General features: G+C 38.7%; 23 protein-coding genes and 4 non-coding genes across 39 annotated transcripts; 11 read left to right on the forward strand and 16 right to left on the reverse strand.

The window, feature by feature from the left end:
* Positions 1–253: 253 nt before the first annotated feature.
* LOC105385935 (general odorant-binding protein 83a) lies at positions 254–5,009 on the reverse strand. The gene is made up of 6 exons (XM_011556398.3): positions 4,877–5,009; positions 2,933–3,008; positions 1,266–1,354; positions 692–794; positions 522–592; positions 254–350 (listed from the first exon to the last, which is right to left on the reverse strand). Exons 1-6 carry the CDS (start codon positions 4,943–4,945, stop codon positions 333–335), a joined length of 426 nt encoding a protein of 141 aa, XP_011554700.2. The 5' UTR covers positions 4,946–5,009; the 3' UTR covers positions 254–332.
* A 7,291-nt stretch (positions 5,010–12,300) lies between these two features.
* On the reverse strand, positions 12,301–15,110 carry LOC105385934 (GILT-like protein 1). The gene is made up of 4 exons (XM_038112484.2): positions 14,792–15,110; positions 14,467–14,652; positions 14,119–14,292; positions 12,301–13,984 (listed from the first exon to the last, which is right to left on the reverse strand). The coding sequence occupies exons 1-4, from the start codon at positions 14,903–14,905 to the stop codon at positions 13,754–13,756; spliced, it is 705 nt and encodes a 234-aa protein (XP_037968412.1). The 5' UTR covers positions 14,906–15,110; the 3' UTR covers positions 12,301–13,753.
* Positions 15,111–15,938: 828 nt separating this feature from the next.
* On the reverse strand, positions 15,939–25,383 carry LOC119690298. 4 transcript variants are annotated; one of them, XM_048632716.1, is made up of 12 exons: positions 25,198–25,383; positions 24,931–25,107; positions 24,195–24,309; positions 23,685–23,786; positions 23,491–23,577; positions 21,174–21,254; positions 20,845–20,946; positions 19,878–20,572; positions 19,540–19,678; positions 18,805–19,104; positions 17,715–17,808; positions 15,941–17,230 (listed from the first exon to the last, which is right to left on the reverse strand). In XM_048632716.1, the coding sequence occupies exons 2-12, from the start codon at positions 25,096–25,098 to the stop codon at positions 16,183–16,185; spliced, it is 2,931 nt and encodes a 976-aa protein (XP_048488673.1). In that variant the 5' UTR covers positions 25,099–25,107; positions 25,198–25,383; the 3' UTR covers positions 15,941–16,182. The 4 variants fall into 4 exon arrangements, with proteins under 4 accessions (XP_048488686.1, XP_048488673.1, XP_048488696.1 ...); XM_048632723.1 differs by lacking the exon at positions 23,491–23,577 and having other exon boundaries at positions 15,942–17,230; XM_048632729.1 differs by lacking the exons at positions 23,491–23,577; positions 23,685–23,786; positions 24,195–24,309; positions 24,931–25,107; positions 25,198–25,383 and adding exons at positions 22,088–22,174; positions 22,282–22,383; positions 22,792–22,983 and having other exon boundaries at positions 15,939–17,230.
* Positions 25,384–26,513: 1,130 nt separating this feature from the next.
* Positions 26,514–32,147, forward strand: LOC105385933 (phospholipid scramblase 1). Of its 2 annotated transcripts, XM_011556395.3 has the most exons (6): positions 26,514–26,701; positions 27,311–27,697; positions 28,795–29,060; positions 29,521–29,745; positions 30,824–30,985; positions 31,579–32,147. In XM_011556395.3, the coding sequence occupies exons 2-6, from the start codon at positions 27,322–27,324 to the stop codon at positions 31,636–31,638; spliced, it is 1,089 nt and encodes a 362-aa protein (XP_011554697.2). In that variant the 5' UTR covers positions 26,514–26,701; positions 27,311–27,321; the 3' UTR covers positions 31,639–32,147. The 2 variants fall into 2 exon arrangements, with proteins under 2 accessions (XP_011554697.2, XP_011554698.1); XM_011556396.3 differs by lacking the exons at positions 26,514–26,701; positions 27,311–27,697 and adding an exon at positions 27,977–28,544.
* Positions 32,148–33,854: 1,707 nt separating this feature from the next.
* LOC105385932 (splicing factor 45) lies at positions 33,855–40,667 on the reverse strand. The gene is made up of 7 exons (XM_011556394.3): positions 40,295–40,667; positions 36,284–36,467; positions 36,018–36,142; positions 35,121–35,321; positions 34,694–34,844; positions 34,420–34,514; positions 33,855–34,146 (listed from the first exon to the last, which is right to left on the reverse strand). Exons 1-7 carry the CDS (start codon positions 40,448–40,450, stop codon positions 33,874–33,876), a joined length of 1,185 nt encoding a protein of 394 aa, XP_011554696.3. The 5' UTR covers positions 40,451–40,667; the 3' UTR covers positions 33,855–33,873.
* A 1,784-nt stretch (positions 40,668–42,451) lies between these two features.
* On the forward strand, positions 42,452–50,892 carry LOC105385931 (serine/threonine-protein kinase greatwall). Its single transcript, XM_048633399.1, has 13 exons — positions 42,452–42,736; positions 43,026–43,274; positions 44,735–44,983; positions 45,276–45,504; positions 45,676–45,852; positions 46,071–46,186; positions 46,628–46,821; positions 47,084–47,293; positions 47,491–47,710; positions 48,090–48,241; positions 49,011–49,135; positions 49,790–50,002; positions 50,531–50,892. Exons 1-13 carry the CDS (start codon positions 42,578–42,580, stop codon positions 50,575–50,577), a joined length of 2,340 nt encoding a protein of 779 aa, XP_048489356.1. The 5' UTR covers positions 42,452–42,577; the 3' UTR covers positions 50,578–50,892.
* Positions 50,893–51,784: 892 nt separating this feature from the next.
* Positions 51,785–60,405, reverse strand: LOC105385930 (proclotting enzyme). Its single transcript, XM_048633400.1, has 12 exons — positions 60,178–60,405; positions 56,696–56,769; positions 56,188–56,370; positions 55,713–55,831; positions 55,155–55,306; positions 54,798–54,895; positions 54,537–54,620; positions 54,053–54,219; positions 53,613–53,748; positions 53,278–53,416; positions 52,961–53,106; positions 51,785–52,588 (listed from the first exon to the last, which is right to left on the reverse strand). Exons 1-12 carry the CDS (start codon positions 60,305–60,307, stop codon positions 52,433–52,435), a joined length of 1,584 nt encoding a protein of 527 aa, XP_048489357.1. The 5' UTR covers positions 60,308–60,405; the 3' UTR covers positions 51,785–52,432.
* A 3,833-nt stretch (positions 60,406–64,238) lies between these two features.
* Positions 64,239–74,462, forward strand: LOC105391244 (protein takeout). The gene is made up of 6 exons (XM_011562704.3): positions 64,239–64,564; positions 67,445–67,614; positions 71,544–71,614; positions 72,665–72,804; positions 73,257–73,406; positions 74,249–74,462. The coding sequence occupies exons 1-6, from the start codon at positions 64,483–64,485 to the stop codon at positions 74,404–74,406; spliced, it is 771 nt and encodes a 256-aa protein (XP_011561006.1). The 5' UTR covers positions 64,239–64,482; the 3' UTR covers positions 74,407–74,462.
* Positions 74,463–74,955: 493 nt separating this feature from the next.
* LOC105391245 (phosphatidylinositol glycan anchor biosynthesis class U protein) lies at positions 74,956–77,314 on the forward strand. Its single transcript, XM_011562705.3, has 3 exons — positions 74,956–75,855; positions 76,017–76,288; positions 76,584–77,314. The coding sequence occupies exons 1-3, from the start codon at positions 75,080–75,082 to the stop codon at positions 76,835–76,837; spliced, it is 1,302 nt and encodes a 433-aa protein (XP_011561007.2). The 5' UTR covers positions 74,956–75,079; the 3' UTR covers positions 76,838–77,314.
* LOC105385944 lies at positions 76,881–94,836 on the forward strand. The gene is made up of 12 exons (XM_048633216.1): positions 76,881–76,914; positions 77,897–78,086; positions 78,290–78,577; positions 90,508–90,791; positions 91,072–91,257; positions 91,440–91,730; positions 91,987–92,116; positions 92,506–92,645; positions 92,955–93,244; positions 93,353–93,565; positions 94,199–94,388; positions 94,637–94,836. Exons 1-12 carry the CDS (start codon positions 76,881–76,883, stop codon positions 94,789–94,791), a joined length of 2,391 nt encoding a protein of 796 aa, XP_048489173.1. The 3' UTR covers positions 94,792–94,836.
* Trnat-agu lies at positions 94,442–94,515 on the reverse strand. Its single transcript has one exon. It is a non-coding gene; the product is annotated as a tRNA-Thr (tRNA).
* A 17-nt stretch (positions 94,837–94,853) lies between the features above and the next one.
* Trnar-ccu lies at positions 94,854–94,926 on the reverse strand. The gene has a single exon. It is a non-coding gene; the product is annotated as a tRNA-Arg (tRNA).
* Positions 94,927–95,924: 998 nt separating this feature from the next.
* Positions 95,925–95,996, forward strand: Trnaw-cca. Its single transcript has one exon. It is a non-coding gene; the product is annotated as a tRNA-Trp (tRNA).
* A 13,883-nt stretch (positions 95,997–109,879) lies between these two features.
* On the reverse strand, positions 109,880–150,309 carry LOC105390694 (RING-box protein 2). The gene is made up of 2 exons (XM_011562034.3): positions 150,083–150,309; positions 109,880–110,134 (listed from the first exon to the last, which is right to left on the reverse strand). The coding sequence occupies exons 1-2, from the start codon at positions 150,234–150,236 to the stop codon at positions 109,950–109,952; spliced, it is 339 nt and encodes a 112-aa protein (XP_011560336.1). The 5' UTR covers positions 150,237–150,309; the 3' UTR covers positions 109,880–109,949.
* Positions 124,136–135,397, forward strand: LOC105390692 (facilitated trehalose transporter Tret1). 2 transcript variants are annotated; one of them, XM_011562031.3, is made up of 4 exons: positions 124,136–124,631; positions 131,968–132,441; positions 133,387–133,500; positions 133,716–135,397. In XM_011562031.3, the coding sequence occupies exons 1-4, from the start codon at positions 124,557–124,559 to the stop codon at positions 134,970–134,972; spliced, it is 1,920 nt and encodes a 639-aa protein (XP_011560333.2). In that variant the 5' UTR covers positions 124,136–124,556; the 3' UTR covers positions 134,973–135,397. The 2 variants fall into 2 exon arrangements, with proteins under 2 accessions (XP_011560333.2, XP_037969102.1); XM_038113174.2 differs by lacking the exon at positions 124,136–124,631 and adding an exon at positions 131,157–131,860.
* Positions 127,527–129,845, forward strand: LOC119693651 (protein ALP1-like). Its single transcript, XM_038117610.2, has 2 exons — positions 127,527–127,967; positions 128,904–129,845. The coding sequence occupies exons 1-2, from the start codon at positions 127,666–127,668 to the stop codon at positions 129,781–129,783; spliced, it is 1,182 nt and encodes a 393-aa protein (XP_037973538.1). The 5' UTR covers positions 127,527–127,665; the 3' UTR covers positions 129,784–129,845.
* Positions 127,962–130,289, reverse strand: LOC125491464. The gene is made up of 2 exons (XM_048633516.1): positions 129,847–130,289; positions 127,962–128,834 (listed from the first exon to the last, which is right to left on the reverse strand). The coding sequence occupies exons 1-2, from the start codon at positions 130,022–130,024 to the stop codon at positions 128,011–128,013; spliced, it is 1,002 nt and encodes a 333-aa protein (XP_048489473.1). The 5' UTR covers positions 130,025–130,289; the 3' UTR covers positions 127,962–128,010.
* LOC105391246 (facilitated trehalose transporter Tret1-2 homolog) lies at positions 145,833–149,703 on the forward strand. The gene is made up of 3 exons (XM_011562706.3): positions 145,833–146,097; positions 147,054–147,173; positions 147,531–149,703. The coding sequence occupies exons 1-3, from the start codon at positions 146,011–146,013 to the stop codon at positions 148,803–148,805; spliced, it is 1,482 nt and encodes a 493-aa protein (XP_011561008.3). The 5' UTR covers positions 145,833–146,010; the 3' UTR covers positions 148,806–149,703.
* Positions 150,310–150,705: 396 nt separating the features above from the next.
* Positions 150,706–154,968, reverse strand: LOC105391264. Of its 2 annotated transcripts, none has more exons than XM_048633512.1 (9): positions 154,824–154,968; positions 153,823–154,052; positions 153,499–153,749; positions 153,205–153,409; positions 152,798–153,055; positions 152,144–152,710; positions 151,595–151,814; positions 151,072–151,250; positions 150,706–150,882 (listed from the first exon to the last, which is right to left on the reverse strand). In XM_048633512.1, the coding sequence occupies exons 1-6, from the start codon at positions 154,955–154,957 to the stop codon at positions 152,505–152,507; spliced, it is 1,284 nt and encodes a 427-aa protein (XP_048489469.1). In that variant the 5' UTR covers positions 154,958–154,968; the 3' UTR covers positions 150,706–150,882; positions 151,072–151,250; positions 151,595–151,814; positions 152,144–152,504. The 2 variants fall into 2 exon arrangements, with proteins under 2 accessions (XP_048489469.1, XP_048489470.1); XM_048633513.1 differs by having other exon boundaries at positions 154,820–154,968.
* A 248-nt stretch (positions 154,969–155,216) lies between these two features.
* Positions 155,217–155,959, reverse strand: LOC125491390. The gene is made up of 2 exons (XM_048633217.1): positions 155,606–155,959; positions 155,217–155,403 (listed from the first exon to the last, which is right to left on the reverse strand). The coding sequence occupies exons 1-2, from the start codon at positions 155,851–155,853 to the stop codon at positions 155,217–155,219; spliced, it is 435 nt and encodes a 144-aa protein (XP_048489174.1). The 5' UTR covers positions 155,854–155,959.
* A 1,844-nt stretch (positions 155,960–157,803) lies between these two features.
* On the reverse strand, positions 157,804–166,466 carry LOC105391248. Of its 5 annotated transcripts, none has more exons than XM_038112860.2 (13): positions 166,332–166,466; positions 163,536–163,784; positions 162,813–162,990; positions 162,239–162,405; positions 161,695–161,987; positions 161,202–161,461; positions 160,786–160,981; positions 160,328–160,594; positions 159,796–159,990; positions 159,371–159,526; positions 158,849–159,077; positions 158,335–158,531; positions 157,804–158,000 (listed from the first exon to the last, which is right to left on the reverse strand). In XM_038112860.2, coding segments are annotated over exons 1-13 (2,526 nt in total). In that variant the 5' UTR covers positions 166,334–166,466; the 3' UTR covers positions 157,804–157,863. The 5 variants fall into 5 exon arrangements, with proteins under 5 accessions (XP_037968788.2, XP_037968789.2, XP_037968790.2 ...); XM_038112861.2 differs by having other exon boundaries at positions 166,228–166,436; XM_038112862.2 differs by having other exon boundaries at positions 163,536–163,806; positions 166,228–166,436.
* A 372-nt stretch (positions 166,467–166,838) lies between these two features.
* Trnas-gcu lies at positions 166,839–166,920 on the reverse strand. The gene has a single exon. It is a non-coding gene; the product is annotated as a tRNA-Ser (tRNA).
* Positions 166,921–184,733: 17,813 nt separating this feature from the next.
* LOC105391249 (GILT-like protein 2) lies at positions 184,734–187,199 on the forward strand. Of its 3 annotated transcripts, none has more exons than XM_048633328.1 (6): positions 184,734–184,884; positions 185,090–185,142; positions 185,219–185,359; positions 185,741–185,851; positions 185,974–186,048; positions 186,804–187,199. In XM_048633328.1, the coding sequence occupies exons 1-6, from the start codon at positions 184,812–184,814 to the stop codon at positions 187,095–187,097; spliced, it is 747 nt and encodes a 248-aa protein (XP_048489285.1). In that variant the 5' UTR covers positions 184,734–184,811; the 3' UTR covers positions 187,098–187,199. The 3 variants fall into 3 exon arrangements, with proteins under 3 accessions (XP_048489285.1, XP_048489284.1, XP_048489283.1); XM_048633327.1 differs by lacking the exon at positions 185,974–186,048 and adding an exon at positions 186,093–186,167; XM_048633326.1 differs by lacking the exon at positions 185,974–186,048 and having other exon boundaries at positions 185,741–185,926.
* Positions 187,200–187,744: 545 nt separating this feature from the next.
* Positions 187,745–197,347, forward strand: LOC105391250 (gamma-interferon-inducible lysosomal thiol reductase-like). The gene is made up of 5 exons (XM_011562712.3): positions 187,745–188,063; positions 188,256–188,311; positions 188,414–188,593; positions 194,776–195,051; positions 195,458–197,347. Exons 1-5 carry the CDS (start codon positions 187,982–187,984, stop codon positions 195,686–195,688), a joined length of 825 nt encoding a protein of 274 aa, XP_011561014.3. The 5' UTR covers positions 187,745–187,981; the 3' UTR covers positions 195,689–197,347.
* Positions 197,348–213,037: 15,690 nt separating this feature from the next.
* LOC119694029 lies at positions 213,038–218,731 on the reverse strand. Its single transcript, XM_038119422.2, has one exon. The coding sequence runs from the start codon at positions 218,729–218,731 to the stop codon at positions 213,038–213,040; it is 5,694 nt and encodes a 1,897-aa protein (XP_037975350.2).
* A 23,387-nt stretch (positions 218,732–242,118) lies between these two features.
* Positions 242,119–243,832, reverse strand: LOC105391251 (ras-related protein Rap-2c). Its single transcript, XM_011562713.3, has one exon. The coding sequence runs from the start codon at positions 243,420–243,422 to the stop codon at positions 242,877–242,879; it is 546 nt and encodes a 181-aa protein (XP_011561015.2). The 5' UTR covers positions 243,423–243,832; the 3' UTR covers positions 242,119–242,876.
* A 1,582-nt stretch (positions 243,833–245,414) lies between these two features.
* LOC105391252 lies at positions 245,415–247,535 on the reverse strand. Its single transcript, XM_011562714.3, has 3 exons — positions 247,215–247,535; positions 245,911–246,883; positions 245,415–245,695 (listed from the first exon to the last, which is right to left on the reverse strand). Exons 1-3 carry the CDS (start codon positions 247,331–247,333, stop codon positions 245,471–245,473), a joined length of 1,317 nt encoding a protein of 438 aa, XP_011561016.3. The 5' UTR covers positions 247,334–247,535; the 3' UTR covers positions 245,415–245,470.
* Positions 247,536–255,859: the final 8,324 nt, after the last annotated feature.

Consider the following 255,859-nt stretch of genomic DNA (forward strand, 5'->3'; position numbering starts at 1 on the left):
AGATTTGAACTCATTTATTTTCCGTGAACAAATTAGTCGTGGGGAAGGAAATTAATCCTTAGCATTTACTTTTTATGATTTGAGTGAACTTGAGTAAGAATTCATGAAAAATAGACGTGTTCTTTACTTTCGCCCTGCGGCTGAGGACAAATGGCGTCTTTACTTACTTCAATTTCTGGTGGACTACTTAGTAGGTACTTACTACTACGTGCTTATTTAACACAATACCTTTTTTATGAAATAAAATGCTATATTAATTTGCAGATTTAATTGAAGTCTTCTCCTTATTCATATTTTAATTAACCGTCCCGTCAGTGTTAGGTATGTATGGTCTAGAATAAGAAATACAGCTGAAAAATAAAATTAAGTAATCGTTATCGTTAGAATTAATGTATGTTTACTAACACAGGGTATTCAGTATTATTGTTTTACCTACTTTAAATATACTGGAAAGTATTTGTAAAAGTGTATTTCGATAACGACACAATAAGAAGTTTAAAATGTGTGCACTAGAAACTTACGTCTGGATCCTTTTCATAAGAACACTTATGAACATCGAACGCCCTTTGGCATTTATCCTTATCTGGTGTATCTGAAAGTAAATGCAGATAATAAGTTAGTTTTATAAAATAGTGGATTTTCGAAAATTCACTAAATGAGCTGCATATAACCGCATAGCTGGATTATTTACCTAGATGTTTGCAGGCCATTATCATTTTTGAAACTCTTTCTGTATAGTCCTCGGGTATCAAGCTGATCATCATTTCGTAGTCTACTACGCCGTTCTCATCAGCCTGCAATAATAAAAAATTACAAATGGAATAAAAAAACATGTATGGAATTGTAAATAACCGATAATGGTACCTAGAATGAAGTGAGTTTAGCTTTATTATCATTCATAACTCTGATTAATCATGAGCGGCATTAGCCTTCTTTACAGTGAGAGCGTAAGTACCTTCAGTCAAACTATAAAGTCCTGACAATAAAGAGTGCGATTTTGCAAAGGATTTTTATGATTGTCAGTTATTTACATACATTTGCATAAATTATAAAGATAAAATTCCGATTGATAATAGCTTTTTAACAGATTTGTCCTTAAATAAGTAATAGAGTGATTAAATACGGTCTTTAACAATTAGTTAGGATCGAATTCCGTTTTCAGGATTGAATAGTTTTACTGTATTTAGAATTATTTTTTCAATAGCCTACGGATGTAAGTTTAATAAAATTCATCAGTAAACTACAACTTGGGGTAATGTACTCACAACACTGGCCTCCTCTAGCAGACAGAACATGTAGCACTTGAGCTTCTGGTCGTCCTTGAACACGCCGTTCTCACAATTTGTTATGTCATCTGCAGACAAACCGAATATTTTTATTAAAATATTATGTAAACTTTAAACTTTACCATGCTTTTGATACTTTATACATACCATTGAAAGTATGGTATCGGACACCTGATACGAGTACATAGATATCTACACAGATACATAGATAGATACATATATAAATATTAACACCCATGACTAAGGTGACCATACGTCCCGCTTCGGGCGGGACAGTCCCGCTTTCTAGCTGTCCATCCCGCTGTCCCCCGCGAGGGCAAAAATGTCCCGCTTTCAGAATACGATAAAAAAACAGACCAAACGATAATTTAAATTAGGTACCTACATTTCGAGTCTTGCGTTCCCAACATTAAAAAAATCATAACTTCTCTTCAGAGGCATTATCCCAAAAAGTAAAAATACTAATATGATCAGCTAGGACCTAGGTAATGCTTATTTTGAAAGCCTAGAAACAACAATATAATGCCATCAATTTAGAAATGACTTAGAAAAACCGGCCAAGTGCGAGTTGGACTCGCGCACTGAGGGATCCATACAAAGATAAGCTCTCTCAAAAAACAAACTTAACATTTTAGAGGAATTGTAATTTGCCATAGTTTTCCATTTAATTCCATTATAATATGTGCTACGTCTGTGATTTTTTTCATATTTTTTGGTCTAACCATTCAGCCCACAGGGGGGGGACATAGGGAGTAATATGAGTCGTGAGTTTCACTGAAACTCCGCGAATTCTTCTTCATTCAGTGAAGATCATTGACTCGCTCTTGCTATATCGTGTATTATCGCGAGAGTACGGTGGCCTGCGCCTAAAAGTATACAGGTGGAGTTTTTAAAATAGCGATCCCTGATGATGAAGGGACCAGCTACATCTGTTATAAATCCGGGGACGTGTTGTGTGTGATGTGTATAGCAGTAGTGTTTATGTGGATGTGCTTGAGCAGCATGTGAGCTTGAGATCGCTATTTTAAAAACTCCGCCTGTATACTTTTAGACGCAGGCTACCGTACATGTTTTGCTAAAAAAAATTTAACTGAACTTTCTAAACTTTTATAATCTGAATTAACTTTAGAGAATGTGAAAATAAGATGCACTATTGATAAGAACTTTAAATTAAACTACTAAAATTATATAAAAAAGTCAAAGTAGGTATGATGTTTAAGAATTTTGTCGCGTCTGGTATATTAAAAAAAAAAAATAGTAAGTAGGTTAGGATACCTTTACAAGTTATGTTGTTTATATGTAATTCCGTTCCGATTGTTAAAATTATGGTTATACTTACTATAAGGAATTCCATTCCTACTTAGTATTACTTACTGTCATTTCTTTTAAAGACTTTTTATTTTTGAATTTAAAAAATGTAAAGAATACCAATAAAAAATTGCGACATAATTTCGGAGGTGTCCCGCTCTGACAAGAAAAAAAAATGGTCACTTTACCCATGACCCGAGTACAAATATCTGTCTTTAAACAAACATCTGCCCCGGCCGGGTATCAAACCCGGGACCTTCGGCATAGCAATATGGGTCACTACACCATTCGGTCGTCATTTTAGGATGTAATTTCCGCTTCATACACGTTGTACTAACCCTCCGCCACGCCGGTCTTCCCCACACACTCGTTGTGAACATGCTGAATTATTTCTTTGATTTCTTCACTGAATTCCTGTAAACACAATCTTTGGTTTACTCAATTTCCTACCGTCTCTGATCTTCGCGCGGATCAAAAGGACAATTTGCGAACGTTCAAGATGTTTCTTTTGGATAATGATTTTATTTTTCTAAGTTACATGAATTTCGATATAAAAGTTAATATTTAAAAAAGTTATTATTCAAATACATTCTGTAACTGAAATCATGAACACATACATGTTAATAGCTACAGTATATTCCATAAGCCTACTACAAAGGGCTCTTTGCCATTGCCTAAAACTAAAGCAGCCAAAACAAGTTCCCTTTTATATTCCGCTAACGTAATTCGCATAGAATCATTGGTGTGTGAGAGTGTTTGTGTGTGTACCTATGTGCGTGTGTGTGTGTGTGTGTGTCTGCGGGCATATAATCTTCATGCACGCGCGCCGCGGATCTTTCAGGGGCGAATAAGAAAATATCAAATAAGAGCTTTGATTTCATACTCTAACCCGAACCCTTTGGAATATTTTTGTCATCCGCGAGATTATTTTACACTCGACGGAGCAGTGGCTGCTGAAATGCGCTCTTACAGTATCTATCAGTTTATATCGCTCTCATTATCGCCAGTTTACGAAGTTATATTATTATTATGATAGAACTAGTTTAAAATGTTAGCCATTGCTAACGACGCAATTTATGTTATTTGTAATTTAATGACTGTGTTTTTTTTCTCCATACCTAAATTATGTAAGTATATTTTTATTTATTTAGATTTAAATAAAGTATATAAACAAAATTAGTTTCTTTTGTATTAGGAAAAAAACAAATAAAATTGGTCCGTTGTCTCTTGAGACATCTCTCTTCTCCATGCCATCATTCTGAACACCTAAAATTATTGGGGCGCATCTGTATAAATTTATACGACATACAATATTTAAACGATATCGACATACAATGTTACACCTTTGTGCTGCCAAATGTTACAAAAACAAACAATTAATTTATCGCGTCCCAAATCGACTCGTTTTTGGAAAGGTTAGATTCATGAAACATTTACGCGATTATTCATATTCTTCTCTTCATCTTGATGCCATCTCTTTGTGAACACCCGTAGAGAAATAAGTCCCTCTAACATTAAAAATAAGATAGCGCTTTCAAAAGAAAATTATTAAGTCGTGATTCCAGAGGGAGCGACCCAGTACGCATCAACTTGTATCATAATGTTAAATATTTAAATCGGTGTTGCTTGTTTCCACAACGTTTCTATTTCCAAAGCGAGAATTTGTCAGGGAAATTTTGGTTCTCGCCTGTCGGTTGACTGACTAAACTTTCCAAAACTTTTGTCGTAGCCATTCCAATTTTCATACTTCATAAGTTTTAAAAATATAGGTCGGTATAATAGAGGTCCATGTACTTAGGTCCATCATCAAATCGTGAGAATTAAGCTCTACACTTAAGCTATTTTGCGTAGGTCACTGTACGCACCACAGCGACAGATATCCGACACCCTAGTGACTGTAGAGACTATACAGGGTGTGCTGTATAGTGCATCGCCATTCCGACATTGAGGGATAGTGGCGGCGCCGTGGCGAGCCTGCGCCGCCGCCCGCCTCGACACCCATCCATCACACCTAGACTCCCGACGACTCTTCGTAAACTACTTCCCGTGAAAAATGCGACAAAACTATTGCCGGTTGGAGTGAAGCGGGTGCGTTATGCGTATGATGTGTGATCATGTTGTCGACTGTATCAACATTAGATAGTACTTAGGTAAACATTATAGGCTTATTTACTTTCACACAAAAAAATATACGTATAAACTTGATAATATATAAAGTCATATTTGTAGTTAGTACATGTATATTACATGAACTGCATGAATAGGTATTAATATTATCTTACCGGCTTAGATTTTCCTCCAAAGACAGCAGCTATCAACATAGAGAAGAGTAGCAGCCTCCTGGTAGACATGGCGCTCGACTCCCGCGCCAGTGTGCGCCGCGCCGCCGCTCGCTCTCTTATAAGTTATAACCACACACCTAGTTACAAAGGACTAATGCTCCCGACACCTTCCAACGCCTAATACACACCTCTCAAACCACCAACCGCCACTTACGGTCACTTATCTAGCCAGTAATTAAAATACGCCATCCTTGAAACAATGCGATCTTGTGACGCTGCAAGGTAAGCTGTAATCACGAGGCGGAAAAGTTTTGAGCATGAATGAATAAGCAGGTAGCGGCTGTGGCCAAACTAGTAGTTAGCACTTGTTCTAGATGCTACTGCTGCAGTGTAACTTTGCTTTAAAAACTTTCCACTATGTATATTTTATTTATTTAGGTTTTTATTTAACAGAAAGTTAGACATGTAGGTTGGCACTTTATTGCGGAGGTTTTATCGAATTTTCATGTTATATGTTAAATAGTAGTATAAACAGTTAGAAGGTTATTTTTATTAAACGCCTTCTTGAGAGCATCACACAATAATTATTCATTGTTTTGGTGTCGTAATGACATGGTGATTAGGGGTTTTTAAGCGCCCTTCGCCACTGTGGGGCACACAATAAAATTAATGTTATAATTTAGCCGAGTTTCGTAGCGCGACGAGGCGGGCGGGGCGCGTGCGGTATCAGCCTGATTATTATTAATGGTCTCAAGACAGCGGTAGCGTTTGAAACCACCTTCACTTCTATCGAGCCGAATACCTGGACGAAATTATTAGATATTTGAAATATAAAATAATATGGAGGTAGCATAATTTAGAAATTCAACCGTTTGGTTGAAGCGTAAGTATAAAGTACCTAAGTATTTAAACGATTAGGTCCTAACCTATTCTCCTTTCTCATATTAGTATGTTTACCCCGGTTTATGCGTTGTTTTCTACACGAGGAATTATGAATCCACTTTAGGATTCAATTTGGCTAACGTATTAAGTTTATCTGCTATGCATAGATACCTATGCCGTGTTCAATCGACATGAAAAATCCATTAGAGTTGTTTGCGTCGGCAACTCGGTACTGGGCGGACGCAGGCGGCGCCAGTGACCGAGAGTAAACGGATTTGTTGCGTTCCTCTCAGCCGCATCGCTGCACCGCACAAGCGGGCGCAGCCAACCTCGGCCTTGCAAATCATAACATCCCCGATCCACGAACACCTACTGATATAGTATAGGTACTGGATATTCTACCTAGGTAGAGTGATCGTTTTCAAACTCCAAACGTGGTCTACGAGTTCCACGACCCGTACTAGTGTAATTAAAAGATGTTATGTCATTAGCAAAAGAATAAGTACATGTGTAGGAAGAGGAGACAAGTGGTGCAGTGTGAAGTAGGCAGAGAGTGGAGGGACTAGGGAGTGACGTCATTACCGCAATCAAAGCCGCGAAGCCGCAGCCGGGCCGGCTTGCTAACGACGAGGGCTCTCGATAAAAATTAAAAACACGTGCAAGCCAAGCCCAGCCTGAGGAAACTTTTAATGAGACTACACGGCCTCTCCAGCCCGCGATGTGTACGCCGACGAATGATCGTCTCTTCGTTTTATCTAACCAAATTGTAATTAAATATCCCTCTGAATTTGCACGGAATAGGCTTTAGGACTTTAACTCTCGAATAAAAAAACAGATACCTACCTAGTACCCAGATATAATACTCTAGTCTGTGCCTAGTACATAAGTACTTACATAGGTAGGTACTTATTTAACTCATTTATTTTAACTCCGATTTAACTTAGTAATATTGGTATAGTCAAAACTACTAGGCAGATCGGTGTAAATATTTCTCTCCCGCAGGAACCGATGCGTCAAGGAACTGGCAAAAAAAAATTGCAGCGTGCATTTTTCATATTATGCATAATATTTTCTCGGTCAGCATAAAAAATCCATTAGATTTGTGCATTGGCATCGACGCCGACGCGGCGGGGGCGCGCTGGCGGCAGTTGACCGAAGGTAAGCCGCTTTGCAGCTCCCATCAGCTTCACCCGCTTGTTAACTGCGAGCTGACGTCCTGATTGCAGTATCGTGTAACGCATTAGATTGTAATCTACTTACTTAATTTAATTCCGTGAATCCTGCTTCTGCCTTCAATCGATGCCTGATTTACTAAACTGAGTTAGGTAAGGAATAGAGCAATGCAATCACAAAAGTATGATTCAAAGCAACACTAATTGATGAAGTACTTAAGTAGATCTACAGTTAGAACCCTTTTTACCATTGTTACCTACGGTACGCACACAAAAACAGACAATAAATTTTCGGATATTTGCAAAACAATAGTTGGAAATGGTACGAGAAAAAGCGGGATGCAAACGCCATTCATATTAATTAGCAAAGAGAGACGGGGCTTTTACGAAATTAGAGTGTGATTTCACTGAAGATTTATTGTGGTGTTTGAAATAGCTTTCAACGGGAAGATAGCCGGTCGCAGGGAAATTGGCGTTGTCTGCCGGAACCTTTTAATTGAATTGACTGAAGTTCCTTGTTTGTGTTGCACAAGACTCACGGCATAGGACGCCGAGTAAATAACTTATTTATTCACTCAATATGAAGAGTATAGGCACGACCTGTAACAATGTTGTTGGTTAAATATCTACCTATGTATGATAAAATTGAGCGACAGCGATACAATGGGTAAGGTATAGAATTTAATCAAAATTAAAATTTATCCACCTTATTCATAAAAAAGTTACTTGACGCTTTAGCTATTGAACTGTTTTGTCACACTCTGACAGAGAACAATTTGTTCTTTGACAGAGAGGGTTCAATAGCTAAAGTGTCCAGTAACTTTTTTATGAATAAGGGGGTTTATGTATATAGATATAACATGCTGCACACGTAAGTTTCAGCTTAGAATACCCTTTTTGCAACAACCTGTATATTGAGTAATAGTGACCCACGTGTACCGACCATTCGATATAAACTTACCTAACCCTAACTACGAATATAATTGTATATAGTTACCACGTGGTTACAGTGCCAAAAACTTATCTGTTTCGGTGAGAGCTCATGTAAATGTCTAATATTTCTTAATTCTTTAAGATGTTAAGTTTTCCCGTAATGGTAATTTACCCTTGCGGTTTTAATAAACCCATCTAATCTATATCAATATATAATTTATTAGTAAATAATGAGATAGTGAACTGTCACCTGAACAGATAAGTTTGTCGCACTCTATAGTGCCACAAACTTATCTGTTCCGGTGAGAGCGAACTAAATTGGTCCATATAATCTATGTCAATATGAAATTCATTAGTACAGTAAGTAATGAGGTATGGACCAATTTAGTTCGCTCTCACCGGAACAGATAAGTTTGTGGCACTATACCTTATTTTACCATACCTCTATGGCAGACAGGTAAACCACCATAAACCACTGACATATCTCTACTCTATGGCAATGATATCGATTTTAAAGGCACAAATTCGACTCTATGAGTGTTTTTTTAAATCTCATTTTCCAATGTTACGCAACATTTTTTGTTTGGCATCGCTAAAATAACATTTTTAGCCTTCAGACTCGACATCAATGTTATTTGCTGGTAATTGGAACAAAAATATCATAAATAATTATAACTCCATTTATTGACCATACATAATAGATATATTTGGACGTAGTTACGCAGAAAGGACTCAACCCACACAAACCTAGTTCTGAGATATAGACGTTTAAAGTTCTAATCGGTATTCTTCAGCAATGAAAAGCATATTATATGTGGAAATTATCTTAAATTATGCATATTTATTGTTATTTTACTATTGCAAATCATGGTGTAGCTATAACGAATATTTATTGAGTTATTAATGAAAATATGCACTTGGATCCTTTCTCCTAAATGGCTTTTTCTATGCAAGCAGGGAAATTCAACGTTTCGCAGAAAGGATCCAACCAAATATTTATTTTTATAAAATATTTTTTTAAATAACAATATGGTTTTTAAAGTAAAATATTTATATTGTAGACACAAGACATTACTTTTTTACACAAAATAAAAATTATATATCAAAAGTAAACCTATTATTAAATAATTTATATTGAAATGTAATCGGAAACAACATTTCACATCTGTATAAAAATCTAACCGGAACTGTATTCCCAAGCGCAAAACTCTGGATCAACTTAACCGATTTTGATATTTTTTTTACAAAATAGAAGCCTACGTTTTTAGTGAGTATCTACGACCCGTTTGTATCCCATAATTTTCAGGATAAGGCATTTTGACGGAAAGCAAACCTCATAGAAAAAAATTGGGCATGAATAAAATTCTAACCGGAAATGTGTTCCCAAGCACAAAACTCTGGATCAACTTAACCGATTTTGATAATTTTTTTGCCAAATAGAAGCCTACGTTTTTAGTGAGTATCTACGACCCGTTTGTATTCCATAATTTTCAGGATAAGGCATTTTGACGGAAAGCAAACCTCATAGAAAAAAGTTGGGCATGAATAAAATTCTTACCGGAAATGTGTTCCCAAGAGCAAAACTCTGGATCAACTTAACCGATTTTGATATATTTTTTTACGAAATGGAAGCCCACTTTTTTAGTAAGTGTCTACGACCCGTATTTATCCCATAATTTTCAGGATAAAGCAATATGAACATAAGCAAACCTCAAAGGATAAAGTTGGACATAAATAAAATCCTCTTTTACTCTAATTTCACTTCATCATCCTCGGTATATTGCAACTATCCTCCTTTTTATGCCTCCGTAGGATATCCGTCGTTCCCTGTGCTTACCATACGATCGCTGAAAAGTGGGATTTCAGCGATCGTATGGTCCGTATCACTTCGACTTTACTTTGCGGTTGGATATTAAAATTTATGCCGAGATGCAGAATAATTATAAATCTCATAATCATTAACCATCATCACGACCCGTCACATCTCCACTGCCGGGGCATGGGTCTCCTTCCAATGAAGGCAGGGGTTAGGCCTAGTCCACTACTCTGTCCCAGTGTGGGTTAGTGGACCCCAACACAAGCAAGCTTGTGCTGACAGAGTTGACGGGTAATTGGGCAACCCGACTGTCAGATGTTTTCAAGGCGCCCGAAGGTTTAGGCTTAACGACTGCTATCGATTTTATTATAATCATAATGATTACGATTATGCTTCTTGACATACATCAAGATCTGGATATACAAGATGCTCCTGGTTTATTGAATCTGCATCCAACTCCTCAGATGCAGACTGGTTTAGATCTTTAAAAACTTCGGCAATGTGGTCATACCATCTTACAAGTCGGTCTTCCATAGTAACAGGGAGATATCCTGGGGTTTGTTGCAAAGTTTATTTGATTCTTTCTATAGATCCTTCATGGCAGCCGCTGTTTGTTTTCTCCAAGATATAGAATCAGACTAACAGCGTTGGTCCTTTTTTAAATAACGTTTGATATTTTGTTCACAAAGAAAATACTCGTACGCAACTCGTGCTTCTTTAGAATGGTAGTCTAGTTCGATGTTAAGTCTTCCTTGGAGAGTTGATTATATGCCATGTTCCTTTAGACATTCATTCTTTCTTTAAGTGTTCCTTGTGCCTTATTATTTCTTCGCAACTTTTTTAAAACATGTCTTTAATGCCAGTGCAGTTATCTTTGATTGAGGCACGTCGCCCACACTTAGTAGGTTGATGGTATTTGTTTTGAATCTGGATATTAAGTTATCTTCTGACTTCTGGGTCCTGCAGCTTATTTACAGCGACATCTTTGGCAGATCTTGTGGCCTGCTTCTGAGCTCCCGCTATCTTCAAGCAGATTTTTCCAACGACTAAGTGGTGATCACTCTTGACTTTAGCAATCTTTCTTAAGTATTTCTAACATCTAGAAGTGAATGTCTTCATTTTCGAATAATCAAAATGTGGTCGATTTGGTTCCCGGTCCGACAGTCGTGTGAGAACCAAGTCACCTTGTGACATTCCTTTGGGGTTACCACCACCGAAAATTTGCCATTAACAATCCTTAGACATCGTCGCTCGCTTATCAAATCGGGCGTAACTTGTATGAATCTGATAGATGTTTGAGGGTCGAGCGACGCTGCTTATGGATTGTTAATTGCTAATGTGACTTGCCCACACTAACATACGGTGCCGATACATGGACGATGACCAACGAAACTGTGCACCGAATCAGAGTTCCACAAACAAGCCATGTTAAGTATTTCGCTTAGACGTATTCCCAACGTGGTGATCCGTCAAAAGAGGAAAGTGTTCAACGTCGGTATGCGGGTCGCCGAACTGAAATGGGAGTGGCAGGACACTTGGCTCGTGGGGGGATGGAAGGTGGAAAAATGCGGTGACAGAATAGTGGCCAAGAGACGGAACAGTTTGAATCCTTTCTGCCAAATAAAATTTGAACTGTTTTATTTAAAAACTTATATTGTATGAAACAACTCAGATAGTTTGAGTCCTTTTTGCTAAATACAAATTGACTTCTTTCAATCAATAAGTATTTCGCTAAAACGACTCAAGACGGTTTGAGTCCTTTCTGCTAAATACAAATTGTCTTTTTTCAATGAATAAGTATTTCTTTAAAACGACTCAGACAGGTTGAGTCCTTTCTGCTAAATACAAATTGTCTTTTTTTAATGAATACGTATTTCTCTAAAACGACTCAGAGCGCTTGAGTCTTTTATGAAAAACTAAATTTTTCATGGTTTCATAGGAAATGCGTTTCTGTAAAAGGACTCAAACAGTTTGAGTCCTTTATGTGAAACTAAAAAATGTGTGTTTCATACAATGTGGGTTGGTCCCCCACATCAAAAAAGTATGTTGTAGTTGGTTTTTTACTGTGTTTGTTTTCTTGACAGGTAGACCCTACATTAAATAGCATGTTCTAGTATATAACTCAATTTTGACGAAGTTGTGGATTGAGGCCTTTCTGCGTAACTACGTCCATTTATAGAACGGGAGCACATGCCGAGCATGGCACCTTTTGCCAAAAGTTTGTTTTTTAAACTTATATAATTATGTTTAGTATTCGCGTTTTTTGTATCTATTATAACTGCTTTGGCAATAAATTATTTTCAAAACATTAATCGTATCAGACAGAACGTCTCATAGTCATTTCATTAGTTACAGGTATGTACAATCGGCAGCATCATATTGTTTATGAAACAAAAATATGTTTTCAATACTAACAACATATATTTTTAAGGAAATATATTTGTAGTCAGAATACAATACAGTTGGAATGAGTTATTTACAGAGTGTCCCGACCACTAGCCTCATTCTCATTGGGATATTTTAGTAGATAAATATGTTAATGCAAGTAAGTACTTATCATTATTTTAATAGTTAATAAAGATCAGTTAATTTTGATCAAAGTATATTTAATAATATCGAAGTAAATAAATTATTGTGTAAGTTTATTACTGATATAATTTTCATACAAAATATTACAAAAGCGCTTAGGTACTTACGTATTACTTACTTGTAAAAAGAACCTAAGTATCCGACTTTTTATAATAAAGATGTTAAAAAATATAAGTAACAAAAAGTTGTCGATTCTAGAGACACAACATTTTTTATATCAAACTAAAAAAATTGCCAGTGGAAAATTAGATTGACGTAAAACGTCCGAGTCGATTTTTTAACAAAGAATTTAATGTTTTGACGACACTTTCCTTCAGAATCGACAGCATTGTTATAACTAATAACAAATTGTATTATTACGAAAAGTTAATAACTGTATGATTTTTTTTCATTGAAAATGCAATATGTATGTACTTATGCCCACTCCACTAAGACATCATGGAGCACTGCCTCTGGCCTAACATGTACTTTTTTCGTTAGTTCTACATAGTTACTTATTAAAATCACAAAAGTATGAATTTAGGCGAAGATACGGAGAATCATGTTTTAGTGCAGACGGAAAGTAAAGATAGCTTACATTAATAGGAGTAAATATTTTAATTTTAGAAACGATACATATTTAATCGAGCCGGTCTAAAAATAACATTTAAAGATGTATGTAACAAATACAACTAGCACAACCAAAATAGGAATATTTTTTTAATCATTCCATTATTATAAGGTAGGTGCACACTAGACGATACGCGACAGCGACAGCTTTTCGACAAGTGGGCGCCTACCCTAAGTGTGAGATATACGACAATCCAAATGTCGTAGAACACGGCGTTCAGAATAACGGCTTGTGGAACCCCTTACACAATATTAACAACACCTGTAAAGGTAGCTTAGGAACATAAAAGGAAGATGAATGATGTAGATTGGTTATGGTTAAAGCCTGCCTTAACTTGCCTGCCAAAGTAAACTCAGTGTCACGGTGTCGCCAGGAGATAGAGTAGGTAGGTAGATTACCTAGCAGCATGTAACTTTCATGATTTTAAACGATTTTTTACATACATACTTATTTAAAAATAACTGTAACAGAATACGTTCACTAAATTTCACTCAACAATATTTCTCGCAAACTTTAATTTATGGAAGTACTTACTTAATTCTATAGTCCTACATGTATTTTATTTAATGGAAAACAATTTGGAATAAATTACATTATAGCCTCAAAACCCGAGACATGCTTATGCTTAAATTTCAATAGTACCTAATACAAAAACTTTATTTTGTGACCCATGGTTTCATTATTATTATGAGTTATTAATATTGCATTAATTTGTGACCTCACAACTTTTCAGACATTATTAACATAAAGAGCAATCCAAGGAGCAGTAATACTTTTAGTTTCAAACAGTACAATTATTTGCCTTATCCATCCACTAACCAGATTTTGTGACTTTACAATGTATGATGTATGTTGTATTTAATAACAATACTTTGTCACAAGCATGGGGGTGGCAGTGGTATGTTTATCAGCTTACATACTTCTAGGAGGAAGTTTTTGAGTAAAGCTGGTTGATTGTCTTTGGAATTATTTACTATAATAGTTGGAATGAAACCGGGCTCTATGATGTGTGTGTCGTCTCCATGTTTCTTCAGCAGAGCAGATCCGTGCTCACTGGCAGCACAACTGCTGATCCTGGAAATGTCCACTTTGAACTCTTTTCCACACTGAAACAAGCATAAATATTATGGAAATTTATATTATTTTATTAAAAATTAATGTAAGCATACAAAAGTTAAGAAACGTTTAAACTCATATTCACTGGGAACTTTTAAATGCTAGGTTATCTACAATGACATACCCGGTCTAGAGCTGCATCAGCATCCATGTTGTCGGCAATCATGCAGCCAGTAAACTGCACGGAGCGTGTCATGTTCCCGAGGTACTCAATGGAACAAGAGTGGATCTTGTTAGCGTAGCACTCCTCCTCACCATGTTGACACTTAAAGAAGTACTGGCCATTTTCTGATGTGGTCTGCAAAATTAACTGTAGTTATTTTACAGCAACTAAAATAGGTAAAAACTTAAACTCAACAATGCTACCATGTATAGACATTATGTGAGTGTTTTGAAGTTGTAAACTTTAATAATACAAAGCTATTATTATGACTAAAATATTTGAGCACCAACTTTGATAAATAATACTCACTGTAGCTTTTCCATATGGTACAAGAGAGACATCAATGAAATCTGTCAATTTCTCAGTGACAGGCACCAGGTGCTTGATGAAGAAGAACTTGGAGTCGGGACACAGAGCCTCATAGTAAACTCTTATCTTGACTTTTTCCTTTTTGTGTATATTATAGTTGTCATCTTCCAATTTTTCAATTCCTACCTAAGGATGAAATTAAATTATGAGTAACCTAATTCCATAAAGTAAAAAAATATTTAATGCGCTTAAACATATTAATGAGTATAAGGAACACAAGACAAGATTGACCTAATACATCAGTGATAAATGAAAGGATACTTACATCAGTGATAAATGGTGTAGGTTTATTTGGTACTAATCTAAGTATCTGCCAAATAATTAAAGTCAGCAATACTATCACAAGTAATCGATACCGGTTACAGGAATAAAATGCCATGGTTCAGTTTATAGCACAGCACAAAGATCAATACTTGAAACATATGCTTGCATTTATTTCGTTACATAAATACTACGACTTTTTGTATTATTCACATATCGTCCATGAGGCCAATGAACGAGCGAAACGATTACGAAATTATTGAAGTTAATTTTGTAAAAATAACTTAAATAATTCAATGTTTTGATTTTTTCTGGATGAACAGCACAGATTAGACAGCCTATGTACTATAGTACAGATAGGTATCTGCCATAGAACAGTCCGGTCGTTAGTGAGCTTGTACACCCCACCCTGGATGACAGATGTCAGTTTTAAGCCCTCACATTGAAATGATTGCATTATATACTCTTTGTTTTATTTTTTTTTACGGTGGCCGCTAGATGGCTCTGTTTCAGTTTTTATTATACCCAGTAATAAAACAAAGCTGTAAATCTCCTGTAAATGAAACGAAAGTAGGTACAACTTATACAACAATTTATTATAAATAATATAACAAATGTTACTATCACTACATGAATAAGTGTTACAAAAGGAACAAAAATATATAACTTTTCTTTGTACAAGAGGGTACATAATTAACTTATCAATATTCTATACAATAATAAAATAAGCGTTGTGGTATTATTTTGTACAATAAGGTTAAAACAGTTAATAAAACAATGATTACATAGGTATATTAAAGATCCATAGTGCAATTTACCTAAATTAAATTTATTAATAGAGCAAGTACAAAAATACAGCTTTAAATTTAACTAAATATCGGTCACTTATGAATTAACAACTTAAGTAAACTAAAACAGTTTTAAAATAACTAAATTAATAGCACTTAAAATTAATTTACCACTCACAATGCACAAACAAAAATATACATCACCTAATTATAAAAAATACATTCTTCAGCGATTGCCAATATTTACCAAAATTTAATAAATACTTATGATTTGTGCTTGTACAAAAATAAAGCTTTAAAACTGAATAAGTGCCTTTTTGCAATGAATTAACAACTTAAATATATTATATGTTATTCAAAATAGTAAGTAAACAAAAATACAGTTAAGACATTAACAAAGTCACTTAAAATTAATTTACAACTTCAAATTCATTAACATAATAACAGCTAATTAATCATTAACTTATTATAAAAAAAATACAATTCATGTTAAATAAGTGAATTAAAAATAATAACAATGTAAAATCTTATAAAATATATCAACTAACTAATACTGCTAGGCGATCTGAAACAAAAAATACGATTTAACAATGATTATAAAGTCAACCTACTTTTTAACTCTTAACGTAGTATATTTTTTAAATGCAATTTCTTGCATAGGGGTCATAGATGATGATGACATTTTGCCTAAAAATGACCCTTTCATAATTTTATTGATACAATTGCACCAATTGTGAATTTGAACTCGGCACACCAGACTGACAAACATATCTAGTAGTTCTCGACAATGCTGACTACATCCCAACCAGCTTACATCTGCTGATTTTAGAAATTCTACTTTAATATATTTTACTACACTCTTTTGGTGACTATGATATTCTAAATATTGATTAATGCAAGTTACTAATTTCCGGAACAAAATGATAAATTTAGTATTTGGATACTTTAAGTTTCTTCCCTTTAAAAGCCTACGCTCTCTTTGTGTAACCCAGTCATGTACATCAGTAATTTCGGTAGTCAACATTGTTTTTCGACAATCAGTGCAAGGTATCTTTTTAATAAGTTGGCGTGATACAAATCCGGCAGTGAAGGCAGAAGAGCGGACGTTCTGCGTCTCCTCGCGCGCCTGCTGCAGCAGCGACGGCGACGGAGATGCTCGCGGCTCACGGGAAGGGCCTGCAACAGGCAAACTAGCTGGAGCACCATGGACTTCGAACATTAATCCCTTATTAAAGATAGCCTCCCCCATATCCTCCTCGCAATTAGAGTTCGGAGAATGTGGGCCGAGGACATCAGTCACTAACAGAGACTTAAAGGAGCAGATGAACGAATAAGGGTCAGGATTAACATTCCTATAATTAAGTGCGCGTATTCGGCCAAAAAAATTCTCTAACGGGTCCTGATTTAAATTACGAGTGTAAAAAAAGCTTACACCCATATCTTTAAGCTCAACCCACAAATTTATAAAACTTTCTAATGTTGTTATCCAGTTTTTTACACTGGGTACCCTTTTTCGATCACCAACATTAGTATCTACATAGTATAGATCCTGCAAAACTCTAATACTCTCCTTCCAAAAGTCCAGATGTTTGCACTCTCCATTTATTTCTTTAACCGGTCCTCGCATCTTGCCGGGAGCCGAGCCACCACGGGACCTGTAATTTATCAAATTTTACTTACATATTTATTCTCGAAAATATTTGAAGTGTAGGTATTGTTCAGATATTGTTCAAATATCAAAACTATATCCATGTTCCATCCTGATTCATGAAATTTTGACGCTCTACCTTACCTATGAATTTTTTCCACGTGGGCAAAGAGGAAAACACCATGAGGAAACTTGTAATTGGTATGATCATATATTTTTTATTCGCGCAAAATAATATTTGAAGTTAAAGCAATACAAAAGCAATGTTATGATATATTTTCGATATCTATAATAGTTTTAGCGATATAGGTTTTTAAATGTTTCCTGTTTCACAATGTCTGATAATGGCTACCTGTCGGTTAAAATACAAGCTGTCACACTCTATCATTATTTTTTAGACAGTGACAGCATTAAAAGACAGGCCATTATCCAGACATTGTGAAACAGGCCCTTATTACTATAGCATTTTTAATATTTATATAGGTATTTACCCGTTCACGCTGTCAAATACTCGATCAAAAAATAGGACTGCTTCCGCAGTATTCTTCATGGTTAAACTAACCAACGAACCATCTGCATGCGTGCCTGAGGGAAAAAATATAATTTAATTAGTATGCTATTAATCGTAACATATTAATAGCGCTCCTAAAGTAGCTCAGAGTGCTATGGAGACAGCTATGCTTAAGGTTTCTCTGATGGATCGTATCAGAAATGAGGTTATCCGTTAGAGGACTAAGGTTACCGATATAGCTGTCAAATATGCAATCTGAAGTCTGCTGGTCATATCTGCCGAAAAACCGATAACCGTTAGGGTATACGTGTTCTCGAGTGGAGACCAGGAACAGGCAAATGCAGCGTGGGACGCCCTCCTACCAGCTGGACCGACGACCTTAGGCGGGTAGCCGGTAGTGGCTGGATGCGGAAGGCCGGGGACAGAGTGTTTTGGCGCTCCTTGGGAGAGGTCTATGTCCAGCAGTGGATTAGCTGACGATGATGATGACATTATGCCCTCTAAAGCATCCATCACAGCACTACCGAGGTGCATATAATGATACCTGATCTTCATACAGTGAAATTAGGGCCTCCCCGAAAATAACCCAATTTTCGTGGTCCATACGCTTGGCGGGCGCGTTGGAGAAATTACTTAACATTAATTATAAAATGATTTTTTAAACAAATATGTACCCCTGCCGGTCGAACTCAGAACCCTTGGCACAGCGGTCAAAAGTTAGAAACCAATGCGCATCAGGTCGTCATCTCCGGCACGGGTCTCATTCCAATGAAGGAAGGGTTTAGGCCTAATGCACCACGCTGGCCTAGTGCGGGTTGGTGATTGTGCTGAGAGAGTTACCGGGTAAGTGGGCAACCAGATGTTTTCAAGCTGCCCAAAGGCCTTCTCTGACTAGGTTTAATGATCTGCCTATTATCTTACACTAATAATAACCATTTAGCACTAGAATAATATTTGAAAAATAGCCTATAGTAGAGAACAACACTTTTTATTGCAGATATTTGAACATTTTCATCGACGTGATGAAAATAACAAGTCTTTAGTAGTTTAATAAACGAAAATATACAAACCATAATTGGATGTAAACAAGAGCATTGCAGCGGTTCGCTCGCTCAGGACTTGTGTACAGTTTTTAACTTTCATTTTCCTTATTTTATCTGGGATGACATGTTCATCTGTTAATTTATGAAGCATTCTAATTTCTCCTACGTGGCAGTCATTTTTATACACTTCGACAATGTCACTCCATCTAGCTATATTTCCTTTAAACATCATATCTTTGTTTAAAAAGTTATTCCGTATCCCTTTAATGAGGTGCGGAGGGTCGAAAATTATGTTCAGCGCATGACCATCAATCTCCACTTTGTTATCTGAAAAAGACATAGGATTTTTTATAGTTAAAGTGTAGGAACATCTCACACACAGCCATTCATCTAAACTAGGGAGAGACTGTAATATAGGTATCGAACAGCTGATATATCTAAACAGATACATGGGTACATATTAACTCCCAAGACCAGAGTATCTAACATTAAAACAAATTACCGGCCCGGTCTGTAATCGAACTTAGGACCTTCGGGATAGCAATCAGGGTCACTAACTACTACAGCAAAGTTTCAAAATCCCACTTTAAAACAGAGTTGTCGCTCACTCTCAATATTAACAATTATGGAATAAGAGAGGTTATCGCGAGTTAGTACCCTACATCTATATTCTTGCTAGATATTGTACACCCTTCATGTGGCATCGAGGCCGTAAGACACCTGTGTATATATTTTGGACAGTTAGGAATTCCAGGTACTTACTTGGGGGATCATTACGGAGCAATTGACATCTGCGAGTATCTGCTCGCATACTGTTCATGCAGGATTGAAACGTCGACCCTTGGTCGCATACTAGCGCTTTTGGAAGAAGTCCCGTTTGAGAGACAGCAGTTACTACTTCCTGCAATATTGGAAACATATTTATTTATAAATGGCAGTAATGTTTTTAAATATTACAACTTAAAGTTGTAACTTCATATCCCTGATTGTTACAATACATAATTTTAACAGGGCGGAAAGATTGAACGGGTTGGAGAGAAACTACCTTAAATGTTAATTTAACCTTGATGTCATTTAATTAAAAATAAATAAGCAAGTACCTTTAAAATGTTTTTCAACTTAATAGTTGGAGTTGTTCCTTCACATAAATAATAAGCTATGGGCTGTCTCCATGAAGTGCATATACCTCGAACCATAAAAACAAGGGCATGATCGCATAGTTTCCTTTCCACTTCGGCACCAAAATTCACAAAACCGTCAATGCGATCTTCAGATTCTAAGAATGTCAAATGAGGTGTCAACGCCACTTCATCAAACACAATGGAACAGCACTTTTTTTTGTCATCCCAATTCCGAACTGACTCCTTTAGTTGTGTAAATATGTTTTCATTTATTCCCGGTGCAAGAGAAATATGATGAGTAAATTTTCTTAGAGTGCGCCTGCTAGGCAAGATAAATATCTTGTGCAGCAATTTATATCCTTTCGGACTTTGCTTTTGGAGTGATAGAGCCAAGAGTTTCTGTTCAGTTGTGAACCTCCGTCTTTTTATGTGTTTATTGGCGAGCGTGACCTGCATTTTAAGGAATGTCTTGGCTTGAGGAGTCAGTTTCTCTACAAGCTCAGAAAAAGATTTGTTCTGATTTAGTTTTTCAGCTTTTTCTATTCGCTCCTGGTATGACTGAACTATACGGCGACGGGATTTCAGTATAGTCGAGCATTTTTGGTACATTTTCTTGCATCTGGGGGTTAATTGTTGTACACTTTTTATAAGTCTTTTCCTTGCCGTCTTGGTTTCTGAAAAGTAGAAAATAAAATATTTTAGTATTTTACTTAAAATAATAAATACCTTTAGATAGTATTATTCGAACTAAGAACTAATAATAGGCGGATTTATAGCTAAAAAAAAACGATACCCTACCTGGACCTTAAATCGAAAGAGTATTTTTGATTAAATTGGGGAGTGTTTTTTTCTAATAAATAAATATAATACACTAACTTCTCCGCCAGCTTCGCTTCTGGGATAAAAAGTGCATAAAAACTTAAATCACTCTACGTCGTAGGCTTACCTAATGTCACATTGGACCTTCTTGAACAGCTAGGAGATATGACTTCCGGAATACGAACAGTACATTCTGCGGTCGTAATATCATCAGGAATGGTCCCTGAAACTGAAAACAGTGATTTTCAGAAGTAATAGAGTTAAATCTCTCTTTTTGGGAAGAAATAAATTGGTCAATTCGACAGAAGTAGAATGTAGAATTCCAAATTTTAATGTAGGATTTTCGAAACAAAGCTCTTGGGCAAAACCTAGAATAGTTGCAGTTGAGTTGAATCAATAGTTTAATTATCAAATATGAAATTGGCAATACCTAAAAAAATGTAGTGAACTACTTACTGTCTGTTGCTGCGGATATGTTAAAATTATCTAACTCTCTCTGCGAGTTAGAACCACACGAGCCATTAGTGTCGTTACCATCTAAAATTAGAAATAGTTTTTTTTAATTAAGATTATAATAATAGGTTTTTTCTAAAATGTAATCAAAATAATAGGTTTGTTCTATCTAACATAAGTCTTTTGCTAAAAACTATTGCTACAACTAATATTTTTTTTTAAATCTCGGATACTGATTTGACGGTTCATCAATGATTCAAATTCTGAACGGTTCATCAACAGCCGATTGTCCTGCCGATATGTCACCGAACGAACGATATTTCACCTGAACTTAGTATCCGAGATTAAAAAACAGGTTTCTAAAAGTTTCTAAGGTACTTTAGTTTTCTTTCAGTGCATATACTTTATATTATACTTGCTACTATTATAGTGTGACCATTACCGCTGTGCACTGCGGGGGACGTGCGGGGCGGGGCCGCCACGAGTGTGCCAGACGAAGTAGCCGATTTCTCCTACCGTCTCGCCGCGCGCATGCCTTAGGGCGGTAATGGTCATACTAACTATAATACTACACTACTGTATGCACTGCTTACTACAATAACTATCATACAATAATACATTCGATTGCACGGATTGCACCATACTTTGATTGTGTCTTTTAATCAAAATATTATTAAACAAGTAATCTACAGCTAAAATAAATGGTTAAATAAGAAATTAATCATTTTTGCTAGTAAGTATTCCATTGTTTGTTATGTTTCATTTTAAAACGTAATTTTTAAATAAATTCTAATAAAAAGACACACAAAGATTGTTTACCTTTAGTGCCAAGTAAGGACAAATGGATTATACTAGAAATATATACATACACACAATAAAATAACAACTACTAGGTAATTATAATTAAAGTGAAGTACCAGTATTAAACTTCTTTTTTTTATTGGGTGGCAGTGCATATGAATGCTCAAGGTTCACTGTATTTAACACTTTTATAATGTCTTCCACTGTAATATAAACAATTACTTAACAAAAATTCAAATTAAGATAGGGTATGTCTTAGATAATAATTAGGTATAATGTAAGTAATAAATAGTATGTTACGAGTACATACGTTCTGATCCTGACAGATGCCTTTTGGTAGTTTCCAGAGGTGCATTGAGAGGTATTTTCTTTGCATAATCGTGATCCCATTTAGCATGCATGGAGTGGAAATCTATAAAATAAAATGTAAAACAATGATAATTATAATAATCATTCAATAGGAAACAAGATTCAACATAGTTTATAAAATCTGCAACTGCATTGGTGGTATGCTCTATTAAGAAATACTGGTAAATGTAGCATGTAAATAAATAAATAAATAATAAATAAATAAATGTGACACCCTCAAGCCTGAAATTTTTACAAGTAGGGTATGATAATGAAGGAAGAATCATAGGAAGTGATGAATGAGGAGCTCCTTGAAAGTGAGTGGCATATGGGCAACTATTACATTAACCAAAACTTGAGTTTTTTTTTAATGTTGGCAGACTGATGCTGTGAGTCATTTTATTATTTTAACTAAACAATTTCACTCTAATTGACTCTATATTAGTAAGTAGGTTACTGTACTACTACTTACTTTCATATTTTGGCTTGCCAGATGAAATTTCCTCAGCTGTAAATAAAGATGGTACAGCCATGTAGTGCCTCCTTCCTCTTGTGAAACTTTTGGGTTCAAAATGCTTCAAACACACCTGAAATTTTCAATCATGTTAGACATAAGTATTACACATAAAAATTGATTGTATCCAAGGGTGATGTACCAACTGAATGTTAAATAAATGTATCCATGCCATCTAGAACACCCTGGGCAGTCAGTGACAACATATTATCTGACTGGCTAATCCTTTCACCCCGGGGACATGTGACACTAACACCGTCTCGCCGCGCGCATGCCTTAGGGCGGTAATGGTCATACTAACTATAATACTACACTACTGTATGCACTGCTTACTACAATAACTATCATACAATAATACATTCGATTGCACGGATTGCACCATACTTTGATTGTGTCTTTTAATCAAAATATTATTAAACAAGTAATCTACAGCTAAAATAAATGGTTAAATAAGAAATTAATCATTTTTGCTAGTAAGTATTCCATTGTTTGTTATGTTTCATTTTAAAACGTAATTTTTAAATAAATTCTAATAAAAAGACACACAAAGATTGTTTACCTTTAGTGCCAAGTAAGGACAAATGGATTATACTAGAAATATATACATACACACAATAAAATAACAACTACTAGGTAATTATAATTAAAGTGAAGTACCAGTATTAAACTTCTTTTTTTTATTGGGTGGCAGTGCATATGAATGCTCAAGGTTCACTGTATTTAACACTTTTATAATGTCTTCCACTGTAATATAAACAATTACTTAACAAAAATTCAAATTAAGATAGGGTATGTCTTAGATAATAATTAGGTATAATGTAAGTAATAAATAGTATGTTACGAGTACATACGTTCTGATCCTGACAGATGCCTTTTGGTAGTTTCCAGAGGTGCATTGAGAGGTATTTTCTTTGCATAATCGTGATCCCATTTAGCATGCATGGAGTGGAAATCTATAAAATAAAATGTAAAACAATGATAATTATAATAATCATTCAATAGGAAACAAGATTCAACATAGTTTATAAAATCTGCAACTGCATTGGTGGTATGCTCTATTAAGAAATACTGGTAAATGTAGCATGTAAATAAATAAATAAATAATAAATAAATAAATGTGACACCCTCAAGCCTGAAATTTTTACAAGTAGGGTATGATAATGAAGGAAGAATCATAGGAAGTGATGAATGAGGAGCTCCTTGAAAGTGAGTGGCATATGGGCAACTATTACATTAACCAAAACTTGAGTTTTTTTTTAATGTTGGCAGACTGATGCTGTGAGTCATTTTATTATTTTAACTAAACAATTTCACTCTAATTGACTCTATATTAGTAAGTAGGTTACTGTACTACTACTTACTTTCATATTTTGGCTTGCCAGATGAAATTTCCTCAGCTGTAAATAAAGATGGTACAGCCATGTAGTGCCTCCTTCCTCTTGTGAAACTTTTGGGTTCAAAATGCTTCAAACACACCTGAAATTTTCAATCATGTTAGACATAAGTATTACACATAAAAATTGATTGTATCCAAGGGTGATGTACCAACTGAATGTTAAATAAATGTATCCATGCCATCTAGAACACCCTGGGCAGTCAGTGACAACATATTATCTGACTGGCTAATCCTTTCACCCCGGGGACATGTGACACTAACACCAAAACCAGTATGAAATGTATCTTACTGATATACCTAAAAGATAAGGAGTGATGGTAGCTCAATCCGGTAAGCGCCCACTTCTCACACCAGAGATGTGGGTTCAAATCCAATAGGTATAGGTAGGTAAGTACCAATGAGTTCTTTGAATTTCAATACAATGTATAATCTTATGGCGAAGGGAAACACTGTGAGGAATCCTGTACAATATGTCTAGATTGTGTACCCTAAGTACATTGTAGTCATTCAAAGACGGCTATATAGTACAAATATTCAGCGAAAAGCGGGTGGCTCGCTTTCGAGTCACCTCTGACTACACCTTTGGGGACTACAGTCATCAGCATATTGTGTAAGTATGAATATACATTATATATTGTATAAGATAAGTAGATAATAAGCCTCATGTGTTATATTAGGTACTGATAAGAATGCAAACTTACAACTTTTTCCCTGAGACGATATCTAGGTAGGCCCATCAACCCGGAACAATATGGTTTGAGAGTGTCCAACCAAACATCTGAAACTCGAGGGTCATGCGGCCACCGGGAGGTTTTAGATCCCACATCAGATTTGCAGCCATCTACGACGCACTTGCGAATCCGAATCATGTCAGACAGCTGAAAGACAATCAAAGATAAGAATCAAGAATACATACAAAGGTTACTTAAACTTATGAAAAGGGTATTGTCTACTTGGTGATAACTTACGGAAAAGTGGAAATTATTGGAGGTGTAAGACTGGTCACAAGGCTGATGATGGCTGAGGGAAGACGCAGGTCACAAACGGAGGGAAAACCTTAACACGCTGACTTTGGACGAAGTTCTGTAATCAGTCACAAAAAACAACAAGCAAAACAAATAGATTAGTAGCAAAAGAACAGTGTCCTTTCAATGATAAAAGCTTTAAAATTTGCATCAATAAGTGAATATTGTAAGCAAATTGTAATTTTTTCGTAAAGTCTCCGCTATAGAAATAGTGAGACAAAACAAAATGGCGGGAAAGCCAGGAAAATTCAAGCGTCAGTCAGATAGAAAAATAACGGCGAAAATTTGATTTTGTACACAGAACAAATTAAAGAAAGTATGTTCTCGATGCAGTCGTATAAATAACTTACAAGATTGAATAAATTATTTTCACTTACAAAAATAACTTAACAATTATATTGTAATATTATAACTTACCTAACTTATTATTTAATAATGTATTTTTTTAATACATTATATTTTATGGGATCGATTCTGTTCTTTCAACTGATATCAAAATACACCGTTTTAAGTTTAAATAGGATGAAAAGTTAGGACATTTTCAACAGTTGAAAATCAAAAGGTCTTTTAGCTTGAAAAATTGATAAGACAGAAAAAATATTTTATATTAAAAAAAATATATATTTGTTTTTGGTTCTATCATTTCCACTCGAATTACAAGTAGCCAATGGGAGCGGAGCCGTTTTCGTCTAGCCAATCAGCATGCTAAGGTTTTTTTTTTTTTTAAATTGACTAAGATAAAGGATTTATACAGCCAGAGTCCCCCCCGTGATGAACAGGGAACGAAAAATATAAATAGAAAAAGATGACATTGACAATCAAGTGACATGAGATATAGACTAAAGACCACAGAACCAAATGTAAGCTTATTATTATTATGAGCCATAGATTTTTTATCTGAAATAAATAATCAGTGACATCATACAGCAAGGTACGCAGTGCGCCCCGTCGTCGTCGTCGCCGTCGCGTCGCGGGCTCTGTTTGTGCTCTTCCTCGGCTCCGCAGCAGCAGCTCGTATAAACCTTCTATAAGTGACATGCTTGTAACATGTCGTAAATGAAATGAAAATAACCATTTATTTAATTAAGATTTTTGTAGTTTTGGAATAACGGAAATGAGGAATAGTTAATAAACGAATTTTCAGACAAATAAGGTTTATAAAAATGACGAGAGTTATTATTCTAATGTCATGACAAATAAAATGTTGAATAATAATATGTCAGTCAGCTGTCATGATCGAAAATCGAAAGACACAAGCAAAAGTTTATTTATTTTATTCTGTGGTGGCCACTTGCGAATGCGAAGTGAAAAAAATGTATTGTATTTATTTTTAATATTTTTTTAGATTTTCATTTATACCTGCATAATTATTATTGTTAAGAAATCTAAGGAAAAGCTGAGCGGTTATTACTCTATCACTCTTCAAACGAAGGAAGCATTTCCGAGTGTAAGTACACCTTCATAATTAATGTTGATTTTTTGATAGTTTAACAGTGTTATAATTAGAGTCACATTTACGGACTACTTGCAAATCAAAGGATAAGTTCTTATTTATAAGTCCTTTGATTGTCAATCACCAAGCACAAGCATAATACTCCAGGTTGCCGCCCGCGACGCCGGTCTACTTGCCGGCTAGGCTTCTCGGAATGTAACGATAACGTCGATAACTTTACCTTTTCCTAGTCATAATAATACACCAATCTTGCATGATCCTTGCCCATAGTGCTCATTACTCACAATGAGGGCCTGCTACGTTACCATGTTCAATCACAGCAGACCAATTTATCATTTTGAGCCATTTATACTTTTGTTTAACTGACTTTATAAACAGAAATATGAATAAACATATAAATCAATAATTACTGATAAGGTTTGCATCACCTACTTACATTATAATTGCACAATGTAAAGTGGTCTCTTTATGAGTCATACATGTGTATTCCGGATACAAGTGCATGTAGAATAAAAGTAATTTGCACTGTAATATCAACATACCTAGAGGTAGGTATATGTACTACACTACTATCCATGTTTTATAATCCTCTTGAATTTTCAGAAACCCTGGAAATGTCACACAAGCAAACTCCGTACTCTCCCAACTTTCCACCTAGTCAAGGATATGCACCTCCACCTGATGATCCAAAGTCATCACCCTACCCACCAGCTCAAACTGGGTATCCCGGACCACCACCCACTCAGAACCCAGTCCCAATGCCGATGCCCCAGTCCGTGCAAATGCAACCTGGCTTTCAACCAGGCTTCCAGCCGGGATTCCAACCAGGCTTTGCACCAGGATATCCTCAGCCAGGGCCCGGGTATCCACAGCCTCAAGGAGCTGGTTATCCACAACCAGGCCCGGGGTACCCGCAGCCGCAAGGCTACCCTCAGCCTCAGGGGTACCCTGCCCCGGTGGTCCAGCAGCCTGGAGCTCAGGGCCCACCAGGTTAGAGATGCTATAATTTATTTATAGGTAGCTCTTGTTTCTTCTCAAAACTTATCTTTTGAAATTCTTATTTTGCATGATAAACTTTTTATTTGATCTGAGATAATAAAATGTAAGCCTACATTATTTAGTAACATTAATCTTGAAATTTCGCAATGTTACCTAAATAATCAGAAGAATTTGGTATTATTATTGTATGTATTATGATGTTCTTAAAATATGAATTTATATAACAGTAAATATTTGTACTTAGCTAAGAACATCATTGAACAAACTAAGTTAATGACTTGTTAGTGATAATGTTGTTTATATAGCCTGCCATTACTGGAGAGTGCTGATAATGGTAATTTATTATTACATTTGACTTAGATTGTTTTATTTTACTATAATTGTCCTAAGAAGGAACACCTATCTTTAGTTTGAGTGAATAAATAAATAATGTTACTAAAGGAATTTCAAATTTCAACTCTGAGTGATTGTTCAAGACCTGATTTTGTTATTTTGGAAGAAGATGTGCCAAAGAATGTTGTAGAAACAACAAACTGGCAAAATATAAATGAATTCTTGTCAAAAAAAGTTTCCTTTGTTAGGCAGATAAGGAACAGATCAGTGTATTTAAGAACTTTAAGTGTAGCAAGTATCAGAAGAAGTGTGAAAAGGATTTGCTCTAGTTTACTCACCTCCAACCATGAAGGGTATGAGGAGTTCCTTACAGAAGAGGAAATGAGGTGCATCTTAAAAAAGGACACATGTGTACCAGTAGATGGAATATAGCACATCATGCTGCTCTGATTGATATCCTCTGTTTTTAAATATTTATTGTGTTGTGTGATCCAGATTTTACTTGGTTAGTAGGTTTTTGTGTTTCTGTTATTTAGCCGAAAATACATTTTCTTCTTACACCTAAATTTCATCCAATCGTGTCAGTCAATCCGTTGGATTATGAAAGTTATGGAACAGTGACTCTAGCTTCATTAAACCCTGTAAAGAATTTATCAATATCTCACAATTAAAAAATAGTCTTTTCCTGGAACTGCTCTAGTTAAATAAATTTAAACCTTCTTATAAATAATAATTGACACTGTGATTTATTCCAGGTGGTTGGATGCCGGTCCCGCAGGCGCCGACCAACTGCCCGCCTGGCCTCGAGTACCTCACGATGGTGGACAAGCTACTTGTGCATCAGAAGGTAGAGCTCCTGGAAGCCTTCGTTGGATTCGAAACAAACAACAAGTACACAATCAAGAACAGCCTCGGCCAGAAAGTGTTTTATGCCGTCGAAGACAACGACTGCTGCACGAGAATGTGCTGCGGACCGAATCGACCGTTCGACATGAAAATCATGGATAACTTCCAAAACGAGGTATGTGTGAAGTCAATTCGTACAGTTAGCAACTAGTTTAAATGTAATCTCATCTAGATAAGGTTCTTCGTTTCGTAATTCAATACCTATTGTTATTCCGTCTTGCGGTTGTCTTCGAGGGGTACCTACTTAGGTGTAGCCACAAACAAGTTTCTAGGTAGTTTTTAATTAAGTAGAACCTAATGAGCTACATTTCGTGTCTTATAATTTTGTAATTTGCTAACGACTCATGCTTAAAAACCATTAAAACTTGTAGAAAAAAGGTACCTAAAACATTTGTACCGATTGAAACATTTGTGAATTTACCTAATTCACGCTGTATTTCCTAAAAATATTTCATTAAAAGGACACCTGAACTTCAATATCTGCAAACGGAATGGAATTTGCTGAACTGCTACTAACAATAGTAAAGTTACACAGCATGACTAAGTATTTATTTTTATATTTCACAATCGCACAGATAATCCACCTGTACCGGCCGCTGGCGTGCGACTCGTGCTTCTGCCCGTGCTGGCTGCAGAGCCTCGAGGTGTCCTCGCCGCCGGGCACGGTCATCGGCTCCATCCAGCAGCAGTGGTCTATCTGCAAGCCGGAGTTCGTGATCAAGGACGCCGCCGGCGACGTGGTGCTGAGGATCAAGGGGCCGGTGTGCACGTTCTCCATTTGTGGGGACATCGAGTTTAAGGTAATTTTGCGTGATTGGTTTTTTTTATTTAAAGGTAAAAAGTCACGTGACCAATAAAGTTTCTATGAATATATTTATTTTAGCGAATTTTGACATCTTGATTTAATTTTTGGGCTTAGCTTGGATTAACATGCTGCACCCGTAGGTTTCGGCTTAGTATACCCTTTTTGCAACACTCTGTATGTCTTAAGGGTACCTAGTAGGTTATCGTGCGGTGTGGGTGGTCCGAGTGTTGGTGACTTATTTAATTGAGTTACAGTTTGTATCATTCATTAGATTATGATGCAAATGCAAGTACGTTTATGAGATAAAATACTTACAGAAAATGTCGTAGCGAAAACAAATTTAAAGATCTATTTAAAAAAGAAACGTAGTGCAGCTTGGCACTCGATCGCTGATCGAGCGTCATACGAAGTTTTTCAGTACTTACCCATTTTAGTTAAGAAAATCTTTAAACCAAAAGTAAATTCATAGTTGATTGACCTAATTTCTGATGTCTTTCATACCCTCTTTGACACACACTGTTGAATACAGAGGTGGTCGACACTAACCCAGGTGTAGCTGATAACGTTATCTCAGTTTAATGAACGTGTTCATATTCATTACTAGTAAAATTTTATACAGACAAGTATTGTTTCACTATCAGAGTAATAAAATATTAAATTTGTTATTAATTATTTCGATAGTTAGCTAAAATTCAGTCGGACGGGGCTTTGTGATGTTAGTATTCACAAAATATTTATCTCGTCGATGAAACGTATGCGTCATCCGCTTGAAACTCTCCGTTTACCTAATTACGAATATTTAATGGAAGAAGTCGCGTTTACGCTGGAAGTCCACCATCCAAGTGTCCTTTGTATACTTTACCAATTGCTTCGTTCCTTCCTTTACCGGTTCCTTTCACATATAAAAATCTGTTCTTCTCTACAAGCCGGGATGTGTGAACAGACCCTAACCCCCTTATTATAGAAGAAAGAATTTAAAAAAAATGAAATCTCTAGACTATAAACGGTACTAAAACAGAACTATCTTGAGTTTACTTTTAAAAACTACAGCCACCACTTCCTTCCACCGCCAGGTGTACTCCAGAGACGGTGAGACGAAAGTGGGCAAGATCTCGAAGCAGTGGTCGGGGCTGGCGCGCGAGATGTTCACCGACTCCGACTACTTCGGCATCTCGTTCCCGCTCGACCTGGACGTCAAGATCAAGGCTGTGCTCATCGGCGCCTGCTTCCTCATTGTGAGTATTCTCTTGTTTGCCTAGCCAGTCAACTGTCCATTTAGGTGACCCCAAACGCTAAACGTATTTAAAATTGTATTTAAATCAAATTTTAAATACATTTTGTACTTACTGACAGACGTTTGACAGGCTACTAAAAACGTTAAGCGTTTGGTGAAATTCCACCTTATAACATGGATATTTAAGTTATGGATATTATGGTATCTACTGGACGTTTGTCTCAATACGTCACAAGTTACCCCCGCGCTCGCTCGAGAGGTCACGAGGTTTTGAAGTACGCGTCTTGCGCCCTAATCTAAGTATGTTGGCGCTTCCACGACGCATGGGGGCGTAGCGGCGGCGGCGGCACGCACTGGTATTTGTTTGGTTTTACTTGAATCAAATGCGGCGTCGCTTTGTATGTAGCTATTTCCCTCCTACCCGCAGGTGTTTCATAGGTGCATGGTGATTATATGGCCATTTCGACTTAGTTAAGTGAAATTACAGTAAGCGACAGTCTTTTGTGCGTGTCGACGGACGAATGCGTTGCCCATTCTAAATTAGTATTACTAACATGAAGCCTTCAGAATATAACATAATTGTTTTTGTTTCAGGACTTCATGTTCTTTGAAAAAGCGGGAAATAAAGAATCAGACCGGCCTGGTATGTTATAAACACAAACTGATTTAAGAATCTTTTACTTTTTTACGCTTTAAACTTGTTCTCATTTGACGCAAGGTAATAATAATGATAATTAATATCTATGTTTTAGACTGTAAGGTATACCTTATCTATGTATGTCTATGTCATAAAAAATGTTAATTAACATATATTACATTCATATAAATATATATTTACATAATATCAGTTATGCATAAAAAAAATGCAAATCTATTTTAATAATCTTAACGAATACTTACGTTACTTTATCGAATCTCAGTAAATTCTAAAATGAATAATTACGTAATTGGTAACTAAGCCACAGTCCAAAAAAATTAAGTTGGCTTGACTAATTAATTTTTCTATCTCTAATAAACTGTGGCCAAAAATCCTGTTGAAGATGAAAATAGAAATCTATGTATTAAAATCATCCCGTTTAAATAAAATGTATAAGTTTAGCTCTAATATAAGATTTCATAAAGTTTGGGTATTCTTACAGTAAATTCAGAGCATCTATTATTTATCAATGTAAGTAAATAAGATGAAAAAAACACAACACGTAATGCTATGAAACCTTACACTTGAAGTAACCTACATGTCTTCAAATATTAATAGTTCTATGAAAATGATTTGTAATATATGTATTTAAATAAGGTTTTTCCGACAATAATCTCTTACTCTCACGGCAAATGTGTTAATTTGTCTGTAATGTTTGTCAAAGCCGCCATTTCGCTTCCAAACATGCCTTCCGCCAAAGCTCTGGGCTAAAACTATATATTTTATGCTTTCCATAGCGTGATGTATAATATTGAATTTGAACTATAAATAAGTATTACTATGTTCGGCAACGGTCCACGTTTGAATTCACAGGACTAAATTTTATTTTAATAATAATTTTAATTATATTGGATCAGTATTTTGCTTTAAATCTTTGGGTCTTTGCTGCTTTATTTATTTATTTTAGTTTCTTAGAATAAGTCAAAACATAATGGAATCATAATAATTTATGTAACGAAGAATGATGTACAGGTATCTACTCAATGTTTATGAAAATCTAAGTCTGGTCTACTGTAGTGTTTCGGCAGAGTTGTGCCTTTTTATGAATTTAAAATATACCTTTATATTGTTTATTACCAATATAGAGTCAGTATAGGTACTTTATTAGAAAATAACTTTAATTTAATTGATTATCTAGCCATCCATGCATTTCGACATTTTCTCTCAGTTAATGTAAGTACAATCAATAACAGGTAATTTATCTTTCAGGGTTTCTATAATATGTAGAATTGTAGGGTGTATATAGGTCATCCATTAAACTGAGTAATATCATTGATGTCTCTTGTCACCAGCGATATTTACTTGTCTAAGCTCGTCACACATTCATTCTGAGTTTAGTGACTGACCTACAGGGCAGTAAATTGATTTTAATGGTGTGCCTACTGGAATGGTGCTTATTATACCTACCTTTTTATTTTTTTACGTGTAATTACGCTTGACCGCATAAATGCTATCGTTTTATAGGTTTCAGTGATATTTATTTAAGTATTTTGAGACTATTTAAAACATAAATTTAAAGAAACAATTAAACATGTTAATTAAGTTGTAATAAATTTATTTCAATTATAAAGTTCTGATTTATATTTTATGATTGTGAACTAAGTATAATGCATTTTTATTACTATACACATATTATATGGAGTGTTCTTGAAAAAATATAGAAAATGTTTAAAAATATACTTAGTTTTCTTATTCTATGACCTTATTTTTTAAAATCTGATTCTACCTAACATAATTTAATGTCCTCCTAGCCGAATTTCGACCACGGCGGCCAATCTCATTTGAGATCAGCCATCTACGCAGGAGTAGAATATAGTGCCCAAGTGTGTGCGCATTACACAGGAGCACTCTCTGTTCCATCACTCTCATAGTCCAATGGGACGGATTGACCGACACGACTGGAGAGAGCTAGGCGCAGGACCGGTTGCTTTACATGCTCATTTCGGACATCAGGTGTTATAATATTCTAGTCTATGCATCAGGTGACCTAACATAAAAAATATGTAGTAGTCTCGTATTTATTTGAATAATTTAATTTTAATTGATATATGGCTTTGTAAGGCTAATTAAATTTAATTAAAGTTAAACATGAAATAATACCTAAATCGAGGGGTGCCCAGTGGCCTCTATTCGTACACAGCAGCTGTAAACCCTCTACGGAAATAACAACACCTTTTTGCTTCATCTATACTTTAATCATTAAGCTGGTATCCTGCAAACTTTTCCACGTCATAGAAGCCAGCCTTCACTTGTCTTCCGCCGAAGAATCTTCCGTTTAGATCGACGACAGCTTTGATTGCGCTCTCGATGCGTTTGAACTCAACGAATATCCGCACGGCTTCGTCGGCCGGCGCGTTGGGTAGCTCGAAGATGACCACTTTGATGACGTCACCGTATTTTGTGTTGCACTCGTCTTTCACTTCAGGCTCTAGCTCCTCGTCGACGTCGCCCGGACCAACCATGTTCTGAAATCAAAATAATATTCTATAAGTTTTTTTTTAATAACACTGTGCAGCTTACACAATGGCCTAATTTTGATATTATGTTTTTCGAAAGCTCAACTTGAGGGACTATCAGTACAAATTATGATATTCTATAACAACTTTAGTATATTGAGCATTTCAATGTTTTCTTGTAGAAGCTGGGACTATCAGTTCAAATTATGATATTGTATAATCACTTTAGTATTGAGCATTTCAATGTTTTCTTGTGGTAGCTATAGTCAAACTTATACGAACCCTAAGTAAAACAACTTTGCTCGGTGATTTCATTATTTCTGTGATTGATGGTTCCTGCTTCATTTGAGGTGAGTTAGTGCTGCTACCGGGTGAGTCTGTAAAAATATTAAGTGGTACTTAGAAGAGTTATAATTACGAGTATAATAGATAGTATCTAGTTATATGTATTATGCGTTATATGAGTAGAGTAGGCATCTTGGCGGCAATCATCTGCACTAACTTGAACCCTTTGTACACACGAATGGAAATTGTTAACAATTTTTAAGTCTCTTACCAGGTCCAGGCAAATTCGGCATGGCGAATCCAGGTGGTGGCATTACATTGCCATCTTTCTCGTGAATAATCCTCCCTCCACGCTTTGATGTTTTCTCAACTTGGAGAGCCACTGACATGCCCTGCTCCTTCTTCCCCAAGCCTTGTCCTTCCTAGGAACAGATAAGGAGTGCATAAAATCTAACATCAAATAATGTATCAATTTGTTAAGGTACCTAAAAATGTCTAACAGAACACAATGCCGTTCATATAGCTACTTCAAATTTTTCATTGGATTTCTGGATGATTATGTTAGTACCTAGTTATTTTTGAGATTGCGACCATTTTCAGTGTTTGTCAGTGGACACGTAAACGTTTGTAGCCTAACGGCCACCTGAACAAAACATAAATGAATACAGAGAATATGTAAAATATGCATAAACACTTACCTTAAACCCATATTTGGCCATGATCTTGGCGGCAATAGAGCTGGCTCCATACCCTCCTACTGAGAATCCCTGGGAGGCGTTGGCGGGGGCGAGCGGCGCGGGGGGCGGGGACGCGCTCTCGGCAGTCAGGGACGGCGGCGGCGCGATGGCCGCGCCCGCTGCTCGCTTGCTGATCTCCAGGGCCTCCTCTTCCTCTGGTTGCTGGAGAATTTATAATGACGGTCGAATGGCGTAGTGGTTAGTGGCCCTGACTGCTATGCCGAAGGTCCCGGGTTCGATTCCCGGCTGGGGCAGATATTTGTTTAAAGACAGATATTTGTACTCGGGTCTTGGGTGTTGATATTTATATTTAGTATCTATCTATCTATGTATTTGTGTAGATATATCAGCTTTCCGACACCCATAACACAGGTTCTGCCTAGCTTGGGGTCGGATGGCCGTGTGTGAGATGTCCCCACATATTTATTTATTTATTTTATTTATAATATTATTTCATCACATTCCTAATGCTGGGGCATGGGTCTCCTTCCAATGAAGGAATGGTTTAGTAGTCCACCATGCTGGAGTAGTGTGGGATGGTGGACATATTATTTGTTGTGAGTAGTTATATTTAAAAACTGAAATAGCAAAATTTACCCTTGTATTGTCCTTACACTTGGCATATTGTGCCAGCAAGTTAAACTTTAGGGTGGTTGAAAATGGCCTGAACTGCTTCGAGAAAAGGATAATACAGCCATGCTGCTGTTTTTTGCTCGACTTGAGAACTTAGATTTACTGATGCTAATCTTTTAAATTACTTTTGAATTATTACTGATGCATACCAGAGATTTTATAAACAAAGTTTTATGAACAATTTGTATAAACTACTATAACTATACATAAGTAATTAAAGTATACCATTGCAACTAAAGTTTTTTCTGGGATTATGTCTTCATCGTCATCACCAAATCTGCTCTTCCGTTTTCGTTCTGACCTATCTGTTCTGTCGCCTCCGTCTGTGTTTAATCTTTTTGCTTGTATTTCTGTAAATTTCAAGTAAGCTTGTGAATACTGTACTAAATATTTATAAATACATATTTATTTCATTTATCCTGAAATGATCCTTAAAAAGCTTTTGGTAAAATAAGTTTGTACTACATAGAATTATATCAAAATATACCAACCCTTGGCCACTTTTTCATAATCATTTGGCCACATGGGATCATACTCATTAGCAACATTCCAGTCAAAGTCCCCGACATTTAGAGTGACTCCTGTGAGTGTCTTTGGTTGTATGCTTGGACTGTACGAGTTTGGTTCTTCATCTTCCTTTGGTTTACTTTTCAAATCTATTACAGGGGTGAGGACCTGAAATTGTAACAAATCAAATAAAAATGTTAGATAGCTATTATAGATAAAGTACTTTTTGGTAGTACACCAAGAAATACTTTACAAAATTACATGAGAACTTCATTAAGGTACAAAAGGTGGTCTTATTGCTTAACCCCCAAATTCATAGAGCTTTTTGACACTTAAAAATAGTATTAAAATTGGACGTAGTTACGCAGAAAGGCCTCAATCCACAACTTCGTCAAAATTGAGTTATATACTAGAACATGCTATTTAATGTAGGGTCTACCTGTCAAGAAAACAAACACAGTAAAAAACCAACTACAACATACTTTTTTGATGTGGGGGACCAACCCACATTGTATGAAACACACATTTTTTAGTTTCACATAAAGGACTCAAACTGTTTGAGTCCTTTTACAGAAACGCATTTCCTATGAAACCATGAAAAATTTAGTTTTTCATAAAAGACTCAAGCGCTCTGAGTCGTTTTAGAGAAATAAGTATTCATTAAAAAAAGATAATTTGTATTTAGCAGAAAGGACTCAACTCGTCTGAGTCGTTTTAGAGGAATACTTATTCATTGAAAAAAGACAATTTGTATTTAGCAGAAAGGACTCAAACCGTCCGTTTTAGCGAAATACTTATTGATGGAAAGAAGTCAATTTGTATTTAGCAGAAAGGACTCAAACTGTCTGAGTTGTTTCATAGAATATAAGTTTTTAGTAAAACAGTTAAAATTTTATTTGGCAGAAAGGATTCAAACTGTTTTTGTTCCGTCTCTTGGCCACTATTCTGTCACCGCATTTTTCCACCTTCCGTCCCCCCACGAGCCAAGTATCCTGCCACTCCCATTTCAGTTCGGCGACCCGCATACCGACGTTGAACACTTTCCTCTTTTGACGGATCACCACGTTGGGAATACGTCTAAGCGAAATACTTAACATGGCTCGCTCTATAGCTCTTTGTGGAACTCTGATTCGGTGCACAGTTTCGTTGGTCATCGTCCATGTATCGGCACCGTATGTTAGTGTGGGCAAGTCACATTAGCAATTAACAATCCATAAGCAGCGTCGCTCGAATCTCAAACATCTATCAGATTCATACAAGTTACGCCCGATTTGATAAGCGAGCGACGATGCCTAAGGATTGTTAATGGTGGTAACTCCAAAGGAATGTCACAAGGTGACTTGGTTCTCACACGACTGTCGGACCGGGAACCAAATCGACCACATTTTGATTATTCGAAAATGAAGACATTCACTTCTAGATGTTAGAAATACTTAAGAAGGGTTGCTAAAGTCAAGAGTTTTCACCACTTAGTGGTTGGAAAAATCTGCTTGACGATAGCGGGAGCTCAGAAGCAGGCCACAAGATCTGCCAAAGATTTCGCTGTAAATAAGCTGCAGGACCCAGAAGTCAGAAGATAACTTAGTATCCAGATCCACAACAAATACCATCAACCTACTAAGTGTGGGCGACGCGCCTCAATCAAAGATAACTGCACTGGCATTAAAGACATGTTTTAAAAAATTTGCGAAGAAATAATAAGGCACAAGGAACACTTAAAGAAAGAATGGATGTCTAAAGGAACATGGCATATGATCAACTCTCCAAGGAAGACTTAACATCGAACTAGACTACCATTCTAAAGAAGCACGAGTTGCGTACGAGTATTTTCTTTGTGAACAAAATATCAAACGTAATTTAAAAAAGGACCAACGCTGTTAGTCTGATTCTATATCTTGGAGAAAACAAACAGCGGCTGCCATGAAGGATCTATAGAAAGAATCAAATAAACTATGCAACAAACCCCAGGATATCTCCTTGCTACTATGGAAGACCGACTTGTAAGATGGTATGACCACATTGCCGTAGTTTTTAAAGATCTAAACCAGTCTGCATCTGAGGAGTTGGATGCAGATTCAATAAACCAGGAGCATCTTGTATATCCAGATCTTGATGTATGTCAAGAAGCATAATCGTAATCATTATGATTATAATAAAATCGATAGCAGTCGTTAAGCCTACTCAGAGACCTTCGGGCGGCTTGAAAACATCTGACATTCGGGTTGCCCAATTACCCGTCAAGTCTGTCAGCACAAGCTTGCTTGTGTTGGGGTCCACTAACCCACACTGGGACAGAGTAGTGGACTAGGCCTAATCCCTTCCTTCATTGGAAGGAGACCCATGCCCCGGCAGTTGAGATGTGACAGGTCGTGATGATGGTTGATGATTATGAGATTTATAATTATTCTGCATCTTGACATAAATTTTAATATCCAACCGCAAAGTAAAGTCGAAGTGATACGGGCCATACGATCGCTGAAATCCCACTTTTCAGCGATCGTATGGTAAGCACAGAGAACGACGGATATCCTACGGAGGCATAAAAAGGAGGATAGTTGCAATATACCGAGGATGATGAAGTGAAGTTAGAGTAAAAGAGAATTTTATTTAAGTATGTCCAACTTTATCCTTTGAAGTTTGCTTATGTTCATATTGCTTTATCCTGAAAATTATGGGATAATATGGGATGGGACACTTACTAAAAAAGTGGGCTTCTTTTTCGTAAAAAAATATATCAAAATCGGTTAAGTTGATCCAGAGTTTTGCTCTTGGGAACACATTTCCGGTTAGAATTTTATTCATGCCCAACTTTTTTCTATGAGGTTTGCTTTCCGTCAAAATGCCTTATCCTGAAAATTATGGGATACAAACGGGTCGTAGATACTCACTAAAAACGTAGGCTTCTATTTTGTAAGAAAAATATCAAAATCGGTTAAGTTGATCCAGAGTTTTGCGCTTGGGAACACATTTCCGGTTAGAATTTTATTCAAGCCCAACTTTTTTCTATGAGGTTTGCTTTCCGTCAACATGGTTTATCCTGAAAATTATGGGATAAAAACGGGTCGTAGATACTCACGAAAAAGGTAGGCTTCTATTTTGTAAAAAAAATATCAAAATCGGTTAAGTTGATCCAGAGTTTTGCGCTTGGGAATACAGTTCCGGTTAGATTTTTATATAGATGTGAAATGTTGTTTCCGATTACATTTCAATATAAATTATTTAATAATAGGTTTACTTTTGATATATAATTTTTATTTTGTGTAAAAAAGTAATGTCTTGTGTCTACAATATAAATATTTTACTTTAAAAACCATATTGTTATTTAAAAAAATATTTTATAAAAATAAATATTTGGTTGGATCCTTTCTGCGAAACGTTGAATTTCCCTGCTTGCATAGAAAAAGCAATTTAGGAGAAAGGATCCAACTGCATATTTTCATTAATAACTCAATAAATATTCGTTATAGCTACACCATGATTTGCAATAGTAAAATAACAATAAATATGCATAATTTAAGATAATTTCCACATATAAGATGCTTTTCATTGCTGAAGAATACCGATTAGAACTTAAAACGTCTATATCTCAGAACTAGGTTTGTGTGGGTTGAGTCCTTTCTGCGTAACTACGTCCAATTGATGTTGTGAAATATTAATTTCAACTTTTTGACTGATGTAAAGAGTTGAAATATGTGTGTTTCAAAGTAAATTTTAATTAACCTTGTAGTAAATTTACAATATGGTCTATGAATTTGAGGGTAAATATTTATATTTGTTTCTTATTATTTACACCCAAAACTATGTTTTATACAATGCTATATATTTTTCATTTAATATTATGGTTATTAACAACTTCATGGTAATTTATTTGTGTAGTAAACTAATGAAAATGTTTTAAGTGTTTTTTTTAATCTCATACAGTTGACAAATTCTGACTGGTTCATCAACAGTCGATTTCAAGTCTATTAAACATTAATTAAAAGTACCTAACATACCTGGTGAGACCTCCTTAATGCTTCTCGTTTAGGTTGCGTTACAGCAGCTTTCTTAAGCTGTAGTTGAGACTGAAGCAGCTTAATACCAGACGACCACCCAGCTACTTTCTCAGTGGTTCGAGCTTTTATAGTATCAAGATCATCGTATAGTGACATGTTAATAAAATGTTTTTAACTAACAAACTGACCACACCACCAGTAATATTGAATTAATAATGTTTTCTACCTGACGCTATTGATATTTTATAGCAATTTTCATATAAATAATAACAGTAACTTGGGAAGGAAAACACAAAATTGAACAAAATTTACAGCAAAAATGCAAAATAAACTTGCTTGCTGCCTTGCTGCTGTCAGTCAGCCTCACACTCACAGAGTACTTTGTTAAACTTAGTTTGCCTCTGTCACTCGCTGTCACATTGATAAAGGCGCCGACACACTAGCGGACGCGGCTTACGCGACAGTTCATGTCAGATCGCTCTCGGACATTTGAAAGCTGAAGGTCAGTCCAAGGTTACGTCCGTGACTTACGTCCGATAGTTTGAACAGCGTAGGTAGTGTACATTCCTTACCTTTAAAGCTGCGTACAGACTGGGCCAACGAACGCCCAACGGTGGATATTTATCATACATAATACAGGGCAGACTGCAGCAACGATGCTCAACGAAACCCTTTCTTTGGCTTTCGTTGGCCCGGTCTGTACGCAGCTTAAGTCGCGGCTGACAGCCGCCTAGCCGCGTCGTCCGTAAGCCGCGTCCGCTAGTGTGTCGGCTCCTCAACCGAACAGTGCAGACATTATAGTCTCACCTCACAGAATAACTGAAATCATATGAACTATTTTTCAAGTTATTATTCTGAGTAAAACATTTTCTACTGGAAAATGATGCGTTTCGGCGTGGGTGCGCGCTTCAGCCACACGGCCAATGACTATTCGAATCGCTGGGCCGAGCACTCTCCCCCTCTACCTTCCTACTGCAAACGAAGCCCTAGAGGCCCAATATTTTGTAAAGTATAGCCAAACCAGGAATATAAAAACCCTGTATTAAGAGCGCCACATTCGCGTTGAGGACTGCAACACTAAGTATAGTCATACCAATGTGAATTGGCCATGCTGAAATTTATAATAGTAATTTTTTTATGATTTATTTTGAAAAGAGTGTCTGTAGCTCAGTGAGAGGATATATTCTATGGGTTCTTTGGAACTTAAGTAACATGACGTGTACTAACAGTCTAACGGTGAAGGAAAACATCGTTCATCAACACATTTAGATTACAGTTGTGTAGGTATTTACCTTGTAGGTACTCATTAACGGCAATTTGAAAATAGATAAATTGACATAAAGGTACCTATATTAAATTTGCTGAAATGGTTTTAAGCATTCAAAAGACAAGAGTAAGTGGCTTAATATTTTCCATCCTCACAGGAATTAGAAATAAAGTACATGTTAGCCTCTTACAGGTTTGCATGCAGAAGTATGTAATAAAAAAGTTAAACCCATTGACTGGATAAAATATGTGTAGGTATAATCAGTCAAAATTAGAACCTAAATATTCAACCGATTTGATATGTAGGTATTCATATGATATATTTCAGATGCCTCGGATTCGCCGTCCCTTGATGAGTCGCTTTCACTGCCACCAAGATTAATAATCAATTTTTCAATTTCTGTTTAAATTATTGTAATGTAGTTAATAAAAACTACAGTAATACCTTTAAAATTTGCCAATTCATTTGCTCATACTATACTTTATACCTACAAGTCACTTTGACAATAACATCAGTTATGTTATCAAGAGAAATAAAGTGCAATCCCTTGGACTTTTTCTCCGACAAATACTTGTGTATGTGGTAAATTAGTTTCCTTTCACGGCTATGGATAGTTTTCGGCATTTAGAAACACAAAAAACTCACAAAAGCTATAATAAACACTACGCATTGACAGCATCACTGTTTGACAGCAATAGACAAATGACATTTTGAGTTTTTGACACTTTGTGATACCCGTGCAAGAAAAAAGTTCTATTGCTTTTCCGCAATATGGCGAGGGTTTTTATATTCCGTTTGGCTATACCTCTAGTATAAAAGGGTACCTTTATAAACCTCAGAATAATAACGGTTTTGCTTGAAAAGAAATATTAACCCCCTACTCGCACACTATTCGTAAATGTCAGTGTAAACAATACAAAACAAACCTTTTACTTTATTAATAATATTAGTTTTATTATTACTTACATCCCTTCTTTCCTGCACTTAGCTAAATCTTTTATTATATTATTTGAATAATGGGCATCGTTAATAGTAAGGAGCCCAGAAGAATAAGCTTTGACAACACACTTTCTGTAAATCCAACGCTTGTTGTAAATCCAAGTGTTGCTGTGGAAAAATCTATCACTGAGCAACCGGAAACAAATGTTTTTCAACTTCCTCACATCGAACATACAGTTAGTAGTTACTTACCTAATATTCAATAGGTATTCCATAAAGTTTATTTACGGATAAGGGCTCATAGGCCGCACATAGGTAGATTGCTTCGCGGTGTGAGCTTAGCCAGTCACCTAGCGATAATTTAAGTAAAACGAACATCAAGACGGTGCGGTGCCAAGCGCGTAGTGCCGCTATAGATGAAATTTATGGAGACACAGATGTGCCGGGTGCCTCGAATTTCCATTCACTTTAAACATACATTCTTTATGTTTGGTACTTACTTACCTCAATATGATTTTTTTTTAGGAAAATATTTTCCATGACGTCCCTCCTAAGTCTCCTTTAAAGAATATTGATTCACCTGAGAGTGATGTTGATTATAAATACTGGGCTAATCGAGTAGAGGGATTGAAAAAAGAACATCAAATTATCAAAGGCATTATCGAGTCAGAATTTATTAACACTCTTAAAACTACAAATGAAATTTGCCCTCCACAAGTAATAACGCAAGAAAAAATTCAAAAAGTGAAACCTTGTGTAGATTGGCGCTTTAAGGTTGGTTGCTTCAATGCATGAATGATTGTGTAACTATAAGTACGTTATAAGATATCTTAGCTTTGTAAGTACCTACTAACCGATACAGCGATGTTTTGCGACCCGTATTTTAATATGTTTATTTACAGATGACCAAATGCTATGAAGATAATCCTCAGGAACCGTTAATGTGTTCAGAAATTGTGAATGCTTTCAGTAAATGTGTGGCTTCATGTAAATATGATGATATTGTGAAACCAACTTCTAACTGAAAATATTTACTTAATTACTTACCCCTTCCTGCATTTTGTTTTAAAAAAAGTAATAAATTGTGAAGTAAATGCACGATTGCATGTCTGTTTATTGGTAATGTGCAAATTAAGATGACGTAGAAGAAGGAGTACGGACACGTCATGCTTCAGTCCACCTGCACACCCGCACACCCGCAAGGCATACTTACATAGTTAAAAGCAGCTAGCAGTAGTCTGCCCTAGGACAGACTACTGCTAGCAATGCCCGCAAACAATGTCATGCAATCATTGAGAGCTGGTAAAACATAGAAGTACCATGTACATGACATACACATAGTTAGTTAACTATTATGGTCTTAGATTTTAAGGTTATATAATGTATTGAGTGAGAAGGACAATAGTGGACATGAAAGTTGCATGTCTATCGGTACAATGTCTTTGTGGTAGTTAAATAAATATTTTGATCAACATTTTTCATGTTAAGATTTATTTGTCTTATTTTGCTATGCCATCTCGCCATAACTAGGTACTTTGACCAAATACAAATCCCATCGGTCGTGTCGGTGAGGGAGGGATGTGAGGGGAAACTGAGAAAGTATTTTACAAGTGGTTAGGAAGCCGACACACTAGCGGACGCGGCTTACGGACTCGGGTGTCAGCTCAGCCGCGACTGGTAATTTTGAATTATGTCATCTGTCAATTTACACTTTTGACATTGCATTAACTCAACTGTCACTGTCAGTGTCATTCAGTCAGTTCATCAGTGTTGTTGGTGTTGTTTGTAACAGAGTTCGTTGATTTTAAAAGTGTTAAAATATTTTATTAAAATTCAAAGATACGTGTGATTTGTAAAGACATGGTAAATCAACGTGGGGATTGTGGGGAAATGGATTCCTCTCAAATGGAAAATGAGCCGACGGGTCATACTATATTAGAGAAAATTAATGCAAACATCGACGTTGTGACAAAGGTAAAATTTATGTATGAAATCTATAAATAATGTGTTTAATATGTTTGTATACAAGAAAATAGAAATACAATTTTACTCTAAACCGTAAACTCACTTTGTTTTGTGGCCATTGATACCTAGCTACAGAATAAATAAATCAAATCATAGGAAGCTATACACTTACTGAAGGTTTACACTCACATTTCCAGGTCCAAGATACGTTAATAGATATAAGGCACTCCAAGTAGCCTTTCTTATACTTTCCTGATTTTGTTTTTCAGGCACCTAACATTAATGATTTCACCATAGTGAAACCCATAAGTAGGGGAGCATTTGGCAAAGTGTTTCTGGCTCATAAGAAAAGCAATAAGGAAATGATGTATGCCATTAAAGTGATGAAGAAGTCAGACATGATTAACAAGAACATGGTTGCACAAGTGGTGACAGAAAGAAATGCATTAGCCTTATCAAGAAGCCCCTTTTGTGTGCATCTATACTATTCATTGCAGTCCGTCTCATCAGTTTATTTGGTAATTTACTGTACTGTTGCTTTTTAAATTTAATCAGTTAAATAGCTACCTAGTTTGTTGTACCATGAGATTGTAAGTGATAAGACCACCCTTTGTACCCTAATTAAGTTACAACTTTAGAAGTAACAACTATTATTCTTTTTGGTGTACAAATAAAGAGCTATCTGCTCTCATTCCATTACGACCCATCACATCCCCACTGCTGGGGCACGGGTCCCCTTCCAATGAAGGAAGGGTTTTTCACTGCTCTCATTAGTGAGATATAAATAATCATAATTGTATAAACTTGCAGGTCATGGAGTACATGGTTGGAGGAGATTTGAAATCACTTCTCGGAGTTTACGGTTTTCTAGAAGAGTCAATGGCCGTGTTCTACATTGCTGAAATAACACTGGCTCTGGACTACTTGCACCGGCACCACATTGTGCACCGGGACCTGAAGCCAGACAACATGCTCATTGCTAAAAGTGGCCATGTTAAGCTCACAGATTTTGGATTGTCTACAATAGAAATCCACAGAGGTATGATAATATATATTTGATAAATGGTTCAATGAACTATCAATAAGATCTATTGTTAAATAAATTAATGTTGCATTTGCTTTTTGGATCCCATTTAAAAATATATATTTTTCAGTAAATACATACAATACAGTTATACATATATTTTTTGTAAAATTATTTTTATTTCAGATCTGGAAATATCAGACTTTGTGAACCGCACTCCCAGTTTGAACATGCGGACTCCGGGACAGCTGTTGTCTCTGACATCTCACTTATCATTTGGTTCTGGTGGCAAAGATAGTACACAAAACTCAATCATGTCCACCGATGCCTGTGAGAACCTTATCAATGAACTTACAGAGACTAGTATGAAATTAATGATCAATATAATTATATTATTGCTTTATTTTAGTTTTTCATGGCATGTTAGATTATTATTCCCATTCATTGATTTGTCCCCAAATATTATTCCATCTAATTACTTTTGCGATCTTGGCACCTTTTTCTTATAACATTGAATTTATGATCAAAATATTGCAGTAAATGATTGTAACTATTTAATACCACAATATTAATTATTTCAGGTAAATTAGGAGGCATGTTAGGAAGTGGACTGGATCATTCAGAGTTATTGGAACATTCCCAAATATCAGGAATCCATCCGTTCATGAGTGCTGAAAGCATAAACTTGGATGAACCTGTAAGTGGAATGTTATACATATTCTTTTACAGTTTCAATTGATAAAATCCTCAATGTTATCTATTACCTGGTGCCTACTGAACTGAAAATATTGTCGCACAGGATAATAAAGCCAGGGATAAATCTTTGGGCATTAGTGTATCTGTATTTGCAGCAGTATAATATATAATTATGCTTATAATAGGTACCTAGTTTCATCATCATATTATCAGCTCTTAGTAATCCACTGCCAGACACAGGAGGTGGTACTCACAGAACTCCAGAACACTATCATCGGCCATGCTCATCCACCCTCATCCGGCTACTGGCCACTTAACAAATAGCATTTACCTAAGCTGTAATATCCGGGAAATTAGTGACAATTCAAAATCTATGGTGTCTGGGTTACCAATGGGTCAACAGGACGTGAGTGGTTAATCAATGTCTCACCTTCCTCATCAGCCCCAAGACTCGAGCTCATCAATGAACTCATTCCACACATGTGAGAGCTCAAAGAACAGCAGCAACTCTCGAGGCAACAAGTCGACGGACCTCAGCAGCGCTAACGGGTCCTCGCTCGAGGAGAACCACTCCTCGCTCACCGACCACTCCACGTCGCCGCTGTGCAGGGGACAGTCTCTCAAGAGGATCCCCAGGTTTGTGTGACTGTTTTTAGTGTTGCTGTTGGCATACACATACAACCAAAATTTTAGTCTCACAGTTGGTGTGAATTCAAGAGCTTTCAAATATTTTCTTTATAATGTATAAGGTTTATTTGGGAATTTCTTGTTTTGTTAAATACCAAAAAGTCAGTAAATAATTCCATTTGACAGCTGAGTCACCCCCTTGCCTCAGAATACATAGATACCACTTGGCTCGCCCCGTATAAATTATAAAGCTACTTTCCTTTACCAACAGTTTTCGCGCCAAGAAGCGTAAGAGAATACTGGACAACGACGGGGACACGCCCACCGGGGTCACCAGCCTGCTCGAGTCTAAGGAGAACCACAGCGGCCTCACGCAGGAGATCATGGCCCTGGAGCTGAGCCAGAACACGCCCAAGCGGATAGCCATACACCCCACTCCGGACCGCAGAAAGAATCCCATCAAGGGAGTATTGAAGAAAAGGTACTTAACTTATTTTTGTGGAGTTGTTGAATCCTCGTTTGTTATTTTGGATTTTATATGGTGGGATAACATTTTGATCCGCTTCTCTCATATTATCATCACCACCAGTGCTTTATTTTATTTTCCCTTATTTATGTTTGTATTTCTCTGCTTTCCGTCATTCTCATCCTACCTAACCCTTGTTTTGTGTGTTTTAGATGGGCTTCCCAAAACGACAGTCATCATTTCAATGTCGGTGTAATATTTTCCACGCCCGTGTCGAACTCGAAGTCGAAAGAAAGCAAGAGATTAAAAGAAACTCGGTTCAATCTCCCCAAAGACGATTCAGTGTTGTCTTCGGTCGCGGAAAAGTCTATGGTGTTCAGTAAACATATTTCTACAAGCTTAGAAATATTCCCAACAAGGCGACTAAGCAGGGTGAGTTAAATATTTTATCTACTTACATATATTTACGGAACGTAATTTTGCTGCAATAGTTTGCCATACGGATAATTTACATATGTGTATAAACAAACCCCTCCTTCCATCTCTGATGAGAAACAAACTCTGGGCCTAACTTTTTATATAACATAATTATATTCTGACTCTAATCTTTCCACTACCACGGTGACTATTTTGGCTCTTGTGTTTGTCACCGAGATGATAAAGATGATGAAGATAGTAATTTTTATAAAAATAAGACTATGACCTTACTTATTACTACCAGCCCCACGACGAGCTCATCAACCTACAACAAACATACCACCCCTCTCTTTAACCCCCGAAGACTTACCAAAACCAGCCCTCTATTCCCCAGAGCGAAGTGAACAAGTCCCCCACAGAGTGCAAGACGCCGCTGGCCACGGCCCACACCCCGTACCGCACGCCCAAGAGTGTGCGCCGCGGGAACCAGTCCGACCAGCGGATACTCGGCACCCCTGATTATTTGGCACCGGAGCTGCTGTTGAAGTGAGTATGGGATACGCAAATGCTAATTCTCAAACAATAAGTATAGGAATCTGGGAAGACGTGGGATATCACGGAATCACAGCGCTAGGAACACACTTAGAACCACCATATTTATATGGTAAAAAATTGGGAAGTTTACCCGACAGCAGTATGTTTCAAAGATATGTATGATATGTAGAAAAGTGGAGGGTGCAAATACAGGGTGATTGGTGAGTCGATGTATTGCTTTAGATTGGGTGTTTGTCTTATCTATCTCTCTATCATCCATTTAAACTATCTAAAGGAATACATCGACTTAGCAATCATATAGGATGCATGTATGATGCGTTTAATCTTGTATGTTGTATGCTCGTCCTTAAGGAAGTATAGCCCTGTTGCCCTTCTATATACCTACCTATATACTCCAGTGTAATATTTATTATGGAATACCACTATATCCTCTGTATTCATTTTGAATTCCACACTTGAGACTTGAGCGATTATTGTGTTAATTATCTTACATCTGACCATTACATTCTTACAAAAGTGGGCCCAATTTAAAACGTGTTTTGCTCCTTAAATGTTGTAAGTAATTCATGATGTTGATAGTACGAAGCCATAAATAAATGGTGGTGATAAATCACTAATCGGTACACTTCAATAAATATCCGAGATCGTAATATTGATTGCAAATCCAGGACCATTGACCTCCACTAGGCCTAAATAATCGACTTTTGAAATTGGAATCACGTACACACGTGGACAATATTGATTGATGCGATGTTTGCAGACAAGGTCATGGACCTCCGGTGGACTGGTGGGCCCTTGGAGTATGTCTGTACGAGTTCATGACAGGGGTTCCCCCCTTCAACGACGAAACCCCACAGGCAGTCTTCAAAAACATACTTTCCAGAAGTGAGTATCCATTTATGGTGTAACTGCACTGAGCAGAGCCTGCTTTGTCGTATTAAATGAGGTTGACGGCTGTAGTAAGTTAATTTGTAAACAAATGAATAAAGAAATGCCGCAAAATGTACCGTGAAGCGGCGCTCCGACCCGTGAAGTTTCTCCTTTTATTGAACATGCAAGTGGGTATTTATAGTCCATTACGTTGATAAACAAAACGGTAAAAACTTGCCGCAATAACTGCCTCGCTAATGAATTTTTGATCATAAAATACATTTGGACCGTTCGTAATGAATGTGCGGAGATCAGACCTACTTATTATATTATACCGAATATGTTTAGCAAGTAATTTTATAATAACGGTTAGGAGGGTATTTTAGCAGGTTTCGTATTTGACGATTTCAAGGGAATTAAGCTTTGGATATTGAGTAAATAACTATATCGAATTCATTTTAATATTGTAATGTTCTTTTGAACCTACATAAAATCCGACACACGACCCATTAAACTTCAACATCAACAACAACAAACAAAACAAATCCAATCCGAAATTTAATCTGACAGCACCACTCCTCATCATCCGACAATAATTAAAACAGATTATACCTTTACAAAAAACCTGACACCGATAACCTTATTCTAACCTCTCACAAAAACCCTCAGACATCGAATGGCCGGAAGACGAGGAGTCTCTATCAACGGAAGCGATGAGTGCAATAGAGGCCCTTCTCACGATGGAGCCTGGCGACCGGCCGGCGGCGGCGGCCGTGCGGGACATGCCCCTGTTCAGGAACATCGAGTGGGAGCGACAGCTGGAAGCAGAGCCGCCGTTTGTGCCAACACCTGATGATCTACACGATACGGGGTACTTTCAAGGTGAGTTCAAGAGACTTTATGCATAAATAGATAAATATAGGTGGTGTTTTATTAAGTGTGTTCTCGTTGCAAGGATGATGTGAGTCAGTATGTGGGGTGCATTTGTCCGTCTGGCAAAGGTCCTCCCTGTGTAAGTGTTTTTTTTCCTCGGTGCCCTGCATATGTTGGTACGACTTGAGCCTAAATGTCACCAATAAAACGACAGCTCGTCCGGAGTCCGGCCTTGCTCTAATTACCCTGTTTATTGACGGAAACGTGTTTACGTTTGTGTTGCTCGTTGATGATTGGCGGGCTCGGGGCTCGGGCGAATCCGATATGTGAACTTGACCTTTGCTTAGATTGCAAGGGCATGGCGGCCTGAAGTCTAGTCTAGACTGTAGGTCGGGAACTGCTGTTTTATAGGTATCATAAATGAATCATTAGAGGCAAAGCGTGGGAAAGAGCTGCTATGTTTAACGTTTTACACGCCATCTCAATATTCAGTAATATAATATTGCCTGTAACTAATGAGTTATTATTTGGTTTCAGCTCGGAACATTCTACAGCAGCTGCATGTGTCCAACTTCGATATTTAACGTAAGCAGACAGATTAAGATAGTATGGTATGTTTTTATATTTCTAAGATTTGTGTTCAATGTGATGCTATGTTTTTGTAAAATAGTATGTAGTGAAATTAATATTTATGTTAAGGTAGTTTAATGATTTTATAATTATTGTTTTAAATTATGTACAGTCTTTTTTAAACAACCAACTATAAACATTATCAATACAAACTCTCAACATATTATTACGCACTGATTGCCTGCATTTAAGAACGATGTTATTTTACAAATGAATTTAAAAATATGATCTGTAGTACCTAAACCTATAATACTACCTAGTCGTTATAGCCATTATTAAACTTTAATAAACGACCAACGCGCTTTAATAAAGGTGATGTACTTTAAAAAATATCGTTTTCCTACAACACGCCTCTATCAGATAAGCAAGCTTTTATCAGTGAGAAAACTGTACATATTACAAATTATTTTAAAAAAGCATAAACACCTTAATTTCGACAGTAAAATATATAAAAGAAGAATAACACACAAAGCAGCTTCACTTCCCAACACTAAAACTAAGTTTGCTAGCATACAATACTGTAAACGCTCAGCAATTTTATATAATAAATTAAATAAAGAACTTGATATTTATAGCAAGCACACATATGAATGCAAAAAAACTATCTCAAACTGGCTACAGCCGCTAACTTACGAAACCACGGAGTCAATGTTAATAAGCATACAATGAATTTATAATTATAATCATATAATTTACACATATCACACCACACACACACACACACACACACACACACACACACACACACACACACACACACACACACACACATACACACACACATACATTCATATTATATATATACATATATTTGTACCTACTTTATTTTTATACAATATACATAATTATATTAAGATCACCGTATCATAATAGATTAAGATTCTAAACCCCATATTATTTACTTTTTCTTTTTCTTGTTATTTTGTGTAAACTATCTTTATTTAGCAATAATTTGTACCTTAGCACTTATAAATGATGTTATGAAGGAGCGGGATCACCTGGCACAGGCATTTCATGCTTAAAAGGTGATTCCATTTATTACTGATTAATTTGCCCAAACATTGTTAAAGAAATAAAGATTTTATTATTATTATTATTATATTATTATTATTATTAAACTTAGTATAGGATTTGTTATATATTTTAAATAAAACACAGAAATACGTACTACAAACTATTTCATTTATTAAGCATCTTATATCAAACTTGGCACGATCACTGAAAATACTAGAATAAAGGCGCAACTTACAATATCCTAAATAATTAGTTCCTAATTTATTAAGAAAGGCAAAATCTCTTAGTTGACTTTCTCAATGAAATTAGTTCTTTAAACCCAAAACATAAAATTATAGTAAATAACTAAAATGAATCGTACCTAATAATTACGTAAATGCATGTCATACTATCGACCTTTTCTGAAGAATTTGTCAACTCCACTCTCGTTCAAAATATTTTTCGCATTCCAACTTTAGAGCATGGGTGTACACTACGACTAACATGAGTATTTCATCGACCTAAATTACTGCTACGTTTGCTTAAATCCTAAATACAGGGTATGGCAAAAGTGGTATAAAAAGCCGAAAGAAGCTAGCGACAATTCTGGACAACATTTCTTCTACGACCTTCAAAACCACCTACGCTTGAACAACGCTCTTTCAGATTACTATACCATTTTTCTGACATCCTGTGTATACAATCTCGTACGTTGCTTATTCCACCTGCTACACCGGCCGGTCGCCAGGCTCCACCGTCAGAAGGGCCTCTATCGCACGGCTTCCGCCGATAGAGACTCCTCATCTTCCGGCCAGTCTACTTGGAGTTCTTCTGTATCCAGGGCAGGAAGGCGGTGACGCGGGTGTAGACGCCCGGGTACTGGCCCTTGCCGCAGCCGATGCCCCACGAGACCACGCCCACCTGCGTCCAGCGGCTGCCCTCGTTCACCATTAGCGGGCCGCCGCTGTCACCCTGTGGCAAAAATATGTAGATTCTGTAGATTTTTTTAAAATCGTTTTTTGGGCCTTACTTGTTATTCTACTGTTTGGCAAATGCCTCCCCTTTTTTCTTCTCATCTCTTTTCTAATCAGAGCCTTCTCGTTGGTCATTTTGTTACGCATAACACCAAAAACCTATGCACAGACACATTCAATAACTTGAACAATCCACATAAGGCGCATATTAGGTCATGCACACTCGGTCGCTATTGGTCTAACTATGTCTGCACTGAGATCTTCCGATTGCTCTTTCATCAAATGTCAATCATGCAACATGCAAGAAGATATAGCTGCTATCTTGTCCCTAAGGTTTTAACACTTCCAACTGTAATGACGGTATACTTACACTGCAAGAGTCCATGCTAGCCTTCCCGGCGCACAGCATATGGTCCACGATGCCGCCCGGCGCGGCGCCGCCGTACTTCAGCCGGCACTCCTGGTTGGACCACACCGGGATCGACACCTCCTGCAGGATCGACGGCTGCGGCCCGCCTGGAAACAAATGACGGTAGTGTATTCTAGAATTTTCGAGCCGGATGTATATTTGTTTGATCGAACGGCGATAATATGGCATATCCTGGTAGGGATATTCAGACGCAACTCTCAAGCTTCCTCCCACCTTTCTATAGAAATTTAAAAATGTATATGTGTTGGTATACTGACTCTCTCGAAGACTGCCCCAGCCGATGACGGTGGCGACCAGTCCACTGTAGGCGCGAGACCCGGCCGGCAGGCAGATGGGCCTTATGGTCTTGGAGAACTTCACCGGCTGGTCCAGAGTCAGGATCGATATGTCGTTGTACTGCAAAAGTCATACAAAATACAATACAATATAAGTACCTAACTATTGAAAAAACACACAACATAAAAAGTTACAAAGTAAGGGTAAGCACAATCATCATATAAGCCAGCATAATAAACATAAAGCTAAAACGTTCTATAACTTTTCTATGAATAAGGGAATAATTTATAGACGTAGGTTAAATAAAATAGGTTACCAATGTCCTCATGTCGAACCCGCGATGTCTGACGACCCGCTTGATCTTCCTCTCAAGATGCTGTGTTTCGGCGTTGGAGCGGATGTTGTGGTCGCCAAGTCGCGCCGTCAATCTCGCCACATCCCATGATGTCATACTAAAGGTTTACAGAAAGTATATTATTGTCATGTTCAATGTATGGTGGAAATTAAGAAGCAAACTTCCATAATTATCCAAATTTCCCTAATTTAAAATTGGTCAGAATCACAATGAAGAGCTGTTTTAATGAAACTTTTTGGTGATACTGTATGTAGGTAGGCACCGTATAATTCAGTTGAATTAACCCTTCACTTCTAGCAGAAGTCACTTGATGTTATTATTTAAACGTTATCTTGCTCGGGTGGTTCGTAGCCATCAGGTATTTCGGTTATTATGTGTAGGTAATGATGTTGTGTACTAACTGAGCCACGCAATGCGCCGCGGACAGCACGTGCATGTCATCAATCAGGGATCCGCCGCAGAACTGCCGGCCGTTGTTGAACAGCGCCACGATCCACGGCCACTCGTTCAGCTCCGCGTTGTGCCCGCCCACGATGCGCTCCTCGTCTTGGAACTGGGAGTCGTACGTCTGGAACATTCAGAGTAGAGTCAGATATATTGGATTGGAGAGAGTCCTGAGCAACCAAGTTGGTTAAATTATCATCGGCAACAGCCAGGAATCGTGTACTGCTGGCCTCTCCTAAGGAGCGCTAAAACACTCTGTTCTCGGCTTTTCTTATTCAATCACTACCTGTAAATGGTTATCGGTCACGGGGCTGAAGGGTATGCTATTCTACGATTATCCGATTGTGATTTCTACTTGAGAACTCGTCTGGTCAATGTTCTTTCTGCTTGTAGATTTTCGAGCTATGATATTGTAGTTTGTAGTGTAATTATTGATTGTACCTGAGCGCCGTTCTTGATGCCACAGGAAGTGTCCACTGAAGGCGAGGCGGTAGTCGGTCGCGTAGGGTACGAAGTTGCCCATGACTGGTGAGAATACATAGGTAAATTAGAAATTGACACATTTTATAAAACGATTTGTTCACATTGCTTATACATCAGGATACGCTGCTTTTTATCCCGGAATGTTCAAAGAAGGATTCCTTTAGATACGAAACTCTCGAAAAGTTAACTCTTTATAAGAATAAGTAAATAACATTTCACCTGTTTAGTAGTAGCTTGTGTAGTGGCGGCAGCAGGAGCCTTGGTGGGCCAAGTGGTGGCGGCGCCGATGGGACGCGCGGTGGTGGGCCCACCTGCAACTATGGTGTTACATCCTGTCAAGTTAGGATTTACCAGAAAAAAAACGATTAGAAACCTTGTACCTCGTTCACGAAAATGAGCTATCTACTATAAAGTTAATAAGAGAAAAAACATACCTGAACCGTCGGTGCAGTTAGAACATAGAAGTTAGTTCTAGAACACAGAGCGTGAGTTAGACAAATTGTTAGCACAAGGTGTAGGTTATATTCATTGACATGAACGAGGTATAAAGCGACACGGTAAGCAGTAAGTTGTTACCGAGCGAGGGCGGATGGGTAGGCGCGCTGTGGTCCGGTGGGTGGGTAGGCAGGGGCGGGATGGTAGGCGGCCACTGCGCGGGGATCTGACGCACGGCCACGCCGCCGCCTGCCGCCCAGGGAGACAGGCCTGGCAACAAGTTGCTGGGGAACCTGAGGATTTCATCATGGTTAAAATAGTTCTGACATTCTTTTGCTAGTCTCGATTTGATCTAGCACGAATGTTATAAAACGATACTACGATAAAACCATGATGCCGGTAGCCTTATTCGTAAGAACTTTTCTTAGTGGCAACCTGCTGCTGCTGCTACAAACAACATTTAGACTTTAGACGGTTCGTTCACACACTTCACCGCCTCACCGCGCGGATTGCGGATTTAACATAGTAAATTACCGCGCGGTGAGGCGGCGGCAGTGTGTAATTTTTGCATACAATGATAATCCACCAACCGCGGCGGTGCGCGGTCAAGTGTCTGAATCGCCTTAGTAGTGATGATGCCACATGACACGATGATACTGCCGCATGGCATAAAAACAATTAGGTATGATAGTAATTTACCCAGCAATCCTGAGCGGCGTAAGCGGCAGCGCGGCGTGCCTGACGGGGCTGAGCCGCTGCACGTCGGCGTCCTGCGCGGGCGGCGTCTCCCGCCCCTCCGTGCAGCATACGCCGAACACCTGCACACGGGGGAGGAACTGTGTACTGCTGGTCACTTGACTACACAAATGTACAACGCAACGTGTCTCACCATAAATTTTATTACAACTGATACACGCACAAAATGTGAACCAACCAAAAATACAACTGTTTGTGTTTGATGCGTGTCGTGTGAGGGTACCGGGTTGGATCCCCGGTCGGTTGTCTTTCCGGTCTATTCATCCGGCCTCGAATCCTTTATCCAACAATGAAATGTTATGGGCTTTGGGCTATGGGTGTATAAGTACTTGTATAGCATTCTTATGACGATAACGGATAGACATAACTTTTTCTAATTAGTTTATTTCTATTAGTTCAATAATTGCCAACTCCATACCTCCATATTGTCCCCGCTGACGTAGCTACAAGTGTCGTAGTGGCCCATGACCCAGCCGTCCCAGCCGGTGACATCGGCCACCTTCACCAGCGGGAAGCAGTCGCGGAAGCTCTTGCACGTGCCCCGCTTGCCCAGCGTAGTCTCGCAGTCTAGGCCGAAAGCGCCGTCGTCCTGGGTTGATGCCTGTGGGATTAAGTAATCGATGAGGTCACACAATGAGTGCGAATCATATAAAAGTACCTAAGTATGTACATAGGTATAGGGCTACGGTTAGTAAAGGTGGCGCGTATACAATAGTATACCTATACATGTTTGGGTATCAGATTTCAATATCGTAGCGTTCGTCGCCCCGTATCATTATCGCTATTTTAATAAATATTTCGTTAAAATAGCAAACTTGATATGTGCCGCTAAAAATAAAATATTTCAAAACGGTACGAGAACATTCTAAGTTAGGGATGGCATATAATTTTTATGAAAAATTTCTGAAATAATGTATAGATTTTACCTGTCTTCTAAAGAACAAGAGTTGTTTTCCGTCGCGGGTGTTGTTTGCATCTCGCCGAGTCCTTGGTACAACCGCTGAAAAAGCATGTTTGAAGCATTTCAATACGTATTTAGACGTCGAGATAAGTGTATTTTCTCTACAACTTTTACCTACAGGAAAAACTAATTTCAATAGTAAATTACAAAAAATACCATAAGTTTTTTTTATATTATTGCCTATGATAATAGTTAAATATGTAGGTATCTGAGTACAGATATTGATATGCAGAGGTGGTGGGCTTACAGAGGGAAAAACCTCGAGAGGGGTAGTAATAAAATTCATAAGTACCTACCTATTTTAAAAACATCAAACACTCTACACTACATAGTCAACCAAGGGAAATAATCATCTCATATTTTTATTCAGTTTTCGACGTCCGACCACCCACGTACAATGTAGAGTCGGAAAACACATGTCAATGAACGTTCACTCGATGTTATCGAATGCAAATGCCTCAGATTTGTTCTTTATTTAGTTTCTGCCAGTGGGCAGGCACATTGTTCACAGCGTACGTGACGTACTACCAGGTGCCGAAGGGTCCATATAACATGATTCATAAAGCCTTCTTTTTAAGATTTTTACTAATACGACACGTACGAAATTTCGTAAATAAGTAGGTAGAATAACCCGGAAAATATAAACATAAACAATTCGGTATGTTAAGTAATTTTATGGTGATTGTTTTTATAATTTTAAATTGAAGTATGTTGGAATTTGAGACACTAATTTGAATATTTTTTATTTTACTGCTCTCGTTAATTTAATAAAAAATAATTAAAGATCGGCTCTTTGACGATTTGATGACGTCATTCGCTACCATGCAGCCGCTGACGTCATCAAGATCGTAACTCTGTGAATATTTACACTTTAGATTGACAGAAGTGACATTTAACAATTGAAATTTTTTATTCTCTTTGGTTGAAACTTTAACCTTGCGCAGCGTCTTGAAGGACAAATTATATTTTCATTTTTGATAAAATAATCGGAATCCTTGAATATTTTATATTTTTAAGAATGAGACACTTATTAAGAAGATAATATCTCGAAACGGTTTTGGAATTAGCATCAAAATTTTTTACTTAACATACCGAATTATAATATAGATAGATAGATAAATCTTTATTGCACCCAAACACAGCAATTACAATAGGAAATGCAATATAGACGGCACAATTGGCGGCCTTATTACTAAGAGTAATTTCGTACTGACTACCTCGGAGGAAAGAAATTATACATAAGAAAATATACCTATACCTTTTTTTATCGGCTTCCCTTTCAATAAAGTTTACCCTTTGCTACTGGTTCTTACGGGCTTATAAACCTACGACACAAACAGTAAAATTGCATCATTCGCAAGTAAAAACTGAAAACTCGATTTTGTAATCCCCATAAACATTAACTTAGTTCGAAAATAACCAATAGGTACTTATTCTCCTACAATAAAAAGAGGATTAAAAATCAAGTTTTTATTTTATAAGTACTCCATTAATTTATTGGTTGGATGTAATTGGTAAAGAATTATGGCTAAAATAAATTCAGTAACTGAGACGTGTAGGAATGTAAAGACCACGCTACTACACAGTCGGAAGGTAGGTAGGTACGTAAATGATGTACATTAGGTTCCATGTGTAGGTGTACTTATGTACATGGTATTCATGTATGGAGTATCAAAGAACATCACATTTCTCTGCGATTGTTTTGCATGTTATTCGAATATTAACATTCTGGCTGCGAACAGATTCTTATTGGCTCACCTTGTGGTCGTGCAGGTGATTTGTTTCGTATCGCTGCATAACGGTCGTCTCATTGAAGCCTCCTTATGGCTATTGTATTGTGACTAACTCATCTGTTTTCACAGTTCGAGGAAAAAAGTTTTCACGATGACTCAGATTTTACAGTTTAGTAGAAGTTACACTTATTGTTCTACTTTGTTAAGTACTAAGTACTTACCTACTTCATTAGGTAGGTATCATATTAGGTAAATACTGTTATGTATCTACACACATACATAGTCGTAGTTCATGTTTTACAAAATGATTCAAGAAACAGCCTTCATAGGGCTTTGGGTATGCTATAAAGCTAGTGCACGGGCAATTATTGAAAGGCCTCACTGGTGTACCTATTTTAAAGTGGCTGCTGTATTTCATTACTGGGTTCTACATTAACAAAAGCAAGTAAAAAGATGTGTAGGGCAACCTTGAGCCACCAAGCAAGATACATGCACCCGGCTAGACAAGCAGACTTACTGAACCTTTCGTGATATTGCACAAGAAATCATTCTAGATTTCATCTTAACAGAGCTTCTTCGCTCATTAAAATAAACTTAATGAATTTATTCGATGCACCTTTTCAAGACGCGATTATCGAAATAACTTATCAATGCAGGACTAAAATTAAACTGAGCGTGTACTCGCCTCGAACTTGATACGAGCATAACTTTATGTGACAGTAGGTTCTTCCTCTTTGCTCCAACTATTAAAACTATTTGCTTGTACCTATCCATCGCTTTATTTTATAGGTTCCTATGGTCGTATCAAGTTCGAAGCGAGTCTACTCTTAGTTTTATTTGAGTCCTGCAATGATAAGTTAACGATACCGTACATTATATGATTATTAGTACCATCCCGTAAATACTCGTATATTCATCCAAAGAAGATCTTGTCAATTAATTTATTGTGTGAAGAGCCCGGGTTCAGAAAAACATAAGGAAATGTCAAGAACAAGAGATATCTGATTCAATTCTCCAACCCAAAATATTTGTCATGAAAAAAATGTATCGAACACCTGAACTTCGTCTGCTGATATGTTACGAACAATAAGTTGATTGATTTGTGGCAGATAGCCGCGCGTGGGACGACCCCATTTGCATTGAATTGGTATCATGTGTCATCCAAATAACTGCCCACATATTTTGATGACACCATAAATCAATTACTTACATTTATTGAGAATAAAAATTTTGATGATAGAAAATCGAATAGCCGGGCATCTGGATTGCAAATTTAAACTTTCTCTAGCCCAAAAACCTCAAACCGGCGCGCGTGGCGGTGCGTGGACTACTCCGGAAGCCATTGTTTTGGCGCCATACAAATAAACACTTGAGTATTCTTCTTTCTTTACGAAACAAAACAAAGTGAACTGAACAAAGTGAAGTTGACAGCTCATACCATTGCCACAAAACTGGAATCTGCTCCACATAAAGAGTAAATAAACAAAAAATAACTAGTTTGGAAGGACTCAATTACCACGAGCCAGGTTTCATTAACGCTAGTGGATGGGCTATTTATAACCAGAGAGCACTTTGAGCTTTCAATGCGGCTTACACTAGGACATACTTTGTCTATTGCAAATTTAACACAAAAGTTTTTTTATTCCCTAGTAATATTATTTATATCTCAAAACTTTATTGACACCCGAAGCTAACAATACAAAAAAAAACGTACCATTTAAAATAACCGCATCATCGGTGTACAGGGCGCCGTCGCTCTGCGAAAATCCAGATTTTTCCGGGACACTTCCGCAGGACACCACAATAACTCCAAACAGGATAATCAAACAAGTCCTTATCGCCATAATAACACGGTCACAAATCGTACAACAGTGGGCTGGAGGACGCACGCGAGGATGTAGCCCCTGAGAGCTCGCTTCGCTAAATGCTTCCACCTCCTGCGGCCGCCTCTTTATAATATTTTTGCACCGACGCTCTACATAAGGTTGAAAAGATAACAGAGCTTTTTCTTCTTTTGTGTCCTGTCGGCGTTAGCCTTAAAATATGACAGCCATTAGCTTTGGGGCACGATTGACAGATTAATCCTTTCAACGGATTTAGAATTGGCAGATATAAAAGCAATCTCGGTCATATTAGCTGCTCATATTATTATTGGTGTAGGCGACTCTCACACGATGTCAACAATACTTCGTGTGTCGGCACTGATACAGTTCATTGAACCATAAATGGTTTTTTTTATTACAAAGCTTAGCAATAAAGGTAATCGATAATAATTGAGGTCTGAACAGGGCTTAATTTAATCAAATACCTACATCATAATAGCTGGCATCGATGTAGGTAGCTGTTGAATATGTTTCACTTATGTATGACTTGTTATGCTACATTAACCAATTTTAGGTAGGTAAATATGCTCGTCTCAATTTATGCTTAAATTATAAATTAAGGTACAATGAACACTGTAAATATAACTAACTACTTGTTATTAGTAGTGTAAGTAATTTCGACTACTTAAAACGTACATTTGTAGTTTTGTCATAGAAAAGAATTCAACGCGTGAGTTCGTTTTCTTTCGTATTCGACGGCTCCGGTTGTCGTATCTAGACATTTTTTTTTGTATTTTAAAAGCTTTGTTTATTTATGTTACAAAACAGAAGCCTAAGCAAGTACAAGCTACAATATACCTGGTATCAATTTATCTACGAGTAAAAACGCAGATTTATAGATTTTCATAGAAAAGAATTCAACGCGTAGCTACACTTAGTAAACGAAATTTTATGCAATTACTGCGGTTTTGCTAGTTTCTACTTAAGTATTTTACAAATATTATTTCATATTCTCACAAGTATTGAATTACTTACAAATTTTAGAAAAATCTCATGTATTTTCCTTTAAATATTTAGTGACTGGAAGCAATAATTAGTTACTCGGTGGTTCTCAATATTTTATGGGAAATATTGTATAAAATTCACGAGAACTGTATCGATGATATCAAGTGACCGCAAGTCCCCTCCCTGGCACACCACTATTTGAAATAAGAGCCTTTAAGTACCTATATCTACTTAGTGCCAATTCCGATAAACAATGGGGCGGTGAGCTTCAATAGTAAATCTCCGAATAATCCTTGATCAAGCACCGTTACTTCAACATTTGAGGCGATGGGTAGGCGGGTTTAGTCTAATGGATAATGGTAAACTGTACGCATTATGATCTAACTGTATTATGTAATGTACTGTACATAGACTCCATACCTAACTGTTTACTCTTTGAATTTATTGCTGATTTTAATATTTAGGAAATTAATTGATACCTATACCATTTTAAAATCAACAATCAAGAATAAACAGTTTTTTATAATGAGTTTGTAAGTTGCCTCCATCACTTGATAGTCCATGTAAACTATAGTAATAGCCATAAAACTATTTAGAAAGCTTTAATTAATATTGATTTGATGTATGAATGTGTGTTGTAGAAGGCAATAATCAAAATCCGTACTAGAGCCTTCTGTTTAGGGTAGAGCAACATATCGAGTCGAAGCAAACACGGCACCTAATGGGCAGGCTCTCTTAATTATTTATAAAAGTTCAACCGTAGGAGGGAGATAATATATTTAAGTATTTATGTATGCCCATTTCAAATAACTTAACTAATCTGTAGTGCAAGTGAAGTTTGTGACATAAGGACAATCGTATATATTTTTAAATCGTCTGCTAACTAAACTAATTATATGTATGTATACGTAGGTACTAACTATACACTTATGTATTGAATATTAAAGCAAACAGAATTTGGGACCAGTACGGGAAAAAATCCTTAGGGATCAGAGAACATCCTTCATGGGTAGGAACAGCTAGTAAATACATAATAACCGAAACCAAGGGGAATGCGGAATACTACTAAACATTTAGAACGAATAGCACCTAGTCTTTAGACCATGAAGCTCAAGGTGAGGCATAAAATATCTTTATCATGTTGATTTTATAAACAGCTTTGTTTTTTTAATTTACCCAAAAATACCTACCTACTGCTAAATTGAAAATACATTCATGATGTACTAAAGAATATGTGCCTATAAGAATTGATCATAGTATCGCCTAGTATTAAGTAGAGCAACGTGTAAAGATCGACCTTGTAAAGCGATCATGTAGGAGCTTAGTTGTGCCAAGATCGTAGGGCAGCGACCAGTCGGCCTAGACGTAGAATATAGGAGGGCTAGCTATACCTACTACTCACACATGACATTTCAAACCTGTTGGTAGATAATCTGCAAAAAGGGCTTAATTGTAAACTCCTAGAGCCTAGACCATGAAGAATACCTACATACTATCAACATAATACATTTATTTATTTACTAATGGTAATTAATTAAATCATTATTATTGTCAACCTATATCCCATTCCACGTGGAAAAACATCTGATACAAACAAAAACTACCCTTATTCGTGTAATAAGGGTTCTATCAGATGTCTTTCCACGTGGAATGGGATATACCTAGTACTTATTACTTCCATGCGGTATGCACATGCACACTCCTAAATTGTCAATAACGACAATAACTACACTTTCGATCTGGAGAGTTTCCGGCTTCAACGCTGAGGTAGCCTCTTCCTCCTCCTCTTGCATGACAAAATACGAAATTCCAGGGGGCTGACGGGACGGGGACGTAAAGTCGTGATTTGCGCACCAGCTCTCGGGAATTTCATATTTCGTCAAGCAAGATTATCCCATAAATTATTTTGTCTGTGGTTCCCTAACAACACTGTTTTCAGGTGTGTTAAAACGACTCATAAGACAAAATAAGTGAATTAAGTTATTATTTCCTGAAATTGCAACATAGGTTATACCACAATATAACATGAAAACCACAACACAACTACATAACAGATTTTCCATCAACGTACCAGTAATTAAAATGACAAGATTGTAAACAATATTTAGCGTGAGCACTTGCGTAGACAATGGTCTCTCAAGCAGAACAGCTTCCTTGATACTAGAGTTGTTAGGGTGCAAACTGGATGCTGTCGACATGAGGCAACAGACGACGATGCGACGGTACTACTGGTTGTCTATGACGTATTTCTTAGGGATTCATTTATTAGCCAGCAAAATTTCGTTCGACAACGACAACACGTCCATAGTACAGGTTTGATAATTTGTCGAAAACTATAACAGTTTTCGTAAATTGCAATATCCGGACTATACTTAGAGGCTCTCGTGACGTTGCGACACGTAGGAGTCCGCGTCGTCTGCTGCAAACTTATGTCGTCCGCTACCAATACACATCTCTATGCCTCTACTGATTTAAATGACGTAACGTAGTAGCTGAGAATGATATGTGGTTGACCATAGCTACGTGATTAACTTGCAAATTAATAAATCAGCATGATTACCACACTATAACTAATTTCCGACAAAGTTAATCCTGACCTTATCCTATTAGAGGCCATTCGATACAATACGATAACGTAAGCCTTAAAAATTAAGGAATGTAAAATTTTGTTATTTAATTAATTTATTCGTATGACCCTAGAGTCATCGGTGGTCAAGGTAAATTATTATTGGACCAATTTAATATGAGTGTTCAATGCTTGCGCAGTCAATATACTTGTGCTCAGACCACTATCACTATCACTGCTAGTTGTAAAGTAGAATTTAATATGTAAAAATGTATTTTTTTGCTTTCTTAATAAGCTAATACATACTACAGTAGAGGCAGTACACAATTTGGTGACAGTGCTTTATATTCTGGGGGTAATGCTGGTGACATTGAGATCTTCCATTTACGTAATGATCGTCTGACGGGGCGGCTCGAGCGGCGCGCGCGCAGCATTCTACGGCTTTGACTTTTGTAATCGACGCCCTGAGACTGTAGCTAGTGGTCTCGACGCCGCGGATAAAAAATAATAACAATGTTTTTATAAGTTTTCGTGAATAAAATATCTTTGTGCGCCCATTCCTCGACCAGTTGGGCTTAGTGAACGGTTGGTGAACTAAACAATTTACTGAGTGAACGCATTCAAAATGTTGGTGAAACAGTTAACTTTGACCAAAGTGTTGTCTGTATTAGTCTTATTGGCTAATTGTCATGGACGGATTGAAATAGGTAAGTAAGTTATAGATATAATATTCATAGTTTATAATTTATCAATACTTAATCGGATTCTCATGGCCCGACTAAAACACGAGGAGTTCGCTGTATGCTGCACATTTTTATGTAAGTAGTATTGTTGCAAAAGTTGCATAATATGTTAGCTGAAATGCTGCCTTCATCATTATGAAAAATTTTTGTTCATAAGGAGTTACACATTTTGAAAAGTCTTATTAATTCGTCAACGCAACTTCTGTAACACCGTGTACCTACCTGTATTGTTGATGCTTTATCTGGCGAAGGATATTGTTGAAGAAGAAAGGTTTAACTACTTCATTTATAAATAAATAAAATATACTTACAATGAAACATTGTAATAAGTAGAGTTGAGTTAGCAAGTGAAAGTTTTCTAAGGGCTTTTCCCGGAAATACTCGTAGGTAGTATTATTATAATGTTATGGTGTCTTGTTCACTATTACATCATACGAGCTTCAAACGAGTAACTATCGGTTAATATGAAGTAGATCATTATTGTTGCTTTCAATTTTTCTGAAGGATCTTGCAGACACGTTATTTTTAATGTTTAAACAATTCATAACACAAGTAACACACACACAATTACTGAAGGATGAATTTAATGGGAATAAATTGTTTATGTTGATTAGTCCGCCTATTTATATGTTTCGATTATGTTAAATATTGTAATAAATATAAGGGTTGTAAGTGCCAATTATAGAACTTGTAAAAACTCTGTCCATACTAAAATAGTCACGTGATCAACAAAGAAACCACTCAGACTCATTGCTAGGCTTTTCTCGTATTCTATGACCACATCTGACCCTCATTACAGGTACTCTTTTAATTTGACTCATTAGTATTTGAGGTATAGCACGTCGTTTGGAAACAACGGCGCGACTTCGTGACAATTATTAGCCAACACTCATGTTAACTACCTAATTGACGATGAAAATTCCATACGATATGATTGAGACCTATAAACATAAAAAATATTAACCGCTTACGTCCCGTTGACCCATTGGTAAACCAGACACAATAGATTTTTAATTGTCTCAGATTTCTCTGACGGGTTAATCATGATCAAAAGTTAGATCGAAAGGAGGTAATCGTCTCAGTTACCTCCGTTCCATTGACTCGTCTATAGTATAAATTCAGCAGATTTATTTTTCAAAATAGTCCTTATCGCTCTGGGCCGCCTATTGTTCATTGTTCCTAGTTGGTAAGTATTTTTTGTCTGTTTTGTTATTTTGGTGACCAATAAGACATATTCTATGCTATTATCTAGAGTTTATATATGATACCCCATCCACACGCTCGGCGAACAATGGCAAACAGCAAACAGCAAACAGCAAACACTGACGTGTGGATGGGTGTTTGTCGTTGTTTGCCTGTTTGTGTTTGTGTTCGCCAGTGTTCGGCATCGGTGTCGGTTTTTCTTGCCAGATCAAAGGATGTTCGGCAAACAGTTCGCTACGTATCCACACGTCTGGCAGCGATCAGTATGCGCGCTAGCATTGCGGGAGGCGGACGTATCAACTTGCTACACTTTTTCGTTGGCGTGCATTTTTTTTTATGTATGTTCACCGATTACTCCGCCGTTTATGAACCGATTTTGAAAATTCTTTTTTTGTTGTATTGGGTTGAGCTCCCAGGTGGTCCCATTTTTTTCAGAATTTTATCTCACCCCTGGGTGGGTAAAGGGGTAAAAACAGGGTATGAATTTCCATTTTGGACACATAATATTAACCGATTCTAATGAAATTACACACACACACACTCACGCCTTGTACTAATGTACTCCCTTGCGGGGTAGGCAGAGGTGCATTGCTGCACCTACTTTTCGCCAGAGTGTTATGTTAGTCCCAATGTAATAGGGGGCGGGCCTATTGCCATTTTACGGGCACATCCAAGACCCGAGAACAAATATCTGTGTTTAAACAAATATCTGCCCCAGCCGGGAATCGAACCCGGGACCATCGGCTCAGTAGTCAGGGTCACTAACCACTACGCCATTCGGTCGTCTAATGAAATTAAGAACGTAAATATAGTTCTTATAACAAAAAAATATGATGGTGACCTTGAGCTGATCTGATGATGGAAACGGAAGGCAGTCAAGGGAACTCCTCAACGGTATATAGCAACTACCTCGTGTTTAGGCTTGAATGATTCGTATTGATTAGTAGGACGTTTTGGTATCATTTGCATCTTACTTTTGATTAAAAATTATTGCAAATAAACTAAAAACTATAAAATAATAATTAAAAAGAAGAAGTCGGTTTTTAATTATTGTTATTATCCCACCATCGTCTTTGCTTTCTTCTTATTTTTCTTTTTTCTTTCTCTTGCTTTAATTTATATAATAGAAATATGTCAACCCGAAAGTAATAGCTCGTCGTCCGCCGTGTTTGCCGGTTCGGAATGTTATGAGCGTTCGCCGAGCATGTGGATGGCTGTTTGTGTTCGGTGTTTGTGTTTGGTGTTTGTGACTTTGTTTGCTGTTTGCCGTGTTTGTGACAAACAGCAAGCGTATGGATGGGGCTTGAAATGCAAGCTACAAAGACTATTACGCATTGCAGAACTAAGGAACGGAATATTGAAATAGGAAGAATTACCATACCATGTACTCTACATTACAATAAAATACCATATTAGGGACTGTATTCATCAAACCAATTATACAACTGGAATGAAAAAACAAACAGCCTTATCGTTAAAAAGCTCTCTTCCAGACAACCTTCAGAGGAATTACATACTTACCTAAAGACATGTCGAAGGAACATACCGGACGTTAACGACTGTCTGCTGGAGATCATAGGCGGTATTTCAGTATTAGGCAACCTTTCTTAAGATAAATAACTCATCTATCACAATTTCCAGAAAAATACCTCAAGACGTGCGACAGGAACAGCCCCGACGTCAACGACTGCTTACTGGAGGCCATCACGGAGGGGCTGACGCTGATGTGCGACGGGATCCCCGACCTCGGCCTGCCCCCGATAGACCCCTACGAGCAGGACGACATCAAGGTGGAATACAAGAGGAATCAGGTACAGCGCCTGTATAATGTCAGTTAAAGATGTGTTTATATGCTAAATAATATATTATTATATCGACACTTACAGACAATCTCTACGTATATAGGAATAGGATAAGTATTTTCATGTCACGAATCATCTGTTAGTGAAAGATAAAATTAAAATGTTTATGCTGGGGTGGCATTCATATCATATTTTGCTGACTGTACCCATATGTTGATATAATATATAAATCTATTGGCTTATTTAAACCTCCTGTAATATCATACTTATTTATAAACACGAAACTTTGTGAGTAAGGGATGTTTTTAACTCTGTCACGTAAAAACGACAGAATGGATTTTCATGAAATCTGGTAAGTATGCACTAAGCTGGCCTGGATTAACACAAAGGCTACATTATATCCCTATAGAGCTAAAGCTAGTTGAACATACATAACATTCGTTTGGCTTTTGAACAAACAAATCATGGGTCATGTGTTTTTGTTTGACAATGTTCATGAGAATAAAGATCATAAACTTTTTTACAAACTTGATTCGCAAAATATATTATAGAGATGCTAAACCAATTAAGTAAACCCCAAGTTTTTTGTACCCGGTCATGGTTAAGATGTTATGGATGATAATAATATAGTTAGGCACCTACTTATTTATAGAATTGTTTAGCATGTGGATTATCAATCGCAAAAAATGCATACCTAAACAGTGTATCCGGATCTAAAACTGAATAACTTACATAGACCTTAAAACCTAAATTGAATAGGTAAGTATGTTAATTATTTTACTATACCTACCTTGTTTAAATGTACAATAAAATATCGTACCTACTTTACTTACACATCATCCGATTCGTATTTAATTTTTTATTCTAGTTAGTAGAACTCGGTAGATAGCTGATAGCAAAAATACAGGGTGTCCCAAAAGTCAACGTCATCCCTTAGAGGCCAGCCAGACTTACTCATTACAACATGACTTACCCTTAATAAATTCAGTCAGATAAATTTCCTTCAAACAATTTTACATGGAGGTCGTTTTGTACTAAAATACCAATAACTTTTTTGTTAATTGAAACAATAGCAACGTTTTATACCATTTTGGAAACTGCATTAAATGAGCAATCTTTTCAAATAAGGTTCCAGGTTTGCGTGGTATATTTTTTTTACAGTATGTAGAGTCAAAGTTTTTTTTATAAAAAAATACGATTACCTTTTATGACTTTGAAAACCGTGTTTTTTTTAAACATACAGCATTACGATATTTTTTTTGACTGCGATCAATAGCAGGGCTATACAGGATGATGCGACACCAAACAAATTCTAACAATATGGATTTTTGTACCGGCGGCACGCAAAAAACTGATCCAAGGTGTCGATTTTCAGCAAATGGATAAAAGTGTCAATATCTCGTAAATTATCGAGTTTTTACTAAGGTCATATTGTGATATTCTGGCCTCTCATAAGCTGAACTATCAGCTCTTTAAGGGATGACGTTGACTTTTGGGACACCCTGTATATGCTAATGATAAAAAAAAGGCTGGCTGTTTAAAGCCCCATCCATACGCTAGCTGTTTGTCACAAACACGGCAAACAGCAAACAAAGTCCCAAACACCAACCACAATCACCGAACACAAACAGCCATCCACATGCTCGGCGAACGCTCATAACATTCCGAACCGGCAAACACGGCGGACGACGAGCTATTACTTTCGGGTTGACATATTTTTATTATATAAATTAAAGCAAGAGAAAGAAAAAAGGAAAATAAGAAGAAAGCAAAGACGATGGTGGGATAATAATAATAAAAAAAAACTGCCTACTTCTTTTTAATTATTATTTTATTTTATAGTTTTTAGTTTATTGGCAATAATTTTTAATCAAAAGTAAGATGCAAATGATACCAAAAAGTCCTACTAATCAATACGAATCATTCAAGCCTAAACACGAGGTAGTTGCTATATACCGTTGAGGAGTGCCCTTGACTGCCTTCCGTTTCCATCATCAGATCAGCTCAAGGTCACCATCATATTTTTTTGTTACAAGAACTATATTTATGTTTTTAATTTCATTAGAATCGGTTAATATGTGTCCAAAATGGAAATTCATACCCTGTTTTTATCCCTTTACCCACCCTTAGGGGTGAGATAAAATTCTGAAAAAAAATGGGACCACCTGGGAGCTCAACCCAATACAAAAAAAATGAATATTCAAAATCGGTTCATAAACGGCGGAGTAATCGGTGAACATACATAAAAAAAAATGCTCGCCAACGAAAAAGTGTAGCAAGTTGATACGTCCGCCTCCCGCAATGCTAGCGCGCATACTGATCGCTGCCAGACGTGTGGATACGTAGCGAACTGTTTGCCGAACATCCTTTGATCTGGCAAGAAAAACCGACACCGATGCCGAACACTGGCGAACACAAACACAAACAGGCAAACAACGACAAACACCCATCCACACGTCAGTGTTTGCTGTTTGCTGTTTGCTGTTTGCCATTGTTCGCCGAGCGTGTGGATGGGGTATAAGAGTCGAACCAAGTTTATTCGACCAAGTTTACTAAAGGTAAAATGATGGCTAAATAATAGTACTTACCTAATAAAAAACTAACAGCAGCTATAACTTTCAACGAAAATTTGAGGAACGCAGCTGCTACTAAAAAGTACCTACTCAACTATCCCCTATCTAAGTATGATGGGTAGGAAAATTAAGAGGACATGTGTATTTTTAGTGCAAGGTTTTCCTTCCCCGGAAGTCCTATCTAATTATTACTTCGCCGACAAACAAATTGACAAAATAACTTAAACCACCATCTAATAACGATTATTACATACGGTACTTGTCGTGTTAATGGATAGGTATTATGACTTATAATTACTTAGAGCCTTAGGGCAATTATCTATACTTGGGCAGTTTAGTGTAAAGAACCTTGGATGGTTGTCCATTATGTTCCTAGTCATAATAGCTGGCCAATCTATCCATCCTAAAAAAATACATAGGATATGACTTTCAGAACCAAACAAATATTATACAATATATAATATTGTTTGTTCCTGAAAATCGGATAAACTAGGCAAAAAAAATTATAGAAATTATGAGTAAGTAGGTTCTTTTTGTGTAAAATGAACTAAAAATTGAAATAAGTACCTATGTATTTTTACATTCATACGTTAACCGTAAGTTAAGTTAAGTTACCGCACCTTCGCGCTAATTAAATAAAACTAATATTTTATATCGATGATAAATTTCGTACCTACCTTCGAATGATATAAGTAAATATTTATGTATTTTTATTGAATAGCTTCTGAGAAAAATAAGTTTTAAAGCTACCATAGGAGTAAAAAGTACCAATACTATCGCAAATACAAAGTATGTGCCTACCTAAAGTCTTTCCGACTTTTTTTACTGCTCTAACTCCACATCATTTATAGCTTAAATAAAGTCATAAGTAGGTATTTTAGATAGGTACCTAGCTAATTTGTTGTGAATAATTTATTCGGTAATTACCTACATGTAATATAAGCATTCCCTTCACGCCACATAGCCTAGCATTTCTGTCAGTTCTCACGATCGATGTTTACTACATCTGCAACACGCGACCAAGTATCCTATCATTCATCTATCATTGAACAAATGTTATGACTGCAGCAGTTAACTAAGTTAAAGAAGATGTGATACCTACCTAGATTATCTAATTATGTTTCGAGACTATCTAGGGTACCGCAACAAGCTATAGGGCCCTCCTGTAGCGTGCTTCAGAAATGATGCTGAAATATAAAACTTCAGTAGCATAAAAAAATAAAAAGCATCATTTGACTAAATTAGCATAGACGTTTTCCAAAGCATACCACATAATGATACATATACTTACTTAGGTACCAATTACTTCACTTTTCTGCATCATATGTAAGTACCAATAATTTGTGTTTCTTTATCTACTTGCAGATTTCCGCGAAAATGTACATGAAGGATATCGTCGTAGCAGGCCTTAGACAAGCAAAGGTTCTAGATGCAAGGTAAGTGGTTCGAATGAATGGTAAATAATTATAGATGCGTACATAATCCAGTAAATTGCCGTCATAAATCATGACCAAGCTGATATCCTATTCGCTATTATAGCGACATACCTACGTATTATGGAGGCACCTAGGGTTACTCAACAAAAACCTAACGAAAGAGAGCTATGGTGGTGGTTATATAGCAGCTGGGCTCAGAAACATAGTTTTTTGTAAGCTAGAGTCTATATACTCGTAAAATGACCCTCCAGCAATAATACCTTCCTAAAGGTATATTTTACCATTATACCATAACCCTGTCTATTGTTGGCTGTGGACTTGTGGTAGAGTCACTAAGTTATGTAAGTTTGGGCTTTCAATGGTCTTATTTCTTCTGTATCCTATTGATTCTCGTTCGGTCACCAATAGTCACCATACGAACAAGATGTTTTGGATATAACTGTACTCGTTATTCTATGATATAATGGATCAATGCCATAGGGAAATAGGATAAATAACCCTCCCTTTTGGCAGTCAACGACGCGACGGACACCTAATCCAACTAGCTATAATTACAATCCTTTCACTACGACACACGAAAACGAATGCTATAGCATCGCTTTAACCGCAACCCAATCGAATCGTGATTCGCGCAACCTTGATCTGAAGGCACCGTATTGGTACGCGCAGGGTATCTTCTTGCTAATCTGTATGCAGCTAGCACCTAGCAGCTAACGGTGGGTACTGACCAACGTTATGAGGTGTAATGTAGCATGTTACACAGCGAGCATTCTTGCAGTCAGTACGTAGTGTTACGGGAAACCAGCGTACTGACTGCACAAATGCTCGCTGCGTAACATGTAACATTGCACCTGGTAACGTTGGTCAGTACCCACATTAAGGGTGAGGCCAGACGAGCTTAATTTTGTGAGTCGCGTCGACGAGAGGGGCGGGGAAGGTACTCGATCCCCTCGTCCCCGAGCATATATTTCTGCCGGAATACGCGACTCATAACTCACAAAATTACGCTCGTCTAGCCTCACCCTAATAGTTCATTTTTATTCTGTACAGGCTTCGCGCAGACGAGGAGCGGTTCCACCTCGAGGTCGACATGACGTCGCCTTCGGTGTTCGTCACCGGGCGCTACCACGGCGAGGGACGCTACAACTCGCTCCGGGTCAACGCTACCGGCGGATTCAACACAACTATGCGTGAGGTTCCTTTCTAAAATCACAGTTGTTGAGTGCAGCTTAGAGCTTAAAGTGCGGGTAAAGCTTGTGTTTCTTACGATCTTTGTGAATGTCAATGTGAAGATAAGGTTATGTTAGCAATGACACGATCACGATGTTTACCTTATTGAGCACAACGGCATTCTTACACCAACACCATCAATATAACTAAGTTCTTGTGATTGTAATTGAATGTACCTAATACCTATTCTACTGAATCATTTAATGTCAATGCGGTATGGCTTTGTTCACCATAAATGGCTTCACCTACCCTTTAATAAGATGAGAGGCCTGAATTTTGGCACCAAGATCAATCATAATAGGTACCACTGTCTACCATCCTACCAGCATAAGTAATAAAATAGACATCCCAAAGTTGCTCACGTAGGTATTATCTACTAACTTAATGACAAAAACATCTACATTGCCTCCAGGGGACCTGGTGTACACGTGGAAGCTGGACGGCAAGCCGCTGAAGCGCGACGGAGAGACGTTCGTGAAGATCCACTCGTTCTACATGCGCCCCGACGTGGGCGACCTGCAGGCGTACGCCTCCGACATCTTCCCCGACAACCCGCAGCTCAGTTAGTATTTATATTACCTCTACTACGAGTATGGTAAGGTTACATCATCATCATCAGCAAATAATCATCTACTGCTGGACAAAGGCCTCTCCCAAGGAGCGCCACAACACTCGGTCCTCGGCCGTCCTCATCCAGCCACTACCCGCCTAAGGTGGTCAGTCCAGTGGGCAGCGGGCGTCCCACGCTGAGTTTGCCTGTTCGTCGTCTCCACTCGAGAACTCTTCTACCCCAACGGTTAACGTTCTTCAGCAATGACTGAACCTACCGACACGATCCGATGTTTGGTCATTTAGTGGTTCTTTTAGCATCGCCGATTATTGTGCCGGGTTCAATTTCCGGGAGGGTGAAATTGGTGTTTGTAGAAGATAATACAAGCAGCAATCCTGACGGATCACTGATTTACCATAATTTTTGTAATAGCACGTAATAGGTAATTTCGATGCGATGATAGTACGTCATGTTTTGATCGTTTATTTAGGAAGCTTACTACACACCTTTAAAATACATTAGTGACTTAATTAATTACAACCTACCTACAAAACAAGGTCAATAAAAACCAGTTTTCTCATAATTAACATTAAAAACACGCTGATGATGAAGATGTAGGTATACCTACTATTACCTACCCATGCTTTGTTTACTCAGTTTCGGATTTATAGTTTTAGTTATTCCTAGTTTCTAACTTAAGTTAATCTACCTAACTTCAAACTGAATGTAGTCAATTCCATACTCATACAGGTTTGAAACTATCAATTAGTAAGAGTAAAATATAAGTTCAAACCATGACGTTAACCATGTAATAAAAATAAATAGCACATAACAATTTTACTTTATCTTTTTAGCGGAGCTGGCGAACCAAATAACGAATCAGAACTGGCGGATAATGTACCGCGAGCTGCTGCCGTACGCGCAGGCCAACTGGAACCTCACCGGGGTCAAGATCGCCAACAAAATATTCCTCAAAGTTCCTTACGACCAGCTGTTTCCAGCCTCCTCGTAATTTTATTCGGTGCAGTGCAAAAGTTTAGGTTAAGGTTTTTTCAAATAAAATAAGTTTAAAATTATTGTGTTTAAATTTAATTGTGTTTATCCTTCTTATTTTTAATGTAACTAGTGTAGACTGTAGTACCTAGTTAGGTACTTCAAGACTGATGGTCATTTGGTCAGGCAGGCGAGCCTGTTTTATAAAGTACCTAACCCAACATATATCTACCTAAAAGCTAACATAACCCGGATTAGAACCCGAGATCTGATTGGTGTACCTACCAGCGACCACTGTTTGAATCATAGTTACCCTTATTTTTTTTGTTATTAACACCCCTTTTTCTGTCTGGGGTTCATAAAAATACTAGAAAGATCATTTAACCATTCTATGCGATCTTTTTAAGCGGTTCTAAGCAGAGAAGTGTTATGTTGCTTATTCCTAAGCTGATTTCGAAGATTCTGAATAGGAATGGTAAGTTCCTTATTTTGACGTCTTTTAATTAAATTTATGCTACGCAACAGGGTACAATAGTAGTCTGTGAATAATACTGGCAGCTGACATCTAAATGTCATGATCGTAAATTTGTTTATGTTTCGCTCGCCCGCATCACTTTTTCACAAATTAATTCTTATTTTTGTGTTAAAATAAAATGAAATGATATTCTTATTTGTTGCCGGTTAAACTCTGTATGAAAGTTACAATGTCTAAGCTACTCAAATATTTTGCTGCCGGCGTAGTTCGCTATTGGCTTATGCACACGGACTATTGGCAAACAATATCGAATAGAGTTGAAATTGCTACTCCTCTGAATTCCTGGAAGAGGTTAACTGAAGGAGTTTACCTTTACGACCATGATGTGAACCCATACGAAGGTGATGCATTCCACGAGTCTCCAATTATGTTGATCGTATTCCACTTCCTGATGAAGAAGGTACCCTACCTGCTACCGCTGATATTCACAATAATAGACCTTATCACCGCTCATCTACTCTACAAAACCGCTAAATCGTTCGTGGCGATGTTTAAAGATGCCCAAGAGAGTGCTAAAGATGAGGTTGCAGAGGAATCTAAGGGAATGTTACTTCAAGACACTGATTTGGCTGAAGTACCTAATTATGTGTTGTCAGTGTACTTGTTTAACCCTTACTCAGTGCTAAACTGTGTTGGTATGACTACCACGGTGGTGCAGAATGTGCTGGTGACGGGAGCCCTGTGGTCTGCGGCCGGCAGCCAGCAGGTGCTTGCGTGCCTGTGCCTCGCACTGGCCACACACCAGGCCCTCTACCCGGTGCTCCTCATTGTGCCCATATCCCTCCTGCTGGCAGACATGAAGAAAGGATGCAACAAATGTTCTTACATTAGAACTCTGCTCATTTTTGTGCTCTGCTGGGGTTTCCTGACATACATTTCGGCTTTCATTATGGATGGGTCATATGATTACCTCAACAACACTTATGGATTGATGTGAGTTTATATTGCAGATACTTGCTTGCTAAATACATACATTAACTATAAGGATAATCAATTAAAATAATGGCAATAAGACTTGAATTAAACACACCTTTTACTTACCTACTGTGTTAAGTTCAGGATAACTTTATAGTAAAAATATTTGTATTTTTCAGATTAACCATTCCAAACCTGAAGCCAAACATTGGTTTGTTCTGGTACTTCTTCACTGAAATGTTTGAGCACTTCCGTCTGCTGTTCATCTGTGCGTTCCAGATCAATGCCCTGGCTCTGTACATCATTCCCCTGACCCTGCGGTTCAAGAAGGAGCCCGTATTGTTGGCCACAGTGCTCATAGCTCTCTCCACAATATTCAGATCCTACCCGTGTGTGGGTGATGTGGGCTTCTATCTGGCATTGCTTCCCTTGTGGAAACACTTGTTTTCTTGTAAGTATTCAAAAATACTGTGTGCATTGTATAAACACTGTGCAATAAATATGAAACCAAGATGTCCTATACTCAGGCTAGCTACATATCTAACATATCCCCTATTTAACTATAAATATTATGAGAAAGAATACACTCTGATATTTTGTACTGGTGTGAAATACAGGAGAAATTACTTTTGTATGCTCTTACTGTGTTTTTAATTTGTGATGTATTTATACTGTTTTTTGTGTACAATAAAGTGTTTATAAATAAATAAATGAATACCTAACAAAAGCGTATTTTTTCATTTCAGTTATGCAGCAGAAGTTCATAGTGGGGTGTGCCTTCATCATCACGTCAGCGCTGGGCCCCACCGTGTGGCACCTCTGGATATACTCCGGCTCAGCAAATGCCAACTTCTTCTTCGGGGTGACACTCTCCTTCGCTACGGCGCAAATATTCCTTATCACAGACTTACTCTTTGCCTACATTAAACGAGAATTCACTCTCAAGCACGGTACATCGAGAGACATTGATGGCCGGCCGGCAAAACTAGTCCTCCGATAATAATAGGCCTCACGTTTTTGTAGGAATCGCTATTCATACAATAATGATTATGGGCAAAACCAAAACTGAATATGGTAGTAAGTACTTTTATTTTTTGTACAAACATGCATTTAATATTTATGTAATTTTATCGTAAGCATGAAATTAGCGGCAGTATTATGGATAACAACAGAGAACTGTGTATCAAAATTGGTTGTGTTTGCCTAAGTATGTATAAAATGACAATTATTATAATTTACTTGTATGTTATTGTGTATTGGTAAGTCAGAGGGTGGACTAGTGAGTACCAAATAGATAACAGTTCGAAACATATGTACAATGCATTAAAACGTTTGCATCGTCGATATAATTTGGGAATATATATATCTTAGGATGTATATCTTTGTATAAGTTTACTTGATGTGCACATGTTTACTCCCGGTTAAACTTACTTAAATGAATTTACATTTTAAATAAATAAAATATGTTTTGAAATTATTTATCATCTATTTTATTGGTACTATATAAGTAGCTATGACCCCAGTAACGCATTCTTATGATTGTATTATGTTTAGTATTAACTATTATAACTGGAGTGTCTATAATACTGAATTCATTATGATTATCATTACTAACATGCCCGTGACTGTAGTCATCGTATTATCTTATCAGTTGTAATCTTATTCGGTCGAACACTCCTGGCGTGGTTTAGGAAAGCGTGTGTTTTGTTTTCGTTTACTCACTGAAAGTGAAATGGATTAAATTGTGTTAGTTGTGAATATAAAAATGCAGAAAACAATATTATTATGTCTAGTGATATCAATTTGTAAGTACTGATATTCATTAAGTTCAAGAGAATCATAAAATTTACAAAAATTCTAAGATTTATATCAAAATCTTTTATTATATTTGGTTTGTAATGTTTGTTGGACAAAAGCTCACGAATTCAGCTAACTAGGTAGTTATTAAGTATGTTATTTTAATATTTGGTGAGTAAAGTTTATTTTCTCTTGTATGATTTCGAAAATGTGTGTATTGAACATTTAAAAATCACTGTTTCTATCACCATTTTTACCCCAGTTGCAGAGGGTGTGATATACCCGAGCATCCCGGGCTCTTTGCTCAACTGCTACCGCGGGGGTGAGGGCGGGGGCGCGGGGCCGGCGCTCGGGGCTCCGAGGCGCCTCGACGTCTTCCTCTCGCTGCTGAGGAAACTTGAGGACAACTCGCAGCTGGATATGAGGCTGTTTAGTGCTGCGTTGTTGAGGAGGTGAGATTAAAAAAACACACTTGGGGGGGTATAGCAACATAGGTTCGTGGTTGGATCTCTGTTTCTCTGACGATGTTTAGGGCTTTGCAGTATACTACCTACCAATTGTTTAGTAACTACTTATCTTAAGTTATACCTACTACTATTAATGACTACCTAAAAAAAATGATTTTTCTATAATATTTACTTCTATAATTTCCCAGTTTACGCCTAGACGGCATCGAGCAAGCGGCGAATCCAGTGGAAACGGAATTCGTGACCCCATACCGAGCTTCAGCGTTTCAGTTCCACAAGTACAAGCTTCTAATGGACCTGTTCATACCGGGCCAGAACGTTCTAGAAGTGGATGAGATTCTGACAACGCATGAGAAGTGTCTGCTGCACCGGATGATGAGTTCCACGGTGCACCGCTGGGAGAGAGGCGACGAGAGTACCTCCTGCCCTGTGTCTGTTGAGTTGACGCAGCGGCTGATGAGTAATAATAGTGATAGGTATGATAGTATTAAGATTTATGTACTTATTAGTCATTCTGTGTCGAATTATTTCATACAGGTGCAAAAAATAGACGCATTTTTCCTGAAATAAAAATGACATATTATGTATCTAGCCTATCTGAAACCTAGTTAAACATTGTGAGATATGGCGTTTCGACTTTCTCCGTGTTCGGCATCATAAGGGTCACAGTGACAGTTAAATAAAGTCCATTTTTCTCTCCACCTTTAATTTGCAAGGTGCGGGTGCCTATATAAATAGAGTGAGTCGCCCGCGCGCCTCAGTTGTAATATCACCATGCAGAAATGACTAGGTTTCAGATAGGCTAGATACATAATATGTCATTTTTATTTCAGGAAAAATGCGTCTATTATGTAGTCTGAGCCTATCTGAAACCTAGTTAAACATTGTGAGATGTGTTTATTATCGCATGGTGGAGAGAAAACCAACTGTGACCCATAAGCTACTGATGAGTATATCAGTAGATAAATATTTGAATCTATAAATTTATAATGCATAGATTTCTAGGTAATAGATATACTAAAAAGAAAGGTATAAGTATACATAAGACTTAAGTACTTCCTTATTATTCCTAACTTGTCAGAAAGTTATGGAAGGTATGTACCTATACATATAGGTAGGTATTTATACATATGGATACACACAGTGCCTCTTCGAAGGCAATACTTATAAGTAATTATTGATCAAAATCTTGTTATTGTCAAGGCAATATTTTTAACATACACTAGCCGAATGGATGGAACCAGTGAAATACTTTGCAACAATATTTAAAAGCTGTAAAATGTAGAATATCGATCCAGGCCGCTGGGGCTCAGGTCAGCACATGCTGACTAGGGTATGTAATTCTGGACTGACCTCAGAAATGCAGCAGCCGACCCTGGAGCCTCGAGGACCTGCTCAGTCAGCCCTGTACGACGACACGGCCTGCAACACCTGGCGCGGCATCTAGTCCTTGGAACGAGGAGTGGTGCTTGAAGGGAAGATAATTTTACTAAATATCTCAGCCTCATCAGCTACTGGAAAAGATTAGATGAAGACTGTGACACTGGCGGATAACTAAGTATTCAGTTTTTCAAAAGATGATGCAGGTCACTATATTCATATTCTAGACAAGTAACACACAGTCTAATTTTGTATTCTAACTAACTCGGCGGTTAACGAGTTCCTGTGCAGTCCTACTAGGAAGGAAAGTTATTTTATAAGCCTTTGCACCGATTTTGTGGGCTACTATCATTCTGTATCATCATGTGTGAATATTATGAGCTCTGGCAGCATTCCTTAGTAGATGACATCAATTAATAAAGATTGATTAACACAACAATAACAATTGTAATAGTTGATAAATGAAACCCGGCTAACATGTCTAGCTGGGTAAGTAAATGATCAGTCATGCCACCAGGACAAGTAAAATGTTCAGTACTTCATATGAAAAACATTAACAAGGTCACCTTTAGGTATGTTCGTCAACACTAAGGGCAGGTCTCGGCCAAAACCTTAAGGCTTCGCCTTGTTGCAACTTCAAAGGTACGTAGGTAGGTACCTACTTACATTGTTGTAGGTTTGATTTTGAAACCATTAAGTCAACCTAGATAAAACAAAATAAAATAGCTCGATTAAATAAAGATGGTACGTAAAGATGTTAGTTGTACCTGATCAGACCTGATGCAACGACAGCCAACATAGACTCTCTAATCTGTGGAAGCAACAATCATGGTGGTGGGAACATGGACAGTTGGACGAGCCACCTCGAGCCTGACTTATCAATCAGAACTGACAGTTCGCCAACAGCAGATAGCTTGCGGCTATCTATAGGTAAACTTAGGTAGTTAGCTATACCCAAGAAAAAGTCCTTGGACATCGATATGACAGTGGAACGGTGAATAACTGTGACATTCTTTAAAACAAAAAGGCTTGTTGTTTTTTGTTGTCCAGCTAAGGAAGCTACCTACTTCAGCGACCTGGTATTGCATTCTGAAAGAACTGCGAAGAGTTAATATTATGACTAATAATTATTACTTATTTAGAAAGTTTTCAGCAAACTCTAATAAATCAAGCAGCTACCACGTCACCGCTGCCCGGTTATAACTCTGTACTAGCTTAGTAGATATATATACCAGTTCTAGCCTTCAGCTAGAGGCCAGAGAGCTCCTAAATGAGATGCGAGTACGAGCATGACACAAGTAATTTTTTACTTGGTAACTAGTTACGTAACTAACTGAAAGATCCATAAAACAGTTGAGGATTACTCAAAATGGAATTGTGAAAACGGCACGTCTGCATCTTAACCAGTCAGTCTAAGTAGTTTCAGCAGATACAGTGTTGAAAAATAGTTATGAAACGTTTGCGCCAGAATCGAATTAAAAATACATTTTCATTAGAGAAGCCGTTTTGGGCATGAATAGGTACTTTCACCCTTTGCATTGTGCTCCAAATGATGACCTTCGAAATTCATAGAAATTTAATGACGACTGCCATTGTTTATTATCTAGCCCCGTACATTGAGTAGGGCTGCGGCTACACGTGATGTGATACACAGTACACAGTAGGTATATGCATGTTCCCAGAATAATGGAAGTTATAATTTTACCAAAAGGTAGTCGTCTCGTGCAAGAGCACCGTTACTCGATTTATTCGATACACAACTAGTAGACAGCTGCTGCGTAGGAGGTTCACGCATTTTTCAACAAAAAGCTCGGATACACACTCACAATCCACTGGGACATAAGGAAGACAGCTAATATGGTGCCACTCAGAAACCGCGATGACACTCCGATCATGATCACCCGACAGTAGGATCATAATAAATTCGGTAACTTGTGAAGCGGTATGGTATAGCAACAGCGACTTTCACGAAATCAGGAATTAGCTCAGTGCTTTTAGGTTGAACACTCGCCGGTGGGATTCACTTTGCTCACAGCCGAGAAAAGAAAAGACTCAAAGCTGGAATCTGCCGATGTGTCATGACACTTAAGATAGTGTCTGGGGGGTCACTTTATATGACGAAAAACGAACTTTCAGTGCACTGCGGGGCGAGCCGCTCTATCTGTTTGTATGTATTAAACGTGCCGATTGCACGGCAGCTCTCGTTCGACTCGTTCGTTCGTTTCTCATCAGTATAGAGTAACGCTCCTGTACTTACCGTCACCATTCCCATGAGCAGTCCAATGATCTTTAGGCAGTTTAGAACAAAAGCTGCATTAGACAGTTTCTTCAGCAGAGACATCGAAATAAAAAATTGATTGCACAACTATCCCCAGGAGCAGTCTACAGGTCACTTTGGGCAATTCAGAAGAAAGCTGCTTTAATAGAATACCCTACCTCAGCGGAGGCATCAAATTGAAGTGCTATAACACTTGTAGAAGCGGTGCACGTTACCCGATTTGTCGTCATCCAGGCCGATGCGGCTACGGCGACTGCAGGTGGGTACTCAGGCTTCGTTGGTGTGCCCTTGTATGGCTAACATGACCAACCTTGGCAGTAAACGTTCGTCTGCATATGCCAAAATCACTGATGAATAGCGCACGTTACTCGATATCTTCTAAATAAGTCACTCATAATGATGGCTGATGATGATGATGACCGTGCTAGCAATAGTGCAGGCGGTTCCGCTGAGCATAAAATCTCTTCCCAGACAGGGGGCGTTTGGATCTGGCAACCAGAACAGGAGTGCCAGGTGTGCGCAGCGATGCAGGTGGGACAACACAGCCGCCAGGACAGGAGTGCATGGCTGGGTCTATGCAGCGATGCGTGTTTTGAAACTATACAAGGCCAGAACGCAGAGGGTGGGACTGCTCACGTATAGTTTCAAATTAAAATGGTGTCATAATTTACTTGAAAGTATACAAGGCCATTACGCACTAATCGCGTATATTTTCAAGTAAGTTGGGCCAAAATTATGGCTTGAAAATATACTGTAGCAGTTACCACTGCGTACTAATCGTGTATATTTTCAAGTGCCAAGCGGCAATGCGAGCACTTGAAACTATACATGATTAGTTACCAGGTAGTTATTTTGAATTATTGCTCTCTCTTTCTTTCATGCGAAATAGTAGTATAAGTCTATTGCTTTCTAAATATTGTATCATCATTCCGCACTTGGCATTGTTTTCGTAACGTGTTTTTTTGTTACCCGACTGCCGAAGGAGGAGGGTAATGTTTTTTACATCGTACAGTTAAAAAGTAAATTGATTTAAATTAAACTGTAGAACTGTTGTAAATAGTTAAATGATATCAGAAGAGGGTGTAGAACAATTCATAAAAGATAATTACGGTGAATTCAAAACTTGATGAAAAATATGTCTGTAATAGGTCTATAGGGCAATATCTATCACACTCACGAGCAATGAATAAGTCCAAAAAGCAAAAAGTTAGTTGACATCAAATGACCCCAATTATTTAAAACATTTAATTTAGAATTTGATCAAAATTTACGTTTTAGTTGGTTATAATAATATTTTGATGCGCTGTTAAATGTACTTTAATATTGCCGACAGCGTCATTAAGCTAGTCTATTCCGTTCAGGAGCTATCGTCACTGGAACTTTTTTATTGCTCGTGAGTGTAGTAGGTATTACTCTTAATTCATATAAATAATAAGATACTTATTAGTATTCTTACTTGCAAGTATGATTGCTATAAATATCATTTTATCAATCAAATTAGAGATTGTTCATCTTTATTTATCAACATTCTATAGGTATGACAGGCAGAACAAGCAAATTGTAGGCATGTACTAGATGTACCGAAATAGTTCAGTAAATCAGAATCAGCATGTAGGTATAAATTATTTGCGACAAGAACGCCAATCAAGCAATGTGCGTAATGGCAATGTATATTTTCAAGAACGATTCAGTAAATCCCAACTTGAAAGTATACGCGATTAGTACGCACAAATCGTGTATATTTTCAAGTAAAATATATATTTTTTTCACTTGAAACTATACAGTGCTAGTACACTATGGGTGCGTTCTGGCCTTGTATAGTTTCAAAACACGCTGCAGCGATGCAGGTAGCACAAACCGGTGGCCAGGGCCAGGACCGGGTGTACGCTGCGATGCAGGTGGCACAAAATGGTGGCCAGGGCCAGGACCGGGTGTACAGCCGCCAGGGCAGGAGTTCATGGCTGGGTCTATGCAGCGATGCAGGTACTGTTGGGTTTTATAAGTAAAACCAGTGGATTAAAAGGATTGTAAAGATATATTGAAGAATAGTTTTCACACGACACAGGAAGGTATTGGTGGAAGTACGAAGTGACTTTTCTATTGACATAATTATCTACAATAGACAATAAAAAAAAACTAAACTGTTGGTTGCGTTTACAAACTCTTTTCAACACTTTCCCTTAAACCAACCAATAGTTATAATGCCTGAACTCATATCCCTAAGTATTACACACTAAATAATAAGCCTCAGGAGTACATGAGTTACACTAAGTTGTGTTACATAAAATGTTCACCAACATAACAATAAACATAAACAGTTAAAACTTAAACATCCAACAATAAACAGTTAACGAATCTATTATGTTTCATAATAGGCAGAGGCTTTGTCAATAGATCCGCTGGCATTTCATCAGTTGGACAATACTTCAACTGCACCGCATTTTCTGACACGACTTGTCTAATAAAATGATGCCTAACATCAATATGTTTAGTTCTCGAATGGTACATTTGGTTGACACTTAACTTTTGAGCCGATTGGTTATCGTTATACATAGTTACACAAACGTTGATACCTAACAATTCATGTAAGAAAGAGCGAATAAACAACGCTTCCTTACAGGCATCAGACAGTGCCATGTATTCGGCTTCAGTACTGCTGAGAGCCACCGTTTTCTGCTTTCGACTTTCCCATGAGACTAAGTTATTACCAATTTTGAATACATACCCTGTGTATGACTTCCTATCCACTGCACTAGCTGCCCAATCAGCGTCCACGTAGGCAGTGAGACTTAGTCCATTCTTCTCGAACGTCAAACAATGATTAATTGTACCTTTCAAATATCGTAGGACACGCTTTGCAGCTTTCCAGTGAACTTCAGCATAGCTTTGATTGAACTGGCTCAATGAACTCACGGCATATGCAATGTCCGGCCTGGTACATACTGCAACATACATAAGGCAACCAATTAAATTTCTATAGTTAAAGTTACCTAATTTCTCAGCTTTATGAAGTTTCAGTCCAGCTTCCATGGGAGTACTAGCTGGCTTGCAATCCGACATCTGGAATTTATTCAGAACCGTCTGAATATAGTTCGACTGGTCCAGAGTAATCCTGCCATCCTTGTTTGTAATCTTCATACCTAGTATGTGGTGCGCTGCACCCAAGTCTCTCATGGCGAACTCCTTCATAAGCTTGTCTTTCAGCTTCTTCTTTTCTTCAGCAGAACATGACGTAAACAGTAATATGTCATCAACGTAAATACTGATTATCATCGGCTTTCCCTGATGCGATTTGAAATAAACACATGGTTCTGTACTTACTCTCTTAAAACCGAAGTTTTGAGTCAAAGCAGTATCTAACTTATCATACCATGACTTCGCAGCTTGCTTGAGTCCATAAATGGCCTTATTAAGTTTGTATACCTTTCCATTTCCTCCTTTTATTTCAAATCCTTCAGGTTGCTCCATATAAACCTGTTCCTTTAAATCTCCATTCAGGAAAGCAGTAATTACATCCATATGGTCAATCTCCATATTATATTCTGCAGCGATAGCTAACAACATTCGTATCGTTGAATATCTTACGACCGGAGCAAACGTTTCTTCATAATCGACGCCATAGGTTTGCGTATAGCCCTTCGCAACTAGTCTGGCTTTGTATCGAAGAATTTCTCCATCAAGCCCCCTTTTCCTTTTGAACACCCATTTACATTTCACTGCTTTGTGATTAGCCGGCCTATCAACTAGAGTCCAACAGTTATTCTTCTTAAAAGAATCATACTCATCTGACATAGCCCAGGTAGCACACTGGCTGATTAGATGTCGAACCTGCCTCTTATTTAAGTGTAAAAACGTCATATAAGATGTTTAATGGTTTTCGTACCTTCCATAGGCTGTTATAACGCTTTGAAATAAGTTAGTTAAAAAATGGTTGGTAAAAGGTACATCTAAAATACGTAATTAAGCTATGGGCTGTATACGAGTTCATATTTAGTGTTTTATAACGTTTTTTGCTGTTGAATGGCTGAAAAATATTATTTTATAACGCCAGCTGGTTAACAGTACGGACCAGTGGTGTTCTAACGCTAAAAGCTGGTGTATCATCTTGAATGCATCTTCTATCAAGCCTTTACACTACTTGTGGTTTATTTTAAAACCAATAGCCAGACGGCTGGTTAAAACTGTAAAAGAAATACTTTAAACAACCTGCAGCTGCTTAAAATACTTCAAAGTATAATCTTATTACTCTTGAAGCTGTAAACGTGTATCGAATCGTTTATTTTAACAGCTTGGGTTGCAAAGCTGTTTTGTGTAATTTTACAAGTGTCTTATAATTCTTATAGAAACTTAGTGTCATTTATGCGTACTATTATAAAGATTATCACATCCCGGTAAACCCCCATGAAACTTGTTGCTCTTGATGACTCCCTTTTACAGCTTTTATTCCCAACATTACTATAATCTTTTTTTAAGACTGTATATTAGGTCAAGCGCGAGCAGAAAATATTAATAACGGGTGTTCCGTAGAAATAGAACCTACTTATTTAAATTAAATTATTTTAAAATAAAACCAAATTATACTTTGATGAACACTTTTATTACATATTTATTAACTACATTTCAAAAATGATGTAATTAGGGTACTTAATCGGTAATTATTCAAAGCATATCACAGGATATTTTAAAATTCCTTTGTTCTCTCACTGGTTGGGGACAGTACACAGTTTAGCTTTACTATCTTCAAAAGCTTTCAGAATTTTGATCGACATCGCATGAGTGAGCTGAAAAAAATAGGCAATTAGTAAGGTAATGTATTATTCTGCTAACGTCATACTAAGCATGAAAGTTACACTTATTTAAATAATAATAAAAATAGTTAATTAATTTGTATTATTTTTACGAGTACATCATTATCACTGCTTTATAGAAATTAAAAAAGTTTTATTTAAAATACGAGTTAAGCTTTTTGTTATAAGTAACACTATTCTTAATTAAAATTAAGGCGGTTTCTGGTTCAATCAAACATTTCTTTATAGGTTATATTTTAGCAATGCTAGTATTTTCTATATTTAATGATACCGGGTAAACGGATTTCATTATTTGCCAGAGGAGCCCCAATATTCTGCATAAAGTAATTGCTGAAATACGATATACCTCCTTAGTCATAAGAACTGCGTATCCCAAAACCTTGTAAAAACTAAAAGTGTAAATGAAAGTATCTTATGCAGAACATAAGCAACCCATGGCTGATTATTGGTATTCTTTTCGGCAAATAGAATCACAAGATATTTTTTCAACGAATTAAGCTGAAAACCTTATGGACGCCATAACTAACCTAAAAAATATAGTTTATATCAAATTTTAAAGCCTAAATTCTGCTAAAATACACATTTATTTCAAATAATAACTATGTCTCAACTTAAAATAAGTTCGTAAAAGGGTATTTTATATGATTAAAAGTAAAAAAATACCAAATGATTTTTCACTCGAAATTTATTTACACATTTCTTTCAATATAATTAAATAATTCTAAAGGCGCATCAATTATTTGCTATTAATTCATATAAACTACACGATAAAGTTGCACTCGCAATCTGAATCCGAACTTATTATTATATTCACTGGTTCAACTTACCGTAACTCCAAAAACAATATTTTATTCAAAATGGATGCACTGTTAAATAATATCAACTTCTTTCTTTTTCTTGTTATGACGTGACGTCTTTGGAAATATTTTAAAAATAATAAATATTTTCATATGGAAAGCTGCAAAATAAGTTGTAATTGGATACCGCGTACGTCAAAAGCTGCACAAGGGCTGGATATGATAATCTTAAGCAGAATGAAACGTTTAGGAAGAGTTTATTGCAGCTTTAATTAAGCCTTTTTTAACGTAAACCACAGCCAATTTTCAGCCATTATAATACCGCAGGCTGGTTAATTTGGGGCCCTTTTTGGCTGAAACAGAGCCACTACAGCTATAATACAGCCAATTTTAATACTATATTGCAGCATTGGTATTCTTATACAGCACTTGTTCAGCGCTTAAGCAGCAATTTTGTGCTACCTGGGCAGCTCTCCATTGCTCAGCCTCGCTTCCACTCATTGCCTCTCGAACGGTGGTCGGCTCGTCAGTGGCAGAACTCTGCATGTCGCAGTTGAAGGCGGCAAACTCAGCACTCTCTTCATAGTCCGTGTCTTCTTCCAGTGAAGAACTTCCTGGAACGTACGTCGAATCCAACGGATCATCTATTTCACCAGATGTTTCAGCATCCTCAGAGTCATCTTTTGAATTATTATCAATCACTGAATCGGAATTTATGTCATCAGATTGATTTAATCCCTCAACAGATGGCTCTGTAGATTGCTCATTACACTCAGACAAACTACTATTAGAGTCATTCATGTTAGGTGGCGGGCTTTGCATGAATACCATATTCATGTCAACTTTATCATCATGTGACAATTCCTTAATTTTGAATTTATCCTCTAGGAATACCACATCCCTCGCTATTGTGAATTTACGAGGATCAGTTGGGTCTATCAGTCTGTACCCCTTTGTTTCCGTACAGTACCCAACAAATCTCCATAGCTTGCTCTTTGAATCTAGTTTCTTTCGATTCTTTACTAAAGCATACGCTATACATCCAAAAACTCTAAGATTTTTGAGGTCTACCTTCTTATTTGTCCACGCTTCCTCAGGAGTAGCACCCATAACAGCTCTGGTTGGGCTTCGATTCTTCAGGTAAACAGCGGTGTTCACTGCTTCAGCCCAAAACTCCATGCCCAAGCCAGCTTGCTGCATCATGCAGCGGGCTGCCTCCATCACAGTTCGGTTTGCTCGTTCAACCACTCCGTTCTGAGCAGGCGAATGCGGCACTGTCGTCTGGTGCCGTATTCCAGCCTCTTTGAGAAACTTCTGAAACTGAGAATTGACAAATTCACCACCTCCATCACTTCTTAGGATTTTTATTTTTCGCTCGGTTTGGTTCTCTACCAACGCCTTGAATTGTCGAAAACTTTCAAATGTTTCATTTTTAGTTTTTAAAAAATAAACATAAGTTTTCCTTGTAAAATCATCTATAAACAGCAAGAAGTATCTTGCTCCACTGAACGACGGCTTCTGCATAGGCCCACACAGATCCGTGTGCACTAAGCCAAGTACCTCATCAGCCCTACTAGATGACTTCGATGGGAAAGGAAGTCTAGATTGCTTTCCCTCAATGCAAGCCACACATGACTTATAATCAGCACTATCATACTTAATTCCAGTAGCCATACCTCTATTCAGGAGACCCATGCTCCTAGAGTTTAGGTGACCCAGCCGCTGATGCCACACCTCTTGAGATACCTTGGAACTCGATGAAGCCAAGGACGCAGACTGCTGCACTTCCTCCTTCACATTGCCATTCCCTTGAGATGCCTTGCGGCTAGTCGAAGTCGAGGAAACACACTTCTTAGATTCCTCCTTCATCGCACCATCCTGTGAACATACTAAAGTATTACCTAACCCCAAGCTAGATAACGGTGGCTCTCTAGCTACTTTCGATGCTATCTTACACTGCTCTCTGACACCTACAATGTCGAGCCGATAAACACCATTGATCTGAGTAGCGCTACCTAGAAACTGACCGTCAGCATTAGTTATTTTACAGTGCTCTTTAGTAAATACAACTTTATGGCCCTTTCTTGTCATTGCACTCACCGACAATAAATTTGTGGTTAGTTGTGGTACAAAATAGACATCACTTATTGTCCTTAAGCAACCACCCTTAAGTTTCACCTTGACCTGACCCATTCCCGCGGTATTGATATAGTCTCCGTTTGCGATCTTCACAGTAGCCGGTTTATTCGATACAAAATTGTACATAACTGACCGATCATTGCACATGTGATTCGTTGAGCTTTTAAAAGCAGTAAATAATAGCATTTTACTCACGGCTTATCAACTCAAACCTTCGTTGCGAAATCCTCAGCAATGGCTGCGTGCGCAGCAGCCGGCAGGTCCCGCTCCCCGACGCCACGTGTCGCGGCGGCCGCGCCCCGCGCCGCCTGGTCCGCATCACGCTACAGCTCCCGGCAGCGAGGACTCCGCAAATTCAATATTATATTTTTCCCCGTCGGAGCGAAGCCGACGAGAACCGTGGCTACATTGAGCCATTTTGCCGAAGTGTTCACTTCAAAAATCAAAAACCAACTGAGGCGCGCGGGCGACTCACTCTATTTATATAGGCACCCGCACCTTGCAAATTAAAGGTGGAGAGAAAAATGGACTTTATTTAACTGTCACTGTGACCCTTATGATGCCGAACACGGAGAAAGTCGAAACGCCATATCTCACAATGTTTAACTAGGTTTCAGATAGGCTCAGACTACATAATATATAATTTTGGTATAGGAATGAGGATCGATGACTTCATGTCACTAACACTTTCCTGTTAAATAACGCCCTTCTTAATAATCTCATCAGCAGCCCGTCATCATAAACTGCTGCATAAAAGCCTCTCGCTGATCCACATTCCTTTATGAAAATAATATGTAATTTTGCCCTCGTAGGAAATAATTTGACACGGAATCACTAAAACATAAAATTTAATATAGGTTGTAACATACATATATTATAAGAAACAAAGTCGCAATGTGGCGCCCTCTATGAAATGACCTATCATAGAGGGCGCCACATCCACTCCTATTTAAAAACAACAATAATAATTACCTACCTTTAGTGTTATAAACTTTCTCATTCAGATTACCCAGCAGATGTCCCATCGAAGAAGGAGTTATCCAAACAAAATGGGGCACAATATCACCAGGCACGGTGGTGGCAGCCATCGCCGCATCCCTCGAGTCTCAAAGAGTGCTAGTTACAGATATCCTCAATGCAGACGTGTTTAAGGCAGGTCTGGCTGAACCTATCATGGATGCTACGAATGGGGAATGGGACGTTGATATTGAAACGTTGCATACAGTGAGACAGACGCCCGGCCTCGCCACCGCTGATATCAGCAATTTGTGGGCCGCTACTCTTGCCGGTAAGAATTTGACATGATCTACCTAATTTATATTTATGTATTTATTCATAACACACACTATATATTGTAGGTACTACATGTACCTATAAACTTAAAAAAATCATTGTCTATAGACATAGGCTAGGCTTTAAAGCTCTCTGTAAGTAGGTAGGTACATTATTTTACCTATAATTCGTTCTTAGTTAATTGGATTTAGGCCAAGTAGGTAATTGTGTCAATAATAGTCATTAGACAATCTATATTTTGTAATACTGTTAAAATAAATAACTATATATTTCAGGTGACTTGGCAGAAGTGGCAGTGAACCAAGGCCCGCTGGTGGGGTCGGCGTCCCAGAAAATGGTCGTCGGCAGCAATAATAAATGGAACGACACACTTTTGCCGAGACACAATTTCTTGCTCATACATAATACATCGACCGTCGATTGGCACTATACCGATGCTGAAATATTAGCTGGAGTTGATGGTATGGCTGACAATAATAACTTGTTACTTTTTGTAGTTTCTATGACTCCCGAGAGGTCTCCACTATTCTAGAAGTAACTATTAATTTAAACTAAAATCTGATGAATTTTGAGCCCTTGTCAGTCTAAACCTTCGCGGCTTTACCAAAACCTAACATAAAGACTAATCATTTTTATTTTCTAGGCCTCATTCTAGCTCAACACGTACCGAAATGGGTAAGCCAACGGGGTTCGCTAAGATTATCACAAGTGTTGGACATGTATTACTCCAACCAAGGGTCCGCTTTCGACCCCTCAGTGAGAGCTTGCAACCGCCAGGCTCTGTTCAGCGGTATACTGGACCAGTCAGTACTGAGCGCAGAAACTAAGAACTTTGCCAGTGTGCTGGCGCTGAGTCAGGGCACTGTGTACATGCAGGTGGATGAACTGGACAGGATCTGTGAGGCCGCTGTCGCAGCCTTTGTGAATTATTTTCGTAAGTTTACTTCGTTTTTTTTTCGATGTACTGTAGAGTTTTTTTTTCTTATGGCGCTGCTGGATAATAACAGAAGCTACCTATATAACAGAATGCCTTTTTAGGCATAGCAGTATGAACTGGAATTACAGATTTCCAAAATATAGACTAATTTAAACAAGAGCATGTAGGTAGGTCATTTGCCACATTCATCAATCCTGTCTCCTCACCCAATCCTCAAAAATAATTAATCACACACACAGACTGTTACTTATAGCGACGGTGCTAACCCAGTCCCACCGCTCCTGCCCGGGCGGCGGCGGCGGCGCGGCGCCCCGCAGCGTAGTGGACCTGGTGGTCGCCACCGACGGCTCCTGGGCAGGGTATGACGTGCACCAGATGCTGTCGTAAGTACTTGTGGAATGTGGAAACGTAAATGAGTTTTCCATCAAGGAGGCCATGCTGGCCTAGTGCGTAAGTCGAAGTGCGGACGTCCTCTTTGTAGTGAACAGGCATGCCCACCTCCAAGCGGTTCAAAGCTACAAGGCAGGCCACAACCAAAACGACAGAAGTGTTTTAATGAGAGAGAAACGATAGGATAGGTACTTTATAACATTTGTGTACCTACCTGTACCTACCATTTGGCCACCACTTGTACAAATAAAAATATGTTTTTCTGATATGTAACAATGTGGATAATAATAATAGAATACGGTGTCAGTCAGCGCATTGTCTGCTTTCCATTGAGACATAGATCTACGAATAAATATGGTGTGTAAAAATTGTGATTTTATAGATGGATCGGTGAGGAGTTGGAAGTGGGATTCGAACGAGGTTCCATATCACTCCTACATGGAAACACTGGAAACTGGATAGCACCGCCATCAAGCAATTTATCTGCTTTGTTTGAACATTTGAGCAACTTTAGTGATCCATGTGAGTATTGTCACCTTTATCGAATAGCTGTAAATTCAGTTTTGATAAAAAAAAATAGGTACCTAAATACTGCCCACTACCTACATACCTAATATAAAGCTTTTTCCTACGACCCGATTTTTGAATATTTTTGTAGTAAAGCGCCATCTGTTATTCTCAAAAAGAAACATTAAGGTTGCATCGTGCCATGCGTCAGGTTGTTTTGCTGGTTTTATATGTGACCGGCAGATGTCACTAGTAGTAAAAATATTCTCTCATTTCAGTTTCAACTCCTAACATGCTTCTACTGCATACTGATGTGTTTTTCAGGGCCGGATCGTCTTAATTTACCAAATGTGATGTCAACGGTACTTCAATATTCAATGAATAAATCCCTTTCGGAGGCTGAGACGGAAGCGACCGTGGCTCCGAGCACAGTCGTGCTCATCATCAGCCCCAGCGACACTCCTTCCGACACTGAAGTGGACCGCGCCCGGGATATATTCCTTTCCCTTCGACAAAGTTACTTCGATGTGTATTTCGCCTATGTAGCGCGGGACTTGACCGCATTCGAGAACATAAACACAGAATATTTGGACTACTCCGAACTGTTTATAAAGGTAAAAAAGACTTCGCCTTAAATTTTATTTCGTTTCGATGTTCAATAAATTACATTAAGTACAGTTAGTAAGTATCCTTCATCGTGTAACGGCCATGTAATATTTTAGACTGATCGCGGTACCGTTCGAGATACCATCAGTGCGCTTGGTACGGACCTAATAAACGCTGCAATTCCAAAAAGAATCATCGGCGCCCACTGCGAGGTCAATGAAACAGTTTATAAACAAGTACCGTATGAAGATTTCGTGTTACCTCAAAGGGAGAACAAATACCGAATACATTCCTATTACATGAGACAACAACCGGCCGTCGCCATCACTGTAAGTTGAAGTAGAAACCGTACCTTATACAATTTAAGCCAGTTTTCACGACACTGACACGCTAGAAGAAGAACCTTATACAACAACACCAATACAAGAAACCTACTACAAACATTAGATATTTTGATTTTCAGTCAACTCACTCCTACATTCATAACATTTGCTTGTGTCTAATTTTCAGTAGGTACGTAGATTCCCCCCTAAAAATGATCATACCTTCCATTCCAATATGATATGGTAATTTTACTACCAATATTTAACTTTGTTAAATAGGTGGAAACTTAGCAAGCAGCTTACGTAAAAATCTAAATTTATTTCTGCATATTTTTCGTTTATTTTGGTTGGCAAATATTAAAATGGTCAATACTTACTTGCCTTCATTTTACTTGTAGACTAGGTACTATTATTAATAAGTATCCTAGTAGCAAAATTCCTATTGTATATTGTATTGTATCGTGAATCAATTTTCAAAAACCTTTATGTAGTTACCTACCTGTAGGTATTTTCACTACTCGCCATTTTACTACGCCTGCGCCTGTCCCTCCAGGTTTCGCCAATCACCGCCACATATGCCTATTTATAAGTACTTAAATATATATGTATACTTATTATCTTCTATTATTTTATTCACAGGTTCGTAACAACGGCCAAGGTACTTTGCTGGCTTGCGAGTGGCGAGGAGCCGAGACATCTCGGACCTGCAAAACTTTGGACGAACGGCAAACCTACACTTTCAACTTGACTGATCCATGTCCTTCCCAAGATTTCTGCCCACCAAGTCATTTCAGCATTAGCGCAGTTTCAACTCAAAATATTTGTGCCAGTGAGTATAAAATAAATATAAAATGAACAAAAAAGCATCTCATGCTATGTTGTAGGCCCCGACGAGATTCGAACTCGTGATCTCCTGTTTACTAGACAGGCGCTTTAACCAACTAAGCCACGGCGCCGTTGAGTGTGATGACGAAATTAATGTTCATGTCGTATATTGCGTATTAGTGAGTACCAACAGCAAATTTTAGTAACGACCGACATCGAAATTACTTACCGACTATTTTTTATTTTTTTCAGATAACGACTGTCGACTTCCTCAGCAAGTTGGATACTATATCACACAGGACGGCTTACGGTGTCTTGCCCTACGGAACAAAGCAAAATCATTGGTTGTACAGTGTGTAAAAAAATATTTGTTATTTTTAGTACTGATGGTTACTTATTTAATATAGATAGTAAATTTAATTTCTTACAAAAATATAAATGATCATAATTAATTGATAAAAAATAATTGTACCCCTGGTGGGACTCGAACCCACAATCCCCGGCTTAGGAGGCCGATGCCTTATCCATTAGGCCACAGGGGCTTATGAACCTTGTCCGAAATTAATGTATGGTTTCTATAAGACTATATCCGGCCAAGAGCGAATCAGAAACGCGTCCAGCAACGCTAACTTTGCAAGAGAAATAAGTACTATTACCAACAGGTTAGGTTATGTTTAGGGCAACAATAGTTATTATTTGTAACTTGTAGGGAAGTATGTAGACTGTAGTATTTCACCGTACTAAACATGGAAATTACTTCCATCCATGGTACTAACATGAACTTGAGAAAAACTCTCATCTAACTCTTTGATAAAGTCCGATAACGCTAATGTTGCAACGGCTAAAACATTAGAGATTTTATGAAGTGAATGAATGATTGAAGAAGTAATTAATCACAAAGTCCAATTTGAAATTTTTAAAATTATAAAAATATCCAAAATGAAACAAAGTAAACAAGTTCGTACTACACAAAGGAAAAAAATGCACGAAGAAGACCTTCCCAGTGTTTTATCTAATAATTCCATGACAGTCCGCTAGAGGCGCTGTTGGTAGAGTGAAATTACTTAATGTGAAATGTATGATACAAAATTAATCTTAGGAAAATATCGTATTTTATACAAGCTGGAGGCATTTAGATTACAGTAATTCTCCAGTATGAATATTGATATACTGCATTTTATACAGTGCGTTGCAAAAAGAGTATACTAAGCCGAAAGGGGGTAACTTTTGTACTAAGAGTTTTGAAAAATTCGCGAATGAAAATATTCGTTCACCATAGAAAAAAAAGTCACGTGACTACGTGGCCCACTGAGTCACCCCCTTTCGGCATAGCACACCCTGTATAAGTACTTACAAACTTGACGTTTTAAATAGGTATAGTAGGGACACAAGGGATAGTATGTTTTTGGGATCTCAAAATGAGAAGGTCGTTCATAATTTCACATAGGAGATAAAACATTCATAAGGGTTGTTTTGTGAATGTATTTATTAAAATGACATATTAAAGAAGATGAAGTTTATTTTCAACTTATTTCGCAACGACTCCGTGGCGCAACGGTAGCGCGTCTGACTCCAGATCAGAAGGTTGCGTGTTCAAATCACGTCGGGGTCAAAACTTCTTTTATTTTTTAATTTTCACGTTATTCATTATTATCAAAAAACCGAACCATACCATCTGCCATCAATGATGTAAAAAAAAACCTTATTCATACGAGTCGATACGAGACTTATTTATTTACCACCTATATGTAGTAGTTTTGTAGTTCCTGAACAGGGACATAAATAGGGCTCGACGAGTAGACCTCCATCTCGTCCGATCCTGTTCCACATCGACTTCCTTCCTGAGGTCAGCTCATGAAAAACTGCAACGCCATGTGGGTTTTGGCCGCCCTCTCTTTCGCTTACCCTAGACGAAATTTCTATAGTTTTTTGTCATTGAAACTTGACTCAGAAATGTATAACTTAGATTTGGAGGAGTGGCACCGTCGTCGATGACTCGACTATGTCACGTCACACAGGAGTTAATCTGATCCAGTAGACGGAATGTCCCAGATTCGTCATTAACATTTACATGGAGTACCTATCATTTTACGTCTAAACTGGAAAATCCTCATTCCTGTCGCACTCTGAAATAAGTTGGTGACTAAAATAGTTTACGAAGAACTTTGACACGAAGTCCAGATGCTATAGAGTCTATATTGGCGTACACGAATTTGTTGGTAAAGGACTTTTAGAAGCTGAGACCTTCTTCGAGACGGTCAGGTGATTCGCTTACGTTTCTTGGCGCCTTTGCCTTTCAAAGGAATCGACATTCTACGAACCAACACTAAGGAGCTGTACCTGTGTGCAACTGCACACACACATAGCCAGGCGTGTATGTATACGAACACGCCTTCTATTTGCATGAGAGTGTGTGTGGTTTTTTTTCGAATCGCTGGAGGTCATCAAGCTGCTGAAGCAAACAATGTAAGGTATTCAGTGGGTATACTACCTTTAAATTGTAAATATGTACGATGTTTAGCATTATTAGAGAACCATTTAGCTTCTATTTTCAGCAATGCTGTCATAATTTTAAGTGGGGTTTTTCAATAATTTCCACTTTTGAGGTAAATTAGGTATTTAAAAGCAATTAATAGTTTTTGCTCTCAGTCATAATGGCACGATATCATCTTTCAACCTTGGACCTGCCTATGCCAGACAGCTCAATGAAAGTAGGTAGGTAGTCCGATGACTTGATGCGATTAATCCAATCATCTTAGGCAAATAGGTGCAAAATTAATAATTTAGGTCTGCTGATGCTTTTCCATGAATAAGTATTAAATATACTTACATGCATACTTATAAACTTTCACGTTTATAATATTAGCAGGATAATTTTCCCTGACCATGATATGCGCTGTAAAATTCAGAATTTACACAAAACGCATGACTATTGCGTCACGGCCGGTCACGAGTTCTCATTTAATTCAGTGACAAAGGAAAACAATATTCCAAAATATTTACATTCTGAAACTTTTTTCATTATTTCGTATGTAAGTAATTTTGGTGAGTAAAGTAACCTATGTACCATTGCACAATAATATTGGATGTTTGTATTACGTCGCTGTCGTGTCTTTAGAGAAAAGCGGGGTGTTTTCAGATTTATGTCCTTTTCCTGCGTAACTCTACACTGGTTGTTTGAGTCTGTGTATGGATGGACCGTCTTTTTTACTGTTTGTTTTCTTTATTGAGTACTTGAGTAACTCCATACAAAGTCCTTGATTACCCCAAATAGGTTTAGTTATTTCTCAATTGTCATCATTTCGCCATTTCTTTTTTTAGCCTACCTAGATCCTTGTCGATTGGCTTCCTCTTCATGTTAGTGCTAGATAAACAATTCAACAACAAGATAGCAATCTTGGAGACTCATTGTGCTGTAAGTTATTCGCAGTAGGTTGACGTCAGAGGCTACGGGGGCTTGGTTGGATCCACCAATCAGCGACCGCCAGCCATCGCGTGAAACGACAGAGCTGGCCGAGTTACAAACACCGGCCTGAAGCGATTTGTTATCATTAACAACCGTAGATATAGCTTGGTATCATTGTTACTCATACAACATACAAACACCTACTTATAGGATACAGATATATAATTCCATAGAAATGATGACTAAACCGCCATTGTCCAGCCATACAGAGATAAATTAACCGCATCGTACCGGTGCCTACCTACGTGCCTAATTGGACGAAACGGAACATCGTTTCGTGGTTTTTGCAAGGCAAACTAATTTGGGTGATGCAATGATGTATGTTTGTGGCGGTATTTGTGCACAGACGCAGAGCCACACCTCCGAGAACCAGGGGGGTCACTGTCTAAGACGAAAAACGATGTTTTGGAGCGCAGCTGCTCGAGCCACGACTCTATCTCGTTGAATTAAACGTGCCGATTGCATGACAGCTCTAGTTCGTTCGTTTTTCGTCAGTATAGAGTAACCTACCTGCGACGGACGAGACATGCTCACCAGCACGCACCACGCTACTTTCTAATTATACTCTTGAAGTGTTGACGTCATTGACCTGAGCCAGTTTGTCGCGAATAGGTCGCCATTATTTCGACAGCGCACATCACGTGTTTGTTAGTTGTGCTGAAAGTTTCAGCCAGATATTTGCAGAAAGATGACATATTCGACCGGATGGTGCAACGGATTGCAATACTGCGTCGTAGGCCTTTGTATCACTAACTCACCTGCCCATATAGGATATATATAATTTCAAATCCTGTAGGTAGGTATATTGTGACTATAGTCAGTAAATCTTAGCTTGTCGTTAAAAATATACTTACATATACCTAGATAGATGAATTGTTACATACTTATAGAAGAATTGTGAGATTTGTGAGCTTCCTCCTCCTCCGTTAAAAATGGAACCATTGTGTTTTTGACCGTAGCAAAATGAGTAGGTAGGCAGATTTTGACAGTTGTCATATAATATAATATACAAGGGTTCAGAGTTCAGAGTCTGAACTTCAGGTTTTACAGTTGGTTGATACAGAGAAAGGAAGCTAGGAAGACAAATTTTGCTGTTGTTGTTGGATTGAACATATAATGGTATTTTCTTCTGTTTGTTTTTTGTTGACTTCTCTGTAGGTATAATTAATTTATATTTATTAATTAATTCTGTTCGATCCTTAAGTTAGTTATAACAAAAGACACTTTTCCTACCTAACTAAGGTTTCATAATGTTTGAAAACGTTACATCTTGCCATGCGATAATATTGAGCAATGCGGGCGTGACGCTATGGACTCTACCATCATTATATAAATATTTATAACTGCAGTACGACAAATCAAATTCAATTCAACCGTTTGAAATCTGACTAGATAATAATAAGTAGATTTTATGTACCGTTATTTGAAAAAAGTAGTTACCAAAAATAACTGACTTTGACTTTAAATCGGTAGTTTTATTTGGGAGTGTTACTTAATATTTCCCGATTATCATTGTAATGTAATAGAGATACGCATAGTCATCCACCATAAAGTTGTCGACAGAATAAAAGTACACTTAAAGGCTGAATGTCCTTTATTTATAGTATATGCGCAGTTTCCATTTCTGGGGTTCGATAAAATTATGCCTTCATATAAATTAAGTGCTTATCCGCAGGTCTTAATTATAGGTTTAATTAGGAAATCTGCATAAATGAAATTGAAACTGTAAACTGAATACCTAAGTGTTGCTACGGGGAAGATTTTAATTTTATGTTGTCCACCAATGAACAAGGACAAACAATGTCACTGAGTTATGTGATGGAAATGATGATTTTCACGTCATTACATTCAGAAACGGAGCCCGAAGCATCTCGCCTCGATTGATTTAATGAGGCGTTTGTTAAAAAAAAAAAAAGTTCCTTTTTGGAGAAATAGATGGCGTTGTCTGGGGTTGTACCAACTTTCAAACCCTCAGAACACACTCAGATCACAATATGTTATTCTGTGAGGCTAACGAAATGTGAAAGTGACGTAGGTAGGTAGAATTGTAGTATTATTTTCTCTATGATGTCGATGTCACTGTTGCTTCAGCGTTCAGTGCGATTGTGCGTACAGCCGTTCTTTTCAAGTTTTCTCAGTTTCCTTGTGTTTCTCCTGTATTAATTGAGTTGTAGTTGAGCTATCTGCTCCTCCTCCCTTGATACTGTAGAGTTAGTGCGCTTGAGATAGTGACTCTTTTGAGATAGTGACTCTTGTGAGATAGTGACTCTTGTGATAGTGACTGCTGTACTGTAATAATGCCTAAGGACTATGGATCATGGTCCATTGCCAATGTGAAGATAGAGTTACGAAAACGGAATGCCAAACTAACTGGACGGAAAGCCGTCTTGGTTCAGAGGTAAGTTTGATCAAAGCATTTACAATAATAATATAGTAGCAACGTAGTAGTGCTTATGTTATATTTGCTTTGTCATTGCATGTCATGCCTCGGAAGGATGGCTCGCGCTACCACCCGACATTTAATCACAACTAGTGAGTTCTTATTCTGAGTTTAGTACTCTTTGCTCTCTATGTAATTTTTGACAGTTGGTACACTGCGTTTTCACGCCATCTATCGGCTTACCCAAAAGCTCAACTGACAGCTGTCAAGGAAAACGGCTCATTGCTACTGATCAGGGAGCGGAATTTTCCGATTGTTTCTAAACGAAACGTGACATGACAGCTCGTTGCTCATTCCAGACGTGAGCTATAGTTGCATATTGTTTATGCAATGTGAGATTTTGTATCAAGGATATCCAATCGAAGAAGTTTTTTCGACACAGCACTTTTAGCTATCACAACTTTTCTTGGGTAAAAAAACGGCATTGATTCAATATAGGTAGGTAATTAACTAATTATAAAGGGTGGTCAACAATAGTCACCCTGATCGGCTTTATCTATTTTGAAAAGACGGCTCAAAGGCGATTCTTGTCTCCGTTGCCGTTGTTTTACAAAGAAAAAAAGCCCTTTTTAGAATGGAGAGTACTTTGTAAAAAAATTAAGTTCATCAGAACTTTTATATTTAAACGATGGATGAAAAGAAATAATGAGGATGGAACAAAAGAGTTTGACTTCAAGTCGGTAGTTTTATTTGATAGTCCGATAATCATTATGAATATTATTATTATTATTATAGTATAATGGATACAGATAATCATCAACCATAAAGTTGTCGACAGAATAAAAGTAAGTTATGGTAATTTTGACAATATTGGTTTGTATTAAATTTTTATTAGCATATAGTACTACTACTATACACAACGTAAGCCTTTGCATACGTTTTAATTGAATAAGAACAGGATGAGTGAAGTGACCATCTTAATTTGGTCGCATATTCATAGGCTGCTAACTTTAGGCTGCTAACTTCACGCAGGTTTTATTTATATATTATGTATGCGCAGTTTCCATTATCATGACGGAAATCTACAGAATCCATAAAATATTTTATAGCATATACAGCATTAAGCAGATAGGTTTTAGTACCTGCTAGCTAATGGAATAGGCGTCTGTCAGAATTACATACTAACCCCCTTATTCATAGAGAAGTTACAAAACGTTTTAACTAATAAACTGTTTTGTCCCTCTCTGTCAAAGAACAAATTGTTCTTTGTTGGAGAGGGACAAAACAGTTTATTAGTTAAAACGTTTTGTAACTTCTCTATGAATAAGGGGGTTAATTTTTACCTATACACACTATACTTACAGGATGTTGCAGAAGTGGCATACGAAGCAAAAAGGGAGTTTTTCAGGAGGTCATTGTGAACAACTTTTGTTCCCTTATTATGTACGACTTTGAAATTTACGAAAAAATATATTCTCCACCTGCTATATAAATGCACCTTTCATCAACCCCTGAACCCTTTGACAGCCTTCAAGTCTTTTATTTATTGCCATACTAGCTGTTCCCGCGAGCTTCGCTTCGCCTTAAAAAGTTGTCCCGCGGGAATACCGGGATAAAAATTATGTTTGTTCCTATGTTCTTTCCCAGGGTCTACACCATCTGTATACCAAATTTCATTTAAATCCGTTCAGTAGTTTTGGCGTGAAAGAGTAACAGACAGACACAGTTACTTTCGCATTTATAATATTAGTTAGGATTGGTTTGTCATGTACTTAGTCCGTAATCAGCATTCAGTTTAAAAAATCACTGCAACAGGTGATCAAGTATGCTGGCTATCTGGGATTACGAGCAGTATCATAATACAAGTAGATAATGATAATAACCGATCGATGTCAATATGTTGTATCCTTATTAAAAAGGGCATTATTTTCTCCATTTACGTAAGTCGCAATTTTTACAATCAAATTTTTCGAATGATTCTTTAATCTTGGATTTCTAACAGGATAATCTTTGAAGACGAAATGACACTTAAAAATCTTTAATAAAGTTTTGAACATAACCAACCAACAAAATATATTTTTTTAATATTTCTGTTCTTTCGGTTCTTTCTTAGTTTGTCTCTGTCATCTCTGTGTTCAACTGAACTATGACTATAGCAGGTCCCACGATGCAACGACCATCGAATGTTCTCGAGGTCCAGCACTGTCAGGTGATCCGACCTCACCAATATTACTTTACAATACGCCTCTGTCTGTCTGTGTATTCCGTGGAGACATGTTTCATAAACAACGCTTTATTGTTCATTGCTCCAGTGGAAAATTACCGCTATAGTTAGGATGACCATGGTTTGAGAAGAATCCGACACCCTAACGGTTGTCAGATGACGAAGATCTAGAAGGGATGAGAGAGTTGAGTAACACGTGATTATTTTGCTGATTCAGTCATCCTTTTTAGTGATGCAGGGCTTGCAAAACAATTAACCAACCTTACTGTAAAGAGCTCTACCATTTATAGACCTACATTTTAAGTACATACCTAGTGTACTGGAGATCCACAGTTTCCTACATTAGGTATGGTATTTATTACTAGAACATTGTGGTATAATTGCTTTCCCCATTAGGATGATAAACAAGATAAACCAAATCACACACATCTCATTGCTAAATATTCCGATCCAATGCTATTTGTTATCGCATTAGGTACTAAAGTAGATTTCTCGAGATGTTTTTTCCTCACAATCCTAATAGATTGAAGGCGGAATGCTTAATACAGGAAATAGTTAAATAGTTTATCTTACATTGAGGTCACATCAATTAAGTATACCTGTGGGGTATTGACAAAGGCAAAGGCAAAATTAATGTAGGGAAAAAAGTAGAGACGACGTGCTTAGTGATGTTCTCGACCACCGACGTCAAAATAGTGGAAAAAATATACCTCCTACGTGTGTGTCAACACCTGAAGCATAATGGATCAAGAGATTAGGCATATTTTTCCAAATGCAATTTATAGGTTTCAAATTAAATCAGTCTTTTAACTTCGCACCGTGCAAAAGCAAGTAGTTTTTGTCCAATTTTACATATTTTTTTAAATCTAAATGTACAAATATGTAATAAAAAGTATTTTTTTATTTTGAAATATATTTTAAAATTGAGCTCTGCAACTGAAGTGCAAACCGGTACTATCCGAGATCTGCAATTTTCACCATTACACACCGGTACTGTCCAGTCGGTACAGCATCAGAGAAGCAGACAGTAAGTATCTTCATGACTTTTTACATAATCAATCCAAGGTCCGAGACAGCCACTTCAAAAGAAATCCAGGAAACAGCTTTAACTAAGCTGCTATTATGCTGCTCTCGTGATTTTTTTTTTAATAAGTTTGTAGTTTTTGACCACATGGGGTTACATACATAAATGGTGTAGGTAAGTAATGATTATATTTTTTAATTTAGTAGTAAGAATACAGTGTCCGCTAAATAAATAAAATTATGGTCGTGCCACACGCTTATAGTGCATGAAAGCATTAATGAAATGCGATTCATCTGGAACTTTCTGCGTGTTAGGTACTGTACAACCTACTCTGGATCTGGAAGCTAGCGTTTTACTGTCCATAGTCTGAGTACAAGTGGACAACCATCTGCCTCCACAGTTTTACTTGTGAAACATGTTTTTTTAATTAAAATAAAATATGTTAACAAACCAGCATGCATGCATGATCTGTTCGCAGGCACGAAGTTAGGGGCACCTCTACAAATTTTTCCGTATCATCACAGTCAACAGAATTTCAGGAACCAGGTGTTATTCAGCAATTTCGTATAGAATGATGCAATATGGCTAATAGGATGTTTTTTAGTAAATTTTTGATGACTTCACTGTTGATAGATATCGCTACCTGTTTGTGTCGAATCAAGGCTGTGTAGAGTGTAAAGTCCAATGCATAATCGAAAGTAATGATTGCTATGCATGTTGTCGGGCTCTGATTGGTCGACGTTGGAGGCCTGGCCGGGTGTGGCGAAACGTGATACACACTCGACGCACACACTCGCACTCTCAAGGTGTTCTTCTGGTATTAGAGCGCGGCCTGACGACTGACCAAAAAAAAAAACAATTTGAATGACAAGAACATTAACAGTGTTGAATGCATAATGAGGAGTTTGAGTCTGTCTGGATGTCTATAGGCAGCCACCTAAAGGAGTCTAAATGCATGTACAATTTGTCACAATATGTAAAGTGACCTTCATGATAATAAAGACATAAATGAGGTTGGCGCCTTCGGCAGAGGTTTGCTGTGTGACCTAGTAGTTATATGTCTTCAAATAATACTACAATAGTCTATCATATTATTATCATGAACTAGGTACCCAATTACAGCGAAATACCTACTAACTACAAACTACTGTGACTGTTCCGAAGTCACAATAATTATTAACCAATTTATAAAACATGTATTTCTTTTAAAAAACACAAAATATGTTTATTTTTTCTTAAATTATAACTTAATAAAAATATATATAAGATTAATAGCAAGCTGTCCCCGCGAGCTTCGCTTCACCCTAAATTATTTTATTTGTCGTGAAGGAAATTCTTCTGGGGCCAACAATATTTTCATTCATCCTGTCCTTGCATAGAAAAAATAATGTGGGTCTGTATTTAGGGTTTTCACGAAAATTTTTCGAATGTTTCTCACCATAAGAACCATCCTTGCATGGTCTTCTTGAAGCATATTTAAAAATTAATTGGTAAAATTGGCCTATGCGTTGTTTGGCATATTCGCAACGGATTATACTTCCTTGGTTTACTTACAAATTTTCGGATGCTTTCGTTCATAATTTTTTTGTGAAGCCAGAGTAACCCCCCAGGTGGGTGTGTTCGTATCACGTGCGCGCTACAATGACGCGATGTCACGAATATTTCACGATAAAGATTACCGCCACGTTTTTAGCCACGAGGATAGAATGAAATGTAAATTGTACACAATCTCTTGCAATCTCAAAAGCGGATTCGTGGTATAATTTTTGAGTACCTATGTGTGATTGAATTTAGATATCTTTACGTTCACACTGAAATGGATAAACGAATTTGCATGCAAAAATAATACCTACATAGATAGAATGTAATGAATAGAATAGAATAATAATTATGATAGAATACAATGCCTATATACGCATAGATACACGTTAGATCACACAACTCAATTACTGACTCACACAGTACATTTTTTTTCACAAAGTAGTGACTTTGTACGATTACGATAGGTATTAATATTTAGACGACCTAATGGTGTAGGCAGTGTTTAGTGTCGTTAGAGACCCTGACTGCTACGCAGAAGGTCCCAGAAGGATATTTGTAGTAATTTGCACTCGGGTCTTAGTTGTTAATCTATGTAGGTATGTGTAGATATATCAGCTATCCGAAACCCATATTACAGGCTCTGCCTGGCTTGAGGTCGGATGACCGTGTGTAAGATGTCCCCACATACTATCAGTATACTTACCTATGAATATTTTTTTCCGTTTAACAGCGTTATTCTCCCTGCTATAGTAGTGATTATTTTGAAGACATAAATGTAGAATTCGATCGTCTCATGAACTGCTACAAGACTGCTGCGGGTTACTTCTATCTAGCTGAGCGTGCTGCGAACCTCACAGCAAAGTTACAAAACGAAATCATGAAACGAAGAAGAAGATCTCACATGTAACATGATAAATAAATGTCACGTCGGAAGTCACATGGAGGTAACATATTGATTGATGTGCGTCGTTCACAACAATTTATAGTTTTGATCGATTTGACATTGAAAGTATCGTTTGTCAGTTAGGTAGTTGTTTTGCTCCTATAATTAATTGCCATAACTCCCTCTTACTCCTGCAAATTTAATCTCGATAGGGCCTCCCGGTGGATTGTTGTAGGGTAGTTGGTTTCATTAAAACATGAAAGAAGCGCTTATAACAAACTATACCGGTCATGTTGTTAACCCGTGAAAGAGTATCAGACATCCATCCTTTCGTACAAACATCTTTCCCATTAAATATTAGTAGGATTTTTTATCAATATAATTTGATACTGTGACAGAAAACTGATGCAGAAATATAATATCCCGGAAATTCACACGAACTTTTTTCATCTGGCGAGGCGGATGAAACAATGTACAATTTGTAGTTCAATGTCTGGGCCTAAAGAGAACTTGTTTTTCAAGGCTTCAGCTATACTTTTTCCTGTTTATTTAAGTATTGACTTACCTATGGCTGTCTGGTAGGTATTAAACATATAAGTAAGTATATACTTACTTATATCAATGAATTTATAAATTATCTATATCTACTTAGGAGTATTAAATTAAATAAAATAACATACGTTTACCTAGGTGCATTAAATACGTCTAAGTAACTTATTAGTCACTCTACTTTTTAGTTTAGTGGTTTTTCCATCTAATTAATAGAAGATAAAATTTCGGGAGTCAAAAAATTCATATCTATTACCAAGAATTCATTGTGAGTTCTATGTATGATTAATTCAATAATTAATAGATTAAACAGAAAATCTAGGTTTATCTATCACGTAATAAATCATTTTCAGAAAACAGTTATGACCTAATAGCTTTTTAATATTGTATTTCTTTGTTGACCAGTCAATCGTTTTTCAATCGTCCATGTGGAAAGATCACATTTCATAGCGCCATATTTTATCGGAGACTGATCTGTTTACGTAATGCTGATCTCAAGTTTTCATAGCATGATTTTAAAGAAGTCTATTGCGAAACGGCCGTGTTAATTCCAATAATTTAATTTATAAATTTAACATACTTAATTATATCCATATTTGCCATAATGCCTAGGTAGGTACGCCTACTCAAATTAGGGTACAAAACAGCTAGTAATCATGACATTTTTTAAACGATCATATGATATGAGGCTTGGACTGACATGACAACAACATAAACCGTTCGAAATTAATCACAATTAATCATGATGATGATGAGCCGAGCCACCCAGCGCTTGACATGTTTGAAGTAGTTTGAACTCACATTTTCGCTCCTAAATTGAATAGCATCAAGATTTCGCTGAATAGTTTGGTAGTCGTAAAGTTGCTTGAACTCCGCCGGCTGTAATTTTATATGTCTATAGTTGAGTTGTTGCTATGGAAAATTAAACACACACACACACACACACACACACACACACACACACACACACACACACACACATAATACTATATGTAGAAGCAGTAACTGGGTAAACCTAATGATTTTTTAAAAATATGAATATACGTAGTTATTGATATGGTAACACCTCTGGTTTATCTTTGTATTGTTATGTTTGAAAATCTATGTATATCTTACTAATTTATTCTCAGGCAATCGTATATCTATAGCTATACTACCTCAAATTGTGGAACCTAGGTATCTAGATTGAGTAGCTGACTACAGTCATTGAAACAATAATGCAGACTCATTATAGCTTGTTAAAAATTCTGACTACTTTCTATTGAATGTAATGTAATAAGTATTTGTGAAAATATGAAATCTAGCGCAAAAGAAAAGAGTCATTATCTAAATACGCTTAACTTTCATAGACACATTAATCAATATAAAATAAGAGCCTGGCAAATAATTAGGTAAGTACTAAGTATAGGAAACATAAAAAGTTTGATATTGCTAGATTTGGAAAGATTCTATTGATTGACTGATATATTTAGATTTGATTTTATGATACTGTCGAAAAAATACAGATTAAACTTTTTATATATTAGATTTTATTTTCACTTTTTTGTCATTTCATTACCGCCTAATAAGCTACGATGCCGAAAATCCATAGATCACTAAAATAATTTACTTATGTCCGTTTCTGAATGTAGCAGACCTGTTTAGGATGTAGATTCAGATCACGTGAAGTTGTCATCGCTTGGCCATGGTAATGACAAAGTAGGAATTAAAAGTCAATATGACCTAATGGAAATCATTGAAACTGTTTACGGCGACGTAAATATACAGCTTGTTATTATACTACTACTACTACTATAACTTTGCAATTATGTTGACGATACGCAGTTACTTTTATTTAGTTCCTAGATATACGTAGTAGACACTAACATATATTTACTTTTATACGTAGTATCTACAACTCAACCGACCTTACTCAATACTTTACTTGCCTGTGTAGATACGTACGTCGTACCTATAACTACGTTAAGATATACTTACTAGTCTTACTACTTATGGCCAGTTTCTATACCCTATTGATTGGCTAACATACAAAGATGGTTTTTTTGACAAGCGCCGCTTCGACCTTCTCGGCCTAATCGTAGGTATCTCGTGAGTAAAATCACATATCAGCTGGTGAAATTGCACAGCTAAAGCGAAAAGTGACGGGCTCTCAGAAAAACCCAGAGAAGCTACCTACCTACCCCTTCGGGAACTACCTCTACATTACAGGCTTGTGTTGGCTGAGCACATGCAGTCCCCATATTTTATGTTAAATGGTTCAGAGCAAATGCTAGAAATCGAATATACTAGAAATTCATAGATTTGTCTAAAGTGCTACAGAAATAGACGGCAAGGTAACCTATTGTACACTACTGCCAACCAACACAGTACAGTCGGCGGCTATATGATGTACCACGGATTCAAAGGGGCTAAAGAGTTTGAGACGTTTATTGCCATTCCCAATAATTATCTTCCTTATAACATGTACAACTATACTTTACACTGCTATTAGTCCATCCATCGTATGGCAGAGATCGCTTTAAGTGATAAGTACCGCCTTTTGTACCCTAATTAAGTTACAACTTGTTACACTTATGATTCTTCTTGGTGTACTTACAAATATATAGTAGCATAGAATAAATAGGTTGATAGTAGGTAGGAGGTAGGAGGTAGTAGGTACGTCCATCTATCTATTCCACTTCGGTATCGTCGATGCTCGTGGGAATAGTTACCTATTATGAATTCAACATGATTATTAGCATAAAATATCTATGATCTAAAAATAAATTTCCGTGCATAAGATGTCTCATTTGAATACTTTGCTACTTTTCAGGCTTTACTTCAATAATTAATGCAGCTGACTTTACCATTGCTGCAACCGTTGTGGGTATCATGTTTTATATGCCACGTGTCTAGAGTAGAGTAACATAAAACGTTTCTATTCTTACGTGTACAAAACATTACATTCTTTCTAATGATACCTAACTGTACCTATTATATTTTTTGCGTTTTCAGATATTGAATTTGTGCCACTATGTATGTAACTGGCGGAAATTGACTGAATCAATGAGCATATTATATTAATTAAGATCAGAAACAAAAAGAAATTAACATGAAACACTAATACGGATACAGACAAATAAGTGAAAAATGAGAACAATCACTCAGGTATAATTGGACATTCCTTACATATTTGAATAATTGTTTAAAGAATCACTTCCATATTATGATTCTACTGTACTAACATCTTGTGGATGTATTCTTAGGCTTCCTTTCAGATTTTGCTATTATTCATATAGACAAGAAAAGATGACCATACGACACACACCTGAGTACGCAATAATACGAGTATACTATATACTATACCTATAGGAGATCTACAAAGATTATGAGAACTTTTAGATATGAAGAGTGACAGCAATAAACGAGAAAAACGAGAAACGACGACAAAATTACAAACACCATTTAATAAAGATCAAAATGAGACTATAATACATACAGGATTCGAACTATATTGTTTACTTCCCCATGCGTTGGATGGACCACTCCTGCTGGCACAACGGGCAGCGGTTGTTCTGCTTGACCCACAGCGACATGCAGCAGAAGTGGAAGGAGTGGTTGCACTCGCCCCACACCACCACGCAGTCCTGCTTGCCGTACGCGTCCTTCTTGTTGCTCTCGCCCTGGCAGCGAAGACACGCGTCTGGAAAAGAAGAAATTGATTTAGGAAAGAAAAATAAAGTTTTGGTTTTGGTTGTTTTTAGGATGGAAGATGAGCTTGGGTGATCATACTGGTCAACTGGATAAACTTTTAAAGCGCAAGTATAAGTAGTGTCATACATTCGTCTTAAAATTATAAAATCAGTTGTATTTGACAGCGAAAAATATATGTTAAACGTGTGTCTAGTTTTAGTCGAAAGGTCGATAAAGTAAAGTACGCCTAGAATTTAATATTGACGTTAATTAAGTAAATCGTTAGCGAGATATTACACTGTTCTGTATTGTGTACCCTTGGTACGTACATATATAATTCACGATTAACGTTTCTTTCATTAAAATGTCCAATACTTTACTATACAACAAACCCAGTTCTAGGCCTAATGGTACTGATTAACTAACCTTTTTGGGGCGAAGTAGGCTAGGTTCCACAAGGTTTATTTAAAAACGTTTCAGGGAAATAGCAACGGTCTGGTTTTCTAGCTTGGGGTTGTATATTTATTACATGTACATGTACATATGCGTAATATCATTGATAGCTTTTCCACCTTATCGTGCATTCTTTGATCACTATCTCTCAAAAAACAATTTCGAGATAACAAATTATTTTAGGAATTTTAAGTCTACGTTTTAAAATCATTAGCGAAACAAACAGAAAGTGGTGATCGCGTCACAGTGATTAATTTTATTGTTTGTAGTGTAAAACAAACTCATTTATCAAAGAAACGACATGATGGAGTTATGTTAATTATTATAATACCTATAACACAACATGGGCACTAAGAATAACAATATAATAAAAGTTAAGTTTAAGATATTTCACCAATAGGGAATGGGTACTGTTTAAAAGTATTTAGGTTTAAAATAACGAAGCACAGGGCATTTACAGAATATATTTAAGAGACTCATACGTTTACAATTAATATATTTCACTAGTTCTATATTAAATATATAATGCATTTCATAAGTACAATATAAGTACATTTTAAAGTAGAAACAGCGCCGCCACCGCTATCTTTTCAAATACATATTATAATGATAGTCATCTACAAAGCACGTATCATTACATGGAATAAACTATTCCATGATATTAGGTGACAACAAGGTAAATTGCATACCATTATTTAATCTTATAGTCGTAATAATTATGCCAAAGCCCTTGGCCTGATGTACTGCGGTACTGAGTGACAAGGGCATCGACTGACCGGACAGATTTTACGACCAAAAAGGCCATTTTTATGTAAGGTTCTTGTTTGATCTATAAAATACACACGGATGATTCTCTTAAGGGCATAATCATGGCTAACTAGCGCCGCTAATTGAATAAAAATAACAACTTATGTTTAGAAGCATTATTCCCAAAACAGCTAGGTAAATCTTTCTGTCATGCAAATTTTAATATTATGATAAGTTTTTAATCAAATCTCTTACATACCTACATCGATAGATTTAAATTATTCATGACTGTGTTCCTCGTCATTATGTAAGTAGACTACTTACATACATCAATAATGTAAATGAAACATTATCGGTATAATTTGAATTTGTATTTGCCTAAGAATTCGATCAAAACTGAATTCTTTAGAGAGTAACGAGAATAAGAACATTACTAGTTTATTACCGACATGAATTAGAAAAATTAAATAGAACGTAAAAAAGAAAATTAAACAAATACATTTGAGTATTGGCAGAGGTTTAAAGGGAATTGAAAGAGTAAAGAATTTCAATGTAGGTAGATAAAACAGCTAGATACATTAAGGGCCCGTACAGGGTGACGTGCCGCGCCAATTTTGGGTTTTCAATGCTCTTCACACAGCACACGCAGTGACACGCACACATGTAAGTTTGCACAGTGGGTCGATAAACATTTACTCGCCAACTTTATTGACAATTATGTTCAAGTACATTTTGGGTGATTTTAGGGTAAGTAAGTATAATTCTTACTTACACTGGTAGGCACCAGGAAAGAGTAGAAATTAATAGGGGTGCCACTTTACTCTATACTCGGAACCCGATTAGCTTTCTCAAACAAATGTGGTATTTACTTGTAGAAAGGTAACTAAAAGTATTAAAGTGTAGATAATAAGTTTCGGGCATCCTCCAGCCAACTGAACCCCGACGACAAAGCAAAGTAAATACATAGTGTCGCAAAAGGGCTATACTAAGCCAAAAGGGGATGACTCAAGGGGTCATTCTGAACAACTTTTGTTCTACGAGATTTGCAAATTCGCGAAAAAATATATTCGTTTTCCATGGTAAAAAGTCACATGTCCAACAAAGTTTCTATGAAAAAGGTTTTTTTTTGTTAATTTCCAAAACTCGTAGAGCAAAAGTTCAGAATGACCCCCTGTCTTACTCCTTTTTACCCGACTGCCGAAGGAGGAGGGTAATGTTTTTTGATTGTATGTATGTATATATGTATGTTTGTCTGTTTCTTTGTTCCCTCCTGTAGCCTAAACGGCTTGATAGATTTTGATGTATGAGGTATTGTTAGAAGCGTATTGATGGCGCGATGGCTATAGGCTATGTGACGTTCCATTAAAATGTACATAGCGCCCTCTTGAGGACATAACGTGATGATCGAAAAAATAATAATTCAACTTTGCCGTGTAAGGTATCAAATGAAAGGACTTGATTTTCACATTACAAAAATATGCATATTGAAGGTATTTAAATAACAACAAAAAATTATTGAAATAAAAAATGATCATGAACTACCTACCGACGTAAAATTTCATAAAATAAAAACAACTAAAAAGTTACAAATAAAAAAATACAATTATAAAAAACTAAAAACCTGACTGTACGCTAAAAACATGAAAACGAGTCCCAATGTTAATGGAAAGTATCGCAGGCGGGGACCAACTTGACCGCCACTCAAGGCCGTTTTCTAAGTAACATTCAGCTAAATGGTGAACCCTCTGCTGGTATAATTTGTTTATATACCGCTTTTTCAATACCTGTAAGTACATTTTTTGGCAGCATAATATTTTTACTTAATTTTAGGGTTTCGAACGTCAAAAGAAAAAAAGCAACCGTTATAGGATCTCTTTGTTGTCCGTCTGTCTGACTGACTGTCTGTCACCGCCCTTTTTCTCAGAAACGGGTAAAGATATCAAGCTTATATTTCGCATAGATGGGGAGTACCCCAAAAAAATATTATGGTACTCCCTGTCCCACACAAGTAAATTGGGGCTTATATTTTTTCCAGTTATTTTGATGTGTATCCTTTTTTTTCTTTGTTGTTTTGTATAAGTATGTGTTTCTTTTCTTTAAATCTGTATTTTTTTTGTTGTTGCTGTCTATGTGTCGAAAAAATGTATCTTTATCTTCAAATCACGCCATCTATCGTTTGTTTTTTTTGTGGCTACTGTCTATAGAAGAAATTCCGTCATTGACAATTTTACGTTACGAATTTATTTTTATTTATTTTATTTTTATTTTTACATTTTCGTGGAGAATCAACAGCATTTTGTTAATAAATAATTATTACTTATGAACACATAACAACTTGATGCCATTAACAGAATGAACTTAGTAAACCCAGTAAACCTAACACATCCAGAGGAAAAACAAAATCTCTTTCTCTCTCTCTGAAAAACATACTTAATAGCCCAAACTCGATGCTTTTAGCTATTAACATCTTTGAAATAAAATTGAGCCACCACCGTGTTACTGCCCTCATCAGATCCTCACGAGACCATACCTCAACCAGCACCAAGAGACTGTATTTTTGATCCCTAACCTAATGTTCGTGCGTATTGTCATCACTTAGATCCATTCGCTATATTCCTGCTCCTCATCAGACCTTTACGAGACTGTAATATCACGAGAATATTGCACACTATCTAATTTAATTTAATGTATTGAATATACTGGAAGAATTATGCTTCCTCAATTTCAAATCAAATTATGTTGGTGTCATAAAAGTTGAAAAAGTGCAATGACAACCAATGTGCAGTGATTTTGTATCTGTACACGATAAGATCGCGAGCTGTCAGTGCTGCCTAAACCGACGTGACCCTTCTTTGGAGGCCAGCGGCCAACTGAGTCAAACGTCACTTGTGTTTATGATTTTATAACACAGAAAGCCGCCATAGATATTTGTATGAAGATTTGAGGGAAAAAAATTGCTCAAGTTTGGGATTAATTTACACAAAATAAGTGTGTGTTTATTAAAAAACAAGGTATTTAGCGCCTAGTCCAAGCCTTTAACTTTATAATATGATAAAAATCATATGAAAATTCTTTATAATTACGACACAGTTGTTACAATACGGGAGTGTGATTGACTGGTTTTTCTTGATATTCTGAAATTAATTTACAGTTATCCATAATCATTTACTTAAATTCGAATGATTCAGCACCTAGCTAGACTCTTCAACTACCTGTGTGATTTTTTTCAAGGCTGTAGAGCATCATTTACTACATAATTCTATGACAATGCCAACCCTCGATTCCCTATTGCAGACCCTTAAGGTGTTTCATAAAAACGTTAGCACTGGGGTACCACTAGTTATTATTCTGTGGTAATGGCAGACTCTATTCCCAGGGTCTATTATATTCTATCCTTAACCTAAAGCTATTGTTTAACCTTTTAAATGTGCCAAATCATAGAGAGGGTGTGTCTCTTATAAACAAGAATTAAAGCCTTGTAGCTTGTGTCAATGATAATAAACAATATGATATTGGCAACTCTCAATTAAGACCAATCACAGGACACACGTCAGCGCCTGCGCACGTCACTGACACACGATACTTTTCAATTTGCAATATTGACCTCGATACTTACCATTTAAAGAAAAACAAAAAGACGTTCAGACATTTCTGGCGTTAGAAAACGAGCTAATATTTGTTATCCAATTAGAGGACGCAAGACTTTCATCTACAAACCATGACATGACTCAGCGAATAAGACTTATTTGACCCAGCAATCATAATTTGTAAATTACATAGGAATAAAAAAAAAACGTAATGGACAGGAAAATTGCACTACAGGAAATGTCACAGCAAGTAATATTCTTTCACGATTCCAGTTGTATTTTAAATCGTTTAGGGAAAATGCTAAAGTATGGTATAATTGAGATAATTGGTAGCTCAAAGTTTGCTTTTCGGTAATGGGAATTAAATTTGCACGTTCCGTGTTAGCATTGCCGAATAATGGCTTGTTTTGAACTTCGTGCTACCTATACTTTGGCATTTACTTCAGAGCAAAGCTTGACTTTAGCGCATTGAGCACATATTTAAGAGGACAACAAACCAGCCGTATCTTCGTGCAAATACATTAGTTAGCAAGCAATAACGTCACCATTTCGTAGCTTTATAATTATTATTATTTCATACAAATCTGAACTGGGCATGCTAACTAAATTTTACTGGTTATCATATCAATTTATTGTTCGTGATACATATTAAGGCCTAAAACCCTTCCTTCATTGGAAGGAGACCCGTGCCCCAGCAGTGGGGACGTGATGGGTCGTGAATGTCGTGATGATGATAATGATGATTATACATATTACAAATCTTTATACTTATAGCAATCGGTGCCAGGCATCTCTGACTGGAGTATAAGATATTTACACCAGGGCTAAGGTATCACAAGCGATGCCAAATCGACACATAGTACGTAATAAATTCTAGAATTTAGTTCATTATCTAAATTAGGTATTTATATTAGCGATCGATATTATCTACTTATAGATTGACTAAAAATAGTATCTAAGGAGGTGGGCGAGCCCCCGGCTTTTCACGGTCATTGATTTCGTCATGTGTTGTGTAGTACACCTACTGATACTAAATACGTACGTTCGCTGCATGTTTAAACTTTCAAGAACAAAGAATGCCGAATTTTCCAATGTCTGAAAGGTCGATTTTCCAGGCTTTGGATAAATAACCCAACCCATTACTTTCAAATTCATTTTTTTTTGTAATAAATATGTAATTAAACGTATACCCCCATAGCAATACTTCCGCCTCGTGGGCCGGTAACACACTCTGGGAAATGCAGCATGGTGCCATTATTCCCGGAGTTACGGTTAAAAATAACCGCGACCTTAACCGGTCAGTGATTCTCAGTAGCGCCGCGGGGCATGCCTCCGGTTCACTCGACCGATACGGAGCATGAGGGTTACTCTACATTGACGAAAAACTACCGAACAAGAACTGCCGTGCAATCGGCATGTTTAATACGAGATAGAGTCGTGGCTCGCGCAACAGCGCTCTGAAACTTAGTTTTTCGTCATATAGAGTGACCCCCCAGTGGCCAATGCCGTCCGCTCGGTCAGCACCGACTACCAACGACAGCTATGAATATTAATCATTGCAACTAAATTTATAAATTGCAAATCTTCAACCTATTAGTGCCCAAGCAGCATTAAGCTGTTCGTAAGCATGAGTTACCTACATGTGCGCCGGCGCAGCCCTGCATGTGCGAGTGAATTAAGAATCGAAGGCGCTTCGATTTGCACTTTCACACATGCACGCACTCAATAAGGACGATCTATGTGTATGTGCGGAACCATGTGTGTATATTTGAATTATTGAGAATGTGTGGTCAGCTTACGTTAGTGTTTGTTGACTAATTCAGGTCTGGCAGGGGTAACAAACCTTTATGAAAATGGCTGTAAGATTGCTAATTTCGTCAAAATTTTAAGGGTGTCAGTTCCGAGTTCCGAGTGTCATTTATAAAGTTGTTGGTAAAATTCTCTCAGGATCCAACCAGGAAAATATATTGAGAAAACATACACACATATGGATTTTAAATATTATTTCCTTTTTCATGCGTTAGGTATGCTCGGTTTAAAATACGGCGATATGGTTCGCAAAACATAAGCTTATACGTGTAATCAATAACGAGACCGTTAAAGATTGGAATGGTAAAAAAAAGAAAATGGCACATTAGGTACTAATTCATGAGAAATGTTGGCTGCCTCTGATGTTGGACCTGGTAGACCGTTGCTTTGAACACTTTTCTTCCAGTACTTTTCCATCTGAGGCTCAATACGTATAAATATTTTAACGAAACCATCAAACATATATTTGCCTCGCTCACGCACTTGTGAAAGCATATAATTTAAAAGAGTGAACACTATGTAGACAGCTTCACGGGCGAGACGGATCCGAGAGCCTGCAATGGTTTCATTTTCGCGAGAATGTTGGCGCCATAATCAATTTATAATGAATTTATTTATGTTTACATCCTTGTAATGGCTGAGACCGAATTAATGAACAATTTAAATGAGACCTACATACATAAATAAACGGACGCCTGATGGGTCTACTGATTAGGCAGGGGCAATGGATCTTCAAATTTACAGACACTGTATGGTATTATTGTCCTATGTGAAACTAATGATAAAGCTTTCTCTAATAAAATTATAACGAGTCATTGTGTTCTCCTATGATGCAGCATAATATGCAATCATTTTCCTGCACAAAGATGTAAGAATTACAAATCTCTCGTAAATTATGTAGTTAACTATCTGTAGATAATACCTGCGTATGAAAATGGCGCCACGATCATACGATATCGCGTGATGGACGATATCTGTGATCGAGCGTGCTCTCAACGTGGGAAAAATGCTGACTCCGCTACGTGAGTCTCGAATATTTTACTATTTTAATGTCACCAGCAACCGGAATATCTGCCTGGTGCCTTGGTGACATAAGAATTACCTACGATGAGCTGATGATGCGTATAAAGTGATCGGACAACATAATTAACATGGAATACTTATTGATTACGATTTGGATCACTGATGCTGTAATATCAATTATACATTTTAAACACTTAATTGAACAATAGGAATCATAGTACACCACAACTGTCTGGCCCTATGCATGCATAGGTCATTAAATCCTATTATAGCAATGGATATTGATGAGCTTTTTACAAATAGAGTATATAAAAACGTAGTTTCATATCACGCACAATAATTACAACCAAGCAAAGCCTAGAGTAGAGACCCGCCCCGTCTCTAGTTTTTTTATACTATACAATTTGCAAACTAAGTAAAGCAGCTTCCAGCAACACTTTTATTTATAGTGTAAGTATTTTTAAACTCACGGGAGCTTTTGCTACTTGACGAGGTGCATTAAAATAGTCCATGTAGAGAACCAGTCCATCTATTTCTGTGTAATACGAGTACACACGCTGTTATGGAGATACTTAATCCACGCGGCACTCGCCGGCTACGGACGGTAATTAAATTTTCTCAATTCCAGATGCTTATGCGAGAAGTTGAGCATTTGCGTTCGGATAAACGGTGGCAATTTGTGTACTAATGCTAGGTGTAATATCCTTATTGGCGTCATATGCATTGCATATTTATAAACGAGAAAGTAAGCTGGCATTTCATTCGGTGCCGGTTTTTAAACTTAGGTACTTACAAGTTTTAAAGCTAACGGTACTGCCAAAACATACTTTTCAAGATTGACCTTATTTAGGGCTGTATGAGAGAGCAAAACCTACTTAGCTTGTGTGCTAAACTGCAAATGCACAACAGATAAAAACAACCGCTAGTCAGCCCTGATGATGCCGGATAATGTAATAAGAGATGAAGGAACATGTAATGATTTCCAATTGGATAAATGAATTTGCTATGCTATCAATAACATAACAAGTGTAACTGTTAGTACGCTTGTAATTGAGACTACCTAGTTAAAAGTGGGCAATAAAGTACTAACTTGTTCAAGAATTTCAGGATGTACGTGAAGGCTGCAGATTGCAGAAGTATGCCGTTTACCGCGATATTATCGGAATTCCTCACCTCACATGTACTGGCCTAGCATCCTGATGAAGGAAAGAGGGTACCTGTAGTCGCTAGGCAAGAAATAGTATTCAGAGTTACGTTGTAAGCATCAATACAATATTTAGGTATATGTAATAGTATGTATAGAGAGCGATCGTTTAGCCGCATTTTTAACACACATAAAATAAGCAATATGGAGATTTTCATCCGCTAACCTACTGGAAGTGACAAAATATTTGCATCCGATAACAAACGAGGAAGTCTACTTCCATGGTAAGATTTTTACAAATATTTAAAGAAGCGGACTCATATACGTACATAGGTTTATTTTGTATCGGTTGCTGTGCAAGAATTTAATAAAAAACACCGAGGTTTTGTGAACATTTTAGGCCATTGTCAGTGCCGTGCGTCACTGGCAGGGAGTGTGCGTCAAGTCGTCAACACATTACACAACCGGCCGCAGTGGTCCGCAAGTCCGCAACTGTATAAGGAATACTGTTCATTTAAGAACTGTTTTATTTTAGCTCAGCTTATGACAAAAACCTCGTTACAATGTGATGATGGCTCGAGGTTTTTTCCAGCGTAAGTAATCGATTCTAATGCTGGCTTAAAATAGTAACATCGGTCAGGCGACTGCAGCGACATGGCTGCATGCATAATGAAGCAGGCGCCGTGGAATTAATTGCAACAACTCATCGTGAGTACACGTCGGTGGAACTAGGCTGCATTTCATGAGGTGAAGGCGTGGAACGCACGTTTCAGATTTAGGGAAGATTTTCAGGAACGCATCACACAAGTGTAAAGAAAATTTTAACTTATCATACAAATATTATTATGTAGGAAATATGTGTGTATAGTATACTGAAGTGTGCTTACAGTACAAATATCTTGGCATTCCCAGAGGAAACCCTTTGAGGAAGAAGTGAAGCTCGCGGGGAAAAGCTGGTACAAATGTTATTATGGAAAACGATAAGGATTAATGTTTCAGTTCATCAGCTCCAGACAACAATTCAGTCATAACCATATAATCATTAATATCATCTCCCACGCATATTTGTGCAAGATGCACATCACATCCCTCCCATGTATCGGCGGAGTGGCGCCCGCTAGGGTTGCCAGGGGCGCCTGAATGCAGGATGCAGGGCATGAGAATAGCTTGACCTTTATTACGCAACCCGCAACCCAGTGAGGCGGCGCCGAGGACGGCCATTGCCTGCCGGCGCCAGCCCTACTGCCTACCCATACCCACTACTACGTAGGTACGATATATCAACACTCACACACAATAAACCCTTTGCATAACGGTGCTATTCGCAATTTATTTACATCCGATTTAAGAGTCTTGTGTGATGTAAGGTTAGGTGAATGAATTTTATTTCATGATTATTTGGTAAATTTTTCAATGAATTCAGTATCTGATCTGAGAAAACAAAACTTTAGCGGTGTTAAATTGTTCATATCAAAAAATAAAACCTTGTTTAATGTATATTGAAATCAAAATTTTATAAGGCTTTTGACGGTTAACATACATTGCTTAGCACGTGCTTAAGTTTTGATGGTAAGGCCCTAGCAGGTCTGCTAGAACATTTGTTTGTTCTAGAGCTTACATAGAATCTAATAACAAACAATAAATGATTCAACGTTAAATATTGATTGACCCAGATAGTAGTGTTAGTTGAACTGAAAATGCCCTCGTTGCACTGAAAAGATATGCCTAGGTATTGTAGCGCGTACTTATTACTTCGGGTACTTAAATTATGTTTCCGAGAGTTATGTACTTAGCATTATTACAATAAGCACTGAATTGGATGAGTAGCTTTAGGATTGAAGAGTTTAATGTGATTCACGTTTTGATAGTATAATATCACTTGTAGCAGTTGTAGTCAGCTGATGAATCCTCAAAGTGAAATTTCAAAATAATTCCGGAACCATCGTGGAAAGTTTTAATCACAAAGCAATCTCATATAGCCACTGATAAGATAGGACACTCTCTTATGAACGAGGCGTGACACATTTGTGTCTGCAAGGTGATAATCTTTTATATCGTGTTACTAACTAGGTGCAATGGACGAAAAGTTTCGGAAACATTTCATAGCTAACATAGTTATTTTAGGAATTATTATGTAACCTGCGTGATACGAGTTTGTATTGAAATAGTGCGATTGGGTACCTATTATAGTTTGTATTGTCTGATTTTATGGAAAAACGCTTCAGGAATATATTTCCTGTTAAATTATATGGGCAAAGATTTTTGATGACGACCGAATGGCGTAGTGGTTAGTGACCCTGACTACTGAGCCGATGGTCCCGGATTCGATTCCCGGCTGGGGCAGATATTTGTTTAAACACAGATATTTTTTCTCGGGTCTTGGATGTGCCCGTAAAATGGCAATAGGCCCGCCCCCTATTACATTGGGACTAACATAACACTCTGGCGAAAAGTGGGTGCAGCAATGCACCTCTGCCTACCCCGCAAGGGAGTAGGTACATTAGCACAAGGCGTGAGTGCGTGTTTTTTTTTTTCAAAGATTTTTGAGACCATACCTACATTATAATTTATTAACCTTACTTATCACATAATAAATAGGTATGTAAACAAGTATGTATTTGTGATTTCACAACTCGGTATTTACTCTCACTCAGACCACCTACGCACCGTAATGAGAATGAGTCATTACTATATTTTTGGTCTGAGATTTAAATCTAGTACTACTTAGGTACGTGACGTCAATGATAAAAAATACAAATACACGTAAGTAATATCACGTGTTGTGGTAAAAATTATCTTTTTTGACGTAAGGGTGCGTAAAATGAGAATGTTAGCATTTTAAATATATATTATGTAGCATTGGGTAAGAAAGTATCTAAGTAATATTAATATTTAAGACGCTTAATTTAATATGTGAATATACACTTAACATTGTTCGTAACGTATATAAGATTACCTGGGAGCAGCGCGTAATGTAAGGTGTTCGACATGGTACAAAGTCTTTAAGTTTATCTTCACACCTAACATTAGCCGTAAAATATTGTTACATGTATAATAATATGCACGTAAGTATATGGGCATATAGTTTAGTAGAATATAAAAATGAATGACGAGATGGACATGGACTCTTCGCTCCACAAACCACCGCGGCGGCTGCCACATTCCGCACCAGAACATTCGAGAAACCCTCGCTGCCAGTAATATTCCACCGCCAGCTTTTGGAATACTGTATACCAGTACGTGTGTGTGGCCGAGAATGTTTGTAAAACAACAGTTGCATGTGTGCGTGGAGGTGTCGTATTGTAGTCGTTCATCGAGGCTGCCGCTTCATCTATGACGTCCAAAGTTATGAGTTTTGTATGACTAACTGACTCTCTGAACGAAGAGTGCGGCATGGTTTTTATTTGTATCCTACGATTGTAAATTCAAAATACTAAGCACTATAATTTCAGCCGCATTATTTCTCATTTCACATTTACTTTACATTTATGAAGCTACGTTCCCTTGATTGTAAAAACTGGTGCCGTAGCGTAGGCAATGCAGAAAGCATCTTGGTTTTCGATCAGTCCCATTAGGTATATCTCGCCGTTCATACCACTACCACTACCACTTTTTGGTACCACTTTTTGTCTATACTGTGTTGCATCAGCGTGATGAATCATCAGGACTTTGTAAGCCTAGAAACTATTGAGGAAAGAAATAATGACACCCAAGATATAGTTTTGTTATGAAATTTTGGTTAACCTAATATAGTAAGTAAATAGAGGTTCGGCAAGTGATGTAGTAAACAAAGGTACAGACAATGTTATGAATGAAGGAACGGTGGCGACCTTCATGGCCGCCGCCCTCGTGCTCGTGTCTATGACGTGACGGTGACGCAAAAGCTCGCCGTGTGTGCGTGCCGGGGGCGGGGCAGAGCTTTCGTACGACGGAGCGCATACGACGCACTCCGAGCTTTGATCACAAAGCGCACGTGATGTGTGCCACGCAGCGCCCCAAATTAATCATCGCTGCATCTAGAAGCTTCCGCGGAGGAATATTTCTATAGGAATCGATGAACGAGCGTCACGCGCGTAGCCAAAAACGGAAGGCATATGGAGGGTGGCCCGCTGGTTAACATACAGTATAACCGCCCAAGGGTTAATTAAATTTTACTTTTCAACCTTCAAAACGGCCTTGTCAGGCGCCACTAAAATTTTATTGATCGAAGAGCTACAAGATTAACGATTAATAGACTACAGGAGTGATTAAGCGGTTTGAATTGTTTCGTTTGAAATGTACTCAACAATTCAGAAGAAAAGTTATAAATGAATAAAATCTGCTAATACATAACACCTACAGTACAATGTTATATTTGTGGGGACACTCATTGACATTAGTATGTCTCGCGCATCAATCAAAATATATTAAAGCTCTACCAACAAAATAGTCTCATCTCATCTCAACAATAACAATAACAACGAAGGCCCAACAGACATAACTAACTAAAAAAATGCATAGTTTGTAACTGTAAAGCTGTATAATTATATATTTATCAAATTGTATATGCCGTAGTTAACATATTCAGTTGAGTTCTAGAGGCAAGTGAATATTCCATGTATGGTGACGCGACATGAATCTAATCACTCTTACACGATTTTCAGCACATGAAGGACATTAGAGGTCGAATTTGCGTGCAAAATATATTTCAAAGAACATAGTAAAGTACTTTTTAAATATTGACTTAATGTTTTGTTAATAGTCAGTGCAAATTGAATAATAATTTTGCTGTGTTTCAGCAGATAGGTAGGTATTTGATGTTGAATGAAAATGAGATTGATTACATTTCTTCCCGCCGCCGCCGCTAGTCTAGACTGCTGACTCTACAGACTGGTCTTATCGCGACTGGAATCAGAAGGCTTTGCGAAAACTACAATCTCGCAAATATTTACGGCACATTTTTGATGCAACAGTCATACATATTTAGATAATATTTTGACGTAGGATATGTCCTTCGTCACCCTGATAAATTTAGTAAGAGATACCAAGATTGGTTACAAGCACTACCTACCTAGGTACCAATACACGTATCAATACAGGTGTGACACGAAAAGTGTGTTTGTGTGAGTGAGCACACACGCGCACGCCGGCACCCGCACACGCGCGCGCGGTGCTCCGACACGCGGGGCGCGCGGGGCAAGGGGAGGGGAGGGGGGGCGCCGGCGCCCACCGCAGCCAACTTTCCTATAAAACACTGCGCTGCCATCTGCAAGTTTTAATAGATAACTTGAACTCCACAGAAAACGGTACGCGCTGCCAACAAACTTTGCCTGTTGAGCAGATTTCAAAAGTTGAATGTTGTGCACCCTTGCAGCCTTGCGGGACGCGGGAGAACTTCAAATATAAATCGTTGAATGAACAAAAACACTGTTTTCTGTGATTAAATTAAAAACCGCTTTCGTGATTAATATTAAGACTGTGCTACAAACTTTGATGGACTAAATTATTGAAACAGGAGTGATGTGTGTTACTTGTCGGTGACACTTGCGATCCTGGATCATATAGAACATTTACTGAAATTAAGAAAAGATACTAAAATTCAGAGTGTTGGTTTATACAGACATTATCATTTTGACGTTCCTTGACGCTGAGTTTCGTGTTTGAGACCAAAACAGAAGAAAGGCTTCAAGATGAGCTTCAATAAGAATAACCCCAACGCAATGGGGAAAATCATGGGATACCTGAAACAGCTGTCCACCGACATGGTAAGTCAACGAGTTTTCATTTTATAGTTCTGAAGTGCCGGTCAGTTCGACGGACGGACGCTGAAAATTTATATAAGTAAACATGTCGACTAAATCGAATTCTTGCATGTTCTTAGCATATTAGGGTAAACGTACCGGTTTGCCGGCCACTACCCCTTTCCGGCCACTTCGCACATTATTTTGAATAATAGGATAGTATTGAGACATCTCCTTTCTAATTTCGCGCCATTCGACCTGGACGAACATCACGGTTCATAATCCAATGGCATGACCTCGAAATTTGCGAACTGAGCCCTCAGTCACCATTTCAAAATTTGGTGTGTGGATGCGTGGCAAATTTAGCAGAAAAAATAGCAGGTGGATTGATTTTCAGAGGTAAGTTTTTAAGTGTTCCTACTGTTTTATTAGTGATTGAATGGGTTTGTGTGTAGTAAAGTATGTTTAATTTCAATATTAAATTGCCTAAACTAACAAACCTTTTCATAATTTGTAATATTTTCGGTGGTCGGACAATAGGTTATCGATTTATTTCAAAATCTAGTTTCCGGCCGGGTGGTCGGAAACCGGTATATTGTAGTCATTAAATTCTGCCTATATTTCGGAAACCTTAAATGCACTAACATAGATTCCATTATATTAGTGAACAGCTAGAATTTTGCGAATTGACAACTAGATTCCGGCCGCCAGAATGCCTCATAGTTTCAAAGATATGTTCTTAAAAAAATAACGAATGTTAGCGGCCGATAACCAGTTAAAACAAAACCTGTTTCCGGCCATCGAAATAAGCGGCCGAAAATAGGTAAAAATTACACCTGATTCCGGCCGTCTGAAATAGCAGGCGGCCGAAAATAGGTAAAATTAAACCTGATTCCGGCCATTAGATAATAAAACGGCCGATAATGTTTATCGATGCCAATGCCAAGAGTAGCTAATTTGACTTAAGATTTTAATTTGTTTTTTAAAAACCCTATGAACTACTGAATAAGACTCGTTTTTCTACTGTGAATTAGGTGGCCGATAACCAGTGCACTGGTGGACGATAACTGGGTAAAATGGCCGATAACCGGTATATTTGCTATTTTTACAAAAAATATTTTTTTTTAAATCATGTATCACTGCTATGTCTATAAACTTTAGGTTTTATGAAACTAGACTATTGAAAGATCAAATGATATTTTTTTGGAAAATCTTGACACACAGCATTATGATAGAAATTAACTCTGAAGTCAACAAGTCGCTTAAGTGGCCGATAACCGGTACTGTTACCCTATTTACATAGAGCACTGGTTATGATGAGGTTAACTTCCTACATGATTTCTCTTTCACAAACAAGTTGTTGAGTCAGTCATGGGTGCAGATGGTGGTGCTGGCTGGTTGCAGCGAGCTGTGTCTGTAGTGAGCGGATAGTTCGCGAAGTTTCTATGAGGTTGCGGAGTAGCGGGCCGGCGCGCCGCCGCCGGTCGATGCCGGCCGTTGCTAGGCAACCGCTTCTACCATTCATTGAACTTCGTGCTTAGAGAAGCCACATCTCATTTCGATATCAGCTGATCGTTAATGATTTCATTAATAAAGATGATAAACTCGGATAGATAGTTATAAAACTATTAAAGAAGCTGTGTGTATTAAGGAACTAAATCTTATAGTTTCGACTTATTACGACTTTACGACTGAACACATAAAGTGCATGATTAATAGCGCCCTGAATGTAAATATTGTTAATTCATTTGCAATTGAAATTGTTTGCGCAGTAATCTACACTGTTAGATTGTATGTTGTATTGTATGGTATGGTATGGTACTGGTTTAAGTATTTCCTTTTCCTATTGCTCTGAAGTTTATGTTCGTTATAATATCTAGATTTACTAATTTCTAAACGAATTAGCGGGTGGATTTTACTCGAAGAAATGATTGACAATTTAATTGTTTCGATTAATAGGTCTTAAACTTAATCTTGCACGTATGTCCTGCAGTAGGCCATTATTGTGTTAATGACACGCGTATACTTTACAATAACAAAAATATGTAGGTACTTATATTACTTACAGTATTTTAGTGATTTATAATAAATGTAATAATATTGCTAATACAAACCTTCATAGATTTAAATTTATTATATTTTTATTCTTCTTTCATAATTGTGCTCATCTGAGTAATCGCTATTTACTAACATTTTAGTAGAAATTGCATCATTTTGAGGATATTAGCAGCCGTGATGGCTGGTCGAGCGAGCGCGAGGCAGGTCAGCCGCCGCACCGGCCTTGCAAGGTCACCCAGCCTCACTCCACACACTCACTTTCAACAAACATATTATAAGCGCTAAATTATGCTAAACACGGACATAACATCGACCGGAAATCAAAAGTACGGGAGCGATAAAAAGTCAACCTTTATCTAACGCTCTGTTGATAAACCATATGGTTCTTTTATTATATTGTTGGACCAGTGTTGGACCGAAAGTTTAACCTACATTAATATCTGCTTACACACATTTAAGTATTTCATGAGCTTCGTTAATTCGTTAAGCTCTCGAAAATCAAACAGTTATAGCTGGTGTGGTGTTAGAATTGGAATCATTATCAATTTATTTCAAATATTCCTGAAAAAGTTTCACAAAACTGCGACACAGTCGCCACCGTGTGGAGCGCACGGAACCTCGCCGAATATTGGTCAGCTTCGGAGTTTAATAGAATATCTGAAGATGGCGCTAAATGTTATTATGCTAATACTAAACTGAAGCAGTTTCTCAGAAGAAAATGTGAAATATAGTATTGCTTTTCTCAACCAAAACCATGAACCCAACATCACGGGGACCTCCCAAGATTTCTTTCATATCCCGACCCGACGGATAACGACGACCCGTTTTGTTTCCTGTTAGTTAATTTTCAATTGATACCAATGTACTTAGAGCCTGTCCAGACGGAGCGTTTTGCGCGCGTAAGCTCTCGCGCGTTTCAATTTATGTTGCGTCCAGATGCTGCGTTTTACGCGCGTTGCTACGCGCGGTGTCTGGCGGACGGATTCAGCCAGTTTTAAAAATGGAGCCTCTCACAGCGGTTGTGTTGTGGCTTGCGTACCGTCGATGGAAACGTCGTAAACGTAGAGAAAGTCGAAGATTTAACGTGCATCCAATTCTACGAGACAGAATGACGCAAAGTATGTTTATAACATTATACCCAAAGCTGAGAGAACACAACGAAAAGTTTTTCAATTACTTCCGGATGTCAGTAACATCGTTCGATGATTTGCTAAAACTTATACAAGATGATTTGACACCCAACAGAATCTATGTGCTAAAGGATACTGTTTCTGCCGAAGAAAAACTCGTGATTACTTTGAGGTAATAATATTTATTATTTTTATACTTTTTTCCCTTAATCAATTTAACAATCTCGGTATAGCTCCATCAATTCACTCTCTTGGGAATCTTGAGTAGACGCCGGTGATGGGTTATTGTAGTTAGACGCCGGTGATGGGTTATTGTAGTTAGACGCCGGTGATGGGTTATTGTAGTTAGACGCCGGTGATGGGTTATTGTAGTTAGACGCCGGTGATGGGTTAGATTGGGAATTGCGTTGTCCAGTGCAATAACGTGAAAACGAAGATGCTGAAGGGTCTGTTTCGTTATATCCTGTATCGTTAAAAAATCCTCTTTGTCCGCGGTGTGTCATTCCTGCTTGGTGATTATATTGTGGTGAAGGTGCAGGTGAAGGAATATAATGTGAAGGTGAATGACATGGGGCTCGTTGAGCTTTTTGGAGCACATTCATTAAATCAATTTTAGCTTGAAGCCTCATTTCTTCAGGTACTTTAATAAGCTCCTTATGCAGTGACAAACAAAATAGTTTATCATCATCAGACTCCGATGTTTGTGGCTGATTTCTAGGTGCTAAATTTTTGCTTATAATGGCAAGAAATTCCTCATCGGCTGCGTTCATTTTTTTTTTCTTTTTCGGCTGGCTAACTGGAGGTCTCATAACATCTTCCCCGTCGCCAGAAATGTCTTGTTCTTCAGGTGCAGCAGGCGAGGAAACGATGTTGCTATCAGTAGTTTTATTGCGTGTCGATCGTTCGAGGAACATCAAACGTTCAAAATATATATATTTATTTTTGCTGGCTTTTGATCCAGACGGTGTGGTTTTTATCCTTTTCATTTCTCTGACAAAGCCATCACGCAATCCTTTCCACTTCTTTTGCAATAACATTCCTGAAATAATAAAAAAAATATTGAAACGACCTTACTAAATATTTATATTTAATAACATTTTTTTTTCAGATATTTGGCTACAGGATGTTATTTTGCGGACTTGCATTATGCCTACAGATTGGGAAAGTCGACAATTATCGAAATAGTACAGAAAACTTGTTACGTCATATGGCTAAAACTGCAAAATATAGTGATGAGAGAACCTACGAAAGCAGAATGGGAAGAGATTTCAAAACAATTCCAAAAGTATACACATTTTCCAAATTGTATCGGCGCCGTAGATGGCAAGCATTTCCGTATCATAAAGCCTGACCATTCTGGGTCTCTTTTCTATAACTATAAGAATTATTTTTCAACTGTTTTATTGGCTGTATGTGATGCAAATTATTGTTTTATTTCTGTAGATATCGGCGCATATGGCAAAAGTAGTGACTCCACAATTTTCAAAGACTCCGTTTTGTATAAAAAACTTGTCGACAAAACTTTAGATATTCCAGACCCAAAGCCAATATCGCAAACAGATACAACTCCCTTGCCACACGTGATTGTAGGTGATGAGGCGTTTGGTCTATCTGAAAACGTAATGCGCCCTTATTGCGGTAAATCTCTAACAACCAAAAAAAGAATTTTCAACTATCGCCTATCCAGAGCCCGGCGTTACATTGAATGTTCCTTTGGTATTTTGGTAAATAAATGGAGAATATTTCATAGACCATTAAATGTTGACATTGAGTTTGCAGAAAACATCATTAAAGCTTGTTGTGTCCTTCATAATTACGTAAGGTTAAGAGATGGTTATAGATATGATGACACTCTGTACGAAACTTCCCTAAATAGTTTGAACTGTGAGGCAGTGAGGCCTAATGCGAGATCTAAGAATATAAGAGACAGATTCGCTGATTATTTTGTAAATGAAGGGAAAATCCCTTGGCAAGACAAGATGGTATAGTAGTTTGTAGTAGCCTACGTAGTTTAAGAAATAATCTTATTAAATAAAGTAATTGTCACTTACCCAACGTTTTTTTCTTTTCGTCGGAATCACCAGCTTCGCAAAAAATTTCGACTATTTCTTCCCAATTCCTACGTTTAATGAGTCTATTTGCGTAATCAGCAGATTCCATATCCCATATGGCTATTCTCTTTTCAACTTCTTCAATTAAAAGTTCGGTGTCGAAGTTATCGCGCTCCATTTCAAATCTAAATACGTCCACTCTCTATGGACACGCGCATACTACTGAACGCTCCAATGCCGCCAGAGTATCTCGACTCGCGCGGCGCTCGCGCGTAAAACGAGCGAGTCGAGAGTCGGGCGCATGACACGCGTTTTACGCGCGAGTTTTGAAACGCGCGAGAGCATCTGGACGGAGTGCTTGTAGCTCTAGTGCCTCGGGAACGCGCGAGTGTCTACGCGCGTAAGCTTACGCGCGCAAAACGCTCCGTCTGGACAGGCTCTTAATAGTGGAGTACAATGCACCTATGTCTGAGAAATGAATTAAAAATTTAAATTTTTCCTACTCAAAAGACCTTTGATCAACCATTGCCCAAATAAGAACTTCAAATAATGTTATCTTCGTGTATAACGCCACTGACCACTTTGTATCCACAAGGGCTTGGCCACGTACAATCAGTAGGATTGAAGTTGGTGCCATTTGGGTGCAACTTATACGATGGTTAAACAGCGAAGGTTCACCAGGCGGTAATGGGTTTGTGTTCGTACTTGCCCACCCTTTAGTACTAGTTTCAAGTTCAAGGCTGACATCGATTGATCGAGGCGATGCATTTTATGTGTCAATTGCAACCTAGTTTGATTCTAAATTGGGAACACATAATCAATTAGAGTTAATACAAATAAGTGCAGTAGGTATTTACTACAGTAGGGTAAATGTTAACTGTTTTTGATAATTTTGCTGACTATGACATGATAATTAACGTTACCCGATGGAGACCATTAACGTTACAAATTATTGTTAAACGTTATATTACAAATGATTTTATAAAACCTTACATGTCCCAAATTTTACAAGAAAAATATTATAAGGCATAGTTATGCTTTATAGGTATGAATCTAGACAAAATATATTTATGATGCTTTCTTAGTATACGGTGATGACGTAGAGCGATTTTATTTTGTTTATAGATATCATTATCATTAATTAAATGAGACGTTTCGGTCACGAAGATCAAGTAAACTCTTGAGTCGGTCTTGAGTTCTTGACACATTAATTATTATGATGGCCTTGTTAACAAAAATCCAAGAACAATTAAAAATAAATCTGTCAGATAAAGTTGTAGTTTTTGGTTTAATTTCGCTACAAATTATTGTTTACAAATATTACACTTGGTAAAATTTATAAGTATTTTGTTCACCTAAATTTAAAAAGCGATAGAAACAAAAGGAATGATAGATAAAATCGTTAAAAAACGGAGAACAATTAATTATTATAATACATTCATAAATGAAACTGAGGTACGACTCAAGAGAGCATTAAGATTGTCTTAGTAGCAACCAGTCAGCACCACATTATTATCTATCACAGAGATGACCATCACAGGAGCGAAAGGTGACGCGGGCCTCGCTTCAGGTACGCCAACAGAGATTGTGTTGACAAAAGTTGTTTACAAACATCATTAGAGTATTGGACAATCGCACGATAACGTCAGGAGCATCAATGAGGGCATCAGCGCCGCCTGGCATTGTTCTCACGCGGGGCTGGGGCGTCAGTCGCCGCAGTCGAGCGGGCCGGGCACCAGCCCTCGCCTCGCCACGGTCCACAATGGCCACCCGTATCGCCAGGTTATCGCGAACATGCGACACCCTAATGTCAACACTCAACAACTAGTCTTGTGTTTTCTAGACCTTCGGCTTCCTGAGTTCATAGTTTCTTATCATTTGACCCGCGGTCGAGCAAAACAGATAACCGATTTAATAAATAGGAGCATATTTGCGGAAGGATCATACAGTGTCTTCATGTCCAGTGAGCCCGAGTCCAGTCAACGGACACTTATTTACTAGTTCATATTTCTAGGTAATCAATACTCAAATAATTAAGGAACAGAATGCAAGAATTCGGGATAGTTGTGATGGAGGTTTTGACGTGTATAGTAAACTAAAGTATGGTGTTGTTTGTTGCAGAGCGGCAGCGAGCCCGCGCGGCGCGGCCAGGGCGACGAGGAGCGGCTGTACCGCAGCCGGGGACCCAGGTACGCGCGCGTGCCGTCGCGGCCCACGCTCTCCGCCTCCACCACCTGCACCTCGCTGGCCACGTCCTGCGGCTCGCAGGGCACGCTCGCGCCGCCCAGCTACGCCGTCATCCACGAGCACACCACCGAGAGCAGCAGCGAGGACGAGCAGGAGACCTTCGAGAAGACGCGCCGCCACTTCCAGCAGCTGCGCCAGATTAGCCTCGGCAACGAGTTCAAGTACAAGATGGAGATGGAGATCAAGAGCGCCAAGGAGGAGAACCTCCGCAACTCGGTGCCCTTCGTGAAGCAGCTCAGTACGGACAGCGCGAAGGTCAAGTCGGAATACAGCATCAACGGCGATGCCTCGCCCTACGCGCCGACCACACAAAAACCGATAAAGCAGAAGATTTATCTTTTGACTCAGGTAAGAAACTTATGCGACGTCAAATCACGCACGTTTTTTAGTATAAAGAATGCTTTTGTGTGGTTAGTAAAATTTAAGCCACTCTCCATTTTTACCTCCTACCGATTTAATACAGTTTTAGTTTAGAATAAGTTTTACTCCACAGATTTCATACGCCAGAACTTATGCAGACTGGGTATATTCATGTAAAACAGGATGGAGTTCGTTCATTTCATTACATTTCCTCCAAAGCCTATTTCGATTTGGGAGTGTTTACACGTGGCGTATATATTAGAGAGACATATTAGAATAACAATACAATAATTGCCATAAGAATAGAAATTACTTACTTAGTACATAGTCTAGCTGTACCTGTACATTCATAAAACTGTTTTTATGCGATAAGGCAAACGAAAATAGTAAAGACGAAAATTTACGACCAAATTCTATAAGTACGTCAAGGTATTATTCCATTCATTTATAAACTTTCCGATCAAGAGTAACGACAAGTCATAGATCTTAAAACTTCATATTTCGGAAATTTTTATCATGTTTGAAGTTATAAATAATCCTCAAAAATATTTAAAAGCTGTAAGTATTTCCTGTAGCTAAAGCTAAGCTGTTAAAACAGCGAAACAAAACAACTGTAATACATCAACATCACAAAAATATATTACGTCGTAAATATTTGCTTTGCGCGAAAGTCAGGTAGGTACTTCAGGTTACCTTGACTATGTACACAGACCTATGAAGGCATAACTATGAACCACAAACGTATTAAAACAAAGCTGTAATACGACTGAAAGTCATCGATTTCCAGGAAAACTTTCGAGTTTTGTAGGAACGATTCTTATTCGAGTTATATTGAGTGCAAATGACGAAATCTTTCAGGTTTCCCTATACATTTCATATTTGATAGTGTTATAAATTTTCACAATTTAAAGCAGTGTTTGTCTTTGTTTCCAGTTGCTCTCCGCATTCGCCGTGTCGATGGGGTCCCTGATCGTGGGGTTCTCCTCGGGCTACACGTCGCCCGCGCTCAGCAGTATGAACGAAACACTGGCCTACACCGCTGAAGAGGTTCGTTTATCTAACCTTATAACAATATATACCATTATAATACTTTACCGAAGATATAAATCCTGTGTTATGGTTTGCTAAGATAATAAACGTTATGTAACTGGAGCGTGAGATCATTGCCTGAGATTATAATAATAAATTAAAACGTTCATCGATGTAGATAATATTTTTTTCTTAGTAACATGACTAATAAATTGTTTTCTGTTTATTTTCAGGAAAGCTGGATTGGTGGTCTGATGCCTTTGGCGGCTCTGGTCGGAGGTTGCGTTGGAGGACCATTGATAGAATACTTCGGTCGGCGGATGACAACCATGGGAACCGCCATTCCATTCTTCCTTGGTTGGATGCTGATCGCCAATGCCAAAGACATATTCATGGTGTACGCTGGGCGCGCTCTCTGCGGTATCTGTGTGGGTATCGGCTCACTCGCCTTCCCGGTTTACCTCGGCGAGACCCTCCAGCCTGAAGTGCGAGGATCTCTGGGACTACTGCCGACAGCTTTTGGTAACACTGGAATTCTCCTTGCATTTATGGTTGGCGCATACTTGGACTGGTCACAATTAGCTTTCGTAGGAGCCATCCTACCTATACCTTTCTTTTTGTTGATGTTGCTCACCCCGGAAACACCAAGATGGTATGTGACTAAGGGCCGCGTGGAAGACGCACGGAAATCTCTTCAGTGGCTGCGTGGAAGTAACACGAACATCGAGAAGGAAATGCGAGACCTGACGCGCACCCAAGCTGAGGCAGACCGCACCGGTGGCTCTGCGTTTGGAAAACTCTTCTCAAAGAAATATATGCCAGCTGTCCTTATTTCACTTGGATTGATGTTGTTCCAACAATTGAGTGGCATAAACGCAGTCATCTTCTACGCGTCACGCATTTTCGAAATGGCCGGCAGCTCCATTGACGGAAACCTTGCTACCATCATTATTGGAATCGTCAACTTCATTTCTACATTCATCGCCACTGCCATCATTGACCGATGTGGGAGGAAAATGCTGTTGTACATTTCTTCGGTATCGATGATCATCACTCTTGTGACACTGGGTGCGTACTTCTACGTGAGGGACCACGGCGTGGACGTGGCGGAGTACCGCTGGGTGCCGCTGGCGAGCCTCGTCATCTACGTGCTCGGCTTCTCCGTCGGCTTCGGCCCCATCCCGTGGCTCATGCTGGGGGAGATCCTTCCGTCCAGAATTCGTGGTACAGCAGCGTCCATCGCTACGGGATTCAACTGGTCCTGCACTTTTATCGTAACGAAGACATTCCAGAACATCATAGCTGCTATCCAGATGCACGGAACCATGTGGTTGTTCAGTGTAATTTGCCTGATCGGCCTATTCTTCGTTATATTCTTCGTCCCCGAAACTCGCGGAAAGAGTCTTGAGGAAATTGAGAAAAAGCTAACGGGAGGATCAAGAAGAGTACGAAACATCAGCAATACTAAGCAGATGCAGAATGGCTGCTAATAGACGTGATAAGTCATACTTTAGTAAATAGATACATTCCAATGTGCAGAGGCTGTGTGTGTCGTGATGTTAGGTGAATCTCACGGATAAGTGCAATAGGACGCCTTCTCAAGCTGAAAGGCGTTCTAAAGAGACTGATTTGGACTGTTCTCCAGATGTAAATAGTATATTAGAAAGATTAGGTAATTTATTGCAAATATAGTTCCTTTAGATGTACGTTATTTGATCTGATGGCGAATAACTTATGTTTACGTTTTTATCATGACAAACTTATTTTTACTACCAAATGTGTAATATTAAGTGATTTTATTAAATAATGATTTGGTACAACTAATTCAATATAGAAAATTTTAGTGTCTTCGTATATTACGGAGAGAATATTTATTTTGTTAACCTTTGTATAATTAAAATCATATTCAACCTAATGTGTGTTTTTTAATTTAAATAAAACTGATACTCCATATTAACAGGCTAGCCAGCCATAAGTTCAGCGAATGTCAGCGTCGGGTTGGGAGAAGATATTAGTAAACACAGTTACAGTCCAACTATAAAGTCATTACAATAAAGAGTGCGATTTTGAAAAGACTTTTTATAATTTTGAGTTATTTACTTACATTTACATACATTTTAATAATAAAATAACGATTGATAATGGCTTTTTAACGGATTTGTGCTTTAATAAATATAATACATCGATTAAATACGGTCTTTATGAATTAGTTAGGATCCCCTTCCGTTTTCAGGACCTTATATAGTTGGACTGTAGGTAATTTTGAATAGTGATGACTTCATGACAAATCGAACGAGTAGGTCTACTTGAAATGACCGAGAAAATCAAACCAGGATATAAATATGCGTAAGTAAGGCGTAAGCAGCAAAATGAAGCATCCCAAAAAATATGTAGTTACTACAGCATTAATGTCGTTTTCTCTCGGACTATCGCACTAAACACTAGTTACATAATTATATTATCAAATGGGAACTATATTTTTGCCCGCAACATGTTTAAGCAAATTAACAGATCGATCAATAAATATTTTCATCCTAAAATTACTGAAATAATTGTCCATAATGAAAGAAGAGCGGACATAAAAATATGAGAAAGACTTCATAAGCAAAATATTACTTATGCTCATCAAATAATAGCTGCGACGGCAAAATAGTAGATTTTCCAGTAAACATATTGAATTTAGATTGAATTCATATTTTTCCAGCAATTTTCTAATGGTTCAGCGGTTCAGCTATAAAATAATACAAAGGTTACATAATCAAAAGGATATGAACAACCTGTTACTATGGAACCAACTTAAAATCGCGAAATAAGCTTATAATTCCTACAAACTCCGTTAAAACCCCTGAGATCAAAACATGAATATAGGTGCTACGACTACGACGTTCAACGCATTTGTTTATATTATGTATAGGTAGTATATACTTGTATAGAAGCTTGTATAACAATATTAATTTTAGTACTTACTACTTAAGTTCCCAAGAGGTAGCAATTGTTACTATGTGTCCCCTGGCACTGGTACCAAGGTTAACAACATAATATATTTTGTCATTTATTCTATTAATCTCTAATTGTAAATCATATTCTAACAGGACGTTGCAAAAGTGGTAAGTATAGTAAGCCGAAAGGGGGTGACTGAGGGGTCATTCTATACATATTTTATACTACGACTTTTTTCACCGGTCGAGGCAATAAAAAAAAACTATCAATGCAGTTTTGTTTAATTTTTAATTTACTAACTATAAGATTAATGGTAATTCGCCACCAGGTTCATGATATTTTTCATTTCATTCTGTATAAGCCTGAAGAGCCAATGTGTAAAGCCAACTAGCGCAGCTTATTATTCTTCCGTATGAACGCGTTTTTGGCAAAACTGCTTCATGCTAGTTTAGATTTTTTGAAACTACCTCCCAATACCCTGTAAGTACCTAGAATGTAGGAGTTAATGTCAAAATCACTTAAGGGCCCGTACAGGGTGACGTGCCGCGCCAATTTTGGGTTTTCAATGCTCTTCACACAGCACACGCAGTGACACGCACACATGTAAGTTTGCACAGTGGGTCGATAAACTTTTACTCGCCAACTTTATTGACAATTATGTTCAAGTACATTTTGGGTGATTTTAGGGTAAGTAAGTATAATTCTTACTTACACTGGTAGGCACCAGGAAAGAGTAGAAGTTAATAGGGGTGCCACTTTACTCTATACTCGGAACCCGATTAGCTTTCTCAAACAAATGTGGTATTTACTTGTAGAAAGGTAACTAAAAGTATTAAAGTGTAGATAATAAGTTTCGGGCATCCTCCAGCCAACTGAACCCCGACGACAAAGCAAAGTAAATACATAGTGTCGCAAAAGGGCTATACTAAGCCAAAAGGGGATGACTCAAGGGGTCATTCTGAACAACTTTTGTTCTACGAGATTTGCAAATTCGCGAAAAAAAATATTCGTTTTCCATGGTAAAAAGTCACATGTCAAACAAAGTTTCTATGAAAAAGGTATTTTTTTGTTAATTTCCAAAACTCGTAGAGCTAAAGTTCAGAATGACCCCCTGTCTTACTCCTTTTTACCCGACTGCCGAAGGAGGAGGGTAATGTTTTTTGATTGTATACTGTATGTATATATGTATGTTTGTCTGTTTCTTTGTTCCCTCCTGTAGCCTAAACGGCTTGATAGATTTTGATGTATGAGGTATTGTTAGAAGCGTATTGATGGCGCGATGGCTATAGGCTATGTGACGTTCCATTAAAATGTACATAGCGCCCTCTTAAGGACATAACGTGATGATCGAAAAAATAATAATTCAACTTTGCCGTGTAAGGTATCAAATGAAAGGACTTGATTTTCACATTACAAAAATATGCATATTGAAGGTATTTAAATAACAACACCAAAATTGGGGCTTATATTTTTTCCAGTTATTTTGATGTGTATCCTTTTTTCTTCTTTGTTGTTTTGTATAAGTATGTGTTTCTTTTCTTTAAATCTGTATTTTTTTGTTGTTGCTGTCTATGTGTCGAAAAAATGTATCTTTATCTTCAAATCACGCCATCTATCGTTTGTTTTTTTTGTGGCTACTGTCTATAGAAGAAATTCCGTCATAGACAATTTTACGTTACGAATTTATTTTTATTTATTTTATTTTTATTTTTACATTTTCGTGGAGAATCAACAGCATTTTGTTAATAAATAATTATTACTTATGAACACATAACAACTTGATGCCATTAACAGAATGAACTTAGTAAACCCAGTAAACCTAACACATCCAGAGGAAAAACAAAATCTCTTTCTCTCTCTCTGAAAAACATACTTAATTTTTTTTTTTTTTTTTTTTTTTTTTTTTATTTATTTATTTACACACAAACATTGTAACATAACAGGAACACAAAACCCAAATCGTTACAATATTAATTTAACATATAGCACTCACTTTCATACTTCTCTCTAACATTCCCTTACATACATTCATCAGCCATCTCATTCTATCCACAAATACATCACATTCTGGTGCTTCGGCGAGCAGGGAGCCGAGCAAGTCGAGCGCGCGCGCGACGGGCGAGCACCGGTACAGGTTCGTGCGCGACGGCGGCACCGCAAACAACTTGTGGCTACGCGCCCTTAGGTACCTATCAGGTACAAACAATTTAATTGTTTTCTCAACTAGATCCATACAATCAATCTTGTTCCGGATAATGTTTAAGATGAACTTTACCAAAGCCAAATTCCTACGCAGCTCTATCGAATTGTAACCTAAATGTCCTTCCAGAAATCTAGTAGGGTACATGAACGGGTAGTAAACGTGCTTTTTCTTATATAAATATCTAAGAAATCGTTTTTGGACTTGCTCCAACATAAGGATATATTTATCTTCATGTGGAGACCAGACCACTGCGTTTGTTTCTAGGATGCTGCGCACCAGAGCCCCGTACAGGGCCTGCGTGGCCGCGGCCGTGAGCGGCGCCGCGTTCCGCAGCACAAATCCGAGTCGCTGGAAGGCAGCATTAGTCACCTTCATGACGTGAGGACGGAAGGTCAGTTGCGGGTCGAATGTTACTCCGAGATCGCGCACCTCCGTCACTCGAGCGATGGCGTCTCCCCCTATCAGATACTGATATTGCAATGGCGAAGGTGAGCGAGTGAAACTCATCATTTCGCATTTACTAAAATTAAAAAACAGTTTGTTATCGACGCTCCACCGAAGTACAGCGTCGATGTCATGTTGCAGTTTCAGACAGTCGTCCGCAGATTTAATAACCCCAATGAGCTTCACATCATCAGCAAATAACAGCATTCTTGTGTTAGTGACAACATTAGGTAGGTCATTAATAAGGAGCAAAAATAAAAAAGGCCCCAAGTTCGATCCTTGACTTATTCCAGAAGGCGTTTGATAGGTATCTGAAATGTAAGGACCATATTTAACAAATTGTTTCCGGTCTCTAAGAAAGTTTGAAAAAAACTTCAACAGTCTGGGTACAAAGCCCATCTGACCAAGTTTCAGTAACATTACATCATTATCTACCCTATCGAACGCCTTCTGAAAATCCAGGTAAACAACATCTACTTGGTTGCCCGATTTGGCGTCGATCTCCTGTGATAGAATATCTACCAATGTAACTAAGTTAGTAGCCACGGAGCGTCGCGGCAAGAATGCGTGTTGAGTGCTGGTGACGTGAGGCAAACACTGGGGCAGGAGCCGATCGTAGAGAACCATCTCGAACACCTTCGCCATTGCACACAGTATCGCCACGGGTCTGTAGTTTTCCACCATAGTCTTGGTACCCTTTTTAGGTATTGGAGAAACTCTTGATTCCTTCCACACTGTTGGGTACTCACTCGTAGTTAAAATAAGGTTAAAAATAAATACAATGGGATCTGCTAGGTTTTCGAAGCAGCCTTTTATAATAAATGCAGGTACTGCGTCTGGCCCAGGTGACGTCTGACCTTTCAGTTTCTTCACGGCCTTGGTTACGTCACTGAGAGAGATGCTCGGCACATCCACGCGGCGCGCGTGCGGCGCGGTGTCGGCGCTGGCGGCGCGCGGGTCGAGCGCGGGCGGCTTCGGCAGGAACACGGACCGGAAGTGCTCGGCGAAGGCGGATGCGGCTGCCGGACCACTGTACTCGGTAACCCCACGGGTTACCTTTTGTTCTAATCCTCCACGACTACGCAGGGAATTAACGTAGTTCCAAAACTGGGAAGGTTCCTTCCACAAATTATGCGATATATTCTGGCAATAGATTTTGTGAGTTTCTTTTATGTTTAGTTTTATCTTACTTCGTAATCTCTTAAATTCAATAAAATCTCTCGCACAACCGGTTGTTTTCCACGTACGGTGATATTTGGCTTTTAATTCTATGTCACGGATAATTGCTTTCGTGTAGAAGACAGGGTATGTACGACTACTCGTAGGCTTCCGTATTTTTTTGGGAACACAGTGATCAAATATATTGTATAACTTACTATAAAATAATTCTAGACCAACATTTACATCGTGAACATTGTATAGGTCTGTCCAGTCTATACTAGAAATACATTTATAAAGCTCGAGGAAATTGGCCCTAGCAAAGTTCCAATCTTTAGAATGATCTATATTAGAAGGATCTTGGTATGTTACCTGTTCAGAGAATGAGTACGGCACGCGCACGTGCAGCGGCGGGTGGTACCCGTCCACGGCGCTGAGCTCCGCGCCGGCGCCCACCCGGCGCACGCTCGCCGCGCCGCGCCGCTCCGGGCTCGTCAGCACCACGTCTAGCATTCCGTCTTTCATATTTTTCACACTATTATACTCACACAAGTTACACATTGACATGAAACAATTATAATAGTTTAAGGTTTCAATACAAGCACTGTTCAAATTTAGGTCACCCAATATAAGTATTTTTGCTGTATCGCGATTAGAACATACACTTTCAATATTATTAAACAACTCGAGATACGAATCGTGTTTAGAATTTGGCCGTATATACACAACACACACATACACATATTGTCTGGCAATAGTAAGTCTGGCCCATAGGCTTTCATATTTATCAGTCTCACGTTCATACTCTGACATTAGTTCCATTGTAAGGTGAGGACGGGCCAGCAGCAGCACTCCGCCGCCGGAGCCGCCGCGGCGGTCGTGACGCAACAAGCTCCACTCTCCCGAGCATACTTCAGCGTCGGTTATTGACCCGTCTAGATTTGTCTCAGACATAGCTATCAGATCATACTCGTTCGATAGAAGTAGGTTAGTTCTTAGCGTAAACAGTTTCGATCTAAGCCATCTTACATTTTGGTAGTAAACACTCAATGTAAATTTCGGCTTACAACACATTTGTTTATTTAGTTTAATAGCCCAAACTCGATGCTTTTAGCTATTAACATCTTTGAAATAAAATTGAGCCACCACCGTGTTACTGCCCTCATCAGATCCTCACGAGACCATACCTCAACCAGCACCAAGAGACTGTATTTTTGATCCCTAACCTAATGTTCGTGCGTATTGTCATCACTTAGATCCATTCGCTATATTCCTGCTCCTCATCAGACCTTTACGAGACTGTAATATCACGAGAATATTGCACACTATCTAATTTAATTTAATGTATTGAATATACTGGAAGAATTATGCTTCCTCAATTTCAAATCAAATTATGTTGGTGTCATAAAAGTTGAAAAAGTGCAATGACAACCAATGTGCAGTGATTTTGTATCTGTACACGATAAGATCGCGAGCTGTCAGTGCTGCCTAAACCGACGTGACCCTTCTTTGGAGGCCAGCGGCCAACTGAGTCAAACGTCACTTGTGTTTATGATTTTATAACACAGAAAGCCGCCATAGATATTTGTATGAAGATTTGAGGGAAAAAAATTGCTCAAGTTTTGGATTAATTTACACAAAATAAGTGTGTGTTTATTAAAAAACAAGGTATTTAGCGCCTAGTCCAAGCCTTTAACTTTATAATATGATAAAAATCATATGAAAATTCTTAATAATTACGACACAGTTGTTACAATACGGGAGTGTGATTGACTGGTTTTTCTTGATATTCTGAAATTAATTTACAGTTATCCATAATCATTTACTTAAATTCAAATGATTCAGCACCTAGCTAGACTCTTCAACTACCTGTGTGATTTTTTTCAAGGCTGTAGAGCAGTGTTTTTCAACCTGTGGGTCGCGACCCCCTGGGGGGTCGCGAAGCCTCTGTAGGGGGGTCGCCAGAAATCTAAAAAACTGGGTACTTAAGTAAAAAAATATTAATAAAGACAATGAATATTTATTAATAAATCATGGACACCATAAATAATAATACTGTAACATTCACATATGCACCCTGTAGGGTTATTTATAAATAGACCTGATGCTTTCAGTAAGTGATAGAGGAAGGTATTTCCAGTCGATTGATCCCAATAATTCATTATCTGAAACTAAACCATTTCCCATTGCTATGATATTTAATTTAAATATTTAAGTTTTTTTTTAAGATTTTGCCAAAACTTAAAGCTTAAAACCGAAAATTTAAAAACTACCCATATTCCAATTACTTTGTTGGTTGTTTTGCATAAGTAACACCTTAATAAACTAATTAAAACAATCAAATACATGTGCATTATTCGACTTTAATTTAATTAGACACAATACCTCAAATAAGTTTTTTCCGCCTTCTCTGGTTGTTTTGGCCATATCTTGGTGATACCAAAATTGATTTGATATTGAAATATCTTATTTGAAAGCTTATAAATAAGTAAGTTGAAAATGTTTTTAAGCTGTAGTGATAGAAAACTGTTGTATGACATTCTTTTTTTAATTTAACTTATTTGTTTTTACGTTTTGAATATTAAAAAAAAAGATTAACTATTTGGAGGTACTTATTGTGTCTAATTTAAGTCGAATAATGCACTTTTAATAAGTTTATTTTAAAAGTAATTGAAATATAGCTAGTTTTTTAATCAAAAAGTAAAAAAAACTTAAATAAAAATATTAAATATCTTAGAAATTGTTAAGTTTCGGATAATGAATTATAGGGTTCAATCGACTGGAAATGCCTTCCTCTATCGCCTCCTGAAAGGATCAGGTCTACTTACCAATAACCCCGTATACTTACATGATAAAAAAACCGAAGGGTCAAGGGGGTCGCGAAAAATTTTTTTCTCCCAGGGGGGTCGCATCATGAAAAAGGTTGAAAAACACTGCTGTAGAGCATCATTTACTACATAATTCTATGACAATGCCAACCCTCGATTCCCTATTGCAGACCCTTAAACCGTTTCTGGCGTTCATTCCTAAAGTCAACTTTTAAAGCGCAAGTGAATTTCAACGTATATACTTATTTAATTTTAAAATTTTCCATGATGTCTTTTGGGAACCCTAATCTAAAGCCTCGACAGGAATCACTCTACATAATACACAACCGTATATAGTAATCCAGGTCAATGACTATTCCTCCTTCCTTAAGTTAATAAAGAATCTACTTAAGTAATAATTAGTGTGAACAAGGAGAACACCAAGTAGGTGGTCTAGTCTAGTCAGTATGTAGTAAGTATGTCAAAGGTAGCAATCACTTAAAACCTATGTAAATGCGAATACACAGGCAAAAGCTGCCAGTATTATTTTAGCCAACGCGGTAAACCGACTTCAAACATATTGGTAGCAAAAATGATATATTAGAAATAAGCTGTTGACAGTGATTATCTTCACTGAAATAATATCGTCAACAGCATTAAATAGAAAAAAAAAAACAACTTAAGATTAATAATACGTAAGTTATGTTTGATAAGTTACAAAAAGTTGGAGACGCTGCTAACAAGTATAGAGATGAGTTACCGGACTTTGAAAATCAGGTAAGAAAACTTTACAAGCATTATGTGTGATGATATCCTTTAGTCTTTTAAGCAAGCAAGACCAATTGAGTGATTTAAACGACAATAACAAACGCAAGATACTGTATTACCGCGAAAAGTTTGCATTACGTAGGTATTTGACAGCGCTTAATATCTCTTTATCGAGAGTGTAGTTTTCGTAGTACTCGTAAGATCAATAGTTTCGATATGTTTCGCCCATATGTACGAGTATCATCGTCGTAATTCCCCCTTTTTAATTTTGTTCAAGAACTTTATTTTATAAGATAATAATAATATAAAATGTATGTGCTATCATTTTGAAAGCATACAATTATATTAGTTCACTACACTATTGTGATATATTTGTTATACACTTATGTATTATATGTTGTCTTGATTTAAACTGAAAAACCGCAAGTTTTGCCATATTTATCAAAAGTAGTTCTTGGTATGACGACGAAACCTAATAATTACATATAAGTTGATCTTGCCTTGCTACAGTTGCAATTGCGACACTGATGCAAGACACATTGGACATGTGTTATTTACGGGCGTGTACGTTTATCATGTTTACTAAACGTTAATTCGCACATCGCACGTGTTGAAGAAATCGTTTGCACCATAATTACAAAAAATAGTTTAATCAACTTTCGCAATTGCCTAAGATAACTGGAAACTGGCTGTGAGAACTTATTGGAAACTGATTTGAGCTAGGATCGGAAATATGAGCCTATGGGGATCCTAAAAAGAGAACTTTAATCCGTTATAGATCTTTACCAAGATAAAACAATATTAAATTACGTTGGCATTTCTATTTTAGAAGGTCTTTGAATAACAACAGGGCAACGTCATTAACCGAGAAAATAGGATTTACGTAAAATACTAATAATGGAACTTGTGTAATTAGTCTTGTTAAATTAATAAGAATTAGGTACAAGACATAAAATTTTACGCATACAATGGATTACACCTGCCATCGGTCAATAATACCCGTTTCAATATCTGTACGCATGTATATAATGAATTTGAGAGTAAGTATGTATATGTTTAAGGTCAGGTTAACAAGAAATTGGCTTCATGTTGAAATCTCCCTGCAAACACCGCACCGCTGAATTAAGCGTGAGGATAGATGTCTTGTGTTATTTTACATAAAGTTATGTTAATTCATGAAGTTGAGTAAAAAACATTTTCATAGGGACAAAATCATGAACACTTTAGGGCCTTTAGGCAGTTCACACACTGCCGCCCGTCACGCTGCATGTTGCGGGTCTGCATCATCGTGCGGGATTTTTACGCACCGTTCGGACACGCATTCACGCAAGACGGAACGTGATGCGGGGCAGTGTGAGAACCGCCTTAACAGACGCCACGTATGAGGCTCGTGTAAACCTTTGTATGCATGAAATTGTGTGTCTTGTACCTACCAAATTCTAATTAATTACACAAGTGGCCGTTATTAGAATTTTACGCATTTCTTAATTTCTCGGGTAATTATGTTTCCCTGTTGTTATTCAAAAACCTTCTAAAAACGATCTCGCTTCACTTAATTTAATATTGTGTTTGAATTAAATCACTTAATTCTGTTTTCGCGATCACCACATGGGTTCATCAGGGAACTGCTGGTCCATTTCGGAAAGACTTTTTATCAAACAAGTTTTTAACAAATATGTGAATTGTATATCACAATCATTGAATATTTATGTGACAGATTTTAATTTTTAAGGGTATTTTATCTGACTTTATCGGGACAATTTGAAATTAAGCAACATTGCATATTATTTGGTAAAGATTTTCTTTTAATAATGTACGGGGTGGACTATATTATCAGCGATCCTTCGCCGAAAGTATGATCTCGCAATTCGCAATGTCAATGCTTGTTCCTACTTTCTACTGGAAATAACCGAATATGAAGCACACAAAAATACTTAGTTAGGTATGAGTTGATGAGATGATCAATCATCATTTTAGCATAATACGCACATTGTTTAGCTGTATTGTTTACGCCATGGGCCGAATCAGATTGAAAGGCAATTGATTTGTGTCCATATAAATCGTAGTAAAGCTAGTGGGTGTGACATTGCTACGACGGCCGCGCCGACAGAGGGTGCGCGCGCGCAGCTCCCGGATTTCAGTGCTCTATGTGATCGTGACAAACAACTTCTTTTTACTGTTAAGTGAAAGTAAAAGTAAACTATCAAAATGAAGATTTTAATGCGAGCAGACACCCACTACAGCATCGGAGTGCGGAGTAATCTGTATGATAAGCCGAATTTTACGTTTTCTCAGGTGCGAATAGTATTTGACTTTTATTTAGTTTGTGTTATTGTGTGACAGGGTGAAAGGGACAAAATATTTTAAATAACAAATAGGGTCAGGGTAAAGACATTATGTAGTAACGGCGTCTAACTAATTAGATAGGGTTTTTTAAATAACGAAAAGGGATATGAAATATTATGGAAATGTTACTAATACGCTATGGACCTAACTCGGCAGTGATTTTTAATAAAAAAATAGTTACAGTTGTGTAGTTCATACAGTGTGAAGGAATATTTAATATGCCTATATTTCAACCTATATCACAAACGGTATAATGAATAGGCAATTAGGTATATACTTTGTCAGGCGTGAAGCTTGATAACGATAACTTATATATTATTTAGTAGGATTATGTGCAAAAATTAAGGGTACTCTTTTCTTGACACACATGAAAACCCTGAACCAAAAATATTTTTAAGCCTCCAAAATTAATATGGCGAATGTACCTATTCACATAGATTTGTATTCACTGGGCCACTTAACAATATTGACCGTTTAATTGAAAGCAATCTCTTAAATTGAATGTGAAATAACTATCGCCGTTCGCATCATTTCGTTTGTCTCGCATGTCGACTATTTACACGGCATACAAGTAGGTATATACCTACATTCATGGTGAAATTTCAATATAATTATGTAGATTCGTATGTCTTTCAATTAGGAATTTGGACACTTTGTATTAGGACCTATTGGAAAATGTCTGAATAAGTGTTAGGTAATCTAGGTATCTGTTAGATAATTTTCCAAACAACACCTGAATCGTATTTTACATTTAGGTATTATTGAGTTTCGCATTCATTAATAAGTATTTGATATCCTGGTAGTCTGAAGACGGATCGAGATGAAATTATAAAGTTCACGCTTTCCTTTTCTGCATGTAGCCTCTTTTAGTTTCTTGACAATAAAGCGTATGTTGTGTCTTGCAGGTGCTGGCGGCGGTGGCGGTGTCGCTGGGCTCCATGATCGTGGGCTTCTCGTCCGCCTACACCTCGCCCGCCCTCGTCACCATGGAGAACAGCACCTACATATCAGTTACCAAAGAACAGGTTTGTAACGCTAATTTGTTTCTTTTTACCTAATTTTCAGGTACTTCATTTTAATAGAAGAAATAGAAATAGAAATCATTTATTTGACACACAGCAAAAAAAAAGAAAAAACAAAAATACATTAACTTTCAAAAACAGCTAAGTATATATAAAGAGAACTTAAGTAATAATTAAATTAAACAAAAAAATATATAGGTATATTGTAAAAATAGAATGTACCAGTACAAAACAATGAACAATATGCTGCGTGTCAAAAAGGCACATCCACTCAGCTATTACTGCGCCTTAGAGGAACTCGAAGGACACAGCACTGCAGTTTAAGTTATGTTATGATCCTAACGTTTCTTAATTGTTCAGGCAAGTTGGGTGGGCGGCCTCATGCCCCTCGCCGCGCTGGCCGGCGGGATCATCGGCGGGCCGCTGGTGGACTACATCGGGCGGCGGCGCACCATCCTGTTCACGGCGCCGCCGTTCCTCGTGGGCTGGATCCTGATCGGCTCAGCCAGTGTAGTGCACCTGGTGCTGGCCGGCCGCGCCATCTGCGGCCTGTGCGTGGGCATCGGCTCGCTCGCCTTCCCCGTGTACCTCGGCGAGACCATCCAGCCCGAGGTGCGCGGCACGCTCGGACTCTTCCCCACGGCTATCGGCAACATCGGCATCCTTGTCTGCTACGTCGCCGGCAAGTACCTCGACTGGGCCCAGCTCGCCTACCTCGGCGCCGCCCTGCCGATCCCCTTCTTCATCCTCATGATGATGATCCCCGAGACGCCCCGCTGGTACGTCTCCAACGGCCGCACGGACGAGGCGAGGAAGGCCTTGCAGTGGCTGCGCGGCAAAAGCACCAACATCGATGAAGAAATGCGCGATATAGCTCTCATCGACTCCGAAATCAGTTCCAACGAATCGACAATTACAGAAGTATTTTCAAGAATTTATATGAAATCGATATTAACTTGTATCGGTTTAATGGCGTTTCAGCAGCTGTCCGGAATAAACGCGGTAATATTCTACACGGTGCAGATCTTCCAGATGTCCGGCAGCTCGGTGGACGAGCATCTGTCAACCATTATTGTTGGCGTCGTGAACTTCGCCTCCACATTCATAGCAACGGCTATTATTGACCGAGTCGGTCGTAAAATTCTACTTTATTTTTCTTCTGTAACTATGACTTTAACGTTGATTCTACTCGGGACCTTCTTTTACGTCAGAGATGTGTACAAAATGGATGTCTCTAGCCTGGGCTGGCTGCCGCTGACGAGCGTGATGCTGTACTTGTTAGGGTTCTCGTTAGGGTTCGGGCCGATACCGTGGTTGATGATGGGTGAAATATTGCCGGCGAAGATCAGAGGTCCGGCCGCATCAATATGCACTGCTTTTAATTGGTTGTGTACTTTCACGGTGACGAAAACATTCCAGAATATCTTGGACGGGATTGGTCCTTGCGGTACGTTTTGGTTGTTCGGGTGTATTTGTTTTGTGGGATTGTTTTTCGTGATAATTTTTGTCCCGGAGACGCGCGGCAAGAGCCTGGAGCAGATCGAGAGCAAGCTGACGGGGCGCGCGGCGCCGGCGGGCCGCACGCGCCGCCTCAGCTCCATCGCACACATCAAGCCACTGCCGAGCGGCTGCTAACTACACGTTTTAAACTATAGATCGTAGAATTTGTTGATTTGTATGACTGAATGATAATAGTTAAGGAATTATTTAAGTAAGTATACTTATTTAACTGTGTGTAGTGTGGGGACTGATCTCTCAGTCCTTATACTAGAGGTAATAATGGTTAATTTCACAAGGATATATTATCCAAGATTATTCATAAGGACTTTATTGAACTACCTATAGGTATAGTTAGTTTAAATTTCATGAACATTTTTAATTATGTATGTGTCGCATCGCAACCAAATACTAGCCCCTTTTTGATAAGAATTAAATTATTTTGTAATTTGACATAGGCTTTCACTAATATCCAAGCTAATACCTACCTTAGATGTAAACTCAGTTATAGTTATGGTTCCTACTCCTTCAGAACCATTAATCTTTTTTCATCAATAGTGAAAACCTGGTTGAAGTGAAGTGTAAGGTCAAATAGAATATTATAATTAAATATAAGATAAGTCTTTAATTTTTATTGTTTAATTATATTAGATTAGGTTAGGTTTGGACATGGAAATGTAGTTGTTGATTTGAAAAGGCTGTAAGGTCAGTTTTTAATCTCAGATACTAAATTGACAAATTTTGAACGGTTCACCAACAGTTGATTTTCCCTCGATTAAGTGAGGTATCATTCTATTGGTGGGATACCTAAATTATTTTGTTATGACAATAAAAACACGACACTATATTTTAAGCAGGTATCTTTTTGTCTTTATGTTAATAAGCATACTATGAAATAACTCAACATAATTACGGAATATGTATTTAACATTTATCAACATGACAGAAATTTGATCTCCGCAGACCACTAGTTTCTTGTAATAAGAAACTTTCAAGGTGTAATTAAAATATGTATGTTCATTACTGAACAGACACAGGATACAGGGTACAACCATCCACCAAAGTTTCCTTTAGCATCTCTCTATTCACTCAACCAAGTTAAGATATTTTTTTAACATTTGCATTTAATAATGCAAACTATAGGTATATAACATATAATATAGGTATATAACACTGGCACTAGAAACTTTAGAGTAGGTGTTATAATAGAATTAGCAGGTAAGTACCTACTATAAGTTTGTCTTTAGGAAGTTTTCGATAGGTGTCGATTTTAATTTCTATCATCTTGTTCTCAGTTTTGTAAGTAAGTACTTAATAATTGTGCCTTTTTCTTTCTTTCTTTAAAGCCTAATTATGGATCTAGCAATGTGAGACAACATTATAGAGCGATATAAATAATAAAAGACAAAACATACCCATGACTTGTACGCGGCAAATAGCACAGGTATCGCACTCAACGTCCCAGCTCCACATGGCCACGGCATTCCACTTCTTTAAGGTAAACATCTTATCCGGCTTCTGGCCATCATTATCTGCACGATCAAAAGCCTCGTAATCTTCACCAGACATGATATTTTTGCAAAACACCAAGATTTACACCAGCAAACGAAGTGTTTTTGTTTATGTGTCAACTGTCAAGTGTCAAATTTAAAGTCAATGTCAAACCGACCGACCGCCACAGAGCAGATTACAACTGGGCTGCGTTCAAAACCTAATACTTTACTGGCTTACGGGGCAGGTAGGTAAAAATATTACATTTTTATTTATAAATGTTAAGTTTTCAGACTTGAGCTTCTCGATAAGTACTAATATTCCTTGGTAAGTACTGTAGGTATCTTTTTGTATCCATGTTACAGTCATACATACCCGATTCAACGTTATTCTATGTTTGAAGTAGATAGTTAGTTAGTAGGTACAACGGATTTAAAAAAAACGGATTGTTAGCTAATGAAATTGGTAGGAAGCTCGTAGGAAGCCATAGTTGGATTTATTTCATTAAAAATATAGTCTTATTTAGGAATGTACAAATATAAGTAGGTATAAGTAGTTACTTATAGATTTATTTATAACAGCTAAACTGAGGTGGTGAGCGCCAGGAGAATTGCTATCCAGGGCAAAACAGTATTGATGAAGCTTAGGGAACCTCGGCTAAAGCACCCAAGTTCATGAGCAATCACTGTGTATTTCACATCGTTTGGATAACGACATCCGGTTTCTGAAATAAATATTTTAATATACTTGATTGAAATTATGGATGAAACATCGTATAAGGTAGAGCACATTAATCTGAATCAATCTTGCAAGGTCCAAACACTTTGACAGGTTACATAATACTTAATAAAAATAATAAGCCCTAAGTAGTTAGGTACCTACATTTTATACGCAAGTAACTAGTACTTTTTACCTTTACATTGCGGCTCGACTGGTATAGTAGTGGAAGACACGGTAATGTAAACTGGTGGGCATTCTCTGATGGAGGACGCTCCGTCACAAGCTCCGAGTAGGCTTATCTCCACCTCCCCACTGTTCGCCGCTGACTGACACACCACGTCTCCGGGGGGTGACCCTGTGGTACGGTTACGTCTGAAAAATATTATATATCTCTAGTTAGAAAAGTATATAACTAGTTTGATTTGCAGATGTGTAGTTATAAATTTGTAATGCCCTAAACTTTAGGCTATGGCTTTAGGGCCTAAAGCCATAAGCGCCTTAGGTAATGCGTACGCGGTGCAGCCATATTACTCAGACCACCAGGTTCGACCACCAACCGAGGCAGACGGATTTTTTCCTAATTTCTTGACATGTGCTGAAAGAATGTAAACAAATAGCTTCGCACCATCCACTATTACATTACATTGGGCTAAAAATCCGTACCTATTAGTTACTGATGAAAAGTGAATAACGGAGTATTTTTCTAGCGTACTCACCTGGGGAAGGGGTTTGACCTGGAGTAGCACACGCTGACAGGGCCAAGATCCGTGCTCTGTATACGCACCAAGCGAGCAGGATTGTTTTCATAAAAATAATTTGATGCAACTCGGTACAAATTGATTCCATTGGCATCTACGAACTCGTCGAAGCCTACAGTTCCTGAGTTCTCATTGAGCCATTGATTGCTGCATAGTGGGTTAACGATCCTTCGAGGTACTGGAAAACAACAAATATAGGTAACTATTTAAGTTAAGGTCAAATTTTATTCTAGTTTCCGAGTTATCTATATCTCTGAGCAATAAGTACTTAAGTAGGTAGTAATTTAACAATTAAAGTTAATCTATACTTACTCTATGATTTAACGGAAACCACAAAAGTTATGTAGGTACTAACTTACTTACCTACTTATACGAAAGAATAACTTTTAATGGCAGAAACGATTTTGAATTACTCAAGTCAGGTTAAAAAATCCTAAAAGTTAACTCATCAATATATCCGGTATAAGTACAGCCTATATATAATCTGGCAGACGAGATCCTTCTTACCTACACGTAAATATTCAGTGACAATAGATAATCCGCTGATTGCATCCGGGGCTGACAGGTGTACCGGGATAATATCTCCAGGATCTGCCACCATCGGAGCCACATTGTCCTCACTCGCTGAGTTGATGGCGAAAACTAATTTTAAATCTGCAAAAAAAGTTTAGTCGACATTATTACCATCGGGATTAAAGTCTCATGTTTAAGTGACCATTAAGAGTCCAGCCATTTTCACTTCTAGATTATTAAATCCATGGCAGCAGCAACTCCCCCATACTTCTTCCATTTTTTGGAGACATCTGCATAGAGGTCCAGAAACGGACATTTAATTAGACGCGATGTAGGTATTTAGGTATCATTTATTTTAATTCGTACCTGGAACCCAACTTTGTAAATTCTGAGCCAGGCTGATGGCCTGACTTCTCTCTTCCGAACTTAGCGGGATTAAGTCCGTAAGTATCAGAGCCACTGTAGCGTTCCCGCCGCAGTAATGTTGTGAGTGATCAGCGTCAAGATTCCTTATTGCTAGTAGCTGCACAGCTTCTAGAACTTTTACGAGAGATATCTGACCTGGAAAAATACGACTTCATTAGATTAACTTATTATATTGTATGTCTATTACTATTTTTTTCATTCTTCAATTAAATGAATACTCACCGCTTTGAACCAAATTTAACTTTGCAAATTCCTGGTAAAAATATGAGGGAGAGAACGTTTTCTCTATCAATACTTCCCCAGTAGCGGAATGCATCAATGTAACGCTGGAGCCAAATTTGCCAACCTCTATCTGATCTACAATATACGAGATATGTGGGCGTCTAGCCACCGTGGGCTCTGTTATTAAGATGAGGTTTATCTTCGGTCGTACAACTTCGTCTTTTGTAGATTTACAGACTGGGTCGTTAATGTTTTGAGCTGAAACATGAATGTATTAAATGCAGATAGCATCTCTATGTACGTTGGTACAAAAATGGGCAAACGAAGCTAAGATTTTGACTGGCAATTAATTATGGCAGCATTAGGTAAGTATATAGAGGTATATTAAATATAGCGTATATACTCACGGATGTAGCTATGGAATGCATCAACAGTTTGGTTGATGAAGCTGTGTATGCCCGCCAGGCTGACTGTGGCGGCGAGGCTGGAGACGTGGTACAAGGCGATGGCTGGCCCGAGACTCCGGTCTATCAGCGTCTGCCTCGCCGCCACGTCCGGAACAAGGACCTTCCGGTTGCAAGCTCGAAACCTAGTTTCGTGAAGAACGCCGCCCTGAAATCCAACGTTTTCATTTTATTACAGTGGATATAGTAGACAAAATAGATTATAAATGCCGAATTTATATGGAATACACAACTTACATTGCTGTAGTACATATCGAGTAGTTGAGACAGTTTGAGCTCAGGAAACTTTTCTACGTAAGCTGCAGCTAACTCGCTCAAGATCAAACCGTCGAGACCACCTCGTATTTCAGCGTCTGTTAGTTCTAAATCATTGTTTCTTGGAACGAAATAATGGGTCCTTGGGCTGGTACTGTTCCACCCTCCCGACGCACCTACTGTGTAGCTGTGTAGAGAAGTACCTTGACTAATGGCAGCTTCAGCTATATCTCCTAAAAAATTAAGACTAGTCATAAGATTGTGAGTTCATATTAATATGCATGTTAAATAGTCTGATCTGATCACCTGCTATCGTAGACGCGTATCTATTATTTACTACAAATGTGTTGCTACTAAACTCCGACTTGACCGTAACTAGATCTGTGACCAGCACGTTTTGCTCTTCTAGACCTGATGATATTCCTGTAATGACGGGCCCCATTGACACGTCACCCCATGGAGTTGATACAACTCCAGTTTCAATAGGACATCGACTAATTCCCATTATTTGGCGACCGAGAATATCCACTGTTCCACTGAAAAAACAAAAAAATAAATAAATTATTAACCATTACGAATAATATAATAATATGACCTAGGTAGTCCCATAGAGTGACCCTGCGATGGGTGCCCGGACATTGTGGCATCAATGGCAATGAGGAAGCAGATGAGCTCGCACGTCTGGGAGCAGAAAGCCTACCGTTGGGCCCCGAGCCCATCATCGGGCTACCAAAATGCACCAGTCGTCGCGAGATCAAGGACTGGGCACAGAACCAAAGCTTAGAGGCTTGGAATAATGTACCAGGGCAACATCATGCAAGAGCCCTAATCGTGGGCTATTCGCAGAAATTTACGCGTCGAGCTTTAGAGCTTACACGCAACCAGTTAAGGGTCTTGACAAGAACCTTATCAGGTCACTGTAGGTTGAACAGTCACTTACATAAAATGGGTCTGTCCGATACTCCAATTTGTAGATTTTGCAATGAAGAGGACGAAACGCCCATGCATATTCTCTGTGAATGTGAGGCCATCATTCACAAGAGAAACAGAATCTTGGGCGGCTACAAATTAGCCCCCATAGATGTCAGGTCTCTCCCTCCAGGTAAGATCATCAGGTTTATAAAAGACCTGGGCCTGGATAGTGAGATTTGACTCGGCAAGGGGAGTCACAATAGATCTTTTAGGTCGCAGTGGCGAATGGGCACTGGTTGCCCTCCCCTTTTCTATAACTATAACTATAACTATAGGTAGTCCCAGTTATACATAATCGAATTTAACTTAGGGGTAAGGAGAAATTACTTACTCACTTGATATCGAAGATCTCTACATCTTGGCCCTTTTGATACTGTGTCAGTCTTGCGCTTCCATCGCTGGATGTGAGTCTGTTGCACGTCCACTCCTCGTCCCCTCGCGAGTGCAGGTACAAGCTACTTGATGTCATGAGGTGAAGAGAACACTGAAAGATAAAATTATTACTTAGTGCATACCTACTTACTCATTATTGTAGTATACTGTTGTAGTAGCGTAGTAATGAGATAGGTATCTATCGTCCTTCAGTGAGGCTACCACCACCGAACATTTAAGCAAATACCTACACAATCCATATGTAGCATGATAGCATCGCCTTTACAGCCAGCATCTGACAGGTGTTTGAGGGGCGAGCGTGGTGGTATGATAGCTTTATTACCTAGGTAACTTTATCAAAAAACCCTATTTACCTTCTGTTCCGGAGAAATGTTGTCATTGTGCAGGTTGAACTGATTGTTCGGTATGAGCTTCGTGAGCAGCAGCCGGTTCTTGTAAGCGGGAAAGCCAGTGGGGCTGTAGGGCACGATGTTCTGAGTGCTGGCCGCTAGGGGAGCGTACACTATGCCGTCTTGGCGAAACCTGGAATGATTAGATGTCTATTGTGAGATGGGAAAGAGAAGAGAGCATAAATTCATCATCATCAGGTCCTAAAGTATTACTACTTAGGGCTCGAAGAGTAGACCGCTCATCAAAAAATAGCTGTTAATACATATAGGTAGTCTTTATGTTAACTAGGCTTTGCGGAAAACTCTCTCATGTCATTTTAATGCTTCATACTTACAAGTGAACGATCCCTGTAGATATCTGTCGCATATCGCCTATGGTTCCAGGGTGGTCCTCAATCGTCCTTACGATATCGAGAAGCACAGACAGCGTCATGGGAGGGAGGTGGTTTCTATTGACCAGCCATGGATCACTGTAGCAGTCTTTTAGGAGCGGAGCTAGCACGGACTTAGCGTTAGTTTGAGCTAAACATGGCAGTGGCACGTTTACTAATAAAACACTAAATAAATATATAAATACTGACATTGTTGTATTGTATTCATTTGTTATACTTAGGTAAATATTATCGTCCTATTATGAGCTAATTTTCACCACAACTGAATGTTATCGCTGCAGGACTGATTGCATCAACACTCAGTAGTATTAGTTCTAACAATCTTATCTATTTGGGTGGGGCCAGTAGATAAAAGGATGAGGGCCATTCAACAATGTAGGTAATCTAAATTTTACTCTAAGTGTGAAACTACGTGTAAGGCCCCATTGGTGCGTTGTAAAGTGTTGCGTCTCGTTGTCATAAAGGAACGATCGTCCAACCGTCACCAAAATGTATGATGGCTGCGACGCGACGTCGCTTCGGTCGCTGTAAGGATGCAACACACAAATGGGGCCTTGCCCTTAGTCGGATCATAGTTCAGGTTGCACTTAAGCAGAGAACATACCTTCCACTGTCTATAAATCTACACCCGCCACCAGGACCCGAGGTGTGCGGGGTTGCGCAGCCGGAATTACGAGTCCGGCTGTTTGGACCAGGGTACTACGGGCGTCCGGATCTCGAGCCCTCCACTAGCTTGCTAGTGGATCCGGACTTGGGTATGGAGTGGCATGTGGTTAGCTACAGGAGGGGACAACGTTCGTCTGCCCGGTAAGCTTGTCACCGGGCGTCTCCCCCGTGCGCAGCTAGTGGCTCAAGTAGCGGTTTAGGACGAGGGCCGTTGATGCGAAAGAGTCACGGGGCAGGTGAGTTTCCCTTATAGTTGGTCCTAGGACTGACATCTCCGGTGCTTGACTGGATATCAAGTAGTGCGTGACGGATAGCGTGCGCCGGCCGACCCAGCTGAGTAGGCTCCATGGGTAGACATGTAGGTCTGCATGTCGGGAGGTGAGCGCGCATTACAGCTCCGGTACCAGAGTGGAGATCTGGCAAATGGCTTCTCCATTGTCCCTAGTGCGGATCCCAAACACGAGTGCTCCGGATGGAGTACGGGAAGTGAGCGAGCCATCAACAGCTCCGACACCTGTCAGGACATCAGGGAGGGGTCTCACCACCCCGAGGCGACTCTCCTTGTGAGTACTGTGGCTATACGCTGCAGCGGCTAGATCCACTGCTCCATGGATCCCTGATGTCAGACTGCCGTCTGACTGAAGGTATAGTGCCTGTAGTTTATGACCAAGTCGTCGGGAATTACAGGCACTATAAAACAATACGTAGTTTAGAAAACGGGTATCGTGTCTATAAATCTAGCATCCCGTGGTGGAAGTCAGCTGAAGGGGTGGAAGAGTAGCCCCTGTGGGACCCTGAACCGGAGCTGGGTTGCTCGGATGAGGTCTATGTCAAATTTAATACAATATTCCAATGTACCAGCGACGACGTGGTGGAGGCCAAGTATAGCGATAGGTACCAATGGGGGAATATCTTCACGTAGTTTTTAAGTCCGCGATTTCATAAACTTTCAGGAAAAGAGTACCTAAGTACTGATAATGTAGAACTAGACTAGTTATTGCACTTGTACATAATATTGGAAAGAAACACCAGAGTTGTAGGTTTACTGTATATTTTACATAAAAAAATATTTTAAAATTGGCATCATCATTTTATTACTCTGACTCAGTATTCCCTGTATACTGTAGTTAAGTTACATTTATGTAAGAAAATACATTTGATTAATTTATTATATAGGTACTATCACTATACAAATACTTATGCCTAAAATTGATTTCTTAGAATTAGGTAAGTATTTCCTAAATAACGTGTCATATAATCCTAAATCTAAGTTGAAACGGTGGATTGTAATAATTTCAATAAAATCATTAAATTATAAGAGAGTGTATTGAATCTAGCAATTTACATAAAATTCAACTGGATACGTATCTACCTTATACATAGAACAAAGGATACTCCAGAAGACCTTCAGTTGAAAAACTCTATTCACAATAAATGGTTCTCGACTGTCATACATAACACAAAGTTTATTATGATGTGGCTCTACATAAATAAGCCTTCTGGAGTGATTCTAAGATTCGTCTGCTATTTTTAATCTATCTCATCAACAGGAGAGCTAATGAAGTGAGCAGCAGCATGAGCGTGGCTCCAGCAGTGCTGGCGCCGCTGTAGCAGCCAAACTCTTCGATCTCCACCTGGTACCTGCTGTTGTATGGGAACCGGCAACCGGCTTCTGTAAATGCAATAAAAACAGATTTGTTAGGTATTGTACTGTACTTTATTACTACCTAGTTATTACTAAACCTTTTTGCGCGATGAAATTGAATTAGCTTGACGAGGGTGATGGCTTTAGAAGTTTGGAGAAAAGTAGGTACTTTAAAACAGAGTTTATGTTTCTTTTTCATTTGGCGGCGCTTGTTCGTTGTCGTAGCTTACCGCACTTTGTATTAGTTTCCCTACAAAATTACTATTTTGAAACGTATGCATCTAATCTAATGCATCTCCGTTGCAAATAAAGGGTTTAAATTTTTTTTATTTCATGTTAGATACTATGAAAGTCAGCTTACCTGTGCAAGTGGCAGTGGTCGTGGGGTTGCTCTGTGCCGGCAGCTCCACGGAGATGTAGAAGTTGGGGCAGGCGCCCACGGTCCAGTGTCCGTCGCAGGCGCCGCGCAGGGACACCTCGTAGCTGCCGCTCGCGCCGGCGCCCTGCATCAGCTCGCACTTGACTGCTGACTGGTCCACGCTGTCGGTGCCGTTCATTCTGGGGTTTGGACGGGAATTTTGGGTTAGTTTTGTTGTGTTTTGTTATGCGTTGTCTAAGTAATTAATAGTCAATTAGGTAAGTATGAGGGGATTCGGATTTATGCTGTGTATGTGAGAAACTACCTAAATTTTGTTCTAGAACTGAATTAACATGACGGATATAATCGTATAATATATTTTGTAGTGCATAATTTTGTCGGACTGTTATGGTGTCTGATTTTTGATATATTCTAGAAGGAGTGTTACTAAACTTTATGAGGGAAATAGGTAAATTATAACAATGGAAACGGGAGTTATATAAAGTGGATTATATACCTTGGCCGCGCAACGGATCGCGATTGGCAAATGACGAAAGTGCCGGCGCCGCCGCCGGTGCGGACGATCCTCACTTTCCTGTTGTCATTGTTCTGGAAGAAGTAGTTGGGGCTAACGGAGTAGTAGTTGACGTAGCCGGGCTCGATGTAGTCCACGAAGTGCCGCGACCCCGACAGGCCCGTCTCGGTCCACTGGGAGCCGCAAGCAGGGTTCACTATACGCCTTCCCGCTGGAAGTATTTATAATGTTATGGTGAAGGTAGTATCTGAATATGGTAGTCTAATTTCAGATTATAATGTTTTTGTAAACCTTACAGCTTTATAAAGGAGTAGGCAGTTTATAGACGTTAAGTGGATATGCATTATGCACAAAGTTCCATTTGAGTGTAGGCAGGCACTAATATGCACGCAAATAATACAATAGAATGCAGCAGTGAAGGGTTATTGGCTGAATCGATAGTGCTTTTCATAAAAAAAAGATTCAGGTACTTTATTCACGCTGAAGCTGAAACATCAATATTACCTTGGTTGATCCTGTCCATGACTCTTGCTAGTGAAGTCTCCACATTCATCCCGTTGGACTGCAGCTGGATGGTCTGCACATCGTTGTGCATGTCGCGCACCAGGTTCCACAACACATCCATTTGATTAGTGGAAGTCGCAAACAGCACTCGCAGATCTGCAAGGGAATTGTAAAGAACGTTGTCAGTATTTATCTTTGATTATAGTATTTATACCTATGTAAAAGTTCATCAATCTTTCGTTGCAACGCCTAATGGTATGGTCTGACCTCTTATGTGGAGATAGTTTGAAGTTTGCACAGTGACAATAATACCTACTTATACCAAACTTATACTGGGTAATCATAGAGGTAAGTACCTAAATTGACGCACAAAAATCTGATTTCATCAAACTTTATAAAAAAAGCTGGTAGTAGAGTTATCTTACCGGGAACAGTCTCGTTGAGTTTCCTGGCCTGCTCCAGCACCTGGTCGTTGTTCTGCAGGTTCCCGGAGTTGAGCAGGAACAGCAGCACGCTGGAGTTGCCCCCCACGTAGTTCAGCCGCTTCTCCTCCTCCAACTCATTCGCCATGAGGGTACGCACGTTTGTGAATGTATTCAGTAGGTTTACTCCGAGAAGCACTGTTGTGGTGAATAAAGAATATTAGTTAGCCTGCTAAAAATAGAAAGAAAGAACGAAAGAAAGAAAACATTTATTTGTTACACTGACAAGAACAAAAACAGAAATGATACAAAACAACAACAAAAATACAGAAAATAATAAAATACAAAACAAACACAGTAAAACGAAACAAACAAAGGTTGCTCTCCAGAGCGTCAAAATGGCACCAGCTCAGCATTTGCTGTGGACAATAAATCCACAGCGCTGGTTTTCTGTTGGCCCTTTTATTGTGACCTCAGTCACGAACACGAAAATAGCTAATAACTACGGAATGTTAAATATAAAGTTATATCTTACATGATTGATGCCTCGATAAGGTGTAGTGTGAATGGAAGTCGGCTATGGAGAATGTCTTGTTGATGACGACGCTTCCGTCGAAGGCGCTCAGTAACGTTGCGCTGGAGCCGAATTTACCAACTTCTATGGTGTCCAAAATGTACGAAATTGCAGGGTATATGGTCTCGTACTGCCAGGCCGAGTCCAACACTATGTATAGGTTTGTCTTAGATCTCATTGTCGCAGCTGTTAGCTCTGTAGTTACACAGTTGACGTCGGCCATGTTGTCTGTAAGAAAAGAAAGACTGTCATTAAACAATCAGGAGGTGGAAGTGCGTTAAAATATTTTGCAATATCGAGATGCATCCTGTGGCTGTTAACGACGCTCACACCCGAGCCCACTGGACCATAGCCATTAGAACCCCATGGCTAGGACGTTCTTCCAGATGTTTGGGATAGTGGTTGTAATATACACTCACCGACATGCGTCCTGTAGTTGGTGACGGCGTTGTCGACGAGGCTCTCGAGCCCGCCGGTGATGGTGCCCCGCAGCGGCATGTTGGAGTCCAGCGCGGCCGCGAACGCCAGCGTCTGCCGCTGCAACTCCTGGATGTTGGTGGCTGCGCCCGTCAACTTGCGGTTGCAGGCTCGGATGTTCACGTCGAACACTCCGTTCTGGTGGGGTGGAGGGGAGATTATGGGATGGTAAATTATTGGTGGATGAAATAGTGGGATATGGTAGTGGAACCGGCTGCTTAGTGCTTATAGTTAAACCTTGATTTGATACAGTTAAAAAAAGTATTTTTATTCATCTTCTGATATGGCTACAGATAGAGACACATAAGCAGAGATATACACATGTAAAATAGGACACCCCTCTATCGGATACTCTTACCTTAGCAGTGTAATACATGTCCAGCAGCTGCGAAAGCTTCAGCGAGCCATACGTGCTGAGCGTCCTTGGCAACATGGAGCCGAGCACGAAGCCGTCGATGTCTCCTCGCACCTCCGGGTCGGTCATCTCGAGGTTGAGCCGAGTCTGAAGCAGGAAGTGCCGGCGCGCCTGGCTGCTGTTCCAGCCGCCGCCCGCGCCGATGGAGATCACGCTGCTGCCGCGCTCCGTGCCCTGGATGAGGGCCGCCTCCGCGAGGTCACCTGCGGGTGTATGTTGCTAGTTAGTTGTTGGCCTTGTGCTGCGCTTCTTGTTAGATTAGTGACAAGACAACCTACCTGAGAGTCAGAATTCTTTGCACCAGACTGATGATTCCTTTGATGAAGGTCCTTAGACTGTTTGACCTATTTCAGGGCATGATAGAGGAATGTTATGTTGGAATTGCTTATCCGAAACTTATTCTCATTACAATTGCTATAAATAATTCCCTCCATACCTGACAAAGTGGCGGGAAAGATGCTGGTGACGAGCATGTTGCTATAATCAGTGAGCGCGCTCCGGCTGAGCTCGGAGATGGGCACCTGCTGGCTCTCAGCACCAGCCGCGACCCCCGCGATGACGGCGCCGGCGGACAGGGCGCCCCACGCCGAGTGCACCACGCCGCCCAGCACCGGGCACGTGCTCTCTCCCAGGACTTGGCGCTCGGACTTGGCTCCGTAAACTTGAGCGTATTCCACGTCGTCGTTCGGGTTGTATTGGCGCATGTGGCCGTTGCGGTTTGCTGATTCTCTGTTGGCGAGAGTTTTTATTATGTGAATATCATAGGTCCTGCTTAATTAATTACTTAATGTACACAGTTCTTAATTGTTTGTCACCATCAGACGATTTTAGTAACTTTTATATCATTGGTTGTAGATTAATCAACCGATGACTGAGGTCACCTCAACGAACTAGGACAGAGTTTCGTAGTTGCGGTGTTCTTGGGGAGAGGATATCTAGCAGTACATCTTCTTAGCTCATTATTATCTAATAGTACATACAGTGCAGACTTGTCCAGTATCTCGACGTCTCCGTCCACGCGGGCGCGGGACGCCCTCAGGGCGCGGGGCACCCTCTGCGCGCGGTACTGCGACAGCTGGTTGCACGCCGCCTCGTCGCTGCGCACGCGCGCGTCCACCGTCGTCGACAGCATATTGTGCAGCGCGCACTGGAACACACGACAATAGGATGTAAAACAACAAAAGATAAAAGTATGATTTTGCCCACATTTGAGACGGTTGCCGCAGCAGCATCCACGCCGATCGCAACCTCGATTTTCGTAACTGCTTGTTGCTAGGGTTAGGTATTTGGGTCGGATACAAAAATATTTCAGGAAGGTTTCTGAGATCATTATAATGGTTGACATACATACATGCATGGTGGTATACTAGACCAAAAGGGGGAACCCGGGCGGTCAATCTGAACAAATCTACGACTTATAACCATTTATAAGTCGTAGATTTGTTCAGATTGACCGCCCGGGTGGATTTCTATGAAATCCACGAGGTTTTTTTTTACGTAGAAACAAGTTTACTTATACTAAAAAATGCAATGCGAAAATATGAATGAACGAACCTTCAGCACCGCCGGTATAGTGTCATTGGCAAACACAGGCAGGTTGTTGGGGATGAGCCGCGCCAGCAGCAGCCGGTGGCGGTGGAAGGAGTGGAAGGTGGGCGCGTACGGGAGCACGTTGGCCGACGAGGGCAGGCTCGTGTCGGGCTGGTGGAACTCGATGCCGTCTTGCCGGTAGCTGGGGGGAAATTGTGACTCTAAATGGCTCTTGCTTAGACAAGTAAAATACAACTCCTGGGCTCTTGTCGTCTTGACGGTAGCTGTGGACAAACTAGCTCAATAGACTTTATATGACTCTTGCCCTCTTGACGGTAGCTCGTGGGGAAATCTCTATAGACTCTATGGCTCTATAGCCACGGTTGGTTCGGATTGATGCCTCTAGTCTTCGATCATATAAATATAATGTATAATCGAAGCCTCTAGTGTTAAAAGTGACTGGTTGGCAAAACCTCTGGTCAAAAAATCTTTGGTGTAACTACTCAAACTTTTTTTAGTTGTAAGTATCGACATAATCCACGCTTAGCGAGTGAATCATAGTAAGTGTAGTAGTTGTAATGTCTATTTCCGGCTTGATTCAGTGAATACCTACTATCAATACGTAGCTATCAACAGGTTTTAATGACTCAGAAAATCAATAAAATATTATACTTATAGGGTCTTATTATTATATTCCGACACCACTATCGTTAAAGTCATAAACTTATACATTTGTATCAAACTCACGTGTGTAGCAGCGAAACTGCAAGCTGCCGCAGGTCTACATTCACATTAGGACTGTCTTCGATCTTCCTGATGATGTCGATGAGCACGGCGACGGTGGTGGGAGGCAGGTTGTTCCGGTTCAGGAGGGTCGCGTTCGTATAACACTCTCTGAGGTCCGGCGCCACGCTGCTCTGCGCTGTCAACTGCGCCCGCGCACCGCCTATGGCCATAGCCATAAGCACTAACGACCAATGCATGGTACTAATGTTCCTGGAAGGCAGGAACGTGTGACCTAAATAAATAAGATATCGGCGAACATAGGTACCTAAGTACATAAAAATTACCGACAAAAAAACCTCCTCCTTTTTTCAAAGTCGGTTAAAATATAGTTTTCATCAAATTGACTCAGTTATTTGTACTATCTTAGTAGATACTGAGTATTTAGAAGTTAGGAACTAGTCATAAAGACAACATAAAGTACCTTCAATCTGCCTATATACAATCTAATCTTAGATGAAATTAGGACATTGCTTCATATTTATAGCGTATGTGTTTACTAAGTTATGGTTCAGTAAACTAGTTCTGAATTTGTTGATGATAAGGCTCACTGTGTAAACCTGAAGGAAGGTACTTGTTTAAATTGAAGGTCAATCGACATGAATTTTTAAGGTAAGTATGAAAAGCAAAGAAATATGTACGCCTTTACAATCGATATGGTACGGGATCCTTTTACACTTTTACCGTAGTAGAACCGGATCGTTTGTTACTTATGCGTCAGGAAAAGATGTTAATGTCTCTGATGATCATGTTCTGTGTATCGGATCGTGGCTGATCCGTACTTATCAATGACACTCCGAGTCCGATGGGATAGTAGGACTTGGAATGTGAATTTGTGCAAAATTTAAAATTTCATCATCATGATCATCATTCATGACTGGAATGTGTTATGAATGAATTAATTAACGTAAAATTTTATTTAATTTATTTGAGTAAAGTAGGATATCAGAGTTAGTTCACAGATAGTAATATGCACAAAGAAAGTAGGTAGTAGGTACATATAATTCTAATAGCTTCTTATTGTAATTTCATAGGCTTTAATGATGACTATTGATGGGGTAAGTACTTATACTTATATCAAATTTATTAAGTATGGTAAGTAAGCAATAAGTATAATTGATAATGATAAGTATGATTCATCCCTATCCATAGGTAAGTAAATCTAAAACAACAGGGTACATAGTAGGTAGGTACCAAGGTATGTAAGCAGCTGAATAAATCTTACTTTATGTAGTTAAGTAGGTAGGTACGTAGTGGCAGTTTTAATTGGGAACTATATTTCTTGCCAGCAAAGTTTATTTTTGTCATCAACTTGTATCAGCAAATTAATAGATCAACCGCAACAATATATTTTTGTCCTCAAATAAATAAAAAGTGTCCTCTGGTATGAATCAGCAAATAATATCAATACAAAAATCTAAAATAATAGATGGATTGCCAAAAAATTTGAGTTCATTACATAAATAAAAACTTTGTATGCAGAATATTATTTTTGCTCCTCAAATAATAACTGCGCCCGCAGAATAGTAGATTTGCCAGCAAATATATTGACTCTAGGTCGCATGTTGCGATTTCTTTTTAATTCATATTTTATCAGCATTGCAGTAGTTACATTATGATTGGTCCAGTTATTAAAACATTATAATTCGTTAGCAATTTAATACATGAGTTTACAAATTAGTGGAGACGGTGCTATGGAGAGAGCTATGCTTGGAGTTTCTCTGATGGATCGTATCAGAAATGAGATTATCCGTCAGAGGACCAAGGTTACCGACATACTTAGCTGTCAAAATATGCAAGCTGAAGAGGCAGTGGGCTGGTCATATCTGCCGAAGAACCGATAACCGTTGGGATAGACGAGTTCTCGAGTCGAGACCACGAACAGGCAAACGGAGCGTGGGACGCCCTCCTACCCGCTGGACTGACGATCTTAGGCGGATAGCCGATAGTGGTTGGATGAGGAAGGCAGAGGACCGAATGTTGTGGCACTCCTTGGGAGCGGATCTATCTCCACCAGTGGATGATTATTGGCTGATGATGATGATGATGATGAAAAGAGGAAGTTTAAGTTTTAATTACAATAAGATTGCTTTTGATTAGAAGAAGATTAAGGTTTAAGTTATAATTAGAAGAAGGTTGTTTATGTTGTTTTTAATTAAGAATATTCATGATTTAAACTTAATTTTTTGTTTCATTTAAATATTAAACATAACATCGAGTTATGTGGACATACCTATTAAAATATATACATAAATGTTAACTTGCCACTTGATCATAAATCCCGGCAATTTTAAGTGATTAATTGTTGAATTGATTTAAAATTGTTTGGGGGCAAAAATTTGCTGGCAAATCTACTATTTTGCCTTCAAACCTATTATTTAGCAAATTCAAAACGGATTTAATTGGCGATCGTTTAAATGACACCCGTTTTAATTAGACGTCTAAACATAAACTAGCTACAAGATTGGTTGGCTCCCAAAACTTAGTTAAGAAGTATGGGTAAATATAAAGTAGGAGTAACCTTACTTATTAGTTAATTATTTTACTTACTTTGTAAGATATGAGTTGAAAATGAAAATGAAAAGTTATGACTACTTATGACTCAGTTTTTTGTCAATAAACCTATATCTGTCTCACAACTCTTGTAGTTACTCACAATGTCCACAGTCTTTAAAAAAAATCAACTTCTGCTGAATATAAATAGGTATCTCACTAGATTCACTTTAAATCCACTCGGGTCACTCACATGCAGTCACTTACATCAGTTAACGTATGGACAGCACTAAACCATAATCTACTTGCACAATGAAATTATTATCAACCTTTTGGGCGCGCCTAACACCTTGCCAGCTCAGTCGTGTAAAATAAAGCCACTATCCAGCACAAGATAAGATAATGAAAAAGAGGTCTAGATAAATTCGTAACGAACGATCGCCATACGCCAGTTCTAGGCTCTTATCTAGGGATATCAGTTTTTTGCGATTATTAAACATTATTCGGTTGCTGTACCTGTTTCCCTGGAAATTAGTCTAGTATGTACTAATGTACTCAATGAGTACCTAATTATTGCAGCGGATTCGACCTCAGAGAAAAGTTATAGGAACATTAAATAAGACAAATAAACCTACGTAGTCTACGTACGTAAATAACATTGTGAAACAAACAATAATAACATATGGTAAACGCTAATATCAGCGACTAAAATAAAATGAATGAAATATCTAGTAAGCAAACACTACTTTTTAAGATTTCAGAAACAAAAACGATCGACGAGGATGGGATTCGAACCCACGCGTGCAGAGCACATTGGATTAGCAGTCCAACGCCTTAACCACTCGGCCACCTCGTCATGTACTGTGTTGCTCAAATTTGTGTTTAGTACAGTTTATTTAACAGTACTTTTATCGCTGAGTAAAATGCTGAAACTCAAAGAGAAAAAAATTAAAGACAAAACACTATCAGTGAAAGAAGAAGAAGGATTATAATAGAGAAGGATTTATGTATAAAAAAATAAGTTTTTGTTTTATAAATATGTTTTTTTGTTGGAATAAATAAAAAAAAACATTTTTTTTAAATAAAATGGTACCATACATTTGTTTTTAAATATTCTTTATTAATAAAAATATTTTTAACGCCATCTAGTGGTTTAGGTAAATACTACATAGCCTCTTGATTGGGTTCACCTCAATTGTTACGTAAAACGTAAGCTAACAAGCGTTCTATCATTTTTCATGATTATATAATAGATGGCGCTTATACAAATAATAATGACTAAATTCAATAGATGGCGCTGATAATTTTCATAAATTAATTCAGAAATCAGAATATTCATGTTGATCCGAGAAAATTTTGGTTGACGTCGACGTCTTTGGCCCTCCGCTTTCCTTTGTTCAATGATTCAATGTTTATTTGTACCAATTCCAATCCCTTTTTAACTTACAACACTTAATTAAATTTACATGCAAGTTAAGAAAAAAAACGGAACACAATACACACAACAACCACTCAGAAACATATAAGTACCTACCTCTTGCATACAGCGATACAGCATATCAAACAAGGGCGAGAGATGGGATGAGGGGAAAGGTTGCTAGGCGACACGAGAGGACCCTAGTATTCGCCCCTCCTACCACGATATTCTTCAAAATATCGGTACACAGACGGATCATATAACTGAGACGAACCAAGCGATAACGTTTCTATAATCCCAGCGGTAGTTGATCCTATTGGGGTATCGTGGTACAGAGGCAGACTTCATTCATAAAAGACACACGCCCGATTCGCCACCCTTGTCCGTTTGTCTGACAAGATTCCATGCCCAGATTCATTTGTGGACCCATTTGCCATACAATGTAATAAAAGATACCGGTCTGCGAAAGGCAAACCATTCATAACGTTTATTACGTTCATAGCTTCATACAATATGCCTATTACGTACCTATCTCTGTTGTGAAAGGTTAGAAGACGACATAGTATTAGACATATTGCTTACTTGTTGGTGGAAAATGTCCTGATTCACTGAGAGATACAACTTTTAACCTCAGCTTCACTTCGTCATTTTCCATTTAGTTAAAGACTACCTATATATTTCATTTAAAATAGCATTAGGTAGATTAAAGGTTAGCTAAGTAAAATAAGCAATTTACATTAAGTATCCATTATCTACCAAAAATTAAAGATTTTACTTACATTACATTCAAAGACTGATGAATTTCCCTGATAGCTAATGTGAGTGTTTTCGCTCATATGGAGCTGCAGCTAGCTGGAGTGGTTGCGGCGGAAGTGACGTCGCTCGAGCACAGTGCAGACCGGAAGTGACGCGGTTATCGGTTCCGCAGCGGAGATGGCTCGGGACTTGTGGATCTCGAGATGCCTTGCAGCTCACAGATCGCATTTATGAACTCAATCTTCTTAATTTACAGAGCGTCTTCAATTCTTAGGTAAGATTGATAGTGATTCTAGTAAGTGATAGGTGAAATCCCTGAAAGCTCGTCATTATGAAAAACTAATTGAGTAGTCGACATACCTATATATTGCTTAATTAAGACAAAAATTATAACATTTATAACCTCCAGCGACCCACAGTCAAACCATATTAATTAACATTTGGTTTTGTGGGATGTATGTAATAAACATAAGTTGTTTTCTTTGAATAAAGATTTATTCTATTCCAAGCCTCCAACAAGCTTTTCTAAAACCTTGTATAACATATACAATGCTACGGATACATCAATTCTGTAACACCCCATTTTATTTCCCGGGACCAAAGACAATTCTGCACGTTAGATTTCAGTAATCCCACACCCTCCAGCTCAAGAATGCAGCTAGACTGCGTGGTCTAGGCGTCTAGGCCTGCGGCTATGCAAGTCTAGTGTTTACACGAGACTCAGATTTTCTTTGTTAGCCGGTAGATTGGACCTACCTTCTTCCTTTCTGTCTAGACAGTAATATAAGCTGCATTTATACGGATATTGGTTGTTATAAACATTATGGGTTCATTTGGGACAGGTCAATTAACTGTACTTAGGTTTTATTATATTACTTTAATATTTAGGAACATACATACCTAATTATGGAGCTTTTAATTCTCCATGAGGGTGTAAGTACCTGAACGTTGCCCACTCGAATGTGACCTGGTGCATAGAAAATAAGAACACCACCCTATTATTTAGAACTTTGTTTATTAGATTATAATATTTATATCATTCATAAATAACTAATTAGTAGCCACACAAAACTTTCTTTGGCAACTTTAGTAAACTACACCGCACGTCCCAAATCCCAATAAGTTGGCCCTCATCCATCTTACAATTTAGTTATTAAGTAGGTACTAAACTAGCAGCAATGTGATGTAGAGTCTGAGTTAAACACTAACTTATGGTGCCTAATATCTGCGCCGAGCCGTCTAGACCTACATTTGGCTTCTCATTAAGTCGTCGTTAGCTAAACTTATATGACTGTGTAAGTTGATTAAGAAGTTAAGCAGTGTACCTATATCTTAAGTATTGTAGTTAGATATTATTGTATCTATGTATGTAGTTAATTTTATCAATAGGTACTAATAAATATTATATATCAAAGATGTGTACAGGGAGTCCCAAAAGGCCAAAAGTCAACCTCATCCCTTGAAGGACTTATAGGCCAGCTCAGAAGTGGCTCTGGTCACTTTGGAGCTAGCCTACCAGCCCTCCAAGGACACCCTGTACGACTCTGAAAAGTGAAATATAGTTACATAAAATCCTTACAAATATGATAGTACCTATATTAATATCCTGAAACTCAATCCCGTCACTGGCTGAAGCTTTCCGCTCGGACACATCTCTAGGTCTTCTTTAGCTGAAGATCGACTGAAGAGTCATGTTACAGCTTTAGCAATATACCATACATATATATGTACTACCATACCATACATACCATACATACGTACTTATCTGTGTGGCCCAGAACAGGGAATTATATTTTTAACAGGAAGTTCATTGTATAATTTATAGAGCAACGGAAAATATATTATCATTGACTAACCACAAAACTTTTTTTTGCAAAGCTAAAGTTTGAATTTTAACTAAGTTAAAACTACCTACCTATCGAAAAAAAAAGATGTTTCGTTAGTGGCCAGTCCAAACCATAATCCTTAGAAGAAGCGATTTTCTTTATTAATTCCGTGGGGCAATAAGAATGGCTGAAAATCACAGCAGCGTCGACGGCGCAGTCTGGCTGACGGATTATCCACTTGCACAAGATAAATCCTCTTACTGCGCACCAAGAATAAAATAACATTTAATCTCACTATAATATTTTTCCTTGAGGTGAGACAACATGGAGGGAAAATTTAATTTCGCTAAGTAATTTTGGTTTAGTGTGCGTTGTGTATATATTTTCTTAGGTGGCATCACAAATTATTTTAATAATTCGAGAAATGGTGGCAAATTGGTAAGCACTGTATGTAAGCCCTGTCACGAAAGCTCTCACGTATCCTCCAGACAGAGCTTTTCTTTGTTTTGTTGCTAACTTATACTCTAGATATAACTTACCATAATAAAGTGGTGTTGAATTTTATTCAGGGCAATGCATTTATGTATTTACAGTACCGAATTCGAAATTGCTTCCACGTTAAAACAACTTTGCCTAACTCGGATCCACATTTGTATAATTTTCCCCTCCTTTTCCCGTTTCATGGGCTCGTAGACTCAGCGCGTATCATGAATCATAATCTCTAGTTTGACGTCATTTATGTTTATGTCCAACATCTAATAAATAAGAATGGGGAATATAATCTTATTCATACACTTAAATTTTGCCGTGAACACATTTCACCTTACAATGTGGACTTAGCTTCGGTCTTTATTCAACCTATGTAAATATTGTATTTATGTACATTCTAGGAACTATTTCCATTGATACATAACACTATCATGTAGGTTCATAAGTTAATTAAGAGTCGTAATGGTACTCATTTATCATAGCGTTGTCCCGACACCCGACACTGTTTGATCGTAGGAGGGAATGAAAGTAGGTATACATATAGTATAATATAATAAAGGTATAAGATGGTAATAGGGCGGAATTTCAAAAGGTAAATTAACAAACTACTAGGAAAATACGTAGGTATAACCTTAATCGGCCTTAATGTAATTAAAATATTATACAAGTACCGGTACTTATCCTAAAATAAAGATTAAAAAGAAAGCCTTTTAAGAAGATATAAATCTGCTATCAACACCACTTTTCATGTGTGCTCAGGTAACTTGCAGAAGATAGATAGAGTAATAGGTAAATATATTGGTTCCCGCCGCCCGCCCGCCGCCGTAGCCGCCGCCGCTGCGCCGCCCTCAATTGAGCACTTACTGAGTCGAGGCGCACCGAGCTTCGACAAAAGAGATCCTGATTTAATATGATGTTTATTCCACAGACGTATTATTACGGTAGATATACTCAGGACTGCACGGAGTGCTTCGTCGCGACTTACTGATTACGTACATACAGTACAATGAGTGTCTTGTCTAAGTATTCGTTATTTCTATGATCTCTTCACGAGACTTTCCGAGATTCTTTTATTGAGGTAGTTACAGAACTGAGGTAGGCAGAGCTTAAAGAATTCTGGAATCGCTGTTATATACCTAAAGGTAAAAAGAAAATTTCAATATTGCTATCCATCAATATGCACATTCTTTTTTTTACAGTCTATTGAAACTAAAGTAATGTGTCAGTCTACAATGGACTCAGCAAAATTCAGCTTTCAGTCAAAAACTACTTCAGCGCTGGCTGTACTTACATAGCTACTTCTCCACATTGCGTGTAACACGCACTAACGTGTACTTTCGACCACAAAGTAATGTTAGTTTCCTATATTATTATTACAGCCGTATCAAGAACCATAAACAACTAATGTCGAACAGTACGAGCGCGGCAATAACCCACTACCCTAAACCCGCGTCACGCTATTGAGTAATCAAAAATAAGGCCAAAGTATAAATTAAGATGTTTTAATAACGCGTTCAGGGGCTGCTAAACATGAATAGACTTATATAGGGAGTAACACAAATAAAGGCTAACACTTCATCAGAACTAAGTAATTACTTAATGAGTATTTATTTCACTTCGGGAATTTCAACGTTCAAGTAACTTATTTGCTCATTATAATAAACAAATTCTACATAAATAGCTAGTAGGTATGAATAATAAATGAAGGTGCCTATCCAATTTTCAGTATTCCGAATAGTAAGGGATACTAGGTAGGTACCTAGATAGGGTCTGTTGGAAAAGTGTTTTCCCTGAACGGTAATATCAAGTAACACAAGTTAGACCTTGTCCACATTTTTCAGAGAGTCTCATGAATAGTTTAGTGCAGTTCTTTATGTTTCCTTGTGACCTCCATCTTTAGACTTGAGTGAGTGCAAACAGTAGACCACCTTTGGTATATACAGCCTTTTCAGACCCTTTTAACGCTTTTCAGCGATGGTTAGTGAGTTTTCAGAGAGTGACACGAAGCGAATGGCACTGCATTACTGTTGGCACCGAGTCAAGGTCGTAACCAGTGATGTGGCTTCACAACTTCGGTACTCAACAAAAATATATACGTAGATTTACTTTTAAAAGGTTGTTGAATGTTGAGTCTGGCGGTGTGCGGTATAATAGTCATTGTTAATTGCATAATGTGATAAGTATACAGTTTATCAGCTGTATGACTAATAGTCTATACTAGGATTTACCGAAACTATCGGGAAACCCCGAAAAATGTAGACAATCCTAGAAGTGCCTTAAGTAACTTTACAGCCAGACGTTGAAATAATTGCTCCATTGAGAGAAAAGCTATCGCTACATATTAACGTCATCCAAGCATGTTGAAAACTTCGTCCATTTTATCTGTATGTAGATGTAGCATAACTCTATTTGGATTAAGTAAGTAATCCATTCAGACGACGCTACGCGACCACCGTCCATGTGGAGCTTTTGTCAGTGGCTTGATTCAAGCCCCTAAATATTTATGCAAACAATGACATAATGATTCACTATGATCCTATGAACTATAATAAATAGATTATAACTTACAATTACTGAATATAGAAGTTTGTTCTTATAAAAACGAGATCATAATAATAATATGTTAATCAATGAATGAGTGAACTCCTCGCCATCAGGCCAACAGTCGGAGGTGGATGCCCTGCAGCAACCTGGCGACATTGCAGCCGCCCGCAACCCCCGGCTTTCACCCCGCCCGCCCCGCCACGCCGCCGCCGCCGGGCGACAACCTCGCACAATCAATCCATTCTCAATTCAAAAATACACAGAATAAACGTTATTCTGAGCAATTCTACACACAGATTAGAGCAGTCTACATCGTTCTATTTAGTATGAAGGTGAAGATCAACTTGTCTCGGGCAGAAGTTCATTGATATTTTGGATTTAATCTTACTTGATAAGTAGATGATAATTATTAGCGATGAGAGGTCATCAATCAGATTTTACATAAATAATTTTTTGAAAGGTTGTATGACTCGTAGAGTAATCTGAGGGAAATCTATCCATAAAATTGATTCCAAACGAAGCTGGCAGGCGTTGTTTATATCATCAAGTGGAAAGGCGGAGAATTTAAATTACGGCGGATAAGTAGGAAAATAATTAAAATTTTCCGCCGTCAGACGATTTGATATACCAACAGGAAATTATGAAAGTGTGTGTTTTGTATTCGCCCACCTGAGAGAAATTGAGTAGGATAGTGGGTGGTGGAGTGGTGGGGGCAGCGAGCGCCATTCAGCCCTCCACGGAACCGCCGCGAGTCACAACCACTCATTCATTACATTATTTCAAGTAGGTGTAGGAATCTACTTGGTAGACTTAATCCATAATTTCGCACGCTTAAATTCGCAAATTCTGACAAAATTCACTTTCAGAATCGTTTCAGGAGCGTGAAATTGTTTCATTCGGAGTTCATTGACTTGTCCGGGACATGTTCTGTGTGTATTATTTCTCTCTCATACACGCGTAAACATTCCCCGCTCGTGTCGCCGCCCCTCCCCTCTGGGGGAGAAAATAGTCATAAAACAGAGACGATTTTTTTCCCCACTGTCTGAGGCTGAGTTTGTAGTGCAGTACACAACTACGCACTGAACACTGATAGCCTCGGGCGTTTCATATTTTCATGAAAATATCAAACGTAAAAAGCAGGTAGGTAGGTGTTTATATAATATTAAAACTATATATACATAGAATAATATATAATATTAAAACTATATATACATAGAATATTAAAACTAATATTTAAGTATTCTTTGTACCTATATTGCGATTCCTGGATGTTGATATCATCTAGATATGGAGTGACCGAAGATTCAGGAGCGAGTGGCAAGTATCATTATGATCTGAATTTAAGTAAGTATACAAACACGAATCTGAAATTTTATCTGACTAGAAACGTTACGTAAAGTCAGTTTTAATTATTTCCTAACACCCCCTGGCCCCGTGCTTTGCAAAGAAACAAGACAAAGAATATAATCAATGTCTACCGTCTAGCTCAAATGAATACGGCTGCGATATTTTATTCATTCTATTCGTTAGTTGCATGAATACTTGATGTTTGAATAAACTGATTTTTATGTGAAATGGCGAGGAAGTTGGGCCAAGTTGAACCACTTGAATCCCGTTAAGTTGTCTGCTAACACCGGTCCGTTGACTCGCCTCAATATTTCAAAGGCTTCTGCAAAATGTTAGACGACCAGTTTTAACCAGATTACTTCTGAATAATCCTGCCGTAATTAGGGGTACATTTCTATTTTCTAATGTAAAGGAGTTTTTGTAAGTTACTAATAATTGTAAGTAGGTACTTATCTTTGTTAGTATGCTAAGATTATTTTCATGAATTATAAATATTATAATATTAGAAAGGTGAATGAGATGAGGTATTCCCTTTTATTTTATGATTTGTGGTTATATTTTCATAAAATCGACTGACTCAATCAAGTGTGGTTCAGCTATGCGTCTGTAACTTTCAGTCTGGGTACACCGAAATCCCCGTTTCCGGGGCGTAGGCGTGGAGGTACTAAAGTAGAGCTAAAATTGCCGTAATATCCAGCGTTGCAATATATTCAACTATGTATAATATTATAATATCCTTACCATTATCCACTCTGTATATCCTCGAAGGCAATGGTAATTGAATTACAGAATTGCATACCAAAACAACTGGAATATCACAACATAATAAACCGAAACAATTTGGCAAAATAGCTGTACAGTCCAAGTTTCAGTTTACACAACCGTCTAAGTGTAATCCATTGTAATTAATCAATTGGGCTGTTCCGTGGATATATGCGAGCTTCTTCTGAGTCCTGCGGGGTTCCTCTAGCTTTGGGGAAAACTAAAGAGAGCTGTCGTGAAATGGGTATGTTTAACGCAACGAGATACAGTCGGGGCTAAATCAGCAGCTCTCCGTTTCGTTGTTTGATAAAGTAGAGTGACCCGCTCGGCTGGTGCAAATAAACCTGGCTGTAAATCATGTCATTAGCGGGAGCTATCGGCGCTGCAAGTCGTGTAATTGGAAATGAATTTCATTACGCGAGACGACGCCGTAACCTCTTGCAGCGTCGCGGCGCCGCTCGCGAGCTTCTGTGAGATACTTGCAAGGTAAAAGTATCAATGAGTAGAATGATAGTAGACTTCTTTTTTAATTGGTCTACAAGACTTACGTAGCATAATTTGGCATATGCGACGGTGATAGCTAAAACTAAAGTAATATATTTCCATTTGAGTAAGTACTTATAAGTGCATATTTCAGCTGTACACATAAACATTTACTAATGTGTTGTTTAGCGCGACAAAAGTTCAATTAATTCGAGTTAACTTTCAAACCGTATTGCAATCGTAATATCGAAATGAATATTTTTACACAAGTACTTACTACGTAAATAACATACTTACTACTCATACAAAACACATAACCAGTCTTCGGTAAGTATCTACCTCTACAGACGCAAACGGCTTAACTACATACTTACTTATTTAATTCCGATCCGGTACCCCAGTAACACGGAAGCACGACCGAAATTGCCGTAATAAATGGAAGAGGAAACTAATTCAAAGTGGTCGTGAAACAATAATCCTCACACGGTTGTAAAGCCCCCGCGCCCCCCCCTCCGAGCCCTTTCTACCCTTCCCCCCTGGGAATAAACGCGGCCTCCGCTATACTGCTGACTTTATTAGGTACTACTCGTACAAAACATATTACGTACTTATTAATTACTTCGACAGTAGACACCATGTTAGTCGAAAGGGGTTCACAAGACTCCATAATCCTTGTCAATAACTGCCGTGCCGGTACCTCTTGCATCTTTATCATATCTTGCCTTATCATTTATATTTAGTTCACATCCTCGCAAATTATTGCAATTAAAATGACAAAACATTGCATTTCCTCAGCTTCTTGTGTACGTACAAGTTTAAAATTGTACACTAATTGAAAATTCCGTGCTCTTCTCTGTACCACACTGCGGAGAGCGCGGCGGCGGCGGCGGCGCGGCGCGGCGCGGCGCGGGGCTCTGTTTGAACTGACTCAGATGTTTGACATGAGGAAATGAATATTGAACACTGCACCCTGGAGAGCTAATCAATTCTCAGTCCTGACAAAACGCTTACCATGCAGCAGCATTACAGTTTTATCAGTATAAATTGGAAGAGTTTGTGAACCTAGCCACTGATGGGATTAGTCGAGAACTTGATCCACATAAAATATTCGATATGTCCACTGCCTGGCGTGCCTGCTTAAGAAGCATGACTTGTGAAATTTTTCCTCCTTTTCTGCTCTAAATTACTAGCCAATTTCTACATTTCTTCTCGTCGTTCCGTCTATTCCAACGATAGTCCTAAATTACATACAGTCATAATCCTGTGTTGTGAAGGAGTACTCAATTCATAGGTGTAATACCAGGAAAACGTACCGTCCGCCCTTCTAGATAAAATTTAAGCCTCTGCTGTGAGTAGATCTTAGATACTTACCAACTTTATAAAACTTTAAGCCTTGAAACATAATGCTACAATTTATTCGCTAACACGCAAGCCTCCTTCAGTGCATTATTCAAGTCCCAATTCTAGCCGTCACTAGAACATTCGATACGAAAGGTGAAACGGTATTAATATTTAACCTGCCAGGAAAACCCTTGCGATGAGGCGTGTTTTGAAACTATACAAGGCCAGAACGCACCCATAGTGTACTAGCACTGTATAGTTTCAAGTGAAAAAAAATAAAATTTTACTTGAAAATATACACGATTTGTGCGTACTAATCGCGTATACTTTCAAGTTGGGATTTTCTGAATCGTTCTTGAAAATATACAATGCTATTACGCACATTGCTTGATTGGCGTACTTGTCGCATATAATTTATACCTACATGCTGATTCTGATTTACTAAACTATTTCGGTGAATGTACATGACTACAATTTACTTGTTCTGCCTGTCATACCTATAGAATGTTAATAAATAAGGATGAACAAGCTCTAATTTGATTGATAAATTGATATTTATAGCAATCATACTTGCAAGTAAGAATACTAATATCTTATTGTTTATATGAATTAAGAGTACTTAATACCTACTACACACACGAGCAATGAAAAAGTTCCAGTGACGATAGCTCCTGAACGGAAAATACTGGCTTAATGACGCTGTCGGCAATATTAAGGAACATTTAAAAGCGCATCAAAATATTATTATAACCAACTATAAACGTAAATATTGATCAAATTCTAAATTAAATGTTTTAAAAAATTGGGGTCATTTGGTGCTGACTTTTTGCTACTTGGACTTATTCGTTGCTCGTGAGTGTAGTAGGTATTACCCTATAGACCTATTAAAGACATATTTTTCATCAAGTTTTGAATTCACCGTAATTATCTTTTATTAATTGTTATACACCCTCTTCTGAGATCATTTTTACTATTTAAAACAGTTCTACAGTTTAATTTAAATCAATTTACTTTTGATGTACGATGTAAACAAAATATACGAAAACAACGCCAAGTGCGGAATGATGATGCAATGTTTAGAAAGCAATAAACTTATTACTATTTCGCATGAAAGAAAGAGAGGGCAACAATTCAAAAGAGCTACCTGGTAACTAATCACGTATAGTTTCAAGTGCTCGCATTGCCGCTTGGCACTTGAAAATATACACGATTAGTACGCAATGGTAACTGCTGCAGTATATTTTCAAGCCATAATTTTGGCCCAACTTACTTGAAAATATACGCGATTAGTGCGTAATGGCCTTGTATACTTTCAAGTAAATCATGGCACCATTTCAATTTGAAAATATACGCGAGCAGTCCCAACCTCTGCGTTCTGGCCTTGTATAGTTTCAAAACACGCTGCGATGAGGTATTAATACCGCTGCCCGGACGCCCTGGGAAGCAACACCTGGCTCGTAAACACGCATTCATCATAAATTTGTATCCCTGTATTAGGACCCGGGTATTTTTGTTTACCTCGATGGCAAAAAATGCCGTTTTCAGGGCATTTTTCCTGCCACAGGAAATGTACAATGGGTCGTTGCTATACTGCGGAGACATGACGGTGTATTTGCATGATTGATTCGTCGTAATGTTACAATAATATTGGTAGAGTACTGATAAAAGGTATTCCGTGTACCAACCGTAGAGCGTGCATCATAAAACCATGATTTATCGCGAAAGTAAAACATGATTTTCATGAAGAAAATATGTTTGCATTGTGAAACCTGCTGAACAAAAACTTCAAAAAACATGTATTATATAACCTACCTACATACCTATTAGCTATTTTGCGGTGGCATTTACATGAATAAACTATTAAATCCAGCATTCAGAGCTGGAAAATCATAATGGAATATGGAATTGAAGAGCACTATTCCGGAGTGACCAATTTACTTTTTCTGAAAATAAAGATTGTCGGATTCTCGGTATCGTCAACTGGGGCATGAAACAATTCAAATAAAGCTTTTCTGCGAGTCTGTATACGGAACGTAGATAGAGGTATTAACCTACATAGTAGTACATAGGTAGTTGGTTAGTTCCCGGCCAGCTGACGGTAGCAACAACGTTTATTCAATTTTTCATTTCGGTGCAGGCTGCAGTTTTGCTACGCTCCCCATCTGGAGTCTGACTGACCGTGTACTTCTTGTTTTGAAATTGTTACCTTTTGTAAAAACGATATGGTGATACCTACTCTACCTTTGCAAAACGTTTAATACATTACATATTCATAATTGTAGATAATATTAGTACTTAAATGGGAAAGGATTTATATTTATTTTCAAAAAGGGTGTCGAAAGCTTTTATATAAATATGAAGCACTCTTTTACTGTAACTTGTAATAACTACGGAAAATCTTTTAGCAGTTTTTCTATTTACTATGTATTCTTTTCGGAAAAGTGTTTCCTCTAAATTTACCTTCGATCCGGATGTAATAGCAGCGTAATACAGGCAGCTAACCCCAGAATTAAAGAGTTAGGAGTTAGTTGTGGAGCATTCGGTGCCTGAGTTTGTACTAAGTTGAACTAGTTCGATTGCAGTTGCTCGGCTGCGAACTTCACCAGTAAATATACTCAAGAGGAATTTCTAGACTTGCTCCCTGGATTTTGATTAAGAGGTTATGTACAAAACTTAAAGATTTTTCTAGAAACTATATAATTTTATACAAGTTTTTATAGAAAAACGCAGATGATTGTACTCGTAATAACTTACCTTCGTCCGCGTTTCTTCTTCAGAACAAAACAAAATACGGAAATTCACAAATGAAAAATACCAGATGGAAATTTTCAAGACTTCAGAATGGGGATAAGCTCAGAAAATGCAAGCTCGCCCGTGCCTCTTTGATTACGTTAATAAAATTTAAGATAGAGCACGTCTGGAATCAAACTGGCTCGACTCACGGAACATTTTCACGTCTGCAGAAGTGGAAAATATTTGTATTCTCAGAGAGCACCCAACCGACTGCAACTAAGTAGCAGGTCACAAGTTGGACGTGGTCATTGAGATGATAAGTATCATGCTCTCATCCTCATGCAATATAGTGTGGATGCTTCCTTGTCTAAAGGTGAAAGTGAAATAGGCTATAACATGCAGGGTAACGGTACGGCGCGGCGTTTATTTCACGATTACCTACATATTTACGGTATTTTCCCATTCATGGCTCTACCAGATACTTACGAAATTATTTACATAGCTAAATAGATATACCATATACCTAGGTACCTACCTACGAACAGAAAGTGTAAAGACATTTTAAAAAATCAACTTGTTCCACTTCTCTCGATTCTAAGTAGGATAGGAACCAGTATTTTATCCATGGTAACTTTTGTGTTTACTCGCCGGTGGGTTCAAATATTTGGGGATGTAAAACGTACCATTATTCAAGTTAGCAATCAAGCGCTTCAGTGAGAGCGGGGGGTGGGGCGCGGGGCGCGGGGGGCGGGGCGCAGTGCAACTGGTAATTGGAAATAAATCTAATTAGAAGAAGGAAACGAGCACAACTAGCCGGCGACGCGACTAAGCCTTTGATTGCGTTGCGCTGTCGAACTAATTTATTGTGAGGCATTTACATTTTCTATCTTCAAGGAAAGCGGGAAATTTGCATGCATTTCCTTTTTCAAAGTTTTTTTTAAGGATTATTTATCATTCGTAAGTAAGTACTATAAAACCGTATTATGTAAAGACAAATAAATAAAATGTTACAACCCAATCCATAAACAGAGCCTCTCCAGTTTCGAATCACCATTGGTACTTCCTACTCCCTAGTCTAGTTTTAGTGTTGGTCACTTTGTCGCCAATACACTAAGATGAAGAAGTACTACACCTACCTACAGCTAGTTTACGTACAAAACAAAGCTTGAGTCACGAAACCCTTGTGTCCTCGAAGTCTCCTCGCCGCCGCCGCCGCCGCCGCCGCTTCGCCGCCCCCGTGGCAACAAGTGCCGCTCGCAGCCCGCAGGATGCGCTTCCGATCCTAATTAAACGAGCTAACAAAAGAAAAATAAGCACCTTTCAAAACTGCCCTTTCAGCTTTTCACGCCGCAGAGTATACGATAACGAAGATTCACACGATACTGCTGCTCTGCACATCGAGAGCTACGAGTATACGGCGTATTAGTATGTGCTCTGTTTGACATAATTGGTAATACCTACGATAGGGTTAGCAAGAAATAAAGAAGGAAATGCTTTTATTTAGCACATTAGCAGTAGCTCAGTATGTGGTAACTACCCAAGTAACATTTCATTCGAGCTTAGGTTGTAAGAAATGCCTTTAGGTTTTATAAGGGTTGTGAAAAGGTTAATGCTTTGCTATCTGGTCATATTGAGTACTTGAGAATGATTAATAAGTCCTAAAACCAATTGTTTATTAATACAACCTTGGAGCTGCTGATAAGAGTTTAAATTAACGTTATTTTAACATGTATTTCAAGAGCATATAGTTCTAGGATCTTATAGTTGTCGTATACTCTTGATAAAGTTCTAGAAAAGCTAGCATTTATGCTAAAGTGAGAGCTTAAGGTTAAATTTTTAACCTTGATACAACCATAAAGTTATGGAATGTTGAAATCACTTATAAGTATTTTTTAAAACCTATCTGAAACCTTTAGGCTGATGAGAGTTGTGTTGGCAAACAAATTAGGACTACTTGGTGAAAACCAAAAGCATTAAGCACTGGCTATGAGCTAAAGGCATGATTTAAGTCTTTCAAGAATATTTTAAAGCTTTAGAGGCATCCTCAAAATATGTTTAATGCTTTTTAGTAATTTCCTAACGGCCGCCATATTTTTTCACTGAAATAAAACAAAAACTTAGCAAAAAGATACATTTTAATTAATTAGGGGAAAATTCAGTAGCGTGTGCTATACTATTCCAAATATATGTTTTTTTATATAGACAGTACTTTTATTTCTAATATAACTTTACACCAAACATAAAATTTTATATATTTTTTTTAATTAAAATATCTTCAAATCTATTATTTACAAAAGGCCCGTCACGTATACAGAACTATTATCCAAAAGTATTACGATAAAGTGCTAGTCGCACAAGTTTTTCATATTTCCTGACTTCAGGCTAACTACTTACTGTATTTTTTATTAATACAACACTTACAAGTTAGCCATTTTGAGTCTTGGAAAGTGTCAGGTAATGGCGCCATTTATTATAATTATTATAATATCTTACACAGAAACATTTTAAAACCCGAGAGTCCTGGAAAGGCATTACAAATATGCATCAAATATGTTTCAAGTTATAGAAGAGTTACATCCAGGACTAATTTAGAACTTAAAAGCTGTCTTCCAAGGTTATGTTAACGTTAAATTAAGGTTGTGTAGGTTTTATTTAGGTTCTGTGTAAGTAGTTCAAAAGGTTCTGGGTTTGAGCTATAGGTTTTGCTTCAGCTCTCAGAAAGGTTCTAAAAAGTGGGCCCTTTTTGCACTCAGGAGGTTAATATAAGGTTAATATAAGGTAATCGAGCCTTCTAAGTCTCACGAGTTGATTTCCATACAAAGGTTCTAGAACCTTTTTAAAACCTTTCTAAAACCAAAAATGTTACTTGGGTAAGCAATGCTTCTGTATACAACCTCAATGTGCTGAAAAATGTGTAGAACCTGGATTTTCCTCTTTTCGTTGCGTGTATTCCACTGAATAACTGTAAAGAATTTTGTTATAGCGGCATTCTGAATGGAATTCCCCGTAGTGCACTATTGCTAGGGACGGAAAATAAAACGCTGAAAAGGTTTCGTCTAAGACCATAATGTTTATTACAGTTTGAATAATGAAAATAAAAGTTACAGACAAAAAGTACCAATGTAGCTACTATAGTACAACAGCGAGCGTTAGCATTTGGAAAAGCAAACCGTGCACTCCAATTGACCCAATTTCAGAGTAAATAAATCAGCCCTCCAGCTGAATGAATAGGAATATTGTAGCAACTGCTGCTACAGATCTATACATTTTCCAATTGAAGCCAGCAGGCCCACTGGCCTACAGAATTCAAATAAACGGAACAACTTTTTTCGCTTCGAAAGTTTTCGCAAATAAAAAAGCGAATCATGGGGAACGAAACTGTGTCGACTACACCTGCAGCTACTGAATTTTAAAATGCATTTTGTTACACAAAAAGATGCACATTTGCACTTCATAAAAGTAGAACGAGCTGAAATTTCAGTTTTATTAAGGGCAGTGTCCATTTTATTAAGTTTGATTGTGTAGCAACTGCGCCGGTCCGCGCTCGCGTTGTTTGGGCGACAAACAAAGAGCTAATTGCTAAAGAGATTTTCATTTTGAAAACCTTTTTAGAGCTGAATTGAAGCCTATTTTATTTCATTTTGCATTACATTACATTTTATACAATAGGATGTAATGCCAGTTTGCAGTTTACGTAAGTAAGGTATGTCTACATAGTGGACCGTTCAGAGCCAGAAGTTCTCGCTACAAACATACAAAATACAACTCGGGTCCGTTACGACTTGCAGTATAAACTACAGGTGTTTCAAAAGTGACAAGTATAGGTAGTCATTCAAGGTTCTACCTTTTTTGGCATAAGATTTATTTGCCTAATCTCGTATTGCATAGTAACGTTTGGTCAAAGTCTCGTTACGCCGAAAATCGCATGGCATAAATCTCGTTTAGTAAAAAGTTATTTCGCATAACATTGTTTAGCCTAATAATGGTATGGCCAAATCTTGAATAGCCTAATAATGCTATGGCATAGGTTTATACAAAGTAATAATATTCGTTTGGCTTTAACTTTGACGGAGCGTCTCCCTACATAGCGCAAACTGGTGCCTTGTATTGTTTCCGCTGTTTGGAAAACGCTCCGCTCCGCTTCGCTGCGCTCCGCTTTGGTTTTGATGAATATGTGCACCTAACACGCTCCTCCTCGCTTTGCTCGTCGTCGCACCTATTTTTAGGTTTCGATCTCATGGGGTTTGTAATAATTATATTGGTCGTTAACTTTCGATTTTTTGATCATACAATATCGTGATTTTCGGGATGTAGGAGAAAAATACCACAATTTGTACATTTACTACATACTTCATATATTATTTATTAGATAACATTAGGAGAAACAAGATTATACATATGTATAGACGAACATAAATTTGAGCAAACGAAACTTAGGTGTTTAAAGATTGTGCCTAAAGAGTTTCAGACGAAACGAGCCTTATGCCACATAAGTCTTGGCAAAGTGATGGTTCGGCCGAAAAAGTTTAGACCATACGAGTTATGCGAAATGAGTTTTGGTCAAGAATGATTATGCGAGATGAGCGGAACCCGTTCTAATATCGTAGAAAAAAAGTTGGCCAGACTGCCTTTACTCACCCTCTATCGGCTTACTGTACCTTATTTTACATCTTTTATAGCTAGAGTAATATAATTTTAACGATTATATTTCAATTTATTTTTTCTAACGATATACGAATAGGTACTTTGGGTAGCTACGAACGTTAATACGAATACTTAAAATAAGCATACTGAAATGTAAGAAATAAGCAAATTTTAAGAGCTATCCTTGCGTATATCATTTCTCCAACGAGACCATTATGATGATGAAACGGACGCATTAATCAGAACAGATAACAATTCTAAACATAAATGTATAGCTATTAACTTAATTTGAAATGAATGGTCCACAGTCCAGTGTAGGATCGACTTCAACCAACACGCATACTCGTATTAAGGGCAAAGATAGTTTTTGTTATCAATAATAACAGTAGTAACGAATTAGTTCTAATGTCTAATTTAGCAATATACTTGTTTGTTATCAAATTAATTCTGTCATTGGATGCTGCTCCGCAAGTTTTAGGTGAGTTAGTACGTTGATAGCATAAATATCTAAAGGAGATTTTTATAAATGAAAATTCGTATTTACTGGCCTGATTTGTACAACTGTTTCACAGCTACATTATAATATGTATACGCCTCAGTGTTCAGATCGCTAGTATTTCCGCAGTTATTATGGTTTCACATCATTACCTCCTATATTTAAGAAATATACGTTTTATTTGCAGATCAATTACAGAATGGTTTGGACTACTATAGCTATGAAGGATTAGAAGACGAGGTAAAAACCAACTTTTATACTGATTTTGTAAACACACCTAGGTACTCCTCTGTAACTAATAAAAAAATACTTTCAGACTGAAAAAGTATCAATAAAAATATACTACGAATGCTTGTGCCCGGACTGCCGACGCTTCGACAGCGAACAGCTGGTGCCTGTGATGAGGACACTCACGGACCACCTCGACATACAGACATTCCCTTATGGTAATGCTAAGGTATGTAGGTATATTATTGGAAATTTAATTATAACACAAGATCGATCCCTGACTACTGTATGTGCCAGTGTGTCCCTTGAGTATCTATGCATAATGTTACCTTAAGGTAAAATGAAAACCAGGGCGAAATAAGCGTACAAATGGCGATGGAACAAATCTGGTGGTGGCTTCTGCCACAACTACTTCGAGCCCAATCGTGTTCACACGTATGCAATTAGTATAACTTTATATAAGTACTTAACCATTTTCAAGGCTCTGGGCAATATTTATGACCATCATATTTTGACTTTATGATATGGAATTAACGTCCAAAACCAATAAAATATTTGAACTTAGTCTGCTGTATACCTAAGGTTTAATGTGACTTAACCCCTATTCCAGACGGAGGAGCACGACGGCAAGCCGACATTCACGTGCCAGCACGGGCCGGCCGAGTGCTACGGCAACAAGCTGCACGCGTGCGCGCTGGACCTGCTGCGGAACCACTCGCAGGCGCTGCTGGTCAACGCGTGCATGATGGACCCCTCACAGGCCGGCCGCGGCTCCGATGACCAGGCTCTAGATGTGGTGAGTGTGGAGTGTATGGCTACAAGCTGCTGCGGAACCACTCGCAGGCGCTGCTGGTCAACGCGTGCATGATGGACCCCTCGCAGGTCGGAAGAGGCTCCGACGACCAGGCTTTAGATGTGGTGAGTGTAGAGTTTATCGCTACAATCTGCTGGACCACTCGCAGGCGCTGTTGGTCAACGCGTGCATGATGGACCCCTCGCAGGCTGGTCGGGGCTCCGACGACCAGGCTCTAGATGTGGTGAGTGTAGAGTGCTACGGCTCCGACGACCAGACTCTAGATGTGGTGAGTGCAGAGTGCTACGGCTACAAGCTGCTGGTCACCGCGTGTATGATGGACCCCTCGCAGGCTGGCCGCGGCTCCGACGACCAGGTTCTAGATGTGGTGGGTGTAGAGTGCTACGGCAACAAGCTGGTGCGGAACCACTCGCAGGCGCTGCTGGTCAACGCGTGCATGATGGACACAGGCCGGTCGGGGCTCCGACGACCAGGCTCTAGATGTGGTCAGTGTTGGGGAACAAGCTGCATGCTAGGTTGCTGGACTGGATGATGTCTGGGCCCTATCTCCACTTATCCGATTATCGTTGTCTTATATATAGGTAATTATTCTGGCGGAAGTTTCAAGTCCAGCTAGACGCTTGTGGATATGGACATTGTGTTGAATAGGCACTGCAGAACAATGCCCTAGTGTTTGACCTCTTGTAAAGAGTCTATTGCTTCTATGATGTCATGCACCATGAAGCGCTTGCGAGCTGGGTCAGTCAGTAGCAACACTGCACAGGCGCTTGGGGTCAAGGTTAAATTAAACCATTCATTTCATAACTCGCGTTACACTGCAATCAAAATCTTCTGAAACTTTCCATCTCCAAATTTCCAGTGCGGCAAAGCGATGGGCTTCGACACGGCTCCCATCAAGCACTGCGCCACCTCAGACCGCGGCACGCAGCTGCTGGAACACTACGGGGAGGAGAGCGGGAAGGTGGGCTACGACTACGTGCCCTACGTGCTGATCAACAACAAGGTGCTGGACCCTGACTGCTCGGACCTGCTGAAGGTCGTGTGCGACGCGTTTGTGGCGCCGCCGCGGGAGTGCCGGGCGTATGCGCGCGAGTTGCTCGAGCGTGGTGGCAGTGGAGGTGGCTACGCCCGGTATGCCGGCTGCGCTAGCTAGAGAGTAATTGACATTTTGTATTAAAAATATATATATTGTATAAGCTGCCGTTGTACGCTTTTAAAATCATGTTTTTTTATTCACAATATAATTTAATCCGTCGTCTTGATTTCAATATTGCACCCAGAAATAGATTCTATTTTTAAAAAAACGTTCCATCGCCGCGGTTATTATTAGCTTTTAAAGATCTAGGAATTAAACACAAAGAGCAATGACTGTCGACTTGTTTAGAATTCAGTGGTAAGAATATTAAAACGGTAGATACGAATTAACAAGTCTACGTCAGTAAAAAATTAGAAACGAAATTAACAAAAAAAGTTTAATATACTCGCAAAAACTGCAGTTTATGAACCTATACAACGTGTATACTTAAAGATTGCTGTTTATGTTTCAAATTAGATAGATAGATAGAATATTCTTTATTTGTACACATGAATAAATTATACAAAGCTTAAATATTAACACATAGGTACAAAAAAGGCGGTCTTATCACTAAAAGCGATTTTTTCAAGACAACCTTTAGGTGGAAGAATATTTATGTTCAGATAGGGTCAAGTGTACTAAAGAATTTATTAATTAACTATAAATACCTACAAACTAAACAATATACTTACGTGAAATTATACTTATATACCCAAATTAAATAAGCGGTCAGAGTTCTACGGGACCTGAAAACTGTATTTGAGACAAATTTTCACTTAGCCAGTCTCATTCTCAAGATAACATTAGATTACATAGGTTAACAATAACTTACACTATCGTTTACTTTTTCGGATATAGGTAATTTATTTTCATTTATATTTGATCACTAGATATTCTTACTTCAACTAAGTAGTGTATTGAACTTTGTGAAAAATCTCTTATAATTAAATACCTAGTTCGGCATGGTTTCAATGAAATTAAAAATATTTGTTATTATTTTTCTATATTCGTTCCAGTTATGTGGTTCACAAGGAAGGAAATATGGTAAGTAAATTGGCGTTATTTTTGAATTGGGTTCGAGAAAAGCAATTAATTATTTACGTTTTTTTTATACTATTCTGGTAAGTACCTGTATTTATACATCTTTGTAGGTCCAATAAGTAGCGTTATGTTATATCTTACAAAAGGGACCGATAGTATAACTGTACGACTTTATATACGAGCTTTTATTTTCAGGTTTACCAAGCTCTAGGAACTTACAGGAATTATTGAAAACGCATTCTTCACCACAGGTATAATATGTGTATTTGATGTTGTTAAAGTAAAAGCTTAAACTATATAAATAAGTCCTTACCTATTACTTACTTACTTTTTACTTATTTACACTTTTTCAGGAAAACTTTACCAACAATATTTCAGTAGCAAGCTCTTCAGTAGTGGAAATAAAAGTTTATTACGAAACACTGTGTCCGGGCAGCATCCAGTTTTTCAGAAACCAGCTGAAACCCATTGCTGAAAGACTCTCTGAACATTTGAAAATACATTTAATTCCGTTTGGCTTCGCTGAAATTAAGGTAAGCTTAAATTAATCTACGTACATTCAGTATAAATCTTAACATTACAAACATTAATCACTAGTGACTCTGGTAAAGAAATAAGAAACCTTGTAATAAGAGAATCATAGCTTCAAATTCAAATTCAAATGGTTTAATCGACGTAAAATTTTACAATTATTTGTCGATAGTCATCTACCACCATTTCACAAAGGCCCCGTCATTGAGAAGGAAAGAAATGGCGAAAGAAACTCCTCGAGCATCTTTTCAACTTTTTCCTTATAATCTATTACAATTTTTACTTATATCTAGTACCTACAATTTTACTTAAGTATCTATATCCATTTCATTTTTTCAATAGCCTTAGCTGAGGTGGACAAGACCACGCGTTTTTGTCGTTTAAATAATCATTTATACTATAGTAAGCTTTACTACATAATGTAGCTTTAACATAATTCTTAAATTTTTGCTCAGTAAGGTTTATTGCTTCATTTGATAATTTATTATAAAAACGTATACAGTTCCCCATGAATGATGTGTTTGTTTTCGAAAGTCTGAGTGTGGGGAAAAGCAACTTATTTTTGTTTCTGGTCTCAATACCGTGAGTGGCTCCTACTTTACTAAATGAATTTAAGTTTTTACGAACATACATAATATTTTCATAGATATATTGGCATGGAACAGTTAGTATACCTATTTCCTTAAACGTATCTCTTAATGAAATTCTAGACCCTAATACATATATGGCTCGAATTGCTCGTTTTTGCAGAACAAAGATTTGATTAATGTCAGCCGCTCGTCCCCACAATAGAATTCCGTAAGACATAACACTATGAAAATAACTAAAATACACAAGCCTGGCTGTATCTACATCTGTTAACTGTCTAATGGTTCTAACCGCATAAGCTGCAGAACTCAATCTACCGCTTATCCTCTCAATATGGGGTCCCCATTGCAACTTTGAGTCAATTGTAATACCCAGGAATACCGTTTCATTTACTAACTCTAGCTTATCGTTATTCAATGTCAAATATGTCTCTACTTGTCTTACATTAGGCAAAGTGAATTTAATACATTTTGTTTTCTTGGAGTTAAGAGCTAAATTATTTACAGTGAACCAATTAGCAACTATGGAAAGAGTACTGTTTGCATTGTCAAAATTGACTTCTTGTCGCTTCAACTTAAATATAAGTGAAGTATCATCAGCAAACAGTACTATCTCACATAATTTATCTACCAAAAACGGTAAATCGTTAACATATACAAGAAACAAGAATGGTCCTAAAATCGAGCCTTGGGGAACACCCATACTGACAGGACAGCCAGCCGAACGCACTCCATTTATGTCAACTAGTTGAGTTCTGTTGCTCAAGTATGATTCCAATAATGTAAGAGCTTTGCCAGTTAGCCCATAATATTTAAGTTTCATAAGTAGAGTGGCATGATCCACACAATCAAATGCTTTCGATAGATCGCAAAATACACCCACAGCATCAAGACGTTCCTCCCAAGCACTAAATATGTGTTTGACCAACGCGACACCAGCGTCAGTTGTAGATCGACCTTTGGTGAAACCGAACTGTTGGTTATGGAGAAGGCCGTGAATACTAAAGTGCGAAAGCATTTGATGCAGCATAATTTTTTCAAATATTTTACTCAGTACTGGCAAAACTGATACAGGCCTAAAATTATTGGGATCATTTTTCTCACCAGATTTAAAAAGCGGTATTAGTTTACTAAGTTTCATCAAATCGGGGAATACACCGACCTCAATGCATGTGTTAAAAAGATTAGCCAAGTGGGGTGCTAGGATATCAATAACATGACTAATAACTTTAACGGACATGCCCCATAAATCTTCTGTCATTTTTAAATTTAATTCTTTATAAGTGGTAATTATGGTCTGTGTATTTATACCATGAAATTGAAAGTCGAGATCGCAAGGCGGTGCATTCCCTCTTAGCAAACGTTCAGCTTCAGCGCAAGATGAATCAAGGTTCTCAGTTGTAGCTATCGGTATACTACGGAAAAAATCTTCAAAGACGGAAGCCACTTCTTCACTAGATGAAACAATTTTATCATTAATTTTAAGTTCAAAATTTAAATCACGTGGTTTATTCTTCCCGGTTTCAGTATTAATGATATTCCATACGGTTTTAATCTTGTTATTAGAGTTTTTAATCTTTCTATTTATATAATCTGATTTAGCTTGGTGGCAAACGGCTTTGAATATCTTTGTATATTTCTTTACATAATCTTTAAAGTTATCGTCATGAGTAAATGTACGCTGTTCATAGAGATCATATAATTTACGTCTGCTCTTATAAATTCCCGATGTTGCCCAGTCATTAAGACTTAGTTTACAATTAACATCTACTTCTTTCTTAGTGAACACGTTTTCAAATTCTTGAGACAAACCTTGAAATATTTCCTTAAATGCATCATTGGGATTTCTTTCAGAGCTTCTACAGTAGCCAAGTTTACTGTTCAATCGAGATTTAAACTTATCAATTCTGTATGATGTTACTGGTCTGAACTTGAAAGTGGCTGACTTACGTTCAAAAGTACAAGGAAACGTAATAATTTGCCCACTGTGGTCGGATGGTAAACAATTGATTACAGAATGATTAGTAAAATCACAATTACAGTAAATATTGTCAATACAAGTGGCTGAGGTGGGAGTAATTCTGGTAGGTTCCAGGAAGACATTACTTAAATTATATGACTTGAACAAATTAATTATACAACATTTCATAGAAGTCTCAACTAATAAATCAATATTAAAATCTCCCACCACGACCACCTGTTTTGAGCTCTTAGATAAGATGGTAAGACTATCCTCCATCACTTTCTCAAATACTTTATAGTCAGAAGAGGGGGGCCTGTACACGCTTAAAATTATATACTTGTCCATCTCAACACAAGCTAGTTCAGCTATTCTTTCGACCGATAATTTTACAATATCTTTCCTATCCTTACATTTTAAATTTTTCTTTACAAATATTAATGATCCTCCTTTGTCTAACGATTTCCTATTAAATGAGCTAATAACATTGTAATTTTTTACATTAAAATTCATGTCATCATTTTTAAGGTGATGCTCAGTAATACAAATTATGTCTATGTCGTATTGTTCTAAAAATAACTCTAGCATTAGAAGTTTGCGAGAAAGCCCCTGAATATTCTGGTGTACAACTCTCAGTTGCTCATCTCTTGTCGTGCATGGCAGTTTAAATTTACATTAGTATTACTACTAACTATCGTATCAGTTGGTCCTACTTCTGTTATACTACTTATAACAGGGTCATAAATATTGTAAGCTAACAATTTAGCTATCTGTCGCTTATAAAACTTAGGTACATATAATGTACTCTTGGTCAAAATAAAATTGTGAATAAATTTATTTGTATCGAAATACATCATCTGTTCCCTATGACCAAATGTCATGTTAAATATCAACATATTTAACTCATGTATCTGAGTGTTCTGCTTATGAGACCGTGAAGCGGAATAGGGAAAGGCACAGATTATCGTTTTCTTGATTTCCATGGTAGAAAGGGCGTCATAGCATCTTATTAAGTCATTTTCTGTCACATCTAAGCTGTTTCCAATTAACAATACTAATGTAGTGTTTGCACTGTATTGTCCTGACAAAATTCTATCTACAATTTGGTTATAAGAAGCCCCTGGCATACATATATTAATGACTTTTTGTTTAAGATAGTCATTTAACATGTGACCCATTTTGCTACCTAGCTTATCTGAGAAGACAATTGTCTCATAAGGAGCTTCTCGAAGCAGGCAGGTACTCGGTGTTGAAGACAGGGCAATCTCGGACCGGTCGCACGGTGACGGGCTGCTCGTCGGGACGGCTGGCTCGTCGTTGCAGACTGTAGTAGCTGGCTCGTCGTTGCAGGCTGTACTAGCTGGCTCGTTCACATGAAGAGTGCAGGCTGGTGGCAGCTGAGTGTCAGTTAGTAGGACACTACTCGTCGCGACGGCGGGCTCGTTGTTGCAGGTTGTAGTAGGTGGCTGAATCTCATCAGGGGGGCAGGCAGATGGCAGCTGATGTAGCTGAGTGTCAGTTGGTAGGACACTGTCTGCTGGCTGCTGGTGCTGTTCAGGTGAAGCACTCTGGTTGAACCCCGAAAGAGGTGCCGACATCTGGGGACTGGTGGTTTTATCCCCAGAGTATGGCGTACGGGTACTATTTAGGGCAGACTCTAAGTTGACCAGTCTGCGCTGCAACATTGCCATGTTCATCTCGTAGTAGCTGTTGCATTCCGAAAGGTCCTGCCTATGGACTAAAATATCCTTCTCATACTTAAGGACCAGTAGTCCAAGTCTAACATTTTCTTCTTTTATAGATTTCATTGGTTTTTGTAACTTTCTCAAAGTATGTTGACATCTCTTTATAGATCTGTTGATTTTACAGTATTTTTTCAGTTTATTCGCACCGATAATCTTGGGTGTCACTTTGTGTTCGCAGGGTTCTTTGCAAGGTGTAGTGAGGTCTATGGTAGGTACTGCTTTACATTGTGAGTTGATCAGTTCCTCATACAAAGCGATGGTTTTATCATTTTCATCCCGCTCTTGCTCTTCATTCCGTCTTTGGAGCTCTCCGTTGGCCTCAGCCAGCTGTTGTTCCAGGCTGTGGATTTGCGACAGAGTAGCTTCATGGATGTTCTGGCACTGCTGGTATGACCTCAGTAGACCATTGAGCTCATCACACTTGCCTTGCAGATCTTGGTACTGGATATCCTGTTCTACTAATTGGTTTTTTAGCACTGTGTTCTTTTTTAAGATGCACTCAAATTCCATTTCATTTTCATCCCGTTCCTTCATGAGTTGGTCGGTCAGTTCACGGGATGCTTTGAGGTCCTCCAGGGCTGTCCTCAGCCGGAGTTCCAGGTCACGGGTATGTGCCTTGCTTCGGGACATCATCTTGGTTTTGTCTGAAAAAACACGGGGTGCTACGGTAGTATATCGGTATAGGATATGGGGTGAATAGTCAGAGCACCAGATAGGGCTTATTTTTCAGGGTTTTAGTTACAGAACAAATGTTTATTCATGAAGTTACTGATAATTTATAAGCAATTTGGTAGTAGTAGAATTCAAATTGTAACTGATTTTCACTAATGAATGGTTATTATTTTCTAAATAATAATATAATACTTTGAGTAAGCTAAAAATACCTAATTTAGTTATTTTTTGACTAGTCTAATAAAAGGATGTTTTGTTAGTTATCTATGTAACAAGTACAGGCATTCAAATTCACTTCCACATATAAGTCAAGTGAACCGAGCACACAAGTCATAGAAGGATTTAATTCCCTATTCCTAAACTCCTAAACCAGGACTACCTACTAGACTACAGGGATGGGGAGCAGGTAATGTTAGAAGGGAATATTTCTAAATAAAAAGTTTACTTATAAAATGTTGTTTGAACAATTTGATCCTATGTATTGTGGTAAAATTTGAAATTAAACAATGAGACGGGACAGGGAGACTACAGTTTAGTTTAGGATAAACTAAGTTACTAGGTTTTAAATAGTAAAGATGAGATTGAGAAGAGAAATAAATAACTAAAAAACTAAGATAAATACCTACTTATTAGAAAGAAAAGGAAAGTAAAACGGCAAAGAAAGTTAGAATATCTTAATTTAAACTAAGTATAAAGGCTAAAGGGAGGGAAAACTAGATAATTTTACACAATACTCGCCTGATAATTCGTTGGAAATTTGAAGTTTGACAGGTTATAGGTGATTCCAATTTCAACCTCATCAATTTGGTTAAAAACTTGTCTTGAGGCTCAAACTTCACTTGTTACACACTTATTTTAAATACATCGATACAATTACACTAATTTTAAGCTAATTAACTAGTATTTAATCAATAAAAAATATTTAAAACTAAGCAGCTGTTTCGTAGACAGCTATTCGCCAGGGTTGCCAGACGAAAAAAAAAAAAGCTTCGTCAAGCTATACAGGTAAAGCTATACGAAAGGACATGGGGCCATTCTAATTCGTAGATTTTTTTAAATCGAGTTTTTTTCTTCCATAAGTAGTTTTTTCTCTCTTTATCTCAGTGATCACGTGACTTTTTACTATGGGGAGTTCTTTTTTCACAAATTCCATACTTACCACTTTAGCAACACCCTGTGAACGCATAAAAAGGAAATTAATCAATTTATCAACATCACAGTGGCACAAAAGCCGTCCCCAGTTCCGTTGCCAGCACGGCGCGCTGGAGTGTTTTGGCAACAAGCTGCACGCGTGCGCCTCCGAGATACTGCGAGATACGGCGCAGGCGCAGATAGTGACGAGTAATGCGCAGGCGCAGGGGTTACCGGGTGATGCGCAGGTGGTGCCAGGCGAGGCGCTGTGGGATGACGCGAAGGTGGCGCTGTACGCCGCCTGTCTGATGGACGCCACGGGCTACCGGCCGAGCTGGCACGATCAGGCCAGGGCTTTCCAACAGGTCAGCATCTATACTTGCTATTAAATTAGTATTGGCTCTTCTGAAGGAAATTTTTACATGCTTGATGTTCTTGCGGCGATGAGGAACTTGTCATGAGGCGACTGACCGCTCAAAGGCGTAGAAAAATAGTAGTCTATCTTCATCGGTTACTGTAGGGGTAGTATTCCAAGTAATCATGTATTTGTAGTAAACGTAGTGTTTTTAACATTGTGATGTAACTATGATTAATAATAGTTCAAGTATGAACCCATACCTACACTAAGCATGATCGTAGAGCCTAATTATCCCTTGTAGCATAAAGTTGGTGGGTACCGGCATTAGCTGCAACTGCAATCTCGCATTTGGTCGCGCGCCAAGCGCTAAGGGACGAAATCAAAAGTTTTACTAACTCCATTGTTATTTTCAGTGCAATATACACATGCGGCTCTCTCAGGCGCAGAGGTCTAGGATATTTGCTTGCGCCGCGGGACGGCGTGGGTCTTCACTGCTACTGTCTCATGCGGGGGACACCAGGAGGCTCGGGCCTCCGTACCTGCCCTATGTGCTGGTCGACGGTGCTCCCTCCGAGCCCTATTTACTGGCGAGTATTTGCTCGAAGCTTCAACCTAAGCCTGATGCGTGCTGGCAGCATTTATGATCTCAATGCAAATACATTGATAGGATATGAATCTAGTTGTGATTCCTCTGTTGATGGTATTTTATTCAAAGGATTTACCGAGACTATAAAACACTAGCACCCAACGTTGAAAAATTCTAGCAAAACAAAATCTTGTAATGTTTAAAACTATGTGAGTACACTCTACAACTACAAGTATTATTATAAAATTCACACATTAACCTCATGGAATTTTTGAAATTTTTCCTTCTATTCCTATTATTATACTCATTGCTTTAAACCACACAAAGACTTATCGTTTTCCTCTCCGCTACGAAATGTCTTCAGTTTGTCGGTAATAGATTTTCAGTGTTTACCTCGATTGCGAGCTGAGAGGAGCTGCCGTGTGGCGGTATTCATATGTGTCACGGCCCGAGGCAATATCCTGTGTCGTGTATTCAAACAGCCGAAATCCCGCAGCGAATGGCCGTAAGGCCGAAGCTATTGTTCTGCCGGGCGGCGGTCGGTCTGCAGACTCGCCTCTATGGAGGGTTACTCTAGATTAAGAATCTAACAAACGAGAGTTGTCATGCAATCGGTACGTTACAATCAACGAGACAGAGTAGCGGTTAACGCAGCAGGGTTCCGATACTGGTTTTTCGTCAGCTAGAGTGACCTCCCTGGGGCATTCCCGCCACATGGCGTGGCTCGCACACTGCCGCGCCGGGACACTTGCCAACAATACCTCCCGTTATTGTTCCGGGCTCGACTCGCACCCTGCTAATGCTGGCTACAGCTTTGTACCCTAATTGGACAGTTTCTAAAGAACACTTGAAGTTCATAAGCTCGCTCCTATCCTATTTGTGATTGCCATTACACTTGCGTGCGTGAGAAGCAGCGCTCGTACATATTTAAGATGTTTTGAAACCGACGACCAAAAGACATGTATGTATAATAATATACTTACATCTACTTTGTATATAACTACTTTTAAGATAATTTTAATAATTGAACTTGGCGAACGTCGGTCTCTTCAGAATAGTAGTCAGGGTCCACACCACTACACCATTCAGTAGTCCAAATTAAAATGTAATATACTTACATACAAACCAAATATTGCATACAAACCAAAAGCGTACTTATCTAACTTTTGAACCTAAGTACTTAGCTGAGGTACTTTGTCGGTACTTGACTGAAATACTTATATCAGACTGTTTCAGTAAGTAAAGTTAAACTACTGAAAACCGAAGCTGCTGTGTAACGCATACTGTGGGTCTGTACGTCTGTAGTCTGTTGCTAGTTGAAATTAACCAATATGTAATTGCCCAGGCTTCTGCAAACTCGTCCCATGTACTTACGTAGTGTATCTACCTGCATATAAGATGCATATAGTAAATGGGACTTTTTATTGATGCAGGCGCAGTTCAGTTCGGAAACGATCATCTGAACTATTCTTAACATCACAGTTATTTATGACCATTTTTGTTATTAAAAAAAAAGTTAATTTATAGTATAAAAAACATTGCACATTCAATATCTTGAGATTCATGAGTCAGTCTCGCGGTACCTAAATATTTGAAATATTCTCTCTACATGACTCAGAAACAATTCTGACTGACCATAAAAGTTTTAAAACCGATAACTATAAAGTTGGGAACGAGTGAGGCCATTCTATAAACTGTCATGTTTATCTTTAGTCCTAAATCACTGTTTCTCAGTAAGTACTGAAGTACATAATAATATGTAGGTACTTAACTACCTTCATGCATGTGCTGTGATTAGTAATGTAATAATACCATTAATCTTCTTACGTCATTACACCAGCATCTCTAATGAGCAATATAAGTAAATAAGTAACTAAATAGTGCCTATATTTTTTTGTTACTTTGTGTGTATATTCTACCTAGGTAGTGGCAGTAATTCAGTGTGGAGTTGTGGACATTAAAAATAATAACATGCTTTGACAAGCGTTGCGTGCTACTGCCGCCAGGCGGCGTTTCGAGTGGGTTCATGTTGCTGAAATAACCCACCTGTGTGTACTTATGTAGTGTAGAGTAAAGAGTTATACTGATGCTTGTGAGTATTAAATCTTGGTTTTGTAGGTCTACTGTTTGACTGTTACTGCTGGACATATAGGAATAAGTATAAGTAAGTACTACAGGAGATTTATGTTTTATAAAATTTCATAAGTATGTGGGGACGTCTCACACACGGCCATCCGACCCCAAGCTAGGCAGAACAGAACCTGTGTTATGGATGTCGGACAGCTGATATATCTACACAGATAGATACATATTAAATAGATAAACGACAACCAGACACAAGGCAAACACAAGTGCTCATCACACGGATGTTTGCCCTGGGCGATATTCAAACCCGCGGCCCCTAGATTTGGAAGCAGCTTCACTACCGCCTAATTTAAGCTACGATGCCGTCATGACAAGTCATGCTTTATTTTTTACCTAACTTTTTATTAATAATACTTATTGTTTTTAACTTTATATCTGTCGGAATAACTCGACAAATCATGATATAAATCAGTAGGATATCCAAAATTGAATTCAAGTACTTATAATAGTATTCAATCTAAAATTCAGTAGGTTCCTACAGTAGGTAGATGATATCGGGCGATGATAAGTTATCTATCGATGATTTCTGTATTTTCAGTTATGATTCTGTCTGATATGTTGGATCAATTCAAAAAGTACATATATTTTATATATTTTTTACATTTTGTTCAACAAATACATGTGTATCAAAATTATAAATCAGAAGTTGCTATGTTTATTTACCTCTAACTACACTTAATTTTTAACTCTTTAAAAACCAGCCAAACATTTTTGTAAAAAAAAACACGTTTGTTAGGCCACAGCAATCAAATCTTGCGGAAATACATAGGTTCTGTGTATATTTCCCATCGCGATATTCGTGATATAGTCCAGGAGGGTTACTCTACCAAGCTGAAAATCGAACGAACGAGAGCCCGGCAATCGGCACGTTTAATACAATGAGATAGAGTCGCGGCTCACGCAGCACCGCTCCGAAACTTAGATTTTCGTCATATAGAGTGACCCCCTGGCCAGCGATGCGCCGCGATGATGCTGCGAGGCTGCGCGAAGGCCAAGGCCTGCGTTTTGTTATGTAAATGTGGACCATACCGTGCGCATGCGCAGGACACTATTCTGGGAAGCGAAACGACGCTGCTCCATTATTGCCTCGGCTCCTCTGTTCTTTTATGCATCACATTGTCTTGAATATGAAATTTTACGCTTTAAGTAGGTAGGTTTGTTATTGTTATGGTAACATTTATGAACTCTGTGTAAAGATCTGCCTTTTTTTCGTGTGTTCAGTTCCGTTCGTTTGGTGTCATAGGTATAAATAATATGTATAAAAAGTACACCTAACAAAAAATAAGGTTTTCGTAATTCCAGTTACGTATACCACTTTGATAGGTGTGAAACATAAAATTACAATGCAAATTGTAGCGGTTGTAATGTCCAGAATATAGCTGTTTGCCGCAGCAGTATAATATCCGCAGAGCTCCTCTAATTGATGTGCTAATGTGCCGACAGCACGATCATACTCCGAAAGTGAGCATTTGCATCCATTGTAGCACATTACCCCACTTCTGACTGCTCCACGAAAACATGTCGGAAATGTGAGCTGCTTACAAATATATATCATATTCATACTACAAGAAGGAATTGTTGAGTGAAAGTAGCAAAATCGATATCGCAAAGCAGTCTCTCTTTTGGCAATTTGATACTTTGCCAAAACTGCACTATCTTTGATATAGTGGCTCTAGTAACAGCCATGTCTCAGCCCTGTCGATGTTTCTTCGAGTAGAACCGCGCTATTTGTGGAGAATGTGAAGGTTAAGTACTTACCGTATTACTTTTTATGAATATATTTACTATTTTATGAGGTCAGCTAATAATTGAATAAAGCAAACTTGTGCCACAATATAGCTACCTACTTAGGTAAGTATATTTATAAAATATTTAGTGCTACGGCATAACCTAACAGTTTACTTATTTATTATAAAATTTATACACAAAAAATAACGTAAACGATACACATCTGAGGGGTTGGGGTTGTATGCTGGCGAGCGGCGACGTGGTGACGACGCAAGTCTAGAAACTAGACTTGGCAAGTAGCCTAGACACTATACAGACAGTAGGTAGCTGCATGTACCATGCTATCATGAGTACCATGCGACTCACTAATGTCACTGATGAATGAAATAATCAAATATTTCCACCGGTCGCGGCTGATTAAAGGCATGCAAAACTACTATGGCATCTGAGACTATCGAAAATGGTTGTTGATGGAGAAATTCCTACAGTTTTTTAAACAGGACCTTCTAGTCATATTGAGCAGTTATCCAGACCATAATAATATATAGTTATAAAGCCTATAAATAAGTACTATATTGCTGCTCTCTATCTGTAGTTCAAAGTCCTTTATTCACCGAGCCGTATCCCCGCAAATCTATGATTCATTGCACAAACACCGCGTCACACATATTATTAATCCTGAAATCATCAAAACGCAACACAGCATTTGCAACTCTGTGTAACTGGATCCAATTAATGTCGGCTGAATTCATGAAATGACGATAAATAACGCTTTCCAGTGCCAGCGGCACTCGCCGCTCGCTGCTCCGAGCCGTGGGTCTACTCTAGCTTCACAATAGTTTTCAACGAGGCTTAGCTAACCACGACTCTATGTCGTTGTATTAAACGTACCAATTGCATGACAGCTCTACAGAATGTTGTATTTCGTGAAGCGTGAGTAGCCCCGTTGCCGCTGGCTTGTTGACGCGGACGTCCACGCATGGCGGCGGCGGCGGCGGCGGCGGCGCAAGGTACGTTTTGTGCTGGCCCACATTTCAAACTTCCATACTTACATGAAAAAAATAAGGAGGTCCTTATGCATGCAAAATCATAAATCATCCAAAACAGTAATTAGATTAGGTACTTTTAGCCAATTCCAATAATTTTATTAGAAGTAAGGGTGTTTCTCATGAGAAAAATTTATATGCACTGTTTACGATCTATGCTGTAATTATTTATTTGATTTATTGCTGACTTTAATTACTTACTAATAATAATTTTACCGGCTATATCTTGGGCCAACGGCTCTATTTTGATTTTCAGAATCAAAATTTAGATGCCTTTTAGTCATAAATGTTTAATTTCAACTAATAGGCACCAAATCAATTTATAAGCGATATAAACTGCACCGGTATCGAATGGTAACCAAAGCTATTATCTTATCTAGAACCTTATCGTTATCAATAGTCCACGAATTCCAAGACGTTACATGAATATTTAAAAAGTACACTAGAATTTACGTGTAAATAAATTTAGAGCACTTTTCAATACAACCCACATAGTGTGCTTATACGTAAATGCTATAGCATTAATTGTTTCTGTTCGCAACTTGACTTTTATACTAAGACACTAACCGTAGAAGATATAATAAATATGTAGGAGGCGGTATAGCATAAACTATAGTTCCATTCCAGTCTTAATTGCGGGGGTGTAGACACAGGGTGCCTGGGTGACCTGATTCACTGGAATGGAAATGAAACCTTTGTTATGTTTATGTATAATACCATTTCCCACCACGCTTTGCTGCTCCGCTGTTGGTTGGTGGGTTCACACATCTAGAACGCAGGTTCCTACCTGATGATTTCCTTCAAAAAGTGTTTCACATGAGCTCTGATGCATAATAGCCCCCCTTAAATGCCAAATACGGAAAAATTTGCTCGCCACCATGCCCACCATAGATATATTTTATGAGCTGATTTCTGTGTTGAACATGAACAAGTAAGCAACTATAAACTTACAAAATTGATACTTTTCAATATTAGTTTTGTAATTTCTGTTAATAGCTCGCCATATAAAATATAGATACAAGATATACATATAATGTACAATGCCTACAAAAAGCATGAAGATCTAAACAGTGATAACGCAATACATTCAGGATGTTCAAATATGAATACGGAATGAACACGCAATGTAAACTAACTGGGTCGGATGTGGAAAGGTCAGAAGTTTCTACTTATTAGAATTATAATATTTACAAACGTGGCCGTGGGTAGGTCACCAAACGTACACGTAATTAAAAACTGAAATAAATGCTGGCCTGCCTAGGTACAATAAATGTATTCTGTAGATATCTAACTCTTAACAGCTCTACTCTCTGCAAATGCAAGTAAAATCCAATCCGATTAGCTAAACAGAAACTGTTGTAGCCATACAAAATATTGTTATTTATTTATTTGCCTTTTGTCTCCCTCTTACATACCCCTCCCTGCATACAGTAACAGTAACAAAATCAGAGATTCAAAAGAATCAATCAATAAATGGGTCGGTATTGTCGGGGAAGCGGACGCGCCTGCGTGGTGACGTCACAACTCTGTGCTGACTCACTGATGCGCTTACGCATTCTAAACGACTCGCCATTGGCTAGCGTCTCAAAAACTGGTTAGTTGGCTATAGTTTAGATTTTTTTATCTGGTTAAATAATTTTATCGCAGACATTGAGGTAGGTTTAAATAATCTGTAATAAGTACTTACTTACTATTACTTAATTGTAAAAATACCACCAGTACCTGCCTACCAACATACTATCTATACGTCTGTAAATTTGAAACACCACAGAAACGTATGTTCCTTCTAAAATAGCTCATCAATTAGCTGGCATTAGTCAATGCCGATGAATGCCGCGCGCCGGTGCAACGGTCACACAATGATATCACGCCGGTCCACAGCAACACCGGCATGACACGGCCCACGGTGCGTGCATACATTATACACGGTGGCATTGCATCGCACCTGATGAGTCAATAGAATTCGCAGCCTCGCAACACCTAGGTATGGCCCTGTATGGCTCATGTTTCTGAATCGTATTTCCACTGTTTCATTGCTCGGTGCACTATCATAGCGATAGTCATCACCATCGTCATTCGTCATCAACAACCTGATTGTCAGATCCTGACTGAAGTAGGATGGAATATTATTTAGACTGATTAAAAAAATATGGAATTATGTAATAAGTTATCGACCCATTGCTACATTATTCCACTTAATTTAAATCTAAGTACACCCTATCGATTTATTTCAGAGTCTCTACACTCGACATCATTTTATTTCCATTGAATAGGTACTGTTACTTGTTGCACCTTATTGACCCAGAAGGAGTGCGTTAATTTAGGCGGTCAATCAATACTGAGAAGTGCAGTAACAGTAATAAAACAACGGTAAAGAGTTCGCGAGCGGCGGCGGCGGCGGCGGCGGCGGTGTGGAGGAATCCGAGCAAGAAACAAACAAACGCTCACTGCTGGAGCCGTCACCCGCTCCACCGACTCTCGCATGCCAATAGCAGATACGCAAGGAAAGTCTTCAGAATCATCAACAAACATACCATATACTTATGGAGACACGATTTATTTACTGGAAATGAGAAAAGCGTGAGATGTAGAGTCAGTTGGACAGTAGGGATTACTTCGTGGACAATACATTCGTTCTCAACTTATAATAATGCGTACCCCAAAATATGCTGTCCATAGCAGATACGTAACGAAAGTCTTAGGAATCATTGACAAACATAACCAGCACCCACTCTTAGAGACGATTCAATTCTGCAAATGAGAAAAACGGGAGACTATAGAATCAGTCGAAAAGAAGGAATTACTAAGGTAAGAAACATTTGATCTATGGACAATAATGCCTATTCTAAAATAGGTTCATCGGGTAAAACAGTATCCTTTTTCAATCTCTACCAGACTGATAAATAAGACTAAAGTTACACAAACAGGCAATCGTTTTTGAATGGCATGTGAAGAGGCGTATTTGCGAATCGCCGCACGTACGAGACGGCCGGCCTGAGCATCCGGGGAGCGTCTGTTAGCACTCCTATAGCACCACTCCGGCTAAACATGCCCAACTAAGCAGCCAGGGGGTTACTCTAGCTCTAGAAGAAAAGAAAGAACCAAATCTGCCTTACAATCGCCATTTTTTTGGAAGTAGAAAGAGTCGTGATTAGCACTCCTAATTCGAGTTTTTAGTTTGCTAGAGTGAACTTTACTTGTCATAATATCATAATACCTCTACTTCTACGAAGGTGGAAAATGGTGTACGTAATAAGAATAAGATAATACTTCTCACTTGTGATTCCAACAAAGAGACTGTAATAAAAACTATTGTAGATAACCAAGATGCTGATAAATTTCAAGAACTACAGATATTCGATTTACTGATTTCGTATCACTGAAGGGCTTCCGAAATTCAATCACGACCACGCAAGTACTGAATGGACGACTGGACAGTTGATCACGAATCTCGATAAAAATTAGTTCAAGGATCAGAACATAAGTAAGTCAGTGTACCGAAATGGGTAGGTACGTATACCTATATATACCTACTTCTAGAAAGTAATTAGCTCCAATTTGCAGTGTCACATACTTGACATACTGCATGTGTAGTTCATGCTATGGAAGCATTAATCAAGCCCCGATAAGAATATCAGAGCGCGCAATAACATCACGTTACATAAATCACACTCCTGTTTGCTATTGCAGATTGCATAAAATATATATCACTCATCGTTCACTTTTATTGCGATTCTTGTAAATCATAAAGATGTAGGTACCATTATAATATCGATTCAAATTTATTGTTTGACTTCAGTGTTGTAGATATTTCTCTTTAAAAGTTTCACTGGATTCGGTTTAGGAAGGTATATGTAATTTTTATCTAGGTTTGTAGCGAACACCTGCAGTAATTTTTGTGATATTTTGAATAAAAATAATTACAACTGATTTATCTACTATTTCGCCCATAATTACGTCGAATCTACTTTAACTTTTAAATATCATTTTTAAATTTAAAAAATAAGCTCTAAGCTTTAAGAATCTATATTGAGCCACTTATGATGCGGAATAATCCATGGTCTGATTTAGAACTGAGAGTAGCGGTCGTGGATTCAATACTCAAAATAACTCGGGATGTGGCGTAGCAAGCAACACGTGTAGGTACAGTACCTACCAACACTATACTAGAACATAATATTATATTCTATAGTACTTTATTATTACTTACTACTCACAGCTACAAACAGTTGATCCACAGCCAGTTAAGGAAAATTCTGAAACCATATTTAAAATAAGTACAGTTTTTGAACTACATACATACGTATATGTATGTGTAAGTAATTTACATACCTTATAATATAGACATGTAGGTACTTACCTTTAACACATAAAAAAAACACTTATTATGTTACTTTCTAGGTACAGTACAATATTATAAACTTACATGTATGTGGGGTGAAGAACCGACGTCACCGGGTCGCCCAGACGATAAGTACACTGGTCCATCATTATAAATCATGGAAATATAAACGAGTCAGCCTCTGACCCCTTGTTAGCATAGGATGCAAGCAAGCGGGCCAGCCGCCCTCCGGACTCCGGATGTAATAATACTAAATACATAACATTGTGTACAGTATAGGGCTAATTTAGACATGGCGAACTTAATTTGAATTAGTTCGTTTAATGCAAATTGCGACGATAAATCTCAGTTGCTGCGTTTATTACCGATGATTTTATGTTACTATGGTTTTGTTCCCTTGATGATTTTTTGAATATGAGATAGTTTTTGAGATAAATATAACCTTTTATAAGTAAGGTAGGCAAAGAAAATGAATGAAACATGAATCACACATGTAATAACAAAGTACCGGCAGGACATGCGCTCGCCGACCCACATTCAATTTATCGCGCGCCGCCCGGCACGTAAACAACTTTGTCTAATGGCTGCCAACTGGTGACCATCGCTTCCTGCGATAATCCCACCTCCGATACCCGCCGTAGGTACGTGGCTTCCGCTGCTGTGCCTCTCATTGGTAACTGTAAGTACTTATCTAGTAAAACACGAAGGGATATTAAATACTTAAAAAGTAACGAATTTTGTGTTCCTATCTAGAGCTTAGCTATTGTTACTAAGGTAGATGATACAGTGCCTAAGTAAGTCAGTTTCAAGAAAAATCTTCAACCTGAAGAAAGATCCTAGATCCTTCAGGATATCTTTGAGTCGTATGATACATTGATTATGTTCATTATTACTTTAAACTGTGAAGTACTTATGTACATATAGAAAACAATTTCATTATGAATAATTCATACTTACTTACACTAATATTAAAATGTAACGTAACAATATTATTATACAAGTGTTGTATATGTATGGTTAGGTAAGTATATCTTCAATTAACTCATCAGGAAAGGAATCCTTTAAAGTAGGTCACACTATCAGTAAGTGATAAGTCAATATCAAACCAAAATTCCTACTCAGGGGTCAACCACCTTGCTCTATGCTAGTGTTGTGAGAGTTCGACAGTGATACGATAATTTTGTTTGAACCAAGGTTATACTTACCGAGAATTAAAATTTAAAATAAGTGACAGTTACAGTACTTCTGTGACGAATGTTCTTTACCGATTGGCTGTTTCATAGCGGGTTGATGTCTGTGGTACCATCAAACCATACGTTATCACAGGATTACCCTGAAATGATTGTTTCTTTGTCATATAAAAAAATGTAGTCAGTTATAAAACTACTACGTAAAAATCTGTAGTTACGTCTACCTTGTGAATGAAGCGTACCTACATGAATCAAGGAACAAAAACATAGATATTATCACTATATTTTATGATGGAAATTATGAAATCGTCGCGTCAACTATATAAAGGTTCTTTGTTTTTTTATAGTAGGTACTTGCTTACCTATAAAGCTTCCTGCTTCTAGGTTGCAGATAATTGATGTCATGCTATTACACTGGCATGTGGCTGTACATGCCTTGGAAACTGATTAGCTTCTTACTTGGTACATAAAGAATACTAAACAGGATCCTTCGGCTAGATGGAGTCATTTACTAACCTTCCTAGTCAGTCATTATCTTAAGTACTTATTTGAAAACAAAATTACTTAATTCTGTAGGAAAATATTAAAACAAAGGAAACTGAGTTATCGCTGTAGTTCACTACTTTAAGTTGTATCTTTGTCCATTATTATGACAAATCGTACCTATTAAATAAACAAACGCTGAAGTTATACCGGCGGCCATTTAAATAGGCTGGTCGTTTATCAAAACGAGTGTGCAGTGGCGCCGCTGTTTCGGTGGCACGTTTCGACAAATAATGGCCATTCTCTGTGTCACGGCCAGCGTGTCGCAACAGTGGCCAGCAGCCAGCCCGCGGCTCCACACTGCCAACTGCACTCTGTGGGCCAAGGAGATCATTACACTGCCTTTAGTTTTACATGCACTGTCGATTGGGTACAGACAGACTAATGCACTTGTAGGTGCTTGGATAATTTAAATTACTCGATTCGAACACAATCATTGCTATGCTATAAGTATTGTGTATTTGTTTACTGATGCGATGAATGCAAATCATCTAATATTATCTGCATTAATGTACCAAATCATCATTCGAATACTTTAGATGAACGCATCATCGGTATGTTATTTCAATGGAAAAACCATTGTATTTACTTACCACTTCCAATCTAAAGGCTGAGTTACATCGAGGGCTTGCAGAGACAGTGACCTACAATAGTTGTCATTCAGTATAGTCATGTACTTATAGTTATTATGCTTAAATGTGAGTTAATTCACATATATTTAATTGTAAATAAAAAATCACACAATGCCCGACAAGAAGTTTCAATAAAATTTATCCTGTAGCATTCTGAAAAACCAACTGATAACAATATTATGGATTCAACTACCAGGAAAGTTAGTCGCCGTCTGACCTAAAGTTCCTAGTTGCAAAACATTCGCAGAAGCATGCTTGCACTGTGTTTGTTAATGGTTTGTTTTAAGTTAATTTGTTTATGAAGTTGTGAGTGGTTGCGCTCCAGCGCGCGGCGACCACCTCGCTCCGCTCGCTGCCATCGACCCACCAACTCTATCTAGGTTAAGAGGACTTTTTTTAATCAAACAACATCGCCACTTAACCGTTAATTGTTTTTAATCGGGCAATCATCTTAAACTTTCAATCGGACGATTGTGTTGAATCTAAATCGTGTATAACGAAAAGAAAGTATACGTTTCACGATCGACGATTTCATATTCCGTGTGCTTTCTTTATCATTATCGCAATTTACCTTGTATTTATCCAGTACATATTCCCTGTTTCCAATATCTGTACGGCAAAAGTACGTTTGTTTACAGTTTACACATACATGAAAGTGAGTCACGTAAGCAGACATAGGTACGTGTAGTATAGACCGGAAGGCTAATCTAGCTCGACTAAAACCGTACGAACGGGAGCTGTCATTATGCAATCGGAAAGTTAAATACTACGAGATAGGGTTGAAGTTGCCGCAGCAGCAGCAGCGCTCCGTCATAATTTTCGTATGTTAGTGTGACCCTCCTGGAGCTGGACAGCGGACGTGATAGCAAACACGGCCCTCCCGGCCCCTCTCGCCGTGTTATTTAAATCCCTTTGGATGCGAGTTCCATTATCCCCATACGCCGGCTGAATGGATACGCCCGACCAGCAAATAACGTGCTTACATATCAAAAGAAATGCGTCCACAAAAAGACAACCTCTTCATGCGTAACAAATGTGGTCAAGTGAATAACAAGGGTCATATTATGAGATTCTTATATTATTGTGATACTTATTTTATGAATATGCCTAGCAAAGATTGCATAAAAGTGTTATTGCAGGTTTCTCCCGCTGATGGTGAAGTAAAAATAAAATTGTTGTTCGAGACAATACTTATACATAATTAATTATTATGCCTTACCATACCACTAATAAAGACGAAAAGAAACCAACCATAAGGGAAGCCATAACTCATTAAGATCCATTTCAAATAAACCCTCCGGCCAGACTAACGGCTAATTAACATGCCTTTTATTTTCAGTATTTTTCAGTTTCAATTAAAACACAGTTAAAAGTCTGTCCAACTTCCAACAGTCTCGTTTTGTCTGATATTTAGCTTTTATTAATGTAAGTACTTACCTAATTAATATTTAAATTTACCTACTACTTGACCTATAGGTTATTTCTGAGGAGGTGATGATGAACATAGTTAAACAGGGTGCCGGTAGATTTCAATAAATATTATCAGTTTTTAATTTCACATGGGCATGTGGATGTGGCATTTTCTTGTGGGCATGATCATCCAAAGTTCAGGACCACATGTCAAACGTAGTAAGTACTTTACTTACAAAGACTACATCAGAGTCTTCATGAAATAGCACTCGTTTTACTAGTAGCTAAAGTAAGCCTGCCTATGGCATCATAATGTAGTTCAGGGATGCCTGCCATAAAATATGAATCGTGTCACCTTGCTGACGACAACAGCGGCCACGGCCGCCGCTGGTCACGCCACATCGCTTCCTCATGCGGCTAACAAAAAAACATAGTTTTAGGCTTTTGTGTATATTTCGGTATGATTAGAAAATTAAAGTTTCAGTTTATCACACGATCAACACTCTAATAGAAATCATGTTTAGATTGTCCAGACGGGATTTCCCGGATGGATTAATATGATTATTAATTCTTTACCGACACAGACCGACAAACATAGATGTAGATGCTAATTATGTTGAGACTTGTTTAAGGCAGATGGAAGGGCTTACTTGTGTTACAGCTCAGACGGACGATAATAATTATCGAGCTCATGCTATTTGAGTCGTAGGTGCAGTAGTTAGTGCACCGAGACACAAAGACAGGTCCTTTACACACGCAGGTTGCGTGCGTGATACATCATTTAGTTGGACCTGTTGCGTGAGGGACAGCTGGCTCCACGCAGGTGGCGCTTCAAAGAAAACAGACGACCGCCATAACCAAACCTGTCCTTGGGAAAAATGAACAAGTACCAAATTAAACTAGTCGAAAGAAATGTATGAACGAAAATTGCTCCAGACTAGCTGAAGAGTAAACAAGTTTAAAGACCCGGGGGAGGTCAAGGACAGGACGACGCTAATGCGGAGGGTTCGAGAAAGCACTGAGGTCGTATACCTAGTCGCAACCATAATCTAGTCCTTTGACTTCGCATTACTTGGAACAGCAAGCAGAAACATGGGTATTGTAAAGTTGTTATAGATCACATGAAATTAGTAAACTAACGTGGAAGCTAGTACCTAATATTCACTTGTTTTCATAATGCTTTTGTAAACTCTGGCTAGTGAATCATGGACGGCCATTAAATAGCTAGATAAGTGAATAATGGCTATTATAAATGAACGTAGGTACCTAATTAAGCAAGTGTTACTCGGTATGACTGAATGACTGTATCTCTACGTTTATCACTATCAGCAATGTTATGTGTCATTGACTCAAACAATAACATTGTTTATCTAGGGTACGACTATAACAAAAGAAATGGGCATCGTTAGATATGGATGCACATATTCTTAAAAAAAAAAATTGGAGAAGGAAAGAGGAAGCTCATGAATTGCTGAATTTTAAGTTCTGGGGATACCTCCATGGCCACATATTTATGATAGACTTACTTAATTAGGTAGGTTCATCCAATAACGACTGGATTAGTAGCTGACACTGCTGGTCATTTTCAGTTATCATACCCAGGTTGGTACGATGTGTGGAGCAGCGCGGGGCAGCGCGGGACCCGCAGCCGACAGTAATTATCGTGGTGATGTGGTGTCGTCGACTCGGCGCGAGCGTTCACCCCGCCGGGCCGACCGTCGCCCCACTGATACCACAGGACGCCCGCCCGCTCGCACTCATGCCAAAATCAAGGGATACATACGTACTGAAAGCAACAGTCAATAATCTCTGACCCTAGATTTTATGATACCCAGCTAATAAGCTGTTAAATGTTTATTGCTCAATAAACACGTGTAATTTCTCCATGATATGAATACTGCAATGATCGAGGTGCGGCCAGGGCTCGCGCAAGCGCCGCTCATGGCCATCCACCGCCTACGACCCGCTTAAAACCATTTATAGTATTCGGAACTCGACAGCTTTATAATATTCATATTTTTATACAATTTTATGGGCCAGTGAGGCAACATGGCTATATTATTAGTTCCAGAACAATCAATAATCTTAAAAGGCATTAAAGGATTGTGATAGGCAAAACGTTTACGGCGCTATTCACCAGAGCTTGCTCTATAAATATCAAAGGCTCGAACATTAAAAAGACCTTGTCATTGACCAACTTTGTGTACCAAGTGTGCAACATAATTTCCACTCGGTATCAAATTCACTAAACTTGTTCTAAAAGTGGTTCGCGTCGACATTATTGCAATTCAGTAGATTAACTATTTTCGCGTAACTCCAGGGACTTCTTGTGCAATTCTTAAATGGTCGTAAATTCGTAAGCCGATATAACTACTAATAATCTTACATTTACATTAATTCCAGGTCAAAATATCTTCAGTAAAGCTATTTAACTGTTTTGAAATGTAGCTTCCAGTAAGCCACCCATGCACCGCCGACTATCATGTCTAGCTTTCAGTCACAAAGTCAAAAGAGAATAACAAAATAATGGTCGGTAGGTTTATAATTACTCTGTTTTAAGTGTAATCTGAAGTCAGATTGTCTTAACAACACCATTTCCGTGGTATGTTCCCGCGATCTCCATTTATTTATAAGTGTAGAGCTACAACAAGTGAAAGTGGCCGCCATACTGGTACCGAATTGGCGCACTTGTACGGTAAGTCCGTTTTTTTGCAGTAGGTATGCGTCATCGTCATCGAGAGGAACTGATAGCTTTCAAATTGACTTCATCTGCATCGTATAGCAGTATGTATAATAAGACAGTAGGATCAGCAGGCCTATCACGGGCTTACGTGGCAATTCGATACTATTTTCGATACTACACAAACATAAATATGGAACTAACAACAAATGTCACTTTTGGAACTAACAAATATGCCTTACATTTTGACAGTGACAGTTGACGAAATGCAACGTAAATGGACGTTGGAAAATTTTATAATCGCTGCACAGTCACATTTGTGCAGCGACTGACTGTCCAAAGAAAATACTTACTTATAGGTATCACTTTGCCCAGCAGTGGGAAAATACATAGACAATTTAAAAAAAAACATAAGTTCCTAAGTTAGCTTTACGAGGTAGCTTTGAACGTTGAACGTTAAAAGCTAAAAAAGTCGTCGATCTCATCGAGTCCGTATACAACATTTGATGCCTACCTTCATACTACATACAGTACTATCATAGAATCTCGTTATTCTATTCTATGGTACTATACCCATTTATAACCGCGCTCACGCATCACACACCCTGATAAAACTAAATAATAGACGTTAGACGATAATATGTGGTAGGATCTAAACTAAACAATGGCGGTATGTGATATTGTATAATGATACCAGTTTAATGTTTGTTTGGGGAGGCGCGGCAGTGTGTCGCCTGTCGCATCCAGATATTATATGAACAGCCACTGTTCGGACTAGTTAATTAATCATAGTTAGTCTACTCTAACCTCATGATGGCGCTTTAATTCATAGCCTATATTGTGTTTCGTTGCTAATTAATTTGTATTTGCAATAAAATCATTGCGCGAGGACAAATCGTGAAGCGTAACATTTAGCATGAAAGAATGAAAGTTTAAAACATTTAACAATTTCGTAGCTGAGTAATCCTAGACTAGTCTTAGCTTAAATCTAAACAAGAAATTAATCACTTTTCAAGGATTATTAATAACGTGATAATATAATTATCGTGAATTAGTGTAAAATACCGAAGTAAATATTCTACCCAGATCAAGCAACCTGTGACGTACCCCTTCGATACAGCACGTCACATTAAAATCGTTTGTAGAATCGTTTGCGAAAATCGTTTGTGAAGCTGATCGAAGAGCAAGCAGGGATTCTTCTTATTGTCGGGCAGGAGGTGCTTGAAATGAGAAGGCTTTTTTCTTCTATTATTTGGAGGCTTCTTTGCTTCTTGGAGGCTGCGAGCGGAATGATCGAGGCGGCCCGGACCGCCTATATTTAAATGCGCTCTCCGCCGCGCGGGCGGTGGGAGGCGGGGCAAGTAATGCGTCGACCAATCAGAGCGCTTTGCACCATAAGCGCCCTCATTGGTACTATCTACTATCTATTATCGCGCCTAACAAGCCTCATAGTTTATTTATTAATAAACAACTTATACTAGGTATATTTACAAACTATTAAAACTATTACCAGATATTATACCTACTACAAACAATAACTATGTTAGATCTTTACCTACCTATAAACATAACCAAATAAACTTTATTAAACTTAAACAAACAAATAATTATAAATAATTAAATCATCAACTAAACTAAACAGTCTTGAACATCTCTCCCGCCGCAGCTCTTGTAGCTGGAATCTTGCGTGTTCAAGTGTTGACTGGCAGGATGACCAATTTCTTCGTAGGCCGCCGGAGTACCCCTCTGTTGGTGCGCACGTCGACTGCTCGCACCTCGCCGTCTGGACCGGGGTAGGTGGACACGACGACTCCGCGTGGCCAGCAGTTCCTTGGTAGAGTCCCGTCCGCGATGAGCACGAGGTCGTCCTTCTTGATGGCCCCGTTGGTGGCTCGGGGCTCCCGCCGGTGTTGCAGCTCCGGTAGGTATTCTCGTACCCAGCGCGCCCAGAACATGTCTGCCAGGCGTTGACTCTTCCTCCAGTCCTTGCGGCCGGCCTCGTCGTCCTCGGTGAAGGCTCCCGGCAGCGGCACTCGTGACGGCGCGCCCAGCAGGAAGTGGTTCGGCGTGAGGGCTTCCTCGTCGTCTGCAGAGGTCGACACGTGGGTGAGTGGCCGACTGTTGATGGTGTGCTCCGCCTCGACCAGTAGTGTAGCGAGGACCTCTTCTTTCGGCGCGCGCTCGTGCAGTGTGACTTGCAGCGCGTTCTTGACGCTCCGCACCAGCCGTTCCCACGCGCCGCCCATGAATGGCGCGCTCGGAGGGATGTACCGCCACTGGATGAAGCGCACCGACGCCTCCTCCTCCATGGCTGCCAGCGCTGCTTTCTTCAACTCGACGTCGGCGCCCCGCAGGTTGGTCCCGTTGTCGGAGTGAAGCTCGGAGGGACAGTTGCGCCGCGCGATGAACCGTCGCAGCGCCATGATAGCCGAGTCCGTGCTCAGGCTGCCGGCGACCTCGAGGTGTACCGCTCGAGTGGTGAGGCACGTGAACAGCACGCCGTACCTCTTCTGCTTCGTACGACCCACAGTGACCATGAGAGGGCCAAAGTAGTCGAGTCCGGTGTAGGTGAACGGCCTCTGATGATGCGCGAGCCGTGTATATGGATGGTTGCCCGTCGACGGCTGCGCAGGTGTGGCCTTCCGTATGCGGCAGGCCAGGCATTGCTTCACTTCGCTGCGCACGGCGTGTCGTAGTCTCAGCACCCAGTAGTGTTGCCGGACTTCATTCGCAGTTGTCTCGAACCCGCCGTGGTGAAGCTGTTTGTGTACCCAAGCGATGTACAGTCGGGTCCACCGATGATTGCCGTCGAGTACTGCCGGTTCACGTTGCGATGGGGTGATGTCGGCGGCAGTTGCTATTCTTGAACGTAGTCTGATGATCTTCTCTTCGTCGAGTATGACTGATAAGTTGTGCAGTCGACTCGTAGTAGGTATAGCGACACTTTTCTGTAGCGCAGCTATTTCTTCAGCGAAGTTTTCTTGTTGTTGCGAGCGTAGCCACAGTTGACGCGCGCAGTGCATGTGCCGAGCGCTGAGAAGTAGGTACTTCCGCACAGCTGTCTTCACGGCGGGCGTAGCGGCCCGCGTAGCTGTTCTCGGCGTAGTACTCGTCCACGCAGGGTCGGCCTCTTCATTCTTCTTAGTGCGCTTATGCAGCACTGTTTGTTTCTTCGCACGTAGTAGCTCGATGAATTGTAGTACCCGTGCCGTCGCTCGAATAACTCGCATGAAGTTACTGAAGCGAGTTATGTCTGGCAGGGCCTCAGACAAACATGTGGCGGCGACAGTGACGAGTGTTCGCTCTTCCCCCGTGTCTTCTTCGATGATTTTCTCTTCTCGCGGCCAGTGCTCCTCCGGTAGGTATAGGAAGGCGGGGCCGCGGTACCACCGGTGACTTGAGTTGAAGTCCGGGGGCGTGTCGCGTGTCGCGTCGTCAGCTGTGTTCTCCTTTGTAGGTACCCAGCGCCACTCCTTTGTTTTCGTAGTGTCGCTTATCTCGGCTACGCGGTGTGCTACGAACGGCTTGTAGGTACGTGGGCCATTTCGTAGCCACGTGAGTACTGTTCTTGAGTCCGACCAGTACACTCGACGACTCGGCTTCAAGTCGTGTTCTTCGATGGCGGCTTGTGCGAGGCGGCATCCCAGCACGGCCGCTTGCAGTTCGAGTCGCGGGATGGAGACCACCTTGTTGAGCTGTGCGACTCTTGCCTTTCCGCTGACGAGTGACAGGTGTGTGTTTCCCTCTTGATCGATGACCCTCCAGTAGACGACAGCAGCATATGCAGACGAACTTGCGTCGACGAAGACGTGGAGCTCGCGGGTGGCCGCGCCGCTGTATGAGGCGTAGCAGCGCGGCACGGCGAGGCGCGGCAGCTGTTGCGCGTGCTCGATCCAGCTCCTCCATGCTCGTGCTTCGTTGTCTTCGAGTTGCGCGTCCCAGTCGATGCCGGAGCGCCAGACGTCCTGCAGGATGCGCTTCGCTTGCACGGTGACCGGCGTGGCGAGTCCGAGCGGGTCGTAGATCGACATGACTGTCCGCAGCGCTTCTCTCTTCGTAGGTGTGCGCTCGCCGCTCAGTATTGCCTCGGGGATGCGATGTTTGTTCAGGTTGAAGGAGAGTGTGTCGTCCTCCGGGTGCCACACCATGCCCAGCAGCTTCCCCGGGTCCAGTTGCAGCAGTCTAGGGTCTTCAGCTTCAGATGACGACAGCTGAGCGAGCACGATGCGGCTGTTCGACGTCCACTTCTGCAGGTCGTAGTTTGCGAAGTGATGTATCTTGTTGACTTCAGTGGAGATGCGCACCGCCTCTTCTTCTGTTTCGTAGCTCGCCAGGTAGTCGTCCACGTAGTGATTTCTCACCACGGCCTCGGCTGCCTCCGGGTAGATGTCCTTGTAGCGCTCGGCGTTGCTATTTTTCACGTAAATAGCCGTACACGGTGATGAAGTCGCACCGAATATAACGCTCTTCATGCGATACTCGGTAGGCGGGCCGGCGCGTCGATCTCCCCTCCATAGGAAGCGCTGCATGTCGCGATCTTCTTCTCGGATGTGAACGCGCATGAACATATCTTTTATGTCCGCGCTCACCGCCACTGCATGTTGCCGGAACCGCATGAGGACCCCCGGGAGTGACTGCAGGAGGTCTGGGCCGGGCAGCAGCATGTCGTTGAGACTTGTCCCTCTCGTTCGAGCGGCGGCGTCGTGGACGATCCTCAGTTTCTCCGGCTTCTGAGGGTTGATGACAGCGAAGTGAGGCAGGTACCAGATCTTCTCGTTCTTCTCACGCGGCGCCTCCTCAGCGTAGCCGCTGTCGAGCAGCACCTGCATCTGTGCGTTGTACCGCGTCTTCATAGCTTCGTTCTTGTCCAGCTTCCTCTCGAGTAACTCGAGTCGCTTCATTGTACTCGAGTAGTTGTCTGGTGGCCGAGGGTCGTCTTCCTTCCACAGGAGGCATGTTTCGTAGCCTCCCGCCGGTAGTGCGCGCGTGTTTTCTTCTAGCTGCGTAAGCGCGCGTCGCTCGGCCTCTGTGTATGATTTCTTCTTGTCGACGCACAGCGACTCGAGTGCGAAGTGGTCCCGCATCATTTTTTCCATTGTCTCTTCTTGAAGCGGCTGCACCGTGAGGTGGTGCACGCGCTGCACTGCCGGCTGTCGGTACTGCACGCCGTGTAGCACCCACCCGAGCGTCGTGAGTGACGCCACAGGTTGTCCGCGCGCGCCCGACTTGAAAGCGTGCGTAAGCAGCAACTCCCAGTTATCTTGCCCGAGCAGGATGGTGGCGGCGCCTCGCTCGTAGAGGATGTCTTCTTTGATGTCCTGCAGGTGTGGGCAGCTCTCGATGATCCCCGCAGGCACCGTCTGAGGCGAGACACCGATGTCCGGCACTGTGCGCGCGCAGATGTCGACTTCGCTCGTGTTGCGCCCGCAGATCTTCAAGTTGACTCGGCGCGACTCACTGGCGTCGATCTTCATGCCCGACACCCCTTCTATGTAAAAGGGTGACGGCGGTCCCGTTGCTCCGATCTGCTGCGCGACTGCTGACTCGATGAGTGTGCACGTCGACCCGTCGTCTAGTAGCGCGTAGGTGTCGAGCGACCCCTTTGGCCCGGTGACTCGTACTTGTAGTATCTTCAGGAGCCCCGTTGCACTTCTTTCTTCTCGCGCTGTTGTTACCGCTTCAGATTCTTGGACGACTTGCGTACTGGCGGTCGATGCGTAGGTACCGCCATGCAGCAGCGGATGGTGCATGTAGGTACACCCGTCCTTGTCGCACTGCTTCGGCTTGCAGGAGTGTCGGTACTTGCGGATCTTCATGCAGCGGAAACATAGTTTGTATTTCTTCGCTATGTCCCACCTCGCAGGTACTTCGGCTCGCTTCAGTGTCGGACAGGCGGCAGCTTCATGCTTCTCGCCGCAGATGGGGCACGCAGGCTTCGCAGCTGTAGTTGTGTCGACGTGGTACGTGCGCGCAGTCTTCTTTGGCGCGGGCTCCCGCCGGTCACTCGCTGCGATGTCCATGGGCGCGAAGCGGCTGCACCGTGCCGCGGCCCGCTTGGCGAACTTCGTCAGCTTCACTAGGTCGGGGATGTCTTCAGGCTGCTCGGTGATGTAGGTGTAGCACTCGTTGCGCAGTGTGGCCGGCAGCTTTTCCACGACGTTGTTGACGATCTCCGCATTGTGTAGGTACTGCTCCTTCTTCAATGCCACCACCGTGGCCGTCGCGTTGGTCATTGTCGCGGCGAAGTCGCAGATGGCCTTCGGAGTGTCGACGATCTTCGGTAGTCTGCGCAGCTTCTCCATCTCGTGAATGATGAGTGCGTCCGGCCTCCCGAATTGCGCAGACAGCAGCTCCATCACTTCTTTCGTAGAGGGCGTCCCGATGAACAGGCAGTGGACGGCCTCCTTCGCTGCTCCTTTGATGGCTCTGCGCAGTCGAGACAGGTTCTCTTGCTCCGTGAGGGACTGCGCAGATTCTTCATAGGCCGCCTTGAATGGCAGCCAATCACTCGATGCCCCGCTGAACGTTGGTAGCTCGTTGACATGGCGCGGCGCGGCGACATGTTGAGGCGGCGACGGCAGCGCACGTGCAGCGAGGGCGATGGCTTCGGCTAGCTCCTTGTAGTCGAAGGCGCTCGGTCGTGGGTCGTAGCGATGCTGCACCGGACGCGGCGGCTCGTACACGTGCGGCTCTGACGTGTACGGGTTCGGTGGCAGCTGTACTCTCGGCTCGTCGGCACCCATGGGACACGGCTCACGACGTGCAGACGGCGGCGCGGCGTTCTCCAGTGCGGCTCCCGGTGGACTGGCTTCGATGCGCGGCTCTGGCATCGATGTCCGGCGTGGGAGGCCCGCTGTCGCTCCGGCGTCTTCTTCTCTCGGCACGGCGTGATGTGGTTGCATGGTCAGCGCGAGAGTACTTTGTTGTACCCACTCGGACATGCGGACACCCCTTATGGTGGAGGTGTCGTCTTCTTCTTCTTCATCGTCCGTTTCTTCTTCCAGCATGGCCACCCGTACGGCGGCTAACTCCATTTGTTTCTTCAGAAGCTCTTCCTTGGCCTTCAGCAACTCCCGGCGGCGACCCTTTGAAGACGCATTTGAACATGCGCGACGTGGCGTGTGCGGCTTGACGGGCTTCGGCGTCGCAGGGGTAGGCGCGGGGGGCGCGGGGGCAGGAACACGGGCTGTAGCGGAGGCGGGCGCCGTGACTTCTGAGGCGGCCGCAGTGCTTGATGCTTCGTTCGATGTGTCCGTGGATGCTCCCGTCGACGTGTAGGTATCCCCGCTGCTCGTGGTTGCCGTCGTCGCGGTGGCCTCAGTACCGGTGCTGTCCGTGGCACCGGCTACCGAGGCTGACTTGGAGGCGCTTCTTGTGTTCACCATGCTTGATCTTCAATCCGGCGCTCGAATGGACCAGAAAATGTGACGTACCCCTTCGATACAGCACGTCACATTAAAATCGTTTGTAGAATCGTTTGCGAAAATCGTTTGTGAAGCTGATCGAAGAGCAAGCAGGGATTCTTCTTATTGTCGGGCAGGAGGTGCTTGAAATGAGAAGGCTTTTTTCTTCTATTATTTGGAGGCTTCTTTGCTTCTTGGAGGCTGCGAGCGGAATGATCGAGGCGGCCCGGACCGCCTATATTTAAATGCGCTCTCCGCCGCGCGGGCGGTGGGAGGCGGGGCAAGTAATGCGTCGACCAATCAGAGCGCTTTGCACCATAAGCGCCCTCATTGGTACTATCTACTATCTATTATCGCGCCTAACAAGCCTCATAGTTTATTTATTAATAAACAACTTATACTAGGTATATTTACAAACTATTAAAACTATTACCAGATATTATACCTACTACAAACAATAACTATGTTAGATCTTTACCTACCTATAAACATAACCAAATAAACTTTATTAAACTTAAACAAACAAATAATTATAAATAATTAAATCATCAACTAAACTAAACAGTCTTGAACACAACCTTTGCGAAGGAGCTGTAGCAGTCGTATGTTACTATGGGTTATATTATTATAACATTATATTATAAGCTAGGAACGTTTTCAGTAGTTTTTACCGGCCGATTTGATCCAATTACAAGCTACTTCCGGTTCGCTGAAGTCATAATCGATTAACACGTGATGTCCACGCTACAGAGCAGTTACGTGCTATATCACTGAAACTGAAACAATGTCAAGCACACCGACATAACAAAACAAAACGAGCGATGTCTTGATTATCAACAATATAATTATGTTTCAGGACTTTTCAGAGAACAATTAATGACACAAACACAGATGGCTCCAAGTTCTAAATTGGTTGTTAATTATTAGTCGGTTGCAACCACACAAGTTCTTTGAAACTCTTTAATGTTCAACATAATGTCAACAGTTTGACTAAAATTAGTATAGAGCTTGCTTCTATTGCTGGCGGAGGGCGAGGCGGGGGGAAGAGCGGAAGCGAGGGGTGCGGGGGGCGGTCGCGTCGTACGCAAATAGCCCGCGACCCGGCCGTTGACTCCGTTTATCCTAATCTGTCCCACTACTCCAATTCTTGCTACCAACTGGCCCATCTAGATTTATTATTCGACGGTAAACACATATGTATGTATTTCCTACATCACATGTTCTCACGTCCCAAAACTGCGGAAGGTTCATAGCCCATAGCCTCACTGCACACGCAGAACAAAGGAACTTTGATAATAAACACAATTATAGCTTACTGAGTGCTCCAATTCTCCAACAATAATGTAAACATTACATTCTCTGATTCAAAAATAAAAAAAAACAAAAATAGTTTATTTACACACCATGTAAGCATAGACAAATATTATACAGTGAGAAACATTACATAAAAGATGGTAGGTACAAGTCGTCCATACTAAATGATGACATTAGGTATTTCGCATGGAATTTCAGTGAAGTCCACACTAGGCTAAGCCTGTGTCGTGGACTTCGGTAGGCAGATATAACCAAAGTAATTTGTTATGCGCTAGGTGGTACACTGTTGTGTAAAAATAAAATAAAAGTAACAAAATTCTTTAAATTCTAGGTAAGTAACTAATTATAGAAAAATATTTTTATTTAAAAAAGAAAACAATAATTTTATTCTATCCTTGTGAGGATGTAATCAACTTATTAGGTAAAATAAATGAGATCTCTATTTGACTTTAGGTAATTGAAGGTGATTATGACATGGATTGGAGGCATAGTAAGTAGGTACAATGTACATTATACATACATATAGATTAGCTAGCTAGAGCATGTAGTCGTAGTAGTACAGTATACCTAGTTAAGTAATGAATAATTTTCCGCCGTTTGTTGAGATATTATCGTGACTAGAGAGGGCGAAAATTCAGCCCATGATGAGAGAGCAGATGACATGGTGGAGGATGCTGGGTAGCGTCACTTAGTGCAGTGCAGTTGAATCTTCCTCATACACTAACTTCCTGAATGAACTTGCACAAAGTGTAGCGCCACATTAATCCTCATTCCGAACAAGAACAGAAATCAAGGCACAAATAAACGAAGCTCTATTCATTCTGGAGAATCCTTTTCATCGGCGACCATAAAGCCGGATTATGGTAATGTCCAGGCCAGGCCAAGCCGTGGGCTGAATGACTCCACCAGCCGGTCATACTGGATTATGCATATTTATACACTCCTGAAACCATTGTACATTTTTCATGGACCGTAAAAGCTATTGCCTGTTAGCTGCCGAGTCTGCTGATTTGTAGAATATTTTAAAAGCTTTTTAAGCCTGTCAATCAATTAGTTGGACTCGAGTAGGGCAGTGGGCCAGTCGGGGTAAGGTAATGGCTAGGTCGGTGGAGGTTGCTATTTATACCGTTAGGTCCACTAAGTGACCCGTGATGATCGCTGGTTCAATCCGACACAGTGTAATTTTCCGGCTCCAGCTGGTTGCAAATGAACACAAACAATGCTACAAACTAGCTATCCAACGATGTTTTTGCGAATCCAGTAGTGGTAAGTAACAATTTTTTTTATGAGATTATAATGTACCGAATTGAAATTCTTACGTATTGAACTATAAGGAAGACTGTCGAGCAGCAAAAATTAATAAGGTAATTTAGATCCAAGTAGGCAAGTTTGTTGCAGGCAGCATTCGCCCACGCGAGGAGGTATGCAGGTCTCGAGAGCCGTAAGTTAGCAACATTAGCACCGCAGGCCCGGCCGCCGCCGCCGCCGCCGGGGGCGGGCCTCACCCGCACATTACTCATTCATTGTAATACCAGCACTCGCTCTGCAAACGTCAACTCTACAATATCCGACCATTATGAAACCTGCTATCACAACAATCAGTAACGAATAACTGTCAACAGGATCACAAATACAGCGGGACCCATTAAAATATCGATTATATCTAGAACGCACCCGGTATAGGATAGCGTTATGGTTACTGTAGCTGCGGAGTGATCCTGCTGTCAGAGGCACGCTTTCGACTCGGGGTTCACACGCTTTGTTCCGAAACAATGACTCTCTACGTTCTTTTTGTTTTCATTCAGACGACCTTTGTTGATAATCAACAATATCGCGACTTTAATGGAAGAAATCTTGTAGCGTGAGATTTTTTATACTTAACATTTTGCAACCGACACACTCAATATGTTGCTTTACTACATCGGAAACATTGTCTTTCATACCTTTTGATGTTAAATTGTTTGATAGAATCGATGTAGCTATTGTGAGGGCTATATTTAAGTGTAGATATCGGATTGTCCTTCTCAATCCGGTTGATCAGATACGTTTGTTGCGTCAGAGGATCTTATAGCTACGCCGAAAATAACCGCCTCTTGAGTTCTGTTCTGCTCTAGCTCTAGCCGAACAACACATGTCAATCAAATCGCACAAAAAGCCATGATGACGCAAATAACCGGTGACCGCACCGCCGACAGACCACGCAACTACACAGCGAAATGGCAAGACCAGGCGAATCTGACCTTAAAATGTCTCAATCACTGTTAACTATACGCTCAATAGTATAGCTGAAGCCATAATGTAATGTCACAGAGAGCTGAAGTACCTATCTTATCTATGTAGATACTCCACTACAATATCTAGCGAACTACGATAATATCACTGCGATTGTTAAACATGCTTTACTTACTTCCCTACCATCTCACATGGCATAACTTTTTGCTGTATGATCGAGCATGACATGGATTTTTGCCGGTTTTGTACCAAAATGACTGTGGCCTTCAATTCAGTAAAGTTGGCCAAGAGTTCCACGCATGCGCCTTGCACGAGAAGGTTATCTGTACTTGCTTCAGCACTGAACCGTGCGAATCCGGCGCCGTCTGTTACACGCTGTAATACTCGCACCACATGGAATTATATAACCGCACATGTTGCATCTCTCCACGGGACAAAGTCTCACTTAAAAATGACTGATATTGATGGAGATCATGTGAGTCATCTGTTAATTTCAGACATCTACATCATATCTTCGTGTAACTGTACTTACGTGAAGTGTTATGAAAAGATCAACTGAAATGTCTGAAATTATCGCGTGTTTTTATAATAGTGATCGTGTGCACTTTCCAATTTGTATATTATTAAATTCGTCTTTAATAAGTAAATGTTAAGGTTTTCCCATAATGGCTTGGTTTTTCCGTGATACTTACAGATATATGAACAACTTCCACACTCACCACGTCAACACCTCTAGTCTGGTGCACTAAAAGCTAAGATAGAGTTTTCATCATCAATATAGAAGTTTATTCTTATACACAACCTTTAGAAAAGTAGCATTTTTGTTAGTTACCCTTCTCTCCATGGCTACAAGCTACATGACCAAGACATCAATTAAATTAATTGCGTAGACATTTAGTGACCTTCGTTGGCTTCTGAGTGTAGACGAGCTTTCTCCGCCCACTATACTGCTTCATTCAGATTTAAATGACATATAAAATATCTTGTTCTTCTGTTATTTATTGTTTTTGGTTGATGTAATAATTTGATAGATACATTGGCTAATGTAGTAGGTGTACTAATTTAACTCTCATGCAATCAATAATAGCAGTGAATTATGATACAAATGATGAGATACGATGCGAGCAAGATAATCTATTTTGGTGGAAATAAATTAGTATACCTATATGTACAGCATCTTAAAATCTGATGCATTGTGATATTTATGATTGTGATGTGGTTCCCTCCCTCACACTTTTCTGCGAGATTAATGCCGGTGTTTAATGTTTTCCAAGTAACATTGGATCGTATCAGAAATGAGGTTATCCGTCAGAGGACTAAGGTTACCGACATAGCTGTCAAAATATGCAAGCTGAAGTGGCAGTGGGCTGGTCATATCTGCCGAAGAACCGATAACCGTTGGGGTAGACGAGTTCTCGAGTGGAGACCACGAACAGGCAAACGCAGCGTGGGACGCCCTCCTTCCCGCTGGACTGACGACCTTAGGCGGGTGGCGGGTAGTGGTTGGATGAGGAAGGCCGAGGACCGAGTGTTGTGGCGCTCCTTGGGAGAGGCCTATGTCCAGCAGTGGATGATTATTGGCTGATGATCTGAAGTAACAATATTCCTTTAGCATGTAGTGTAGGTACCTTACCTTACCTATACCATGCGCACGCGCCACTTTTTGGGCAAAATATGAGTCGAGTTACCGTTAGACATGTGTCATCGCGTCCTCGATACGGCCGCCGGCACACCGAGGCCACAAAACCTGTTCGAAATTCAAATCCTTATCCGACAATCGTTTATTTTAACGGTAAGAATTTACACTTTTGTGCACTCACCCTATATCTTAAGCAATATTATATTTTATTATGTAAGTGGGTATCTCTACCCACTACCTACTTATCTAAGTTGGCCAGCTATGTTTTGCTTACCTTTACCTCCTTCAATACACCAAAGTGACCACAGTGCACAAAATGACTTGTGATTCATATAACATTAGCTTGCTATACCACCTCTAGAACGTTGACGTCAATAGTATCATCGGGTATCTGCATAATATGTATCTACCTAGCTCCTTCTTCGCCTGCTTCTTGATTGACGGTTTGATTGAGTCCCTCTGCACTAGCTGTTTCATTATATACTCCTCCTAACCTAAACGATATTTGGACTTGACATCAAAGCTCCATAATTTCCACTTGATCCTATGAATCAGTCCAGTGTAGTGAATATTACCTACTATTGCTAAATATCACAATATTGTACTTGCTAATTACGAGGAAATTGCAATTTCCGTGACATTAAGCGCGTAAGTGAATAGAAAGTTACAATAGATATGATTTGATTGGTCCACGCGTTTGCATTTCTAAACACACGCAAGCGTATTTTTTTGTGCAATCTGTCTACATACCTTACCTATAATAAGTAATTAAATATCAAGTGAGCTACTTTTACTATATTTACTTCTTGGTAAGAATATTATTAATATCATCAGCTTCATTTAGTGCGATAGTGCCCATCACATAAAAGACAGCATAAAATTATGGATTTCAGCAACTCTATAAAACACCACTGACGACTGACCCGACGCGACGTCATCGTTCAAACAAAAATTCGTAGAATTGATGCGGAATCCACTCGGACTGGGAAATGCTAAGAATATTTTAATAGCAGACTTCGTGAAGTAAATTGCTTCAGAATCACTCACGGCTATTTCCCAGAATTCATTTTTATTCGTCGTCAATAAAGTCCATGAGTCAGTAATCGCCTATCGCATTATGTCACTGCTGCTTTAAAGGTAAACAAACATTTGATCGCTAGACTAATAGGCTGTTGGTATAGGTACCTAGGAAAGTTCTTTATCCAATAAAATAATGATGCATAATGGACAGTAGCCCTAAGTGGATATTATTATCATTAGTGTGGTGTATAGGATGGGAACCTATTTGACCACGAACTAATATTGGTAAGTATCTTGAATATTTTAATGCATTTCCTATACATAATATATAGATTAGTTTGTAAGTACACATTTAGTCATTCCGAAGCATGAGTCATTTGAAAAATACTAAAAATAAATTGTAAGTTATCCATTTCCTCTCTCAACTAATGCAACTATCGCATCAGAAATTCAAATATACGCACCAATACAAATTCCAGCAACAGAAATGAGTCACAGCTGTTGGTCTGTCAAATACAGTGCAAACATTATCTCCGTGCAACAAAATGGCTCCGAAGAGATACAAAACATGTATAAAGTGTATTGTAGGCCGGCAGCGGCAGGGCCGAGCGCTTATCGACGACAGGAAGTGGCTTGGTTTGTTATTCGTGTCGCGCATCAAGTGTCTGCGTGCGCCGGCGCAGCCGCAGGATAATTGCTGCCACACTAACGGGACCCTCAGATATTATCTCTAATTAGTGGTTAAATTCATCGATGTCAACGTCACCATGCATATTCTAATCACGGAAGGATTATAGCGAGCCGCGCCGTCGTAACCAGCTAAGTTTAACGAGCTGCAAACTGCACGACAAGTTTACATACTTACCTTGTCAGTTGCATAGCGGCGCGGTCGGACAGATAATAATAAACTGAATAAGCAGTTAGCAGCGGAAGATGAGTGTACAACCAGATAGAGGGTTTATTGTTTTATTGGGCGGGGCGGCGCGGGGGCGTCCCGCGGGAACTGGTTTGCCGGCGGGGGCCGCAACCTGCGGGCCGGCGGGGGCTGCAACCTGCGGGCCGCGGGTCAACAACTCCTCTCCCGCACCGTCTAACACGTATGTAGGCTGATCTGCGAATTTACTACTCCCACCTTGTCTGATCAATGGAACGAAAATGTAAAGAGCACTGTTGCCTTTGAAGGTATCCTGCGATTCACGAACGCTAACCAAAAATGGTGACCCACTTTTAACAAAATTAAGTAGCTCTGGTGATGGTCATACGAGTATAGTGGAGGTTTCCGCCCACTTCACGTTGCATTCATTCATGTACCTGCTGTTGGCTGAAAGTAACAAGCGTATTACTATTAAAATATCACAGGAATTTATCAAGTTACGTGGATCGATCGAACTCAACCTACCTAGATACTACACTACGCCCATGTTGCCAAATATTCAGAAATCATGATTTACGGTTTCCAGATAAATGATTGTACTTATATTTTTAAATTAGGCGAAGGTTCCAAACAGTATCTTACGTACTACCTACCACTGAAACCTACCTAGTTACAGCACCTGGCTAGAAAATGGTATGATTGTCCATCTCAACAAATTGCTGGAGAGCATAAAACGGCTTTGAAAATGAGACGAGGGCCATTTGCATTTGCACTTAGCCAAGATGAAAAAATAAAGAACAGTAAGTGTGTGGTGGTTAGAGCTAGCCGCAGGCAAACCGAGTATAGCGCCCATCGGACCAGTGTAAGAAACTTCTAGAATATCATTACTGTGCTTACTTACTAACTTTATAGGTTTTGTAAATTTTTAATCACATCAGAAAGGATCAATTTGCTACGTATTCCGTGCGGGTTTAGATTCCGCAGATATAAAGTACATAGATGTAGCTAGGTTCCGACGCAACGTAGTTATAGTAAACTACCCATCTAATATATGCTTGATTCTACATGTGTTTTATTAAAACTGGCAGCTCTACTGTACTGTACGTGAGCTATCAAGTGAGCATTGTAATTTTAAAAATGGAACACAAGAAAAGATGTCTAGTTGGAGAGCTGAGACGGCTGCATACAATGTGCAGAGAGAGCCGGATGGGCCAATCAGCGCCGCATGAGTCACGCACGCCGCACGCCTGCGCGGCCGCAGCGATCGACTCGCTTCATCGTATCGTACACTCGTCATGTGGCTTCTGTATTTTTAATCAAGATACTTACGCCCAGTTTCTTACTTGAGATTGCTAAGTTAAGCACAATTTAAGTATGAAATGCAGACCTTTGATTGACTGAATTAATGGTGTACTCAGCGTAGATACCTTATCTCTTCCTCAGATAAGTACATTATCTGACACCGGCACTTTATGGAGACAACGGTGACAACGTGAAACAGGCAAGTCACTGCCATCAACCACCTTGAAATAGGTTACTAGATATTCTTGATCTTCTTCTCCCAATGACACATCATTTTGACCCTGCCTCATTCATTCCACACTCTCTAATAAGTATGTAATTATTTTCATATTTTTTTTACGTTTCAAATTATAGTGCACCTGTGCACGTTGCACGGTGTAGTTTGTAGTATCGCAGTCAGCCTAAGCAGTATAGATATGTATAGGTACATAGAGTACATACGGTGTTAATGTTTTTGTCAGCGGATCGGATACCCTCCTCTATCAGTTGTAGGTAGCCATTAACTGAAATTAATGTACGGTAATGGCGTCTAATGTGCTCGTATTATATGAACTTCGGAGACAATGAATGCGTTCTCGGAAGTTTTTGTTGAATCTGATAATGATAACGGCAGGTAAGCTAACGGTTTCTACTTATTATGTGTAGGTATATCTTAACAGAATCATCCTATGTCACTAGTGTTAATAGATGGTTAATAGTTAGTTTATAGTAATATAATGTTGCACCCTAATAATACATTTATAAGATCATAACCGCAAAATCTGCAAAATTAAATGGTGTGTAATCTTATTGATCTCTTCTACCCACATTCAAAAGACCATACGATGATAATAAACAAGTAGAGATCCCTTTAGGAGACGGTATAATTTACCTCTGCTCTAGGAACAACAGTGATATACTGTATGACTGATTTATTAAATCAATTCAATCACTAGAAAAACGTTTTTACATGGTTCGCTGGACTGGACGGTGTGTGTTACTTTGGGAATTAAATAAGATAAGGTATGAAGAGTAAGTTACGTATTTAGTTACAAATATTTTAATTTGAGCGGCTGGTACCTACCTACGCGAAATATATTCCTGCGATATTGCTTTACCAATAATAATCAATTGTAGGCGATTCTTAAGTAGGTGTAGCTAGCCAACTGTGATAAGGCAACCTTATCTTTTATTACTTTTATACCGAAGTCTTACCTAACGAGCTTAGGTTTAGGTAGTATAACTATAAATTAATTTCAAACGCTACAACCTACAAAGGTCGAGAGGAAATATCGTCATAAGATCTATATTCTACAGAGAGTTGCAAAATTGGTATACTAGGCCGAAAAGGGGTGACTCAGGTGGCCATTCTAAACAACTTTCATTCTACAAGTTTTCAAAAGTGGTAGAATAAAAGTTGTTCAGAATGACCCCCAGGTAAACATTGTAGGTATAAATCGTAGATTTTATGGAATGGACTTATGTAGTACATAGTTTAGTTATTTAGTACCTAGGTAACTACTTATTTGTGGAATTCTGTTAAAAACCCCTTCCATCAATCACGCGGACACGTCTGACGGGCGTCTGTCGGTCCTCGTCCCATCATCGTCCTCTCACAAATTGGATGTAATTATATGGTTCCAGCTGATGCTCTCCTGCGAGTTAACACTGAACTGACCTTTCTCAATATTACAAAAGTCTAAAGCTCAGAAGACTATATAGGTAGGTAGAACTAAACTTATATGCTCAAGTCAAAGTAGAGATTTCAGAGATCAACAATCGATCAACTCTTAATCGGCTGAGGTGCAATCCGTGCAATGCTGCAATTGCCCCAAGCAACTTTCAATTATTTAAGCTACCAAATGTAAAAATACAAAAAATCTCTTAGGATAAAAATTTAAAAGTATCAGAACGATGGCTGTAAAATATTCTTGATAGCATCCGGTGGCTTAGCTGTCGTCTAAGGCTGCATGGAGGGTACCGTCCACTAACACATAATTATTATTATTATCGATAAAGACACCGTGATATCAATCAGGGTTATATCACTCTTATGCACCTAATTGTAGTTTCAAACTGGTATAGGGCACGGGGGCGAGGTGTGCGGGGTGCGGGGGCGGCGGGGAGGGTGGTGACGTCACAGCAGGCCGACCAGTCCGCTGCAACCAGTGCTGCGCGCGCGCACCGGCTGCTCCCACGCTCACTTTCCTCTTGCACCCGACAGGGCGTGGCTCATATCAACTGCTGACTTATTTGACTACCCATTTAATTAATTATGTGGCCAGCAAGTAGGTAGAGGTAGGTATAGGTATTAGGTAGCTACTTATTGCCTCTAGATACCTGCAGAGGTCTGCGAATAAGTGGCATGATGTGACAATGTTCTTAAGGGTCTGCAATAGGGAATCGAGGGTTGGCATTGTCATAGAATTATGTAGTAAATGATGCTCTACAGCCTTGAAAAAAATCACACAGGTAGTTGAAGAGTCTAGCTAGGTGCTGAATCATTCGAATTTAAGTAAATGATTATGGATAACTGTAAATTAATTTCAGAATATCAAGAAAAACCAGTCAATCACACTCCCGTATTGTAACAACTGTGTCGTAATTATAAAGAATTTTCATATGATTTTTATCATATTATAAAGTTAAAGGCTTGGACTAGGCGCTAAATACCTTGTTTTTTAATAAACACAAACTTATTTTGTGTAAATTAATCACAAACTTGAGCAATTTTTTTCCCTCAAATCTTCATACAAATATCTATGGCGGCTTTCTGTGTTATAAAATCATAAACACAAGTGACGTTTGACTCAGTTGGCCGCTGGCCTCCAAAGAAGGGTCACGTCGGTTTAGGCAGCACTGACAGCTCGCGATCTTATCGTGTACAGATACAAAATCACTGCACATTGGTTGTCATTGCACTTTTTCAACTTTTATGACACCAACATAATTTGATTTGAAATTGAGGAAGCATAATTCTTCCAGTATATTCAATACATTAAATTAAATTAGATAGTGTGCAATATTCTCGTGATATTAAAGTCTTGTAAAGGTCTGATGAGGAGCAGGAATATAGCGAATGGATCTAAGTGATGACAATACGCACGAACATTAGGTTAGGGATCAAAAATACAGTCTCTTGGTGCTGGTTGAGGTATGGTCTCGTGAGGATCTGATGAGGGCAGTAACACGGTGGTGGCTCAATTTTATTTCAAAGATGTTAATAGCTAAAAGCATCGAGTTTGGGCTATTAAGTATGTTTTTCAGAGAGAGAAAGAGATTTTGTTTTTCCTCTGGATGTGTTAGGTTTACTGGGTTTACTAAGTTCATTCTGTTAATGGCATCAAGTTGTTATGTGTTCATAAGTAATAATTATTTATTAACAAAATGCTGTTGATTCTCCACGAAAATGTAAAAATAAAAATAAAATAAATAAAAATAAATTCGTAACGTAAAATTGTCAATGACGGAATTTCTTCTATAGACAGTAGCCACAAAAAAAACAAACGATAGATGGCGTGATTTGAAGATAAAGATACATTTTTTCGACACATAGACAGCAACAACAAAAAAATACAGATTTAAAGAAAAGAAACACATACTTATACAAAACAACAAAGAAAAAAAAAGGATACACATCAAAATAACTGGAAAAAATATAAGCCCCAATTTACTTGTGTGGGACAGGGAGTACCATAATATTTTTTTTGGGGTACTCCCCATCTATGCGAAATATAAGCTTGATATCTTTACCCGTTTCTGAGAAAAAGGGCGGTGACAGACAGTCAGTCAGACAGACGGACAACAAAGAGATCCTATAACGGTTGCTTTTTTTCTTTTGACGTTCGAAACCCTAAAATTAAGTAAAAATATTATGCTGCCAAAAAATGTACTTACAGGTATTGAAAAAGCCGTATATAAACAAATTATACCAGCAGAGGGTTCACCATTTAGCTGAATGTTACTTAGAAAACGGCCTTGAGTGGCGGTCAAGTTGGTCCCCGCCTGCGATAGGTACTTTCCATTAACATTGGGACTCGTTTTCATGTTTTTAGCGTACAGTCAGGTTTTTAGTTTTTTATAATTGTATTTTTTTATTTGTAACTTTTTAGTTGTTTTTATTTTATGAAATTTTACGTCGGTAGGTAGTTCATGATCATTTTTTATTTCAATAATTTTGGTGTTGTTATTTAAATACCTTCAATATTAAAATAAAATATGCATATTTTTGTAATGTGAAAATCAAGTCCTTTCATTTGATACCTTACACGGCAAAGTTGAATTATTGTTTTTTCGATCATCACGTTATGTCCTCAAGAGGGCGCTATGTACATTTTAATGGAACGTCACATAGCCTATAGCCATCGCGCCATCAATACGCTTCTAACAATACCTCATACATCAAAATCTATCAAGCCGTTTAGGCTACAGGAGGGAACAAAGAAACAGACAACATACATATATACATACATACAATCAAAAAACATTACCTTCCTCCTTCGGGGTAAGTAATACGAGGTATAAAAACGAATGGTATAACATTCACAAGGTATACGCCCATATGATATAAATTTATTAAGTATAACGATCACTGTGCATAACAAACGAAAGGCATAATTACTAAATACATAATTTCGTTAAGAATAACGTTCAAAAAGTATAATTTCAATTGATATAACGATTAAAATGCATAACGTTTATAACATATATTCTACAACGGATATAATTATCATAATGTATAATGCACAAAAAGTATAAAAGACTGTCGTATCGTATTTTCATTATTATTGACGTTATGTGTGGGGAACGCTCCGCTCCGCTTCGCTGCGCTCCGCTTTAGTTTCGCCGAACATGTGCACCTAACACGCTCCTCCTCGCTTTGCTCGTCGTCGCACCTATCTTTAGGTTTTGGTACTAGGGGGTTTGACATTATTATTATTATTGGCGCTATGTGGGGAGACGCTCCGCTCCGCTTCGCTGCGCTCCGCTTTGGTTTCGACGAACACGTGCACCTAACACGCTCCTCCTCGCTTTGCTCGTCGTCGCACCTATCTTTAGGTATTGGTACTAGGGGTTTTGACATTATTATTATTATTGGCGCTATGTGGGGAGACGCTCCGCTCCGCTTCGCTGCGCTCCGCTTTGGTTTCGACGAACATGTGCACCTAACACGCTCCTCCTCGCTTTGCTCGTCGTCGCACCTATCTTTAGGTTTTGGTACTAGGGGTTTTGACATTATTATTATTGGCGCTGTGTGGGGAGACGCTCCGCTCCGCTTCGCTGCGCTCCGCTTTGGTTTCGACGAACATGTGCACCTAACACGCTCCTCCTCGCTTTGCTCGTCGTCGCACCTATCTTTAGGTTTTGGTGCTAGGGGATTTGACGGTGTTGGGTAATTAAACACAGATTATGAACTTTATACTAAATGATAGTGTATATTTTAATCGATATACGTAATGTATGTTATACGAATTGATATTAGTCCTCGTAAGTATTATATATTTTGATTTTATATAAAATGTACGTTATACCAATTGAATCTTATACCTTATGAAAATATAGATTTTGTTGTTATACGTAACGTTCATTATATGTTGTGAACGTTATTAATGTGAAATTATACATTTCGTTTTTATACGTCGCAATACGCACCCCCTCCTTCGGCAGTCGGGTAAAAAGGAGTAAGACAGGGGGTCATTCTGAACTTTTGCTCTACGAGTTTTGGAAATTAACAAAAAAAAAACCTTTTTCATAGAAACTTTGTTGGACATGTGACTTTTTACCATGGAAAACGAATATTTTTTTTCGCGAATTTGCAAATCTCACAGAACAAAAGTTGTTCAGAATGACCCCTTGAGTCATCCCCTTTTGGCTTAGTATAGCCCTTTTGCGACACTATGTATTTACTTTGCTTTGTCGTCGGGGTTCAGTTGGCTGGAGGATGCCCGAAACTTATTATCTACACTTTAATACTTGTAGTTACCTTTCTACAAGTAAATACCACATTTGTTTGAGAAAGCTAATCGGGTTCCGAGTATAGAGTAAAGTGGCACCCCTATTAATTTCTACTCTTTCCTGGTGCCTACCAGTGTAAGTAAGAATTATACAAACTTACCCTAAAATCACCCAAAATGTACTTGAACATAATTGTCAATAAAGTTGGCGAGTAAAAGTTTATCGACCCACTGTGCAAACTTACATGTGTGCGTGTCACTGCGTGTGCTGTGTGAAGAGCATTGAAAACCCAAAATTGGCGCGGCACGTCACCCTGTACGGGCCCTTAATCGTGACGTAACATCAAATTGGTACAGTTTTTACCCACCTATTTTTTCGGACTGGACTAAATTTATACTAGTTAAATTATGGAACTTAGGTAGGTCAGGTTCAAAAAAAAAAAAACTGAAGTCACTGTAACACCCTCTCTATATAGATAGCTCTTACCTTCAGGTAAGTACTTTTATTGGTGCCTTAGAACCATAATTCCTGTACCTACACAATTTTTATGTTATGAAATGCGATGTACAAACTCCAGTCTTCACTGATTAGTGAACAAAGCAATACCAGTGAGCCGTGATGGCATGCAGCCAGCCGTGACGGGCTCCCTCCAGCGCCCGGCAGAAGACAATGTTCGTGAGACTACGAGTCTACAAGTCAACTCGTTCATTAAAGCAGTTTATACTCCACCAGCTAGTTTTTTTCCTATATTCCGCACCGTCGCTGAGAATTTGTGATTTCACCGGGAAACGCAGCGCTGTGATGATACCTTTCGCTCCGTTCGACGCAGATAAAGAACTCGCAAGAACCGCTGTGCCAGTTCCCAGTGACCTTTGTTGCGACTCGGCAACAAGAAACACTGCTGTCTATCAATACTTCCACCTATTCGCTTGTAAATGCAAACGTACAAAGCAAAAAATTTAGCGGGCGAGAGGCATCGATTACAAATACCTAAGTACCTAAGTATTTACAGACGGAGTTAAATTTTCTACATGTTGGGTTTTAGTTCTCTCAACTAGGGCTTCGCCTGCCTTCCTGAAGTACGAGTACTTACTCTCCTAGATGTTATTGCTGTATGAATTCATAATCATAATTCAGCAACTGAACTATGGCCAGCATGCGCGTCCAGGGCCTGACGACAAACATACGAATATTACGAATTGATATCCTCCTTTTTTGAAGTCGGTTAAAGACATTTGCAAGTCTCCTTCGTGACATATTACGCCTCGTGAATTCCTAATAATTTCTGGGCTCGCTTTGCGGAAATGCTAGATTTGTAGTTTGCACGTTCACGACATTGAACTTAAAGGCGTAAAAGATAGCGCGAAATCCTTTTGGCAGCCGACCAAGCGCTAGTCGCTGCTGCAGCCCACGTGAGGAGATGAAACTAGTCTCTGTGTGTGCAGCACATTTCAAGTTTAGGCAAAATGTGACTTCGTACGCTTTGCTGCTACCAACTGAGAATTAATTTTGAAAAAAAATATATCGGCACTGTAACTAGAATAACCTTTGCTCTAGAATTTCGACAAACCTAACTATTATGTAGTTGAAAGTATGGGCATATCATATCAGCACCACATAATAAAATAATAAAGCTGTAACAATATGTAACATTCCTGAAGATGAATCCCCCCCCCCCCGCACCCCCGCACCCCGCGGGGGCGCCGACCTCGCCACGTGCTCGGAGGGTGCATGTTTTATTAATGACTCCACCAATATCTCCACTTTCCCTCCTCCAAAATACATACTTTTCCTACAAAACGCAAAAGTTATTATTCCAGCGGAATATCGATGAGAGACAATTTAATAACTTTTATGAAAATCTGAGGTTTAAAAGTTGCCAAGAATGTTAGCGTAACCAAAGTAACATGCTTTAAGTATATTTTACCCTTATTTTACACGTAAATTCTACACTCACATGAAATTTATCACTTGCTATGATTTCTAGCAGTCGTGTTTAAAGTAAGAACGTAGATTAGAAAGAACGTAGACTCCCTATTTAAATATTGGCATTTGGGAATCAAACGTCCTTTGTAGAGTTTCTAGTTAAACTATTATTATGTCTAACTTACCTCAACTTAGAATATCTCTACCATACTTACCATACCTAGGTACTCTCTAAAGAATTTTCTTGGTAAGTTGTACCAACCAAGAGTCGCGTGTTAGAAATAATAATGTACGCACGCAAAAACTGTTTAATCAGACACAGTACAAAGCGACAGCTTTCGTGATAGCTAATTCGATATGGTTTCACTTCTGATGGTAAGTAGACTATTATTGCCGATACAGTTTCACTGACGATTGTTACATCTGAACGTTATTGTTATGTGGTGTACACGTATCGTATAACACCTCGTTTTGGTTCTAAACTTAGCAGAATCTTAACGGTGTTCGGCATTAATCTATGAGTGAGCTGCTAAGGCTATCCAGGATAGCAGCAGATTATAACCCTAGGTCAGTGGTAGTTATCTAGGGTAGGTGCCGAAGGTAATCCAATATCAGTCCCCTCTGTTAAATCTGTCACATCGAATTATGAACACTTGATCAAAACGGATGGAATGCGTAACTATATTCAGTATTAATCAGGTATACTTACGGTCAAAGACCGTCGACCCGGCGGGCGGAAACCGCATACCGATTAATACTATTGTGTATGTACATATGTTATGTACGAGTCCACAATAAAGTTATGAGCTCATCACATGCATAACGACAGCATAACGATTGTACTTGTGTAGGTTAGGTAGGGAGTTAGGGACGTTCTCCTATGATGATGGCGTTTCTTTTCAAATTTAGGTCTGCGTAGTGTCTACTTTTTGGCTGCTGCACTTATTTTTAGGTAGAACGGCTACCCATTTTATGCCATGGAATGTAAGTAAAATAATGCTTTGTCTGCAATCTTGTACGTAATATAGTAATAATAATAATAATATGTATGTTCACTTACTAAGTACACAATACACGTCGTAACGTTTTGTTCCGTTGGTCTCGGAAGCACTGCACGTGTTGCCCATCCCATCCATAACAGTAAGCTTGTGTTCAAGTAAAACAAATGAAAACTATCTTTTATTCACTTCACTTAAGATCTATATCCAAAATTCATTCCAAGCGCAACATTATTTTGCTGGTAAATTTAAACTCTATGTAACAGAGTATAGAGCTCGTGTAAATGAAGTTTTAAAAACCGGCCAAGTGCGAGTCGGGCTCGCGCACAAAGGGTTCCGTAGCAGCAAATATAATAAACTTATTGAAATTACAGTTAAATCAACCTATCTCAAAAACTATAAGAGATACTTTGATCAAACCAAAAATCGTTGAAAGAGTTAATTAGCATGCATCACCTCTATTTTTTTTAGAATGTTATACCCCGTAGTTATAAAAATAGAGGGGGGGGGACATACTTTTTACGACTTTGAGAGCTGATATCTCAAAAACCGTTCACTTTAAGAAAAATGTTTTTTAGAAAACTTTATATCATTTTAAAAGACCTTTCCATTGATACCCCACACGGGTATGTACATCGAAAAAAAAAATTTCATCCCTCAGTTACATGTATGGGGGGCCCCACCCCCAATTCTTTTTTTTACTATTTAGTGTCATATTTTTGTAGCGGTTCATACAACACATATTCCCATCAAATTTCATCACTGTAGTACTTATAGTTTCCGAGTAAATCGGCTGTGACAGACGGACAGACGGACAGACGGACATGACGAAACTATAAGGGTTCCGTTTTTGCCATTTTGGCTACGGAACCCTAAAAATGACGTTCATCCGTTACGGCGAAAGATACCATCCCGGGTCCCGGGAATAATAAAAAGGGCACAATGTCATCCATTGAAGGGTATTTTGTTACGTCCGCCAGCCTCTCGGGTGTCTCTTCTAATAATAATCTGCAGCTAATGAATCGATGTTGCTACTTAGGTTTACTTTGTAACGTTATTAAAAACATGTATAGATACGCGACATAAACATCAATAATGCTTGTTAGGCAGTAAGTGGCATCATTTGCTATGTATAAGGCACGGAATGTGTATCTGAGCAGCCGCGAGCCATGTTGGGTGTCGGCAATGCGAGTCAAGGTAGCCCTTACGCAACCCGCGTCAGCGGCGCAGGCCAGACGACACCATCTCATCTAGACAACCTTTACAACCTAAGCACTCAAAATGACTATTGAGGTTTCCCAGTTGTGACAGCCTAAATAAACCTATAGATAGGCAGTAAGTACGCTTTTTAAAAATAATGCTTGTTATATTATACTGTAATCTGATGTATGCAAAGATATGTAGGTACGTTACTGTATACATTAAAGAATTTAATACTTAAATAAGTGTGCTTTGTATTCAGTAGGTGTCTTATCTCTTAGATAAACGAAATCAGCACATCGAGTATGCAGCATTATCTTACTTCAAATGATTGAGCTGTATTTGGTATAGGTGTATAAGTTACAAAGTCTATACTTTTGCTAAGTGCCTTCTAGTCTGGCAGCCAGTCATATTATACTGTCAGAATGCGGTAAGGAGCGATGCGATTGCGATCCTTTTATGGCAGAGTGAAGGCAACCACTACAGCAGTTCGCCTACTTTGGTAACCCAGGGGAAGTATAAAACATTGTATAAGTACATTATAAGTACCTAATTTTAAGTATGGTTTAAGTACTAACCGTATTTCTATGAAAAGTCAACAGTTACACCATGTTTTAACTGTTGATTGTAGCTTCATTACTTTATGCAACAATAAACTCGACATCGGCATCGATTGTTTCTCTATACAAGTACTTAGTAAGTAACACTAGAGAATGTATGGGAACCGCGGAGAGCGGCCAAGCATTCATGTCGACTCGGAACAAACGAGGGAAACACTCCAATTGTTACGCCCTAAGCTTTATGTGTGTAGTGTACGTATTCATTGACGGGATTCCGGCAGTGCTATTGCTGTTAATTGTAATTAGAGTCAGTGTCGACAAGTACTTACTAGCCACAGGTACTTCAAGAACGAATTTCTGAAGCCGCCAAGCAAGAGCCACTCATGTAAAAGGGGTGACCGTTTTTGACAATTGCATTGCATGTAGGTAGGTACATAGGTACGAGTATACGTCGATACTTCGAGCAATTTTAGGGTTCTATACTATTTATTACAAATAGTTTATTTTGTTTCTACAATACTTATTCATTTACAAACTAATAGTGAACAGAGCCTCACAAGCCTGTGCCAGTGATGCCTGTGAGTATACAGCTTGTCCCATGTTAATGGTCAGCGAATATACCAAGCGTTCAATTTCATACGAAATAAGTACTCGTATCTACTCTAAAAGTATGTAAGTATGTGGTGTGTATCTGTGTATTCAGTATTTATAGAGTGCCCCACGCACCGCGGCGGCGATGTGCGGGAGGAGCCGCGAGTCTATTCTCAGAGGAACCTTGCTCATTCAGAACACATAAACACCGACTATTTCAAATGTAAAGCGAAACGCCACGCTAACATTTAAGTACTTACCATAATAGAGTTATGCACAGATCATAAGCAAGTAAAAGTGACTAAATACCGACAAAGATTCTCATGTTTATATTTAGATTTATTTAAATATAACAATGTGAAAGTTAGGCAGTATAACAATTTACGGAATAGGTAACTTTAAACCTTACGAAAACAGTCAAAAAGTTAACATAAGTAACAAACACAGATAGGTGATAGGTATACCTAGTTAGTGAGTCAATTAAAAGAGGAATCACTCATTCATAAAGAGTCAGCAAAGAGTAATAAGCAGGTTTTTCGATTGCACATTTGAATAGATACCTACCAGCATTAGGCATACTTGCTTCAAATCATGCTTTGTAAGTAAACAAAACGTTACTCTGACCTTGCTAGCTGGCATAATTAACATAAGTACCAACAACGCTAGATCTGCAGTTTTCATGTTTTGATGAGTTGAGTATTCCATACACAAGACTAGAACTTAGGAACTTGGAAAGAAAATAAATAAAAAACTCAGACACAAAGACTTTATAAACCAGGTGATTCAAACGACTACTATTGGAAACTCATGAAGTGTGTATCAGTCAGCTTCATAAGTAGTTTCACAATTTTGCACTTACCAATGTATGGGGATTAGATACGAGTAAGAGAAGACTTGATTACAAGCTCAGTGAAGACGGAAAATTCGCTCATATTCTATGTTCACGTGATCTAAGTCCCTACAAGAGTTACTAAAGCAAATACCGAAATGATGACGTAGAGAGGAAGTAGGAACATATTCCAAAATTTCCAAGTACCCAGGATAAACAGTAAGTATATCTAGATTAGTTAGTATTTTCAACATGTAAGTATTGCTAAATTAGAGTTAACACTCTTAACAAAAGTAGTAAAATGGAAACAACAGTTTACTCTACTTGCTGCTAGGTGCTGAAAGTACGAAGAAATAAGTTATTTGCTTGAAATGTAGACGTTAATTCATGTATACCTTGCCACACATTTGAAATTACGAACAATATAATTTAGTGTACTTACCTACAGTGCAACAAAGTTGATTTTATAAATCAGTGACACGACGAAATTTACGGAAGCCATAAACAACACAACGACACCACGACGCGCATTGATTTGCATTGAAAATTCAGGTGTGTGACGGCTAGACGAGGGGAAACTCAATTTCCCTTTGTGTAATCAATACAGGGCCCAGAGGTGCCCGCACATTCCGTCTGCCGCCCGCCAACAACTACTACGGGATGAGATTTTAAAGCAAAACAATCCATAACTGCAGTAAAATCCTAAAGCTAGGGTTTAGGTATCTACCCATTTGTTGTTGCATGTAACTTAAATGCTTTTGTGTCACAAGGATACATAATGACAACGTTACACTGTAGATAATGTTAATGAAGCATTTTAATTAGTTAAGTACACATACATCAGATAAAGAAACGAGCTAACAGCATAAATTATATTGATATGAATGTTTGTCTTTAACGTGATTAAAATCCTGTACTTTCCAAGAGATAATCAGTACCAATCAGTTAAGGTAACTTTTAAAGTATAGGAATGTCATGATGATCTTTTCAAGTCAGACTAGCACGGACACCTCAAGGAAGGGTCATTAAAACGTCATAAAAAGAACAAGTACAGTCAGAACTTAACGACTCGGAGGGTCATTATTTTATTAGACATGGAGTCCGGAGTCGGGGCATGCGTGTGTCATGCATGTGGATGTGAAGAGGGAACTGATGACCAACCTAGTCTATTTGATAATTAGATACACAGGAGAAAGAACAAATCAACGGATTCGTTTATGCATAGGTACTTTTGTAATCTTTAATCGTGATGTACCCTTTAACTTACTCGATCTTCAGCCATTAAGTTATAGCAAGATATTGTGGTGCGTTACAGTAGCTCAGTACAGTAGTTATAGGTTTAGCATAATAATCGAGTGGTTTTAGCTACAGTGTCAGAATAGGCACGCACAGGGAAGTAAACATCTACTATTACAACACCACTTGCCGTCAATGTCCGGGCGATTTAGCTCTAGCCTCTACGAACTGGGCCAATAACGGCATCTAACTAACCACAGTAGTAGGTACCGCACGATAAAGAAACTATATTACTTGGAGATACAATGGTTCAAATGTAATCCATTATACTTAGAGATTATAATGGCTTTGTAAAGTAAATGGTAAATAATTATTTATTAAAATCATTTATAGATTAGGACTCTTTCAATAGGTATGGTATTCAATCTCAGTAACGTAGAAAAGTAATCAGATTTTAGATTATTGTCTACGAATTTAGATAAATTTGTCATAAAATGTGAATTCAAGTAGGTGTTGTTAGAAATTGTGGATGGTTGCGTTGCGCGCGCGCACACTGTGCGCTCCACTAGTAGCACGCGCGCGGTCACAGCTGACCGCGGCAACATGTTCCGAACCATCCATTAAACACTTACGACACCTTACTGTGTCTGTTAAATGTTCAGTGAATTTCAATTGCCTAATCTTCAACAGATATTTTATTTTTAATAAGAAATACCAAATTTCAGTATAGTGGAGGGTAATTGTTAACAAATGTAGCTTGGAAGTACACTTGTGATTAGATTACAACATTAAATATTGAAGATAAAAGCACTAACAAAAATTAATGAGTCCTGCTTAAATTATAAATTAATTATTATGTACTTACCCTGATTGTGCTGTGAATACATCCATTGTGTGAATAACCTGATATTTGACACACCCATTGCTGAATAGAACCACCAATCCTGTCACCATCAGTAACTTTATCATTATTATCACTCTTATATTGGTCCTATCTCCTTCCTCACAATACTGTTAAATAACATCTGTATAGATTCATAATAGCTGTTGTCATTAATTTTGAATGTGTAGATACAAAAGGTGCATCCCGCACAATAATTATGAATTAATCTCTGTAAACTTTAGTGAATCATGATCCAGATATTATAAGTATAGGTTTTTAAGTTGAGCTTTTCTATGCCTTTAACTTTGGAGCCATTACATACTGTCAACAAACAATCAAAACAATGATCAAGTATGTATAATTTGTTAGCAATAACATTTTTAAAATGTCAGTCCTTTTAACATATTATTTTGACCAGTCCATTGAGGTGGCTTCAGAGTTAAAATCACAACATTGCAGGTATAAGCTAAGTTTTACCTAGTGATGCCCAATATTACATCAATAGTATCAGTTTTCCCCCACAATATATAAAATTTGATCTACCTACCTAATAATATGATCATGATCTAATCCATTCATATCAAATTGGTGAATATTCAATTTATACACACGCAAGAATGAGGAGAACTGAAGTGTAAGTTTGCTTTTTTAAGAGCATAGGCAGGTTGGTGTTGATGTCAAGATTTTAAACAGCTGATTGTGTAAACTAATGCATATTATTTATATCACTCTTATCAGTGTAAGAAAGCAAGAATAATTCCATACTGCAATGTATTGGGCATTACTAGGTAGCTTGTCCACAAAATGATGCTTTTGAATGAAACTTCTGTCTTTAATCTCCCACTTAAAACTTTTATTATAGATACTTTGTTATATGTATTATCACAAATCCTGGTAGACTTTTAAAACACAATCACGCAACTGACAATCTTACTGTATTTCTTTGATTACTGATTTCTCTTATAAACATAATTTACACAATAAAACACAATCTGTGACTTGACTTAGGGGTTAACATGTTCCGTCCGAAGCCTCACCACTCAATCATAGCTAATTGCATCTCCTGCGGGCCTCTAAAATAACTTCCTAATCCATCCTATTTCCTTCTATCCAGCCAATATTTCACTTATGAGTTTATGACATTATATACAAAGTTGACTAACATTAAGTTTAATATTTTACATTAGGTTTTTGTTTAAAATTCTGACACTATCTCGCCATGCATCCCTGCTTTTGATTATCTCTAGCTTTCAAAAATGAGGTATGTATATGCCATTGTTTTTGTAAGGATCTTTGTTCATTTTACATAATATTATTGCGGGAGTATCTACCAGTACTAAAGTATGAAAATATAAGATAAAGCACCTCAATTGGACAATGGTATGTATCAAAGATATTAACAAGTTGATATGACGTGCTTCGCGGCCCCAGCGCTGGCCCTCCCCGGGCGGCCGGGCAGCGGGGCCGGCGGCCGGGGCAGCGCCTCCGGGCGGCCGGGGCGGCGGGCGCGACGTCGCGACGGGCTGGAGCACTTACCCGCCTCGCCTTGCAGTCTTACGAGAAATAAATGCCACATTATACACTAAATATTAAAGCACTGTACAACAACAATAAGGTGTCTTAACGTCATCAGGACTAAAGTTCATTTGACGCACAATCTCGGCGAACATTTCATTGACATTGGTGCGGCTCTTGGCAGAGGCCTCGACGAAGGGGCAGCCCCACAGCTGCGCCAGCGCCTCGCCCTCGCTGGCCGCCACCTCGCGCTGGTGCTCCAGGTCCGACTTGTTGCCCACCAGCAGGATGGGCACGCGCTCCGAGCCCTTCACGCGCGTGATCAGCTCCTTCATGGGCTTGATGTCCTGGAACGTCTGGTGGTTGGTCAGCGAATACACCACCACGAAGCCCTGCCCGTTCTTGATGTACAGGTCCCGCATCGACGCGAACTGCTCCGTGCCGGCCGTGTCCAGGATCTCTAGCACGCATGGAGAGGTGTCCACTTCGATTTCTTTCCTGTAGAAGTCCTCTATGGTGGGGTCATATTTCTCCATGAAACATCCGGACACGAACTGCACTGTGAGGGCACTCTTGCCGACCCCGCCCGAGCCCAGCACGACCACTTTAAACTCGCGCATTATTACGTTCTTTACGACTCACTGCCAGCGCATGGAACTCCGCCTGCACAACCTTCGAATCAAATTCTCACTGTGTGCGCTATAAAAGTGTCATTGCTATAACTTTAAATGAGTCACTTGGACAATACCACTGAGGAACGATAGCACATAGCGCTTAGACTAATTGATAAACACAGACGCCATTTTAGTTCGGTGAGTGGCTAAACAACTCCGGTTGCATCGCGGTTCCTGGCACAGCACACTTGTATTATTTCACGACTAAACAAACGCGGAAGAAATCATAGAATCAACTGAACTTTACTGAACTAACTCGTTCACTCCACTTGCTTTGCGCCCTCTTGGATTTATCGCCGCACAGGCGCAGGTTGAGGTTGGCACAAATTTGATTGGCTGCAGAAATGAATGTGAATGAGCAAGTGTGAACTGTTGAACGAGATTGCTGAATGAACTGCTGAACGAAATAGCAAATGTGTTCTAGGTTTCAACAAAGCTACGATATAATTTGACAGCTGTTAAAAAAAAAAGCTGTTCGTATCACTATTTATTACCTCAGAATAAGTATTACTGCTATGTTCCCGAATTCATAATTATCATCTCCGGGTGGAATTAAAAATTGTAGCATAGTAGAAGCGTATAATAATATAGCTAATAGGTCATTTATCTGTCCCGCATCAATAAGCCGTTTGTTAGTTGAGTTAATGTACAAGCCGATAGATGTCGTGACAACATAATGTACAGAACTGTCAAATATTGCACACAGAGAGCAAAAAGGTTGAAGTATTAAACTCAGAAAGTACTTCTATTTAGTCTAATTTACATGTTCAGAATGTTTATTTTTTAAGCATCGTTGCTGTAGAGATCGCTGTGGAAATAAGATGTGAGCTGACACAAAATCTGTGTTCTGAGGGTTTGACAGTTTAGTACATCTCAATTTCTCAAACAACGCCATCTGTTTCTCCAATAATGTAAACTTTTTTTTTAATAAACCCTGATTCATTCATTATATTGGAATAAGATAAGTAAGTTTTTGATTATTTCAGAATCAGATATTTTATTTGATGAATCATCATGGTTGAAACGCTCATTACGATGCCGATGACGCGACGGTATTACTAGCGCCATCTATGAGTAAGTCAGAAAAATCTTTAATTGTGTTCCAGTATGAGTAAATGCTTGTAAATATTTTGAATACTGGCAATCGAAAAAGTTACTTTTTACAGATGGCAATACCAAAGGCTGCTAATGCTCAAAATAATCCGTCGTTACTCTGTGGCACAACTGTAATCACACCACAGACCATAGACTTACAACTATCTATTAGTCTGTGAACCCCAATAAAAAAACATGATTCGCTCAGAAAATGGCGGCTACTTCAAAGTTCAAACTCAAAGACTTAAATTGAAAATAATTCATGCCAGGATTTGAACATTTCGAACACTTGGACTTGGCCTCTTGAATGAGAGGAGACTGTTATTCGTTAGGGTTTTTTCACATGTATCGATTTCCAGGTAGACGTCGCCGGTACCCGGTGTCAAGTGTGACCGCCTGCCGGATAATAATTTACATGCCCTCTGGGTATGGGTACTCGGTGGTGATTACCCGGCAACCGGGACATGTGAATAGAGTATTCTATATGGCGGATAGAGTAAAATACTCGTGCGTGCCGCCGCCGCACCGTCCGCTCCGCCCGCTGGCGTCGGCGTCGTCGGCTTGAATAGCTTAGGCCTGGGTCTCCTATTACGCGCCGTAGATCGCGTCCAGCGTCACGCCGTAGGCCGCGTCACGATGCTCACTACGTCTACGCGCCAACGTCGGCGTGTGAGGGAGACCGCATCAGTACATTTCTATAGTGAGCATCGTGACGCGGCCTACGGCGTGACGCTGGACGCGACCTACGGCCTAAATAGGAGACCCGGGCCTCGGTAGAAATGGCAGGAGGCCTGTGCCCTGTAACTGTTACATGCCACTGGAGAAGATATAAGAATACATACATGTTATTTATTTAAATAACTATTTTAATAGACAAACAGGTATAAACAAGAGACAAGTCAATGTTTAGATTTGAAAAATGCTGATTTTTGAATGCAAACTGACACATCTGCTTGGTGCAGGGACAGATCAGCAAAGCTATCTTCCTGTTGGGGAAGTAACACTTTCTTGGCAAAGTTATGTTCTCTATGGTTATGTTTTATAACAAGGGGCCTTGGTAATGAAGACACTATTTTTTTAGCCCATTGACTTTGTGGCAGCTTTCCCTCACTTGGTATGTCAATCTGAAAAATTAAACACAATGATTACTTAAGTGAAATGTAATTATAATGGTAACTAATGTAAGTCAAGCCTTGAAGCAATCGTGTGTTCATCATACTACTGGTGTGTCTGTCTGAGTAACCAATGTACCCAGTTTGGCACACGCACAGCCTAGCTAGACTAAAAAGTATTAAAACTAGAAAATAATCAAACTTAAATCTGAAGTATGCCAACTAACCAGTTTCGTCTCCTTGGCACTCCGATAAGCAATAGATGGAAGATTAATATTTTCCTTGTTGATGGAGTTACCCTTAGAAGCAGTTTTCATAATCTTTGGAATAGATGATGGGCCAGGTAGTGGCTTCATTGGGCGCACATCCTTAACTAATGGAACTTGAGGGGTTTTGTTAATGTATGATGCTATAGGACTTTTAATGTGTTGATATGCATTAGACTTTAATGGAGTCTTCTTTGTAGAGGATGCTGCCGGTTTCTTATGAGAAGGTATATTTGCAGGTGTTTTAAAAATTGGTGTCTTTATTTTTGACTCAGCTGGTGTGGAAAAAGAATCATTTTCTGGTTTGATCTTCTCCATTATTTTTACAGGTGTGATATATGATGGTGTTTCTGGAGATCCAGGTACTGTTTGGACACATTCCTTGGTATTATGTTTTATGGCACTGCTGGCCTCAGGCTTAAGTAAATGGCTTTCTATATTTTTTGTGTCACCTGCAATATTTTCACTTATTTTTTTTGCAGGTGTGATATAAGGTGATGTTTCTGAAGTTCTAGGTACTTTTTGGACACATTCCTTTGTATCATGTTTTATGGCACTTGAGGGCTTGGACTTAATTAAATGGGTTTCTATGTTTTTTGTCTCACTAGTGATATTTTCATTGTCATTTCCTTTTCCATGGTTCAAAATGTAATTAACTATATCCAGGGTATTGTCAAGTTCTTCATGATGGGCTTCACTTGGTAAACTGAGTTCAGAGACCATCTGTTCCATTGTCAAGAAGCTATCATCTGCTTTAACATCCATATCAGTTGGCTTTAAGGCAATATATTTGGTATCACTCACACCATTGGATTCTTCACTTTTCATGTCCATAAAGGAATCTTTAACAGTAACTATATCTGGTTCTGAATTTGTTTCAATGATAGTTAAACTTTTGTCATTATCATCTTCTTCACAGTCTGCTATGGTATATCTGAAACCGAAAATTAAAAGAAATTAGTTTCATCAAAAAAAAAATGTACCTAAGTAGATTTGATATTTTTCTTGTGAGTTTAGTAACATATACATAAGCTGTTACGGCTCAGGATAGAGTTGAAATTAACTACAAGTTCTGCAAATATAAAACCATTTTATCAAAATATAGGCAAGGGGAAAGGCCAGAAACACTTAGTGGAACAATTGAAAAATATTACACGACGTTGAGATCGTACCGTAACCTTTTTATGATTATCAAGTCAATTATGTTCAAGTCCCAGCACCGCAGTCACAAACCAATAAAGTATTTTCAGAAAATACACACGTACCCGATTGTTTGGCGATGCGTTGGTTTATCGTTGAATAGATGTTTCTTGACTTCCTTTAGGGACAGCTTCCCGAAGAAGATTTCTTCGTCGCTAAAATTATCTATAGGAGTAGTAGACATCTTCGTTTTTGCTGTAGGAAAGATTGTCAATCTCGATTATGGAATTTATGGAGTAAATACTAACTTGATCTTTTATATAAATTTACATTAACAAAGGCAGAACAAATTAAATAGCAATATGATAAATTAAGAGTAAACACAACACACATTAACGTAACCGTCTTTTTTGAAAATCTCTTTGTTTTTATTCACTAAGTGAGTAAGTGACAACGTGACGTTACTGTTAGCAACCTCGTACAAAATATAGTCTGTGAAGTTATTATTCCGAGCGGCAATTAGTCTGTGAATCCTCTATTTCAATATAAATTGTCTATGGTCATATTTTCCTGCTTGCCGCCATTGAACTTTGTCAACAACACTACTTGTGCAACTTGGATAAATAATCTTCACGGATTAAATTAACAGCTTAGTGGTTCTTTCCTTTGATTATTGTGCATTGTATCATGGTTGATTGTTTTCTTTATTATTTCTTTGTATAATTTTGATTCCACAGTACATTTGGTTTATAACTTAGATTCTAAAGAATTAAATTGTAATAGAAACTTAAGTGCTTATTCTGACGATTGTGTTTTTCTTTCTCCTGCCGCTTCTGGTTTCTAAAATCAGAAGTGGGATTCGCTTACAGCCCACAAATGTTTAATTTCCATCAAGAAACAATCAGCCATGGTAGAAATCTAAAAATTCGAAATGTCAGACGACTCAACAAGTCAACATAACCTCAAAAAGTGTTTACGTTTTTCGAGAGCAAACGCGCCATAAATCTACGGGATTTCGTTCTGGTGGAAACCTCTTTACCCACGTAAAATATTCGGTCTCGTGTAACAAGACAAATTCACGCGTACTTATTCATTTGTTCATATCTACCTACGGTCACAATGCTCGTGCCGGTTATCTCATCACGAGCTATGTAAACAGTGTTGTTGTCGCGGAAGTTCTGTTGTATACAGTGTTGCATGACCCATACGATCATCTCACGTTAAAGTGCCATCGAATCAAGTAAAGTTCAATTTCAGACTGCATCTATTGTTTTGTAAGGAGCTTGAGCTGAAGCAAGCAGATTGTTTAGCCAAGCAACGGCAGTGTAGACACACAAAATCAAAGGAAAGTTAACCTAAGTCCGTACGGGACTCGCAGATAGTTCCAATGATGTCAAGTAGATTATAATTTGGTTGTAAACGAACACTCTCTGTGAGAGTTTGATTTCTTGAAGTTAAAACCAAACTAAAGTTTTTCTAGTGGCAATATTAGGTATCATTCAGAGTTTCAGTGTGTTCACAAATTTTAGTGTTTCATACGTTTTTCATTGAGATAAGAGATAAGCGTGGCAAAATTCATTTATTTAATTAGCTAAAAATAACATCAAAATAGTGAGTGGAGTTGTTGAGTTCCAAAGTCATTCGTTAATAACTTATTCAAAACGTTAATAACTTTGACCGTTATAAAAAGTTTTTATTTAGTTATTTTGAACTTAGTTATTTTGTTTTCCAAAACATTATTAATGTTACTTAATCAATTTCAAAAACTTGTTTATCAGTAATTCTGATAGTGATCTCCAATTAATCTGAGAACAGTCTATAATTACTATCATGTAATTGTAATGTTTTTATCTGGTGTGATTAATTCTTTTTTATTTCTTATTAAAAAATAAATAAATAAAATTACCAATATAGCCTATGGACTAGTATAAAGTTGTCATACATCATAACCGGTATAGTGACCATCGAATCAAAGGAAGTTCTAGATACAAGTTTATGATTAAAATTATTAAGCTGCTATGAAATATTGTATAAAGTGATGAGGTCTATTCAGTAAACAATATAAAGCTTCTACCTATTACTGAAAACAAAAATAATAAACGTTAGATAATGTTTAGCTGAAAATTCATCACAAACTTAAACTAAAGTTAAAATCATTCCTGAGGAGAAAAGTCGTTCCATTATAGCACTAAATAAAATTGCGATTATGATTCAAATTCTAAAGCTTCATGTGCATAAGCTATCCCAGAACTTAAGGTATCAGAGAGGTCTAAACGTGAAATAACTTTGGGTACTTAGGTACTCATTTTATGACGTGAAATAACTTTGGGTGCTTAGGTACTCATTTTATGAGAACTTCGACACATATAAATCAGTCGCTCAGCGAGTTTTATGGGAACAACAACTGCAAAGTAATGTCTATATCTTGGTAAAAATGCACATTTCCATGATCTTAAAACTTAGCTTCTATCTAGTAAACATTTACACACAAAGTCAAAGTCAAATATTTTTATTCATCGTAAAAATATAAATTTTCTGATGAACGTAAATTTTTACAAACTACTCTACGTTCGGATAAGGGGGGCTCTTTCTGTCTAAGGAGAAGAATGGAGGCAAGAAACTCCTGAGCCATCTTTTCAAAAAAGACTTAAAACTAGGTGGTATACAATACTTATAGGCTTGATAATAATTATTATAATGGTATGAGCAGAGCTAACTACTTAACACACTTCAACTTCAACACAAAATATCATTTTGTAAACAATGTTATAATGATTATTGTCAGCGTTCAATGATAATTTAATAAGAGGAAGTCATATTAACTTCGTTAATTAACGATAACAAGTAACGATAAGTTGCCTATGGTGCTTCACTATCTATGTGAAACAATATGGAATGGAACATCAAATACTTATAATGTAAAACTTTTCGAACAAAATGTAAACAAACAACAAAAGGTTATGTGCTCCAAAATGAATATAAAGCTATCGATATTTCTACTTGAGCAATGTTCTACAAAGTGTAATCGTGCAGGAATCAACAACTGGAATCATAGCGGCAATGTTTATTTTCATATGAATTAATCTGGCCTTCTTCTTCATAGCTTGTTGGTGACAATGAATCTGGTCTGGGTTTGTCACCGTGGCGGTGAAGGCACTGGAGAGTCAAGTTGGTGTCAGTTGCTTACTGTCCACCTGTGGCGCAGCTGGATGTGTGTTCGAAACTAAACTTCAAAGACGGTAAACCAATTTACAAGCCTGGTGCAAAATCTCCAGGAACCATGCAAGTGAGTTCTTTATTATTTGTCTACATCAGCAAGATTCTTCTGTGAATCGCTACTTATATGGAATCCCATAAGATTTTCTAGTTTTACATAAGTAATATACTACAAATTGGTGTTCACTCAAAGAGCACAGGAAAGTTGAATTTCAAGATAAGACAACTGTAGGAAAACACCTAAGATCCTGTCAAGTAACTTACTAGCTGTAGCTTCTCCTCATCATCATCAGGTCCTGGCATTCCCAATTGTATTTTAGCCACAGGGCTCGAAGAGTAGACCTCAACTTTGCCTGATCATGTGCCACACCTTTGACTTCATATCAGTTTATGCAGAGGTTGCTGCATACTGCACTATAGTGTGACCATTGTGTGGTTATGGTTACTGTTTACTGTCCCTTTTGCTAAACATTATGTATCAGCACATTTAGCACAAAAAGGCATCAGTTTTATCTTGGCCCAAAATTATATAATAGGTAAGATTAACAAAATCAATTTTGTGTTTGACAAACCTACATTTGAAGCTAAAAGACAGTGTCTACACTACTAAAAACCTTTACACACACTGAAACGTACTCACACTCATTCTTACTCACAAACAAACACACACACACACACACACACACACACACACACACACACGCACACAGACACACACACACATACACACACTCACTCACTCACTCACACACACACAACACATACTTTATGTCCTTCCATCTGAGGCGACATAAAAATATTGTTTGAACATTTAAGAACAGGTCACCGCCGATCACTGTTACGATCCTCATAAGAGGTGCGGGCGTACTTAATCATAAATACAGGCTACATGTGAGCCTAGTTATGATAATAGTCATTTTTTGATTTTATGAATAAAGATTTTTGATATTAGTAACTAAGTGAACATTTTGGATGAATGGGCTGCAGGTCGGCAATATATGGCTATGTCACTGCATAACCTGGATTTCCAAGTCAAATCTCCTCTTGTTGTTAACTGGTACTCAGGACCAAACTACTCATACCCTCACAATGATGCTGCTGTGGTCCAGCTATTATGTAAAATTTCCAATGAAAATTAATATTTTCGTTATTTGACTGAAATACTAAGATGTTCTTTAGACATTAACACTTACATCCATAAATGTTGTTATGGGAGAGTTCAATAAATATGGCCTATTTCGAACCTGAATTAAAGTTATTTATTGTTTCAGAGATTACTCTGAATGACAAGAGATGGCTGGCCATTTTGGTCAGACTGGCCGAGCTGGATGGCAACCAGATGGTGCCGATGCAGTGCCGCCGAGCAGTGTGCCCTGTGTGCGCGCTGCAGTTTGGTGGGCGCGCAGGCAACCGCCTGACGCGGGTGCACTGCTGGTGTGCAGTTTGCGCTGTATGCGCGCTGCTGTGTGCGCTGTATGCGCGCTGCTGTCTGCGCTGTATGCGCGCTGCTGTCTGCGCTGTATGCGCGCTGCTGTGTGCGCTGTATGCGCGCTGCTGTGTGCGCTGTATGCGCGCTGCGGTCTGCGCTGTATGCGCGCTGCTGTCTGCGCTGTATGCGTGCTGCTGTCTGCGCTGTCTGCGCGCTGCTGTCTGCGCTGTATGCGCGCTGCTGTCTGCGCTGTATGCGCGCTGCGGTCTGGTGGTCGCGCAGGCAACCGCCTGACGCGGGTGCACAGCAAGCATGCTGTCTGCGCTTGATGCGCGCTACAGTTGGCCATAGACGGCTGACGTAGAAGATGCATCGACGGGTGTTGCAACGACGGGCATTTACAAGTTCTTCAGACCGCTTTCGACAGAAATGCGATGAGTGGCTTTGCCTTTCGTTCATAATATGAATGACTGCGCTTGGGCGGGGCCGCCTGCTATGCGGGTGGTTACTGCGTTGGGCAAACTGCGGGGTGTCCGACTTTTTCTACACTTCAAGATGATGAATGACATGGATCCATGTGCGAGATGACTAATGTTGGTCGAAGCCTGATAGTTAGCTGGCTGTGGTTCATGAAATTTTATGTTGAGGTTTCATGAATCAATAATCATTTTTGTTATTTTGAATGTTCGAGAGTTAAGACAGAGGGCCCTGAAAGATCGATGAACAAGAGATTAGGCAAAGCTGTGACCACTAGGGTCGTAACTAACAGTGGGCTCTTTTGCAGAACTCTATTTATATGGCAGACATTGGGCTAAGCAGCCTGCCGCTGCCGCGACAAGTCTCCCTCCCCTACGGGACCCTCCAGGGCATGCCGCTAAGCTGCCAAGGCGTCGCGACGGCGTCACCGCTGAACAACCAAGCTGAAGACAGGCAAGACCCTCCACCGGGCCGCTTGTCTCTCAGTATGAGGAAGAAGCTTACATTGAAGATGTGCCCGAGGACGGTGCACAGTCAGGAGAGGCCGTGTTAGCAACCTCGTACAAAATATAGTCTGTGAAGTTATTATTCCGAGCGGCAATTAGTCTGTGAATCCTCTATTTCAATATAAATTGTCTATGGTCATATTTTCCTGCTTGCCGCCATTGAACTTTGTCAACAACACTACTTGTGCAACTTGGATAAATAATCTTCACGGATTAAATTAACAGCTTAGTGGTTCTTTCCTTTGATTATTGTGCATTGTATCATGGTTGATTGTTTTCTTTATTATTTCTTTGTATAATTTTGATTCCACAGTACATTTGGTTTATAACTTAGATTCTAAAGAATTAAATTGTAATAGAAACTTAAGTGCTTATTCTGACGATTGTGTTTTTCTTTCTCCTGCCGCTTCTGGTTTCTAAAATTACATTAACATTAATGTCAACTGTCACTGTCACTAAAAACGTCTACGTCAACGCATGGCAACCACAGATAATATGTTCGACCCCATGGAGCTCAGAATAATAACTTTTAGACCTCTCATTACAAAATAAAATTCGTTTCAAGCTGCGTACAGACCGGCCAAACGAACGAGAACGGGTTTCGTTGCTGCAATTTGCCCTGTATTATGTATGATAAATATCCATCGTTGGGCGTTCGTTGGGCCGGTCGGTACGCAGCTTTATTCATTGAATGAATACTTGCCTCAAACTCTACAATGACTTGTATTCTCGTTAGTTGAGACACGTTACTTATACTTAATTATGTTCCTTGAACGATCCTAGCCTCCAAAAGGGTGTGGCATAGAAGTTAATGAACCTAGAGTCCTAGACTAACTTTACTATGGTTCGTGAGTTCGTGACCCATATACCTAGGGCCCAATTGAAATATGGTGATGGATGATAGTACCCCAAGAATATTTTTATTTTTTATACTTTAAATTTTTATACTATAAATTAATTTTATTTTTAAATAATGATAAGTACTTTCGGAAATTCATTTAAAAAATTGAAAAATTCTAGTCTTATAGCAAGATAAGGAAACATTAATACTTAAGTACCTAATAAAATAAATGCTTTATGTGTAGGTACTACCTAACTACCACGACACAACTAAGTAACTTTATCGTTCGAAAGTTAGCCTTATTTTATAGGGTTTTGGTTGATTTCTAATGTCCATGTCATTACACCCATTAACCATGGTTTTAGTTGTACTCAATATTAGACTTACTTACTAAGGGCCACTTGCACCAACATATTAAATCTAGATTTAGTGTTAAATCTTGATTTAGTGTCAAATTTTATATGGACTGACGTTTCTTAAATCGACATTTGACACTAAATCTAGATTTATTTTTCGGTGCAAGGGGCCCTAAGTATTTTTGAGATATAAAACCTAGGTACCACCACCACCTAAACCCAAAGCTAAAACGGAAGTTATGTTTTTTTTTGTTTTCTTTGGGTTGAACTAGTGGTGATAGCTATTAGCTATTTTCCTGTATCATATCAAACGTAAAAGGGTGATTTAATTCAATAAACATTGATGGGGCTTTTATATGCATAATTTTCATCAAAGTCAAAGCCCTGTTTTTTACGGTTTTGATGATCAGATTTGTATACTTACTAAGTAACTTAATGAAATTATAAAATTGTGGCCACTGAGTGGGCAGGTAAAGGGAGAGGCGGGAATAATTATTATACCTATTAATGTAATGATTCATGCATAGGTACAACATTATTACACTGAGGTTTGTCATGTAGTTACTTATGAGACTGACGAAAGAGCTGACCCATATAAATGGAGCTCACCGTAGTTAGTTACTTACTTTTACACGCTCGCCCGAAGACGAGTTGCACACGGGATTTGGTTTTGAAATCTTCCCGATGGTGCCCATGACCACTTTTTCTTGAAGGCCATGCTTGGTTAAAAAGAAAAAAAGAATTGCCATTGTACCTACCTACCTCTACCTACACTACATACATATTTCTTATTTTCAAGGTGATCTCAGATTCTCAGCCCCCGGCCCATTCAAGCAAGCCGGTTGAACGGTTTGTCAAGATCACAAAGATCAGCTGTTCTCAAAAGCGAGTGTCTTAAATAAAGGGGCCCAGCTGCTCAATCTTTGGCAAAAAACGGTCCAGATCCAGTGGATTTACTTACCTGATGGCTGGTTGGTCGGACGGGGGGTCGCGGGTTCAATGCTCGGTATTGACAAAACTGCGCGTGCGCAGACAGCTGCCGCTGCTCCGGGAAGCGTTGTGGTATGGTACTGGTTGGTTACTATAAATATTTTCAAACAAAATTTCACGATATTTCCAAATTCATCCCATTTTAGATGCAAGAAAGCAAATTTCAGAGCATAAAATATATTGTACTTAATTGTAACGCGAAAGGTTGTAATTATTATATAGCCTCGCTGTGCCTAGTGAGAGACCTTCCAACCTTAATTTCAGTTCTAAAAACCAATATAAATATATTAATAACGGTATTAAATTATCCTTCTGCTTATTTTAAGTTTCGGTTTTAATAAATACTTATGTCGAATCGTATTGAATGGATAGATGATTGTTAATGTACTTCTTAAGTACATGCCTTTCACAAGAAAACAGCTGCATAACTTTTTATAAAAGGCATTTAGTAAACTGGATTAACACATTGGCATTGACTTATATACTAAGCGTAATATAAGTAATATTACTAGCGTAAGGACAGGCCCAACCGCTCTAGAAAATGGCACCATCGCGTTGTCCCTAAAATCTCATAAATCGGTCATAATTTGTATGAATTAGGGCTAGCGCGCGGGTGTCATTTTCTTTTGACAAAACGTTCTGACGACGGGCGTATCCTTCCTTTTGAAATCGTTGCACATTGGCAATTTTATTGGCTTTTTATCCCGTAAGAGTAGAAAAACTAGAAGGTTGAGTACTATAAGCAATAAGGTCGTCTCTTTGCACTGTTTTATTAAGAGTTTTTACTTTGTAATTTTTGTTCTTGGTGAAAATAAAGTATACTTACTAGTTGGTAATAGTTGAGACGGCTACAGACCGTGGTGCGTCCGTGTGATCTCGCGCAGGGCGCAAGCTGCGAGGCACCCCGCACCCCGCACCCCGCGCCCCGGCCGGCCCCGGACAAGGGTGAATAAAA

Source organism: Plutella xylostella, chromosome 5 (genome assembly GCF_932276165.1).
Source record: "Plutella xylostella chromosome 5, ilPluXylo3.1, whole genome shotgun sequence".
In the NCBI taxonomy this organism is placed as follows: Eukaryota; Metazoa; Arthropoda; class Insecta; order Lepidoptera; family Plutellidae; genus Plutella; species Plutella xylostella.

Bases quoted from the DNA above. Each gene is read 5' to 3' on its own strand.
- LOC105385935 (XM_011556398.3), bottom strand. From the start codon at position 4,945: ATGTCTACCAGGAGGCTGCTACTCTTCTCTATGTTGATAGCTGCTGTC. The intron at 3,009-4,876 runs GTAAGATAATAT...TTGTGTTTACAG, and splicing joins TTGGAGGAAAATCTAAGCCG to GAATTCAGTGAAGAAATCAA. The intron at 593-691 runs GTAAATAATCCA...ATTTACTTTCAG, and splicing joins AATGGCCTGCAAACATCTAG to ATACACCAGATAAGGATAAA.
- LOC105385934 (XM_038112484.2), bottom strand. From the start codon at position 14,905: ATGGCATTTTATTCCTGTAACCGGTATCGATTACTTGTGATAGTATTG. The intron at 14,653-14,791 runs GTAAGTATCCTT...TTTCATCCTTAG, and splicing joins CTACACCATTTATCACTGAT to GTAGGAATTGAAAAATTGGA. The intron at 13,985-14,118 runs GTATGTCATTGT...TGCTTGTTTCAG, and splicing joins CTGATGCAGCTCTAGACCGG to TGTGGAAAAGAGTTCAAAGT.
- LOC119690298 (XM_048632716.1), bottom strand. From the start codon at position 25,098: ATGATTCGGATTCGCAAGTGCGTCGTAGATGGCTGCAAATCTGATGTG. The intron at 24,310-24,930 runs GTAAGTTTGCAT...TGAAAATTTCAG, and splicing joins ATCGTCTCAGGGAAAAAGTT to GTGTGTTTGAAGCATTTTGA. The intron at 17,231-17,714 runs GTAAATACCTAT...GATAAATTACAG, and splicing joins GTATTTGACAGCGTGAACGG to GTCCCGTGGTGGCTCGGCTC.
- LOC105385933 (XM_011556395.3), top strand. From the start codon at position 27,322: ATGTCACACAAGCAAACTCCGTACTCTCCCAACTTTCCACCTAGTCAA. The intron at 29,746-30,823 runs GTAATTTTGCGT...TTCCACCGCCAG, and splicing joins GTGGGGACATCGAGTTTAAG to GTGTACTCCAGAGACGGTGA. The intron at 30,986-31,578 runs GTGAGTATTCTC...TTTTTGTTTCAG, and splicing joins TCGGCGCCTGCTTCCTCATT to GACTTCATGTTCTTTGAAAA.
- LOC105385932 (XM_011556394.3), bottom strand. From the start codon at position 40,450: ATGTCACTATACGATGATCTTGATACTATAAAAGCTCGAACCACTGAG. The intron at 36,468-40,294 runs GTATGTTAGGTA...TTACAATTTCAG, and splicing joins CATTAAGGAGGTCTCACCAG to GTCCTCACCCCTGTAATAGA. The intron at 34,515-34,693 runs GTAAGAGACTTA...ATATTTTTACAG, and splicing joins GCCGAATTTGCCTGGACCTG to ACTCACCCGGTAGCAGCACT.
- LOC105385931 (XM_048633399.1), top strand. From the start codon at position 42,578: ATGGGCATCGTTAATAGTAAGGAGCCCAGAAGAATAAGCTTTGACAAC. The intron at 45,853-46,070 runs GTATGAAATTAA...TAATTATTTCAG, and splicing joins CAATGAACTTACAGAGACTA to GTAAATTAGGAGGCATGTTA. The intron at 50,003-50,530 runs GTGAGTTCAAGA...ATTTGGTTTCAG, and splicing joins CGATACGGGGTACTTTCAAG to CTCGGAACATTCTACAGCAG.
- LOC105385930 (XM_048633400.1), bottom strand. From the start codon at position 60,307: ATGGCGATAAGGACTTGTTTGATTATCCTGTTTGGAGTTATTGTGGTG. The intron at 55,832-56,187 runs GTATGGAGTTGG...CCCCGTGTGCAG, and splicing joins TCAGCGGGGACAATATGGAG to GTGTTCGGCGTATGCTGCAC. The intron at 54,621-54,797 runs GTGAAATGTTAT...TATTCTCACCAG, and splicing joins CACAAGCTACTACTAAACAG to TCATGGGCAACTTCGTACCC.
- LOC105391244 (XM_011562704.3), top strand. From the start codon at position 64,483: ATGTTGGTGAAACAGTTAACTTTGACCAAAGTGTTGTCTGTATTAGTC. The intron at 67,615-71,543 runs GTACAGCGCCTG...ATCTACTTGCAG, and splicing joins TGGAATACAAGAGGAATCAG to ATTTCCGCGAAAATGTACAT. The intron at 73,407-74,248 runs GTTAGTATTTAT...TTATCTTTTTAG, and splicing joins CCCCGACAACCCGCAGCTCA to CGGAGCTGGCGAACCAAATA.
- LOC105391245 (XM_011562705.3), top strand. From the start codon at position 75,080: ATGAAAGTTACAATGTCTAAGCTACTCAAATATTTTGCTGCCGGCGTA. The intron at 75,856-76,016 runs GTGAGTTTATAT...TGTATTTTTCAG, and splicing joins AACAACACTTATGGATTGAT to ATTAACCATTCCAAACCTGA. The intron at 76,289-76,583 runs GTAAGTATTCAA...TTTTCATTTCAG, and splicing joins GTGGAAACACTTGTTTTCTT to TTATGCAGCAGAAGTTCATA.
- LOC105385944 (XM_048633216.1), top strand. From the start codon at position 76,881: ATGATTATGGGCAAAACCAAAACTGAATATGGTA. The intron at 91,258-91,439 runs GTATGGCTGACA...TTTATTTTCTAG, and splicing joins AATATTAGCTGGAGTTGATG to GCCTCATTCTAGCTCAACAC. The intron at 92,117-92,505 runs GTAAGTACTTGT...GTGATTTTATAG, and splicing joins GACGTGCACCAGATGCTGTC to ATGGATCGGTGAGGAGTTGG.
- LOC105390692 (XM_011562031.3), top strand. From the start codon at position 124,557: ATGAGCTTCAATAAGAATAACCCCAACGCAATGGGGAAAATCATGGGA. The intron at 132,442-133,386 runs GTAAGAAACTTA...CTTTGTTTCCAG, and splicing joins AGATTTATCTTTTGACTCAG to TTGCTCTCCGCATTCGCCGT. The intron at 133,501-133,715 runs GTTCGTTTATCT...GTTTATTTTCAG, and splicing joins TGGCCTACACCGCTGAAGAG to GAAAGCTGGATTGGTGGTCT.
- LOC119693651 (XM_038117610.2), top strand. From the start codon at position 127,666: ATGGAGCCTCTCACAGCGGTTGTGTTGTGGCTTGCGTACCGTCGATGG. The intron at 127,968-128,903 runs GTAATAATATTT...TTTTTTTTTCAG, and splicing joins AAACTCGTGATTACTTTGAG to ATATTTGGCTACAGGATGTT.
- LOC125491464 (XM_048633516.1), bottom strand. From the start codon at position 130,024: ATGGAGCGCGATAACTTCGACACCGAACTTTTAATTGAAGAAGTTGAA. The intron at 128,835-129,846 runs GTAAGTGACAAT...TTATTATTTCAG, and splicing joins CGAAAAGAAAAAAACGTTGG to GAATGTTATTGCAAAAGAAG.
- LOC105391246 (XM_011562706.3), top strand. From the start codon at position 146,011: ATGAAGATTTTAATGCGAGCAGACACCCACTACAGCATCGGAGTGCGG. The intron at 146,098-147,053 runs GTGCGAATAGTA...TGTGTCTTGCAG, and splicing joins CGAATTTTACGTTTTCTCAG to GTGCTGGCGGCGGTGGCGGT. The intron at 147,174-147,530 runs GTTTGTAACGCT...TTAATTGTTCAG, and splicing joins TATCAGTTACCAAAGAACAG to GCAAGTTGGGTGGGCGGCCT.
- LOC105390694 (XM_011562034.3), bottom strand. From the start codon at position 150,236: ATGTCTGGTGAAGATTACGAGGCTTTTGATCGTGCAGATAATGATGGC. The intron at 110,135-150,082 runs GTATGTTTTGTC...CTTCTTTTCCAG, and splicing joins TTGCCGCGTACAAGTCATGG to ACGCGTGTCTTCGCTGCCAG.
- LOC105391264 (XM_048633512.1), bottom strand. From the start codon at position 154,957: ATGACATCAAGTAGCTTGTACCTGCACTCGCGAGGGGACGAGGAGTGG. The intron at 153,410-153,498 runs GTAAGTTGTGTA...GTTGGATTTCAG, and splicing joins TCGATATGTACTACAGCAAT to GGCGGCGTTCTTCACGAAAC. The intron at 153,056-153,204 runs GTGAGTATATAC...TTCATGTTTCAG, and splicing joins TGCATTCCATAGCTACATCC to CTCAAAACATTAACGACCCA.
- LOC125491390 (XM_048633217.1), bottom strand. From the start codon at position 155,853: ATGTCAGTATTTATATATTTATTTAGTGTTTTATTAGTAAACGTGCCA. The intron at 155,404-155,605 runs GTAAGTATGAAG...TAATCATTCCAG, and splicing joins TCTACAGGGATCGTTCACTT to GTTTCGCCAAGACGGCATAG.
- LOC105391248 (XM_038112860.2), bottom strand. The intron at 160,982-161,201 runs GTAAGAGTATCC...CCACCCCACCAG, and splicing joins ACATGTATTACACTGCTAAG to AACGGAGTGTTCGACGTGAA. The intron at 159,078-159,370 runs GTAATATTGATG...AAATACTTCCAG, and splicing joins CATGGACAGGATCAACCAAG to CGGGAAGGCGTATAGTGAAC.
- LOC105391249 (XM_048633326.1), top strand. From the start codon at position 184,812: ATGTCTAATTTAGCAATATACTTGTTTGTTATCAAATTAATTCTGTCA. The intron at 184,885-185,089 runs GTGAGTTAGTAC...TTTTATTTGCAG, and splicing joins TGCTGCTCCGCAAGTTTTAG to ATCAATTACAGAATGGTTTG. The intron at 185,927-186,803 runs GTGAGTGTGGAG...CCAAATTTCCAG, and splicing joins ATGACCAGGCTCTAGATGTG to TGCGGCAAAGCGATGGGCTT.
- LOC105391250 (XM_011562712.3), top strand. From the start codon at position 187,982: ATGGTTTCAATGAAATTAAAAATATTTGTTATTATTTTTCTATATTCG. The intron at 188,312-188,413 runs GTATAATATGTG...ACACTTTTTCAG, and splicing joins AAACGCATTCTTCACCACAG to GAAAACTTTACCAACAATAT. The intron at 195,052-195,457 runs GTCAGCATCTAT...TGTTATTTTCAG, and splicing joins AGGCCAGGGCTTTCCAACAG to TGCAATATACACATGCGGCT.
- LOC119694029 (XM_038119422.2), bottom strand. From the start codon at position 218,731: ATGGTGAACACAAGAAGCGCCTCCAAGTCAGCCTCGGTAGCCGGTGCC.
- LOC105391251 (XM_011562713.3), bottom strand. From the start codon at position 243,422: ATGCGCGAGTTTAAAGTGGTCGTGCTGGGCTCGGGCGGGGTCGGCAAG.
- LOC105391252 (XM_011562714.3), bottom strand. From the start codon at position 247,333: ATGTCTACTACTCCTATAGATAATTTTAGCGACGAAGAAATCTTCTTC. The intron at 246,884-247,214 runs GTACGTGTGTAT...TTTCGGTTTCAG, and splicing joins ACGCATCGCCAAACAATCGG to ATATACCATAGCAGACTGTG. The intron at 245,696-245,910 runs GTTAGTTGGCAT...TTAATTTTTCAG, and splicing joins GTGCCAAGGAGACGAAACTG to ATTGACATACCAAGTGAGGG.